We start from the raw sequence: 288,358 nt of genomic DNA on the forward strand, positions 1-288,358 counted from the left end.
TCCACAAAGAATTGATGTAACTCTGATTCTAGTAAAATAATAAAACAAAATTTAAGTAGAAATTATCTTCAAACGTTACAGAATAATGAATATTGCCTAGGAGGCAATAAACAGCAGCTGAGGAATAAAAAGAAAAATAATTCGGACAAACCTGATTTCCTTTCTTGAGAAAAATAACTAAATTAGTGGGTAAGGGAAAGCAAGGTGTGTAATAAATTTAGACCTTTGACATACATTGTCTCCATAAATCTTTCATAAAAAATTAATTCAAATTGGCTTTGAAGTGAGCACCCTCAACTGAATTGAAAACTGCCTGATGGACCATAAACAACAGAGATAATAATAGCATTGATGTATCCAGCGGTGGGAAGGAAGAAACAAGTACCATACTAAGACCAGTGATAGATCTGGGTTCACAAAGCTTTTATATTAATGATCTAGACGGAAGAAAGAAAAATGATGCAATCATTAATTTAACAAATGTCACTAAGTTGAAAAGCGTGGTCCACACCTTTGGAAGCGTTATAATAGAAGCTTGTGGTAGAGGATAGAAGCACAGGGGGATGTCCAAGTCAGAATTGACTTTGCACCAAATCCACGGCCCTTTCTCCATCCATACACCAGTTAGTTCAGTCAAATCACACTATGGTGACCACTTTGTAACTGGCTAGAGGCAAATTCATTCATCCAAGACCGCAGAAAGAGAGCAAGTGCTCCCCAAGCAGGGCGTAGGGATATTCAGGAGAGGGGAGAGCAGTGGAGGAGATGGGCTCTGACGGTGGGAACACAAAAGGTCCAGTACCTATCGCTCTTACTCCCAGGACCCTCCAACGTGGCCCCAGCAGTGAAAGATGCTCTAAAATCTGCCAGCACCTGAGAGCAAATACAAACCCATAATGATAATTCAAGGTGATGGAACTAGTTTAGATGAAACAGTCAAAGAAGCATAATAAAGTGCTAACATTCAATTCACATAACGTTTTAGTGATTACAAAATGCTTCCACAAGGTCTCCTTGGACTAACACCCAGGGGTGGTCAGGAAAGGAAGATGAATGGATCCATTTTCCTCTGGAAGCTAAGTAGGATCAAGGAAATTGCCAAAAATTACATAGTTACTCTGCCCGGGACCTGCTATTTCTACTACACCTACTCATGTCTTTTAAAGTCATCACAGACAAGTGCAATCAGGTTTGGACATGTGTAAAAATCATAATTCAAAAACTTCTTTTTATTTTTATTTATTTATTTATTTATGGCCATGCCACGTGGCTTGCAGGATCTTAGTTCCCCGACCAGGGATTGAAAAACTTCTTTTTAAAAGAAAAGCAGGGCTTCCCTGGTGGCGCAGTGGTTGAGAGTCTGCCTGCCGATGCAGGGGACGCGGGTTCGTGCCCCAGTCCGGGAGGATCCCACATGCCGCGAAGCGGCTGGGCCCGTGAGCCGTGGCCGCTGAGCCTGCGTGTCCGGAGCCTGTGCTCCGCAACGGGAGAGGCCGCAGCAGTGAGAGGCCCGCGTACCGCAAAAAAAAAAAAAAAAAAGAAAAAAGAAAAGAAAAGAAAAGCAGACTTCATCTTCATGAGACAAGCACTTTCCACATACACCAAACACCCTAACTGCATCCTTTGTCCTCTATTCTGCATACCTACTTTTCCTCAGCCTTCCTTCTTTCTATCCTTCCTTCCTTTTTCTTCCTTTCTGTCCCCATGACCCTTGTTCTCAAAAACAATGGGAATATGGGAGGTAACTCAAGGGAGTAAGGATATTTAAGTATGTACACGTATCACAAAACAACCTTCCTAGGAAAACCTCAACTTCTTATCTGGGAAGGCAATGGCAGATTTTTTTTTTTCATAAGTACCTAAGGCCTAGGAGACTCTTAAGTCACTTTGAGGATTACCTTTCATCTCTCTCTGCCACACGGTAACATCATCCATTCTCCACACAGGCGTTTCAGGACAACAGACAGATAGATATCCTGGTTTGCCTGCCAATGTCACTGTAAGCAAACGATGGCCCCCTTCAGGTAGTCTCAGTGAAACATTTCATCAGAGGAATGTTATTTTTATGTTGAGGCACTCTTATGATGCCTTGCCGCTATTGATTTCCTTTTTTAACATTTGCTTACCACTGTGAAAATACAGCACAAATGTGTGTGTATGTATTTCCAAGTGGACAACTCAAAACAGTACAGTTTTAATCCAAATACATTAATAGGAAAACCAAGTCAAATGTTTCTTAAACATAAGTTAAAATGATTATGTGCAGCAATACTGCATTGCTAGAATAGATCAAATGACCTCATCGAAGATGTTTGAGAAGGTGTCAAACTTATCCATGTTAAGTTTAAAAATTTCAACTGTGAAAAGCTCTCTAGCTAACCATCTGTTTATCTAGTTCCTCCTATATATAATCAAATTTCTTTCAAACAGGAAGGCTTACATTGACAGAGTAAATGAGTCCAAATATTTGGCTTCACTTTAATTAATCAAATAAAATTAATCTTTCAACTGAAGTGAAGTTTACATTTGTCTGTTTGATCTACAATATTTTTGAAGGATATTCATAATATTTTGTACACTACAAAAGGCATATCTACTTTTATTTGTATTTCAAGCAGCTGGCCTGGGCATATCATCATAGATGAGAAATGTTCTTAATTGGGGTATCATCTCTATACTGGATTTCAATCTTACAAAAGGGAGCAAAGCTTGCAAAAATACTCATACTTTAGAAATATTTTAATTCACGAAAGTGTTAGGTATCCATGGTTCTATTACGTGCATTAAATTTTTGGAAAAAGATTTAGCTTCAGATGAAATTTCAGGCTCAGAAAGCCTAAATTAGACATTCTGAAAGATTGTGAGATGATAAGACTGTTAAAGTGAAGGGCTATTGAGAAAAATGAGGCAGATTCTTTACTAATGTTGAATAGCAAAATTCAATGAGGAACTAGGAGGAAAATTTATGTCTCAACACACCATCAGTTCACAGTAATCTCCTTTCTATCATATATGGTAAGCATAAGCATCGTCCACAAAAAGTAAACCAAGAGAACTGCTTTTACTGAATAAACACATACTTGAACGAGAAATGTCTTGGTGATTAAAGTATCCGAACAGTAATTCAGCAATTGCTTTTCACTAGTCAATTAATGCCTGAGAGCACTGAGTTATTTATAAAGTTACAGTATTTTTTTGTGTAAAATAACTAGTTCAGATCCTGATTTAGAAATTAATCTGAGACTTAATTTCTTCCATCAAATTATGTATTTATGATAAGTTAAAGAATCATATTTTATCACAAGTCCCTAGAATAATAACTATATCCCAATCTATAAAAACAATGTGTGTGTAAATGTAACACACAAACTTCTATTCACAAATAATTAGCTTCCAGGATTGTGTCTAGCAACCTTTAATGATCATAAACTTCCAGCTCATCTTTTGTCATCGCAATCACTTTATCACTAAAATAATTTTTGAGGCGTAAAATAAAGTGTGTCTCCCATATTTGAATATTTCATATTCAGCATTTAAGTATGCTGTTGTCATCCACCGCTACATTCTCCTCATTGCCAGGAGATGGCGCTATGGGTTTTAAATCTCAGAGCTAAAATCCCAAAGCAGAACTGAGCCCTTTTTAGTTTTTTCTTCCTTAATTCGTGGACAGCAGACAAGCCCTAAACGTGTTCACTTTTTTATCCCAACAATTTTTCTTTCTCCAAAAAAAAAAAAAATCGAATGTTTTTCAAGATTCGATAAAGATAAGCTTCGAAAGGAGAAACACGTGTAACACAAGTATTATCAGTCCCTAGGGAGTGTCACTGAACGCAGGAGTACGTCCAGGTACGAAGGAGGGAGTGAATTCTTCAGAAACTCTTTTCACAAGTTTTCCTCTATCCGTGCATACTACCCGATCGCTGGGGTCCCAGCAGTGATAGACGGGCGCCAAAGTCTTCTCTCGCTATACCGTGCCCCTCCCCTTAAAAGTGGCGGCAATGGGAAGATCCCTCGGGAGCCAGGTGAGCCCTTCGCTGCGAGCCCGGGCACCCGCCTGCGCGCCCGCGTGGGGCGCGCCGTCTCGCCGAAAAAGCTGCTTGTCTGGGGGCTGAGCGGTTCCCTTCAACGTTTGTTCAAACTTCAAACAACTTGCCGCCAAACAGTCTTGAGGATCAACCTCTTTCCTTTAAAATACACAAAGGGAAAATCTTCCCGAAATAACTTTATATCAACAGGTTCCTGCTTTTCCAAGGTCGAAGTACTTGGAATTGCCAAGAACTTCAGATCAATCGTAAGGCTGGGGCCCTTGGCGCACTGCCAGTGATGGTCCAGCTCCCAGGGCCCCGGCACCCTCGCTGCCCTCCTCCTCATTAGGCCCGCCAATCCCCAACACACACGTGGACCCATAGCATCTCTCTGCAGTGAGCTTTGAGGGACCTAGCCAAGAGGGTAAGAAAATATTGATGACTAAACGAGGCCGAAAGCCTTGACTTCACCTTAATGGGGTTGAAGCTCTCCGCCACCAAGTAGATCCTGCGTTCCCAAACCCGGCGGGGGCGCAGGATGATGAACCTCAGCTGTGCGGGCTTCAAGCTGACCCAAGAGCCACCAGTCGGCGTGGGGCGGGCGAAGGGCGGGGGGTAGGCAAATGCAACTTCAAGGTCAACGTGCCTCTGACTGGGGCTGGAGAGCGGCCAAGGGTGCACGGGCTTTGAGCACTGGGGGCGCGCCCTGCTTGCGCGCGCTGGACGCGGCGGAGGAGGGCTCGGAGCCAGTACTCCTCCGCGGTTTTGCGACAGAAAGTCCCTCTGGGTCGCCGCAGTCCCTGCCTGACGCGACCTCCCAGGCTGGACTCCGCCGCCTCAGGGTCTGCGCAGCCCCCAGAGGGTTTCCGTCACTCTCAGGGAATGTGCTTTTCCTGAGCAGCTCCCAAGCGAAAGTTCATGTCATTTTTACCAAACTTTGCTTTTTACTTTTTAGAATGTTCTCAGATAGATAAATTGAAATGCAGACACACAAGGAAAATTCTCCCTTTCAGAAAACACAGATACTCAAATCCCAGTCTTTTGGGGTTCTCCTAACTTTTAAATCTAGATAAGTAATAAGCTGTTTATCAGGGCTATAAAAATAACAGAGAGGAACTCCTGGCTTTGCTCTTTAATGACGAATTAGATCGTGTTCCGTTCTGATTTTACGTGGGTTCCTACTTCAAATTTCAAGCAAATATTAAGGAAGACGATCACTAAGAAATGTAAGTGACCTAAAAAATTAGTTTGGTCTAAAACTCAATAGCTCTGTAATTTCAATGCGGTGCGCCTTGCTGAGTATTTAAGAGTCCTTTCAAAGCCGTAGGTGTGTTCCTTCCTGCTGTAACAAAACTGTATTCATCTTTGCACAACATGCGCTGGCGTCTGTAAATTTGGTACTCAACACTCGGCCAAGAATGCTCCCTATCCTGATATGTGTCTACCAACCAGCCTCAATGCGCCAACCAGCCCAGTACCAAGAGCGCCCTGCTGGGTGTCCCTCGATGGCGCCCACCCCACCGTCTGGACCACGGAGTGGCCTGAGCTGCCCCACCATGACTGGGCAGAGGAAACAGTCCCCTGCGTTTCCTGTCCCCCAATCGCTTCGGTAACTCACCCTGACCTTCTCTGAAACTGCACAGACTCAGGGGATTTCGCTTCCAATGTTTCATTTCCAGGGGTCATCTGTGGGTCAGAAGTTTTGGCCGCGGGCTAATTTCCCACCCTTTCTTCCCAGGCAACCAGAAATTTTTTATTTTGGCTTTTCCTCTGCTCTCCTTACAACTTGCTAGTTATAGCAGGAACCCAGGCCCTTTCCCCTCTTCTTGGCAGAGCAAAGTTCAAGCGCAGAGCTTTCTGGAGCTCTTACGGCCAGAGGGTGCTAAGTGAGCAGGTGACGTTAGCCCTTCACTGGCCCGAAACCAGGCGGCGGGATCACCCAAGTGAGGAGAAAGAGCCTAGGCCGTGACTTAGGGCTGGCGACGATTAAACCAGGTAACGAGACACCGGGCAGATGTGTTTTCATTGCCCTGTGAGATAAATGCAGCCTTAAGTGCCTGACAACTTCCCAGAAGCAATCAGCAAAAGTTTACGAGTGCATAAACCTCAAAGACCATTCCCCGAAGGTTGTTATAAGGCCCACATTTAAAGCTCCTATAAATTCTTCGGCACTTTCCAAAATCTAAGTTTCCAGGGACTATTAAGCAGTCACCTCCTCCGAGGAGACCAGGGGGATTTTCTTGAACTGCCAAGGAAAGAGGTTTGGGGCTCCTACTGAGTGAAATAAAGCTGCGCAAAAGTTTGTTCCGGAAGTTTCGATTGCGGAAGCGGGGAGCGGGGGAAGAGGAAGGAGGGCGTGGAAGTGGGGTCCGGGAAGGGCCAGGAGGTGCTCTTCGGGGCTGAGTTATCTGACAGCGGCGCAGGACCGGAGTCTGTCGGGGGTCGCGGATCTAGCGGCATCTTGGCCGCTTTCGGCGGTGGCCCCAGCTTGGCCAGTCCTGTCCCGCAGGGCATAGCCCCATGTGGCGCTCGTAGCTAAACCCTATAGCTCCCACCCGGCCCGGACATGGTAGCTCCTTCACCCTTCTAGTGCCCACTGAGTGGCCGGCAGGAATACAGGCGTCCTGCGGAAAGTGCCAGCGCTCTAGAAAGGGGAGCCGGAGGGAGAATCGAGTCAGACACTGGAAACGTGTCTCCACTCCGCCCAGAGGCACGACGGTGCCAGCCTCGGTCCTCCCCTAAGTGGCCAGAGTTCTTTGGTCAGTTAGTATCAGGCACACACGACTCACCTGTGTTTATAGAGAACCTTTGTTTATGAGCCCGGTGACAACAAAGCTGCTAATTGAAAAACAGTAACAGGAGCGTGTCGTTAGCTTCCTAAAGCTGGAGGTTAATAGCTGCGCGCGCCGGGGGACGGAGGCGGGAGGGAAGCGGTGAGCGAAGGGCCGCCCCGCACGTCTACGTGCTTTGGGGTCCCCAGGCGAGACACGTGGGCCGGCTCGAGCCTTCCAGAGCCGCCGGCCCGGGTCCCAGGCTGGAAAACGTCCCGCAGCTCGCCTGCTCTTTCTCAATCTTTGGGATCCAGTCAATCCCAAGGCACGAAGGTAGCTGATGACTGCGTAGCATTTCTGTCCCGGTGAGACTGAATCTCAGGCAATTATTTTGAAAAGATACCGCTGGGCCCGTTTTCCTCAGGTGAAAATGCAGACGTTTCTATGCCGTCCTCACCCCTCCTTTATGAAATAAGGCGCCCAACTGTTCTGATATTACCATTCAAAAACAGGTTCTGTGGCGAACCTCATTTGTGAATCTATTACAGAGATTAATAGATTATTTCTCCTTTTTCAACTAATTCTCAGTGGGGAAATTTAACCATATGGTAAGGAGAGAATTAGAATTTCATCACATTAGAGCAAAATGTAATGAAAAGAGTCCAACACCTGGGGCCAACTCTGAAAGCCACAATTAAAAGGTTTTTAATGAAACCAGAGAAACCAAAAATTTCATAAGCTTCAGTAATTCTGCCACATAAGAGAGATTTACTGGAGGGTGTTGGGAAATATTGTTTTTACTTATGTCATAAGGATGAAAACCAGCCGCTAAATACCATGTGCTCCCAGATACGGGACACAGGAGCTGGAAGACCGCGTGTACCACTTCCCATCCGAAGAGGAGCACTTGTTTTCACACTTCGCCTTCCTCTCCCTCTAAGAACCGAGGCAGACCCAGATGTCCCTGAATGGCTTCCTAGCTATGGCGGCTACGTTTCTGGGTAAATAAATGTGCACAAATGTCCTCCTTGGTGTGTGAGACGATCTGACTACCGGTGAAGTTGACTCTTCCGAAACAGCTGGATTTTCATCTTGAGGAAAGTTTGAGCAATCAGTTTCTTCCTGTTTAGGAAATCCTGTGCTTCATTAATCACCATCACTGTAGCCGTTCTTTGGAGACGGCTGCAAAAGCACCCCCCTCCCTTTAAAAAAATCTAATGGGCTGCATACGCAACTCGATCTTCATTTTCTTTCTCTCCTCCTCCACCCCTCCTCTCCCCTCTCCCCCAGCACCGCCTCAGTCCGGGTAGGAAATGGGCAGGGAGTGGGTGAGCGGGGGCGGAATAAGGCAGTGTGTTCGGGGGGGGGGGGCGGGGGGGGCGATCGCTTTGCTGTCTTACTAAGAATCTTGGGTGAATTTGGGGCAAGCCAGCGGAGACACCACTTCCCCCCGAAAATCCCATCTCCACATCCAGACCAGAGTCATCCTAGGAACAGGGGTGGAGTATCAGCCTCCCCCGGAAAGGGTCATGTAGCACAGGATGAGACAGTAGTGGCGAGGGAAGGGCAGTGGGGAGGGGGGTGCAGTGGGGGGAGGCGTCTGCTTTCCACGGGACTCCCAGGCTTCGCCGCCGATCTACAATTTGCTGAAGGAGCAAAGAACATCCTCGGCTCTAAGTAGGGCTTTTAGTGTGCTCATTGATGAGTGAAAGTCGCCACACATGTCAAGCTAAAGGCAGTTGTTGGGTTACTAACAGGACCCAGCGCCTTGCAAACATATGCGCTAAGCTGTGTATACAGATGGCAGGCAGAATAATGGAGCAGGCGCCTTTTATAAAGCTCTAGCTGCTGCCTGTCTTCAGACCTGGGAAATGAAACTATTCAGACTCGCGGCCAGATAGCGCCTGCGATTGTTTGTTACCGTTTTAATCCTATTAATTAAAACGTTAACCTGATTGGGTAGAAAGCTCTGTCCCAACAGGCGACTCTTCTTCATAATAACCTACTCAGAGATAATGATGTAAAAGACTCCCCCGTCTGTGGCGGCGGCTGGTTGATGGGTCCGGAAATCTCTTGAAGGTGAATCCAAGCAAGATAAACGGTGCGGAGAGAAGGCGCGGGGCTGGGCTCAGAGCGGCGGCGGCGGCGGCGGCGGCTCCACTCCCTCCGCGCCCACCCTCCCACCATGCGGGGCCGCGGCCCATGGTGAGCCCCAGCAGGCAGCACCATCGGCTGGAGACGAAGAAGAAGAAGAAGAGGAGGCGGCGAGCGCGGGGGAAGGCGAAAAAGAAAAAGAAGGGGAGAGGGCTGCCAGCAGCACCGGGACCGACGCGCGCACCAGCCCCAGAGCCCGGCTCGGGCGCGGCTGCGGCGCCGCCCGACTCCCGAGCCCAGGCGGCGGCGGCCGGCGCTGGACCATGGAGCGCGGGCTGCACCTCGGCGCGGCCGCCGCGGGCGAAGACGACCTCTTCCTGCACAAGAGCCTGAGCGCCTCCGCCGCCAAGCGCTTGGAGGCGGCTTTCCGCTCCCCGCCCCCGAGCATGGACCTGTCCCTGGCGCCGCCGCCTCGGGAGCGCCCGGCGTCCTCCTCCTCGTCGCCTCTGGGCTGCTTCGAGCCGGCTGACCCCGAAGGGGCAGGGCTGCTGTTGCCGCCGCCCGGGGGAGGCGGCGGCGGCGGCGGCGGCGGCGGCGGGGTGGGCGTCCCCGGGCTGCTCGTGGGCACCGCCGGCGTTGGGGGCGAACCTAGCCTGAGCAGCCTGCCGGCTGGGGCCGCTCTGTGCCTCAAATACGGCGAGAGCGCCAGCCGGGGCTCGGTGGCCGAGAGCAGCGGCGGCGAGCAGAGCCCCGACGACGACAGCGACGGCCGCTGCGAGCTGGTTCTGCGGGCCGGCGGCGCCGACCCGCGGGCCTCCCCGGGCGCGGGAGGCGGCGGCGTCAAGGCGGCCGAAGGCTGCTCCAACGCCCACCTCCACGGCGGCGCCAGCGCCCCCCCGGGGGGCCCGGCCGGCAGCGGCGGCGGGGGCAGCAGCGGCGGGGGCAGTGGCGGCGGCGGCGGCGGCAGCGGCGGCGGCAGCAGCAGCAAGAAATCCAAAGAGCAAAAGGCGCTGCGGCTCAACATCAACGCCCGGGAGCGCCGGCGGATGCACGACCTGAACGACGCGCTGGACGAGCTGCGCGCGGTGATCCCCTACGCGCACAGCCCCTCGGTGCGGAAGCTCTCCAAGATCGCTACGCTGCTGCTCGCCAAGAACTATATCCTCATGCAGGCGCAGGCCCTGGAGGAGATGCGGCGCCTCGTCGCCTACCTCAACCAGGGCCAGGCCATCTCGGCCGCCTCCCTGCCCAGCTCCGCGGCGGCGGCGGCGGCGGCCGCTGCCCTGCACCCGGCGCTCGGCGCCTACGAGCAGGCTGCCGGCTACCCGTTCAGCGCCGGGCTGCCCCCGGCCGCCACCTGCCCGGAGAAGTGCGCCCTGTTCAATAGCGTCTCCTCCAGCCTCTGCAAACAGTGCACGGAGAAGCCTTAAACACCCCCCACCCCCCGAAAAACATAAGACCGACCCCAAAGCTAGAGGACAGTGAAAAGCTGCTCCCCACCCCCCTTTATTTGGTCCTCTCGTAGTCGTGAAACATTTGCAGAGAAAACAAAAGCAGAGGCGAGAACTGCGGAGAGCTATCAGAGACAAACGGGACTTCTGGCCTCGACATCCCCAGAATCTCGGTCTTCGGGGTGGGGAGGGAGGGAGGAGGGAGGTGGAGTTGGGATAGAGTATGGATGTCTTTTTTTCTCGGAAAAGTGGCAACTTTGGTGGCAGCCTAGACCGCGAGGAAGCAGAGTTTTCCTTTAAGGGTAAAAAATAAGTTGAGAAGTAGGTGTTATTAAGCGTGGAGAGTATTACGTGGCAAAATAGTAATCCTACTAATAATTGTGAATTTGGCCAGTGCTGAGGGGGAGAGGAGTCGTCCGGGGTTGGGTGGCTTGTGGCACGGAATATTCATTCAGACAAATCAGAAAGGGCACTTGAAAATAAATTTTGATTCTGAGCCAGGAGAAAAACTTGAAATGTAGATTTATTTAAATGAAGAAAAGAAAAACAAAAAACAAAAACAGGAAGAGACACGTTGCTATGAAAGACTTGTATTTTTTATTGTCTCTGAACTTTAATCCTGTGAAAATGCTCAAAAGTTTTGGCAAGAGTGATATTAAAAAAAAAACTGACTGTGGCTGACAGAATTGCATTTAAAAATATTTATGTGCACCTTGTTACTTTCCACTCTGCAATGATGTATTAACGATTCATGGTATTTATTTGTTATTCTTCAATGACCCTTCCACATCAACAGTATTTATCCTGTGTTAAGGTCATGGGGTCTTATGTGCAGATTTTTTTTTAATGCCTCTAAAATTCTGTTTTATAGATTAACTTATATTGTGTGCCAAGTGTTTAAAAGGGTTTATTTGCCAACAAGTATGAAGAGACATACTGATGTATCTGAGCTGCTTAGGTTTATCAAAGGTCACCTGGATATCTTCAGCTGCATCATCCCTGTATTTAAATTGAGCTTTAATAAATTGCTTCAGTCCAAAAATTACAGGAAAGGTGTATTCTTAATTGATGAATGAATTGATCTCTTTTTTTGAAAGGGGACTCCTTTGCATTCTAAAAAGGAAAGACATCACAGCAATAGATCCTATAAGTAAGAACATGCTAAGCAAATATTTTTCCAGGCTGTGCTGTGCATTTTTAAAAGGTCTAATTTAATTGCTTTTAATATATGTATACATATATAAGTTATTTTAACTGTGGAGAATTATTTAAGTTGAAAGACTGGTTTGATTTGCCTATGGTGTGAAATCCTTTGTTATTTTTCTAAAAAAATTTTTAAAAGAAATAAAATAAAACTAAGGAAGAGCAAGAAGCTATTTACCCAAAGCGAGCTTTCAGTTTTAGTTTGCATGGCTGTTTGCCTGCCTTTCTATCCTACGAAAATCAAGAAAACCTTTTTTAAAAATGGAGTCCTGCTATTTTCCACTCCTTGCAGATAATACTAATTCAGTTTGTCAGGTTGGATGATGAGTGGGGAGCTATGATGGATCTATTGGCGGGTTTTGGATGTGTAAAGAATGATATATATATTAAATAGGTCAATCAGACTATGACAGCTATGTACAACCATTTGTATGTGTATCTATGTCAGAGAGAATCTTTATTAAAATATTTTGATCAAACATTTCATTATGCTGTGCTTTGTGGAGGGAGCAATCACCTCCCTTCTGTGTTACTCTTTGCTTGAAAGGTAACAAAAAAGAAAGGAGTTTCAGAGAAGGTGGAACTAAAGTTTTGTCAGGGATACACAATTAGGAGCAGCCCTAGTTCACTTGTTTTCTTGTTAAAGGACGATGGCTGGGCCTGGTCATTGGAGGATTGATAAATGGGGTCAGTGGTGAGACCCAGAGGAGGTCCAGAGCTCCTGTTTGCTGGCATGAACTTTGAAGGCCCTGCCCTCCCTGGAATTCTTCTCCCACTCTGTATGGCATTGTTAACTACCATGCCAGGGCCCATCAGAGAGGGTAAAGTTTCTTAAAGAGTTTTTATCAAAATTTCCATCTCCAACTTCCTAAAAGCCAAGGAAAAGCAATGGATTTGGATTCTCTGAGGAAGGATTGTATTGTGGCTTCTTCCCCCTGCTTTTTTTTTTGTGACAGAAGAATCAACCAGGTTGAATTATATGCGTAAACAATGCCCATAGAGATTTTTTTAATGTTCTAGTGTTGCTTGTTAATGAGATTTGTAAGGGAGTATGTGTGGATTGGGTTGGGCGTTGATTCTATTAAAGAATGTCTGTATAGGCTTGTATTTGGACTTTAATAATGCCCTCAAATTTAGAAGGTTTGATTTTTATTGTGGTGGAGGTTAAAGAGACAGTGATGGTGAAGTTATAGTGTTTCCTCTGTAGGCCGTTTGCTAAATGCGTTTTGGTCTGTGTAGCCTCAGCCCATAATGATATCCCTAAATGCCATCAAACTTAGTGGGGGGTGAGGGAGGGTATTTTCTGCTCCACTTGCCATCAAAAAAGATTAATCAGAACCTGTAACTTTTCAGAAAATGTAACAGCAAAGGGCCTTGAAGCTGAAGCCCTCCCAGTCTGGGAGTGGGAGTAGAGGGAGGGAAGAGACCGGGGCAGCCCCCAGGCAGGAGGAGACCCGTCTCTCAGCATTTACCAGACAAAGCCTGGGTGCGTCTAATTATGATTATTAAAACAATTTCCATGACGATGTCTAATATTATGTTAATTTGAAAACAACTGTGTATGAAAACTGTCTACTATAATACCTAAATTCATTTAATGAAACACATCGTTAAGGCAATTAAACCTCCTGGATGTGATTAAGAAACATAATTATGACACTGTTCTGCGCCATAATTGGGTGCCTTTAATCAAGGGGTAAAGTGATCAGCAACACAGCCATTAGTTTGTATTGTTCTGGCCCTGCTGTCCATCATTCTGATTAGGAATTAACCACAGCCGCCATCAGTCGAATTGTTTTTTTTTCTTTTTGCATGTTAACATTGTAGGGGACACGTTCGCTGCAAGATTCAACTGCTTAATATTTCTCATTATTAAGAAGGCTTCCTTGATGTATTCCCTCTGTAACCTCTGTGCTGTTCAACTAGTATTAGAAATAGTACAAATAACAAATCTTGAACTTCAGGAGAAAAAGGAAAGCTCACCCTCCTTTCACCCTTTAATAACTCAGTCTCCAGCCCTTAGTCCTGAAGGAGACTGGAAATGATTGGGGGTCGGGGAAAGGAGAGGATGTTGAGAATAAGTCGGAATGTCAGACAAATATGTACAATTGTGCAAAGTAGCAGGGTTAATAATATTTATTTTCATTTTGCTAATTTCAGACAAATTAATTCTCTTTCCAAATCCAGGAGCTGACCAGCGTTGGGTTCTAGGAATAAATGTGGGACATCTAAAAGGGGCAGGGGAGGACTTTTCGGTGATTTACTTAGGTGGCTTTCCCTGCGCTAACCCCAATGTTTCCAAAGTTTCATTAGCAGCAGCTTTTAGGGAAGGAAACCAATGATTGAAGAGAAAATTCTTCCCACACCCGGCAAAACCCCCGGCCGCTTTCCGGGGCCCCTGGACTCCTGGATTTCAGCCCAGTATGGAAAGTTGGTCCACACACTTGTGGGCCCCAGTATGTCCTTCCAGTGTGCACCATCTACTTCGGGACTAGGTGACTGAATACCAGGGAATCAGTGTGGTCTTGCTGAAGTGCCCTTGGGCCAAAACAGAAATCCTGGACCCTAAAACTGCGGCGTCTGCCAGAGAACCTCGGTCAGCCCCAGAGCCTTCGTCCACCGCGCTTTGGGGCGTTTCTCCCGGGAGCAGGGGACGATCCCCGCTGCTCAGGTTTCTTAGGAAACTGATACTGGGCAGAGGAGGCCGAGCGAGGAGCCAGAGTCCCACCTGGGCTTTTATTCCACCGGTTTCCTTCTCTAACTTCTGTCTAATTTCAATTTCCTTCTCTAATTTCGAATTCCCATTTAGGTCTCATCTCCAGCTTGACATGGGGTACCTACAGGAGTGAAGCGCGTTGAGGCTTTTCGTGGACTCCTACAGGACCAGCAAATGATCACCTTCGAAGAGCTCACTAGTTACCCCTCCTCCCTCCCCGTGGTGCCTGTGTGTGTGTGTGTGTGTGTGTGTGTGTGTGCGTGAGCGCGCGCGCCCGCGCGCGCGTGTGCGTGAGCGCGCGCTCAGCAATGCGCTCTCCACTCTCAGTAGCTGGGCATCCCCTCCAAGACCCTGTGTTGAGCTTAAATTCCGCTCCCTCCTATGGCACCCGGCACCCATCCTTCCTGCCAACAGCTCTCTAGGGAGGGCCAAGGCTCCACAGGGTTCCCGTCTCCGCGCTCACGGCCCGGATGCCGAAACCCAACCTTTCTACGCGCCCGGGACCCTGAGATTGCTCCAGCATGAGTGGCATTGACTTTTCCAATGTAATGACTTATGAAAGATATAATCATGTGTTAAATTGAATCCTCCGTTTAACTGTTAATGGTGTGCTCTGGGCACATTTACGTATTAGATGCTATGGTAACTAATTACCACTAGGAAAAAGGATAACACACTTCCCAGACTTTGAAAAATAATGATGAGAGTTCACTTCCCGGCTCGCAGCACACAGTGGCGGCTCTGCCGGGCGGAGCGGCAGAGCGGAGACCCGAACGTGTGCCGGTGGAAGGAGGGAGGTGATGAATCCTGGTCGGGAGAGGCTCCTTGGTAAAAGCTTTCATGAAAATGCGATTCAATGGGGAAGTGAGGGATGGGGAGGGCCCACTATACGGTGCTGCCTCTAAACAGAATTAAATTGCAAAACAAACGTCAGAAAGAGAAGTATTCTTTTAATTAAAATGCAGGTCAGGCTGAATTAATCACGTGCCAAGCAACTTTACATGAATTAACATTTTTTGTTGTGTGGGCAAAATACATGAGCCCATCTCCTTCAGGGTCTGCGTTGGCGCTTATAACTTGGATGCCCCTGGATCCGCCAAGCCAATGAGCTGCGGGTTGATTTAAAGCTGGCCTTTTACATCAGACATTGGGCACAGTCGAAGGAAACGGGAGGGAAAACCAGGAGACAGCAACTTAAGGGTAAAAACAATTCTCAGGGTAAGAGTCTTTTCCTCTCCCCGCCGGATCTCTCTGGCTCTTCGAATCGGTTGATGAGTGTTTACAAGAACCAGGGTTCTGTAGACTGTGCAAAATAGCCAGGTGTCTGTTTCGCCCCAGGGCCAGGGCCAGTGTTTGTGCTGGGACCCGGGAGGGCAGGAGGAAGGAGGGGGCGGCTTTTCCCACAGGCCAGCCTGCCAGCCCAGGGTTGCAGGCAGAACGACGTCCACAACACGAGTGCCCACCGCGCTACTTTGCTCAGGCTGCGCCCCGGGAGGGACTCGGGATCCGCAGCCGCAGAGCACCCCTTCTCCTGGTCCTTCCCCTGCACTGACGTCCTGGGCCCCTTCTGCGGGGCGCAAGGCCCTTCAACCTCTAAGTGCCTAGGGACAGAACGCGAACTTCGGGGGCTCTGCCTCAAACTGTCTTTCGAGGGGAGGCACTAGGATGGGGTTGTCCCCTGACCCCCGTGGCCTGGAGAGTTCACCCGCAGATGACAGGCTTGTAAGAAGCACCCCGCAGCCGAGCCAATCCCGGGAATTCTGTGAAGGCGTCCCAATTTTAAGCCCCAAAGAGCTCATCGCTTCCTAGCAAGGCAAAGAAAGTGTGCTCGCTTTCCTTGAGGCTCGATTTTGGTTAAAGTCTATCACTTTTCCTAAATGACTCGTCTTAACATAATCCAGGAGACTTGTGGACTATTGCAGAACTATCAGGTCCCCCTGAGTGCGTGTGCATGTGCCTGTGGGAATTTTCTTTCTTTCCTCTCCCTTGTGTTCCCGAATTCCGACGATACAGAAATACAGATTAGAGAGCTCTGGAAGAGAAATTACTGGGCTGGGAAGGTTAGACTGCAAAGGGAAAGAGGGTTTTGCGGTTACCAGCCCTCCAGCCCCCAATATATCATGGACAAGCCTATCTTAGAAGTCACCAGGATGCTCAAGATGGGGAGTTGGCTTTTATTAGGCACAAGGTGATGTCGTTTTCCTTCCCAGCTTGGGAAAGAGTTAATTCTTTCCCAAAGACGATAGTTGCCCTTGTCTTCTCAACCTGATTCAGAGATGCAATAAAATATGAAGCAAATTTATGATCTGTTTCAAGCACTTTATTGCTGTATTTTTAAATTCATATATGCACATATAAGAACTATGATCTGTGAATAATTTGAAATGTGATACTAGAATGATACATTTTAGATAAAACATAACCATATCTTTATCTAATTGTCTCAGATTAAAAGAAAAAAGAAAAATAGATTTCTAATGTGGCCCAAACTGAAAAACTAATGACAACCATAAACTGCTAACTAACCATAAATTAACATCTTCATCAAATGCTAAAATGGTATCAGTGGTTATATAAAGCAATTATTATTTCTAAGTTTTAGAATAAAGTTCAGGGATATTTAAAGGACCCATTATTTACCAATGCTTCCCAATCTTAAAGATTTCATATTTTATTAGGAGGATGGTTGCCACTCAAATCTTCTATGTTAATAAGGATGTTTAGAGATGAGAATTTAGTTTTAAACATAAAAATGCTTCATGGCCTAACCTCATTTTATGCATTTACTCTGCTCTGGTAATTACTGAAGAACTTGGTGTAAGGATTTGTGTCAAATATCCTTATCTCCTCTCTGAAAATGGAAGACAAATAATTTCTCATTATGTGAGAGGGTCAGATTATGTACCCAACCGGTTAAAACACTAAATCATGCACTGTCTGTTGAAGCAAGTGCAGCTACATTTGCCATGCACAGTCTCTTTCTGCAGAGCTGTGGTCAAAATTCAGATGCTAAGCTGAGCCTGTCCCCTCCATCTGAGACTTCCATGAAAAAAAAAAACAGCAAAAGATTTTCTTAACCAGGCCTCCACAGAAACATGAAAAGCCATGAAAGGAAAGGAAATCTATCTATTAAATCTATGAATGTATCAGGGCGCAGGGGCAGGGAATAACTTACTTTAATTTTCTTTTACAGAAGCATCAGGCATATATATCTTTAAAGTGTAGATCTCTCAGAAGAGTGTAATTAAGTAAAATATGGAATTATTCAACAAAGTAAGCTCTTTTTAAAACTTAGAAAATTGTGTTTTTATGAAAACAAAATACTGGTTTGGACTATGGAGGATCTGGGTGGAACACACGCAAATTATCTCTGCCACTCAGGTGTTACTTCCTGTGTGTTGCCCTATTGGGTAGTTATTGTGGATAAACATCTCCAAAGGTCAAGGATTAACTAAGATCTGCAACTGGCTAAGTCCTATGATCACTGTTTAGTTTAACTTTTGACAAGCATTGTTTAGTCTGAGGACTTTCTTCTTTAAAAATGAATACTATTTTTATAGCTTTTCTTGTAAGTCTAAAATTAGTTTAAAATAAAGTTAAAAAAATACTGAACTTTAAAACATGGAGAAAGTACTACTTCCTGTATGCTTCTAGATTAAAAAAATTCAAAAGTGATTTCAAATACTTTAAAAACTATTCCATTTAAAGTATAAAACAAAGGCATTTATAAAATTTTAAATATACTGGCCAGTTCTTAGAAGTTATAGAATGAAAGTACACTTCATTTAAACAGTAATTTGAACATGAAAGACAAAATCACTTACTTAAAAATGTGGGTTGTCAGGTAATAATGACATATATGTTAACTTTAACGGTTAGTTCTTAGAAATAAAAGTTACATGAAATAAATGTTCTCTTGCAAACAAATAAGAATCTCCAGCTAATATGTGCTTTATAAGTGTTTTAATTTGACTCAACGATAAACCATTAGGTATTACTACATTTACCTGTTACTTCTATTGCCCTAGTTTCTCCTATAAGCACAAAACTTGTAAGTTGTAAGGGAAGTGAAATACCTCATGAGTCTATTTCTAAATTTACTTTCTAGGTAGTCTGGAGTATATCATGTCTCTCCTTATAAAAATGAATACATTTAGGAATTAAGAACATAAACTATACCTCAAAAAATTAACAAAAACTGTACCAAACACACTTAAAATTACCAGCATAGCCACTATCTTTTTTTCTATTCAGCTATATCCTCAATAGAAAATGCACATTATTACTCACATGACCATGGATAATGCCAGACAGTTCTGCAAAATTATTGTTTACTCAGTGTTTTTTAGAGTAAAATTGAATGCAAAGATAATTATTTCATAGATTGTCCATTTAATGACATAATTTACACTAAGTGTTCAGCAATACTGAACTGCCTAGTTCAAATGAACAGGAACACTTTGAGTCTAGCGCGATCTTTAAAACATTAATGGAGTGTTTCTTAGAAAAGCTAAGTGTCCCAGTAAAATGCTGTATGTACAGTTACTGAAGAAGCCACACTTCACCAACAGCATGTTCTGTGTTATGTTTTATTTACAGCTTGCATTTCAGCTCTATGAATACACAGAATAGTGTCCAAATATTACTCAGCCTCATTCATTATCTGTGGTAAAGTGATCTGCAGAAGACGAAGACCACATCTCTCTTATGTGGAAAGAAATGGAATCTCTCTCCCATTCTTGTTGTTCTTATACATCTCTCCACAGAATAATAGCTATTATTAAGAACTGCAGCCTAGCAAGGTCAGCCTGGTTAAAATAAGCTTGTTTCAAAACTTATTAGTCACTGATATTACTTGGATCTGTTTTTATTTCCCACATAAATAACTAAGTGAAAATACATTGAAACATATTCTGAATATAACAATTAATGTACTTTTATCGAAAGTATGAGAAAATAAAAATATATGTATATGTATGTGTCGGGGGGAGATGGGGATTTGGGGATCTTCAGACAGCAAAATTATTTCCCAAATAATTTACTATTTGTAATCAAATCTTCTGTCACCCAACATGCTCCTAGTAGGGAAATAAGGGGACACAGTCATTCACCTGTGCTTTAAAAGTTAATTTATTGGCTTGTTGTAAACTTAAAAAACAGCATTAATTGAGTTACAAAGCACTTGCATTTCTTACCTAAGGACTTTTCAAGATAATTTGCTTCCTCATAAATCCACCTATATACCATTTTAAAATCAAAAGAGTATTAAACAAACATTCAGGACAATTATTTTTTTAATATACAGCACTCCTCTGCTTAAAAAATATTTTAAAATGTAAGTATTGCCAAATTACCTCCTTTAAAAAATTGTTCAGGAGAGATTTTCACGAATTAAATTTATCTTACTCAAGACATTATAAACAAAGTAAACATTTAAGCAAAAAAGTTCCATCGTCAATGATCACTGATTTAGATTAACAATCTGAAGTAGACTAAGTAATAATTGCTTTAGAGAAACATTAGAGAGCTTTATGTGATCATCCACTGTAATTTAAAATAATGCTACAGGGAACTTAATCTTGGCTTGCTAACTTTTTCCTAATTGAGTATGTGAATATGAATACCTAATAATGCAGTTCAAGTACATAATGGTTTGCAATATTGGCAAATTTAATAGATTAAAGCAGTGTACATTCTCAGGCCTATAATTCTTGTTTTATAATTATTGACATTGTTTTATACGAAGATCAAAGTCTAGATAGTTTTTGTGCTTTGATCTTTGAAATTGTTTTTAAGATTCTGCGGTTAAATTTGAAGAAGTAGCTTACAGGAAATGCTACCCAAATTATTTTTCATGAGAAAATAAACAGAATCATGCAAATTTTGAGTACAGAAGCTCCTCTGCCTCACACTTGTGACCCAAAAGTTAATGAGAAAATGGAGAAAATGTAATGAAGTACGCCACGAAAGCCAAACAAGGCAGATAAAAGTCCCCGAATAGGTTGCTTATCAGCATTCCTTACTCAGTGATAAATAGCTTTTCCCTGAATATCTTCAGAGCATTTAGTGTTTGCTAACTGAATGCTTCATTACTGTTGGTCATTGATATAAAATAATATTTTTAGTTATTCATTTTCTTTCATTTGAAATTTAGAAGAGGCTTAAAAATGAAAAGATGAGTTTTTACTATATGTAAAATACAGCTTTTAAACAAGTCTGAAGCCTCAATGATTGTATTTGGTTTTCATGATTTTTAACATATAATCACAATACTTGATGTATATGTTTTATTGTATGTAATTAGGCTCACAGTAATTTCTCATTAGAGAACACTAATTTGGAATGAGTGATGGAAGTTTCGTTAGAACTGGTGATGAATCAGAATTTTAAAATAGTTTTAAGGAGATGATTTATTACAACTACATTTATAATAAATTAGTTGGGTATGTATTGTGTTCTCTAATAAATTATGTGTTCTTGAAGAAGGGTAATCCAGTGCATAGCATCACATCTTGGATAGAGGAAATGCTCAATAAGTGTTTGACTGAATAAATGAATAATGAATTAACTAATGACAAAAAATGGTTCCCTTTAACAAATACAAAAGAACAGTTTTTAAAAGGCACAACATTGTCAAAGTATCTCTTTTACACTTTAAGTTTGTATATTGCATTACACTTTTCAAAGTCAGTTTGCACATCTTACTGTGTTCAATCCTCACGATGAACCCTGGTGTCAAAAGGCCTTAATATTTTTATTTTGCAAATATGGAAACTGAAGCACTGAGAGGCAAAGTGACTTGTTGATGAAAACAAACCAGTTATGTCATAGCTAGAATCCATGTCTTTTAACTTATTTCTCCACGACATTTATTCTATTTATAAACAATCTTTAATTACCAGATTTAAGCCTGTCACAAGACTCTCTTGTTTTGGTTTTGCCACCCATTGCTTTTATGTAATATTTTACATAATACTTCTACTCTAAATTCCTTTCGCTATAAATTAAGCAGAAATTAGAATGGAATACTTTTCTGTGCTCTCTCTGCTGTAGCAGCACAAAAGTGTACTACTAAGATGAATTTAAGAATCTGGAAGCTTCCACTTCAGGTAACATGGTGGAATACATGTCCTAGTACAAAACGAATGGGCTATACTTTGTGGCAGGCAGAAGATAAAGCTTGGGGCCCAAGCGGGGCGTGTGTGTGTGTGTGTGTGTGTGTGTGTGTGCGTGCGCGCGTGTAATCCAAGACCTGTACACAAAGCCAAGAATTTGCAGAGACAGCACCCTCAGTAAGTGACTTAGAAAGAAACCTTGCTCCACAGAGAAGGACTGTGGGTGTACTTGCCTGTCTCAGCCTTGACTTTGGGTAAAGGGGAAAAAACCCCCAGAAAGTCTCTCCTGTCTATTCCTACTCATAGGGTTGCAGTCTGGCTGATTTAGGGCTAGAACCCACACTATCTATGTTGTTCCCAATCCCCTTTCAAAATACTCAAGTTGAAAATGTAAAGTGATCTGAAGTTGATAGTAACACCAGCAGTCAGACAAAAGCAAACGCAAATTCTCTCTGGAGGTGTGAACTTTAAACTCAGGTCTTAAAAAAATGTCCAGAGATAAAATTCCAAGGAACATGGGCCCAGTAAACAAGCCATCCTGAGGCAGAGTTAAAAGAAAAGCAAACTACAGAATCAGACCCACAGAACACTGATGATGTGGAAATACCAGGTACAGGATGGAACACAAGTCTACAAGTCTGGAACATCTCAGAGAATGAAGGCTGACACGGCCTGTGTGTGTGTGGGCACGCGTGTGTGTATGTGCGTGCGTGCATGTGGGCGTGCGCACGCGTCAGTGCGTGCGTGCATGTGCGTGCGTGCATGTGGGCGTGCGCACGCGTCCATGTGCGCGCACGTAGGTGCGCGCGCGTGTGTCTGCACGTGCGTGTGCACGCATCTGCGCACACGTGTGTGCGAGCGCGCGTGTGTATGTGCGCGTGTGGTGAGGCTGCTGATGACAGGGTTTGCAGCTCAGGGTGGAGGGTGGAGCACACAGTAGTGGGAGGACGTGTAGGTTCTCCTTTGGCCTCTCCCCCCAAATTAACTGTCCCACCAACACAGTTTCCAACACTGGGTAAATAGAGCATTAAAACATGGTGGGTGCACATTATGGGTTACTATACAGCAGTTAGAAGCAACAGATTAAATCTACATAAAGTAATATGGATATATCTTTAAAAATATAGAGTGTAGTTAAACATTAAGAAGAATAATGATTTATAGAATATACATTTATGAAAATTAAACACATATGCACCCAAGATAATAACATATGTTTTATAAAAACACATACAAATAAAAAGATACACACCAAACACAGACTATTTGCCTCTGATGGGGAGGGGTATAATGGTGGCCATTAGCGATAAAATAGAACGAGTAAATAAAGCCAGAGGGCCTTGTTTGGGCCAATTATAATTGTGTACCATGAGCTAAGGGGCATAAGGCATGTGATCACTCAGTCCTATGAACCTGAGGTTAAAATAAAAAGAAGGAAGAAACAAACTCGATGGACGGGTTAAAGAGTAGAATAAACTGGCAGAGAAATCTGAAGATCAAAAGAAATTACCGAGAATGTAAATTAGAGGGGGAAAATACGAGGCAAAAAGGTCAAACATGGAGTACAGAGAGAGATACAGGAGCCTGAGGGAGGAAATATTCAAAGAGATAATGACTGTGAACATTCTACACTTCATGAAAGACACCATGACATGCAAGCATGATAAACAGAAACTAAGAACATCAAAGACAAGGAGAGCACGTTAAAGCTGTCCGAGAGGCAGACTACCTACTGAATAATTAAACCGAATAAAGGCTAACCTTTTCAGAACATGAGATATCCTCAAAGCCCTGTGAGGAAATCACTGTCAATCTAGACTTGTGCATCTAGCGAAATCACCTTTCAGGAATGGGGGCAAAAAGGAAAACATCTTCAATCTGTCAAAAACAAAGTTTAGACTGGTAGACCTTCACTAAGGTGCACTTAAGAGTATGGACTTCAGGAAGGAGAAAATAAATGCTAGAAAAACTATTTAGTTACTAAGTATGGTTAAGTATTTTATACTGTTATTTTTAAAATCAATTTCCTTTTCAAAAACAATAGCACATTTCCGAAATATCAGAAGTTCCAAAGAATGCAGCATGAATTAACTGGGTTTAATGACCTGCTTTGCCTGTTTATATATGGCATCAGCAGTTAGGTAGGATGCCAGACAATCACTTGGCAATCTGATACTAGCAATCTTTGAATCCTCCACACTATGCTGCATTGTGGCACATGGAATTATACTGTATTACATAATGTTGTAATTCAAATAAACTCCAAGTCCAAGAGGTGAGGCGTCAAGAACAAATACTGCTATCTAGTTTCTCAGTTGGTGTAAATGGAAGCATTTAGGAAAGTTAATTCCAACACTGGCATAACCCTTATAGTTTACACTGGAGTCAAATGCTACAATCAGTCCTGTACTGAGCTCAATATTTACTCCTACAATAAACCTAATACTAATGTCTAGGGCGATTGCTGAATATATAATAGGTTTTTGTGTGTTCTTACACTGATAAATCTTATCAGTGTCTCACTTGAACATGAGTGGCCTTATATAACCAGAAATTTTGTTCTATTGAGCCACAGTATACAAAGTAATAAAGAACATTTACGGATGATAAAATATTGAAGTGAAGTTGAAGCATTTAATCTACTGCAAAACTCATTTAATGCAAACGTACCCTGGCAATATAGATATTATTGATATTATACTTGAAGGGAACATTTTCATCCAGTGTATCTCATGGAAATTTAATTTCCTTCTTCTCTGAGAACTTGGAATTTGTTAGACTGTGTCCATTTCCAGCACAAATTTCCATTAGTACATAAAGTGTATTCTTACGTATTAGAGAAGAATTCGGGACTTTAGAAAAATCCCACAGTGTCAAGTCTATTGCTGTGACGGCACATTTACTATGACATTGCAAATCACAATACGTATGAAGAAACTTAAAAAAAGCTACTTTAAGTTAATCATTATGTTGATTTTGATGTCAATTTCATGCCACCATGCTGTTTCTTTCTTTCTTTCTTTTTTTTGATGGGTTTTGTGAGGAAGTACAGACTGGACTTAGATCAAACAGAAATTGGCACTTTTAAAACAAACAAAGCAATTACATTTGAAGAAATTAAAAACAAATAGATGAGCTAAGGACATTTAGGTTAGCTTTGATAGATTTCCTTTCTTTCCTTTTAGCTTCTTTAAGATTTTACTTTGTACCTAAATAAAACATCAGAGTCTGGATACTGTATACCAAACAAAAAGCGGTTGTAGTTTAGTTCTAAGGGCTTATCATCAATTATTTCTGAATCAAAATAAGTTAAAAATACAACCAACAATTGCTTTATCTCAACTATTGCCAAAAATCGGCCTGGACATTTGCTGACTCCAAATCCAAATGGCATGTGGTAATACTTCAACTTTTTCCCTCTTTTAAAAAAGGCGGTTTTCTTCTTACCACTTTCTGTAAAACGATCAAATCTAAACTCCTGTAAAGAAGAAAACAGAGTGTTAAAATAAAAAATTTCCATGAAATAGTTTGAGTTCAGGTTCACACAGTTGCCCGCTCTCCCTGCCCATCTTTTTTTTTTTTTTTTTTTTTTTTGCGTTACGCGGGCCTCTCACTGTTGTGGCCTCTCCCGTTGCAGAGCGCAGGCTCCGGACGCGCAGGCTCAGCGGCCATGGCTCACGGGCCCAGCCGCTCCGCGGCATGTGGGATCTTCCCGGACCAGGGCACGAACCCGTGTTCCCTGCATCGGCAGGTGGACCCTCAACCACTGCGCCACCAGGGAAGCCCCTCCCTGCCCTCTTAAAAGGCTTCTTTTAACCCAGAAAATACCAGGAAGTAAAACTTAACTAAGTGCAAATCACGTATGAACTTTCAAAAAACCCCAGTGTTATTAGAAAATTACTTCTCCCATATCAAACAAATTCAAACTTTTCTATATGACTTTTCTTCACATTTCTCTCCTACACTGAGTTTCCTAAGTATAGAGGCAGTATTTCTGTTTTTGTTCTCTAAGGTGGGTCTCCACATACGGGCACTTGAAATACCAATGCTGGGTAGAGGGAAGGGCTCCTGCAGAGCTACCATGGTTAGCGGACAGTGAATCCTACTGGCCCCAGAGGCTGCCTACCTAAGGATCCCTCGTGTGCCCTTCTCTATCCCTTCCCATCAGCTACTGAGGGATGAGAAGGATGAGTTTAGGATTTAGTGTTGGGATGAAATAGATATTAAATAATAAGATTCACATTAGGCACTAGAGAAGAACTAAGCCACAAAATCGGTCTGGCTTGTGTTTTGACGTTGTATCGACTTTCTCCTATGACAGCTCTATTTAGAATGAGTGTTCTTTGGGTTAACTCTCTTGGCTTCTGAGTTGTTTTCACAAGTAAGTTATAGTACTTGTTCCAGAAAATTACGGGACTGGTTTATGGAGGGTGTTGGGTCCTCCATCTTAATTTACTCTCGTGTGAGTCTCTGAGAGGACACTGAAGGACCTTATTTTAGCCCATGGTGAATTAAACCATCGATTACATTAACGCACATGGCGCGCATGACAATGACCAAGTCTTTCCCGTACGCGGTGCTCATTAGCATTAGACCTGCTCAGCTCACAGCTTTGCTATGAACTATGAAGCCAAAGGCAAAGAAGCAGGTCAGACTGAAAGCATTTAGGTTATAGCGAAAACCCTACAGTTCACGTATAAATCCTGAATCCGTCACAGATGATCTGATTTTCTCACTCAATGTCAGTATTCATGTCAGCAAAATCATTTCCTTTAAAAGTATTGGTTTTATCCCCAATTACCTAGGATACTGATGTTGATAAATATTCAAGCTTAGAGAACACATTTTGTGTGGTTTCTATTCCACCCCCTAAACTTGCAAGTTGATGAAATCATAATGGCAAAATTAATCTGCATCAGAGTGCAAGTATATTTTCCCACAGATAGTTCTGGGATGTATCTGGATAGGATCTAACCAGTGCTAACCTAAAAGTATCTGTCCATCCTTGTAGTACGGATAAGGACATTCTCTGTGGACATCCACTTTGTTACTGGAGATAGGATGGCTATACGGTACTCTCTCCCAGTAAATCTTTTTCCATTACTGGGGCCCAAGCCTGCTTGCCTGGGTTCAGTACAGGTGCTTCCTCCTTCTTACTGACCAATCTGAGGAGACCAGCGCTCTTCCCAAGAGCTCGTTCCCTAGGCCAAACCAGTTGATGTCAATTTTGCCACAAAATGGTTTTCTATTCTGAAAAGCTCTCCCTGTGGTCAGTCCTATGGTTTAAGCCAGAACATGCAAAAGGAAAACTTAGCTTGGGTTATGACTTCGTAGTGTGCTGATATCATAAATAAACCAGAGACTGGCATGGCTTTTCTATATTTCTTTGTGTACATGAATATGCAGCTGAGAAGTCACAGTGACCAACAAAGAATGCCGAAGTGCTCTCCCAGCCCTGCCATGTTCAGTTAGCATACGTTCAATACCCCCAAACATCTAGTCAACCAGTAATGTCACTCCTCTAGTTTTCCATCACCTTCCATTCGATTTCCTCACAATAAATATCATAGAAATTCCTATTTAGTTGTTTATATTATGAAACAAGAAGGGAAAAGGCCAACTTCTTTTGCTCTGTGGCTACCATTAAGCTCAAAGGGCATATGGGCATAAATAGCTTTTTGAGTCAAAATTTCTTCTCAGTTTGTTTTCCGTTGCCAGGACATGGAGAACCCAAGCAGGAGCCAATTTTAGGATGGGCTTGTGGCAGCTGCTAAGAATATAGTCTGGTTTTAGAAAAAAAGAAGGGGTGTAATAGTCCCACCCCAGAAATTCTGGGGTCACAGTGACATAGAACAAAAAGTTAGAAAGCTCAAGATGCTTTGATCTTTGATCTGGAACAACTTGAATACAGGATTTGTCATGTTGCAGTGACCATAACAGCTGGGTGCTTCATGATTAAAAAGGGTCAATTAAATGCAATATTATTCAATGGAGAAGAACAGAGAAATCATAAGAGAAAAGCATGAGACACTGAAATTCCCCATCACTCCTCTACTGACTGTTGTGGTTGTTCCTCAACATCTTTCTTCTGCATGAGATCTCTCGAGGCACCAATTGTGGTAATCACATTGCTCTGGCCTCTCACTGATTTAGGAGAGGGTGTATGAACCCGTCTCTCGGTGCTACAGGGGAGGAGTGTATGGGGCCATCTGGGAGAAGTTCTCTTCTTGTGAAGAAAGAAAAACACGACAACATGGTCCATCACTCTTCCTCCTCTAGACCTGGTTATATGTGAATATGATGCCTGCAAGGCTGCAGCTATGCTGTCACCAGGCTGAAGCTAGCCCTCAGGAGATGGCAAGGCAAGAAATCCCAGGAGATGGGAGGTGTCACACTGTCTTATTTATCTCCATATTTTCGAAGCCCCACCAGAGTGCTATGCACAGTGAGGTTCCATAGATGTCTGTTGAATTAGTGAATAAATACATGACAGTAAAGTATATTTTAAAAGCAATCTTCAAACTTTTGAAGAAAACAGAGATATTGAATGAATAAATAAAGATGGAGAGAATGAAGAGTAGATGAATATTCAAATAGAAAATGTTTACAAATGGAAAATGGTATAATATTTAGTACTAGAAATAAAGATTGGGTAGACGATACAATTTCCTGGATAGAGAAGAATTTTGGGTATGAGTGACTGAGGAACACTGCATACCACCCTAATCTGTGTCCTCCAAATTTTGTTTAGTTCGGTTCAACAGCTTCTTTTTAGCACTTCCTGTATGTGCAGCATTGAAGTTTGGTTGCTCAGTGGTTGATCAGTTTATGTTTGTATCCTTGAAATGTCCTAAATGGCACAATCTCTATTCCAGTTTGAGAGACAGACAAAAAATTATTGAGAGTATTTCCACATTTGTCATGACTAGTATATTCTAATAATAGTGGAAATAATCAAAAGAATGTTGATACAACAATTTTTATAGTGATTTAGAATTTTTTCAAGGGCTTTCAAATTTATCACTTTATAATCCTTACACCTCCGAGAAGTAGGTTGGGCAGACTTGCATGAGGTGAAATAAGGCTTTTCGTCTTCAGAGCCTTGGCGGGGGGGTTGGGGGTACGTCAGAGGCTTTGTAATTACTTTGTTGTTTCCCTGTGTCCTTACTTTAGGAGGCTATATGGTTAAGGTAATGCGTTACCATCTTAAATGTTGGCTGTTTCTTCCCTATGGCCCAGCCCTTTATACCTCAGCACCTCCATAGAAAAACCAACCAATAGATCTGGTCTTCTCCATAGCTCTATTTTTGGATGCTGCATTTTGGCAGAAAAGTAATCATCACCATTTACTGATCACTTGAGAGCCAGTGGCTAGAATTCTGGCTGACAACTGACAAATTTGAAGAAGCCTTCATAAAATTTTTAAAAAGTATCCATTCCTAGTTAATTAAGAGATCATCTAGATTTTCTTGGGTAGCATTTAGACCGATAAAGAAAGAAAAGAGAATTGGGAACAGGTGGTTCCTTTTGCTCTCTCTCATTGTTTTAATTTCACGTGCCAATTTTCTTTTCCACATCAGCACGTGGCACCCGACTGGCTAACATTACAATAAGCTAAGGAACCCATATTCAGGAAAAGAATACTTCTTAACACAGTTTACGTGTTGCTAGCTTACAGGCCCAATTAGGTTCCCAAACATTTTTTGTTTAGCCTACATTGCGTTTTAAACTTAATTTCTCCAAACGTTTAAAAATTCTAAGCTTCACCCAGGAATCTGAAGTTTAAAAAAAATAATAAAAATGACTTGGTCGCATCAGGTCTACATGCTTGTTAAGGACTGAGGGTTGGTTCCAAAGTAGCCACATGGTCTCCCTTAGATGCCTCCTGGGCTGTCCTTTCACCAGAGTTCTCACCACTCCTGATAGTATTGCTATATTTACACACAAGCCACCTCATCTACTGGATCTAATTAGGCCCCGTACACATCTGAATGTGCGATATCTGTAGTGATTTAACGTTTCAACTTAAGTATATTTTCACTTTCAGAACATTCATCCATCTCAGCACCTCCTATTTATTTCCTTCTATGGGTCTCCTGCATGCCAGGCACTGAGAATTCAGAGAAGGTAAGGACAAGGTCTCTCCCCTCCTGGAACTTACAGTATATGGACACACAGGCAAACAAGTAATTGCAAAATACCGTGGGGTGTGTGCCCCAAAACAAAGGTACACCCAGGCCACAGAGTGAGCAGTGGCAGATTCTCTGAGGAATGAGGTGGGAATCAGGGACAAAGAAGAAGTGATTAAGGGGGATTACTGTGGAGTCACCTGGAGTCTCTCGGTGGACAAGAGAGGCATTCAACAATAGAGAGATGGGTGAAGGAAGATATAACCTGTTTCTACAATGAAATATTCTAGGGTCTCTTGGGCTTGAACATCCTGAAACCATGCCTCATTGGGTTGGGGGGAACCAATGTTCCACGAAGGCACCTCAGGTTCCATGTCCTCTGAGAATAACTATACTTATATCTGGAGTTGGTCTTCCTCATGATTTTAGCCTAAGAGCTATTGGCTACTTTCTATATCTAAGGGCTGGTCTTCTCATTCAAGATCTGTAGGGTACAAAAGTCAGGCAGTGAGGAGTATGAACTTCGGATGAGCTCCTGGGATAGTGCTGTCCGTGACAAAGGCCAAGGATGGAATTTTCCAGAACTTTCTTCTCTTTTCTTACTGTTAGTGCATGATTGTTTTGGGATGGGCATCTGTTACACGAGCATCTATACCATCTACTTATTGCCATCCTAAGTGATTAAGAACAAAAGGAATCAATCCATAAGCCTGAGAGTGGTAAGTGCTCAGTAAATGTTTATAGAATGAATGATTACATAAAGGCCTTGCCAAATCATATAAAATTGGTTCTGAACTATACCATTTTTTCTCTGTGCCGGTAACTATCAGCATTCCGCAACTAATTTCAAGGGAACAATACCATAGCAAAAATTAGCTAGTTGATTTGAACACTAGTCAGGCATAGTTGGCTAATGTTAAGTCTAGTAAATAATAGAGAATGCTCTTCAACTCAAGCTAGAGCTGCCCTAATGATGCTAAGTCAGAGTTCCCAATACTGCAATTTTGTTCTTCCCACAGATTTACTATGAGGCAAACCCGTCCGACTACTCTTTATGATGTAAAGTTTGGGCATTGATATTTAGCATGCCACAGGAAAAGTATAAATCGACACACTTTCAAATGTTTAGCTTCGATATTTAAATTCCTAGAAGTCCAACTCACGGTCTTTTCCATCATGGCGGCAGGGTTGGGGATAGAGAACAGGAGGATCCCTAAGACCTTAACAACGGTGGTGTTTGGTAAACATTTATTATTTTTTGATAACTTTAATGTTGATTTTACTATTGTGACATGAATAATAAACTTGATGACTAGCAGGATACTCAGATAATAAAAATACTAAGCAGAAATTAAAAATTGTAGATAGAAATGAAACTTTTTAAATTTTAAAATATTTTTCAAATATTAGCTATTTACTTGCTTTACTTATTGACCACCTAGTTCCGTAGGGAATTTCTTTTTTTTTTTGATATTTACAAACGTGGAGATGAAGCCTGTTGTCTGCAAAAATGTTCATTCACTCACCAATACCCTACTTCTTATCTGCTATCATTATTCACATAACGCCTCTTCTGAAATACACAGAAACCATATGTACATTCTCCCCTCACTTAAACAATTTTGCCTTTGCTGATGAAATAAATGCTAATTATCTCATTGTGTTTGAAGTTTGTCCTTTTCTTATTAATTTCCAAAATTCAACAAGATTTTAATCCAGCCTGGCTGAAAAACATCTTAGAAACGGGTTTAAAAGTGGTTCAGCTCTAAACTGCTCAAAAAGAGCACAGAAGTTTCCCTTTGAAACATGGCATTTTATACACAAAAACCACTGCAGCAACAACGTGACTTCCTGAGAAGCACAGGCAGAAGATGACTCTGCTCAATTTGCATGCAGGTGGTGAACCTCTGAAGTGGTATTAAGGGATGAGCCAAGGTGGATTAATTTCTAGTCTTTGATATTCATTAACTCCAGCTTCAGAAAAAAATACAAGGAGATGACACAATTACCCTCAGAGCTTTACCTGTGAGCAGCAGCTTCACAATCTCAAGTTCATAATGCCATCCTAATTGATCAAGAAGGGGCACATACCTTTAGTAAGAGGTGAAAAAGTAGATGAGCTTAACTCTGGCAAGGACGGTATCTGACTCTGGGACAGTCAACCCCACTCTGGAAACACTTAGCAGAAGAGTCATTATTTATTCTCTAAGCCACCTGTCAATAGCTAGCCCTCCATGGGTTTTAATAATTCTCTGCCAAGCAAAACTTAATTTAGGCCTCAAGTGAATAGTGTCCATCAAGGTATCAACGTTCCTTTCAGTTGAGGGAACTGGAGTTTAGTCTCATCGCTGTATTTCTCTTTATAGATCGTGAAACCTTTGAAAGAGAGATCCTTAAGGAAACCTTTCAGTAAATAGGAAAATGTTCTCATTGGAAGGAAAAACAGGAGTCATTAAGCTCTCTCAAATTCTTTCTGGAACAAGATGGTAAGAGAAAGAGCGATCACGAGGGAGAGGAATGTGCGTGCAGTATCTAAGAGGGAGCAATACCGGCGTGATGTTTATTTACCTCTGGAGCTTCAAAGATTTCAGGGTCATAATGTAAGACGGGAGGAAAGATGCCTACAAAGTCTCCCTTTCGCAGACAGCAGTCCTGGCTCTCTAAGTGTAGTGTCAAGTCCTCTTGAACGACGCGAAAGATGCCAGAAAAGGAGCATAGTCGCAAGACCTCAAGAATGGTGCTTTCTGAAAGAAACAAGCAAGCAACATTTTATTAAAATGTGACTGCTCCTGAAAAGTGCTCTCAATTTGCCATTAAAGCGCATAAACAATAGCTGTGATTGACAGGGAAATCCTTTCCCAATCAGATCCATTGAGCACCAGGAAGGAGCCAATGGGGGCTCTGAATGGGAGTGAGGAGGGGAGGGATGAGACAGCTGTGGCCCAGCCCCCAAAGCGCGGGGCATTTCACAGGCAGGAGACAACAGCGCTGTACTGGGGCAGAAAGTCATTAATCAGGAACTTCGTAGGCAAGAATGATCTGCAAGAGAGGAAGTCTGTGTTGGGGCATACGCACTGGAAATTAAAACCGTATCCCAGTTAAAGTACACCACTGGTGGGTTATTTCACCAACCTTCGGAACAGTGATGCCTTCAAAGCCAGGCTTAGGCATTTACTAACCACTTAGGCAGTTAATAGTAAAGTAACTGTAGTAGTGCTTTCTGAGATAGCTTAACACTTAATTTCTTTTATGCTGGTTGTAAATAAAATGTGAGTCAGCATTTGCTGGAAAAATTTCAAAGGGAAAATACTTTAATAGGAATCCGAAGAAAACCATATTTCCCCCAGCATCCAGGGAAAATAACAGCCACCATCATAACCTGGAAGATTCCAGAAGCTGAACGTCCTTGCTTTCCCAGTGGCCTTCACCTTTTGCTCCTAGCACGACAGATTTTATGGCTAATTTCCGGCAATTTATCCTGGCAGTTTGAGGAGGAATTCCTTTGGGAATAATATGCATAATTTGCATAAATCATTCTGATAGCATGCATATCAGCATGCAGCTCCTGTCTAGGTCTGCATCTTTGCCTTCATAATCAAAACTGACTATGTTTTCACCAGCGTGAATGGGTCTTAGAAGAAAAAGCTTGATTCTCTCTAATCAGCAATGCGAAAAAAGAGCTCCAAATTGAGCGTTCTTTCCCCCTTCACATGGTAACAAATGGTTGTATTTATGGCTTGCAATTTAGAATCTCTCTCTCTCTCTCTCTCTCTCTCACACACACACACACACACACACACACAGAGGCCAGTTTCTTAGTGTTCAGCAAAGGTCTGAAATGTAGAATAACCAATTATTAGATTATAGAGGCGGGCAGGTCAGTGAGGGCTTGCGTCAGGCAAAAAATAAAAATAAATGCTATTTCCCCCAAATTGAAATCTATGCACAGCTTGCATAGGGCTATCAAGTAGCTTTGGGGACCTTCTCCCAGGAGGTTTCTCCCTAAGCATTCATTTGTCTAAAGAAATGAGGCTGCGGTCAGCTCTGTGTGGCCAGTGTGGTGATTCGATATGACGTACAGTGAGGCTGTGCATATTCTTCTGGACTGCCTTCGTTATTATAATCAGGAAGAGTCAAATCGGTTTGTTGGTGACAGGGCCAGAAAAGAACTTTGGTTTTGGAACATGGACTCCACTGCAGATAGCCACAAGGCACCTGACACGACGGATTTCAGCTGGCAGGACACAAGCGACCAACATTTCTATGGTGAAAAGCAAGGGTCAGCTTCCCGTGTACTGCTGCTGGCTCATGTTGAATCAACAGCAGCATAACATCATTTTAGCTTGTGGTGTGAAATGGTAGCTGACATATGCAGCAGTGCTGTGCACCCACCAGGTCCAGGAGTGGTGTGGGAAGAAGAAATACAAAAGCAAAATAATTGTGGGGTGGCCACTGTGACAGGGCAGGCATCCGAATAACACGGTCACATCCCATTGGCTGACGTGCTCGCGGGAAGTGTGGCAGCTTGCGCCCACTGCGGTATCACAAATGACAATTGGGCAAGCGTATCTTATGCAGAAGTTAATCACAATAATGGAGCACAAAGTGTGGCTTAGCGGTCAGGTCATAAATGACAAATCTGTTTTACCTTCCAGGACCGGTTATGTGCGCGAGACGAGGTTGGCTCTGGATCGCAGCGATCATGTTGAGAATCATCGGAGGACAAAAGGAATGAGTGGCATTATTATCCACAAAGGAGAGGGGAGCTTCCGTGGCTCTGCGTTACAACGTACAGACACAAAAGCCACAGCCTTGCCGCCAGCTCCAGGAAGAATGCAGGCAGGGCTATATATACGTTGAGAAGAATGACAACTGCACAATAAAAAAAAAATTGCAGCCTCTACTTGTAGTTGTCATAGTTGAGCAGACACCAGCCAGTGCCACTGACAGACCAGCTGGGCCCTGGGAGGCCTTCCATGCTGCACAGTAAATTACCCTGCATGGCGGAGCAACATCTGTTTCTGTGCTAGTGCCGAACAAACAAGGCAATTGAAAACATACCAAGGGATAACCAAGCAACAGATGAACATGACCCGCATTTTTTCCCCCCTTCTCACACTCGAGGTGCTAAACTTCATTGTGCAAGCACTCCACGGAAGAGAGGCCAGGTTGGTTTGATAAGGTGTTGTCAGAGAGATTTTACATATTTCCAAAATGGAAAGAAAAACCTGATAGTATTGTTATTCTTAGAATCTTCTTTCCCCCTTCTATCTTCATTTCTTTTATACCAAAGCTAGCACTCAGTTCTCAATTCGCTCTAGAATTAAAAAAAAAAAAAAAAAAAACTTTCCATACACTTATAAATATTCAGTCTTTAAACCTAATTTGCTATACTTAGTTCACATGCCTTCAAGCATTTGTCTTCCAATTTCCACTGAATAAATGCGTACTAATGAGAACTAGAGCAAGCTGCTGAGGCAAAGCTGGGTGACTTGGGTCTGGCCTGCCACCAGCTTGTGATAGGCGGGCAAATTGAGTTAAAATGAAAAGTCTTGTCAGCTGAAATTCAACATGGTAGCCAAACAGCAAGCTGTCAATCATTCCAGCCAAAACAAGGGACTGCAGGTAATAAAAGGTCATTGTGATCATTAGTGCACTTGGCTTTCATATGCAAGTTAATTTTAATTAAACATGATCTCTATCTGTAAATGTTTTATAAAACTTGTGCATAATGGGTTGTTAATTTATACTTACATTTAGCAGGTAATAGGACCCTCTACTTACTAAACGCATTGTAGAAAAATGGCTATCAAGAATGCAAATATTTGGGGGGTAATTTACACCAGGCACTGCAAGGTGCCAACAATTGCAATTGTGATTAAGATAAGGCTGCCTGTGTTTTATTAAGAAGTGAACTTTACTGACTAGTATCACCAGGGAACTGGATTACAGAATTCCCACAGTGAACTTACAATTCAAAGCCTGCCCTGTCTTCTTCACTTGGCCAGGGAGATTTCTCTTTGCAGGATATAAAAATATTCTGATTAAGTATCCCTTCTAAGCAAAAAGCTGGGGAGTATGTTGAGCTAAGATGCTTTATAATGTGACGGGGAAGGAATATGGCAAAGGAGAGGAAATGCTGGTAGAAAAAGGAATATATACACTCTCTCTTCTGCCCTCATAGCTCAATGCTGGCTGTACTAATTGACAGATGATTCTCATTTGCAGATTTAAAGAGCTGAAGCCATTCATGACAATCAATAATGCATGTTACAACGCAACCACAAATAAGCACATCCAAATTTCTGCCTCACACTTAGGCCATGTCTGGATATGTGGAATGAATGTACTGTGACATGGCCAGACTGTTAATTTGGGTCATCTTAATGATTGGTGCAGACTGTCACACCATCTGATTAGCCATGGTGATCAGTGGATAGCGGCAGTGGCTGCAGTGAAATGAGCAGCCAGACCCTGCTGCAGTCGACTGGGGCTGAACACGCCGATGGTCTGAAAAAGGCAGGCGGACAGGAAAGGGAAAGGGGGCTCTGGAGGCAGTGTGCGCTAGAAGGGTGAGGGTGAGGAAACAGAGTGAGCCTCCAGATGTGTAGGCGAGTTTTTACAAAACCACTTTCGAGACAGGTGAGAAGGTAAATAAGGCACTGTGGTCATCAGACAATTTGAAGCCAAATAATTACTCTTTGGCTCAACAACTGTGTATTTTAAGTAAAGTTAAAAGCAAATCTGAATTGGTACGAATGCCTTTCACTCTGCGCTGCAGGCACGGCTTTTGGTTTACTGCTAAAATACACAAACGTAAATTCAACATTCACAGAGTCAATAAATGCACTATTAAGGAATTTCTCTGCTCAGGGCACTGGGCCACTGCTGTTGGTGGAAAAAGAGAACAGAGAATATGGATGTGGCCTTCACACACACTACAATCTAGGTGTTAAGTCGGAAGGTACATATATACAGGAATGCTCTCCAGGATCCTAGTGAAGATACTGTTCAATTTTTGATTGGATAACTCCAATGATGGCATTCAGAAAGTCCATTTTAGTAGCAAGTTATTTTTCGTACTGAGCTGAATTTTCCTCCCTTAAATTTCCACCCTTTAGAAGACACAAAGGCAAAAAAATTGAATCTCTCTTCCACATAACAGCCCTTTAAAAATATTTAAAGACAACTATCATGTCATTTTTTAATTGTCCATCAGAGATGATATGGCCTTTAGTCTTCAATTCAATTAGTCAATATGCCTCTTAAAATGTGGCAGAGCTGGGTGTGCTATTTCAGTTGGAAAAGTAGAGAGGAACTACTTTCTCTGCCCTAGATACCACACTTCTATTAATATTTTGTTGGAAGCAGATGAGCAACAGATTTTTGAAGTAATAGCTCTCCATGGACTTGTGTTAAGCTTTCTGATATCCTATAGGTGATCAGCTCTGACTGCTCATTGCAATCACCGAGGTGGTTTTAAAAAAATAAATGTTCCATAACCGGCCAATAGCATCAGAACCACTGCATTAACTAAAACCTTTAAATTAGTGGTTTTGAACCTTGGTTACACATTAGAGTCGCTTTGGAAGCTTGTAACGCCATCAGCCTGCACCCCAGACCAATGAAATCAGAACCTCTGGGGGTGGTTTGAGTACTTTTTAAAGCTCCTGAGATGATTCCAATGAGCAACGGAGGTTGAGAACCACCCTATTCTGCTGCATTTCCTCATTCTATTCTTACGCAGTTGATTTTTAGACCTAAGTACAATAATTTGAATTCTTATTAAATTTCCCTGTCAATCCTTTCAACTCCTGTTGCTGCCATTCATTATATTATCTAGCCCTCTTTGTTTTGTGCTGAGCTGAAAATTTGACAAACATCCAAATTAGTATTTTTCACTTTTTAACCAATGTCTCCTTATGTTACATATAAAAATCTCATTACCTGATTTCTGGTATACGCTTTGTGGGAGATACCTCTCTCTCCTCCCCCAGTTAGAAATTTCTAACATGAAGTAGAATTTTTACCTCCTGTATATCCCCACTGGAAGAGAGGATTTTGTTAAACTTTACTACTGCTGTCTAAATTATAGACACTTTTAATTTTTCAAATACACAATTATTTTATAATATTGAATGAGCTTTTTCAAAATAACACCCACAGTTATGACAAATACATCACACTAAGACGTTAATAGTAAGGCAAACTGTGTGTGTGTGTGTGTGTGTGTGAGGGGGGATATACTGGAACTCTCTTTGTAACTTTTCTGTAAAACTATTCTAAATAAAAAGTTTATTTAAAAAAACCCTCAAAATTCTGATGTGAACCTCTAGCCCCAACCTCACCCTCAAACCCAACTGCATTTGAGAATTCGTGATATGTATCCTTGTAAAATATAATGGGCAAGGTCTCTGGTACATTTCTAGGGCATTTTCCCCCGAGTTGACAACATTTATACGTTAGCGCTGAAGTTAGGTAGAGCCAGCATCAATTTCTGGCTCTGCCACTATCTAGTTGTATGATTTGGGTTGGTTAACTAATCTTTCTGCACCTTGTTACGTAACAATTAAATGAAGATAATAATACTTGAGGATTAGATAAGCTATACTTGTACTTACATATATATATATATATATAAGCTAGTACTTGATCATTAAATAAGCTAATAAAAGCCTGATACATAGTAAAATAATAATTATGAATATTATCATAATGTCTCATCCTGAAATTAAGAATACAGTTAACACTGTACCATCTAGCCCACATTTTCTGATCTAATCATGTGCATATCACAGCTGGCGCTGATGAATCAAGATACAAAGAACTCTCCCCTCTCTGTTTGGACAATGAAAAAAGACTCAAAAAATTCTGCTATCAGATAGGTTTGAGGGGAAAAGCGTGAGTGTGGCCAGAAAACCCAAGTTAAAATCCTGCTTCTCTCCTTTACCTCCATGACCTTATTAGCCAAGTTATTTAGCATCCTGAGAATTTTCTCATCTGTAAAAATGACAAAATAATAGCTCCCCCAGTCCCCCAGTATCTTAAAGAAGATCATATGAAACAATAAAAGTCCATAAAATTGCTTTGAAATATTGAAGTCATGAATATATTTAACATGAACTATGTCTAATGATAATACCAGCTTGGTTCGTAAATCATTGAAAATAAAGAAAACAACATAAACGTCATAGGGATGCCACTGAGGTTAAACATCATCTTGGTGATAACGATAGACAACATTTACTGAACCCATACTTTTTAAGTTATTTAAATACATTTTTCAGGTAAATCTTGAAGTAAGAAGTAGTACTCAATGAGATTATTTGTTATCCATTTATCAAAACTTCAATTTTGAGAACTTTCTCTTCTCACATTATCTTTTTCTCTTATATTCTCTCTGAATCAACTTTTCTACTTTTCTTTTTCCTGTATTGGAAACCTGTAGTTCTAAGTCCTACCTCTACCCCAGGTTCTTCTTTCCGGGAAAACAAAGACATTCTTACTTTTCTTTTAGAGTTTCTCAAACTTTCATTCTATCAGCAACTTCTCCTATGGAAATTTAGGTCCCAAGTAACAATTATCTGAACCCCACTGTATATACTATCTTATTCTAAATTTATACGTAATTGTAGAGACCTTTACTAAACACTGATATTCAATTTTAGTGAGGACCTGGTACGCAGAATCTTTATAACAAGTTCCATATCTAAAACAATATAGTTGTGTTTTTCTTTATCTAAAAGAAACGGGTAGGATGGTTGTAAAGAAAGATGCTCAGGAGCACTGGAAAAAAGCATAAGTCCGTCACAGCCTCTTGCAACGGATGACTGCGTTGAATTGCGTTAACAGGCTTGATATTTAAAAGCTCACTTGATGCTGCACATTTTAAGTTTTGCTGATGTTGTGTGTATACTGATGTCAGAGTAAATCGGACACACGCGAGGCCTATAGGATTGGGCCACGAGTGTCAATAACATGTGCACGATGATCACATCACGATAAGCCTATGCCCTCTCGGGCTCTGTCTTCAAGGATCACTCTAAACAAGAGAAATCATTTTTGTTTAGGAATAACATACTGGTTTCTACAGCATTCTAACTTTCCTTTCCAACTTCGCTTTATTATCGATGCGCGATGACATGCAAAATCTCTGTAAGAAAAACTCCTTTCCCTTTGTTTGCTCTACCAATATCAAAATTCTCCTTCCTGGTTTTAAAAAAAAATGCAGCATTCCTTTCATCCTTGTGAACTTTTTTCTTATAATAATAAAAATTCAAGATATCTTTCTTTAAAGAAATTGTACTTAGAATACATAGAACTCTTTCTTTAAGGAGATGAGATGCACATACACTCATCCCATGCAGTGCACTGTACACATTTAATTCTGTAAATCTTGCCTTTCCTCATATAGTTCATACCCTTTTGATAGAGAGAAATACGATAGAGCTATGACTAGATGCAGAGGTTATCTGTTGTGAGTCTGATTTGTATAAAAATTTGCTTCAATCTGCATTGAAGATGCAATCTGATAGACATTGCTTCAAACTGTCTATCTGGAGAAAGAAAAAAAGTGGACCCTATTATCTAGAAGATTCAGTTCTCGTAATGAATAACACTGGCCTCTGCTGTTACCCGAGGTTGTGATGAACGGGGTCTACCTTCTAGATTGCTGAAGGTGCTTCCTGTACTCAGGTGGATCTCCAGGCACTTGGGATTGGTGATGGTCATTTGTTGATGATAAGTGAGCTGTAAATGTCTGAGGGCTCCTGGATGAAAATCTCTACTCTAGTGATGGACTTAAATGGACCCGGATTACGGCTCTGGAACCTGCCATTTCTTCAGCTTGAATAAATTTAAACGTGTCTGCTTTAATACCACAATTTTAAAATGGTCTTTTCTTTCAATAGTGAGAAGTTAAGAGTAAAAAGTAAGTTGATGAATTTCAACTAAATTTTAAGAGTTTATAACTGTGTTCTGAATACAAACACATATTCCTTAAAGTTTATTTGCTTTACGTCCCTGTATACATTATCTGACTCATAAAATGCAATTGAAATTACTTGAATAAATGGGAGATGAAACCTTGATATTCATAGGAACCATAAATCTTCTACCCAGAAAATACTGTGTGTCTGCGTGAAAGCAACTACCCAGAACTTTACGCAAAGTTTGTGCATTTGGTCCCCAGTCATTCTGAAAAGCAAAATAAAATAATATTTGTATTTTAATAATGCTGGGATTATTTTCCTTCTCCAAGCAAATATAAAATTACTTTGATAATGCACTTTGTTCTACAGCGGAAACTAACACAACACTGTAAAGCAATTATACTCCAATAAAAAAAATAAATAAAATTACTTTGATAACGTATGCTAAAAACGGCATGACTGAACAAGCTAGCCAACTGTCACTACAAGGCAAGCTTCCTGCTACTGTCTTTGATGGGTCTTATCCTAACCAGTGGGAACAACCTCCGGAACACTTGGGGCCATTCTTCTTCATGTCAGCTGGTGGTCAACACTGATCAAGACCTGTAGAGCCTTTGCTCCCAGAAGTTCCCATCAAAGAACCTGGAACATATTTAAAAGGGAGAAAATTGAGGCCAACATGGGCTAAAATACTTGCCTACATTGTCAAACGAGGGGAGCAACAGAGATATATAAAGACTTGCTCCTGCATTTGTCCAAAGGGCCCTGGAATAGCGTATAGTAAAAGAAACCACAGGATGAAACGTCAACACAGACAAAGCAGAGAATAACTCGTTGGACTGGAATTTAACTTTGGGAATTAAAATTCATTCACATAATGAGAGTCGTCTTATCAAAACCGGAAAAGGCGAATCCACTGTTATCAAAAGCTCACTGTTACAGGCACACAGGCCTACATTGAAAAAGAAAAGTAACTTAGTCACTTCTGACCTCAAACGTATTTGAAATAGTGACCATGCATATCTCATGAACCAGTGACTATTTTATAAAATATTGACATTTCACATGAAGTAATTTGTAGCTGTGGCTTTTTCTTTTCCCTCCCTCACTCCCTCCCTTTCTTCCCTCCTTTTTTTTTTTCTTCCCCAAGTGTGTTTAAATCATGAACTTCCAGTGGAAATCACTCTTACTACATTTTTGCGAATCATACGCTGCAAACTGTATAATACATCTTAATCTCTGCCTGAAAATATAGACACCATTTGAGGGAAGAATAAGTGTGTTTTGCACACAAGTTGTCTGTCTGAAATACTTTCTTTTTTAATCCCGAATACCTTTCTTGTTAAGATAGCCCAGCATCGTTTGGAAAGCATTAACACACTAACAGATGCTCAGAGTCTAGTGACTTAATAGGCATAAACCTTTTTTTTTTCAAATAATTGCAAAGCTTTGGTTTAGCCTTTTGCATACCTTACATAGTTAATTACCTAGGCCTTAATGTTTACATGCAATGAGAGTATCTACAGCTATAAACTACATAATTTATAATTGATGTAAATGGGTGTTATTATGTCAATTAGGCAGCTGTGTCCTCCACCTCTTGGTAAACAGCTTTGAGTGATAAACTGACTTTGCAGAGAGGTACCTTCTTTTCTTCATAACAGATAAAAATAAATTACCAAGGTAGACCAGGCTGTCCAATTGTTCTCTGGTGAGGTGGATGGAAAATCCAGGCCCTTTCTTTTGACCTGTTGACTGCAGCAAATGGTCAATTTCGTCACGCAGCACTGCCATAGCTTCTGGGTGCCGTAGAAGGTAATACATCGTCCAGAACATAGTTGGAACAGTGTTTGACACAGAGGCCCAGAGCAAGCCTAAATGATGTGCTGGGAGAAAATAAGTGAAAAGGAAGATTAATAGCGTTTATTACACTGATTAGATTTGCAGTGTGCTAATTAAAAGATGTTAGGACACAGACCCAGCCAAGGATCAGTGCATGCTAATGAGGACCAATAGGCTTCTGAAGTCTAATTTTCTGCTTAATGAGAATAGTTTAAAGTGTAATGTGTGTGTGGTGGGGGAGGGGAGGGGGGATGAGATAAGAGGAGTAAATGCAGCTTAGTTATACTCTTTCTCATTATCCCTGTTAAGTATCTTGCATTACCATCTCAGCAAAAAAAAAAAAAAAAAAAAAATCAATTATCACAAAGGGTTGTTTCAGAGTAAAACATTTTATCATTAGCCAATTAGAAAGAGCATAAAAATTCTCAAGGTCACCATTTTGTCTTTTTATTTCAAAGGTCTACTGTAAATTATTTTATTTTAGACAAGGCATCATTCAGAAGTTTCTTACCTCCTATTTCAGTGTCCTTGGGCGTATAGTATTTCTCCAGGATATCTTGCCTCACTTGAACAACTTCTGACCATCCTTGTAACTTGGCTAAGTTTTCTGTTGTCAATTGTTTTATAAGTTTCGTTCGAATAGACTTGATGTTTCCTAGAAGCTCAATGGGTATGCCTGATGCTAAATGTGTGAATTTGCCATCAAATTTAAAAAAATCATCTCTTAACTCAGTCATGAATGTTTTCCTATCGCCAGCGAGAACATTTCCATGTATGGCTGTAAATGTCACCTCAAATATCACTGAGCTGCAGAATGTCAACAAATATTCCGTGTCCCAACTTGTGGTTTTTAAGAGCTGTGGTTCAAAAACTTGTTTTAGAGTCTGCATTGTGTTTTCCATCAGTGTGTCCAAATGCTTCCCTCGTAAAAGTTGATAGCTAGTATGAATCTTGTCGTTCAGGTCATGATATGTCATCATCTTTTTGACAGAAAATACTCTCATTAAGAATTTACTAGTAAACATTTGAAAGCTTAATTTTTGATTTTTTACCACTGACTGGTACTGGAAAGGGTCCAGGATAAACGTTATGTAATTTCCTAAAAGAAATAAATGAGAATATGAATTCATGTGGTAGTAAAACAAAACAAGATATCTGAAATTTGAGAATATCTTAATCAAAATTAGAAAGACCTTAATAACTCACATCTCAAAAGATGTAAAGTACAATAAAAATCTATTTGATTCAAAATTCCACTACATGTTTCCTTTTAAAATGGAAGATAGTGGGAAAACGCTAGAAGCTTGAAGTTAAATGTTCTGAAATTCTTAAAGACTTTCAAAAAGATAGTTTATTCTTCAAATTTTTATTTTAACAAACTACCAAGATATTTAAATTATCTTTTAAATAGTCTCAAAATTCATTACTTAAACACTTCTTATATTTTTCCCCAATAATACAATCAGAAAACAAACAAGCAACTCAAATTGGTAAGATGCTACTCCTTTACTGATCACTTACACTGCATAAAGAGCTTTTTCATACTTGGCGTTATCTTAGCTTTGATTGGATACAATAATTTTAACTCAAATAAATGAAGATGTGGTACGAAGCAGGTACTCACAAATGAACATCTAATTCAACACTAACAACAAATCACAAATACCAAGGTTTTCGTTTTATCGATGAGAAAATAGTAGCTCAGGGAGATTTAGTAACACGTCCAAACTCTCATATTGATTTGTGACCGAAAGAGGATTTCAGAACTAGAACCCATCCAATCACGCTTTCATCCATTCATTCATGCATGCATTCAACATTCATTGACATCCAGATACTTGGTTGGATCTCTTTCCTTTTGAGATAAAGATGTAAATGAACCATTGTATTGTTATGGACAGTAATAGAGCAGAGGTGGGAACACAATGTAAGGGCAACAGGAAGTGAAATATGCTTCAGTCTGCCTGGAGTTATCAACAAGGGTTCTTTGAGGAGGTGACATTTGGCATTTTCATACATCAGTCCAGACTTGGGGTACTGGTTAAAAATACAGATTCCTTCTTGATTCTGATTCAGAAGGATTGAAGGTGGGACCTACAAGTCCCTCAAGTGATTTTGTAAGAAGGCACATTGAGGAACAGAGTCATACTGTGGTCTATCTCTCCAAACTGGCACGGATCTTGGAGATTCCTAGTTGCAGCCTCTCCAGCATTTATCAGCTAAAGAAAGTCAGGAGAAGTTAAGAGCCAAGATCATGCCACCATTTTTAGTGGCAGAGCCTAGACAAGAAGACAGTCCCCACGCACTGTTCTTTTCCTTAGCCGGTGCTGATTCCTTCTCACTGGAGGGCTGCTTTAAGACCCCTGCTAATTAGAGGTAATATGTAGGCAGTATTCAATGCTAGCATTAATAAGTCTTCCCTTTCCAAGAACACACATGAAATTTCGACGATCCTACAACTTTAACACTTATTTGTCTTCTAGAAAACAGTAAATAATTAGACATGAGAGTTTGTCGAATCATCTATACTTAGCTCTTCACCTCATCATTCCTGTGTGTGTGTGTGTGTGTGCGTGAAGCTTTCTTAGATGAACAACTTCTTGCTTGTTATTTACAGTAACTCAAACAGCATCACAGAAATTAAATTCAATTTGGTACCAGATTTAGGATAAAGTTTTGAATAATTTTCAACCTAATCCTAGAAACAGGATACATGTTTTTTTGTTTTACAATTGTAAAACAGAGTTTAAGTTTTTAGTGTACATGAATAGATGTGCTATAATTCTTTTTCTAAAAATAAATCGTATGACTTGAATTGTATCCACTCTCTTTCCCCTTTTATTTAATAAGGTGGGCCAATCTAGGAGAGAGCGTAAAGCTAGAAGAGACTACTCATTCTGGTCAGACCCTAGAGCTGTATCTACAAAGTAAACTGGATTTTCTTTTCCCCCCCGGAGAAGAAAGAAAAAGGAATCAATTGGATTTGGGCATATTTTATGACACCTGCTTTACCATGGCAGCTTAATTAAATAAAACTGCCAGCATCTGCCTGACAAATAATTGAAAAAAGAGCGAATTCTCTTACTTTGCAAAAGATATAATTTTAGGCAAGGCTGTGCATTTTCACAGGTGGTGATTCATACTTTTCTCCTTTCACTAAACAAAAGGATTTTGCTTATAAATGTCTTTACAGAGTTATTTTAAATTAGTCAGTAAAATTCAGAGAATATATAAAAGGCTCAATCTGTAAAACATAATTTCTAGAGAATATTTTGAATTTTTTTCTGACCCATTTTCTATATTCATCAAAATCTAAGTGGAAAGGCAAAACTATCCAGCCATGGCAACAGAAGCCACTGGCTATTGGCCTACTGAAGTAGAGGCTTCATGGACTTTACAGTTTTTATCTAGAATTCATCCAAACTACACATATATTCCCTCTCTCTCTCTTTCTCTATCTCACCTTGGGGGTAAGGATATGGGAAGAAACTATGAGGTTAATTTCAAATAAAAACAGTAAAAGCTAAATGTAGAAAACTGTGTCTGGTTAGCAACCAATTTTAATATTTTTTTAATAAACAGTTTGTTGCACACAGGTTCTTTTAAAAAATCATTACTGATGAGTTTAAAGCAATTTGTAGATGAAATTCTCACTCTTTTCAAGACTCTTTACACTCCGGGATCTGTATTTTCTTTCTCTCATTCTTATTTTGATTTTCTTCAACATCAAGGCATTACGCTTTACTGACTCTCTCATCTGAATAAGATGTGGATTGCTGAGTAAGACCTTTTGATTTTCTGGATTTTACTTTTTGAGTGGGTTTGGAAGTACTAATAACACTGGAGATGCTAGCTGGCTTTCCAACTTTTAATCTTCAGTATAAACAATTTAAGCTAAGTTTTCCAAAATTAATATTAATTTAAACCATCTGTCCACCATCTGCTAACGTGAGATGCAAAACCAGAGTTTCTTTGTAATCTTTAATAAGACAGTTAGGAAAACACATATACATTCATAAAATGAATTTAAATTTCTTAACAAAGGAAATTTGAAAAGTTATTCTAAAGGCCATGGATTCTTGAGCAAAAATAACTTTTGTTCCAGTGTGGTTTTATGTAAATGAATGCCACGTGTCAACAGGCAAGTTGCCTAGTTCACAAAGATCACAAGATAGAAACAATATCCTTTGCTGTGTTTTCAGAAGGGAGAAGAAAGCTATCAGCAGCTGATGTGATACATTGATTTAAAGAATTTCAGAGTTTGCATTCGTCTAAAATATAAATGTGAAAACGAGGCTCACTTCTGCAAAAAAGTATACGTATATATAAAACCATCCTTTTGAGCAGTAAATTTGAAATGGGGTCAAAATTTTTAATGTATTCTTTACCAATAATTTCATTGTCTTCCTTTTTTAGGAGCTGGCTGGGCCTTAAGATATTAACCCCAGCATTCCTGAATAACCTGCATACGATGGTTTACTAACTCAACAGCCTTTTCACTTCCTTCAAAATTACTTCTTTTAGGAAGGTGAAGCTACGTGATGCCAAGTATGTCACTAAATGTTAAAAAAAAAAAACACATCATTCACTTTGATGTCTTATACACAAGAAGTTTGACATCTGGGTCATTATAACCTGAATTTTGATGCTTTCATTTCAGATATTTGGTGCAGAAACACATCCAAGAGAATTCAGAACAACTATTTGACTATTTGAAATAGAAATGCCCAGTCAAGAAATATGAGATAAATTGGAATTTTAAAGAAATTTTCCATAACTATAACCTTTTGATCTCCATGTTTAGCTGGCTCTTCAATAGACGTTTTTTCAATGTCAAGCTGAAAATATTCATTGGAAGAGTGGACTGTGAACCAACTTTTTATTTTATGAGGATGACCACGTTATCCTCCCCCTCTTATCAGCGAGATTTCGCTAGCTGTTGACAGTGATGTACAGTGGTGCTTCGCTGGGGTGACATCTAGGGAAAACGATTCCGCTGCACCACCACACAAAACCAATTAGAGAACTATTTTCTGCGACAGGTCACGAATTTATGTGGTTTCTCATGAAAAGATGTACCTTTTAATTTCTTTATTAAGATGACATCCACGTCCCTTGAGACTTTTGGGGATGACAATCATTTGCTCATCACGCAAGAAACATACACGCACTGAACTCACATCATGGGACAACGGTGGGAGACGCTGTTCCTCATTCACATTTTCCAAATGAGCTATTTTGCAAACTGATCATTAGAACCACATACATAATAAGGATTTTTGACAGGAATTTATTCAAACTCTAGGAAGAAGCTAAAGGGAAGTAGCAGTTCGTATTCAACTATGGCTGTCTACTGTTGAGTTTAAAAAGATAGCCATGGCCAAATTATTTAGACATGAGAAATTCAGCAAGCTTCTCAGTATCTAAGATGAAGATAACAAGTGAAACTGGTTTTCTGTTTGTTTTCTTTTTTCTTCTTTAACATCTTTATTGGAGTATAATTGCTTTACAATGGTGTGTTAGTTTCTGCTTTATAACAAAGTGAATCAGCTATACATATACATATATCCCCATATCTCCTCCCTCTTGCGTCTCCCTCCCACCCCCCCCCATCCCACCCCTCTAGGTGGTCACAAAGCACCGAGCTGATCTCCCTGTGCTATGCAGCTGCTTCCCACTAGCTATCTATTTTACGTTTGGTAGTATCTATAAGTCCAGGCCACTCTCTCACTTCGTCCCAGCTTACACTTCCCCCTCCCCGTGTCCCCAAGTCCATTCTCTACGTCTGTGTCTTTACTCTTGTCCTGCCCCTAGGTTTTTCAGAACCTTTTTTTTTTTTAGATTCCATACATATGTGTTAGCATACGGTATTTGTTTTTCTCTTTCTGACCTACTTCACTTTGTATGACAGACTCTAGATCCATCCACCTTACTACAAATAACTCAATTTCGCTTCTTTTTATGGCTGAGTAATATTCCATTGTATATATGTGCCACATCTTCTTTATCCATTCATCTGTCGATGGACACTTAGCTTGCTTCCATGTCCTGGCTATTGTAAATAGAGCTGCAATGAACATTGTGGTACATGTCTCTTTTTGAATTATGGTTTTCTCAGGGTATATGCCCAGTAGTGGGATTGCTGGGTCATCCCATTCTTCTTTAGATTCTTTTCCCACATAGGTTATTACAGAATAATTAGTAGAGTTCCCTGTACTATACAGTAGGTCCTTGTTGATTATCTATTTTATATATAGTAGTGTATATATATTAATCCCAAACTCCTAATTTATTTCCCCCCAAGAGTGACTTTTTTAAGTGAAGAATACAGTTTTGTATTATGAAGCCAAAAGCTCACTTAGAATAGAAGCCCCAGCTATGGCCTTGATTTGTATTATAGTAAGTATTTCATCAGCTCTAAGGTACTGGGAATTTCCTTATCAAATATTTATTGTGAATCAATCAGTGCTGAGCTCTGAACTAAATGTTGGCAGTGAAGAAGTTAGAAAATAATGAAGGGAAATAGACAAGTGAATTAGCAATACACTCACAATTTATTAAATGCCATGACAGAAGTTATACTAGGAGTAATTGGAGCCTGGAGAAGAGGCATCAAACATACCATGGGGACGGAAATGGTCAGTGAAGGATTTGGGGAGGAAGTGATACGTGACGATGGCCTCAAAAGATGTATCCACATCAGTCATCTTTCAAGGATGACTGAGAAACAGAAGAACAGCATTCTGGCAGAAAGAACCACAACAGAAAAAAGCAGCACAAAAGGACATGGTATATGAGGAGGAAATTCCAACAATTTGCTGTGTTAATGGTGCATTATAGTAGCAAGAGACGGGGCTGGAGAGGTAGGAGGAGCCTTGACCCTGAAGAGCCTCATGAGGATCACCACATACACTACAATGTCTCTGTTTCTAAGACACGTGATTTTTTTTCCATTTCATTCTTCTGAAATCAGAGTGCACATAATTACTGTTGGAAGAGACTTGCCAGTTGCCAGCCAAGGGAGTAAGATGCAATGAAACAAATACTACCTATTCCTGTGAGAAACTGACCATGCTGACCATTTCATCCAGTTGGATCATTTTTTTCCTCCCAATGACATGGAAATAGTAGCACAAAAGTGAAGTTGCTCTACGTACAAAAGGTTGCTTCAGATACTTGGCAACATAATTACAGTACGAAGAAATTATCTAAATTCTTTAGGAATAGAACATAAAATTCCAAGGACTGTTAGAGAAAGATAAAGGGGGTTGAGCAGAGAAAGAGGCACGTGTAAATATGACCCAGATAAGGAATGCTCAGTATCGGTGGAAGACCCAGGAGGTACAGTGTCAAGACAGTGAAGGAACAGAGTGTTTTGAGAAGGAATGAGGGATCAGCTTTGTCCACCAGATAGAGAGGTCCAGGCAGGTGATGGCCCATTAATGACCTCAGCAAGGCAGAAAGTTGGTTACAGCTAGGAGGTCTCTGGGAGCTAAACAACCGGGGGCAGCAAAGGTAGGTAACTCTCTTTAAAAATCTAGATGCAAAAGAGAAAAAACAGAAGTGAAAAGTTAACTAGAAGGAAAATACAGGAAAGATTAAGCATGGTTAGAAGCTTAGGGTAAGGACCCAAGAGAGAAAATAATGAAGATACATATATGGGAGGAAGAAATAATGTAATGCCAACCCAGAGGAGACAGTAAGGGTCACGGGGACAGGTAAAGGGATTGTCTTGAACATTCTCTGAAACTGGAGCAGAGGTGGTAAGGATAACTGTGAAACATTTGATAGATACGTGGGGATCTGAGTGAGAGCATACCTGATGTCTTCAATTTTCTTGGGAAGGAAAGTGAACTGTGTTACAGAGACCAGTAAGAGGTGGAGAGCTAGAACACAGCTTTCCTGCCCTCCACCTGCACACCCAACCAGAAGTCAGAGGGCAAAGGCGTGGAGATGATCTACTGTGTAGAGATTAGCCTTCCGGGACAGGGCAGACACAAGTGAAGAAAAGGAATGCCTAGCCCAGGTGATAAGCTGACGTGGAAGACTGTATGCAAACATGGCCACGATAAACTTCTTCTCTCTTTCTACATGGGCTCCTTTGCAATGTGACTCTGCCACTCTGCCCAGGAAGAAGTGGAAATCTCTTTTCCTAGCCTTGAACCTGGGTTGGCCCGTGACTTGCTTGTACTAAGTCTGGAAGTGAGGTTCTGTAACATATGAGCCAAGGCCTCAGGAGGCCTTACAGATTTTCCTCTCACCCTCTTGAAATACTAGCTGCCACATAAGGACATCTTCTTGTGGACAAAACATCATGTGGAGAAGGAGGCCCAGCCAGGCATGTGATGAGGCCACCTTGGGCCATTTAAGCCCCAGTCAATCAGCCAGATGACTCAAGCCACACAGGTGACCCGGGCCAGACCAGCTGTTGTTTTGAGACATGACATTTGGGAGAGGTTTGTTAGGTGGCCAGAGATATAGCTGCTACAGCTGGAGACCATGGGCCTTCAAGGAGGATGAGCTGAGCACATTCCCGCTTCTCAGCGCCCGGTGATGTTGGGTTACGTAGTGATGCTGCTGTGTGCTTTTTCCTTGTTTTGTAAACATTTTATTGAAGTTAGAACCATAACAGATATATTTGTTTTCACCAGCAGGATTATTACTTTATTTACATCTGTGCTAATGAAAGCTGTGGAACATTCCTAGACCCACACTGCTCTCTGTGCACTGAACCATAACAAATACTTTTAAATTAAAAATATATTCTAGATCCATGGCTGTTAGGGGCTCAGGGGGAGGGGAAGAGGAATGAATATGTGGAACACAGGGGATTTTTTTAGACCAGTGAAACTATTCTGTGTGATACTGTAATGGAAGATACCTGACATGTTGCATTGGTTAAAACCCAAGGAACTGGACAACGCAAAGAGTGGGCTCTAGTGTAAACCAGACTTTTTTTAAAAAATAAATTTATTTATTTTATTTATTTATTTTTGGCTGCGTTGGGTCTTTGTTACTGTGAGCGGGATTTCTCTAGTTGCGGCGAGCGGGGGCTGCTCTGTTGCGGTGCACGGGCTTCTCACTGCAGTGGCTTCTCTTGTTGCAGAGCATGGGCTCTAGGCACGCGGGCTTCAGTAGTTGTGGCATGTGGGCTCAGTAGTTGTGTCTCTCGGGCTCTAGAGCGCAGGCTCAGTAGTTGTGGTGCACGGGCTTAGTTGCTCTGTGGCATGTGGGATCTTCCTGGACCAGGGCTCGAACCCGTGTCCCCTGCATTGGCAGGAGGATTCTTAACCACTGCCCCACCAGGGAAGCCCTTAAACCACAGATTTTTTTTTTTTTTTTTTTTGCGGTACGTAGGCCTCTCACTGTTGTGGCCTCTCCCATTGTGGAGCACAGGCTCCGGACGCGCAGGCTTAGCGGCCATGGCTCACGGGCCCAGCTGCTCCGCGGCATGTGGGATCTTCCCGGACCGGGGCATGAACCCGTGTCCCCTGCATCGGCAGGCGGACTCTCAACCACTGCGCCACCAGGGAAGCCCAAACCACAGACTTTTAATGTTGTATCCATACTGGCTCATCAGTTGCAACAAATGTGCCACACTAATATAAGATGTTCATAACAGGGGGAATTATGATCAGGGGAAAGAGGAGATATATGGGAACTGTCTGTACTGTCTGATCACTTTTCTGTACACCTAAAACTGCTCTACAAAATCAAGTCCGTTAACGTATTCTAGCTTTTCAAGAAACAATTCTTAAAGGTAAGCTACACCAAACCAAACGACAGGTGATACCAGGAGAGCGGGGTTCCCTAGGGACCCTCAAGAGAATTCTATAATTTGTTTTTTAATGTGAGGATTACTGTACTCAAAAACATAGTTTTCTTTTGTAGTAGCCTACAAATAAAACAATAATGTACAAATATTCCATATTTTGCCTGGAGAAAAATATAACAACATTAAAGAACAAGTGAGAAATTATGATACAAGTAAGGAACTTATTGTGCCACTTACCCCCAACTTAAGTGCCACTTACCCCCAAGGAAAAGAGTGAAAACGTCACCATACTGCTTTTGAAGAGTAGTCATGAAACCTAGGGGATCTTTTTGTAATTTCAGGGCTTCTCCAAAGTAAGGAAGCCAGCCTTTTATCAATGGAGGTTCACCAGGTCTCCTATAGAAAAAAAAAAAAAAAGGAGAGAAATGAAATCATTCTTATTGTATTAATACCTGTGGGTCATTAATCCAGTCTAGAAGTAGACTGGATGAATTGTACAGTTTTTTTTCAGTTCTTTTATTCAATGATTCATATATAATCATCAACATGTATTTATTGAGCCCCTCCAGTGTGTGTGGCTCTGAGGCAGACAGTTCAATTTACAATTTTTGGCGAGCAACTTTTGTGAGAAATTGTGTCTTGTGAGGCCCAAATGGTTGGCTGAAATGACAGACACATTCAGTAAACATTTTGTGTTTGAGCACTCTTGCTGTGCTCTGGGGGTTAGATGTCAGGTAGTTTAGTTGCCAAAGTAAAGCTCTTTGCTGTCAGATTTCAACTAGACTGAAATTACATAATTAGAAAAGGGGAGATTATTAATCTTGAAAAATCTTTTATGCTGTTGAGAACAAGAACTTCAACATTATTTCCATGAAGGGTGTTTTGTTATATTCTTTTATGAAGATTTTTATTCAAACTACAAATAAATAGGAATATTTGTTAAATTTTACAAGATAGCTCTTTTTAACATATGAAGTGTGTTCAGTGAAACACTGAAATACTGTGAATTAAAAACCAAGTTTCTTCTTTTTTGACCTATAATCCTAGCAAAACTGGACTTCAAAATTTCTTCCTTGGGACTTCCCCGGTGGCGCAGTGGTTAAGAATCCGCCTTCCAATGTAGGGGACATGGGTTCGAGCCCCGGTCCGGGAAGATCCCACATGCCGCAGAGCAGCTAAGCCTGTGCACCACAACTACTGAGCCTGTGCTCTAGAGCCCGTGCTCCGCAGCAAGAGACGCCACCGCAATGAGAAGCCCGTGCACCGCAACCAAGAGTAGCCCCCGCTCGCCACAGCTAGAAAAAGCCTGAGTGCAGCAACGAAGACCCAACGCAGCCAAAAAATAAAATAAAATATTTCTTCCTAGTCATTTATTTGGTGAACTCAATCTGATTTAAAGTTTAAAAAAAGATCCAAAGCCATTTTATCCTAGAAGGGATTAAAACAAATATTCAAGAGAACTCTGATGATACTCTATCCCATCTGTGAAGATGACTTATACTACACACAGTACAACCCATTTTGATTAATCACAAGATATTACAAGCTCAGATCTAATCAAAGATCAAGATTATGTTCATACTCAGCATGGAATTCTATGTAGCTAGATTAACCCTATCAGAAGCTTCTATTTTCCCACAACCCAACATGGTAGAATTAAAGTTAAAAGAAAAAAAAAAAAAGAAATATCAGACTTTTCAGGGGAAAAATAAACTGAAACAAAATAAATCCAAGGTGTGCTAGAAAAAAAGGAAATCAGTATCAAAACTTTGCTTTCTGTTTTTAGAGGACAGTTTATCTTTATACTAATTTACAAAATATATGCTGTTGTTTAAATACATATACTTAGAATAGGAAGACAGGAAACATTGCATAGAAATGTGCATCTTATTCTTCACCCCACTCCCCATGATTTTCTTGAATGTAACTTGAGCAATGAAGACTTGCTTTTTTGAGAAATATACAAGGGTACCAAGAAAACACTGCAACAGTTAATTTTAGGTCCAAAGATTGATAAACGAGAAAAGACTGCACATGCGACTGGAGAGTAGATCCCCAGCCATAGCATGAAGGCTCTTCACCAATGACTCTTCCAAAATCTGCAAGCGATCTAGTTCACAAAATTTCCTTTCAAGATATGAACTCTCTTCCGTGGCCTACTTATACTGTTTTGTTTAATGTTACTTGAATGTTGCATTGTGACAAAGATTTTGAAAGGCTTTTTGTCATATCATTATTTAATGCAACTCATTTCATCCTCTGTGCTCTGTCATGCAGTCCAAAGTTGTATTCTTCACGGGGTTTCCGAGGGGGTAAAAGATGGAGCTCAGAAATCCAGGGGAATATGAACTTAACATTCAAAGTGAGGGAAACACATTAGGAAACCATTTTATTGTTACAAAGATGAAAGGGTCATCATTCCTTTCAGCTGTGCTCATTCTGGCAGAAATAAGCCTCAAACTATTAAACACCATGTCACAGCTGTGCATATTTTCAGGAAAAAATATAGTACTAGTTCAACTTACGACCCATCGAAGACAAATAACAGAAATCTGTCTTCATCAGTGTATTTGTAAAAATTATTTAGGGAGGAAAGACATCACCATAATGAACCAGAAAGGCCTGCTGACACCTGGCACAGCACAAATACTGCTATTTGTCTCTCTCATGCTCTGTGACTTTGAAAATGAAATACTGACTGCTCACTGCTGAGTGAAGGGATAGGATGCTTAACACTTATTGGTGGTGCTCCAGTTCCAAAGCTTAAGAGGAGCAGGTCATGAAACAATGGAGGGTAACTAAAAAACTCCCCCCAAATCAATGGTCCACATCCCTCTTTTTCCTACTCAAACAATATACACTTCCTCAAATATCCTCTTCACTATTTAACAGACCACAAGGACATATCCTGTAAATTATACAAATTAAAGCTTACAAAGGTTCTCAATGATTAAACCCATGTTCTATGCATAGACCACTGCATCACTGCTCGCAAGGTCTTCCTTACAAGTTGTAGGACACATCTTAAACTTTATGCAACGTGTCAAGTACGGTCCAAACTTGTCTGGAAGCAAAAAGTGGAGAAGAATCTAAATACATAAGATAGCTATAAAATATAAAAGACATTTTAGACATTTTCCTTTGGTGAAAAAGAAGCACATAAAATTTAAGAGTGGACCAACACAGAATACTTGGTTTCCAATGACATATGAAGTTTGTCTTTCTGCTACACCTTGAGTTTAATAAACAGGTAGAAGATCTGACCTGTCACACATTGTTCCCCTAGACATTTAAAGGCCAACACTTTCCAAAGCAATCTATACTTGTCAAAGTAATTTCTTTTCCATTTTTCCCATGATCATTCTAGGCTAGGAATCCCAGTTATTGAAATAACCTCCTAAGCAAGTAGGGAGCAACCTTAATACATGCACAGCAATCCAGGAAAAATAAAATTACGTGTTGATTAAAAATTGATAAAGACTTAATATATTCGTATCAGGTCACCTAATATCTGCAATGTTACCTTAATAATTTTTTAATTTTTCCTAATTAATAAAGATTTTCTTTGTGTGGGTGGTTAAAATTTCAGAAACTACACAACTGAAGGGCGTTGCAGTAACCGAAGATAACACTGACCTTTGGAACAAACTTTGCTGTTGAGCGAGGCACATTTTTTTTTTTTTTTTTTGGTACACGGGCCTCTCACTGTTGTGGCCTCTCCCGTTGCAGAGCACAGGCTCCGGACGCGCAGGATCAGCGGCCGTGGCTCACGGACGCGGCATGTGGGATCTTCCTGGACTGGGGCACGAACCCGTGTCCCCTGCATCAGCAGGCGGACTCTCAACCAATGCGCCACCAGGGAAGCCCCAGCAAGGCACTTTTGAAGCTGCTCTGTTTTATGCTTCCTTGACTTACTCTGGAAGCTACTTGACTGGAAATGTCATTCGCCTTATAGTGTCTCTTAGAACTGTATTCTAGAAACATCCTCTATTCCTCCACTATGTTTTGGCTCCAGTGGGGGCACCGGGATGCCTAGAAATGTTCCCACAACTCTGGAGAGTTAAGGATCCACATGCTCTTCAGGATACTGGTGAGAGGGAGCCTCACCGCAGGGCTGTGGATGGAAGGTCCCTGAGGAGGAGTGTATGGAGGAGTGTCTGAGCCTTGGCGTCCTAGCAGCCTCAGCAAGTGCCCAGGTGCAGCAATAGACACCCATGCTTTGCTCTCTCTGGAAACCAGGTGAGGGACAGCCAACTGGAGCACTTCAGTAAGGGGTACAAAGGGGGAGGACCACTCCCCAAACCCTAGCCAGGAGGCACCCCCAGGAAGCAAAGACGAACAGCATGAACATCTGCACAACAGGACTCACCAGATCAACAGAAAGGAAGGGGAAAAGAGAATCCCAAATCTCATTTAATCTTTGTATAAAAGAGACCCAGTTTTAAACAAGAAGTGACTGAGCAACTTCTCAGTGCAAATATTCAGTGTTTTCTGCCATCAGCAGAAATAGGGGCTTGGAAATTTGAGTTCAGTTATAAAGAATTAAAGTTACATTTCTGCACATCTGACTTGTCCTGGGAAATTTTAAATCCCAATGCTAGCTATGTGTAGATAGATGCTCAGTTTCTTCCCCTGAATGAGAATAATAATATTCAATTTAGAGATTTACCAATCAGGCTGAGATAGAGTATTTGAAAGTAGCTGGTACACAGAGCCGGGTTAGTTTTCTTGTTATGTGTATATTGCAAGCAGTGCCTGGAAGTGGTTTTGCTCAGCCTGGACTCTTTGGTTTGTCAACCCTCCCTGCTTATCTATACCTTTCATGGAGCTGCTCAGGGTTGAAGCATGGACTTCCCTATCCTTCCAATCACTGGCTAAATGAAGTTGTTAAATGCCCAGATATACAAAGACTCAATAACTTCAGGTGAACAGGCCCGAAGTCTCTGCAAAGAGCTGACTTTCTCAAGGAAAGAATGATCATTATTCAGAACAGCTTCACCAGGTGTGTGTCTGTTTATGATGAGGTTCTCTGGACGTGACCTGGTCCAAGAGTTAATGAAATGTCTCTGCATAAGATGCAAACAGGAATTTGGGGGGTGGGCATTAAGGAGAAAGAGAAAGAAAGGAAGTGGAAGGACAGGGAAAAACTAGTCAGGCCACATCATGCTAAGCTGGGACTCTGGGAAGGACCATGGCAGGATGCACGGCATGGCAGGGTAGGCTGCTTCCAGGAACAGGTGTGACCAATCTTCAACTCTAGGAAGTTGTTTGCTGGCCTGGGAGCCACATGGCCTTTTTCATCTGCAAACATTCATTATGAGTCTGTTGGACACACCACATAAACTTGTGTCAATGGCAGGTGAAAAAGTTGAGGAGTTAGGGCAGCGTCGGGCTGAGGGACTCTACTGGGTGGGGGGAAAGGGTCAAGTGCATGTGCAGGAGGCAAACACAGTGGGAAGGTTGTGAGCCAGAGAGCACCAGCTCCTCCTCCTGCTTTGCAAAGAACCCTTTGGGTATTAAAAGGAGAATGAAAACCCAAGCTGCAGGCTGGAAGAACAATCTTTGCAAAACACACTTCTAATAAAGGACCAGTATCCCACATGTACAAAGAACCCTGAAAACTCAACAATAAGAAAAAAAATTTTAAATGGGCAAAAGGTTTGAACAGACATCATATCAAGGAAGATATGCAGATGGAAACTAAGCATATGAAATGCTCCACGTTGTATGATATCAGGGAACTGCAAATTGAAACAACAATGAGATGGCTAAACTCAAAACATGGACAGCCCCAAATCCAGACATGGATGTGGAGCCACAGGAACTCTCCTTGTTGGTGGGAATGTAAAATGGTACAGCCACTTGGGAAGACGGTTGACTGTTTCTTGTAAAACTAAACATAATACCATACAACCCGGCAATTATGATACTTGGTATTTACCCAAGTGAGTTGAAATTTTGTGTCTACACAAAAAACCTGCACGCAAATGTTTTCAGCAGATTTTTCATAACTACCAAAACTTGAGAGCAATAAAGATGTCCTTTTTTTTTAATAATCCAATTTTAAAAACTTTATTTATTTATTTATTTATGGCTGTGCTGGGTCTTCGTTGCTGCACACGGGCTTTCTCTAGTTCTGGCGAGCGGGGGCTACTCTTCGCCGTGGTGCATGGGCTTCTCATTGCAGTGGCTTCTCTTGCTGCGGAGCATGGGCTCTAGGTGCCTTGCTTCAGTAGTTGCGGCACGCGGGCTCAGTAGTTGCGGTGCGTGGGCTCAGTAGTTGCAGCATGTGGGCTCGGTAGTTGTGGTGTACGGGCTTAGTTGCTCCTTGGCATGTGGAATCTTCCCGGACCAGGGATCGACCTGGAGTCCCCTGCAGTGGCAGGTGGATTCTTAACCACTGTGCCACCAGGGAAGTCCCAAGATGTCTTTAAACTGGTGAATGAATAAGCAAACTTCTATATAAGTCCACGTAGTGGAATATTATTTAGCTATAAAATGAAATAGCTATCATGTCCTAACAAGACTTGGAGGAATCGTAACTACATATTGCTAAGTGAAAGGAGCCAATCTGAAAAGGCTACATACATTATGATTACAATCATATGAACTGGAAACAGTAAAACTATGGGGATTGTTAAAAGATCAGTAACTGCAAGTTGTTAGGGGAGAAGGAAAGCAGAATGAACAGGTTGAACACAGGATCTTTAGGGCAGTAAAACTATTCTATATGTCACTGTAATGGTGGATACATGTCATTATACATTTGTCAAAACCCACATAATGTACAACACAAAAAGTGAACCCCAATGTAAACTTTACGACTCTAGTGAATAGTAACGAATTAATGTTGAGTCAATTGTAACAAATGTACACACTGAGGCAAGATGTTAAGAAGATGGAAAACTATGTTGTTGGGAGGGTCAGGAAGAGGTGTGGGGAACTCTGCAATTTCCTCTCATTTTTTTGTAAACCTTAAACTGCTGTAAAAAAGAAAGCATATATATAATGAATTTTAAGCAGGAAACATAGATCAGTTTCCATTTTTTTAAAAAAGTTAAAGAGATTTTTTCAAAAGACAGGCAATTCTAGATTTTAGGATTGGTCAGTATGTAAACTGGTACAATCTGCAACTTTTTCTTTTTTTTTTTTAAGAGTGAAGAGTTCTAGACACCAAAAAGTGAGAACATCTACTGGGGATGGTCCTCAACCATGTTAGGTCCATTTCTCGCTATGACCTCACAAGGAGCCATTGTAATGGAATTCCAAGCACCTATTTAAGACCCTGCCTGGACTAAGTTTTTTTGTATCTTTTAGCTCAGGAAGCTGTTTTTCAGTGACCTGAGGGACTTTGACCAAAGTTAGTTTCTTCCTTGGCATTGCAGGGTTTCTGACTATTTTGTTTGCTATTATTTTTTTTCACTTTTCCTTTACTCTTTTTGATTTTTCTCATTTTTTTAAAATTTCTTTTTCTCATTTGTCTTTTTTCTCTATACTGTTTTTCCCATTTTTTTCTTTATTCATTTTTCTCACTTCAGAAAGTCTGTTTGTTAATATCTGTTGTTTGTTTATCTTCATTTTTGTCTGGCCCTGTGCTTTGGTTCTATTATAAAGATCAGTTTTTCAGGTGGGCTTTGGAGGTGATTTTCTTTTGAGGTGATTTGGATCAAGTTTTTCACCAGCTTTTCTCAATTTTAAGCTGACCTTGGGGCACTTTGTCTATGCAGTAAAAGGCAACCTGCTGCAAGGCCTCTTGCCTGCCAAGGAGAAGGATGAGACCCACGTGGGCAATGACCACCGACAAGTATACCTTCACCAAGGTGAGGTGGCCCCGGCACATCCTGACTGGGAAAGAGGTGGCCGTGAAGGTCATTAACAAGAGCCAGCAGAACTCCTCGGGGCTCCAGAGACGATCCCACAAAGTCAAGATAATGAAGGCCTTGGGTCACCCCAACACGACGAAATTATATGAAGTGACGGAGACGGAGGAAACACTCTATCTTGTCGTGGAGTATGCTGGCGAAGGTGAGATGTTCCGTTACCTGGTGGATCATGGCAGCATGAAAGAGAAAGAGGCTCCAGGCAAATTCTGGCAAGGAATGTCCACGGTACAGTATTGCAGCCAGAAAATCCACCCTGGGTGCTGACCTGAACGTCAAGGTTGCAGACCTTGGCTTCAGCCACGAATTCACCTTTGGCAGTAAGTGGGATACCCTGTGTGCCAGCCCCCCACCCCCTTGTGCCGTCAAGGCCAGAAGTAAGATGGCCTCACAGTGGATGTGGGGAGCCTGAGTCATCCTATAAATACACTGGCCACTGATCCCTGCCTTTTGATGGACAGAGCTTAAAGGAACAGGAGGAACAGGTACTGAGTGGAATCCACCATATTTCCTTCTACTTGTCCACTGAATGTGAGAATCTGCTCAACAATTTTCTCACCCTCAATTCCAGCAAGGGAGGCACTTTTTAGAGCAAATCACGGAAGTTCCCTGGATGCCTGCAGCTCAAGAAGGGGAAGAGCTAAATTGTATGGAGCGACTCCCTGACTACAAAGTCCCTGGTGGGCTGAGCTGGTGGCGTCCACGACTCCACCTTGTGAAGAAGGGTGAGCGGCAATGACACGATGTGAAGGTCTCCGCCCTGAGCCCTTATCCACAGACAGAGACACTCACCTCAGAGTCCACCAATACTTATTTGTCAGAGAAATTTGTTCACAGGACACCCTTAAGTGAATAAAGCAGTTAAGTAACCACAGGCACAACAGAATAATATTATTTTCCTTAAAGAAAATATGGGAATAGAAATGCAAAGACTCTAGTATGCTTTAAGATGTTAATGGTCATTACTTTGGGGTGGTGAAATTATAGGGGTTTGGCCCTCTGGTCATCTGACCTGCATGACAAAAACATACTGATTTTGAAGATTATTTGTCATTGATTTTGTAGGATGTCTCTCAACCTGGGTTGTCTGATGTTTTCGCATGATCAGACTGAGGTTGTTAACATTTTTGGAAAGAATCTCACCGAAGTGTGCCCTTCTCAGTGTATTGTGTGGAAATTTAAAGAAGATGCTATTTTAGTGTGAACACGAAAGGCAGGTACAGAGAGCACTGTGTTCTAAAAAGCAGTCGATGGCAAAAGCTCTACAAATCAATCAAACGCTGATTCTAAAACTGAGCGCACCGTTTCCGAGGTTGGGGAGTGGGGCAGCAGCCTGAGGTCCACCCTGAGGATGCGCACACCCCATGCCACAAACGACCACACCCCATAAAGGAAGAGCAGACCCTGGGGGTCAGACTCTGTAACTGTACAAAGCATGGACACACTGTGCCACCCGGATCCCCCATTACTTTTTCCAGGGTCCAGGCAACCTGCCAATGGGGCAGGCACCGTTGGTTTCCGTGACAGCCGCGGGAGGGCGGGGTGCTCGTCACAACTGGGGTTGCAGCTGCTGGGCTGTGACAACCTGATAGACCCTTCAAGGCTTTGAAGGAAGAAGCTTTGCGGCACAGAGGACACTGTCTCTACCCCCCTCACAAGACTCCAGTGCATCTCACGTGCACAGTTAGGGAACAGGTTGTTTCCCCTTGTAAATGATGAATCATATATGCTTTAGGACTCCTGTTTCACATGCCGTACATGTATGATCTGCTTACTATTTGTTTACTGCAAGAATCAGACTTCCTGTAATCTCTTTTCAGGATGAGCATTAATCCAACTCTGTCTAGAGAAATTATACAATTCATTACCATGAATAATCTCCACTGTACCCTGTGCTTAATCTTCATCTTTTCCCCAGTCCTATAATCTTGCAAATCCACCGGTGCTGTGTGATTGGCACCTGGTGCCTCACAGAAAAATACACGAAAAATTCCTGGATAAAAATGCCACTTTTCAGTCTATCAATGATTCTATTCTCTGCTCGTTGGTAACCTCTGTACCACTCTACGAAGATCTGTTAACTTTGGCAGAAACAAGACCTTTACTCTTGAAATGTTTTGGCTCTATCAGGATGGCAACTGACTTAAAACTTGACTTAATTTCCCAGTAGCAAAGATATTCACCATTCAAGCACTTTTGATCAAAGCATTAAATGTAATGGCAATGTAAAAGCAAGCAATGCTTAATGGTTACAAATGTCTCCATTACTGGCATGGAATCAGAGCAAAACTAATACAAACGTAACTAAAGGTATCTTTACACCGTAGAGCATAACTCTTCAAGCCATATTCCAGTTGAATCTTTAACTGTCAGTTCATCTATGCAATTGTGGGATCTGAACAAAGCTTTGTCTGTACGATGTGCCTTCTAAACTCGATTCCATTAGCAGATTTATACTAATGCCTTGATCAAGTGAGTGATTTGTAGATGCTTCTCTGGCTAAGAAGCCAAACCACATCCGTGTAGGATTTTACTCTGAGAGGTCTATGATTGAGGGTTTTTTTGTTTGTTTGCTGTGAGGAATGCCCAGGTTGGTACCATGGAATAATAATGTCAAGGCATATTTTATAAAACTATGATTTAAAATTTAATTGAGTCTCAAGCAGGCTTCATAATGACCACAATACTGGAATATCATTTCTTTATAAACTTGACCTTGGGCTAAGTAGGGCATAGGTCCAGCCCTCATCTGTTCTTTTTTTTTTTTTTTTTTTTTTTGCGGTACGCGGGCCTTTCAGTGTTGTGGCCTCTCCCATTGCGGAGCACAGGCTCCGGATGCGCAGGTTCAGCGGCCATGGCTCATGGGCCCAGCCGCTCCGCGGCATGTGGGATCTTCCCGGACTGGGGCACGAACCCGCGTCCCCTGCATCGGCAGGCGGACTCTCAACCACTGCGCCACCAGGGAAGCCCCCTCATCTGTTCTTGTGTTCGCTGCTACACAATAACTCCTGATTAATCTCGCTACACTGTGTGGCTCAGATCTGGGTCTCTGCAAACTACCACCAATTTGGTGACTTTAGCCAATTTGCTTAACTTATCTGTGCCTCAGGTTCCTCATCTGTAGAATGGACATTCTACCACTGTACTTTCCTCATATGAGAATTAAGTAAGTTAGTGCATGTAAAGAACTGAAGACAATGCCTTCACATAGTAAACACTAAGTGTTAGCTGCTATCACCATCTTCACATTACTACTGGGGATTATCTAAAATATAAATATAATCACGGGTCTCTCCTTATTTCTCTTTCCTAAAAGTTTTCAATAGAGTACCAGTTTTTAAGAGATTTTTTCATTTGCTAGCATACTTCCTTTATTTGCCTGATTTGGATTTTAGTTTAGGGCTGCCATATATGATTTGGTGGTAAGGAAATGGGGCGCCAGAATCACCTTCCTACATTTTTCCGGGCTTTATGTTCTCTGAATGAACACACTCAGAAGAACAAAAGTGGCTCAGAAGAGCCCTGAATCTTAGGAGGAAGCTGGTCAAGAATGTTTAAATGGCCTAGACAATTCTAAAAGAGGGAAATCGATTCATAATGGAGAGTTATTTCAAGTCCTTAATTAAAATAGAAAACCATACAACCGAATTTGTAATTTCTGAGATGATCAGTTGCTAATTTATTTTACAGACAGGATTTGATTGGACTCCATGGAGGAGATATCAATTCCATTAACTCATCATTTCTTACATTTGATTAAATCATTTGATTTTGAAACATTTAATAAAAAATCAGAACCCACAGTTTTGTGGAAACTAAATTATAACAGAGGACTAGCCCAGAGAGCCTTGGGAATGACAATATAGAGATCAATGCCAACAATATAGAAATGCATAGTCAAGTTATCAAATGAAATTTCATCAGTACAAGCCTATGAAGAAACCAAGTTCCAAATTCTGAAGGCCAACACTAAAATAATCAAGCCCGGCATGTCAGAACCATAGGAAGGGTAATTCAAGGGGATTCTGGTTTGCTGAGGTGGGAAGCTAATGAAAAGCCTGAGGACCATATGCTACATAATGCAATAATTCAGAACCATATACGAATATTGGGTAAAACATTAACATAGCAAAAACGAATAGTATCTCTACATTTGTAATACAGCACACAGCACTGAGAAAGGCAACATTTTGCTCTTGTCATGAATTAGAGGGCTTTTAGAAAGGGAAAATACCATTCTTTTCCAAATACTGGTTCCTGACTTTGGCTGGTGATTTTAAGTCACTGCAGAAAAGGAATGTATGACTATTCCAGGAACTCCATCATCACTAATGTTAGAACATGGGACACAGAAGGCATATACAGATCATTTAAATACAGACAATTCTAAAGTTGTCTTGAAAAGTCTAAATTTCTATTAAAGATAACCTTCTATATATATATATATATATATATATATATATATATATATTTTTTTTTTTTTTTTTTTGGTACGCGGGCCTCTCACTGTTGTGGCCTCTCCCGTTGCGGAGCACAGGCTCCGGACGCGCAGGCTCAGCGGCCATGGCTCACGGGCCCAGCCGCTCTGCGACATGTGGGATCCTCCCGGACCGGGGCACGAACCCGTGTCCCCTGCATCGGCAGGCGGACTCTCAACCACTGCGCCACCAGGGAAGCCCTCTTCCACATATTTTAAACATAATTATTGCAGTGTCCTTTGCTCACTTTTCTCCCTCTTATGTGCACCCTTCCACTTGTTTTCTGAAATCAATTTTCAGTGTTTTTACCATGATCATTACTTAGGTAGTGTTCAATTGCTTTGTTTCTGTGTTTGCCTTGTTTTCTGTGTACCCATCACTAATTCTTATCAATCTCTTTCAGTCCTCTCTAAAATCACTCACAATATGGTTAGACATATGGTCCTGTAATTTTCATATAGCTCCTCTCTTATTTTCCATCAATTTTTATTTTGCTCTACTCAACAAGAGCCTTTCTTGACTTTTTCCCTTCCAGAGATTATTTTATTTCTACTTTAGATTTCTAATTTCCAAGAGGCCTTTTGTGCTCTCTGCTTCTACCTTATACAAATTACATTCCATTCTTGTTTTATAAATGCAATTTCTTCTGTTTCTAAGATTAAACATAGTTTTTTGAGGATTTTTTTCTGTCCTCGAATTGTCTGTTTCCTTTCTTTTCTTTCTGTTTCTTTGTCATAGTTTCTCTCTTTCATGATAGAAGCTTTCTTCAATGTCTCATGATCTTAGCTTTCTCTCACATTTGAACACAAGGCTGTGTGCGTGTTGGTGAGGCTGGTGGACGTCACCATATCATGATTGGAAAGGGGCCTCATCATTTTAATGAGCTACCTCTCTCTACCAGTTCCATGGATGAGGCTGTATCTTTTAAGAATTCTAATTTTGCTTTAGGGACTTCGGAAATAGGACATAGTGTACAAATATATGCAAATACATTTCCTATAAATAGTTAACATTAACCAATTTTGAATTTGTCTTAATTCTAATTTTTTTGGAGATTATTGCCAAAGTCATTTGGAGTAATGTTTGCAGATAAAAAATCTTAGAGTTCATTTCTATTTATGGAGGTGAGAATAAATAGACAATATTATCAAAAAGTTAGAAAAGAGGAAAAGATGATGAGGTGTAGAGTTATGCAAGTTTTCAGTTGAAATTTCAGGGTGAAATAAGCGATTTTATTAGTTCACTGTATTGCTCCCAAAATTACTCTAACACTCCCGTAAGTTGGTTATATTATCTTGTTTCCGGGGCTGCGAGGATTAGGGAGAATTGGCAAGGAGAACTGAGGTACAGATAGACTCTTCTTTTTCATTTGAGGAAGCGCGTGTGTGTGTGCGTGTGTGTATGTAGGTGTGCACGCACACATGTAACTGTATTTTGAACTAGGACCTGACCAAAGTGATGCCAATGTCAGTAATACATTAATCCTTTCCACAGACCACCCATCAGAAGGCAAATGTGTTAACTCTCAGTAGAGTAAAAAGCATTAAAAAAAAGCAAAGACTCCAATCTCTCTAGTTCCTCAGATACTTCCTTATCCCTCTTCAGAAAGAACTGGATTTTGGATTTTGACAGAACGCTCATGCATCTATAGAAGATGTTTTTTTTTCTCCTCTATAAACAGGGAACAAACTGAAAAGAACAGAAGCCACTATTAGATTTGTAAAGACCACTCTACTGCTTTAAGAGCTTACAGGTAACTCCTCAAAACACTAATTTAATGATTGTTAATGACCATTTAAAATTCATTCTGCTTTTTTCCAAGAATTAAAAATTCTACCCCATTATTTTCAAAGGATTTTATTTCAAAGTATGAATATGAAAGAAACAAGCAGTTTATGTGTGTGTGTGTGTGTGTGTGTGTGTGTGTGTGTGTATACATACATATGTACATGCTTGTGGCATGGAAAGTCCCTTGAAGATTTGGAACAAATATATTAAGAAATCTTATAACTCTGTAGTAAGAAGACAATCCAATAAAAAATGGGCAAAAGATGTGAATAGACATTTCACCAAAAAAATATACAAATGTTCCATAAACACATGAAAAAATGCTCAACATCACTAATCTTTAGGGAAATGCAAATTAAAAACTAAAATGAGATACTACTACTCACTCACTAGAATGGCTAAAATCAAGAAGAATGACGGTAGCAAGCATTGGCAAGAATGAGGAAGAACTGGAATGCTCATACACTGCTGGTGGGAATATAAAATACTATAATCACTTTGGAAAAGCGCTGAGCAGTTTCTTATAATGTTAAATACACACTAACAATACGATTCGGCAATTCTACTCCTAGGTATCTCTCTCTACCTAAGAGAAATGAAAATATGTGTCCACACAAAGACTTGTATGTGAATGTCCGTAGGCACATTCATCATAATTGCCCCAAATTAAGAACAATTCAAATGTCAGTCAACTAGTGAGTGGATAAGCAAAAGGTAGTATACCTATATAATGGAATATTATTCAGCAATGAAAAAGAAACAAATTACTGATGTATGCAACAACATTGATAAACCTCAAAAGCATTATGCTAGGAGAAAGAAGCCAGACACATGATTCTATTTATAGGAAATTTCTAGAAAAGATAAAAATAGAGGCACAAGGCAGATCACTTCTCCCTTGTGGTTGACGGTAGGAGCAGGGATTAAATGCAAACAGACATAAGGAAACTTTCCAGATGATGAAAATGTTCTAAACTGGATTGTGGTGATGGTTGCACAACAGTATCAATTTACTAAAGCCTATCAAATTGTACACTTAAAATGGACGAATCTCATGATATGTAAAGCATATCTCAATGAACCTGCTAAAAAAAAGGAGGCATCTTATATGATGAATTTCGTATTTCCATTGTCAGAAAAGTCTTTAAATGAAATATATCACACCAAAAATTATATTGATATTTAAATTTCTGTTATTAGGTAAAGAAAAAGCAAGGATCACTTAACAGAGCTTAAGCATTCCATTTAAACTTAGATGTTGTGGGCAATTTTTGTACCACTTCTAAATATGAAGAAATATATTTTTATTTTCATGTTTTCTAAACAAAAAATCTCTTCTGTAATGATTTTGCTGAACACTCTCTATGACTTCTGCAAAATTCCATAAGTAAAACAGAGTCCTGAAATTGGAAGAGTTTTGGGAGGCTCATCACGTTTTACAAATAAAGAAACAGAATCAGAGAAGTAAAATAATTTGCCCCAAATCACATAGTAACAAAAAAGACCAGGGACTAGGTCTCCTGACTCCCAATCCAATAACTTGTTTTTTTTCTGACTACACTATCCAAGGAAAGACAGGCACATGTCAGGGTTAAGGGAGTACTGACTTTCTGAAATCAGATTTTTCTCTTTTCTGATATGTTTTTCACTTGCAATGAGCCCAGGGCTGATAATGCTACAAAGTAAATAAACATAAGATGTTATCTCCCATAGGGCAACTTCTGTTTGTGGCCAAATGAGCCAAGATGAAGAAACACTTCAAATAAAAGACTCAGCGGGAGTAGCAGAGCAAAGGGCCTGCTCAGCTTCAAAGGAAGTCTGACATATAGCCACTGTGCTTCATAAACTAGAATGTAATAAACTTGCGTGAACAAAAATCTCACTTCCATATTCAACACAGGTTACATGAATGAGCCGTATGAGAGCTAGTTTTTGGAAACAACATTAATTCTCTGGAAACAAAATGACTCACTTGATATCAGCCACAGTGTGGTAGTCCAAGGGTTTCAAATCCTCCATCCCATCCATACCTTTCCTCCAGATTCGAAGAGCTATCTCTAGAAACTTCTCAAATTAAATCTTAGTTTAGTTTAATGTCTGGGTTTTAAAAAACTCACCTCTGGTTGGTGGAAGTACAATAGGCATCTGAAGCAAAAGAAAAGATGAAGATATCTGTGTCTCAGAAAGTTTTAGCCTTTACTATCACCAACTCAGAGCTGCACTATTTGTACTAAAGTGATGGAGACTAAAGGATTTGTGGCACCTAAGTTGTCAGAGACCATATACAGCAGTATTGATCCAAAAAGCCTCAGGAAAACTCATTCTTAACAAAATCTCAGTAAAGCCCTGGACAAAGAGAATATGAGAACTTGATATTCCTTAAACATACATTTTTAAGGAAAGAGCTTAAGAGCTGTGATAAACTGCAGTAGTGTTCAAACTACCCACTGCTCCTTCCTGTAGGAGCATTATTCACTGATGCCCCGCGGATGCCTGGCTTAACCATGTGACTCTCATTGGCCAACGATCTGTGAGCAGTGACACATGCCACTTCCCGCAGAAGCTTTATTCATGGCTCACTATGTTCTCTTCCCATTGACACAAGTCAAAAAATGTCCCCTAGTGAACACTCTCCTTAAATCTGGAAACTCGAATGAAGGCAATGACTTATGGTGAGCATATAGGGTGAAAAAGAAATAAATCTTTCAGTTGTAAGCCACTGAGTTATCTGATACTGTAGTGTAACTGAGCCAAAGATGACTGAAGCAAGAGTTAAACAGAAGAGATTTGTTTTGATTAATGAACTACACAGTACTTTGGAGACCTCAGGCTGATTGCAAAATAAGAGTGCTGCCCACTATATATAAAATAGATAACTAATAAGAACCTGCTGTATAGCACAGGGAACGCTACTCAATACTCTGTAATGGCCTATATGGGAAAAGAATATTAAAAAAAAAAGAGTGTGTATATATATATGTATATGTATAACTGATTCACTTTGCTGTACACCTGAAACTAACACAACATTGTAAATCAACTATACTCCAATAAAATTTTTTTGAAAAAGTGTTGCTATATATTCCCATCACCCTAGACCAATATTTTGCAAACATTTTTGATCCAATGTATATATATTGTGATAGACTATACATATACATTATAGATATATGAATATGTAGATGTAACTAAAAGTCATGAAACAATACTATGTGTGATGTACTCTGATATTTTCTCTTCTATTTTTTTTTTGTGGTACGCAGGCCTCTCACTGTTGTGGCCTCTCCCGTTGTGGAGCACAGGCTCCGGACGCGCAGGCTCAGTGGCCATGGCTCACGGGCCCAGCTGCTCTGCGGCATGTGGGATCTTCCCGGACCGGGGCATGAACCTGTGTCCCCTGCATCGGCAGGCGGACCCTCAACCACTGTGCCACCAGGGAAGCCCCTATTTTATTTTTTTAATGTTTTTGGAAACCACTAAGTCCATTTCAAGTCCTGTTAATGGGTCACAACCCATTATCCTAATTTCTACCCAGTGTTTACCTTGTTGGATTATCCCAAAAAGTATATTCATATTATTTTTTTTTCTCCCAAATTTTAATCCAATAGTACTTGACTCTGGATTCACCACAGAATCACCAGGAATATTTTTTTTCATATACTGCTCCTGACCCTCAGAGATGGTGATTTATTTGGTATGGACTGGAAATTATTATTTTAACATTTGAGAATTCCTTGGTTCCTTTCTCAGAAGAAGGCAAGAAGAAGAGCCACTGTTGCCAAGCGTGTCTAAGGCCTGGTGATGATGCATCTGAAGGAGCCTGTCCCTGGGAGAATCAGCAAGATTTTAACCTTTTGTTTTATATCCAAATTATAGCTAGCTATAGAACAACTTTAAAATGAATTGTTGTAACATACATTTAATTATCAACTTCCATATAAATCACTGGGACATATATCTGTTTTATGCGAATACACTTGCTTTCATTCCTGAAAACCTGTCACCTTCATTTGGCCTTTGAGCCACAGAAGACCCTAAAATTCCTCTTATCTGGTCATATAGCTCCTTTTAGATGCCAATGATTTCAAATGAATTTTGGCTCTGTGTAGCCATCTCAATTAACCTGGGTGACCCATTCATCAACGGATCAATCAATTCATTAATTCAAACAATTACTGGGTACTCAATTTGTGTCAGATGCTGTTCTAGGTGACAAGGACACGAGGAAGAATAAGAGACACAGGATCTTCCCTAGGAGAACTCAGTGTTGTTGGAGGTGGGTGTTAGGTACAAACACAAAGATAACTGAGATACTTCGTCATGACAATAATGAGAGGGCTGACAACGGATTATGTGCTCTACCGTGTAACTCACTTCTTAGTTTGATTTACTTTTTCTGTACTTCATTTTTCCTGTCACCACTCTGTTGAATTTAAAACCCTAGACCATATGCATCTGCTCCTCTTCCCTGTGTGTCTGGTCTCCATACACTCTCGCCAGAGGAATATGGTTACTCAACAGAAAGACGGTGGTATTTAAGGATTGTATCCATCTTGGCCACGTAAAATTATGCTCAAATCCCCGCATGGGCGTGCAACTCCCAGAGTAGTTTACTCACAATCCTGCAGGATGTGTTCACATCCTTTCTCAACACATATCATTAACGTATTATTTAACTTCAGTGCTTGTTAAGTGGTGTTTTTGTTTGTTTGTTTTTGCGGTACGCGGGCCTCTCACTGCTGTGGCCTCTCCCGCTGCGGAGCACAGGCTCCGGACGCACAGGCTCAGTGGCCATGGCTCACGGGCGCAGCCGCTCCGCGGCATGTGGGATCTTCCCGGACCGGGGCACGAACCCGTGTCCCCTGCATCGGCAGGTGGACTCTCAACCACTGCGCCACCAGGGAAGCCCTTAAGTGGTGTTTTGATGGCTACTTGTCACACCATCCTGTGGGTATAGTATTAGGCTAACCAGACAGACTAAGGAACGAAGGAGTGGGTACTAACACTTTCCTGAGCGATACCAAAATCGAGGCCATCATTCTGGTTCTTTGTGCTGCTATGAGGAGACAGTTTAACCTGGAAAATGTAGTAATAAAACTCACAAAGCTAATAATTGAGAGGTTGGAAAAACATGAAATTTTCAGAAAATGGAGGGGAAACTTAATAGGGGCCTGCAGCTGTGAAAGAGGATGTATGATGACTTGAAGCTCTTAACTTATTAAATGAGAGTGAAACACGGTGGCTTTAAACTGGAAAACTCTAAACTAGCTTTAAATTTCATATAAGCATAAAGGATAAAGCCTTAATGGGAATTGCTACTAAGGATAAGAATAGGAGATTTGGAAACTCGCACACATTCTCACAGGTCTTAGGGGTGTGAGGGTGGTCCTTCCTGAACATGAGGGGTTAGATCAAATGTTGTTAAGTTTCTTCCAGATTAAAGTTCTGACAAGAATTAAACTGGGCTCTGCAAAGGTTTGGAAGAAGACGGCCAAACCTTCCACGTGAGGCCACTTTAGTGTTCTTAAAAGTTAGTTCCTAGCAGTTCAACAGCTCTGACTGATTGCCATTTGTCTGTAATGAAGCCACTTTTTATTTTGAACCCCTTTCTTTCTGAGAACCAGAGATGATTTAAACTATTTTTCTCTTATAGTGGAGCCATAGCAGTTGATTCTAGCTATATCCAGATGGTTTGCATTGCTTAGGCTGATTTCTGTGAAACTGTTGAATGTTGTTAATAATCCTTTTAATACATTTAGATTTGTGTGCAGGGTAAAGGCGGGGGGGCAGATCTGGTACAGACTGGAAGTCACAGCTCCTGCTGGACTTCTGTTTATTTGTTAAATCCAACTGTGGTCTCTCGTACTAGTTCCAATTTTGTTGAACTCTAAGTAACCCCTTCCTTTAAGCTGTGACACTCAAAAGCAGTGGTTCATTAATAGGGACATTCAGGGAATGTGAACCTGATTGGGAAATGCATACCTTAGAAAAATAAATTTTTTAACTATAGTTTTTATTCTGTAGAGGAAAAATCATGTTGTGAAGCAAGATTATCTTCCACATTCAGTGAATCCCAGGCCTGTTGATTTTAATTTTTAAATATCCAACTTCCGGCTCTTCAGCCCACCTCACAGGATGTTGGCCCTACCTCGCTTCCCAGCTGGACCCTAACGAAGGCCTCCTGGCTGACTGGTCTCTTTCCTCTCAGCCTCATCCCTACAGAGAGGATAAAAATAATAACTAACACGTATTGGTAGATTACTGTTGGGTTAGGCACAGTGCTCAATGCTGTTCATGATCTCCTTTAATCTTCATAATAAGGTGAGAAGGTAAGTTCTACTACTGTCTCCATTTTCTAGACGAACAAAGACTTAGAGGTCAAGCAACTTGCCCAAATCATGTCAATTCTGTTCTTCCCAGTAAACCAGAATGTGAACGCGCACCAGGCCGCTTTGCTGATTAAAATCCTTATTGGCTCCTTGGAACAAGCAAAATGAAGCACAAGTTCCTTAGCATGGTGTTTAAATCGTAACGATCACAGTCAAGTTTGGAGTGCTTTCTGTGTATCCAGAATTTCACTCCGGTGGCTACGAATTCTCACCACAACCCCACAAGAGAGTGTGTGCTCTCCATTGTGGCAGATGAAGACATGAAATCTTGGGGGCAATTTCCAAGGTCACAAAGCTGTTATTCATTGGCAGAGATGGAATTCCAACCCAGCCCGTTAGACCCCAATCCTGTATTCTCCCCTCTGCCACTTCGCCTTTTTCCTCCAACCTTATATGACTTCACCTGCCCCTCTACCTTTTCCTGCCTTTCACTCCACTCCTGTACTCAAGTAATTCAGGAACACAGGCAATTATGAAACATGCTCTTCCCTGTATGAAGAATGTATTTACTTCTCTTGTTCACTTGGTAAGCATCTAGATATCACTTAAGACTCAGCTTAAACAAACCACTTCTTATGAATGATTTGTTTCGATCTTCCTCCCTCTACCCATCCTGGAAGATGATAACTATTTTATTTTCAATGGTGCTTTGTAAATAGCTGTGAAGAGGCTGCTACCTTATTTTATTGTAAATATTTATTTATAATAGACAGCAACGGGGAATCATATACTGATTCATTTTACACCACTAATTATTCTCGAATGCCTACTGACGTGCCTTATATTTATCTCTGTTTTCCCAGCTCTTAGCACAGTGCCTGACACTTAAATAGTCCAAAACAATGACAGTACGAATGAATGACTAAGTAGATGGGGACTCCACTCAGGAGTGTGCAAGAGCGGAAGCAACAGCAGTCACTTCTGAATCAGACTGTAAAGCTCCTGAAATACAGTTTGCCATGATTCACTTGGCTTCTCCTTTTGTGGACATAGCCTTTTTGATCTAAACACCATGTTTTAAAAGATGCCTTTAAATAGCCAAGGAACCCTTCTAACTCCTGAAAGTTGCAAATACATAGGAATCGTTTGCTAGGTAATTCCAACAGGGCGACCCTTCACATCCTGGGTTCTTTAGCTCTGTCACCTCAACCAGCATCCCAACTCCAAACTACTCATATGTTGATGACTGCCCTCGTCATCCTTTCTCGGCTAAGTTCCAAGTGCTTTCTTTTCGGCCACTGTTTCACCACAAAGAGACCAGGTTGCACTCAGCTTCATCCTAGATCCTGAGGACCAAGAATTTCATTTCTTTCCACTAAAGCTGGCAGCGCCATGCTCCGCTCCTGTCCGCCCCCTGGACGGCCAATCTTTCCCCTGAAGTAGCCCAATTCTCCCTGGCTCTCAGCAGCTCCATCCCTGCCACTGTTCTCCTTGGTCAGACCCACTCAGGCCCCTCTAGAAGGGCTGGAAATACAGACTGCAACTGCGCAGTTTCAGGTTCCGCCCAGGCCAGGGAAGGGAAAAGGTTGCTTGTACTGTTTCTCTTTGCTGTGTCTCAGATCACACACTGTCCATGGCCAAGGTCAGCTGTGGGGTGTGAGTGTCTGTTGCGGGGGGTAGTATTGGAGATCTGACCTATTTGAAATTTCAATAATCTAGCTAACAGGAGTTCACTATTTTTCAGGCCACACAATAGAAATTTACCTACACACACACACACACACACACACACACACACACACTGCTACTGGTTCCAGCTCAATGTTAATAATAATAGAACCCTTTTATGTCAGACACTGTGCGAAAAACTTTGAATAGATTACCTCATTTAATCTTTACAATCACCCTCTGAAGCAGATTTTTTCTTTACTCTTTTTTTCCAGAGAGAGAAACCAAGACTTGGGGAGGTAAGAAACTTGTCCCACACTATAGCAGGGAAGCTGGGATTTGAGTGGGGCTATGCCTCCTCTCCCCTGAGTCAGAAGGTGCGTTTTGGCTCTCACCCCGCCCTCCCGCCTGAACGCTACAGGAACGCCATGCCCCAGAATTGGATCAAGCCGCTGCTCTTTCACCCAATTTCACTGACTTTGCTGATGACGGCAGACTTAAAGGGCCGGAGTGCAAAGGGTGAGAGACCCTGGCATGAAGACAAGGCTGTGAGCGGAGCCTTCACCTAGGTGGGGAGTTACCTTGGTTGCACCTGTCCTTTATCTATCAATTCTTGTCTGTCCTAAAGGCACTGAAGCATGAGAAACACTGAGACAGAATATAGAGTTGAAACGCCAACAGAACAATGGCATAATTCGTTTGTCCAAAGGAACCCAAGCCAACTGCAATCTGGCTAGATTATGCATGGAATTAAAATTTGTCTCGGCCAATCACACTGGCATAATCATAAAAAAGAAACCCAGACCATGGCTGGCCATGAACTGGACTCTAGCAACTCATACAATTATTTTCTAGGTGTCGTATATGAAAATGATACTAGCCACTACTGCCAGACTGCCAGTGGGACATACGTTAATGCTCATTAAATCAGCAGACAGTGCCTACTGTGTTAGAGGCCTTGCGTCCAGGCTCTAGATGACGGAAGTTATGAGGGTCAGAAAGGTCAGCATCATCATTCTTTAGGTTCCAGCTGATCTGGTGGTTGAGGGGTTCAGGGGGGTTAAATTCCGCAGACAGCTCAAGAACATGCTTCAGGCTGAGCTTTGCCTTTGAAAGGGAACTGGGAGTCTTTACAACTGATACATTGTCTCCTGATACTCTGATATGGGTTATCTCCCTGGCCTGGTAATAGCTGTTTATTTTTACCTTCTTCTGTTCTCTTAAAATCATTGATTTCTGAGAACTATTCTTCTGCAAGGGCCAAGCTTAGATCACAAAATAGCTCAGGCCTAAATGGCTTCTCTTATTTTAAGAAAGTTTAGGTCTGGTTCCCTTCCTCTGGGAACCTCCTACCCCATCGGCTTACAAGATGATGAAGGTGGGGAGATTAAGGCTATATGGAGTATCAAGGATCCTTGACTTTTGGAGATCGAGGTCATGTTCTTATGAGGTGATCTGCAGAGGCTTCAAGGAGGAGGTGGCATTTTACATCAAAGGCAGAAATGCTGAAGGAAGGAATTCTAAGAAAAAGGAATGCTGATATTTAACAAGCTATGTAAACCAGACTAGGCAAACTGCATTCAGGCAAATTGTTTTAACTCAGACAAACTGCTTCACCTCTAGAGCAACTTAAAAAAATTTGCTCAACATCACTAATCATTAGAGAAATGCACATCAAAACTACAATGAGGTATCACCTCACACCAGTCAGAATGGCCATCATCAAAAAATCTATAAACAATAAATGCTGGAGAGGGTGTGGAGAAAAGGGAACCCTCTTGCACTGTTGGTGGGAATGTAAATTGATACAGCCACTATGGAGAACAGTATGAAGGTTCCTTAAAAAACTAAAAATAGAGCTACCATACGACCCAGCAATCCCACTCCTGGGCATATACCCTGAGAAAACCATAATTCAGAAGGAGTCATGTACCAAAATGTTCATTGCAGCTCTATTTACAATAGCCAGGACATGGAAGCAACCTAAGTGTCTGTTGACAGATGAATGGATAAAGATGTACTGCATATATACAATGGAACATTACTCAGCCATAAAAAGAAACAAAATTGGGGCTTTACACCATTGTAAAGCAATTATATTCCAATAAAGATGTTAAAAAAGAATAAAAAGTTAAAAAAACTTTAAAATATTAATACTATTTCTTTAATTATTTTTAATGACTGCCCGGTCCTAAAATATTAGCTCTCACTAACACGCAGAAGTTACACTTTAAGCATTTGAAAGTTAATGTATTCTTTCTGCAAATAAATGTTAATGCTCTTTTTAATATGATTTACTTAATAAAATATATGCACTGACAAAGAAAAGACCTGAGGGCTATACACACACCACAATGTTAAATTAACTGTGATTTTTTTCTGGGTATTGGGACTATGGTTAATTTTCATTTTCTTGTTTGTACTTTTCAGAGTTTTTCAAATTTCCAGTAATAAAGATGTATTTCTTGGGTAAACAGTTAAAAGCACCAAAGTTACTTTAAGTGGACCTTTAAATGTGTTATTTTGGAAAAAGTGTCAGAGCTAATAACTCAGTAACTCACATTTAATAGCAAAAAAAATAGTACATTTAACAAATAAAAACCCACTCACATGCCCGGCACTGTCCTTGTCATTAAGGGTACTGAGGTGAATCAGAGTTCCCTCAGAGTCCGCAGTCTACTGAGGGAAGTAAATCAAATGACTTAGATAAATTAAAAATATATCATTTTGATTTGAAAGAAAGGATCAGGGTCCTGTGAAAGAGGATCATGGGAACAAACACTATTAAACTGGTGGCAAGGAGGGGTTAGGGAGACAGGCTCGGAGCAAGTGACATGGGCGGCCCAGATCTGAAAGGTGAGTAGGGACGGGCAGAGGAGGAATGTCCAGGTGAGGGAAGCAAGTTGCCTGAAGCCTGCAGGGGAAGACAGCTGGCCACACGGGCTGGACTAATGATGCTGTGTCTGGAGCACCCGAGGCGGAGGATGCCCTGGATGGGAGGAACCTGGAGAGACAGAGAGGGTCCAGATCTCGCGAGAACTTGTAGGCGCTCTTCCGCCACCAACTATAATCTGTCCTCCAGAATAAGTAGTGTAGCAGGTAAGACTGAAGGAACTCAGGCAATGAGAGACAGGCAAACAGCTCAGACACTTGGCATAAATCCCGGCGTCACCTTGGGGAAGTTCCTACCCAGCCTACCTCTACCCAACCTTAGTCATCTGTAAAACAGAACTCACCCTCATGAGGGTGAGGTGGTGGTTAGATTAAGTGAGATTATGTGTTTGAAGATCACTGCCTAGAATATTATAATCAATTTAAAAACTAACTATGATGACTTCCAAGCAACATCTTGGGTATCAAAAATCCTTTCCATCACTTCTTTTTAGAGGTGAAACCAGAAGTAACATGTGTTAGTTTGAAAAAAAACCTATTCATTACATAACTAAGAGATGTATATAATTAAAGAGCCTGTTTTTAGGGTATCAGTTTTTGATGAAAAAGAACAAGCTTGTCTAAATGTAATTCTACATACACTCAAATACACATGCACATACATACCATTTTTCTCTTTCAAAACGTTGTTTTAGATTTGCATCATTCGATTTAACTGGGGCTCAGAATAAACAAATATATTTTACACTGCCTGGACAGCCTACATTTTCATGTTATCACAAATGCATTTTAGAAAGGATATCACCCAAAAGGCTTATCTTCCAGGAAATGCAAACAGAAGGAGAAAAATGTGAAATGGCCACCTAGGAGAGTGTGTTTGCGTTCTGCAGAATGGTTAGTTTTGATGACTAACTGATTTAGTGAATGAGAATGAGTAGAACTCACCAGAATTCTGAATTGAAGAGAGAAATAGTCTACTATCCAATTATTTGTTTGGATTTTTCCCCTTCAACCCTATTGGTTATCCCTGTTATTTAATATAATGATGAGTTGCTTTGCTATAGCCATTATCTGCCTTAAAAATATTACACATACCACCAAATAACAAACGCTGTTGGCTATTAGAAAAAAGTTGTGCTACAGTATTATTATTATTATTATTTTTTTGCGGTACGTGGGCCTCTCACTGTTGTGGCCTCTCCCGTTGCGGAGCACAGGCTCCGGACGCGCAGGCTCAGCGGCCATGGCTCACAGGCCTAGCCGCTCCGCGGCACGTGGGATCTTCCCGGACAGGGGCACGAACCTGTGTCCCCTGCATCGGCAGGCGGACTCTCAACCACTGTGCCACCAGGGAAGCCCTACAGTAGTATTTTTATGTAACCTGGGAAATTCAGGTGAAAACATATGGACCCTAGAATGTTCATCTGTTCTATTTCTGAAGTCTTTACAACCCTACAGGATAGGGCTTCCACTCTAATTCCCTTACTGCCATCCAGCTTCTCACCCAAACAACCTCAAAGTTACTGGATATAATAGAAAAAAGCCAGGGTTCTCATGGGTTCAGGGGCTATCCACCAAAGGTAAAGTTTCTGCTTGATTTAGATATTTTCCTTAATTAAATATAGCCATTCATTCTCAAAGGCGGAGGGGTACTTTGAATGACTGGGGGAAATAGAAGGGAAAAAACCAAAACCTACTACTATGTGCTAAGTTGTGCTAATTAGGTCAATATGTTTCTTATTCATATTTGCAAAATATCTGTGATGGGAGAAATAACTGTGTTTTGGTGCCTTGGAACAGGATGAGGAAAAATGATTATCTAGTCCTTTTTTTTTTTTTTTTTTTACAACCTAAAGAAATGTTTTATTTGGATCTCCATCAGCAGTTATAAATATTAGATACAGGATAACATATAGTAGGTGTTTTTGATTGTTTTTGTAAACCCACTTAACTTTGCCAAATAGAAAAAAATATGATGACATCATCCTCTGTTCAATCATATCAAATCCTCTGTACAACTCAACTCAAATGCTACAGACAACTGTTCAATCTTTCAAAGGATTCTTCTAGTATAGGAATAGTTTCAGAGGGTAACTACTTTTTTTCCCAAGTAAGATCAGCCTTCCTGTCGCCAGCAGTATTTGAGATGTTTGGGGTTTTACCTTTTTTAAAAAAAATTTATCTATCTATCTATTTATTTATTTATTTACGGCTGCATTGGGTCTTCGTTGCTGCGCATGGGCTTTCTCTAGCTGTGGTGAGCAGGGGCTACTCTTCATTGCAGTGCGTGGGCTTCTCATTGGGGTGGCTTCTCTTGTTGCAGAGCATGGGCTCTAGGCTCGCGGGCTTCAGTAGTTGTGGTACACGGGCTCAGCAGTTGTGGCTCGCGGGCTCTAGAGAGCGGGCTCAGTAATTGTGGTGCACGGGCTTAGTTGCTCCGCGGCACGTGGGATCTTCCTGGACCAGGGCTCGAACCCGTGTCCCCTCCATTGGCAGGTGTATTCTTAACCACTGTGCCACCAGGGAAGCCCTAGGGCTTTACCTTTTGATGAATACATGACATGCCAAGTTCTATGGGTCTACAGATTCATCACTCTCCAAATTTATAGGGATGTATGCAGTGTGATTTGATAAATTGTTTTGTTTTGCCTTTCATCACTCATACGATATTGAAAGGACGCTCCCTGCATATCTTAGGCATCATCTATCAAAAATAAGGCTTTGGGGAGAACAAAAAAAATGCGGTAAAAACTTGTTGAACTGATAGCTATATAGTATGAATGTGTCATCTCTGAATATGAAGGACCACTCTGTGAGGTTCGTATTTTATATTTTTAGCAAGTTTACATATCCGGTTCCCAGTGGTTTAAACTGCACTTTGGTTCAAACGTTTGCAAAGCTTCCCAAGTGTCTTTGGGAGAGAGAGTGCTATAAATTAAAATGATTATTAATCTTACTAAATCTATTCCTTTTTACTGGCATTTACTTAGGAGATCTGGGCCTTCTTATGATGGATTGGTTTGGCAACCTACTTGACATGCTGGTTGGTATATGAAATAAGAAGCTGGATCCTGATACTCAGTCTTGCTTTGTCTTGTTTTTAAAGGAAAAAAATCTCTTTTAAACTGACAAGTACGTATATTGACCAAAGAATGGTTTAAAAAGAGATTACTAGGACTTCATAATTGCTAGACCTGCCAATTTAAATCAAGGTGGGAATGATAATTCTATTTACATTTTATGACGAGAACAAGTTTCCCCTAATTAATAAAATGTTCTTTACCCGAGGCCACTAATGACTATGAGTCCATAAAAATATGTTTGAATCCCAGAAGAAAATTGCTTTACAGGTTACAAAGCCTAAATTTCTCTTCTTTTTTTTTGGCCATGCCTCGCGGCACGCGGGATCTTACTTCCCTGACCAGGGATCGAACCCCTGCCCCCTGCAGTGGAAGCGCAGAGTCCAAACCACTGGACCATCAGGGAATTCCCAAGTCCTCAATTTCTTATCAGAGACATAAACCGTAACAGTCAAGAGCTCTGTTAAACAGATTCCATGGTTAAAACGTTCACCTCTTTTTAGACCTTAGGCAATCTTCAATGTAACAGGTAATGGAAAAGCTACTTTGCCAATATAGAGAGCTCAAATGAATGAAAAATCAGAGACAATAAATTAAAACAACAGGAACACTTCAAATTTGCCATTCTGATAGGAAACGTTTCATACACTGAAAATTTCCAGGGCTGTTGATAGCATGGGGCAAATGGGAATTTTCATACCCTCTTAGCCCTTTGAGTTCAGTATATCTTACTGATACAGAAAGATTTCTAAGGCATGCCATTGAATGAAAGTGGTAAGTTATACAATAGTGACACACTACTATGGTTCAATTTATATAAATGAGCCCTTCCCTCGTGCATCAATAAAATATATGCAAAAATATAGATTTGGGAAGCTTGAAACCAAACTCCCAACAGAGCTTGGGGTAGGAATGGGGGGAGTGGAAGGAGGGTGCAAGATGAAGGGGCTTTTCCAGACACTCCTGTACCAGTTCAACTATTTATAGGAAGTTCTGCCCTCATATTTCTTATGTAATTATTATTTTAAAGAAAACATGTCTTTATAAAAACCTGTGGATGAATTACCTCGTTCACAATTTGTCACAGAATTTCAAAGCAGGCAACGGCATCATTCCATTTCTTTGAATTTGATTTGCACACTGTACTCTGAAGCTTCAGGGATTTTCTAGAGTCCCATGGCGGGAGGGGACAAAGGCTGCAACTAGTGGGTTTCTCACACACACAAACACACACACACACACACACAAACACACACACACACGCCACTCCCTACCAACTCTGGCTTCCAGCTTTGCCTTTCTGTGTTTCACAGATGAGAATTAAATGTAAGGTTTTGTGTGAGCAGTGTTTCAGGACTTAACAACGTTTAAGGGCTATTCCAGCTCCATCTTGAATTTGTTCCCACAAGGACTACAACCCGACTTGCCCAAAGCCACATGCCAGTGCAGACCCCAGAGGACATTAGGGGTCTCACCTTCCCTGGTGTCACATAGCCAAGGCCTCTCCGTAACGCCAGGGAGCCCCCACCTCATACATACATCACACAGCCGCACACTGGGAATCAAAAGCAGGCAGCAGCCGGGGCAAAGTGATGAACAGACCTCAACTACACCAGCTTTCCTAGGCACTTCCCCTTAAATGTTTACATTTACCCTTTAATACCTTAGGTAGGTATAATCACTTCATGTCTTCTAACTTCCTTAGGAGAGAGAACTTTTGTAGGACATGATCTGAATAAGTACACAAAGTAAGAAAAAGGTCGGTTTCCACTATTCTCCTCAAGATAAAAGGATTGACAAACGAATTCATAAAATGACATTTATCACCGTCGGTAAAATATAACACTAAACACACTAAGTACTAAACAGGTTAAATCGGTCACCTCCCCCACCCGGTTAAGAGCTGACCCACAAGGTCCAAACAGACAACAGCTCAGAGGAGGCACAGGGGCCACTCATTCTGCAGGAACCAAACCTCAGCAGCGCAACCTTCCAAGCAAACAGTTCACTGCCAACCTCATCTGCAGAGATGAAGAGAGCCAGCTCTAGACCCAGAGAGGGCAGAGGGAAACCCACCCCACTGGGGTGTCAGTTACAGTCACACAGTGGAAAATGGCAATGAAAAAACAGCCTGACATAGACAACCAGACCCCCAAATAGATCTTTTCTCATTCTTCTCGCTAACAAGGATCTCCCCTTCTCTGAATGCCTAGTCTTTTCTTTAAAATTGGTTTTAGTATCACTCATTTTAGCTCTGAATCATACACTGCCCATTGCTGTGGCTTAATTGCTTCCTTGTGTGGAAAGTGTCTTCCCATCCAGATCATAAGCATTGGAGGGCAGGGCTGTATCTTATAGGGCCTCTTGTAAGGCCCATGCAATGAATTAATTACTAGGTGGCCAAAGTATTACTGACTACCCACAATGTGCCAGGCACTGCTCTAAATACTAGAGACACAGAAGTGTGATGGTTAGTTTTATGTGTCAACTTGGCTAAGTATCAAATTACTACAGTCAGTTGACTCTAAGTCAAGGAGATGACCATTAATAAGGGGGGTGGGCCTTGTCCAATCAGCTCCAAGGCCTTAAAAGCAAAACTGAGTTTTCCCTGAGAAAGTAGGAATTTCTGTCTCAAGATAGTATCATCTTAGCCCCTGTCTTAAAATATTCAGGCTGCCATCCTACACTATGGATTTTAGACTTGATGGCTCCTAAAATCATATGAGCTAATTTCTTTTTTTTTTTTTTTTTTTTTTTTTTTGCGGTACGTGGGCCTCTCACTGCTGTGGCCTCTCCCGTTGCGGAGCACAGGCTCCGGACGCACAGGCTCAGCGGCCATGGCTCATGGGCCCAGCTGCTCCGCGGCATGTGGGATCTTCCCAGACCGGGACACGAACGCATGTCCCCTGCATCGGCAGGCGGACTCTCAACCACTGCGCCACCAGGGAAGCCCCATATGAGCTAATTTCTTAAAATAAATATCATATATACACATTATATACATACATGTATTATATATATCACATATACACGTTATATATCATATACATTTTATATATATATATATATCTCCTATTGGTTCTGTTTCTCTGGAAAGCGGACTATTATAAGAGTTGAACGAGATTTAAGGTTTTGTTATGGAACGTACATTCTTCTAGGGGGCAAACTAATAATCACTTAAACACATCACTACTCAAAAGAAATATAGTGAGTGACAAGGTTGTGTAGAAAATAAAGCAAGACAAATATTTTTGCAAGTGGCTGGAGAGCTACACTCAGACTGAGTGAACTAGGAAGGCTTCTCTGAAGCGGTGACATTTAAGCTGAAACTGGAGTTGATACTCTCCTGACTTTTTTTGTTCCTTCCACAGAGCTTGTATAAAGTGATTTACATAGTATGCACTCAATATATTATTTTGAATAAATAATGAGCAGATTAATAATATGGTCTTAGAGAAGATTGGCTATTCTAATTTTAGGTAACTAAAAACAAGCCGAGTTTAGGACCTTAATGAGAAGACAGTCTTTCCTCCACGATGAAATTACATCAACTTGGAGCTAGAGGCTATTGTTTCTGGCTTGATTAATGAATGGAGGTGACTGATTAAGTCGTTCTGGGTATGCAATTCCTTTTACCTGCACTGATTTGAAAACAATACAGATATAACACAGTTGGCAGACAAAGTACAAAGCAGAACAACCGGGCTTCCCTGGTAGTGCAGTGGTTGAGAGTCTGCCTGCCGATGCAGGGGACACGGGTTCGTGCCCCGGTCCGGGAGGATCCCACATGCCACTGAGCGGCTGGGCCCGTGAGCCATGGCCGCTGAGCCTGCGCGTCTGGAGCCTGTGCTCCGCAACGGGAGAGGCCACAACAGTGAGAGGCCTGTGTACAGAAAAAAAGAAAAACAAAAACAAAGCAGAACAACCATCCCTTTCTGACTCTCTTCTGCCTCTTCTTACCTCCTTCTTCTCTTCCTTTTCTTCAAAGCACATAAACTCTCACCCACTCTGAACGCACAAGACTTGATGCGTTATTTATCATGGAGAAAAGATCCTGTATTTCATCTTTCTTGTCCACGATTCTTACTATCTAGCCAATCACATTTACTATCGTTATTACTGAATGGTGTGTGTGTGTGTGTGTGTGTGTGTGTGTGTGTGTGTGTGAGGGGAGAGGGCAGATGATGGGGAGAAAGTTTACTCCTCCAAATCTTAGCCCAAGAGATGTCCTTATCATCCCAGAGCTGTAACTCATATCAATTAGGGGAGATCTGGGCTTGACAACCATTTCAGGTAAGGCAGCAAGACCCAGGGGTGCCTCTCAAGGAACGCAGACTTGAAGTTTCTGTTTCTTAGCTCATACAAACTGACTTCTGAGTGTGAGCATATGAGGCGTGGGTTCTGGCTAAAGACCAGGTGTAGGCAAAGCGAGGGCCACCATCAGCTAGTGCGCCCCCTTTTGTCTGTCCTTCACGGATTGCAGGTTTTCAGATGATATGTGAGAAGTGATGTCAACCATGCTTAAAAATATACTCATTCTGTTCAGCTGGGTCTTATGGGGGTCAAATGTGAAGACAGTAGCCATGTTCAGGGCTAAGGGAGAGAGTGAAAAAGCAAATGAGTTACAGTGGCAAAATTACAGCATCCATTTCAGAAGTTAGACATAAGAAAGTCAGATTCAGAGTCTCTTTAGTTCCATCTCAAGAGGCATTGTACCTGTCGTGCACCAGCTCAAGACCTGGGGGTCTAGACAAAATAAAGCCAAGTGAAGCCATTACAGAAAAGGATACTTGGAATGATGGAGAATGGGGTCAGGTAAGTTGCTGGTTTCTTTAAAGGTTCAAAAAGTTTCAGGTAGAGAAATCATGTCTTAAAACAATGATTCCACCTATTGGGAGGGATTAACTAAGCCAGTTAGGACTGTGCTGAGACCTCTTTCCTTCCTGTCTGGAGCTGTGATGCAGAAAGTGTGAGGAGAGGTTGATGCTCTGAATATAGAAGGTACTTTGGAGCATTTTCAAGCAGACTCTCATAGGCAGTAGAGGTTGACCGGAACAGGTAGTGTGTGAAGAGATAAGAGGCAGTGCTGAAGACTTAATTAACATCTATGCTCTGAGATCAGACAGGATACTTTGCCCACCCAGCTTGAACAGGATTTCCATGGTAGCAGGGCCATGTTTTGGGGTGAGGTCATAGGATATGCATTTGAAGAGGTTTCTTCAGCAAAGAAGAGGGGAAAGGGAAAGGTCATGATAAGCTACACAAAGAAAATAACACTCATTTAGAGTCAAGAATCATAGATTTTTTAGAATTAAAATGGACCACAAAAATAACTCAGTTTCTCGCCGTCCTTATTTCAGTGGTGAACTTGAAGCCCAAAGAGAAACACCTTTCATTTGAAGAAATCCCTTTCTTCTGCCATGAGTAGGTACTTCTATTCTGTAGGTAGAGACTACCCAAGCCTACCAACAGGTTCTTGACAGCAAACCATCTCTACAGCACTTGCCCTAGGCCCTAGTTCTCAATGATATTATAGCAAGAGAACATTTATAAATAAAATCTGGCGTTTTTTTGTGTGTTTTGGGGGTTTCTTTTGCATTTCATTTGTCAGCCTGCTGTGGTCCCACCTATTCACACTGATTCAAGCTATTACATAATAATAATAACCTTTTTTTTTTTTTTTGGGTTAGGACAGGAATAAAGACGCAGACATAGAGAATGGACTTGAGGACACTGGGGGGGGAAGGGTAAGCTGGGACGAAGTGAGAGAGTGGCATGGACATATATACACTACCAAATGTAAAATAGCTAGCTAGTGGGAAGCAGCCGCATAGCCCAGGGAGATCAGATCGGTGCTTTGTGACCACCTAGAGGGGTGGGATAGGGAGGGTGGGAGGGAGATGCAAGAGGGAGGAGATATGGGGATATATGTATAGCTGATTCACTGTGTTATAAAGCAGAAACTAACACACCATTGTAAAGCAATTATACTCCAATAAAGATGTTAAAAATAATAATAATAATAATGCCAAGGGTAGGGATTTATAGGCAGTAGCTCAAGGAAAGGTATTAGACTTTCTCCTGTGAGCCCAACACTTCTGATGATTCACTATATGCAGAACATTCTATGCACCACTATGCAACCCCTCTCTCCCCCTGCCCTCCTCCCACACCTTAAAGGTTCAAGTTACCTATCTAGACACCCATTTGCTCTGGTCTCTTGGAGTTTCTCCATCTTTTGTGGACCCTGGTGACCCGGACATTTTTATGGGGCTGCACTCTGTTCTGATTTTCCCTCATCTTATGTTTAAATGAATCTGCTTGGAAAATACTGTTCTGTATAATGTTTACTCTGTTTTATAATCCTAACTCTTGATTAAATTCCCCCTGGTCTTCACGTCTGTCCAGGAAGTGAAATGCCTTTGCCTTATCCCTGTTTGAACTTGATTTCGGATGGCTTCCCGTCCCCTCCACATTCTTGGGTTCCTTCCTATTACTGACTTTCCATCATGAACAAGATAATAGGTTTAGGCTTGCGGCTGGCGCTCCCTTGCTCTGGTCTTGTCCCCCCTGCTGTCCCCGTGGCTGCCACATTAGCACTGTAGCCACTTCCTGGGAGCCAGCGTTAACAGTACGCGCTTGAGTTTCTGCAATACTTGCCACTGTAAGTCGGGTGTGAGGGCCAAAGCAGAAAGCATAACTCAAACAAACCAGTGTTTTGAACAGAATTATGACTGCGGGTAATTCATGAGTCTATTAATTGTTTGTTCTTTCCTACTCTGGGTGACATATTAGCCACCATTGAGTCTTTAACCATAATAAACGGGCAGACAAGGTGACAGTGGAAACAGGTCCTTGATTAAAAATCCATGCCCTGCAAACCTGCAAATTAGATCATCAGAGTAGATGGGATAGAGTTTCTCAGCAAAAAATGCACCATTGCCACAGACCTCTCAGAAAATTAATAGCCACGGGTCTAAAGGATTTGAGATAACTCGATGTTTGGAAAAGTACAAAAATATGCTTTAAAATGATATCCATCTAAAGCCTTAAAAATGGTGTAAAATATCTGGTTCCTAAAAATGCCAAACAGCTAGCCTGAGTGCTCTGTCTGCCCCTTCCCTCCTTCTGCCCCTCCGGAACCGAGCAAGGTTTTAGCACCTTGTTGACAGAGCCACGAAGTGAATGATCGACACTAATGGGATTTTTAATCTTCAACCTAATTAACTTTGTTAAAATTAAGCCTTACTAGGAAGAATCGGCACAAAGAAATTAATGGAAGCAAAGGAATTTTTGCTGGATTTCACAGCTGAGTACTGACTCTAGCTATAATGCACTCAGAGACAGATATTTTAAATGCAGTTCCACTTTTCTCTTGTGTGCTTTGGAGTTTCCATTTTCAAAAGCGCCTACGTTCCCAGAGCTGAGCGTGTCCACCTTTGCCACTGGCGTGGACCAAGCTGTACCAGAGAGGAGATCTCCTCGTCTGTCCACGCCGTGTACCCTCCACCTTGTTGGACCTGGTTTGCCTAGAGCCTGGCAAGGGTCTGGCATGTGGCAAGTGTTTGATACATGTTTGTTGAAAGAATGAATGTGTGAATGAGTAAGTAATTATAACTTGAAAAAATGGACAGCACTGAAGGTCCAGCTTACTTTCCTCACCATGTGGTTATTATGTGAAAAGAAGCAAAGATATAGTGAATTGGCTATGTTCTTCCTTGTAGAAACTGAGCAAGCTGATGTTTACAACATGACCTAATATGGAGAAGAACTTTTTAAATTTTTCTTTTATTCATTTATTTTTATTTTTTAAATTTTTTATTGAAGTATAGTTGATTTACAATGTGTTAATTTCAGGTGTACAGCAAAGTGATTCAGTTTTATATGTATGTGTGTATGTGTGTGAGTGTATATATATATACATATATATATATATTCTTTTTCAGATTCTTTTCCCTTTTAGATTATTACAAAATATTGAGTATAGTTCCTGCTGCTATACAGTAGGTCCTTGTTGGTTATCTACTTTTTTTTTTTTTTTGCGGTATGCGGGCCTCTCACTGTTGTGGCCTCTCCCGTTGCGGAGCACAGGTTCCGGACGCGCAGGCTCAGCGGCCATGGCTCACGGGCCCAGCCACTCTGCGGCATGTGGGATCTTCCCGGACTGGGGCACGAACCCGTGTCCCCTGCATCGGCAGGTGGACTCTCAACCATTGCGCTACCAGGGAAGCCCTCTGTTTTGTATATAAGTTCATTTGTATAATTTTTTTTAGATTCCACATATAAGCAATATCATATGATATTTGTCTTTCTCTGTCTGACTTACTTCACTTAGTATGATGATCTCTTAGAAGACAAGAATCTTTCATAGTAACCTAGCTCTAAGCAGAGCCACTACCAATTAAAATTCATGTACACCTGAAGTCCAGTTAATGAAAAATACAGCAATACCTTTGTTTTGGATCATAGAGAAATGGAATATTTTTGATGCGCCAGCTTTGTATAGCTGTAGCTATTACAAAATATTCAGGATAGCAATATTTGAAAATTTTATCACAAATTTCCCTGACTCAATATCATCATGCATAATCATAACTTAAAAAAAATTTATGACTGGAGGTCTTAATCATGAATAGCAACTACGAGATGATGCTCTGCACAACAGGGGTAGTTTCAATCCACTGAGTTTCCTGGGGCTGCTTGTCTGTATTCTTTTTGATTCCTTTAAACTTGGCTGTTTGGGCCACTTTACTTCTATGTGCACTCCAAACTCTGGGACAATTCATATCTCTAGGTAAGTAAATAAGAGCAATAATTCACAAAGTCACCCTAGTGTTGTTTTTGTCACTAACTTTCTTTCTTTGACCTTTTTTTTTTTGCGGTACGCGGGCCTCTCACTGTTGCGGCGTCTCCCGTTGCGGAGCACAGGCTCCGGACGCGCAGGCTCAGCGGCCATGGCTCACGGGCCCAGCCGCTCCGCGGCATGTGGGATCTTCCCGGACCGGGGCACGAACCCGTGTCCCCTGCATCGGCAGGCGACTCCCAACCACTGCGCCACCAGGGAAGCCCCAGCCTACCCTTTCTTATCACCACACACCAGCGATTCTAAACAATGTTCCTGATTATATACTCCTCACCCTGAAAACCTTCTGTTGATCTAAATTCTAAGCAATTGTTGGGCTTAATCAGAATAGCACATTTTTCTTACATTTCCCTTCATAAACATGGTATCCCGCCTGAAAGTTAAGTCAGGAGAACTACCAATCATACAAGTTTCCCTCCTATCACACCCAGACTCAGTGCCATGCTTTTATTTCCAGAGTAAGTTCTTAACTGTTCAAAAGGATGTAAACTCATTTTGAATAATTCATGTCTCCCAATCCGGGGGTTCTACATAGTTCTGTGTTTAAACAGTAGATTCTAAATAAATATGATAGCACAGTGGTTATAATGGTGAAGAAACAGAACCAGTGTTACAATTCTGTCATTTTACGTAATCCCTTGGAATTTTTATTTAGCTCAAAATTTTAAAAGACAAAATAGTACAAACCGCAAAGTGTTATATTTTTGTTTGGTAAATGCAAATTTTAGTTCATACATGAAGTATTTTACTGATTTTGAATAATATCTATTAAATCAAATTTACTTCTTTAGTAATTTTAAAGACTTTAAAAATATTAAGAAAATACTTATGACTGATTATTACATAATTCATCAACCAATGATTGTGTCATATAGAAGAAGGAATAGTAAAAATCCCTTCTGAGTGGTAAATACACTAGCTCCAACACTGGGACAAAGGCGCTTGACATGGGGAGTATGGGAGCAGAGCCTGAGAGGGTGCCCCTGAGATATGCAGGCATAATCCCAGGGTCACCCACAGTATTATGTATCCAGGTCCTGCTTAAGGGCGGACACATTTTTCCTGCAGAGATTTACCAAAAAAACTGACTTTTGTACACAGCTCCAAGGCCAACCCTCAGAGGTCTGGGACATCTTGTACTCTTCTACATCATGGGGGGATACAGGTAGATCTCTAGTTACCAAATCACTCAGCGTATAAAGGCTAAACGGGAGGCTTCTTAGACAGAGACTGACGAATCCCGTATGATATCGCTTATACGTGGAATCTTAAAAAAATGATACAAATGAACTTATATACAAAACAGAAATAAACCCACAGGCATAGAAAACAAACGTATGGTTATCAAAGGGGAAAAGGATAAATTAGGAGTTTGGGATTAACAGATACACATTACTATATATAAAACAGATAACCAGCAAGGACCTACTGTATAGCACAGGGAACTCTACTCAATATTTTATAATAACCTATAAGGGAAAGGAATCTGAAAAAAATAGATACATATGTCTGTACAACTGAATCACTTTGCTGTACACCTGAAACTAACACAACATTGTAAATCAACTCTACTCCAATAAAAAAAAGAAACGCATTGAAAAAAAACACTGGGGGCTCCTTGAGGTCAGGGACTCTGTTTCATTTCTTAACTCTCAGTCCTAGCACAGTGCATGGAACAGCTCTGATGTTCTGTGTGTCCACAGAACGAATAAGCAAACGAATAGATTTCAAATAAAATGAAGGTCTTCTACCACAATAATTCATGTATCTCTTAAAATGTATCCAATTAGTCTATGGTTTGTCTTCAGTTTTATATGTATTCTTTGCTCAACCATTCATTAGTAATAATTCATATATCTCTTAAAATGTATCCGATTAGTCTATGGTTTGCCTTCAGTTTCATATGTATTCTTTGCTCAACCATTCATTAGTAAATATTTATTGGTGCCTACTTTTTGGTGGCACTATTTTAAGCCCTGGGAATATAATAATTGACAAGTACAGTGTTTAGTCTCGTGAGTTAAGTGCTTCCTGATCACAGAATAACATGACATAGTATCTTGTGCGTGACACACCCACATGCACCTGCCAACCATCCAGGAAATACAGACTACATGGCATTCTCCCTTGAATCTCACGGAGTGACCTGGATTTTACACAGTTTGAGACCATCCAACGCAAGAGGTTTCAAAGCATCTCTTCAGAGATTTATGGTTGGATTGCAATTTTGTCCTCCTAATTACAAGGGGCAGTCACATTGGCTTTGCACTTTAAACTCTCATTAAATTTACCACCTGGCATGTAGTAGACCCTCAATAAGTATTTATTAAATGAATTAATCATACAATATCCACAACGGCTCATTTGTGATCTATTAATAGTATATAAATTTCTCAGGAATACAGTCTCTATTGCAACTTGATTTCTCTTGCACTTTTAATTCAGTCTTAAATGGTCGTTCACTCCCGTTTTTTTTACTAGTTCACCGCATTAAAACACTGCCTTCTCCCCCCTCAAGCTTGTGATTTAAATATGCTCGCAGAAATTCCTATTAATTCCATTCCAAGTATTTGCACAGAACTGATCCACCATCACCGTCTGCTAATGATGCATCTGTCATTTTATTGACACCCCTAAACAGCTTTATTCTCTTTTCTAATTAAGAGACAAAACTGGTATTGTCAGCTGATGAGCCGACATTTGGGGGCTTTTGTTCTAATGTAAAAGGCAGCACACACTATGCTGTGAAAACAAAAACTCAGAAATGTTAACAGAAAAGCCCACTAGACAAAATATATTTACGTGTACAATTTGAATTAAGATGGTTAGAAGCCTAATACTCATACAATATTTTGAGTTCCAGGGGAAAAAAATACACACTCATGGCAAAAGAGATTCCAAACAAAAAGTGGTGCTTCCTGCCCTAACTGGTCATTAATATTCGGAACAAAGCAGTCTCGTGCTCACTGGGCAATCAAAAACCCTAAGAAAGAAAGGAAACCCTTTAGAACTGTTCAAAATAATATGCTGACTTGTCATAGAGATAACAGTAACATTTAAATAACAGCTAAATAAGAACTAAAAGTTTCTTACCAAAAACCCATAGAAAGGAGGTAAACAGCACATTTTTAAGGGCTAAAGAAAGCAATGATTTCCTGATGATGATATTAGCCAATTGCCAGAGAAATGATAATTACAGAGAAGTACCAAACTAACTGCTCACCAGAACGTTCTCAAGCAACTGAGGAGGACAAGCCATAAAAGCTCTATCACCATCACATTAAAAATCTAATCTAAAATCATTGCATGTCAGAAAATTAAGGATTCATCAAAATATTCCCAAAGGTTACAGGCTGAAAGGAATGCGTAAGAAGGAGCCACAGTCCTGGATTTCTTCACGTAGAAATGGATCATAGGGTCTCCATTTTAAAATAAACTCAACATAAAAACCTGGTCTTGCCAAATGAGATCATTGTTATAAAGCAGTCAGCACGCATGCCGGCACACAGAAAGCATCTGATAATATTAGCTGCTCTTATTATTGTTACTATTATTGTGGTGTCAGAATCAGCTCCTTTAGTGCCTTTCATGGTTCCCTCCCAAGGTTTAAAGGAATCCCAGAAGGACTGCTTGTGGCTAAGGCATAATTCTAGCTAATTCTGTTTCTACCCTCCTGTCTAGATATTTTTGCTCTTCTTTGGCACATTAATTCCAAGCTCTTGTCTCCTACCTAAATTCCCCCTCTGCCTAAATGCTTAGGACAGAGGCTCTGATTTGCATGTCCTGCCTTTATGGCTCATTCCACCCTGACTTTGCCTTTGTATCACTCCATGTCTGAGACTATGAACAAAACCTCCCGCACATGTAGCCCAGGGTTAGGCTCCAATGCCTGTCTGTTGAGAGGCAGAGTGCGGGTATGTTATGAGTGAATAAGAACTGCTGTCCACCTGCACCAAGGCTGCCCTGCCCTAAGCCCTTAAAAGAATCAGACCTTACAGGGTACTTGGGGTCACTAATCCAGCAGAATTGATTTAGCATCAATCCTTTATCCCTAAAAAAGTCATTAGAACAAAAGAAGGTACCTATCGTGTTCCCAAAAGCTCCTTTTTGTGACAACGAAGCCAATTTATTAGTTACAAATTAAATGCTGGCTCATCCACGATGACTCAGTGGACACCCATGTCATCCAGGAACTGCTGCTCCCACCATCCACACAGGAGCTGCCATGTGCTAATATGTGCTAATATGACCCAGTCTTGGTTTCAGTAGATTGGCCCAGGGTGGGCATTTCACCTACAATGAGCCAAGATGAGCTTTCCTCTGGAATACTCTGGACAAGCCAAGAGGTGGGAGTACATGCAGTGATACGCAGAGCAAAACAATGTCTACCATCAGTGTGTGGTAACATGACTGCTGCTAGTGATGATTATACCATCTACAGAGAAATAAAGAGGAAAATACAGCTTTGAGGTAGAGAATATACACTGACAGCCATGTCTGTGTGCAAAGACTGCAATGTTTCAGAAGGGATCCTATCCATATGTGATGAGGTCTGCAGAGACTTTTCATATTCCAAGAAATCAGAAATCAGGACTCTTATAGAACTTAAGGAAACTGCTTTTGTTAAACAGCAATGCCATATATGCAAGGCCATTGTGTGCGTGTGTATCTGTCTATCTGACTATCTATCTATCTATCTATCTATCATCTATCTATCGAGGAGTCAGAGAGAGAGATGCAAGGAGATCGTGGTGCCAATTTCTGAAAAGCAAGACAGCTAATGGCAACTGGGCAAGAGACACTTAAGAATGTATTTGTTGCACATCTGTGACCGTCTTGGGTGTTTTGAGTTTCAAGGGGGCAGGAAAGGTAGAATTGATGATTCATAGACCTGTAAAACTTTCATAACCTTCCTGTTTAAATTCAACTTCATTAAGATAGTCCAACTAGAATGCCCATTTTCCCCACATTCATTCATTCATCCAAAAGTCAGCTTGAAGGAGGAAGGGCTGATCAAGAAGTCTCTTCTGCAATAGACCTTACTGACTTCTTGTGGAAGTAGACAGGGATTTCTACCATCATGGCTTCACTGGCCAGTGACTAGGGCTGACGGTCAGGAAACAATGAGCAAGCCCTTTGTTAAAGGAAGACGTCTGCCTTCACGCTTACCCTTGAGCAAACACCTATTAGCCTTGACCTCTGCAGGTGGCAGCTCCCTGAGACCCACAGAATAAGCAAGAGTCCTTTCCTATGATCTGTGCTATGTCGATAGATGGAAACAACCTTTAAACACGTTCTCTTGCTTTTGAAAATATTTTTACATTTCAAAATCAAATCAGTTGCTATCAGGTAAATACAATTCTTTAAAAAAAAAACACATTTGGGGCAAAAGGCTCAATTCAGTGAATTCTAGCAGAGATGGCTCATTCTTTTTTATAGAAATTGTCACGTGTTTTTCAACTTTTTTCTTGCTTTCTAATTTCCCTTTCTGTTAAAGGGAATGGAAAACCTTTTCCCCTTACTTTTTTTTTTCAAGTATAGAGGGTTTTATTTTTATGCTTAGTGGAGCATTAAGAAAACCAACTCTTCTTTTCCCAGCCATTCTGTGGGAAACTACACTTTTTCTTTCATCACACCTTCATTTTTCTCTCCAATGTTGTACATGCTTATTTTAGTTTGTCTAACCAGTTAAGCATTCCTTTTAAATACACTCTTTCTTTCCTGATATGTTCCTTTCAGCTGTTCCCAGTGAGAAGCTAGACTAGTCCCTCAACTTCTCATCAGAGGGAAACATGACAATTCCTGCCACACTCAGGTCTGTGAGGAGGGAAGTCCCCATATTTCTACTTTATTTAAATTAAACATATGAAATCAAAACTTATGTATCCTGTAGCAATGGGGTACTGTTTCATTTAGAAAATAAAAGTTTCTCCGATTTGTAAGAATTCCCAATAAACCAATGCACGGGCCCCTCGAAAATTAAAAACAGAAAATAAAGAAAGGTGGCAACACTGTCGCCAGTAACACAAATTTCTGATATTTCAGCCAGAAATATGGTTTCAATGAAGCACATTATATGGCAGTAAAAAGACCCAGATGATACTGACCATTACATGCTTTCACTTTTCTCTAGCATTTAAAATTGAAATGAACAGTTGAAGCAACATTTAACAATTCTGTGTTATATTTGTGAGAAAGTAAGGTTTTCTTAATCATCCCCCCATCTTATTAAGAAAAATAAGATTCTTATTTTCCATAAGAATCTCAGTGCCCAGTGTGCTTGAGCCATTTAAACTCGGCATGGTTGTAACCAGTACCACCCAGGTGCACTCTACCTGGTTCCATTTCAAAACTACCTTCCCTGTTGACCCAGAGGTCACCCAACATCCACCCCACCAAAAAGAGAAAAAAAAAAATCCCAACTTTTTTTTCAGTGGAAACTAATTGTTTGGAGAAAAGCAAAGTGATTCGGTCAGTCTTTCCCTTAAATATGATTTTTAAAATATTTGTGGACCCAAATGATTAGAGGGTAAAATAGCAACGAAAACACCTCCAATAATCTAGGAGAAGAAACTCTTACTCTTCTTTTTTGCACATTATTTTCCAGTGCGAAATGCAATCATAATTTCAGCACGACTTCATATTCTCTGGGCCTGATTCCTCATTCGGTCAGTTATTCACTCCACAAACGTCCACTGATTGCAAGTCTTGTATGTACCATACACCATACCTCGTGGTAGGGGAAAGAAGCTGACGTGACAAGGTTCTCCTTCTGAGGTAGCCGAAGGAAGGCTGTTCACAGCCTCCTGTAGTCCTCTCCACACACCCCCAGGCTAGGATGGGTTCGTGTGACAAATACACGGGAGAAGTGAAGGTATTTGACGTTCCAGAATAGGTCATAAGAGGCTGGTTGCTGTTTTGGGTTCTCTCTCTTCCCCTCTCTCTTCAGACCACTTGTTCTGGGAAGCCAGCCGCCATGTTGCACAGGCCTGCAGGCTGAGCAGCTTGGTCTCTGGCCAACACCCAGCGAGGGATTAAGGTCTGCTAACAGTCATGTGAGCAGATTTTTCAGCCCCAGTCAAATCTCGAGATGGCTGCAGCTCCAGTCAATATTGTGACTGCCACCTCGCTAGAGCCCCTGAGCGAGAACCAGCTGGCTAAGCCACTCCCAGATCCCAAACCTCAAAACTGAGAGAATGAATGGGGCGGGGGGGAGGGAACTTATTATACAACAATGAATAACTAATACACGTTTGGAATAGAAGGTCCGATGTATAAGTATAGCACTGAGTTGTGGCCAAAGGAGAAGCCTAGCATGAGCAAGTAATGAATTTATTCTAATGGATAATTTGGCTGGGCTATGTGGTGTCCAGTTGCTTGGCCAAACACTAGTTCAGATGTTGATGTAAAGGTACTGATGGATGTGATTAGCATTTACAGTAAGCTGATTTGAAGTAAAGCAGATTACCTGCCATAATGTGGGTGGGCCTCATCCAATCAGTGGAAGGCTTTAACATCAGAACTGATTTCCTGAGGAAGAAGCAATGCTGCCTCAAGACTGCAACACAGAAACTCTGCCTGGGTTTCCTGCCTACTCGCCTGCTGTATGGATTTTGGACTTAAGGCTGTGACATCGACTCTTACAGCCCTGCAAATTTCAGACTTGCCAGCTCCATGATTGCATGAGTCTTAAATTCCTTAAAAGTTCTTTCTCTCAGATACGTGTGTATACACACACACACACACACACACACACACACACACACCCCTGTATATAAAATATATATATTCTGTATATATATATATAGAATATTATATATATTATCTATATAGCAATTACATGTTATAATATTATATTCTATATTCTCTATATATATTCTCTATAAATATATATATATATATGTATATATTCTATTGGTCTATTGGTTCTGTTTCTCTGGAGGACCCTGAATAATACAAATACTAAGAGAAAAGCCCAGTAGAGTCCTTACTGGAGTAGCAGAGGAAAGCTTTTTACAGAACATAACGTCTGAGCTGTGCATTTGAGGATGGGTAAGCTTCCGTTAGGGAGTGAAAGGGAAGAGATGAGAGGCCAGGCAGAGGGGATGGCAGACGTCGCTCACCAGTGCCAGATTGACAGAGCCCAGTCCGTCTGGGATTGTGGGTGTGGATGGTGGAAGACAAAGCTGGAGAAGAAGTGGGATAAGCCAGGTTGTGAAGCGTCTGGAAAGCGAGGCTAAGCAGCAACAGTCATCCTATAGGCCAAAGTGAGCAAGTGGACGCTTTTAAAGTAGGGGCACTAACCAAAAGGCACCCACCTGCACATAAAACCCCAAATTCATTTTGGGTAGAAGAGTTGAGTGCACTTGGATAGGTTAAGTTTAAGATGCTATTAGACCTCTGACTGGAGATGTTAAATGGGCAGTAGAGGGCTTCCCTGGTGGCGCAGTGGTTGAGAGTCCGCCTGCCGATGCAGGGGACGTGGTTCGTGCCCCGGTCCGGGAGGATCCCACATGCCGCGGAGCGGCTGGGCCCGTGAGCCATGGCCGCTGAGCCTGCGCGTCCGGAGCCTGTGCTCCGCAATGGAAGAGGCCACAGCAGTGAGAGGCCCGCGTACCGCAAAAAAAAAAAAAAAAAAAAAAAAAAAAATGGGCAGTAGGATTACGAGCCTGGCGTTCAGGGGGAGAGAGGTCCAGTCTGGAGATTCAAGCTTAGGGGTTTTCAGGGTGTAGGTGGTAGTGAACCCCTGTGGTTCACTTCATTCCCGTTGCTGTTTAAATATCACCTACTGAGAAAAGCTGCCCCTGACTCCTACTTAAACACTCCTTCCACCACCATCAGCCTCTCTCCCCTGGTTACAGGATATGGTCTGTTTGGTCCACTAAAAGGGAAATCCCAAGAGGACGGGGGGGGGGTCTATTCAATGTCCTCAATGGTGCTTCCTCAGAGTCTAGAGCAGTGACTGGCACAGGGTAGCATTCAACAAACCTTTGTCAAATAAATGCACGATTGAACTTATACATTCCTCATTCCAAATACTGGGTATTCAAGAGACAACACAGCATAAGAGAGACAGAAGAACACGGTGGTGTAAAACAGGTGGCCCAGAAAAAAAAGAGAAGCAATCAGATATGTGAATCTAAACGCTGACTCACCATGAATGGGACAACTACAAACACTGATGTGGGTGTGTTATATTAGTGACTCAAATATAATGAATGAAATTGCAAACAAAACAAAGGTCAAATTTCCCTTGGTTTATACCTTTGCTATATTTCTGGAAAATTCTTAAAACTAGACAAAGATCACTTCGTGTCTGAGGTAGTTGCTCTCTGGAGATGGTCCTCAGTGTTGTTCTCCTCCCTGTATGGGAGAGCTGCTTCTCACAAAAGGCGGAGTTTCTTTGTCCTCACCTTAAGTCTGGACGGGCCTTTACCAGTAGAAAGCAGCCCAAGTGCTGTTCTGAGACATCTAAGCCCAAGCCTGAAGAGTACTGGCAGCTTCCACTTGCAACCTTTTGGAAGCCGCTATGTTATGAGAGCCCAAGCCATGTGAAGATGCCACGTGAAGGAGGTCTGAGGTGCTCACACTGACAGCTCCAGATCAACTCCCACCCAAGTTTCAGCAGCGTGAGTGCGCCATCTTGGATGTTCAAGCCCAGGTGAGCCCAGCAACAGTCCATGTCACCTGGGACAGAACTGCCCAGTTGAGCCAGTCATCTCATAGGATCTTAGGAAATAATAAACTTCTATGGTTTTAAGCCGCTAAAAAACAAACGAACGAAACAGGTGGTCCAGAACCATACGGCCTCACTTGCTGTGTGAGGCTGAGCAAGTTACTTGCGATCTCCTTTTGCTTCAGCTTCCTCATCTGTAAAATGGGGATGATGTGAATATCTACTATTGATTGTAATGAGAATTAAATGAATTCACATTTATAAAGGGCTTACCAAAATGCCTGGTACATAATAAACATGTTGTAAGGCCTTAAATAAATAATTTAATAGAGTCTCGAAGCAGTAGAAATAATGCTAAGATGTAATTTATTGCAGAATTCAGACAAGATAAAGAGATTTATTTTTTAAAATACGTAAGGTCATAATCAGCATTCAAAAACTTCTTTCAAGTTCAGAGACGATCTCACCCCCAAAGTATCTATGAATGCCATCTTCCCAAGCAGTGACCAGCAGGCACATAGAAAGTGCTTAATAAACATCTGGTGATGGTTTGAATTAAAGTCTGCCTTAATTTTTGTCTCCTGAATAATTCAGAAATGCATAAAAATACCAAACAACTCTACTTCCCAGACATTTCTCTAAAAAAGATATTCACACAGGAAAATAAGCACATGGAAAGATGCTCAACATCACTGGTCATTAGAGAAATGCAAATCGAAACCACAATGAGATGCCACCTCACACTTAACTAAAATGGCTGTAAAATGTACAACCACTGTGGGAAATAGCCTGGCAGGTCCTCAAAAAGTTAAACACAGAGTTATCATATGACCCAGCAGTTCCACTCCTAGGTACCACCACGGGAAACAAAAACATAGATCCACACAAAAACCTGCACGCAAATGGTCATATCAGCATTATTCATAATCGCCAGAAAGTGGAATCCAAATGTCTATCAACTGATGAATGGATAAACAGATATGGTATATCCACACAATGGAATATTATTCCATTGTTCATATTATTATTCCATTGTTCACAATATTATTCCGCCATAAAAAAGGAATGAAGTACAGTTATACGCCAAGATACGGATGGACCTTGAAAACATTATGCTAAGCGAAAGAAGCCAGACACAAAAGGCCATGTACTGTACGAGGCAAAGTTTCCAGAACAGGCAAATCCGTAGAGACAGAAAATAGATTAGTGATTACGTAGGGATGAGGGGAGAGAAGAATGGGGAGTAGCTAACAAGCTCTTTTTTGGAGGTAATGAAAATGTTCCAGAATCAGGCAGTGGTGATGGTGGCACAGCCTTGTGAATATACTGAAAACTGTACACTTTTAAAACGTGAATGCTACAGTGTGTAAATTATATCTCAATTTAAAAAAAAATAAACGCACCCCCCCCCAAAAATTCGATAGCATCTAAAGGTATGTGGCACATAACAGATGCTCAACAAATGTGAATTTTTCTTAAAAAAAATTAGTCCTTGGATAATTCAAAGTTTCTTCAAGTATTTTTCTTGTGTCCATTTTCACTCTGTATAGCTGGGAAAACAGCTCCACCTGCTTTCAACACTGTGGAAAGGAGTAATAAATAATAAAAGCCACACTCGTTCATTGCAGGTCTTTTCCCTAGATAAAAATCTCTCTCTTGCATCCCAGTGGATTTACCCTAGGTTGCCTGTAAGATTCTCTTCAGTATGAGCTCACTAAAGCTGCTAGCACAGGGGACGGAGACAGGGCACCCTGCAGGTCACGCTGCCCTTCCCAGCCATCTCCTGGGTTTGCAGAGTTCCCTCATCCTATATCACAACACAGACAAGTGCATTCAGTACCAAATAATTATACTCAGCTGTTGTTCCTATGCTCTCAGCTCCTATCATCAGCATAAAACTCATTTCCCGACTCAGTGACAGCCATGGTGATAACATAGATGCCTGCACATAAAACCCCAGATTCAAGCTGGATCACGGTACCTGTGACAGTGTCATGGCAGCTCCTGCAGGAGCACTCCCTGCCCCTCCTCTGGCACCTCCCCAAGCAAAGCTTTAGAGATAGGGGCTATCACGTCTACAATTAATATAGAAAAAGCACTGAAAACTAGCTTTTTGTGAAGCTTTTCCATTTTCTAGGACCTTTCTTTCCTTCCTCCCGTCCTTTTTTTTAAAAAAATTCACCCATTTATTTAGCGATAAATATTGATTACATATAGATTACATGTCAGACGTAACGCTGGATGCTGAGGATACACGGAATGAAAAAGACACACCTATGACCTATGACGAGTTTACACTTCATTTTACGATACAATGCACAGCTCCCAGGAAGCTCTCAGGAGTCCAACTTTTGCTGAAGTGCAAGTTTCTGGGGTTCTGGTTTTCTAGGCACTGGGTGCTAAAAAGCTGTTAACTTAAAAATAGATTTTGAGACGTCTGTCATTAAGTTGAAACAGCCTTTCATTGCTTTCCTAGTATCAACTAGGTTTTATAAAATAGCTGTGCAAATGCTTTTACCTTTAAAAGTATTCTTATTTGTCTCCAAATATATTACATACTTTTTTGAGATAAATGCTTTATAATATGTATGAACATCAAACTTTAAAATATAAGATATTTATAACATCTTCCTGGTACTCGTTATTTAAAGAAATAATGAAGTAAACACTTATATAAATTCAGAATACTCATAAGTGAATGGTAAATTCAATTTTATTTCTAGGCTTTTCTTAGACATATTAGTCACTGAATTCCTTCACGACACATCCACACACATTGCCCCTACTTTCTTGACAGGAACCACAAGGACTTGGCTTCTATACTGACACTTGCGGACATATATCCAGAGACATTAGTATCCCCCAAATCATAAAAAGCGTAATAGTGTACTTTCCCCTTTCTGCACTATTATTTATTAATTAAATCAGTCCGTGTTGAACTATCCATTGTCTGTATTGATTACACACAACTCCAAATTGGCTAATAGTCCAGCAAAAAAGTTATCTTATTCTGGGTTTCAAGTGGTATCTCCACTCTGGAAAATGCCTCAAATACATTTTAGCTGTGTACTTATGACATTAAATATATCTTCTCTTCATAAATAAGAAGAAATACATTGTGATGTAATACCCTTTTTTTCTAACTCTAAAAGAATGGCCCAACTCTACATATTCTGGAAAATAAAACCACCTATTTGACGCTATCAAGATTCCCATCTTTATGATAAAATGCTCTATTTAAAAAGTAATGGACTGACACTGATGAAAGAAATTAAAGATGATACAAACAGATGGAGAGATATACCATGTTCTTGGATTGGAAGAATCAACATTGTGAAAATGACTCTACTACCCAAAGCAATCTACAGATTCAATGCAATCTCTATCAAACTACCAATGGCATTTTTCACAGAACTAGAACAAAAAATTTCACAACTTGTATGGAAACACAAAAGACCCCGAATAGCCAAAGCAATCTTGAGAAAGAAAAATGAGCTCCCTGACTTCAGACTATACTACAAAGCTACAGTAATCAAGAGAGTATGATACTGGCCCCAAAACAGAAATATAGATCAGTGGAACAGGACAGAAAGCCCAGAGATAAACCCACGCACATACGGTCACCTTATTTTTGATAAAGGAGGCAAGAATATACAATGGAGAAAAGACAGCCTCTTCAATAAGTGGTGCTGGGAAAACTGAACAGCTATACGTAAAAGAATGAAATTAGAACACTCCCTAACACCAAACACAAAAACAAACTCCAAATGGATTAAAGACCTAAATGTAAGGCTAGACACTATAAAACTCTTAGAGGAAAACATAGGCAGAACACTCTATGACATAAATCACAGCAAGATCCTTTTTGACTCACCTTCTAGAGAAATGGAAATAAAAACAAAAATAAACAAATGTGACCTAATGAAACTTAAAAGCTTTTGCACAGTAAAGGAAGCCATAAACAAGAGAAAAAGACAACCCTCAGAATGGGAGAAAATATTTGCAAATGAAGCAACTGACAAAGGATTAATCTCCAAAATTTACAAACAGTTCATGCAGCTCAATATCAAAAAAACAAACAACCCAATCCAAAAATGGGCAGAAGACCTAAATAGACATTTCTCCAAAGAAGATATACAGGTGGCCAACAAACACATGAAAGGATGCTCAACATCATTAATCATTAGAGAAACGCAAATCAAAACTACAATGAGGTATCACCTCACACTGGTCAGAATGGCCATCATGTAAAAATTTACAAACAATAAATGCTGGAGAGGGTGTGGAGAAAAGGGAACCCTCTTACACTGTTGGTGGGAAGGTAAATTGATACAGCCACTATGGAGAACAGTATGGAGGTTCCTTAAGAAATCAAAAATAGAATTACCATACGACCCAGCAATCCCACTACTGGGCATATACCCTGAGAAAACCATGATTTAAAGTCATGTACCACCATGTTCATTGCAGCTCTATTTACAATAGCCAGGACATGGAAGCAACCTAAGTGTCCATGGACAGATGAATGGATAAAGAAGGTGTGGCACATATATACTATGGAATATTACTCAGCCATAAAAAGAAACGAAATTGAGTTATTTGTAGTGAGGTGGATGGATCTAGAGTCTGCCATACAGAGTGAAGTAAGTCAGAAAAAGAAAAACAAATACCGTATGCTAACACATATATATGGAATTTAAGAACAAAAAAATGTCATGAAGAACCTAGGGGTAAGACAGGAATAAAGACACAGACCTACTAGAGAATGGACTTGAGGACACGGAGAAGGGGAAGGGTAAGCTGTGACAAAGCGAGAGAGTGGCATGGACATATATACACTACCAAACGTAAAATAGATAGCTAGTGGGAAGCAGCCACATAGCACAGGGAGATCAGCTCGGTGCTTTGTGACCACCTAGAGGGGTGGGATAGGGAGGGTGGGAGGGAGACACAAGAGGGAGGGGATATGGGGATATATGTGTATGTATAGCTGATTCACTTTGTTATACAGCAGAAACTAACACACCATTGTAAAGCAATTATACTCCAATAAAGATGTTAAAAAAAAAAGTAATGAATTAACCCAGATGCTGTATATTTGGTGGGGGGGGGTGGTGGTGGACAGACAGCCACTCTTATTCACAGCCTACTTTGAACTCAAGAAATTCTAAGGTCCTTGTAATCTGTAATCCCGTTTTCTGCTTCGAAAATACTGGTTAAAGACACACACACACCCCCAAAAGAATTTTTCTTTCCCAGATGTGAAGGAGTAACACACATTTTCAATAACATATATATGTTGAGCTGTGGTTGGAGAAATATTTGAGACTTTTTGTATTCAAAAAAGAATGTGGAAAATACATTTTGGAAATTGAAGAGATTGTCCACGGCAGGCTTATGCTTCTCCTTTAGCTGGAACTACTTTTCCTGTTCATTCCACTGTGGGTTGTGGAAAGAAATATCCCCACGCATTCTCTTTCTGCCAGGACATTTTTGTGGTTTAAACATGCACATAAGCAATTCGTTTTATGCCTTCCAGTAAGAAATGGAACTGAATACTCACAGTATGAAGGGACTGCACATGTGCCACTTTGCACGGAACCCACCACGCCATCCTCCCTCCTGGTTTTATGAACAGTTCAGTGCTGCGGGATGGAGCCACTCCTGGGATACATGCTGTTCAGGGGTGGAGGCAGAGGCAGCTTAACCACAATAGTGAGAAGAGTCATGTAAGCAGCTTAGGTATTATTTAAATATTCTACAGAAACATCCATAGCTTCATCGAAAGCCTAAATTGACGTAAACATTTCTGAAAGTTGTATTCTTTACCCAAAAGTATACATTTCCTCATTTATCCACACAAATGCAACCATTAGCTAGGTAATAGAGTTTAGAGAAGTTAAGTTGACTTGGGGACCACAGCAGAAAATGAGATATCAGCTCTCCCTAAAGCTCTGAAATAAAGGACAGGAGAAGAGAAGCCAAATGAATAGTCACTCCTCCTATTTTCCTCCTGTCCACTGTCAAAGGTTCCAGACTACCAGGAAAGCAGGAAACCCACTGGCACATGCATCCAACATAGGTAAAAACGGGCACCAGTACAAGCATATCGTTGTGATGGCAGCTGGGGTGGGGGGATGCTGGTGGTCCGAGGTGGGATGGGGATGACCTCCAAAGCCCTTTCCAAGTCTACATGCAATAGGCTACTTTCTGCTCACCTCTGTCTCCCAAGTGCCTGAGACAACCTGGGTGTATAAAGGAACACATTCAGGGAAAGGGGAATGGCACAGAAAGTACCTCCCACATCAACCTTGTTAGCCTGAGGAACTAACAAGTGTGTGTCCAGCACAGCAGCCTTGGGCTCATCAGAGCATCAAGGATGAACAGGTGCTGATTTCTCCCTCAGCCCAGCCTCTCCCACCTGCAGAGGAGTTAAGTCATGGTTTCAGGCCTCCTGCTTCATAACTGTTAGATCAGGGGGCCCACACCACTCACAACTCCTCAATACCGACCGTGCTTATCACAGAGTTTCTGGGAATACCCGCAGGGCTGTACTTTCTAACAAAGGTGTTTATACTGGAAGGTGCAGAGTGCTGATATCTAGATTCTATCTCAAAGTGCTGAAACCAATCAGCATTAACCATGTGTCCTCTGTGGGCAAAACATTATTAGAAAAGAAATTCACAGATGCACTAAGGAGACAGACTCATGGAAATGAATATCCAGTACACTGACAATTGGTGCCTGCCCAAAACAGCCCCAGCTATCCACCTTCCATTGCTCCTGATTCCATTCTCATGAAGCAGCCTTTGCAAGACCAACATGACATGCTAGTATTTGTGTCCCTGAAAGGGTCCAGCTCCAGCGAGAACGAGGCCCTGGAGCAGAGGATGGAGCCAGGTCCTCGCTCTGGCCTGCCAGCTGCTTCCCTCAATCCTGCTAGCTCAGTCGTCTGTAACAGCAACAGAAACCGGCCAGAGACATTTCAAAGAACATCTCAGAGGAGCGCAGAGAGAGCAGAAGCTGCATCACAGCGGACTGAGTGGATCACAGCTATAGCCGTGGAAAGGTAAAAATAAACTCAAGCTGCTTTTCTACAACTTTCTCTGACTACCACACTGCGTACGCCTTCAAAGAGAGCAGAAGAGGGGAGGAAGTCTGCTGAAGCCATTCTGTGCGTTGTAATTATCTGTAATTTTCACGAGCAGGGACCCAGACTATTTTTTCACTGCCTCTCTGCGCAGCACAAAGCACTGGGGCTGGTTCATGACAGGTGCTCAATAAATATGTGAATGGATGGATCGATGAGAAATGAATGAGGGTCCCTAATTCTCCTAACCTGTCCTCGAGCCACAAATGACTCCTCCAGGGGCTAATGCAGACCCTTCCAGTCTACTAGGGTGAAAAGCGCTTTTCCATTTCCAGCACTTCATATTTATTTATTTATTTAATTTTTTTTCTTTTTGCGGTATACGGGCCTCTCACTGTTGTGGCCTCTCCCATTGCGGAGCACAGGCTCCGGACGCGCAGGCTCAGCGGCCATGGCTCACGGGCCCAGCCGCTCCGCGGCATGTGGGATCTTCCCAGACCAGGGCACGAACCCGTGTCTCCTGCATCGGCAGGTGGACCCCCAACCACTGCGCCACCAGGGAAGCCCCAGCACTTCATATTTAGATTCAAATTGTCCAGACCCATCTAGGTTCTGCCAAGTGTCACAGTCTTGAGACCACCTGCTTCTTTGCTCTCAGGGCAATGACCTCTTCTCATTTGCAATCACTGTTCTCCAAAGGAAGCCCCATTACGACCATTTGTGGAGCATAACCATGACAATGAAGTGCTGTCATGCAGAAATCTGAGGGTGTGGCTAGCGGGAGTGTCAAGGCCCCCCCCCCCCAGCATGGGTGTACCTGCATGCATGTGTGTGTGTGGGTATATGTGTGTGGGGGCATGCGTGTGTGTGTGTGTGTGTGTGTGTGTGTGTGTGTGTGTGTGTGCTGGCCCAGAGCCTTCAGAGGCAGGGGTTCCTTTTATCCAGCCCTTCAAGCTTAGGGCCACAGCAATGCTTACGTAGCACCACTGGACAAGGAGGTTAATTCTCAGAGATGGCATTTAAATAATACTTTCACCTACTATTGAAAACAAGAATTGTACACCTGTAACATATAATGTTGTACAGAAACTATACTTCAATTAAAAATAACCCCAAAACAGAAAAAACAAAAAACCCAAACAAGAATAAAAATCATTATACACTTAAAGTTATGGGTGAACTGGGAGCGGGGTGAGAAAGGACCATAATATATACATGGAATGGGTTAACAATGAGCTTAGAATGCATATTTCAAGACAGTTCAAGAAAATAAATGTTTAAGAAAAATGAAGACTAATGCCACACACACCTACATATATATATACATATATACACACATATATATACACACACACACAGTTGTGTGTGCATACATGCCTGATGGCCTCCTAAGCCCACTAGCTAATTAACCTGGTCCTCCCAGGAATCCTGTGAGGAAGACAGATAGTAACAGTCTTCCCATCTTAAGAAGAGAAAACTGAGGTCTAAAATGACCTGCTTAAGGCCAGATGGCTAGTAAATAGTGACAAGATGATAACTGGGTCTTTTGCTCCCCAGTCCAGCGTGTTTATTTAGTTAATCTCTCCTCAATATGCATTGAGGCTTGGGAGACAAAATTACCATCAGCCCTCTTTCAAAAGGGCAACTAAAAAGAAAGGGAGAATAAGGCAATGGGTTCAAGTCTACTATTTTACTAAGCTCTCCAGGTTCTATACCTATTGAATATTTCATGAACATGAAGACGTCCTGTAATTGCTTCATTCCTGCCCCAAATTCAAAGACAAAAATAATTTAATTTTGAACTTTTTGTAGTATGAGCTGATTAGAAAATATCATCTGCAACAAACTTTTAATTATATGCTTAGGGTCAAACATTTGAAACCTTATTTTCATTAAACTGGTACTGCCATCAACTCTGCTTTTTAATTTTGAATACAGCTCCTTTTCTATTTATCAGCTCAGAAGCAAAATCTTCCAACTCCTCCCTTACTCTGGATAAGGGTGAATAAGTGAGTTCTGTTAAGTTGCTGTTGTACGTTAGTTTGAAAGGCAATGCCGCCTGTTCTCTGATTGGGTTGTCAGGAAGGTATGGAGATGCAGTGAAAAATACGAGGATGCTACTAGGCCTAGGTACAGACTGTTGTCCGTGCTGGTCCACGATGAGACACAGAACATGAGGGGAAGCGTTTAGAAACTCTCACAGCAATTTCACAGAGTAGTTTTATGTCTGATGACTATAATAATAAAAAATTAGGTAGTATTTCAAATGCTTTTTATTTCACTTTTCTGGTCATTTATTTTTATTGTATTTTACAGAAGTACTGATCCACGACCAACTGGAAAAGGAATAAAAGAATGTGTCCACCGCCACAGAGAGTTTGAGAAGCACTGTGCTGGGCAAGTCCGCCAGCCCTTCTGAGTCAGGTTTTAGTTGAGAGGAATCTAATGATTTCCTACAATATCAAAGATACCTATCAAACTCTTAGAGGAAAACATAGGCAGAACACTCTATGACATAAATCATAGCAAGATCCATTTTGACCCACCTCCTAGAGAAACGGAAATAAAAATAAACAAATGGGACCTAATGAAAGTTCAAAGCTTTTGCACAGCAAAGGAAACCATAAACAAGACCAAAAGACAACCCTCAGAATGGGAGAAAATATTTGCAAATGAAGCAACTGACAAAGGATTAATCTCCAAAATTTATAAGCAGCTCATGCAGCTCAATAACAAAAAAACAAACAACTCAATCCAAAAATGGGCAGAAGACCTAAATAGACATTTCTCCAAAGAAGATATACAGATGGCCAACAAACACATGAAAGAACGCTCAACATCACTAATCATTAGAGAAATGCAAATCAAAACTACAATGAGATATCATCTCACACCAGTCAGAATGGCCATCATCAAAAAATCTAGAAACAATAAATGCTGGAGAGGGTGTGGAGAAAAGGGAACACTCTTGCACTGCTGGTGGGAATGTAAATTGATAAAGCCACTATGGAGAACAGTATGGAGGTTCCTTAAAAAACTACAAATAGAACTACCATATGACCCAGCAATCCCACTACTAGGCATATAGCCTGAGAAAACCATAATTCAAAAAGAGTCATGTTCCAAAATGTTCACTGCAGCTCTATTTACAATAGCCAGGACATGGAAGCAACCTAAGTGTCCATCATCGGATGAATGGATAAAGAAGATGTGGCACATATATACAATGGAATATTACTCAACCATAAAAAGAAATGAAACTGAGTTATTTGTAGTGAGGTGGATGGACCTAGAGTCTGTCATACAGAGTGAAGTAGGTCAGAAAGAGAAAGACAAATACCATATGCTAACACATATATATGGAATTTAAGAAAAAAAAATGTCATGAAGAACCTAGGGGTAAGACAGGAATAAAGACACAGACCTACTACAGAATGGACTTGAGGACACAGGGAGGGGGAAGGGTAAGCTGGGACAAAGTGAGAGAGTGGCATGGACATATATACACTACCAAACGTAAAATAGATAGCTAGTGGGAAGCAGCCGCATAGCACAGGGAGATCACCTAGGTGCTTTGTGACCACCTAGAGGGGTGGGATAGGGAGGGTGGGAGGGAGGGAGACGCAAGAGGGAAGAGATATGGGAACATATGTATATGTATAGCCGATTCCCTTCGTTATAAAGCAGAAACTAACACACCACTGTAAAGCAATTATACTCCAATAAATATATAATAAAAAAATGATACCTATATCTCAATATGAGAACGTAAGTTAAATGTAACTCACATTACATATATATACGTGTGATAACCACCTGCATTGTCAATTACCCCTGGTGTTGTGGGTCCTCTGCCTTCTGCATACACGGATAGTGAGAAGCAAAATAACCCTGCAATAAATCAAATCAAAGGTCACTAAGGTGTAAGGTGGGATATTTAAGCAAAAGCCAAAGGGCCCTGCTGGAAGCCTGAAATTGTAAAAATCTGAACTCTGCTGACTAAAACCAGCCGCGCTGAGAAGGGAACACTGCCCCTGCCCTCCCTCTGCTCTCTGGAGCCGAGGTGAAGTAAGCAGGTGGTTTCAGCTCAGTTCCTCATTTATAAACCGGCTCAGCGAAAATACACACACAGAGCCACGTGTTTGGTGGTCTCAGAAGAGGGGCTGAGGACTGACCGGACATGAGACACAATTACCCTCTCACCCTCCAAGGAAGTCCCCGCAGGTTAGGGGTGATGGATATCAGTAGGTCAGCATGAAAAATGCCAGCACAGCTGCTGCTCTGTGGGGAGGGCCTGAGGGGGGAAGAGAAGGTTCTCACTTCCATATGACTTCTCTCACCCGCACTAGAATGGACTTAAGAAAACAAGTGATCACGTTATCCCTAATATATGTTCTTGAATCCCTCATGGTCCTTCAGATTCTAAATCTCTGTTATCTGGAGGAAGCATTTTAAGTTATCACCTTTGAAAGTTGTACTTTCTTTTAAAGAGCAAAATAAAATAGGAAAACTTCCGTTGCGGGGGGGGCTGTAAAATAAGGGACCTGATGACACTGAGTTCGATTATTTTGTATTTTTATTATTTTGTATGACATTTTGCATGCATAAGATTTCTGGGTAGACAATGGATGTATTACCAACCCTCTAATAAAGCCTGTGTTTCCTGTTCTCATGGGTTTCTTGGGCATTCGTGACAATGCGGACTCCCCCTAGTGGCCAAAGTAATATACGTAAATGCACAGGTTTGCTGACAAAAAAGGTTTATCTTTTGTAAACCTGTATGTTTTCAGAAGAAAATAATCTTTTGTACAATTTCTTTTGGAAGTAGTTCAAATGAAGTAGTTATATATAAATCTAAGAAAATGTAAAATGTAGATTTTATTCTTAAATTATTAAGTGTATATGGTAAATGCTATATTTAGCTTATCATTCTTATAATTGATTAGACATGAATTCATCCTTCTGAATTTATAATGTTAAATGTTCAGCATAAAGAAGACTCATTACGAAATTTATTAATAAAGCCATGATTATTCTTTACCAATACCAGCGCTTAGTATTTAGGTGATTGAATTTCCACAGACAGATTATTTCCAAAGCAGATATCAGGTCATTCAGCAGAATCATGATAATCTGATGTCTTCAATGAAGGCTTTATTTTACGTAACAAACATGTACCCTTTAAGGTGAAATTACAGATTCCTAAAATACTAGAATTGAAAGTTCTGATTAAAGGAGATAATATGTTTGGAAATGCTATAAACTGCAAAGTAAGAACTTGGATATAAATGATTATTTTTGCCATCTAATCCTAAGACTTTGTTTTATGGGTGAACTACAGAAACCTGGGAACCAGAGAGCTCAAATGACTTGCTCTTGGGTCACTGAACTAGTGAAGCAGAAGAGGGAGCTGGAATCCGGGTACCACGACTCTATCTTTTCAGACCACATATGACTGAGGAGAAATAATCCTAGTTTTACCAGCATCCTTCCTTTAAGTTTGCATCTTTGCACAGACTTGTGACTATAATGTATGCAGACAGATTCCCACATGACAGAGTCTCTTTCCTTTGGACATATCACTTACAGTTTTTTACATTTTATCGACTATTTAAGCATTTTTAAAAGCATTTGCTAACTGACAGAACAAACTCCTAGGGAATTTCTTTGATGGAATGAAAATGAAAAATAAGTAATTAATAATAACAGTAAAATATATGCAGATTCCTGGTCTAAATGATCTCTTCATTACTATGGACTTAAGAGTTAAACTCTGAGTTTCCTATAAATTTCTGGGATTTTGGGAAGAAGAAATGATGCCAAATTAGTAAAAGTACTTTGAAAATTTTGGTAAATGCTATAAAAACAAGTTCTTGTTTTAGTTAGCCAAAGTTAAATCACACAGAAAAAAAAATGATTTTATCTATGGCTATAGTTTCCTGGAAGATGAAGAAAAACAGGAGGAAATCAACAATCCTTTTAGGAAATAAATAAAAATAGAAGAAATTCACAAATTCTCTCCACAAACATGTACGGAGCAGCTGTGCTAGGTGCTGGAGACTGCATTATAACTTCCTCCTGAGAGTTTTGGCATTTGATTTGGACTAGAATTAAAATCTTATTATAATCATAGCTGTGAACTATCACAATTATATTCACATACAAAAAGAGTAATGAGTTGCCAATTCTTGGGGAAGGCCAAACACAGTTTGAATCCTTGAGTTTTTTCTTGACATGAACATTTCTAAGCGCCCTTATCAATCCAGGTTGTAAGCTCTGAGAGACCAGGGGAGTGTGTCTGTCTAATCCACTTCTGTACGTCCAGCTCATAGGATGGAATCGGGCACAGGGTAGGCATCCTTACGTGTTTGCTGAATTTGAACTCCAGACTGGAGATCACCAGAGTCCCCCTGGAGGGTGAAGGTTGAAAGGCTGAAAGAGGAGGATGCAGAGGTTTCACTGCCTTTGTAAACAGCATGCATGCGATCGAACCACCAGCAGCCGTGGGAGGACATTCAGTTTGGGGCTTCACTCTTCAGATGGGTGAACGTGGACCACAATGAGCAGTACTTATCCAACGATTATGCAGCATCCCCCAACTGTCCCCTACATCCCAAGCTGGTGGATGAAAAATGCATGAGCTCTTAACCATGGGTAGAAATGTCAGAAGAGCAGACAACAGATATCAACACTGATTCTTCAGAGTTAATATGAAACAAACACACACAAAAACAAAAACAGTTTGCACGATTCACTTTTCATTCTTTAAAGGCTGACCGAGAGGGACAAGACGGTGCCGGCTTAGACTAGATGTCTTCACATATTACACTTATCGATGGTGACAATATTTTGGAAATCAAGAGTAGAATCACCTTGCTCCATGTCTCTGTGTCAAACAGAATGCCCAGCTCAAAAAATAAAAAGAGCTGAAGACACACAAAATCCCACCAGTTTTCCAACGTTCCATGCTTTGGATTTTTTTTTTTTTAATTCTAACGCATTATGGGTGATAGAAGCTTCTTTTTACTGTCAGAGAGATCAAAGAGAGGTTGAGACAGACTCCATAAACAGATGCTGCCCAGTGACAAACCTGAAAGAAGCAGACAGTGAGGCCAGATGTTGGGGTGAACTTCGGTCTGCAGAGCACATGGGCATGGTGTTGATTTAGATGGTTGTTGGCAGAAGCTTTAGCTCCAGCAGCAGGGGGAAAAAAAGTCAACTATGGAATCCTTCCCTACCCTTTCCCTTCACTGGAAAACCTGAAACCACTGGTCAGTAGCACTGATGGCTGTCAAAGAAGTTGAAGTCGCCACACCACCCTGCCAGTAGGTATCACATCAAAAAGGAGATGGATGCGTGAACAAGACCATCTTCAGGCTGTGCCATTTTGCACCGCACTCAGCTTTCAACAGCTGTTTCTTGAGTGAGTACAGACGCAAAATAATTATATGAAAAGAACAGCGTATTCAATCGGCGGGCCAATGTTTACATTTATCCCTTAGTCATTAACGGGAGATCGAACTAAGACAGACACTGACATCTGAAGAGTTAGTGGCCTGGCCCACAGGTCTAATTAGTGCCCAGTGGATGTTCTCTTATATCAAGCCATTAACTCTCAAGAAAGAGGAGAAAGTATTTTTTAATCAAGCAGAATTTCTCAAGTCAGTACTGCGAGGAATATCTAATGGCATGTTACAGTTTTAAAGACTCCAATCACATTATGTGTTAATGCCCATCAGTCACTCAGTCGGAATTGAAAGGATGTTTCTAGTGACCCCAATGTTCTCATTATTGTAAACACTCCTAAATAAAAAAAAGGATCTGACAGAATTTTAAATCTTAGCCACCATACAATCTAAAACACATAAAGTAAAGAGAGTCTTGCTTTATAATATCAGATAGGATTGAAGACCACACAGTTCTTCTGACGCTTTTAGACATTTTGTCACTTTACCTGGAGAAATATACACTGCTTATTCTGCACTGCCGCTGATGTCCAGCACTTGTCACAACCTCTATCTGTCAAGGCCTTCACAAAGAGTTGCAAAATGACAGATCAGGATGTCTGAGTTGATGGAGCCCCAGGAAAAATGGAACAGATAGAAAATTCATGACTCTAAACTACATCAAAGTGACTTCTGTCAACATCATGTCAAAAGAACTGTTCATTTTTAGAGTTTTTTTTTTAATTATATAAACACTTTTTTGAGCATGAGCTAAGTGTAATGAAAAAATTTTCCTGGTGTACAGTATGATCATCCAAATGTTCCAAAAATATACTTTAGATCATCCAGGAATATGGAAAATTCTAATAGTAGACACTGTCTGCCAGTTAAAACCAATGACATTCAAGAGAGATGTATGAAGATACTATCGGCTTAAAATAGGACAAACCATCTGGCCATAAAGGAACAAAAGTATATTTTTTGCATTTTTTTGGACCCATCAAATTTCTACAACTGGATTAAATTTTATTCTTCTACAATCAGTTCTGATCCATTTTTTGCTTAGTGTGACAATTTTAAAACACGAATTCAGTGTTACTTTCCTAAACAGGTTTCCTAAAATATCTGGCATGATATTAATTTTTTAAAAACCACTGCAAAACTCTCCTAATGCATAATTCCCTTAAATTATTGCTTTCAGAAGGAAGTAAAAAAAAATAAATAGCTTATAACATGCAGTACTGCATACGCAGAACCACTCCATAATCACATTCAAAGCGTCATTCACCGAATGAAATATGAGTTGCATAAATCTGGAAATGACCACTCTCTCGTTTTAACTCCCAACACCTTTCAGGAAGGATGGCTGGCACCTGGTGCTGGAACCCAGGCAACTTGATTCCCCCTGCTCATGTGTCACTGAAATAAACAGGAGAAGCGACCTTGTGAAGCAGGGCCATGGACTACGCAGTGTGTGCATATACAGAGCAGACAGGAGGGAAAGTACACCTGATCCACCACACAACACATGCACGCACACATGTGCAGGGACACAGATGTGCACACACACATGCACCTGAAAGAGGAATCAGATGTGCAACTTCCACAGTCACCATAACTGTCCACGATCCGGTCGATCACTTGTACTCTCCGTCCACCTTTCCCTTTAGCTAGGATTTAACAATTTCACACCAGTGCTTTCTCATAGTTCCTCTTACAGAGACCGATCTACAATCCTAACAGTAGTGGCTACCGATCTGGTACACTTGTCCAGTGGCAGAAAAAAAAAATCCATTATCTGTGACCAGAAAGGTTTGCTTACCTCCAGAATGACAAAAGAGCTCAAAAATAATGACCACCTCCAGTTTGGAGAGAAGACGCTCTCTTCAACATGGTCCCGTTGCATTCTGTCTAAATACATACGGGAAGTATCATCCATTAATATAGAAGTAGGACAAGATCCCCATTTCTTATTATAGGCAGAACTCAATATATCTTGGGTCCTACTTACGAAAAGATGTTTATTACCTGTAAGTGTACAGAGGTATGGGCTTCACAGCAGTCGTGATCGGTAATAAGCCTCTTTTTCTCATTTACATTGATAGCAAGCATTAGTGAAGATATATGCATTTCATTTCATGGTTCAGAAAGAACAAAGTATATGTATATGTGATAGCAGTGGGTGGTTAATGAAATAGTCTGACAAACATAAGCTAATACATAATCATACCAGAATGTGAACCGGAACACCTGTTCCTGCTTTTGCAGACTTGCAATTCTTAAGGAAAAGTTACCATACCCAAGGATGCAAGCCACTACTATTTAGACATCAATATGCTCTGAGGAAATTTTAGTCACTTTTTTGGTGGTTGCTGCAATCATGAAAAGGTGGCTATTTTAATGATATCAAATCTCTTTTGCTTGTGTCCTAAGAGTAATAAAAACTTCACACATGCGTGAAGCTCCAGTAATTATTTTAAACTGCCTTCTGTTGTCCCCCTGAGGAACACGGTGGTATTTGTTTGATGCAGTTTAATTAGTGTCAGGGTAATTAATGCTATGCTAGCTACATGAGATCAAAACCCTTTCTTTGTAACACTCTGGTAACTAAGAACTAAGAAAAGGAAGAGGTTTGAAAACTTAGAGGCATGGTGTTAACCTGGGCTCACAAGTGAACCGAACTGCTCTCCTCTCTCTCCTGGCCTCGCCCAAACGGCAGTATCAGTCCCTCCCAAGGACAAGATCGGCCCGAAATGTGCTGCAACTTCCCTGTCAGGCAAAAGACCCAGTGGCTGCTACGGAATTAAATTCTTTTTTTATGGGTATAATCAAATTAACTAAAACATTCACGGTCACCAGGCACCTTTTTACCATAGTTTAATCCTTTAATAATGAAATAGTAAACTTTTGCACTGCCAGAGAACTAAAGTCCCTGGTAAACAGGGTATGATCTTACCATGTGCTGAAATATTTTTTCAAATAAAAGCATCATTTGGTTTAATGAATGAATGTGATTCTGCTTAAATGCCAGAATAAAATTTGCATTTAATGGTAGGTATATGTATTCTCTCTATTTGACAATGACGTTAACAGAGGAAAAACAGTGATGGGCAAGGAGAGAAGTTAAATACACAAAAATTCCAGACACACATATAACGTGCACCCCCATAAATCCTTTTTAACTGTTTCTTTGGTAATAAGCAACGGCAGTATAAATCTCCCCACACACAAACTCAGGCTGATCACAGGCTTAAGGAGATAGCTCCAGTTATCTTGACTGGGTAAATTATTATATCCTAGAGGTTATTCCAGCTTCTAATAAGCACTGTGGCTAACAAACACAAAAATAAAAAGATCAACCGTTTTCTTTATTTTATAACAGATGAAATTACAGGCTGCACTGAATAGACACAATGGCACTGAATTTATTTTTACTCTCAAAAATGCACCGTGCGATGTTCATTTTGGAACAAGACCGGTACTTTAACACAGTGATGATAACCAGCATTGGACTGATAACATTTTTTTATGGGAAGGAGAGGCTTTAATGGCACATATCTAAAAAATAAACATTACTGGTTTAAAGTCAAACCAAATGGATTTAGCCCATTCTATAAGTATACTAAGCATGAAAATCACCTCTGCACCGCACAAGAAATGAACAAAGAAAAATTCTTCTAGAGGGTACAAATGTTAAGTCAATAGTAGTTATGAAATTGTGTCAGTATCCATCAGCGGCTGAAATTAAGGTTAACATTATAAAATGAAATTTCACCAGCTCAGGCTGGCTAAGAGAGTGTGTACTGAAGACATCTGTCTGAGATCGGTCATTCATTACTGAATACCTCGTGGGATCAGCTGACTAGCTAAATATGTTCTTTCCTATCTTCAGTTCTGCTTCCTGCAACTTAGTTGTTTATCAATTAAAGTGATAAATACAAGTGACTTTGGTAACCTGAGAAACGCATTATGTAGTAAAGCAACCTCCAGGAACCCTGCAGTAAGAACTGCGTGCAAAGTTCAACAACTGTGAAGGAACTATTAAAGAGGACACACAAACAAGTGACCTTGACTGACAAACGCACTTCATTTCAGCAATAAACAGCGGTGGTGCTGATAACTGTTCATTGGCGCAGAGAGTAATTACCTATCTGTCAGCGTTGCTGGTGTGTGCGAAATAGTATAAATGAAACATACATAATGTGCGGCAATAACATCGGGCATGCAGAACCTAACGTATTATCATCATTCTCAGGACCCGGTTTTATGTGGCTGCCACCACTGAGTAAATGCCTTCTAGCCACGATAATTGCATTCTAATCTCTGTTCCATATTATAATTTTCATAGCTAAAAGATACCGAGGACCAATACGTTTTAATCAAGGGCTAAATAGAACACAACCTGTAATTGGGTATTTTATACACCTATATATATTTTTTCTTTCAAAAAATTTAGTCAGTTTATGAAGAGGCTGGAATGAGCTGTAAATTTATGGGTGACAAACCTGTCAATGTCACCATGTTGGAAATGGGCTGAAGCGGGCTTATGAAAGGGTTGGGGGCTTTGTCTTCCATTTCTTTCAATACTTCTATCTTATTCAACACAATGCTATCTCATTCAATGTTTCTATTCTGTTCCAAAATACAAGGTTAAAATTTATTTTTGAGCAAAACCAAAGATACCCCTAACCAACAGGAGAAAAAGAATCATCTAGTTTTGAAGACAAATTATCTTGATTTAACAGAAGCGTGGAAAAATCTCCCCCACCATGACGCTCTACTATTCGTATAAAGCTGTCTGACTCTTGCATGCTTAGTTATTTTGTCCCTTTAATGCAAATGAAATTTGATGACACCTCTAAACCACGTTTAAGACCGTACAAAAGAACCCAGGAAAATCTTAAGTAACGGCTAGGCCATCAGGATAAACCCCTTGTCTCAAGGATGAAGCCTTAGAAACCCTCGCAATTCTCAAAGTGAAGAGAAAGCAGTGTAGCTCAAACTACATAACAGAAACAGCTGTTGGTCAACCAGCTCTGTCATTCAGAAAAGGAAGGAAATATATGAATATTGAGAAAATGCATTGGCACACTTGACTGTTTTAATTTAGTCCTCAGATCTTTACAGCAAGAGTGCATATTTTGGAAATTTTAGGGAGGGATTAAACTAATAATTAATGTAATAGTCTGCCTCTTTTTTTTTTTTTTTTTTTTTGTGGTACGCGGGCCTCTCACTGTTGTGGCCTCTCCCGTTGTGGAGCACAGGCTCCGGACGCGCAGGTTCAGCGGCCACGGCTCAAGGGCCCAGCCGCTCCGCGGCATGTGGGATCTTCCCGGACTGGGGCAGGAACCCGTGTCCCCTGCATCGGCAGGCGGACTCTCAACCACTGCGCCACCAGGGAAGCCCCAAGTCTGCCTTTTTAAAGAAGCATTTTAATTGATCGTCCAATGTCACATTTTAAATCACAAGCGTGATTTTAACTTTGGAAGGACCCCCATCTTCATTTGTTAACTTTTGGTTTGCTGGTTTTTCAAAGTGGTTTTCTAAAATTGATACTGTAGTTGATAAATGAAATCTTGATAGGAGATAAGGCAAAGCAGAGAGATAGCTCAAGTTTTTCTTCAGTGCGTCCTTCTGTTTTCTGCATTTTTCTTTCCAATTCCCAGACAGGAGAGAAAGCAAGCAGAAAAACTAACTGATACTTAGTTGTTAGGGACATGACAGATTAACTCTCAGGGAAGCACGTCTATTTGAAGAGGAGGCAAGGCTGAGATAGTCCTTACGGTGAAGAAATAAAAAGACATTAAGTAACTGCCCATTCTACTCATGCACCATCCCACTTGATTGTATGGCTAGCTCAAAACAGAAAAGATTCTACCCAATTTCAAGGCATTTAATCAAACTAGGTACTTCAGGATATCCTATCAAAAGGCATATCCAGTAGATGAATAATGCCTTTAAGTTCCACAGATAGATCTTAATCATTGCAGTGGGTTGCCCATTTAATTCATATGATACTCCTTACCTGAGTAACTTAAGTCTTTCTTGATGTGTAGCATTATATGTGCTTTCCAAGTAGGTTTAAGAATACGGTATTTATCAGAACACAGAGAAAATTTTCAAGAAAAGCTCGTATCCTATTTCATTGATTTTAAGAACAACAGCACATTTTTTTACACTTTAATGTCTTTGAAATAGCTCCTTATAGCCTCTGCCAGCCAGGTGGCAGCTGTTGACACCTCTGGTAAGATCAAGAGTCCTCCAGCATCAAAGCATCTTAGACTCGACTCTTGACTCCACATTCAGTTAAACAGAGTACTTCATGCTAATCTGGCTTTGAGGAACATCTGTTACACGTTTATCTTAAAATGGTCCTGCTTACAATCACATCTTAACAAAATGTCCAACCAAATAATGTATTTACTCTATGTTGTTATATAGGGTATGTCTGTGTGACACAAAAAACATCTAGTTAATTGACTGAATCAAATAACTAGTTGATTTAATGGGGGAAAAAATCAACTGAAGTTACGTAGTTCTACTGACTGTACTACGAGCATATGGACCTTTCACTGGATGTATTGAGGCATTTATCTCTGTGGCCTGCTCCATAATTAAGCAAGATCTCATTTACTGGTGATTCTCAGCCTAGGAACAGGGCAGAGAGCCAAGGGACTCACTCATCTCCATTTCCGGCAAAGGGACAAGTGACTTTCTCTCTCCAGCGGAGAAGCACTGCCCTAGGGGCCAAGTGTGTCTGGTGGGGTGTGTCATGTCACTCTGGTGTGTTAGGGTGGTAAAAAATATTGAGAACCAGTGGAGAGTATAATCTGTATAATTCAAAACAAGTTGGGGCGGAGGGAGACCACCGTTTCATAATTTTCTCAAATAGCCCCAAGGATATTTATCCACAAATATGATTAGAACTCAAGTTGTTTATTGCCTCCTTATACACCAGAAAATTGCTATTGCATTTCACAGTCGTTATTCTCAATGCCTGAAATCTAACTTTTTTCAATGAATACATGTGGAATAAATGAATGAATCAATGAGTGAATGAATGGTATTCTCGCAGGTTAGTTTTTCTTTTTTTTTTTTTTTTCAGTACGCGGGCCTCTCACTGTTGTGGCCTCTCCCGTTGCGGACACAGGCTCCGGACGCGCAGGCTCAGCGGCCATGGCTCACGGGCCCAGCCGTGATCTTCCCGGACCGGGGTACGAACCCATGTCCCCTGCATCGGCAGGAGGACTCTCAACCACTGCGCCACCAGGGAAGCCCACAGGTTAGTTATTTTATAAAAACATACATCCTAATGTCACGTTGCAAAGCTCACACCAAAAAACCCTTCAAAATGTTAAGCACAAAGTACTGTGTCACGTTCTTTGGTGTTATAAGGGTTTTTTTGGTAATGGAATTATTTAGGATTGATGGTTTTGCAGTTAAAGTACACTTTTAAATCAGAAATTAACTTTTAATATATGACTTGGTGATGATAATACTGAGGTATATAAAGTGTAGTTGCCTTCTTATAGGCAATATACTTGATTAATTTTGAACAATTTAACAGTGAAAGATTAATTAAGAATTTCATCCAGTACAGGCCATCTTTCTTTTCCAATTACATTCCTTTAGAGTCACTAAAACCGTTTTAATAATTGTACTGAAAATGCTAGAAAGTATCAAGATAATACAGTGACTCAGCGAGAGCAATAAAATTCAGGGATGTGGCACTTTGATACTTGGAGTATTTAACACTGTGGTATATACATAAGCCTTCTGAACTCCACTGGGTTATTATAACTGAGGAGGTCTAAAATCAGCCTTAATTTTTTTTAGTTATATAAGAACTACTTTTTATTAAATATCTACTTGAAAATACTTTGCTGGAAAACGAAAACAGTATTAAGAACTCCTCTAATCAGATGCTAGCAGGTTTCAAGCTTATGCTGACATTTTCTCAGAAGATATATTCAGTAGAATTGTCTTTGAAACAAAAGAATACCTTATACAGCTGTAAACTTGACCCTCAAGGAAATTTTACAGTGCAAAGGCAAAGCTGAAGTTAGAGTTCATGGTAAAATTGACTATGAGACTGAGTACCATGTGCTAATAATGAACATAAGGGAAAATTTTTAATTTCGGGGCTCTTTCATACTCTTAAGCTAGAAAGATAGTTATTCTAAAACACTCCTTCTTCTCATATATTAACTTCCCATATATTTCTCATAGACTAACATACTAAACTATTAGTCATTTAAGTATGTAACTTCTGATGTTTCTAACTTTGGTCATCAGGATCCTAATTTTAATGGAATAGAAATAGTTGTCAAAAGTTTAGCAATTATGAAAGCTTCCTTCCCTTATTTGGTTTCTGATAAACAAGTTGCAGTAAGAAATCCTGGTTGCTTCAGAGCAATGGAAGTGAGTTCTTGTCCTAAATAACTGCTCTAGTATTCTCATCAACTGGATTTAATCAGGTCCATTTCGTCCTGTATTAAAAATATTAAAATAACCCCAATAAAAAATGATGCTACTTGATAGACAGGCTTTCCAACACCACCACGAAGAACGGGCTTTCAAGGAACACCTGGATTGCACCTGTCTTAGCTATTCACATTGCATTTCTAAGGTAGTGCCGTAATAGTAATGCCTCACTGACACACAGGAAGTCCCCTAGAAACGAGAACAAAGACTATTATCAGAAAAGTGTCGTCTTAAAAGAAGGTACTTAGATCACCATCAAAGCAAAGTTGAGCAATTTCTTTAATGCCATCGAGTGGCTCACAGAACCACAGTTTGCATTAGAAACGCTGAATGATTCAGCTTTAAACAGAACGCATTAGTATGCGTTTAGAATCTACACCTGAATAACTCAAAATGCATATGCTACTCAACATATGTGTGTACCAAACAAGCCTTCAAGAGAGAAAATGAAAGCCTCAGAGTTCTACTAAGGTAATGCTTTCATCCTTAATGGAGTTCATTTTCATTTAGTTTTGAGGGTCCCTAGAGGCCAACAAAGTGAATATCCGAGCCAACATTATTTCCCAAATTCCAGAGTCTATTATCTGTTTCAACATATTTGTCTGATTCAAGTCCCCGTTCCCCTGATAACTGACTAGTCAATCAGCTTTCTGATGTCATCTCCAGGTGGAAGTTTTTTTCTAGGCAAAGGTATAAAGCAAGGGGGTATATTTGGGACTGAAGAGTAACCTCTTCCTCTCTTTTGAGTGAACAGAGACCTCACCAACCCAATCGGACTAGTAAAGCTGTTTAAAATCTTAATAGATTCTACTGCAGGCATGACTTGCAACCAAAAGCTCATCACTGGGAATGGAATTCATCTGTCATTGGAAACCAAAAGTCTCTCCCATCACTGATATGCAATGCTCTGCTGGAGAGTCAGTTATTCCCAAGTTATACTAGTAAACGATTTCACCAAAACATGAACATTTTATTAACTTAGTTTTTTTCCATTTTTCTTGGACTCTAACTTGTTTTTCTAAAGACTTAAAATCCAAAATCAATTGCAAAATTCTCTCTACTCTGACCCATGACAAACCCTGGACTTCTGAAGAAGTTTTCACTGGTAAATATATACAGGAAACTGGATGTGGCTATTTTTTTTATAATTCACTATCAAAGTATAGCTGGAAAGAGGGAGATATACTCTGAGTGTACGATGGTTAGGGAGGGGAGGAAGGAAGGTAGGGGGGGAGCTACCCTCAGAAGTGCTGATGACATAATTCTAATCCTGCCAGGTGTGCTGTCGTTTCTTTGGCAATACCCAAATACGCGTGGTTGAGTCAACAGATGTTGGACAGCAGAGTACAAATCTTATCTAAACTCAACCTTGAGTCTAAACTTTACATATTTTGCTTAGGATTACAAAAGATCTGAATGAAATCTTAGCTTAACTCTCTTAAAATTTACTGAGCCTGAAGGTTCTATGATATCATCTTCTGTTCTCTCATTTGCCCCCGTTGCTGACACCAGTTCACCCTACTTGTGGACAAGTCACCCTTACCCCATTCTCACGATGAGCTGATATGCCACTAACTTTCCTTTGGCACTTTGGAAAACTTATTTGTCACTATTCTGTTGTACATGAAATTTTTTTTTAACATCTTTATTGGAGATAATTGCTTTACATTGTTGTGTTAGTTGCTGCTGTATAACAAAGTGAATCAGCTATACATATATCCCCATATCCCCTCCCTCTTGTGTCTCCCTCCCACCCTCCCTATCCTACCCCTCTAGGTGGTCACAAAGCACGAGCTGATCTCCCTGTGCTATGCACATGAAATCTTTAAGGAAGGAAGTCTCCCATAAAAAACCAGAAAGGTATGAATAAAGTATTTTTAAAAGGTATAATGTCAATATCAGGATTACAAGGCAGCCTGGACCTTTCAGCTTGTTGCTTAACGTTCTGTGTGATACCCTCCCATTTAACCATTTGATGCCCAATACTGAAGAGTTTCTAGCAGGTGACTGGAGAGATGCCAAATAATAAAATTAAAAGACACATGAAAAGCTCCCAGAATAGATAATGAAAGCAGAATTAAGAGTGAAATGTGTAAACAAAGTTTAGAAGAGCTAAAGTATTTTGTGGTTATTGAAATACGATACCTCCACCACATTGATCATCATGGGCTCAACTATGGTTTCCGAAACAATACCATACTTTTTATATTCAATACTTGGATGACTTTTAAAGTTTAACTTACAGTTACTCTTCTGAATTAATGTTTAATTCAAAACTCATGGGACTTCCCTGGTGGTCCAGTGGGTAAGACTCTGCGCTCCCAACACAGGGGGGCCCTGGTTCGATCCCTGGTTGGGAACTAGATCCAGCATGCATGCCGCAACTAAAGATCCCATGTGTGGCAACTAAGACCCAGTGTAGCCAAAATAAATAAATAAATATTTTTAAAAACAAAAGTTCATTATTTTAAAAATACAGCTTAAATGTATTCCATATTCTTGAAAGTATATGTGCCTGTAATATATGCATTCTGATCTAGTAAGTATTCAACACTACAGGTATTAGTCATTTAAATCACAGCACACGTAAGCATAGTCAAAATATTTACATAAGTTTTCCCTTCAAATAAAGCCTGAAGATATTTGTGAATGTGTGTGTGTGTGTGTGTGTGTGTGTGTGTGTGTGTGTTACGGGAAAGTCCCTTCCATTGATTTTGCACTGCTTTTGTGTAGCTAGGTGGAGGGATTGCCCCTAGATAACACAATCGCTCTGCTTTGTACGCCCATCCTCCTTTGCCTCCCCCTCCCTCCCCAGAAGGAATGCTAACGTGTCTAACTGTGGGTGACAATGATCTGACCTGCACTGGTCTGTGTTACTTGAGTAGGTGGAGCTCATCTTGAAAAAGCACAAGCAGTGGGAGATTCTCTTCTTCTTCCCTATCAGCTCCAGACCAGTGGAGACAGCAATCCTCCTGGCAAGGTATGTGTGCTCTGCGGACATCATGATTTCCTTAGGTGGCCCATCACTCCCACATGCTGGAAGAGCCAGAAGTAGACTGTTATGCAAACCCTTTTACCTGCAAATGTCAAGCCACATTTTCCAACCAGCTTGATCAACAATAACTTTGATATTTTGATTTCCATCTGTCTATCTCATGTCTTGTTTATTAGCTGTTTCTGAAGATAAGTGGGTGCAGGGAGAAGAAAGGGGTACTATACACGGACTTCTCTCTCCTCCCCACCAAAACTCTAAAGCTATGGTGTGAGGTGTGTGTGTGTGTGTGTGTGTGTGCGTGACTGCAGAATTGAATATACATATACATTCAAGTAATGCCTTCATTACTACCCAGAATGTATGTAAATGATTAGTGGACCAGTGAAAATTATTAAGAAACTAGAGTTCTGGAACTTATAAGGCTGTTCATGAACACCTGGACTGTTTTCTGTGTTCCTTATTTTCACTGTGTCTTTTACAAAGAATGAAGCAATTTTCAAGGGTATTAAAAGTGAGATACCTTAGGGTTAATCTGGATGAAACCATAATTTGTGTCACCAGCACAAGAAAAAGGACAAATGGTCTAAACGTGTGGCTTTCTCAAACAAGAAAAAAGAAAACATCAACTTAGAAAGTACTCTCCCCAAAGCACTTGAGTGTCTAAAATTAGGCACGATAGATAGCAAAGGAGTCAATTCTGAGTTAGTTTCACTATGTTTGTTGATTTTTATTTCCCATGAGCTATTCTGCCTCACATTTCACCATTGGGGACTAATTTGTTTGAGTCTGATTTCATGACTGATCATGTCAGGTCGCAGTACTTGGATGACATTTTTCTGTAGGCTGGATCAAACCCTGTGCTATCAGATAACAACAATGGGGCTCAGATCATTTTTCTGAGGGTGTTTGCTGTTCAAGCAGTAGACAGTCACAGCAGATTCAATCTCACCGCTTGCATTAGGCTCAGAACCAGCCCCTGTGACTCTGGGATCTCTTCATCCCTCCTCATCTACCAGTGTCTCCAGCTAAGTCTTTCTGAAGCACAGATCTGCAGGTCACGCTCCCCTCTGAAACTTTCAATGGCTCCCCTAGTACAGACAAAATCGAGATTCTTTTAAGTGGAGTCTGAGGTCCCACTACCTTGCTCGAACCTACTTTGAAAACGTAATCACTCATCCCCCAAGTCCAGTCAGACAGAACCGCTCACCATTCCCTCATCTTGCCTTGAGTTTTCTTCTCTCTTTCTTTGCTCACATGGTTGCCTTTGCACTGGCATTGTTTCAAGTCCAACCTACCCACTTTTCAAGGACAAAGGCCACTTCTCTTTCAGTCGTTCGTTCGTTCTTCATTCATGGCGTGAATTCTGTTTAAGCAGTTCCTATATGCCAGGCACTGTGTTTGGCACTTTCTCTCTTAAACTGTTCTTACGTTCCCAATTCCTCTAAGCTTAGCTGGAAACAATCTTGCTCCTCCCTGAATTCTGCTTGCACTCTGCCCTCAGTTAGGACCCTGACATATTCAGACTCAAGAGACTCGCTTCATATATCACTGTAGGCCCACAGTACCTGACACATAGTAGGAACTCAATAAATTTCATGAATGGATCAGTCATTGGTTTAGTTACAGATGACTATATAAATACAAAGTAGCTTGCAAAATATAGATACTATATGTAATATATATTTTTATATATTTATTTGTAAGATATTTATATAATTATATATAATATGTACATATGCAGGCATAAAGCACCTTATAAAAACAGGTAAAATACCTTACCTTCAAATTAAGCTTAATATTTAAAAATTATATAAAATATTCAAGGAACCTAATTTTAAAAGGAAATACCTACTTTGTAGCAGTTTAAAATAGGAAAGCTGCAAGAGCTTAAAGAATGAAACTACACACATCTTTTCCAACTTAAAAATACCTTCTCTACCAGCGTAACAAACAGCACATCTAGAAATAAGTACATTGCAGATTGCTCATTCCCCTTTTCATATTTTAGAAGGGGGAGGGGAGAGATGGGGCTGGAGGAAGCGGTGGAGCAAAAGTTTCATTTTTCAAATCTTTGAAAGTTTAATCCACCTGAAAACAAAGCTAGAGGTGCTAGGAAACTTTAGCTCCAGTAACACTGGTAATATTTTCTGTCCTCTCAGCACAGAGGCATAGATCTGCTACAACTTCAACAGCAGAATCACTGGAACCCACACATCACAGCTGAGTGGAAATGATTTCGCAGCTGCACCGTAAGCCTACTGGCGTCTCTCTGGATCTGCAGCCCCAGCACCCTGGGAGCAGTCACTGCAGGTCAGTGCATCCCCTCTGCTCTCTGGGAAGGGGCACATCGTGGCACCACGAAGAGGTGAGGCATCAGGGAAGGCTGTCCGCCCAGCGTGGATCTTGTCATCTGTCACTCTCTGAAAGGAGCCCCTGCCTTAGAGAAGGAAGCCAAGGTCTGCGAAAAGGACTCTCCACTGACCATCCTACCCTTGTCTCCCACTCAAGTTTTAGTCAGTTCTTGCGAAAGCTAGCTAAGTGGGGCATATGCTGTTCAGTACGGCAGAGAGACTAGAAGGTGCTCTCGTGAGGGTTATTTTAAATTCCCAATATTCCTATACTATGCCTTCCTCCTAGACAATAACGTAGAATTTGATTCGAATCTTCCAGATATGCCTTGCTCAGAAAGCCGCCTACCAACAGTCATCAAACCAACAATGCTAACTGCGATTTACAATACGCATCAAACCAACAATGCTAACTGCGATTTACAATACGCATCAAACCAACAATGCTAACTGCAATTTACAATACGCATCAAACCAACAATGCTAACTGCGATTTACAATACGCATGTGCTAACAGTCTTATTGCTGCACTTTCAATAATGCAGATTGAAAATTATTCCTGTCTTGGTGACTATGTCTCATTTTCATAAATACTTAAAAAACATGATTTTACGGCCACCCTCACTTTATTATTCCATACATCCTAGGATTAGGAAAAGACAGAAAGTAAAGAACTTCACAGAACACCTAACAGAGCCCCAGCAGATGTTGATATTTCAGGAAATCACAGCAGCACCAGCAGCGATAGTAACGTTTGTAGGAGTAGCTCCTAGCCAGGCTGTTCTTTTGCAATCAAGAATCTTCTTGAAATTCATACCCTGGAACTCTAAAAAAAGGAATCCAATTTGTATCTACAATAATAGCATTCTCACAGACAAAAATATAGATATATCAGCAATCCTTTTTAAAAACACTTCTCTGGAACTAGCCATTTTCAGTAGCACTTATAATCTGGAGCTCAGAACAGGGAACAAGCTGGCCTGTCCAAGGGCAATTGTCTACCATTAACTCAATGCTAGAATCATCATGTCACTTTAAAAGCAGGATGATAAAGACAGAGTCATAATTTTATAATATGGTATATATTATCACCACTTGATTGTGCATTTTGAATTTGCATTTTGAAAGGACTTGGTTTTGTTCATGATTGTAGCTCCAGCTTTGGACTGGCACATTATAGCCAATCAAGATAAATTTGTTGAATAAATGCTTGAATTGTTATAAAAGTAGATAAATTTTTTCCTCCTAATGATACATACATATGTATATATATTTATACACACATATAAATATATATTTTTATAACACTGAAATTTTCTTAAACATCGTGAGGCCAAGAGAGAATAATCACAGAGAAAAAGAAAGTTCAGTACAAGAGTAGACTGGCTGAACATGCATGTACACACATGGGAAAAGTAAGACACCAGCAGATGCTATAGCATTTTGCATATATCACTGCCTGATAACATTTTTTTTTTTTTTTGCGTATATCACTGCCTGATAACATTTTTTTTTTTTTTTTTTTTTTGCAGTACGTGGGCCTCTCACTGTTGTGGCCTCTCCCGTTGCGGAGCACAGGCTCTGGACGCACAGGCTTAGCGGCCATGGCTCACGGGCCCGGCCACTCCGCAGCATGTGGGATCCTCCCAGACTGGGGCACGAATCCGTGTCCCCTGCATCGGCAGGTGGACTCTCAACCACTGCGCCACCAGGAAAGCCCTGCCTGATAACATTTTATGTCTACGTTGATCTTCTCTCCTGAACGATAAGCTCCTTGAGGATTCTTATTCATCTTAACCATAACAGAGAAATTCCATAAAATATTAGCTGGATGAATGGATGAAATAGAGGACTGATTAATAAATTAATGAATAAGTAGCACCATCAAACAAAAGTTGTCAGTGTGTTGTATGAGACTTGTCAAATGATCTTTTTAGGACCCAAACTTACAAAGTGTAAAAGCAAGTTTCAAATTAATCACACTGCTACCAAGAAGCTTAACTGCATGCCAGAACAAAGACCAACACTATTAAAATAACGAAAACACCCTAAAATAAAATCGTCAATGTCCAGCACACAAAAGAGCCATTAGGCATACAAAGAAGTAGGAAAATACAGAAAAAAGTCAATCAATAAAAGCTGCCACAAAGACATGAGAGAGAGAATAAAATTAGCAGACAAGGATGTTAAACATGCTCTATTTGTTTAAGAACGTCAAATAAAACATGAACTTAAAAAGAAATGGGAGATTTAAAAAATGGAAATTTTAGAGATGAAAAACAAACTGAAATGAAACTACAGTGGATGAGATCAACAGTAGATTACATTAGATACTATAGAAGAAAAGATCAGTCAACTTGAAGAAATAGCAACAGAAACTATCCAAAAGGAAGATAAAAAAGATATTTAAAACTTAAAAGAAATAAAAGAGTTGTATTGACCTGTAGGACAGTATAAAGCACTCTAAGCAATGCAACTAATTGGAATTCCAAAAGGAGAGGAGAGAGAGAAGCTGACAAAAGCATTTTCAAGGAATAATGGCTCGATTTTTTCCAAATTTGATCAAAATGATAAACTCACGGACCCTCTCTTTTTACATTATGCCATCTCACAGAAACTGCATGTTGGATACCTAAAAATTCAGCAACGTAATTTTAAACCAATTGAACTCACATGGCGTCTATCTCACACCAGACCCTGTTCTAACAGCTTCACAGGTAGTAAGCCACATAATCCTCACAGCCTGAGCAGGGAGGAGCTCTAGTTACCCCCGTTTTACAGGTAAGGACATTGACCCCCAGAAATATTCGTTAATGTGCTAGACCACGCCCAACTCTTAAGTGGATCCACGACTCAAACCCTTGAGGTCTGGCTTCAGTGTCTAAGCTCTTAACCACTACACCATGTGGCCTCTGTTCCATCTGTGCAAGGGACAGACATTAACATTTTAAGCCTCAAGCCTGAGCCAGAACTGCCCATTTTTATGCTAAACATGGTTTTAAAACACTTCAGTTCAGTTGTGGTTTTTATAAATAATACCAAATTACCCCTTATCACTCAAGATCCAGAATTATGTCAATAGATGTGTGCAAATTCATACGCAAACTGGCAAAAAGACCATGAACATGTTAGCATTTAAATCAGTGTGACCCGCCATTTAGCCATTGACTCAAATCAGCAGAAAAACCGTGTGTGTCCGGAAGAGTGAACACCTGTGATTTTCTGAAGTCACATTTAAAAAGAAAACCAATGGCCTTCAAATACCAGAGTTGTCAGCAGCTTGACTCCTAGTCGGAATCAGAGGGTTCTTGCTGACACATGTAGCCTCTGCTTGTCCTTTGTCACATATGCGCTTCCCCTGCAAACTGTCAGTGACTTGTCAGAATTGATCAGGAAGTCTAAGGTCATTCCTCCATGACGGACAGATCTGGACATGACATCATCCCATTTCTGGTTCTGTGTCACATACCGTATGAAAACTGATGTCCCCATCACCCTACTTTCAGGATGAATAGCTGCATACAGGGATGACGAAATTTTTAAAGGTTAAAAAAAAAACAGGATAATTTCAACATTTAAGCATGTTTTAAACAAATATTTAATCTAATGATGCCGAGAGAAGGGTTGCCTTGTAAAAAGATGTAGAATCCTTTTTCCCTAGGTACCAATAAAGCTGTCATACTCCTTGTTTAGGAATGCAAACCATTAAACAACCAAATGTAGAAATAAGGAAGGAGGGGATTTGGGTATAAGACCTGAGACCCTGATGGCTCTCAAGGCCCCCAACTCATGAATCACAGGCTAGAATTCTGGAAGCATCTTTGTACCTTTCCAACATATCTACCTTGAAATTTGGTAGAAATTAGGATATGTGTTCCTTTTCAAAGACCATTATGTAAAACACAGTGGGCATCTAAACACTTAGACTGTCCTGTCTGGAAGAGAAAAATGCTGGAAATTTTTTATGACATTTGTAATAAGTCTGACACCATGGAAATATATTGAGACAACAATAACTGTAATCTTATTGAGGAAGAGATAGGAAATCACTAACTGTGAACATGGTTATAAACTATACACTTTATTATTGAAAGGAAAAAAAGGGACAAAAAATGACACCCTGTGGACAATTGACATAAATCAGGCAACAACACCCACGCTACCCTCTCCTTAGGCTTCCTAACCCTCTTTCTTTCATTTCCTCACTGCCCCTGACTTCTCACATTGTCATCCTTGCTGGTCATTTCATTCACTCTTACAGATTTCACCACAAAATGCAGAGGAGAGAAGAGAATATTCCATTCTGCCTCAGCCCAGGACCCTGCCTCCATTCTCCCAGAATGTAGCCGTCATGTTCCATCTAGGTTTGCAGTTAGTCAGTGGTTATTTGGGGTGGGGGGAATTCCATGGGGCTTCCTGTGAGCAGCGTGGTCCATTCTAGGCACGCAAGATCCCTTGTAGGATGGCAGATGCAGGGTGTGGGCTAAGGGCCACTTGTATCTCTGCCTCAAAAGTATCACAGGTAGATTTTCCTTGGGTAACTGTAAAGGTAAATATGAGATATATTCCCTGAAGCGCCTACCTAAACTTCCAGTGGTGAGGCAGTGAGGGCAGGATTACTCCTTCAAGGTCATTACAGTTCCATCTGTTGTGCTACTATAATCATACCCTGAATAGTCACAGGATGCAGTGGCTTCTAAATTGCTAAATTAGTGTTGTATAATTTTGAAGCCACTGGGGCAGATTTTCAAGGAACTGCAACTCAGGACAAATGGTTTTGGTAGATTGTAGGACAATTATGGGTACACAACTGATCATATCCATCACTCAAAAATTAGATGTGGGCTTCCCTGGTGGCGCAGTGGTTGAGAGTCTGCCTGCCGATGCAGGGGACATGGGTTCGTGCCCCAGTTCGGGAAGATCCCACATGCCACGGAGCGGCTGGGCCCGTGAGCCATGGCCGCTGAGCCTGTGCGTCCAGAGCCTGTGCTCCACAACGGGAGAGGCCACAACAGTGAGAGGCCCACATACCGCAAAAAAAAAAAAAAAAATTAGATGAAATGAGATTTAGAAGAATAAAAATTTGGAGAGAGCATACAAATGTCATATGGGTGAGCTATGAACATTTATGATACTTGAGATGGTCCCGTGACTCACATTGTCTGTAAAATATCCTCCTCCGTCCCCACACTCAAATACCAACCACTTAAAACATAATAAATTGTTCACTGTAAAATTTTCATTATTAAGACCCCATAAAGCAAAACACAAAGTACCTCCTCCTTAAACCATGTACGTGATAAATCAACTGCGCAGCAGATTCACATATTGTTCATTGTCTGTCAAGATATTAACAGTGTTGATTTCTAAAAAGAAGTCCGGAATTTTAAAAGCCAAACTGAGTTGATCAGCTAGGACAGATTGCTGCTTGTCTAAGTGACTTAGTTTGTGTGACAGAGCTACAAGCTGCCTTTGGGTTCACAAGTCCTTCAAAACCAAAGATCCATGTTAATGGAAACCTTTTCAGCATAAAGCACCCAACAATCAGAGTTAAAGTTTTATTTATTGGCTTTGACCATCTACTTCTGTTATCAACCATAAGGGCCCATACACTTCATCAACCCCTAACAATAGCCGCAAGCTTGGACAATCTGTCTTGCATCTTCATTGGGTAAGACTTCAATGGAACTGCCTGGATTAAAGAGCAGCCCACGCATAAAATGGAAACTCATTAAAATAAACTTTCTCAAAGGGGGAAACTTCGCTTCCAATTGAACTCAACTGTTTTTATTTCAAAGATGAAAGGCCCATTACCCAGTCATACATTCATGTGCTCTTGGCCTAAGTGCTTTCTATTGGACGACTTTAACTTTGGGTCCCTTCCCATGTCTTTTTGGAGGCTTTAGAAACATAATAGGGATTCAGCCCTTACTGAGCCTGATTGGAACACAGTATCTGTGAACCTCTTAATAATACTTCAGACCTTTACGGTTTAATTTGCAATGGTGTCCCTTTTGTCTGCCTTACTGGCCTTTAATCTTAAGTGCAATACACCCACGTTACATTTATGTGCAGAAAAGCACTGAATACCTAAGGATTTTTTAATGTGCCCATTAGAAATAGTGATTTTTAAAAACACACAGGTATGGTTATTCACATAACAGAATGCAAAGCTGAATGAATAGAAGGACGATGTCAAAGACGGTTGTTTACATGAAAACTGACTAATAGCTCTGAGCCTGAAAACTTCACCTTGAACTTATTATGAGCCTATTTTCAGTGAAAGAAACAACACAATAAAATGAAAAAGTCAAGAGAGTGGGAAAACCTCTGTTATGTGAAAATATCAGCCGTCCTATAAAGGAGTAATATAACCGGTATTAGCTGAAGCAAATTATAATATTCTCAAAGCTTTAATTTTATATGAATGACCATTAAATGAAGTGAACCACAATCATGGTTACTTAGATGCGCAGAATATTCAGAGAATGTTAATGCTCAAAGCAATGCAAAAGCATCCACACAATGGTTGTACACACATGCCATCAAAAGGAAATTAAGCTCTTTAAGATCGGTTGTATGTCATTACACAATTTTCACTCATACATCTCTGAGACCAAAATGTATGTCATGGGCATATTTTAAAAGATATATTAGTTAAATAAATATAAATCTCTTGTGATAAAAATATTCCTTTACATTATGTAATTATAAAACTATATGTGGATGAATTTCAAATTTTATCATAATTAATAACTACTATAATGGTCTCTGTGTAATGCAAGTGTTATATATATTTTTTTAACAAAATTTTTCAGCAGAGTTTGCTAAAAGGCTCTCAATTATATTTTGAATTTAATCTACTTGTAAATTACTTCCAAATAGGTCTTTTCCTTTATGCAAAAATGTATTGAAAATGAAATGTATAAATACATTTTTTTCTTTAAACAAAAATTATTAAAAACAAAACAGAAAATTAAAATCTAAAATAGTACAAAGTCACACACACACATAATCACAAATGACAAACTACAGAAAAACACTTGATTCTTACTGAGTTCTCAACCTGTAATGTCAATCTCAAACTTTTTTATATATTTGTTTTGTGGTTGTGTTTACTTTTAATAGACAATGCATTAAAACTTCAACATTACTTTTAACTAACAACAATGAAACAAAACCTACCTTCACTGAAATTACAAACAACTCTGTCATTCACCCAGTTACACAACAGGCTCAAGTACAAGATAAAACATCTGCTCTGGCTGTTAAAAAAGCTCTATGTGAATTCTGTGGCTTTGCTCAGCCAGGACCACATAGAAATAATGTTTCTCCACTCCTTTTAAAAAATACCTTAGTTTCTATATTTTATTTTATATGGTTTTGGTCTTACCAGATCTATCCTATCATCAATATGAAAGAAACATATTAAAATAAGCAACAAGCTCTCAGGGAAAAATAGGTCTGTCTCTCTTTAAGCAAAACCAGCATGTAAATGGAGGTGAAGGATGATGAAGAGATTCACATTTGTAACGCACAGCACTAGCAATAGGAATTTTTCAGCAGTGAACTCACTTGTTGAAATTTGCAGTTTTAAAAATATATGTTACTTACAACGTCCTTGAGTGTATCTAATATACAAAGTAACACTTCACATTTATATTGTATTATTTCCTGTAAATGCTTCCATTTATCTTGTTGTTCAAATAAGTCCACAGAATCTGGATTGCTCCACTAAGAATGTTAATTCATAAAGATATGATTATTGTTAATTAGAAGCTGTTCTTACCTAAAAAGTTAACTTATGAAACTTGCATTCAATACAAACCATTTACAATTTAAAAAAATAACAAAATGGGGGTATACAATGCTTTCTTGTTATCAGAAGGTTGAGTCATGAAAGTTCAGAAACTATGATTAATTTCTTGTTGAATGAGCTTGGTCAAAGCTGCCACATAGCTTCCCACAGCTTTAAGAAGGCCACTCTGTAAGTTCTGTTTTCTGGATGTGAAGTTCTTTTGTCATCTCAAGCAGCATAGCTAGTGTATAAATACAATGGAAAACTGCATGCTAGAAGCTACAGCCTCTCTAGACCATCGTTGCAAACAGAAAACAAGAACAGCCAAAACTGGTCCAGTATGTGCCAGACTTCACATGGCCCCGGAGAAGCTCCCCCAAACTTACCAGTGTTGAAAATCTTAACCACAAAAAATCACTGCTAACTCAAAGGAATTTTATTTTCATTTAAATAAAGTATATAAATGACGAACAATATTTAACAAGTTATTAGATGATAAATAGCTTTAAAATTTTGGACATAAGAACATTATCTACTAAGGAAGATCTAATGTCATTTAAATGCTCTTACTTTTGCACTGAAATTGTTGTGTGTCAAAAATGAGATGAGACAGCACCTTTCCCCTTACACATGCTAATATTTGTCTGGGATGTTCTCAGTTTCCCTTTTTATGATGTCATCTTCTGATGCTCTCCTAGGAAAACAGGGATACCACAGTAGCAAATTTAAGAACAGCAAACAGATGATTTAAAGAATGTATAGACTGTTTGGGGCAGGGGGGAGGGTAACTTAAAAAAATTTTTTTTTGCCTTCTTTTTCTTTTTGCCTTAATCCTCTCATTTGGTTTAGAAACATAAGGCCCTGTTCACTTCATTTAAGCCCCACAATGACTGGAAGCCTGATCAATCTGTCTTGTGTCATCTTAGGGTGAAACTGCAATTGAGCGGAAGCAACAGATGAACAAAGGCCACATTCAAATCTGCAGCTCATTAAAATAACGTTAAAATAGAGTAAAACCCCAATTGTAAGTGAACTGTAGCTGGGTTTTTTCCCTGCTAAATACATTTGATTAATAAACTATACAATCATTAGCCCTGAATCAGTGGTCTTTAAAGTAACTTTAAATAAATGTCTTGATCTTTTTAAAAATTTGAACATTTTGAAAAACATATTAGAAATAAGCTTTCAGCAAAGCACTAAATGAGATAACATCTTAGCATGTTCCAAAGGCACATCCCATCAAGACATCGTTCTTGAAGATTCTATACAGTATGTGAAGGAATCATTCATTTAACGGTTCCAGCTCTCAATTCCTATGATCCTATAATGATACATCATAGGGGGTGTTTCTATAAACAAATGCCCAAATTGATCTTCTACGCAACAATTTGCTATCCAAATGCCCAATAAGTAAGCTTTGTAGAACTTTTGTGAGTTTTAAGTAACCCAGAAATTCAGTAGAGGTATACATAAGTGAACATACTATCTCTGGAGATTTGTTTTCAATTTGATCCTGTGGATTCTGGCCTGTACCGAATCCAGGGCTGAGATGTTTATAACACATTTGAAAAGGGATAGTCAGGGTTTGAGATAGTCAAATTATAGTTGGGAATACATGTGTCTATTCTTATGTACGTCTGATGGGTTTTTGATAAAAGGCATATTCACATGTCCTAGAAACTGCTTAGGCAATCTGGAGATATCGATTAAAATTTAAAGAGGCATAAACTCTTCAACCTAAAAAGCCTCACCTCTAGGAAAATCTATTCCAGAGAAATAAAAGCATCAATATGAAATCATATGTAATCAAAGATATTTAGTGCAGAATTGTTTCTTCGGGGAAAAAAAGAAAAAAAAGACTGAAAAAAAATCTAGAAACAATAAATGCTGGAGAGGGTGTGGAGAAAAGGGAACACTCTGGCACTGCTGGTGGGAATGTGAATTGGTACAGCCACTATGGAGAACAGTATGGAGGTTCCTTAAAAAACTAAAAATAGAACTACCATATGACCCAGCAATCCCACTCCTGGGCATATACCCTGAGAAAACCATAATTCAGAAAGAGTCATGTACCAAAATGTTCATTGCAGCTCTATTTACAATAGCCAGGACATGGAAGCAACCTAAGTGTCCATCATCCGATGAATGGATAAAGAAGATGCGGCACATATATACAATGGAATATTACTCAGCCATAAAAAGAAACAAAATTGAGTTATTTGTAGTGAGGTGGATGGACCTAGAGTATGTCATACAGAGTGAAGTAAGTCAGAAAGAGAAAAACAAATACTGTATGCTACACGTATATATGGAATCTAAGGGGGAAAAAAAGGTCATGAAGAACCTAGGGGTAAGACGGGAATAAAGACACAGACCTACTAGAGAATGGACTTGAGGATATGGGGAGGGGGAAGGTAAGCTGTGACAGAGTGAGAGAGTGGCATGGACATATATACACTACCAAACATAAAATAGATAGCTAGTGGGAAGCAGCCGCATAGCACAGGGAGATCAGCTCAGTGCTTTGTGACCACCTAGAGGGGTGGGATAGGGAGGGTGAGAGGCAGTGAGACGCAAGAGGGAAGAGATATGGGAACATATGTATATGTATAACAGATTCACTTTGTTATAAACCAGAAACTAACACACCATTGTAAAGCAATTATACTCCAATAAATATGTTAAAAAAAAAAAGAGTTCGGTACGCTAGGTTAAATGTAAACAACTTATTAAAAAAAAAAGACTGAAAAAAGGAGGAAAACTATAGATCATCCATCCTATGGAATAGTACACACCTTTAAAAGAACGTGTTAGAGTCATATCAGCGGGCCAGGAAAATTTTCCATGATGTACTCTTGAATGAAAAGATGCAGAGAACACACTTAAAAAATAACTAACACTAGCAAACTCCCTATTCATGCTTCTGTGCACACCCGCAGGTTTCCTCTGATTATATGCTCTTGGAGCAAGGTTCGAAAGCCTGCATCACCAGTTGTTATATAGAGTATGCAAGGGTGCTGGAGGAGGGGGGGCACAAGTAGGAGATGGGGGTGGAGAGTTGGCTGATAACAAGAATTATTTTTTAAAAGGTCCTCAATGAAAACAGCATATTACTCCAATATATCGGATTTTAAAAATAAGCATGTAATATGTATATAATCAGATTAAAGCCACTTTCATGAAAAAAGAAGAGATGGCTGAGAAACAAATGTAGCTGGAAGCTTTTCAGGTCATGTATAGCTTTGCTGGTCAATTCGTAGCTTCTCCTTATGCTTGCTCTATAATTTGGGAAAAATTACTGAATTACTCTAAGCCTCCATTTTCCACTTCTATGCAAAGTGAGGTAATGATCAAGTGGGCATTAAATGAAATCATGTATTTAAAACACTTAGAGGAGAGAATGACCTCAGGAGACCCTCAACACCTTGTGATTCTGAAACCCCTCACCACACTCTGGCCCTGGGGTTTAGGGAGGTGGCCTCCTTGCTCACAGGGCTGTCTGGGTTCAGGCTGAAGCAGTTACTAAGTGGCTGTCAGACATGTATACACAAAACTGAAGGCTCAGGGCCCACAGATCAGAGAAAGGAAAGCAGGGAGCGAGCAGGAAAGGTAGGGAAGTGGGGCAGGGATGGAAGAGTGACTAACTTCTTAGGTATCTTCTTGGTGATGAGAATAGAAAACCATGAATCCCTTAGTTCAGTACAGCGACAGACTGGAAAGCCTCTCAGTGTTCAACCCTGGGTCCTGAGGTCTACCGGCGTCTCTCCTTCGCTCACTGGCCCACCAAGGGCCCCCTCTGCCTACAGCAACAGGAACCCACAAGCTCTGCTCACCACCACTGCATGCTGTCCTGGGGGGTGCCGGGTCAAAGCGATCCGAGCAATCACGAAGGAAACAGACGGAATGTTTCATGGATATCTGGTCCCCTTGTGACGATCTGACTGACATTTTTTAATTAAACTGGCCCACCGGAGTTTAATTAAGGTGCTGTCTTCTTGAGATGAAACTAAAGAAAAAACAGATCCCTTTTACGGAACAAACATGTAGGATAAGAAACCTTCCTTCAGTCCTCTGATCTTCAGAAGAAAAGGAAAAACCAAAAACCTCCATGGTTTCTCTTATTCCTTAACTTTTTCACTTGTCAATTAGCAAAGTTGTTTCAGAAGTGATTTAAAATGAACCAAAGATCAACCCCATAACATTCCATGTATCTTAGAAACTATGGAGACTGAATATGTATTTGGGGGGATCAGAAGGTCCTGCATTTGAATGCAATTTCATAGAAACCAGCTTAGAAAATATGTATTCACGGACCCTATAATGACACAAGCTCCGTAAAACGCTTTGAATACCACGAGGAAGCTCACAGTCTAAAAAAATGTACATAAATCAACTTCTGATTTTGGAAAGAGCACTGGCCTTGGAGTCAGGAGAGCTGACTTTGGCTCGAGCCTTACTGTTTCCTGGCTCTGTGACCTTGAGTAAGTTACCTAACTTCTCTGAACACCAGCTGCCTGGTTTGTAAGGAGGGTGGTGGTGAAGATAAAACGGGCTGAGGAAGTGGAAGGCTGTGTAAACTTTGCGGTGCTGTACGAATGCAGGGAGTTATCATTATTGTTTGGGAAATAGAGATTAAGGGTATTTAAAAACAATTTTCTTTGGGAAAGGCAGATCTTTCTTACAGAACTTCCTTGATTTACGATGGGATTATGTTCTGATAAACCCATCATCAACTGAAAATATCATAAGTCAAGAATGCATTTTTTACATCTAACCCACCAGTCATCACAGCTTAGCTGAGCCCACCTTAAACGTGCTCAGAACACTTACATTAGCCTACAGTTGGGCAAAATCCTCTAACATAAAGCCAATTTTATAATAAAATGTTGAATATCTCATGTAATTCACTGAATACTGTACTGAAAGTGAAAAACAGAATGGTGGTCCGGGTACAGAATGGCTATAAGTGTATCTGTTGTTTACCCCCGTGATTGTGGCGCTGGCTGGAGCCTGCAGCTCGCTACTGCTGTCCAGCATCAGGAGGGAGGATCCTATCACATATCGCTAGCCCAGGAAAACGTCAAAATTCAAAATTCAAGTAGAGTTTCTACGGAATGTGTTATCACTTTCGCACCATTGTCAAGTCAAAAAATCATAGGTTGAACCATCGTAAAACACAGACTGTCTGTACATAGGAACAGATGAAAACACCTACGGCTTTAGAGTCAGACAGACGTACGCTTGTGTCTTGAGTGAGCCACTCACTTACTAGCTGTATTTTAATGAGATAAATGGAATGAAGGTATACGGCCAGCCTGTGTTTGATTCAATGCGGTGTATCCATGCATCTGCTCATTCAAACATCATTTTTGGCACACCACTGCATCTGGAGAGTTTCTGCTCTCTTTGAAATGGGGGAAATAATACCCATATTCACTGCCCTGAGGATCAAAGACTTAAATGAACTTACAGTGGCAGGTACAGTTCCTGATTTACAGTAGGAGCTCAAAAAATGGCAGGTTTCATTTGATTATTACATGATTAAGAGCAAAGAAACAAAGATTCCTAGTACAGCCAATTTGATTTTTTCCTCAATCTGATAAATTATCCAGATTTGAAATAACGTCCTTGAATTTTTACACTTTTGTAACTTAGGATCATCTAAGTGTTGACACTGTTGAACCCCTTCTTATTCCTTTTTACTATTTCTGCATGGACCCCACCTTCTGAATTTTAATCTGGTGTTTCCGATGGCCAGGCCTGCAGCTCTTCAGAGGACAACTCTGAGGCTACCGGGAACACTTTACTGCAGGTGTGAAAAGTGGGAAGGGGCTTTTCCCTGGTGGCGCAGTGGTTGGGAGTCCGCCTGCCGATGCAGGGGATGTGGTTCGTGCCCCGGTCCGGGAGGATCCCACATGCTGCGGAGCGGCTGGGCCCGTGAGCCATGGCCGCTGAGCCTGCGCGTCCGGAGCCTGTGCTCCGCAACAGGAGAGGCCACGGCAGTGAGAGGGCCGCGTACCGCAAAAAAAAAAAAAAAAAAAAAAAAGTGGGAAGGACCTGTGGGTCTGTGACCTTCTTACGCACCCTGTGACTGTCAACCAGTGATGAGGGGGTGATGGATTATGAACCTTCAACACATATAATTCATATCCCAGAGATCTTCTGTAGGACTAGGCTGAAGCCCACCCTCTGGGAGATTCTGTCTGAGATCAGCCTCTTTCCTCGGTTTCCTCCCCTCCCTGTCTGGTTTTCCCTTTCCCTTAAGGTTTCCCCTGGGAGTTCCTGCACAGGAGTTCTGCTTCTAAGGACACTGATCTAAGAAAATATGCTGTTACAAAGTCTCTTGTAATTTATTTTACTCAATTTTGGAGCCTAAATTCTCATACCTCTTATTTCTTTTAAATAATGTATGTAATAGTTCACCATTTCTTTTGGCTGACTAGGTTTCTTAATGACATAACTCTGAGCCTTCACTGCTTTCCTTAAATTATTTGTTCTTCACAAATTATTTTCTGTTCACTTGAGCTCTTTTAATGTATATATAACCAATGAACCAATTTTCATGATAATTCCCATGAATCAGGTCTTCACACAATACATACATTGATCATAAGAGTAAATGACACAAAGGACCTGAATTCATGAAAAGAATAATTATGAAGATTCCAACATCAAAGTGACTGCTTCTGTCCCATTCGTTCATTCTTCTACACTGAAAAGGACCACAGGAAACAGTTGACCAAGTAGAAATCTTTAGGCAAAGATTATGCTAATATACTTGCCAACAGAGTCAGGGAAAGTCAGTCTAGAAAGACCAATGAAGCCAAGTCTTTTTGCACTAAAAGATGTAAAACTAATAATCAAGGTTCATGGCCAGGGCAAAGTGATTTGCCAATGCTAAGACAGAATTCCAAAGGTATCTTCCATTTCAAAACACAGAAAATTAAGCAAGAATGTACTGCTTTAATCACACTTGGATTCTAACTTTTGAAGAAGCATGGCTAATTTGAAATGTATCTGAATATTTAACCAAAGTATGGAGCGAGAACATTTAAATGATCCTCTTTCATTATCATCATTATCTCTTCATCCTCTCATTCACCACCACAACGCAGAAGTTATGCTTGCCACTCATGCAGACAAGAGGGTCATAAGTCTTGGGTTGAGCATGCAGTACCTGCTGTGGTACATATTCTTCTGCTAATGAGCATGCATAACTCTTCATCCTCAAGGAACTGTCTCTGCACATAAAAGGATACATAATTTTTATAATGCTGAAAAGAAGTAAATACAGCTCCTTGAGTTTTCTATGGAAGGATTTGGAGAGTATAATTATCATTCATTGCCAGTATCTCCAGGCAGTAGGTTGGTTCCTTTCTAAACTAGGGCCATGCTTAAGTTTTTCTATCATACAAGCAAGTTACCAAGCATGTTGTTCCTAAGTAGAATGTGAAAACAAATTTTAGATCCTCTTGCTGCTTTTGGTGGCCAGCACGTGAAGCTCTTTTCTGGAGGGCAAGTCGTAGGCTATTGGAGCCACTAGGTCCCATGCAGTGAGCGGAAAGTGCCTAGATCTTAAAAAGATCCTTCCCCACACTCTGTTAGCCCCTTGCCTCTGTTGAGAAAAAGTCTAAGATATAATTCACATCAACAATCTAGATGTGTAAAAGACATTTTTCTTCCGGCTGTATTCAAATTTTAAGTTATTTGTTGAGTAGGAGAAAAGCATTATATTCTCTCATAATATATACGAAGTGCTCTGCAAAGAAACTGACACATACCAGATGTTCAGTACATGTTAGGTGCTATTATTGCAATTATTACTATCATTAAGAAAAAGTCCAGAAAATTACAACACACTCTAGAAAAATCGGGAAAACAAGTGAAATTCAATTTCAAAATGTTTAGGGAATTTCTGCTATTTCCCAAGTTCTTCAAAATACAATAGTAGCAAAGGTCTGTTAAGAGAGAAAATTTCACAATAGGAATTCTAGCTCAACAGCAATCAGACTGAGGAAAGAAACCCACACAACTTAGTCAAAGGGAAGCTGAAAGATAACAACTAATTTAAAGATATATGCTCAGATGGCTTTATGTTACTTGGTACATCAAAGCAAAGGGAAAACTTCCTGTGCTAAGTACTTCATTACTTGACCAGAACACACGCGCGTGCACACACACACACACACACACACACACACACACACACACAGAGGCAGTCCTCACTTTGCACTGTAGTTCAGAACTGTAAAGATAACTATATAACCAAAACTGTACAAAACAGTCTTAATAATCAATGGGAAAAACATTCTGAACAGACAAAGCAAGCCTCAGAAGCAGACTCCAATATTACACTGATTGTGGAATTAATTATAAGACAGGGAATTAAAAATTACTGTGCTGAATATATTAACGACTCTAATAGAAAAATATACAGCACTTAAGAAGAGATGCATAATGTAGACAGAGAGATGAAAACTTTAAGGAAGAATCAAAAGGAAGTACTAGAAATAAAAAAATAGTGTAACAAAAACAAAGAATGCTTTTGATGGGCTCATCTATAGCCTGGATGCAGCCAAGGGAAGAATCAGTGAGCTTAAAGATAGTTCAGTGGAACTCACGAGACTGAGATGCAAACGAAAAGAACGAAAAAAACCAAACAAACAGAATAAAGCATCCAAGATCTGTGGGACAATATCAAAATATGTAACAAATGCATAATTGGAATAACAGAGGAAAAGAGAGAACAAAACAGAAAAAATATTTGATGTAATAGTGACTAAGAATTTTCTAAATTAATGACAGACACCAAGCCACATATGCAGGAAGCTCAAAAAGCATCAAGCAGTGATCAAAATTCCATACCTAGGCATATCATATACAAACTGCAGAAAACCGAAGTCTTGAAAGAAATCAGAGGAGAAAAAACTCTTACCTAAAGGTGAACAAGGATAAGAATTGCAGCAGAATTCTCTTCATGCAAGCAGGAAAAGAGTGGATTGAAATATTTAGTGTTGAAGAAAAACCTTCATGCACCAAATGTGGTGAATTCTACATGCACCAAAATTATCCCTCAAAAGTAAAGGAGATAAAATGATTTTCTCAGACAAACAAAAACTGAGGGAATTCATCACCAGCCAACCTGCCCTGCAAGAAATGTTAAAAGAATTTCTCCAGGGAATAGAGACACAGACGTAGAGAATGGACGTGGGGACACAGCGGGGGAAGGGGAGGGTGGGATGGCTTGGGAGATTAGGATTGGCATATATACACTACCATGTGTAAGGCAGATAGCTAGTGGGAAGCTGTTGTATAGCACGGGGAGCTCAGCGTGGCGCTCTGTGATGACCTAGATGGGAGGGATGAGGGTGGTGGTGGGAGGGAGGTCTAAGAGGGAGGAGATATAGGGGATACATAGAGCTGATTCACTTAGGTGTACAGCAGGAACTAACACAACATTGTAAAGCAATTATACTCCAGTTAAAAAAAAAAAGAATTTCTTCAGGGAAAAGGAAAAAGTTATAGGTCAACAACGTGGTCCTACATAAAGAAAGGAGGAGAGCTTAATGGTGAAGGACTGGCATGTTCTCCATAGGACAGAGAAGAAGGCAAGGATATCCCCCTCACCACTTCCATGTAATATCATGGTGGAAACCCTGGCCTGTGTGATAAGACCATGGAAGAAAATAACAGGTATGCAGACTGGGACAGTCAGAGAGGAAGGAAGAAATAAAACTCTTTGTAGATGACATGATTTTTTATGCACAAATCCCACAGAATCAAACAAAAAAATCCTGAACAAATAATCACTCATAGCAAGGTTACATATTATAAGATTAATATGCAAAGGGCAAATGCTTTCCAATATACCAGCAATGAAAACTGGAGATTGAAACAAAAACACAATACAATTTACAATAGCACCAAAAATGAAATATTTAGGTATAAATCTAACAAAATATGTACAGGATCTACATGCAGAAAACTACAAAACTCTGATAAAAGAAATTAAAGATTTAAATAAATGGAGATATAGTCTATGATAGTAGATTAGAAGACTCAATACTGTTATAAGACATCAATTCTTTTTCAACTCATCTATATATTCAACACAATCCCAATTAAAATTCCAGCAATCTATTTTGTATTGATAGATATCAACTAAGAGATGAATTAATATAAACTTTCTAACCTTCTAAAACTGATTTACTGATCAGATATTACCATTATTCCCATAGAAGATCTATGATGATGAAAACTACAAAACTATGTGTTTGGCTAAATTGAATTGTAATTCTAAAAAATACCTTATGACGAGAAATTACGTTTTGTACTACTTCAATTTATTTATTTTTTTAAACGTCTTTTTCAGAGTATAATTGCTTTTAATTGGTGTGTTAGTTTCTGCTTTATAACAAAGCAAATCAGCTATATGAATCTATATATCCCCCTATCTTCTCCCTCTTGTGTCTCCCTCCCACCCTCCCAATTTCACCCCCCTAGGTGGAAACAAAGCACAGAGCTGATTGCCCTGTTCTATGCGGCTGCTTCCCACTAGCTATCTATTTTACATTTGGTGGTGTATATATGTCCATGCCACTCACTCACTTCATTCCAGCTTACCCTTCCCCCTCCCTGTATCCTCAAGTCCATTCTCTACGTCTGGGTCTTTATTCCTGTCCTGCCCCTAGGTTCTTCAGAACCATTTTTTTTTTTTTTTAGATACCATATATATGTGTTAGCATACGGCATTTGTTTTTCCCTTTCTGATTTACTTCACTCTGTACGACAGACTCTAGGTCCATCCACATTACAAATAACTCAATTTCGTTTCTTTTTATAGCTGAGTAATATTCCATTGTATACATGTGCCACAACTTCGCTATCCATTCATCTGTCGATGGACACCCGAGTTACTTCCATGTCCTGGCTATTGTAAACAGAGCTGCAATGAACACTGTGGTATATGACTCTTTTTGAATTATGGTTTTCTCAGGGTATATGCCCAATAGTGGGATGGCTGGGTCATATGGCAGTTCCATTTTTAACTTTTTAATGAAACTCCATAGTGGCTGTATCAATTTACCTTCCCACCAACAGTGCAAGAGGGTTCCCTTTTCTCCACACCCTCTCCAGCATTTAGTGTTTGTAGATTTTTGGATGACAGCCATTCTGACCAGTTTGAGGTGATACCTCATTGTAGTTTTGACTTGCATTTCTCTAATGATTAGTGATGTTGAGCATCCTTTCATGTGTTTGTTGGCAACCTGTATATCTTCTTTGGAGAAATGTCTATTTAGGTCTTCTGCCCATTTTTGGATTGGGTTGTTTGTTCTTTTGATATTGAGCTGCATGAACTGTTTGTAAATTTTGGAGATTAATCCTTTGTCAGTTGCTTCATTTGCAAATATTTTCTCCCATTCTGAGGGTTGTCATTTCATCTTGTTTATGGCTTCCTTTGCTGTGCAAAAGCTTTTAAGTTTCATTAGGTCCCATTTGTTTATTTTTGTTTTTATTTCCATTTCTCCAGGAGGTGGGTCAAAAAGGATCTTGCTGTGATTTATGTCATAGAGTGTTCTGCCTATGTTTCCTCTAAGAGTTTGATAGTGTCTGGCCTTACATTTAGGTCTTTAATCCATTTTGAGTTTATTTTTGTGTGTGGTGTTAGGGAGTGTTCTAATTTCATACTTTTACATGCAGCTGTCCAGTTTTCCCAGCACCACTTATTGAAGAGGCTGTCTTTTCTCCATTGTATATTCTTGCCTCCTTTATCAAAAATAAGGTGACCATATGTGCGTGGGTTTATCTCTGGGCTTTCAATCCTGTTCCATTGATCTCTATTTCTGCTTTTGTGCCAGTATCATACTGTCTTGATTACTGTAGCTTTGCAGTATAATCTGAAGTCCAGGAGCCTGATTCCTCCAGCTCTGTTTTTCTTTCTCAAGATTGCACTGGCTATTCAGGATCTTTTGCGTTTCCATACAAATTGTGAATTTTTTTGTTCTAGTTCTGTGAAAAATGCCACTGGTAGTTTGATAGGGATTGCACTGAATCTGTAGATTGCTTTGGGTAATGGAGTCATTTCCATAATTTTGATGCTTCCAATCCAAGAACATGGTACATCTCTCCATCTGCTTCTACCGTCTTTAATATCTTTCATCAGTGTCTTATAGTTTTCTGCATACAGGTCTTTTGTCTCCTTAGGTAGGTTTATTCCTAGGTATTTTATTCTTTTTGTTGCAATGGTAAATGGGAGTGTTTCCTTAATTTCGCTTTCACATTTTTCATCGTGAGTGTATAGGAATGCAAGAGATTTCTGTGAATTAATTTTATATCCTGCTACTTTACCAAATTCATTGATTACCTCTAGTAGTTTTCTGCTAGCATCTTTAGGATTCCCTATGTATAGTATTATGTCATCTACAAACAGTAACAGCTTCACTTCTTTTCCTTTTGGATTCCTTTATTTCTTTTTCCTCTCTGACTGCTGTGGCTAAAACTTCCAAAACTATGTTGAATAACTGTGGTGAGAGTGGACAACCTTGTCTTGTTCCTGATCTTAGTGGAAATGCTTTCAGTTTTTCACCATTGAGAATGATGTTGGCTATGGGTTTGTCATAAATGGCATTTATTATATTGAGGTAAGTTCCCTCTATGCCTACTTTCTCGAGGGTTTTTTATCATAAATGGGTGTTGAGTTTTATCAAAAGCTTTTTCTGCATCTATTGAGATGATCATACAGTTTTTCTCCTTCAGTTTGTTAATATGGTTTATGACATTGATTTATTTGCATATATTGAAGAATCCTTGCATTCCTGGGAAAAATCTCACTTGATCATGGTGTATGATCCTTTTAATGAGCTGTTGGATTCTGCTTGTTGGTATTTCGTTGAGGATTTCTGCAACTATGTTCATCAGAGGTAGTGGCCTGTAGTTTTCTTTTTTTGTGACATCTGTGTCTGGTTTTGGTAACAAGGTGATGGTGGCCTCATAGAATGAGTTTGGGAGTGTTCTTCCCTCTGCTCTATTTTGGAAGAGTTTGAGGATAGGTGTTAGCTCTTCTCTAAATGTTTGACAGAACTCGCCTGTGAAGTCATCTGGTGCTGGGCTTTTGCTTGGTGCTAGATTTTTAATCACAGTTTCAATTTCAGTGCTTGTGACTGGTCTGTTTATATTTTCTATTTCTTCCTGGTTCAGTCTCAGAAGGTTGTGCATTTCTAAGAATTTGTCCATTTCTTCCATGTTGTCCATTTTATTGGCATATAGTTGCTTGCAGTAATCTCTCATGTTCCTTGTATTTCTGCAGTGTCAGTTGTTACTTCTCCTTTTTCATTTCTAATTCTGTTGATTTGAGTCTTCTCCCTTCTTTTCTTGATGAGTCTGGCTAATGGTTTATCAATTTTGTTTATCTTCTAAAAGAACCAGCTTTTAGTTTTACTGATCTTTGGTATTGTTTCCTTCATTTCTTTTTCATTTATTTCTTATCTGACCTTTATGATTTCTTTCCTTCTGCTAACTTTGGAGGCCTTTTGTTCATCTTTCTCTAACTGTTTTAAGTGTAAGGTTAGGTTGTTTATTAGAGATGATTCTTGTTTCTTGAGGTAGGATTGTATTGCTATAAACTTCCCTCTTAGAACTTCTTTGGCTGCACCCATAGGTTTTGGGTTGTCGTGTTTTCATTGTCATTTGTTTCTAGGTATTTTTTGATTTCTTCTTTGATTTCTTCAGTGATCTCTTGGTTATTTACAAGTGCATTGTTTAGCCTCCATGTGTTTGTATTTTTTACAGGATTTTTCCTGTAATTGATATCTAATCTCATAGCATTGTGGTCGGAAAAGATACTTGATATGATTTCAATTTTCTTGAATTTAACAAGGCTTTATTTGTGACCCAGGATATGATCTCTCCTGGAGAATATTCCATGAGCACTTGAGAAGACAAAGTATTCTGTTGTTTTTGGATGGAATGTCCTATAAATATCGATTAAGTCCATCTTGCTTAATGTATCATTTAAAGGTTGTGTTTCCGTATTTAGTTTCATTTTGGATGACCCGTCCATTGGTGAAAGTGGTGTGTTAAAGTCCCTCACTATGATTGTGTTACTGTCGATTTCCTCTTTTATGGCTATTAGCATTTGCCTTATATATTGAGGTGCTCCTATATTATTTATTGGGTGCATAAATATTTACAATTTACAATTGTTATATCTTCTTGGATTAATCCTTTGATCATTATGTAGTGTCCTTCTTTGTCTCTTTATTTTAAAGGCTATGTTGTCTGATATGAGAATTGCTACTCCAGCTTTCTTTTGATTTCCATTTGCATGGAATATATTTTTCCATCCCCTCACTTTCACTCTGTAGGTGTCCCTGGGTCTGAAGTGGGTGTCTTGTAGACAGCATATATATGGGTCTTGTTTGTGGACCCATACAGCCAGTCTATGTCTTTTGGTTGGAGCATTTAATCCGTTTACATTTAAGGTAGTTATTGATATGTGTTCCTATTACCATTTTCTTAATTGTTTTGGGTTTGTTATTGTAACAAACAAACCTTCTCTTGTGTTTCCTGCCTAGAGAAGTTCCTTTAGCATTTGTTGTAAAGCTCGTTTGGTGGTGCTGAATTCTCTTAGCTTTTGCTTTTCTGTAAAGGTTTTAATTTCTCTGTTGAATCTGAATGAGATCCTTGCCGGGTAGAGTAATCTTGGTTATAGGTTTTTCCCTTTCATCACTTTAAGTATGTCCTGCCACTCCCTTCTGGCTTGCAGAGTTTCTGCTGAAAGATCAGCTGTTAATCTTATGGGGATTCCCTTGTATGTTATTTGTTGTTTTTCCCTTGCTGCTTTTAATATTTTTTCTTTGTATTTAATTTTTGATAGTTTGATTAACATGTGTCTTGGCGTGTTTCTCCTTGGATTTATCCTATATGGGACTCTGTGCACTTGCTGGACTTGATTGACTCTTTCCTTTCGCATATTAGGGAATTTTTCAACTATAATCTCTTCAAATATTTTCTCAGCCTGTTTCTTTTTCTCTTCTTCTTCTGGGACCTCTATAATTCGAATGTTGGTGCATTTAATGTTGTCCCAGAGGTCTCTGAGAGTGTCCTCAATTCTTTTCATTCTTTTTTCTTTATTCTGCTCTGCGGTAGTTATTTCCACTATTTTATCTTCCAGGTCACTTATCCATTCCTCTGCCTCAGTTATTCTGCTATTGATTCCTTCTAGAGAATTTTAAATTTCATTTATTGTGTTGTTCATCATTGTTTGTTTGCTCTTTAGTTCTTCTAGGTCCTTTTTAAACGATTCTTGTATTTTCTCCATTCTATTTCCAAGTTTTTGGATCACCTTTGCTATCAGTACTCTGAATTCTTTTTCAGATAGACTGCCTATTTCCTCCTCATTTGTTTGGTCTGGTGGGTTTTTGCCTTGCACCTTAATCTGCTGTGTGTTTCTTTGCCTTCTCATTTTGCTTAACTTACTGTATTTGGGGTCTCCTTTTCACAGGTTGCAGGTTTGTAGTTCCCATCGTTTTTGGTGTCTTCCCCCAGTGGCTAAGCTTGATTGAGTGGGTTGTGTAGGCTTCCTGGTGGAGGGGACTGGTGCCTGTGCTCTGGTGGTTGAGGATGAATCTTGTCTTTCTGGTGGGCAGGACCGCATCCGGTGGTGTGTTTAGGGGTGTCTGTGACCTTATTATGATTTTGGGCAGCCTCTCTGCTAATGGGTGGGGTTGTGTTCCTGTCTTGCTAGTTGTTTGGCATAGGGTTTCCAGCAGTGTAGCTTTCTGGTCATTGAGTGGGGCTGGGTCTTGGCATTGAGATGGAGATCTCTGGGAGACGTTTCACCATATGTTATTACGTGGAGCTGGGAGGTCTCTGATGGACCACTGTCCTGAACTTGGCTCTCCCACATCAGATGCACAGGCCTGACACCTGGCTGGAGCACCAAGACCCTGTCAGCCACACGGCTAAATCTCCCAAGTCCATCCAATTCATTCCTGTTTCATGCTGAGCATGCAGCATGACTCCTGTAATGGACTTTTCAGCCCACTGATTGTATCCAGCAAGTGTTTGACAGTTGATCTGTGTACACCAAAATGTTGACAGTGGTTATACGAAAATTCTGGAGTGAGGAGAATCTTCTCAGTCTAAAATTATAATGGTAAACCCACCAAATAAGAAAATGAATGGATTCGACCTCAAGTAGCTGTAATATTTCTCTTAGCTCCCTTTGTGCTGAGGATGCATTGGCAGAGGCGCAAGGGAACCTTCTGAGGTGATGGTCCTTTTCCGTATGTTGGTAGGGTTTTAAGATCTGTCCATTTCACAATAAGTAAATTATATTTCAATTTCAAAAAACTCAGCCATGAAACTTTCTGATCCTTTTCGGTCTCTTTCTCAATCCAGTCTTAAGAAAGCACATAAAATAATACTTAAAAATTCCCTCTGAGAGTGTGGACAGGTTTCCCCTGCTCACTTGGACCTCCAGGAACCTGATGAGCTTCCAGGCCTGATCCTCTGCCCACTGAGGCCCCCTCCAGCCACGCGGGTCCTCCAAACTCTGGAACTCCACACTCCAGAGGCCCTCCTTTCCACATGCTGCCTCTCCCCTTCTGCCGTACTACGTCAATTTAAATCTAATTTGCAAAAGCTTAGTTCACATTAAGACCCTGGATAAACATTACACTGAGTTAATTAACAGGTAATCACTGAATAATTGGGTATTTCTTTTTTATTTTTAAACAAAGACAATTTTTTAAAAGTCTTTATTGAATGGCATCTGTTTTATGATTTGGTTTTTGGCCACAAGACATGTGGGATCTTAGCTCCCCGATCAGGGATGGAATCACACCCCTGCATTGGAAGGTGAAGTCTTATCCACTGGACTGCCAGAGAAGTCCCGAATACTTGGATATTTCTAAGTACAATAGAACACTGAGCCATTGGTCTCAAGCATGATGTTAAACCACGTATTTTTATTTTTGCTTCCTATTCTTATATTTGTGGAGTGCTTTAACCTCTGGGTTATATTAATGAATGTGTTCACAGTTGCCACTTTAAGAAGGTGTAAAATAGATATTTCTGGCTGCAGGGGGTCATACCATGTGTCCTCGTGAACTTTGCTAGTCTGCTAAAATGCTAGCATGTGACTGATATTTCTTTATTACTTACCTCTCAGTTCTTTCTGAGAAACAGAAGTTACTTTACTTAAAAGTCATAATTAATATAGGTGATTAACACTATATTAGAAGTAGTAGTAAAGAAACAGGTTGTCTATGCAACATAATGAGATATGTTTTGCTTATAAAGGAAAAAGAGTGGTTTTGCTCTCAAGTAAAGTATCCAGCTTTCCTAGAATGTAAAAGATTATGAAGATTATGTAAAAAATTATGAAGAAATAATTTGAAGGCATAAAGAAAACTGTAGAAATTTTGTAAAATTCATTTGCCTTGGTTTATAACTACTGCAAATAATAAGACTGAAGGAAGCACTGAAATATGTTAAAATTTTGGCAAAACCTCAATTTTGATGGGTTTATTCATAAAGAAAGAACTCATGAATACTGGAAAATATTATATTAGAATTTTTTTGTTAAAATGCCAAGATGGTCTTAGAGAATTCAGTCTACTCTTTATCAAAGGTAGCAAAGGGTTATTTTCCTTTCTGACCTTCTATATACCATCAGAATAACTTTCTATGCTTTTTGCTTACTTTATCATATCCTTGACTATTAAAAAAAAAGTTTCTCTTCTTTAAAAATGCTAGGGTTCATTATAATCTTCTTCCCTTCTCATATGTTCCCTTAAAAATATTGTATTGCCGGGCTTCCCTGGTGGCGCAGTGGTTGAGAGTCCGCCTGCCGATGCAGGGGACACAGGTTCGTGCCCCGGTCCGGGAAGATCCCACATGCGCAGAGCGGCTGGGCCCGTGAGCCATGGCCGCTGAGCCTGCGCGTCCGGAGCCTGTGCTCCGCAATGGGAGAGGCCACGGCAGTGAGAGGCCCGTGTACCGCAAAAAAAAAAAAAAAAAAAAAATATTGTATTGCCACCTTGATGAATAAGCAGCCAAGCTAACACCATTCTTTGTTCCCAGGCACCTTTCAATCAAGTGACCAAATTCCCACTAACAACGCTGGATTCTGCTTTTCCAATATTAGACCCTAGATTAACCCCAAAAGAACTTTTTTCAAGTTATTTTTTTACATCTGAACTATCTCTGAGGCTTCTCAGATGGCTCTTGGGCAATCACAAAGATTTGTTCTTTCACCTTATAAAAAGAAGGATGCTAGAAATAATTAGGCTTGCTTAGTAGGTTCTATATCTATTATTTGGTTCAAAAACAATTGGTTGAACACACAAGGGAATCCCCATAAGGTTAACAGCTGATCTTTCAGCAGAAACTCTGCAAGCCAGAAGGGAGTGGCAGGACATATTTAAAGTGATGAAGGAGAAAAACCTACAACCAAGATTACTCTACCCAGCAAGGATCTCATTCAGATTCGATGGAGAAATTAAAACCTTTACAGACAAGCAAAAGCTGAGAGAGTTCAGCACCACCAAACCAGCTTTACAACAAATGCTAAAGGAACTTCTCTAGGCAGGAAACACAAGACAAGGAAAAGACCTACAATAACAAACCCAAAGCAATTAAGAAAATGGGAATAGGAACATACATACGATAATTACCTTAAATGTAAATGGATTAAATGCCCCCACCAAAAGACAAGGATTGGCTGAATGGATACAAAAACAAAACCCGTATTCATGCTGTCTACAAGAGACCCACTTCAGACCTAGGGACACATACAGACTGAAAGTGAGGGGATGGAAAAATATATTCCATGCAAATGGAAATCAAAAGAAAGCTGGAGTAGCAATTCTGATATCAGACAAAATAGACTTTAAAATAATGACTATTACAAGAGATAAAGAAGGACACTGCATAATGATCAAGGGATCGATCCAATAAGAAGATATAACAATTGTAAATATTTATGCACCCAACATAGGAGTACCTCAATACGTAAGGCAAATACTAACATCCATAAAAGGGGAAATTGACAGTAACACAATCATAGTAGGGGACTTTAACACCCCACTTTCACCAATGGACAGATCATCCAAAATGAAAATAAATAAGGAAACACACGCTTTAAATGATACATTAAACAAGATGGACTTAATTGATATTTATAGGACATTCCACCCAAAAACAACAGAATACACATTTTTCTCAAGTGCTCATGGAACATTCTTCAGGATAGGTCATATCTTGGGTCACAAATCAAGCTTTGTTAAATTTAAGAAAATTGAAATCGTATCAAGTATCTTTTCTGAACACAACACTATGAGACTAGATATCAATTACAGGGAAAGATCTGTAAAAAATACAAACACATGAAGGCTAAACAATACACTACTTAATAACCAAGAGATCACTGAAGAAATCAAAGAGGAAATCAAAAAATACCTAGAAACAAATGACAATGAAAACACAATGACCCAAAACCTATGGGATGCAGCAAAAGCAGTTCTAAGAGGGAAGGTTATAGCAATACAATCCTACCTTTAGAAACAGGAAACATCTCAAATAAACAACCTAACCTTGCACCTAAAGCAATTAGAGAAAGAAAAACAAAAAAAACCCAAAGTTAGAAGAAGGAAAGAAATCACAAAGATCAGATCAGAAATAAATGAAAAAGAAATGAAGGTAACGACAGCAAAGACCAATAAATCTAAAAGCTGGTTCTTTGAGAAGATAAACGAAATTGATAAACCATTAGCCAGACTCATTAAGAAAAAAAGGGAGAAGACTCAAATCAATAGAATCAGAAATGAAAAAGGAGAAATAACAACTGACACTGCAGAAATACAAAGGATCATGAGAGATTACTACAAGCAACTCTATGCCAATAAAATGGACAACCTGGAAGAATTGGACAAATTCTTAGAAATGCACAACCTGCCGAGACTGAACCAGGAAGAAGTAGAAAATATGAACAGACCAATCACAAGCACTGAAGTTGAAAGTGTGATTAAAAATCTTCCAACAAACAAAAGCCCAGGACCAGATGGCTTCACAGGCGAATTCTATCAAACATTTAGAGAAGAGCTAACACCTATCCTTCTCAAACTCTTCCAAAATATAGCAGGCGGAGGAACACTCCCAAACTCATTCTAGGAGGCCACCATCACCCTGATACCAAAACCAGACGAAGATGTCACAAAGAAAGAAAACTACAGGCCAATATCACTGATGAACATAGATACAAAAATCCTCAACAAAATACTAGCAAACAGAATCCAACAGCACATTAAAAGGATCATACACCATGATCAAGTGGGGATTATTCCAGGAATGCAAGGTTTCTTCAATATATGCAAATCAATCAAAGTAATACACCATATTAACAAACTGAGGGGGAGAAACCATATGATCATCTCAATAGATGCAGAGAAAGCTTTCGACAAAATCAACACCCATTTATGGTAAAAACCCTGCAGAAAATAGTCATAGAGGGAACTTTCCTCAACGTAATAAAGGCCACATATGACAAACCCACAGCCAACATCATCCTCAATGGTGAAAAACTGAAACCATTTCCACTAAGATCAGGAACAAGACAAGGTTGCCCACTCTCACCTCTATTATTCAACATAGTTTTGGAAGTTCTAGCCACAGGAATCAGAGAAGAAAAAGAAATAAAAGGAATCCAAATTGGAAAAGAAGTAAAGCTGTCACTGTTTGCAGATGACATGATACTATACATAGAGAATCCTAAAGATGCTACCAGAAAACTACCAGAGCTAATCAATGAATTTGGTAAAGTAGCAGGATACAAAATTACTGCACAGAAATCTCTTGCATTCCTATACACTAATGATGAAAAATCTGAAACTGAAATTAAGCAAACACTACCACTTACCATTGCAACAAAAAAAATAAAAATCTAGGAATAAACCTACCTAAGGAGACAAAAGACCTGTATACAGAATATTATAAGACACTGATGAAAGAAATTAAAAATGATACCAATAGATGGAGAGATATACCATGTTCTTGGATTGGAAGAATCAACATTGTGAAAATGACTCTACTACCCAAAGCAATCTACAGATTCAATGCAATCCCTATCAAACTACCAGTGGCATTTTTCACAGAACTAGAACAAAAAATTTCACAATTTGTATGGAAACACAAAAGACCCCAAGTAGCCAAAGCAATCTTGAGATTAAAAAATGGAGCTGGAGGAATCTGGCTCCCTGACTTCATATTATACTACAAAGCTACAGTAATCAAGACAATATGGTACTGGCACAAAAACAGAAATATAGATCAGTGGAACAGGATAGAAAGCCTAGAGATAAACCCACGCACATATGGTCACCTTACCTTTGATAAAGGAGGCAAGAATACACAGTGTAGAAAAGACAGCCTCTTCAATAATTGGTGCTGGGAAAACTGGACAGCTACATGTAAAAGTATGAAATTAGAACACTCCCTAACACCATACATAAAAATAAACTCAAAATGGATTAAAGACCTAAATGTAAGGCCAGACACTATCAAACTCTTAGAGGAAAACATAGGCAGAACACTCTATGACATAAATCACAGCAAGATCCTTTTTGACCCACCTCCTGGAGAAATGGAAATAAAAACAAAAATAAACAAATGGGACCTAATGAAACTTCAAAGCTTTTGCACAGCAAAGGAAACCATAAACAAGACAAAAGACAACCCTCAGAATGGGAGGAAATATTTGCAAATGAAGCAACTGACAAAGGATTAATCTCCAAAATTTACAAGCAGCTCATGCAGCTCAATAACAAAAAAATAAACAACCCAATCCAAAAATGGGCAGAAGACCTAAATAGACATTTCTCCAAAGAAGATATACAGGTTGCCAACAAACACATGAAAGGATGCTCAACATCATTAATCATTAGAGAAATGCAAGTCAAAACTACAATGAGATATTATCTCACACCAGTCAGAATGGCCATCATCAAAAAATCTAGAAACAATAAATGCTGGAGAGGGTGTGGAGAAAAGGGAACCCTCTTGCACTGTTGGTGGGAAGGTAAATTGATACAGCCACTATGGAGAACAGTATGGAGGTTCCCTAAAAAACTAAAAATAGAATTACCATACAACCCCACAATCCCACTACTGGGCATATACCCTGAGACAACCATAATTCAAAAAGAATCATGTACCAAAATGTTCATTGCAGCTCTATTTACAATAGCCAGGACACAGAAGCAACCTAAGTGTCCATCATTGGATAAATGAATAAAGAAGATGTGGCACATATATACAATGGAATATTACTCAGCCATAAAAAGAAACGAAATTGAGTTATTTGTAGTGAGGTGGATGGACCTAGAGTCTGTCATACAGAGTGAAGTAAGTCACAAAGAGAAAGACAAATACCATATGCTAACACATATATATGGAATCTAAGGGGAAAAAAAAGGTTATGAAGAACGTAGGGGTAAGACTGAATAACGACAGAGACCTACTAGAGAATGGACTTGAGGACATGGGGAGGGGGAAGGGTAAGCTGTGACAAAGTGAGAGAGTGACATGGACATATATACAGTACCAAACGTAAAATTGATAGCTAGTGGGAAGCAGCTGCATAGCACAGGGAGATCAGCTTGGTGTTTTCTGACCACCTAGAGGGGTGGGATAGAGAGGGTGGGAGGGAGGGAGATGCAAGAGGGAAGAGATATGGGAACATATGTATAACTGATACACTTTGTTATAAAGCAGAAACTAACACACCATTGTAAAGCAATTATACTCCAATAAAGATGTTAAAAAAATGAAAAACAAAAAATAATTCGTTGTAAGAGCTGCACGGGAAGAGTAGTCATATCAAAAGAGAAAAACAGCTTGCTATACGTTAATTTTATATAATAAAATATTGTTAACATAGATATATCTCAGGGATAGTATTTGTCAATATCATTACTGTTGTTCTTCCTTTCAGGAGGAACACAATCAAATCCTTATGAGACTGTTATGTTTTCTACTCTAACAGAAGAATTTACTCTCCTGCCTTCTATATTATATCAGTTACTGTGATCATTAACCACAGCCATTCAAATCTGTCCACTGCAGCAGGTAGTTTCTGCTTTTTGCTCATGTGTGCCTGAAGGTTCTGCTATAAACCAAAGGCTTGAAATTTGTCTTTAACAAGGAACAGACTCAGAACGGTGATGTAAAGTACCAGATACTCTTAACTACTGACATTTCAATTATCAGAATATGGGTTCAAGCTTCCAAGTTGACATCACCTGGACAACTGGTGTAACACAGGGTTGGACTTCTGTAACTCTTTTTAACCCAGAAGCTGATCATTTAGGAAAAGCCAATCACTGAACCCATAATCAAGGAGCTAAGAATTCCATAGGAACGGATGAGGGGAACCCAACTTTGGCTACTTGTTCTGGAATTTTGTTGGTATTATTCTTAATGCTCTATGTGCTCACGAGTGTGGGAAGCATCCTTTCTCATTTCCATGATCTATTCTCAAACCTTTAATTTAATAGACCACTTTTGCACAACTTACAATAAGCACTCTTTATATGTTTCAAAAATAAAAAGCAGGTCTATAGGTTTACTGGATGTTTTTCTTTACGACAAGTATTAAGATACCAGCTTATGACAGGATGGAAAAGGACAAAAAGAAAATGTACCATTATGTCCACAGTTTTTAAAAATAAATTACTGCCCCCCTGCAAGAATTTATGAGCAAATATCAAGTAGATCATTCTATTGTTTTCTCAGCTTCAACTTCTATCTAATCCCTGAATCATACGGTTCAGCCCAATAAAAAAGAAAAACAAGAGTAAATAGCATGGTTTCAGATAAAAATATATTTTTCATTTTATTAGCTTGGAGCAGTAAACTGTTTCTTTTCACTAGAAAGAAGTTGAACTTCCCTATGAACACACTGAGTGCATTAAAATCATGTTATTAATTTCTAAATTATTTATTTTGTGATATTCTATCTCTAACACATATTTCTTATAAACTTAAACTCTTCCTGTTAGCATCTCCTGGAGAAATTTTATTTATCTTGTTAAGATCTAGAGAATCAATACACGTGGAGTTTTTTCCAGTAAATTCACCAATGGAAATAAAATTACCAAAGATGAGTTATTTAATATGTACTATTAACTTCTATTAGTGAAATTCTTGGCTAATAGACCATTTTTGTTAACTAACTTTTTTATTTATGAGGGTTAAAAATTTAGAGAGCATACTTCTACATTTATTGCTGAAATTCTTTCTAAATGATATTGGTACACTTCTTTACTTGCTTGAGAGAGGAAGCTGCATGATGGTTAAGAGAAAGGCTTTGAAGACATATAAACATGGGTTCAAAACCAAGTTTTATTCTCTGACATAAATCATAGCAATGTTTTCTTAGGTCATTCTCCCAAGGTAATAGAAATAAAAGTGAAAATAAACAAATAGAACCAAATTAAACTTATAAACTTTTGCACAGCGAGGGAAACCATAAACAAAACAGAAAGACAACCTACAGACTGGGAGAAAATATTTGCAAACGATGTGACCAACAAGGGCTTAATTTCCAAAATATACAAATAGCTCATACAACTCAATTAACAAAAGAAACATCCAATCAAAAAATGGGCAGAAGACCAAATAGATACTTCTCCAAAGAAGACATACAGATGGCCATGAAAAGATGCTCAACATCACTAACTATTAGAGAAATGCAAATCAAAACTACAACAAGGTATCACCTCACTCTGGTCAGAATGGTCATCATTAAAAAGTCTACAAATAATAAATGCTGGACAGATGTAGAGAAAAGGGACCCCTCCTACACTGTTGGTAGGAATATAAATTGGTGTAGCCACTATGGGAAACAGTATGGAGGTTCCTTAAAAAACTGAAAATAGAGTTACCATATGATCCAGCAATCCCACTCCTGGGCATATATCCAGAGAAGACTCATACAAAAAGATACATGCACCCCAATGTTCATAGCAGCACTATTCACAATAGCCAAGACACGAAAGCAACCTGAATGTCCACTGACAGATGAATGGATAAACAAGAAATGTCCATATATACAATGGAATACTACTCAGCCATAAAAAAGAATGAAATAATGCCATTTGCAGCAACATGGATGGACCTAGAGACTATCAACCTAAATGAAGTAAATCAGACAGAGAAAAACAAGTATCATATGATATCACTTATATGTGGACTCTAAAATATGATACAAATGAAATTACTTACAAAACAGAAACAGAGTCACAGACATAGAAAACAAACTTATGGTTACCAAAGGCAAAAGGAGGTAGGAGAAGGATAAATTAGGAGTTTGGGATTAGCAGATACAAACTACTATACATAAGATAGATAAACAACAAGGTCCTACTGTATAGCATAGGGAATTATATTCAATATCTTGTAATAAATTATAATGGAAAAGAATATGAAAAAGAATGTATATACATATATATGTATAACTGAATCACTTTGTTGTACACCAGAAATAACACAACATTGTAAGTCAACTGTACTTCAATAAAAAATCAAATAAAGTAGAGAAAAATCTCCCCAAGTTTCCCAGTTATTAGTTGTGGGACCCTTGGAAAATCTGAACCTCTTTAAGCCTCTGCTTCCTTTCTGTACTAAAATACAAAAACCTACCTCAAAGGTGTTGGCAGGTTTGCTTTCATCTGTGGCCTCTCTCCTTGGTTTACAGATGGCCGCCTTCTGGCTGTGTCCTCACATGGTCTTTGCTCTGTGCATACCCATCCTGGAGTCTCTTTGTGTGTCCAAATTCCTTTTCTTATGAGAATACCACTCAGATTGGATTAGGGCCCACCTATATGACCCCATCTAACTTGACCTCTTTAAAGGCTCTATCTCCAAATATAATCACATTCCAAGGTACTGGGTGTCAGGGCTTCAATACATGAATTTGTGGGGGCAACACAATTCAGCCCACAGCACATTCTAAAATCCTTTTCATTTTATTAGTTTTGAGCAGTAAGTTGTTTCTTTCCATATAAAGAAACTGAACTTCCCCATGGTAAAATCCAATAATAATTAGCTATTAAGTACAGTATCATGAATATTATGTAATTATTTTTTGGTAGCTGACATGTCATTATGGTACTTCAGGTCATCATTTAGAGTATCACCTACCACAGTTATAGTTATTTCTACAGATATGCATGGGAAAAATAGTCAAATGTTTATTCATGCTAGGAATATAAGTTGGAAATTGCTTTTTGGAATAAACCCATTTTATTGGCTTAAAAAATTATAATTGGTCTCATTCTCCTAAAAGTAGATGGGAAATATAATCAGCTGAGTGTTAGAATAATGAAATAGTGTCTGGGTCTATTAATTGTACATATAAAACATTTAAGAAGTTTGAACCAATGAAGTTTATTTTACAGATATTTCATAGCCATTCCACCCACACATATAGGTCAATTCAAATGAAAATCAGAGATTTAGTTGAAAAATAGCTTTTAGTATTTTTCTTTCACATACACAGGCCTACCAACCTAGTGGTGGACTGAATTTGCCATGATGGAACGTTCTGTAGGCTCCACCCCATATCATACTCACAGTGACGCCAAGACAACCAAATAGATTCAAGAGAAGCAGGGTAGGCTGCCAATTAAAGTGTTTTAATTAAAATTATGTTTTTCTCTTTCTGACTTACTTCACTCTGTATGACAGACTCTAGGTCCATCCACCTCACTACAAATAACTCAATTTCGTTCTTTTTATGGCTGAGTAATATTCCATTGTGTATATGTGCCACATCTTCTTTATCTATTCATCTGTCGATGGATACTTAGATTGCTTCCATGTCCTGGCTATTGTAAATAGAGCTGCAATGAACATTGTGGTACATGACTCTTTTTGAATTATGGCTTTCTTAGGTATGTGCCCAGTAGTGGTATTACTGGGTCATATGGTGGTTCTATTTTTAGTTTTTTAAAGAACCTCCATACTGTTCTCCATAGTGGGTGCATCCATTTACATTCCCACCAACAGTGCAAGAGGGTTCCCTTTTCTCCACACCCTCTCCAGTATTTAGTGTTTGTAGATTTTTGGATGATGGCCATTCTGACCAGTGTGAGGTGATACCTCATTGTAGTTTGGATTTGCATTTCTCTAATGATTAGTGATGTTGAGCATCCTTTCATGTGTTTGTTGGCAACCTGTATATCTTCTTTGGAGAAATGTCTATTTAGGTCTTCTGCCCATTTTTGGATTGGGGTTGTTTGTTTTTTTGATGTTGAACTGCATGAGCTGCTTGTAAATTTTGGAGATTAATCCTTTGTCAGTTGCTTCGTTTGTAAATATTTTCTCCCATTCTGAGGGTTGTCATTTCGTCTTGTTTATGGCTTCCTTTGTTGTGCAAAAGCTTTTAAGTTTCATTAGGTCCCATTTGTTTATTTTTGCTTTTATTTCCATTTCTCCAGGAGGTGGGTCAAAAAGGATCTTGCTGTGATTTATGTCATAGAGTGTTCTGCCTATGTTTTCCTCTAAGAGTTTTATAGTCTCTGGCGTTAAATTTAGGTTTTTAATCCATTTTGAGTTTATTTTTGTGGATGGTGTTAGAAAGTGTTCTAATTTCATTCTTTTACATGTAGCTGTCCAGTTTTCCCAGCACCACTTATTGAAGAGGCTGTATTTTCTCCATTGTATATTCTTGTCTCCTTTGTCAAAGATAAGGTGACCATATGTGCATGGGTTTATCCCTGGGTTTTCTATCCTGTTCCATTGATCTATATTTCTGTTTTTGTACCAGTACCATACTGTCTTGATTACTGTAGCTTTGTAGTATAGTCCGAAGTCACAGAGCCTGATTCCTCCAGCTCCGTTTTTCTTCCTCAAGATTGCTTTGGCTATTTGGGGTCTTTTGTGTTTCCATACAAATTGTGAAATTTTTTGTTCTAGCTTTGTGAAAAATGCCATTGGTAATTTGATAGGGATTGCATTTAATCTGTAGATTGCTTTGGGTAGTATAGTCATTTTCACAATGTTGATTCTTCCAATCTAAAAAAAAAATGGTTCTGAAGAACCTAGGGGCAGGACAGGAATAAAGACGCCAACGTAGAGAATGGACTTGAGGACATGGGGAAGGGTAAGGGTAAGCTGGGATGAAGTGAGAGAGCGGCATTGACATACATACACTACCAAATGTAAAACAGCTAGCTAGTGGGAAGCAACTGCATAGCACAGGGAGATCACATCAGTGCTTTGTGACAACCTAGAGGGCTGCGATAGGGAGGGTGGGAGGGAGTCGCAAGAGGGAGGGGATATGGTGATATATGTATACGTATAGCTGATTCACTTTGTTATGCAGCAGAAACTAACAAAACGTTGTAAAGCAATTAAACTCCAATAAAGATATTTAAAAAAAATAAAAATAATTTATAAAAAGAAAAAAAATTAAATTAAAAATATGGATAATCAGATATTTTCTTTTATCGTCTTAAGAAAGACTCAAATTAAAGTCTTATAACAGCCCCTATATTTGACAATAGAAGTTGTTTGGTACATATGGTGTTGAGCCGTTTTTCAAACATATCCTACAAACCTATGAATTGTCTTAAATTTACCCTGCTATTTCTGGTTTTAGCTGCAACAGAAAGCAAAATTTCATCCACAATCAAATAGCTCTGCTTGAGGGAATTGTCACTGCTCTATAATGAACCCCAGAGGAATTTTAAAAGTCAATAAACTACAGGTATATATATATATATATATATATATATATATATATATATATGTTGTTGTTTTTTTTAAGCAAATAACCAACTCTAGCCACATTTTTATTAGGACTCTACAGTACTATGACAATAAGCTTAGGTGTAGTAATATCACGACTAAGACAAAACATATGCATGTCTTATAACTGGCTGATCATACAAATAACTATTAAATATAAACACATATGCTTTTGTAGATTTGTTGGAGAGATTCGTTAATTGCTTAATGAAAGATGTCTTTCAGATACTAATTCCTTCATTTAGTTCAACAGATTAAATTTTATATGAGAAGATATTAGCATGCATGCAATGAACTGACAAGGGCAATCAAAAAGCTTAAATGTTAATGGATAAAACATAGCATTCAGGTTATTTTTAAAAACTAGCCAGTATAATTTTCCTTTTGTGTGCTTCCATTTGCTCTCTGCATTGATCAAAATGTCCTTTTTAATACTGATGCAAATACTGCAATATCAAGATTGTTTCTACATTTTTCTGAGTTGTAAGTCAATTATTAAATTTGAAGCAGTGTTCTAATTTGCAAAACTAAAGGACTTGACACTTGCAACGAAAGCAAATCACTTTTTGTGCTACAGTTTTAAGTCCTTACCTAATTTTATGGAGATTTTAGATTTCTAGTGTGCAGCAAGCTTTAATACACAAGTAGCTTTACCACCATAGAGTTAATGTCAACCATGTTTTTGTGAGAGAAAATTGCCACTAATACCAACAGACCTGTGTCTTCATTCCCCCCAGTCCCCTTAAACTGCAGTTCAATCTGGTATAATCTTTTTTCTTCCCCAGTAGGGTGCAGGGAGCCCTCTAGCCTCCAAGCCTGTTTCCTGCTGAGGTACATATTGGCCAGCATACAGCTGTTCAGAACAACTATTTGCATCGACAATGGGGTCATCCCACCACGTTCCTTTCAGATCAATATGATTGGTAGAAACAATAGTTTGATTCTGATTGCTCTACAGTATGCTTGGGTAGAGCCTCTGAATGCAAGTGAATTGCTTAGAAACAATGGGCTGGTTCATCATCCAAAGCGGAGCTTTTCAAACAGCTGCCTGTACCACACTCAGCCTGACAACGTCCAGAAAAACAGATGGTTTCAGCATTCATGGCCAGTTTAGTGAAAGCCCCTGCGTGTTTTTTAATCTATTTGATATGAAGGAGTGTTTCTCTCCACTAAAATTTTCAAATATGTTTAAATTCTCTTGCTGAACCTCAGTTGAATTAAAAAGAAAGAAGTAGGTATTTACAAGGTGAAAATGAAATCCCTTTCTTAAGGCAGTATAGCCAAGGTCTTTTGTTAAAATTGCAGTGTAGACCTTCATGTCTGTTATATGTAGTAATTTTGCAACACAAAAAGGTAGATTAATAATGTAGCTTAGATCCCCCAGCATTGATCTCCCTAGCTTCTGATGACTATTTAAAACAGGCCTTTAAGGTTACTTTAAAACGATGCATTTTGTCCCTGGTTTTGTTTTACCACAAGAAAAATCCATTCTGAGAACTGCATAGGGAAAAACACAAGAGACGCTGTCATTCTTGTGTGTTATCATCACTCATTTATAGAATATATTAAAATATATTTTGTAGTCACTTAGTTGCAATGGCTGTGAAGACTCAAGTATTGATTCTAAATGCATTTGGATTCTGGTACTTTGAAAGAAACAATAACTATATTTTATATGTGAGCTCTCATCCCAATACTATTTTCCTTCTGTATTTTTATAGTAAGGATTAAGAGCAAGAAAATTTTTACCCAATAGCCAGGAGAAATACTTTCATTTCAAAGTTCAGAGGCTGGATTCAAGTAAAATCTATTCCTGTGGGAAATAGTTAAGATGACCTAGTTTCTAGTAAATTACTACAAACAGGATAGTAAATAATTTAAAATTAATTTTTTTCATTACTTAAGAAGATATACCCAATGCTATTTATTTTTTCTAAATGTCATTTGTTTATATGATAACTCTCTAAGGACACAAAAGGGATTAAAAGGACCTTCTGACATACTCGTTATCAACTGCCTTCTGTGGAATGTATTTAATCCCAATCTGCATCTAGAAATCTACAACATTACAGCATATCTTCACTTTATGAAAGATTTTGTTCTTCAAATTTGAGTACAGAACAAGTTTACAAAAAGAATTGTTTTGTCATTGACCTGACTGGAAGTTCATAGAAAATATTCTTTTATTCAACTAAGTTTACTAATCCTCAAAATGAGGAGAATAATTTTATCTATATCATTGAGCTATTAGCTGGATTAAATTAGAGAGTACTCATAGAAGCACTTCACACGGTTCCTGGCTTATCATTATTGTTATTATCACGACCATCATCATTATCATGACTAGAGAAATATAAAGAAAACGTACAGCAGAAGAAAGCCTGCTGCTATTAAGTCACCCAACAGCAAAGCTGATAAGTTGAAAGAGGAAATATTTAGGCCTGGCCCGTGACCCTCTGTGCTTTGCTGTGGAAGCAGCACCTCCGTAACCTCAGGATCTGTGCTTGCCCCCCTCTCACCAACTACTCTTCTGGGGTCTACGCGATGTTTCTCGAGCCTCCGAAGTGCAGCCAGAGTTGAGGCGGCTACTGCCCATATGTCTCCTTCCCTTTCCTTCTAAGAGTGGTCTCTCCCTGCCATCTCTCCCTCCTCAGCTCCACTGCCACCCCGGGATTCTGCACCAAACACTCCACTGAAACTGTAATTATCCCACCGATGACCAAAGATCCCCTAACTGCCGGATCCAGTGAGCACTTCTCAGCCCCTGTGGTTTTCAGCTTTGCTGCAGAATCTGAATCTGTTGATCATCATTCATCTAACCGGTTCCTTCACCTGCCCCTGTGCCGGGCCCTAGAAATACAACGAAGCGTTTATTGAGACTCTCGCTTCTCGGCACTCCCCCCTGCCCCCCACAACGTTCTCTCCTAGGTTTCCTCCCGTCTTTTCAATCACTCTCACAGTTGACCCTTCTCTGCCTTGCAGTGAAATGTTAGTGTTCTTCCGGTTCTACTGTCTACGTTTGATCTTAGTCTACGAACCTTCATTATCTATCTATTCATTCAACAAAACCCTTACCGAGCAGCTCCTAATCCAGATGTTATCTACGCCAATGATTTCAATGACATCCTCCATTCACCTAACAGATACTGTCCAGCACTTACTCTGTGCCAGGCACAGTTCTTGGCGCATGCATTAACTGATGAATAAACTAGTCTCCACCTTCAGAGAGTTTTCTGTGTGGTCAAGGATAACTACATACACAATTACAGCACTGAATGACGTACAGAGATGAACGCACAGAGGAGGTTCACCCAACTTGCACTGAGGGTTTAGACTTTACATGTATAAAAGCAGGAGAGAGACGTCATCAGATTTGTGTTTTATGAAGATCACTCTGGCTATAATGTGAAAAATGGGTTCAAAGCGGGCAAGGACCTGAGGTAGGAGGTGCTATAGTAATCCAGGTAAACGATGATAGAAAACAGGATTAAGGTAGAGGCAGTAGGGAACTGAAAGAATGGATTTTAGAGCAATTTATTAAATAGATTTGTATTACTTGTTAATTGAGCCCTGAAGCAGGTTACGTAAGAAACTCCTGGAAATAGGATTGGAGACAGGAGGTCAGTATGTTCATACGGCTGTGTTTCTACGGCCCAAACAATATCACCCTGTCAGAGATCGTATGACGGCAATTTGTAATTGCCTGTATATGGGATTATCTCCTGCATCGGGCCACTGGTTTTCCACATTTCTCTACCTCCATACTATCCGTAAATGCAATCAACTTCCATCATAATACGTCTTAAGAAAAGCAGTGTGGGTGGAAGGGGGAGGAGAAGAGGGAGGAAATTCAAAATATCTAGGGGAATATACAGCAGGAAAATTTGAAAATCCTCCACAATACAGAAAGTTCCTTGACAGCAGGAGGGGTATCTTTTTAATTTTTGTTTACCTAAGACCCAGCACACCATGTGAGACAAAACCAGGTGTTCAGCATCTCTTGAATGAATAGATGAATAACAATGCTAAGATGCTCCTGGGTTTTTTAGCTAAGGATACTCCCGAAAAAGAGAAAAGAGCCAGCTTTCCCCTCAGTCTGACCTTCTGTGATAGACGTTTCTCTTTTATGGCTCTTTTATTTAGGGGCTGGGGTGGGTAGATATGAGAGAAGATATGGGTATGGAAAGAAGAGCAAAGTTTCAAGTCAAAGAGTCCTGGGGTTTCGGGGTTGCCAGGATCCTCCACCTTTATCTCCCCTTGCAGGACTGAGATCTAAGAGGTTGACGTGACGTTCCCAGTCAGGCATGGTCACACAACAGGATCGAGATCCACTGACCCAAATCCAATGGTCTTTTTCTTTCCCAAACTTCACAAACAAAACCTTTTGCAAGGTTTGAAACACCGAGATGTTGCAAATGATCCCAATTTAAGGGCATGTTTGAAGTCAAAGGAATGAATTTAATCACCTTTGCTTCCTAGGGAAAAATTAAGTGGGGAAAAAAAAGATATTGGTTCCATCTGTTGGCTTAGTTTTATTTGTATGTTTTCCAACTCCTTCCAAGTACATTAATAGCCTTAAGCAACCTTTAGTACACTAGATATGATGCTTCTTCCATCTGCAGACAAATGATTCTCTAAGTCTTTAGCGTGGGCGGGGGGGGGGGGGGCGGCGCGAAGAGGGAACAAAGCTTGCCCGGAGCATGATCAAGGGGAAGTGTACAGTCCTGGGACAGTTGTTCAATAATTTAATACTGAGTTGGACCTGCCTCTCCCTCTGCCCTGGCTTTACCTCCTCTTCCCAGAGCCAACCCTAATTCTTGTCTTTTGCTCTCTTGCTGGTTCCCCAACTTCTCTAGGACAAAAGTGATTTCTATCTCGGGGCTACTCTCCAGCCACCATGCTGCCATTTAAACGTCACCAATGCTACCTGTGCACCTGTACATGCACCTCTTGCCCCTCCCTTTACAACAGCCAGGAAACCATCCCCCTATCGATGCCGGATATCTTTGCTGCTAACCTCACTTCCCATTAACTTCCTGCTGCAGGCACGAGTCCCTCTCCAGTTTAATCCCAGTTGGGTCTCTCTGTATTCTCAGTCCCCTTGTTGCTTCCTGTTACCGCATTCTTAATTCTCTTAAAATATTAACTGTTCTGAATTTTTAAAATGATGTGTTTTCATTGAAGAAAATTTATGAAAGAGAGATGAGGAAAAGAAGAAAATAAATGTGATCTGTCATCTTATCAGAGATAACCACCGTCGGTATTTTGCTAAATCTTCCTTAGAAGCCTGCACAACTCACATGTACATATATAGAGTTTTATTTGGAAAATGGCATCGTACAGCCTCATAAACCAGCTTTTTTACTTAATAATACGACATAAACACTTTTTCATGTCAATAATATTCCTATACAACACACTTTTAATGGATGAATATAATTCTTTTATAGGGATATACTATAATTTATGTTAATAACCCTTTGTTACTGGTTGTTATTTAGATCATTTCTTTTTCATGATTATAGTAAATGCTATAATATGTAGTATATATATTTATATATAGAGAGAGATGTAGATGCAATAACCATGTATATTAATAAATGTTTAAGCACCTCTGTGATTATTTTCTTAGGATAAATGACGAGAATTGGAATTGCTTAGTCAAACGGAATGGACATTCTTTAGGCTTTCAACACATACAGGAAAACTGTCCTTCCAAAAGAGATGGAAGCCATATACACTACAACTGGCAGTATATGAGACTGTTCATCGCTGTCCAAATCCTTCTTGTCTCAATAGCCTTTTCTTTTTTGCCTCAAAAACTAGGTCATCTTAACTATTTCCCACAGGAATAGATTTTACTAGAATCCAGCCTATGAACTTGGGCATGCTCCTCAACCTTTCTGATCTCTTAACCTCTCTGACAGCACGGGGAAGAACACACCACCACATGGGCACCGTAAATTCACAACAAAAGTTCATTTTCTTCCTTCCATATGCCACATACCAGCCCATATGTAAATGATCATCGCCACTCTGTTTTGTTACTTATCCTTTCATGTATATGTTTGTTCTAAAAAAAACAACACCACGATCTGCTTTCCAGGGATGTACTGTTATGAAAAGCCAGGCCGCCTATAGAATTAGAAAGCAATATCACTCATTGCCAGCAGATGCCACTACCTGATCCATGATGTATACCAGAAAAAAAAAAAAAAAATCATTAAGTTCTAGGTCCCTTAAGCAAATCAGTGCTCTAGCTAGATCACGCATGGTACACAGCTGAGATTATGTAAAAACTATGTAAAGGAAGTTTACTTCCAAGCAAGGCTACATACTTCTGAATCGATTTTCATAGTTAAATGTCATGTCCAACTTTCTGTTAAAACAAATTGTGTGTGTAAGTATACGTATATGTATATATCAGGATAAACTCTAAAGTTCCCTCAAGAGGTTTATATTAATTATGAGCTGTTCTCCAATGTATCTCTGCCACCCACAGAGTTCTAATGACTTTAAAATATGCTGGTAATGAGGAAAGACATATGGGATATTATGTAGAGCTGAGGTAGGTGGTAAGAGATACAGAATGGGACTCAAGGAGAGAATGTTTTTTCTAATGTTCTCTGTGTGAAATTATACAGTACAGTGTTTGAAGGGAAACTGCAAAACCTTATGTCTTTTTCTATATATGTAAGTCTATATATATAAGTCTATATATATGTAAGAAACTTTGACCCTATATGTAAATATGTGTGTGTGTGTGTGTGTGTGTAATTTTTGTTATAGTTCCTCTTGCAATGTAGGAAGAAAGTAAAATCTGAGAAAGTTCTATATTTTAAATGTACCCCTCAATGTCTTCTTACCAAAAACCTTGATTTAGGTTTTCTAGCCAAGGATTATGAAAGCTCTGGAAAATTCACTATGCATATGCTACTTCTGTTACATGTTAAACAGATGAGCAGAAATCTGAGAGAACCTACAGACAGCACATGCACAATTAATAATCTGGAAAAGTTAACAGAGTGAACAAAAAGTAAAGGTCAAATACAAATTACTAAGGTCTTCCAGTGTTTGAAATGTTATTTTCCATTGAAGATTTAAAGAGAAGACTTTTGTTCAGAAGGTACCAGAATTCAAGGGTTCTCTTTAAATAGTTAATACTCTTAAAAATGAAGATGATGGACTCAGATTTGGAAAGACTGACAGGAATTTCTCATAAAAACATTGCAGCGATTTTTCAAAACAACAAAAAAATCAATGCCAAATACCCACTATTTAGAGCTGTTCTTGATTTTAGTCTATTGATGGCCTACAAAATATTTATTTTGCTTTGTTGAAGTCTGAAGCACTACGCCAATAGTTATTTAGCATCCTCGCATCAGCTCCCACAGCTCTGCAAACAAACCTGGCTTCCTCTCGATCCTAAGCCAATATATACAGAATTTCTCTGAAACCCAAACATGTAACCCTGTCGCACCAAAGCTTAACATTTGCTTTGAGGGAAAGCAACCCATTCCCTGTGAATGAGACCTTTTGCACTGACTGTTGCACGTTCATTCTAAAGGAATAAATGTCAACTGAGGGGGGGCTTCGTAATGGCAAAATCGATACGATTCCTGCTCTCACGAAGCTCAGATTCTAGTCACTATAAAGAGACAGGAGTAAGAATCCACGAACCAGAAGGTTTCAGACTGTGATAAGTCCATAAAGGAAACCCAATGGATTCATTCAACAGGGGGAGAGGACAGCTTTAGATGGGGTGACAAGGAAAGGCCTTGCTGAGGAGATGACATTTGAGCTGCACGTTGGAGGACAAGCCTGAACTCGTCATGAGAAAGCGGGGGCCGAGCTCTAGTCAAAAGAGCAAGGGTGGGGCTTCCCTGGTGGCGCAGTGGTTGGGAGTTCGCCTGCCAATGCAGGGTACACGGGTTCGTGCCCCGGTCCGGGAAGATCCCGCATGCCGCAGAGCGGCTGGGCCCGTGAGCCATGGCCGCTGAGCCTGCGCGTCCGGAGCCTGTGCTCCGCAACGGGAGAGGCCACAGCAGTGAGAGGCCCGCGTACCGCAAACAAAAAAAAAAGAGCAAGGGTGCAAGGGGCAAATGCTTGGGACAGCCAAGGGACCAGTGTGGCTGGTGCCCCGTGCACGACCTGGGGCTTTGTGGAGGAGGGGGATGCCAAGGATGGGAAGAGGCTTCTGTGAGGGCCCTGCCACCCCAGCTAGGACGTGCACTCTCTTCGGAGAAAACCAGGAAGCCAGGAACAGTGAAGCAGGGGCCTGACACGCATGGCCTGATTAAGTTATAAAAAGCCTGTGCGAAAAGCGCAGGAGCCCTTTTGTAGTACTGGAATATTTTTAGGATTGGGATACTTGAGCAGACTTGAGGTACTGATCCTTTTAATGTTTACGATCCGCGAGAGGTCTCAGCGTCTGTCTTAGCACCAGAGTCTGACTGCCCTGACGGTCACCTGAAGTGCTTGAAAAGATGGTCTGATACATTAACTTTAAAACAATGCTTTAAATGCTTAACAGAATCGATTGAACAGGCAGAGGGTCAAGGCAGACGGGGCCCCGAAGGACTAGAAGTTAGCGCAGCAAAGGTGAGAGGAGAGAGCTGTGGATTTGGGCAGACGAAGCTGCAAGCAGACTGGGGCCTGGACCGGGAGGCATGTAGTTTGGGAGGCTGGTGCATGGCAGGCAGGCAGCACGCATCTGTCAGGGCTGCAGGGCTGGACGTGCAGATGTAACGCCCTGTGTGCCACGGACCGTCGCTGGGGTGAGGAAAGGAGTGATATGATCAGATTCGAGAAGGAACTAGAGCTTTGAGGGAAAGTGTAATGAAGGGAGGGCAGACAGCTGAGCGCTGAATCTTGTGCAAGGCCCGTTTTTATGCAGAGGATTTCAGAACAGAAGAGGACTTAGGAAAGGATCATGAGAGCAGCATCCTGGAAACCAGAGATGAGGCTTTCAGGGGACTGAGAAGTAGGAGGAGCCGCTGCTTCAATGATTGCAAGTTCCACTGGCAACTTTAGGGAACAGTGATGAGGCGAGAGGGATAAATAGCTCACCAGATCACAGGGTGACTTCAGTGGCAGAGCTGGGATCCAGGCTCACGGTCACATCTCCTTCACAGCAGGCCCACTGCAATAGTGTCCGTGTGTGTGTGTATGTGTGTGTAAGTGCACACATGCATGCCGTGTTTGTGTTTTAAGATACACACAGAGAAGATAATTTTTTGCTGGGGTAGGGGAAGCTGGCCACTCCTTAAGATCCCATGTAAGTGCTTCACATGATTAGAGAAGGAACATTCTACTTGTTCCATTTTATTTGTAACATTGTTTCACTTTGCTCCGTTTCCCTTTTATCCTCTCCCATATCTATTAATCTCCCTATTGTCTGGTTTCTTTTCTTGTTAAAGAGGGGCTGGAAAACATTTTCTGTAAAGAGCCAGAGAGTAAATATTTTAAGCTTCATGGGTCAAGAGACACAATCAATTATCTTACGCAGGTATTTATATGCTGAGAGTGGGACAGAATTTCCACGTATTTCTCATTGATGAAGTTTAAAATATGATAATAATAATTTAGTACACTTTTTGTTGCTTTGTTGTCATAATACAAGCCAACTAAAGAAAGGAATGGAATTCTTTTGGGGGGGAGTCACATTTCACTTAATTGATTTTCAAAGTTAGCCTTCTTCATCCTCAGATCAGCTGCACATGTTCATCTGTAAACACCATTCCGAGGTCGTAAACGGTACAACAAAGAGGCAGAGGTTGGGCTGGACCGGGCTTGCAGGGCACCTCCTGCTCTGACCAGTCGCCTCACCGCCTGCCCAACGAGTCCTCAACCTGGTGCGTTTCCAGCTGCAGCCACAGCAAGGAGTGTCTGGCTTCCCAGTGGTACCTGTGGTGGCTTCATGTCCAACTCTTCTCTCCTCTTCCTCATTTTTCCCCTCTTGCCCTTAATGGAAAGCACTCTTTCCTGGTCCATGATATGTACCAATGGGGCGATTTGGATTTTATGTCCAATGGGGCGATTCTAGGGCCTCAGAAGAGCCCTGTCCCTCAACAATGAAACTGGCTGAAGGATGAAATTTCTTTAATTTCAAAATTAAGTATGACTCTCGATAGGCAAAGGCACCTGGGGAGGAGAATACACTGACTGGAGATCCTGCACACGAAGGCACAGTTAAACGTCCAACCATTTTTTCAGCACGAGGTTTGTTTTGGAAGCAGAATTGATAGATGCTGGGATAGCATGAAGACCTATCCAGGAGTAGAGGAAAGAAACACAGAGGCAAGGTGGCCTGTCCATTTTTCATTTCACTGTCATCTGGCAAGCGCAGGTTCAGGATTTACTCTGCACCACATACCGAGGAAACAGTTTCCTGGTGCAGCCACACCCCTGCTTCCAGCTCCTCGTAATGTGCTTCAGGGGAGCTGCAGTCCATAAAATCTATCTTGGAAGCCACCATAGAGAACATGAAATGCACATCCTTCTTTCATAAATGAGAAAACTGAGATGCGGAGAGGTTGATGCTAATTTTCTTGGTAAGTGTTGACATGCTATTTAAAGTTATGGTTTTGAGTACTAGAGAAAATGTGGCCTTATAGCACTTCTGGGGAAAAAAGGTACAGCTTCTAGGAACTTTCAACTTCAGTTTGGGCTCACCCAGGCGGTTTAAAGAGTCACGGGCGCAGAAAGGCATCTCTGAGTCAGAGACGCAGTGGGCATTTCCAGCACTTAGCGTGGAGACCGGGCAGGTCCCCAGTTGACTCACCTGGAGGATGCTGAGAGGCCCAAGTCCCAGAAGTCAGTTCATTTTGTAGAGTCCCATGATGAGAGCCCAAGAACTGGTCAAATGAGAGCCAAGACCTTCCTGCTTTTGCCCATCAGACAACCCACAGAGTGAAATGAGTATGGGATTAGGAATCAGCTGGAGGTGGGTCTGAATTTCAGCTCTGTAGAAGTGGCCTTAGGCAATTCAGCTCAGCTCTTAGGCTCAGTTTCCTCCTGTGCAAGGCAGGGGATTAATATCTACTCCACAATATGGTGGGTAAGATTGAGTAGGCTTGGACTCTGGGAGGGCTCACGCCAAGGCATACTTCCCAGAACTTTTGCTGCCAGTGTCCTTGTCCCCGCACTGAGCCACAGCCACCCCCCGCCTCTGCAGGAGACCCTCCAACGCTAGCAGGTCTCAGTGAAGGAGTTTGGGTATTTCTCACAAAGTGCCATTGCTGCCTATGAAAAACAGGTTTGTAGTGCTCCACGGCTGCATGGAGAGTCCAAGAACTGCTAAAAACTGATGCCCCGTGGCTAACAGCGCCTTGGTGCTCCGGCCGGGGGTCAGGCCTGAGCCTCTGAGGTAGGAGAGCCGAATTCAGGACGTTGGTCCACCAGAGACATCCTGGCTCCATATAATATCAAACGGCAAAAGCTCTCCCAGAGATCTCCATCGCAATGCCAACACCCAGCTCCACTCAACAACCAGCAAGCTGCAGGGCTGGACACCCCATGCCAAACAACTAGCAAGACAGGAATGTAACCCCACCCATTAGCAGAGAGGCTGCCCTAAATCAGAATAAGGTCACAGACACCCCAAAACACACCACCCAACGTGGTCCTGCCCACCACAAAGACGAGATCCAGCCTCATCCACCAGAACACAGACACCAGTCCCCTCCACCAGGAAGCCTACACAACCCACTGAACCAACAGTAGCCACTGGGGGCAGACACCAAAATCAACGGGAACTACGAACCTGCAGCCTGCGAAAAGGAGACCCCAAACATAGTTAGTTAAGCAAAATGAGAAGACAGAGAAATACACAGCAGATGAAGGAGCAAGGTAAAAACCCACCAGACCAAACAAACGAAGAGGAAATAGGCAGTCTACCTGAAAAAGAATTCAGAGTAACGATAGTTAAGATTATCCAAAATCTTGGAAATAGTATGGAGACAATATAAGAAATGTTTAACAAGCACCTAGAAGAACTAAAGAGCAAACAAACAATGATGAACAACACAATAAATGAAATTAAAAATTCCGTAGAAGGAATCCACAGCAGAATAACTGAGGCAGAAGAACACATAAGTCACCTGGAAGATAAAACACTAGAAATAACTACCACAGAGCAGAATAAAGAAAAAAGAATGAAAAGAAGTGAGGACAGTCTCAGAGACTTCTGGGATAACATTAAACGTGCCAACATTAGAATTATAGGGGTCCCAGAAGAAAAAGAGAAAAAGAAACAGACTGAGAAAATATTTGAAGAGATTATAGTTGAAAACTTCCCTAATATGGGAAAGGAAATAGTCAATCAAGTCCAGGAAGTGCAGAGAGTCCCATACAGTATAAATCCAAGGAGAAACACGCCAAGACACATGTTAATCAAACTATCAAAAATTAAATACAAAGAAAAAATATTAAAAGCAGCAAGGAAAAAGCAACAAATAATACACAAGGGAATCCCCATAAGGTTAACAGCTGATCTTTCAGCAGAAACTCTGCAAGCCAGAGGTGAGTTGCAGGACACATTTAAAGTGATGAAAGGGAAAACGTACAACCAAGATTACTCTACCCAGCAAAAATCTCTTTCAGATTCAATGGAGAAATTAAAACCTTTACAGACAAACAAAAGCTAAGAGAATTCAGCACCACCAAACCAGCCTTACAACAAATGCTAAAGGAACTTCTCTAGGCAGGAAACACAAGAGAAGGAAAAGACTTACAATAACAAACCCAAAACAACTAAGAAAATGGTAATAGGAACATACATATCGATAACTACCTTAAATGTGAATGGATTAAATGTTCCAACCAAAAGACATAGATTGGCTGTATGGGTACAAAAACAAGACCCGTATATATGCTGTCTACAAGACACCCACTTCAGACCCAGGGACACCTACAGACTGAAAGTGAGGGGATGGAAAAATATATTCCATGCAAATGGAAATCAAAAGAAAGCTGGAGTAGCAATTCTCCTATCAGACAAAATGGACTTTAACATAAAGACTATTACAAGAGACAAAGAAGGACACTACATAATGATCAAGGGATCAATCCAAGAAGAAGATATAACAATTGAAAAATTTAGGCACCCAACACAGAAGCACCTCAATACATAAGGCAGATGCTAACAGCCATAAAAGAGGAAATCGACAGTAACACATTCATAGTAGGGGACTTTAACACCCCACTTTCACCAATGGACAGATCATCCAAACTGAAAATCAATAAGGAAACACAAGCTTTAAATGACACATTAAACAAGATGGATGTAATTGATATTTATAGTACATTCCATCCAAAAACAACAGAATACACTTTCTTCTCAGGGGCTCATGGAACATTCTCCAGGATAGACCGTATCTTGGGTCAAAAATCAAGCCCTGGTAAATTTAAGAAAATTGAAATCATATCAAGTATCTTTTCTGACCACAATGCTATGAGACTAGATATCGATTACAGGGAAAAAACTGTAATAACTACAAACACATGGAGGCTAAACAATACACTAATAAATAACCAAGAGATCACTGAAGAAATCAAAGAGGAAATCAAAAGACACCTAGAAACAAATGACAATGACCCAAAACCTATGGGATGCAGCAAAAGCACTTCTAAGAGGGAAGTTTACAGCAATACAATCCTATCTCAATAAACAACCTAACCTTACACCTAAAGCAGTTAGAGAAAGAAGAACAAAAAAACCTCAACGTTAGCAGAAGGAAAGAAATCATAAAGATCAGTTCAGAAATAAATGAAAAAGAAATGAAAGAAACAATACCAAAGATCAGTAAAACTAAAAGCTGGTTCTTTGAGAAGATAAACAAAATTGATAAACCATTAGCCAGACTCATCAAGAAAAAAAGGGAGAAGACACAAACCAACAGAATTAGAAGTGAAAAAGGAGAAGTAACAACTGACCCTGCAGAAATAAAAAGGATCATGAGAGATTACTACAAGCAACTATATGCCAATAAAATGGACAACCTGGAAGAAATGGACAAATTCTTCGAAGAGCACAACCTTCCGAGACTGAACCAGGAAGAAATAGAAAATATAAACAGACCAATCACAAGCACTGAAATTGAAACTGTGATTAAAAATCTAGCACCAAGCAAAAGCCCAGCACCAGATGACTTCACAGGCGAGTTCTGTCAAACATTTAGAGAAGAGCTAACACCTATCCTCAAACTCTTCCAAAATAGAGCAGAGGGAAGAACACTCCCAAACTCATTCTATGAGGCCACCATCACCTTGTTACCAAAACCAGACACAGATGTCACAAAAAAAGAAAACTACAGGCCACTACCTCTGATGAACATAGTTGCAGAAATCCTCAACGAAATACCAACAAGCAGAATCCAACAGCTCATTAAAAGGATCATACACCATGATCAAGTGAGATTTTTCCCAGGAATGCAAGGATTCTTCAATATATGCAAATAAATCAATGTCATAAACCATATTAACAAACTGAAGGAGAAAAACTGTATGATCATCTCAATAGATGCAGAAAAAGCTTTTGATAAAACTCAACACCCATTTATGATAAAAAACCCTCGAGAAAGTAGGCATAGAGGGAACTTACCTCAATATAATAAATGCCATTTATGACAAACCCATAGCCAACATCATTCTCAATGGTGAAAAACTGAAACCATTTCCACTAAGATCAGCAACAAAACAACGTTGTCCGCTCTCACCACTATTACCCAACGTAGTTTTGGAAGTTTTAGTCACAGCAATCAGAGCAGAAAAAAAATCAAAGGAATCCAAATCAGAAAAGAAGAAGTAAAACTGTCACTGTTTGCAGATGACATGATACTATACATAGAGAATCCTAAAGATGCTACCAGAAAACTACCAGAGCTAATCAATAGATTTGGTAAAGTAGCAGGATACAAAATTAATGCACAGAAATCTCTTGCATTCCTATACACTAATGATGAAAAATCTGAGAGTGAAATTAAGGAAACACTCCCATTTACCACTGCAACAAAAAGAATAAAATATCTAGGAATAAACCTACCTAAGGAGACAAAAGACCTATATACAGAAAACTATAAGACACTGATGAAAGAAATTAAAGATGATACCAACAGATGGAGAGATATACCATGTTCTTGGAAAGGAAGAATCAACATTGTGAAAATGACTATACTACCCAAAGCAATCTACAGATTCAATGCAATCCCTATCGAACTACCAGTGGCATTTTTCACAGAACTAGAACAAAAAATTTCACAATCTGTATGGAAACACAAAAGATCCCGAACAGCCAAAGCAATCTTGAGAAAGAAAAACGGAGCTGGAGGAAATCAGGCTCCCTGACTTCAGAGTATACTACAAAGCTACAGTAATCAAGACAGTATGCTACTGGCACAAAAACAGAAATATAGATCAATGGAACAGGATAGAAAGCCATGAGATAAACCCATACACATATGGTCACCTTATCTTTGATAAAGGAGGCAAGAATATACAATGGAGAAAAGACAGCCTCTTCAATAAGTGGTGCTGGGAAAACTGGACAGTTGCATGTAAAAGTATGAAATTAGAACACTACCTAACACCATACACAAAAATAAACTCAAAATGGATTAAAGACCTAAATGTAAAGCCAGACACTATAAAACTCTTAGAAGAAAACTTAGGCAGAACAGTCTATGACATAAAGCACAGCAAGATCCTTTTTGACCCACCTCCTGGAGAAATGGAAATAAACACAAAAATAAACATGTGTGATCTAATGAAACTTAAAAGCTTTTGCTCAGCAAAGGAGAATATAAACAAGACGAAAAGACAACCCTCAGAATGGGAGGGTTGCAAACGAAGCAACTGACAAAGGATTAATCTCCAAAATTTACAAGCAGCTCACGCAGCTCAATAACAAAATAACAAAAAACCCAATCCAAAAATGGGCAGAAGACCTAAATAGACATTTCTCTAAGGAAGATATACAGGTTGCCAACAAACACATGAAAGGATGCTCAACATCACTAATCAAGAGAAATGCAAATCAAAGTTACAATGAGGTATCACCTCACACTGGTCAGAATGGCCATCATCCAAAAAATCTACAAACTCTAAATGCTGGAGAGGGTGTAGAGAAAAGGGAACCCTCTTGCACTGTTGGTGGGAATGTAAATTGATACGGCCACTATGGAGAACAGTATGGAGGTTCCTTAGAAAACTAAAAAGAGAACTACCATATGACCCAGCAATACCACTACTGGGCATAAACCCTGAGAAAACCATAATTCAAAAAGAGTCATGTACCACCATGTTCATTGCAGCTCTATTTACAATAGCCAGGACATGGAAGCAACCTGGGTGTCCATCGACAGATGAATGGATAAAGAAGATGTGGCACATATATACAATGGAACATTAGCCATAGAAAGAAACAAATATGAGTTATTTGTAGTGAGGTGGATGAACCTAGAGTCTCTCATACAGAGTGACGTAAGTCAAGAGAAAAACAAATACCATATGCTAACACATATATATGGAATCTAAAAAAAAAAAAAAAAAGGTTCTGAAGAACCTAGGGGCAGGACAGGAATAAAGCCGCAGATGTAGAGAATGGACTTGACGACACGGAGAGTGGGCAGGGTAAGCTGGGACGAAGTGAGAGAGTGGCATGGACATGTATACACTACCAAATGTAAAACAGACAGCTTGTGGGAAGCAGCCGCATAGCACAGGGAGATTAGCTCGGTGCTTTGTGTCCACCTAGAGGGGTGGGATGGGGAGGGTGGGAGGGAGACGCAAGAGGGAGGAGATATGGGGATATATGTATATGTATAGCTGATTCACCTTGTTATAAAGCAGAAACTAACACATCATTGTAAAGCAGTTATACTCCACTAAGATGTTAAAAAAAAAAAAAAGGATGAGTGGGCTTATGGAGTCTAGTACAGAGGCTGACACATAATAGATAGGTCCACAAAACAGAATTACTAATGCTCAACATACTTGCTCTCTTATAAACAGACTGATATTTATAAGCCCAACTTCCTATCAGTCAGGAAAAGGATAGAGAGAGTGAAAATTCAGGAAGTACTTAAGACAACAGGGTATTAGTACTTTCCTAGCATAATTATAGCCTTTATAAAGGTCCTGGAGTCTCCCCAGGCCCGAGGGAGTTACAGACATCAACCATGGTCAGTGTTCACCTCGGCACCACTTCAACATCCTCTCAGTCCTCTGCTCACAACAGCCACGACTGAGCTGACCAAGTTCAGTGCAGGCTTTCCCCGCCTCACTGGGTGTGCATCTCAACAGTATTTCACCGAGCTGCACTGCCCGTTCTTGCTTTCTACCCCTGACCTTACATGACTAGAGCAGAGGACATCCTAGAAGCCCCCTGAACACCCACACATGTGCCACCTGGCAGTACGGAGGAGCTAACACTCCCAGAACTGCCCCGGTCCAGTAAAGCGTGGGAGACTATGCTGAATGCTTCTTGCCCCTATGATCCTCCCATGGGGAGAGTCCTCATGATGCTTCTGAGGAGGTCACACCAAGTTCGGTACAAATGGTGGCAGCTGCAAATCACACCCTTGTCCTGGCTTTCCCTCCTTCCCCGCCCTTTGCAACTGCCCCCTGGGTCACACTCTTAAATTAACTACCTGCACACAAGCCTCTGTCTCAGGTTCTGCTTTCAGGGGAATGCAAGCTGACATTACCTATTTCCATGGTTATCCAGAACAATAGGTTCGTGAAGTTGAAAGGGACATGAAGCAGAGTTTACTTCAAGGATGAGCAATAAATGGCTGGGCGCTGCTCTCTCGCCACACTCCTGTGACAAAGATCACTAACTCAAGGTGCTGCTCTTTCCCAAGGAGCCCAGACTCAGCTTCAAAACCCTTCTCCACACCGCTTCAGGTAGCCTCCATCAATTAATTGGAACTGATGCTCGAGAGAAGATTCATTTGCTACCTCGGTCCTGCAGACTCAGCCAGGGCAGATCTCAGTTCTGCCACGTATTAGTTATGTAGCCTTGAAATAACTTTCCTAACTTTTGTGGATTTCATTTTTCTCCTCTATAAAATGGGCATAATAATTTCTTTTCACAGTGTTATAAAGAATTTTTACTTCTTTAATATTTAGTAACATAATATACGGAGGCACCTAAGAATACATTTGACACATATTCGATACTCAATAAATGTAATTCTGTTCTTCCTTGCTTTTATCTTAAAATACAATGAGCAGAGAAGTACAGACACAGTGACTCGCTGTGTAGACTTGGCAAGTAAACCCCATCTCCATATTTTACAGCTGTAAAAAGTATATAATAATCTATACATCATTCCTCATTGTAGCGAGAATACAATGAAATAATGAATAGACCACAGTACAGCTTCCAGTAATAATATTAGTATTATTACAAACATTACATTAGTAATGATATAATTACTTATATTGGTGTTTATTTCAAATGAAGAATTCTAAGGTTAGTGAGTGTATAAAGCATGTCTTTTTACTCTGTATTTTTGATGCTTTGACTTCTAGGGACTTGCTGACACTGAAGGGACTGCCTCTCTCTGGGGTAGCCAATTCCTAGAGATAATAGACAGCTCACCTGCAAGCATAACTCTCATGTGCAAACCAATTACTCGAGCCCACAGCTCTAACCACCTCTTTTATCTTGGATTTTCACAATCTGGGTGACTATCCCCCTGCCCTAATCACTCCAGGGCCGGGCACCAGACAACTAGCAACAGCCCCTATGCCCCGGAGCCTGCTGAAATCATTCTAAACTAGCCAATCCTAAGCCTGCTTGCCCTGCCTTGCTGTTGTTTCCTCTGAAACCACAATAAACTCTCTTCCTCATGCTTTTCCCTTGCTCTCTCTACCTCTGACCAATGCTGGTTGCTTCCCTGTGTGCCCACCCCCACCCCGGTGTGGTATTATTCACCACACCTGAATAATACTAAAACAAACCCACATTTTAAAACAATGAGGCTAAGAGATCAATGTCACCTACCAGATTAAAGGCAGAACCCTCAGTCCCTGCTCTGTCACACTATGTTGCCTCCCATCTGGGACATCAGGCAATCCTGACCATCTCTAGGAAGACAAGCCCCAGTGCTGACCAAGGAATTCACCAAAGCACCTTGGTGGGAAGGTGGAGGAAGTTCAGTAAGTCTTAGGGTGACCTCCCAGCCTGGTCAGACCCAGTGATGGAGGGAGGGACTGGAGCCCTGACTACAGAAATCTGGAATTGCTGTAGCTCAGCAGAATCAAAGATTTATTCTCTCTTTTTATTTTTGGCTGTGTTGGGTCTTCGTTGCTGTGCACGGGCTTTTCTCTAGTTGCGGTGAGCGGGGGTGTGCTGGCTTCTCATCGTGGTGGCTTCTCTTGTTGCGGAGCACGGGCTCTAGGCCTGTGGGCTTCAGTAGTTGTGGCTCGTGGGCTTTAGAGCGCAGGCTCAGTAGTTGTGGTGCACGGGCTTAGTTGCTCCGCGGCATGTGGGATCTTCCCGGACCGGGGCTCGACCCCGTGTCCCCTGCACTGGCAGGCGGATTCTTAACCACTGTGCCACCAGGGAAGTCCCCCCAAAATTATTCTTAAATGTCACAACGAGTGATTAATCAGAATACAAACATTACTGCTGATGTCACAGCTAAAAGGGGGTCTACGTGATAAAATGTGAGAAGTCATCAACCTGCTCATTTCTGAATTCATAGATCCTGCTTCTAAACCAAAATCAAGATCCGGAACAATTCTGCTGTAGCCTTGAAATAACTTTCCTAACTTTTGTGGATTTCATTTTTCTCCTCTATAAAATGGGCATAATAATTTCTTTTCACAGTGTTATAAAGAATTTTTACTTCTTTAATATTTAATAACATAATATATGGAAGCACCTAAGAATACATTTGACACATATTTGATACTCAATAAATGTAATTCTGTTCTTCCTTGCTTTTATCTTAAAATACAATGAGCAGGGAAGTACAGACACAGTGACTCGCTATGTAGACTTGGCAAGTAAACCCCATCTCCATATTTTACAGCTGTAAAAAGTATATTTTATTCCTTTTCTTCTTTCTGATGGATGGGCTTCATGCTGTTTACAATCATTTACATCTCCAAATATCTATACTTTTTACATTATTTTACAAAAATAAATCCCAGTGGGTTCCCTTTTTATCCATCAACTGCACAAGAAATGTACTAGAAAAAAAAAAAAAGTCAGCAACAAAGAACAACCATATGCCAAATTATAAGAACTAGCAAACAGAGGCTGACAGGTCAATGAATTGTAAGAAAAAATATGGAAAATGATCAAACTATAATATGAGTAAAGAATATCAGACTTCTATGAAAATGGAAATTCAGACCCGAAATAGGTCTGAGAGATCATGAAATACAAAAATCTTTATTTTATGAACATGGACACAATTTCAGAGTGGTTCAATCATTTGCTTTAAGAGGAAGCAGCTAATAAATGAGAAAGATACTAATGACTGAAAGTCTAGAGATCTGAACCCACCTTATCATAGCTACATATCATAGGTAACATGGATTATTTGGGGAAAAAATATAAAAATCCCAATAGTTTACAACTTTATTTTCAGCTGTGTAAGCCCAAGAGAGGATCAATACTTCACAGAATATTTGGTATGATGATTTAAAAAATTAAAATGTAGAAACGAGATTTCTGAAGTCAAAATTCATGATCAAAATTGTCTTAAAATGAACACTCACTTCCTCAAAGGGATTGACAATATTTAAAAATATGTATATATAAGTACAGATTTGTCACTAGGTTAGAAAAGACTTGAAATGATCAAATTAGAAAAGAGTAGAATCAGTTCCTGGACTGGTGGACACATTTTTTCAGGTAAAAAAATATGCCTGCCCTCTGTTGACCACCTAGAACCCTACTTAGTGACATGTGGTTTCTACCCGAATGCACATAACCCAGAATATATTTAGAGATTGGTCTATTTCTAGTCACACAAGTTTTGTTTCCTAAATAAGACTTCAGATTACCATTTTGGGCTGTTCCCAAAAATTCCAGCACTCCATATGGTTGAAGATGTGGTCCCATCTTCTTCACAAGACCTCGTGTGAACTGTGTACAGTACTGTCTTCAACCCTTTCGTTCCTATGCATTTTCCACGGTGAGAAGAAATGCAGGGCTTATGAGGAAGGCGGGAAATGAGAAAGACAGGCATGTTCCAAAGTTGAGATTCTGAACTGCTTTCCAAATTTTTCAAATGTGAAAATTTCTTTAGTTTGCACAAACTGTTATAAATGATAGCACAGAACATATACATTCAGCTTATGGAGAGTCACACAGTATGGTAGTTATCCTAATTACAGCTCAAAAACCTACCACAGTAGATTTTTTAGCGCATCAAGAAGAATATTATAGTTGCAATTTTATCTATTTAAAGAATGATTTGTAAAGCTACAGAAGTCTGGAAAGGGTCACTCGGGATGTATTACAATTATTTTCGATACGATATGAGAATAAACTTACCTGTTCATGAGTGATCGTATTGATTTTCTTTTCAGACACCTCTTCAGCTACATGTTTAATTGTCAATTTTACTTATAGTAACCAAATCATTAGCCTCCCCCCAAATTTCTAGAATTTCTGTAACACTGATAATAACTTACACGCCAGGAAGTTAAGACAATGAATTACTAATACTTGGGTGGAATTAGCTCGAGAAGATAACACAAATAGGTTAAAAAGTACATTACTTCACTTATTTTCATACTGCATTTGAAACCTTGGTTAAATGACGCAGTGATCAGGTCTACCAACTGTTTACTATAGCACAAGTTTGCACAGTATTAAAGGCATCTATTTTAATAGTTCATATCCTTTTTGAGAGGAAACTAGTTTTGGTGGCCGTCATTCATGTAAAAGTGCAAATCCTTCCAATCATCTTTCAGAGAACTGTTGTATGCATTAATCTTATGAGCCTAAATTAACCAAAAGACTCCACAGTATTCTTCCCTCCAAAAACTTCCCTCCCCACTTTACTATTCACTGTTATAATTACTAGTGAATAATAAATGTTTTTCGGGTATTTCTTACATTAAGAAACTGGTAGGTAGATAGGCAAGTAGATAGATAGACAGATATTAACAATGTACAAAAATCTAAAATAGCAGAGGAGAAGTAGAGGTATTATTTATATTTCCAGGAGCAATTATTTTGTAATTTGCTCTTCTGATGCGTTTCCAATCTTTAGTTTATTTTTTTAAAAAACTAATGGATTCACCTTTTTTTCTGTGATAATTTTCCAAGTGAGGTTACTTTTTAAAGCCATATTTAAATTAATGATTGATCTGCAATCAGCTTGAGTTTCCTACATATAATGAGAGAGCGAAAGCGAATCCACTGACTGAGACTCTTCCATGTACCTGAAACTGTACTAAGCATTTAACACCATATCTCATTTACTCCCCAAGTCAAAACTGTGATATGTCTTATTATCCCCAATTTATGTAGGAGAAAACTGAGGCCCAGAGAAGTTAGGTAATTTATCTAAGATTATATAATTGGCTATGCTTGAATTCAAAGATTTGTTTGACTTTAGATATAACCAAATGCCTGACTTGACCATGTGAAAAATCAAACCAAATCAAAACAAATTCCTCAATAAAAGAATCACCTGCCTCTGACTGGTTCTAATGCCTGGTGGATTTTCCAAAACAGACTACAGACTATATGAGGTTAGTTGCACGGAAGTATTAGCTACACACCAGTTTTTTTCATGTCACCCCATTATACATTTCTGCAAAAAGTATTATGTATATTAAAATTTTAAATATTGTTTTTAATGATCATGACCATCATACTCTGTTAAACATGTTCTTCTGGGTTAAACTATCATTAAATTATAAAATCTTTAGCAGCACTCAATTGAACAAAACAAATTAAATGCCTTGCACATTTTAATACATTATTAAATTTAAAAAGTCAAATTGGAATCGAATCCCGTAAGAAATGCATGGGAGGGGGTGGTACGGCGCCTTGATTAAAGCAGTCCTGACAAATACAAACACTTTGAATCTTCACTTTCTTCGCTCCACCAAAGAGGTGTTTTTTTGTTTTTTTTTTTTTTTGCGGTACGCGGGCCTCTCACCGTTGTGGCCTCTCCCGCCGCGGAGCACAGGCTCCGGACGCGCAGGCTCAGCGGCCATGGCTCACGGGCCCAGCCGCTCCGCGGCATGTGGGATCTTCCCGGACCAGGGCACGAACCCGAGTCCCCTGCATCGGCAGGTGGACTCTCAACCACTGCGCCACCAGGGAAGCCCCAAAGAGGTTTTTATACCTTGAGACAATGGTACGATTCAGTAAGGGTTGGAAGATTGTAAAAGAGAAGTGAGGATAGACTTCTCGGCACCCAAGCACTTCTCAGGCATATCACTGTTAGATTAAAAGTTTATGACGTACATACAAAAGTAGAGAGCCCAGAAGCAGACTACCTTCACATCATCCTCTGCCTGTCCTCCGAGGGACGTACAAACGCCATTCCCTTTCTCTAAAGACTATTTTAACCCCTGCTAAGTCTCCATTTCCCATTACATTTTAATTGTTCAACCTTTCATAAAAAGATTTAAATATTAATACCTGAATGTGAAAAAGAATATATACATGTATATGTATAACTGAACCACTTTGCTGTACACATGAAACTAACACAACATTGTTAATCAACTATACTCCGATGTAAAATAAAAAGTTAAAAAAAGATTTAAATGTTAATACTCGAATGTGTTCCATCCATTGCATTTCACCATAGTGTCAACTGCTGGCATGCAGTTTGCACTTTCTGTATTTCCAGTCTTTCCTTCTGTTCCTCCAAGGCAAATTGATCTGTTCTCTCCATCCCTCAAATATCATCCATCCTGGCTGGCCCATGCCTCCACTGTCATCCCACCACCCCAGCCTAGCACACAAGGGAAAGTCTTGTTCTCCCTGAAGACTGAGATCCAGCTCATCCTGTAACACTGGGCCAATCACCACCTCCTCCCTGAAGTCTTCCCAGAACAACACGGAAACAGTGCTCTCTCCTTCCTTTCAGAAGTCCAGCAAGAACCAGTGTTCCTCCCATTCTTCTTCACCCCATCTTTATTGTTTAGTATGGTCAATGACTGTTCTGTGAACAGACGCCCTCCCTTTTCACCACAATGCATCCCTAAAAACCACATTGGAAAGTTGGAAAGCAGACTGTCGTGAAGACCATTCACGTTTTCCACTGGCCACCGTGCGATACTCCAATCACAAGGAGTGAAAATAAGCCACAGGTGAGGCCAACAGTGTCATAAAACCAAAAAAAATATAACACTTCTGTATCGCAACGTATAAATTGGGGAAAAAAACTATGGCTTAGGTCATAGAGTTTTAGGGTTGAAGTGGATCTTAGAGCCCCTCAGTTCACAGATGGGGACCCTCAGGCACAAAAAGGGTGAGAAACTTGCCCTGAATTTCAGAGCTGAGACAGGATGGGAAGAGAACTCGAGCACAGCTCTGCTGACACACAGACCAAAGCTCTTTCTAGTATATTCTACTGCCCTGTTGTAAATGCCTATTAAAAGCGCATACTTTACACAGCAATTATTTAAGGAGCCTTAATTTGCAATAAAGTGTTCAACTACCATAAAGAATAAAACTACTGAACCATAAATCTAAAACCAATATACTCCTCACAATAAACATGAAACAATAACACAAATAAAAACCCCAGGGTGAGCTCCTGGAGAGGGGCGGCCACACCTTTGTCCACACGGTGCCCGGCCCCCTGGGGTCACTCCTATGCTGTGCAGGACCCCACAGGCCAGCACCGGTCTCCTCGGGCTCCACACGTGGCTGGGCCCTAGAGCTATAAAATGTATCCAGGGGAAATCTGAACACCTCTTCTTTCCCCCATAAATCTCCCAGTGGCAGGTAGACGTAATCCAAAAATTAATTGATCATTTAATTCAAAGATTAATTTGCAGCATCTAAATAATTTGAAGCTGTCACTAAAGACCTTAGTTGAGAGGATTTAGAACTATCGTTCTCTACCCAGCTTGAAGATTGGATTTTATGGGCACTTTTGAAAACCAAATGAATCAGAATCTCAGGGATGGGATCTGAGTATCATTTTTTTAAAAAACTGATACACTTTAATTCTGATAATTCTGATACACTGGGAATTAAGAACCATTTGTTTGGAGAGTAGAATTTTTGTCAGTTGGGTCCTTCCCCTTTTTCCTTTATGTTTCCTGCTCAACTGGCAGGACTTTTTCAACTTCAAGTGACAGAAACCCAACCTGCTTTGGCTAAAGGGGAATGTGCTCACATAACTAAAGTCAGGAGTGAAACTGGCCCCGGGAGTGATAGGAAGCAGGGGCGTGATGCCCTCAGAGCATTCCCCTTTGACCCCTCTGCATATATATAATATATATATATAGTATATATTCTATATATTACATAGAAAATATATATTATACACCACACACATACACACACACACACACACACTCATCTTACTGGTTGTGCTTCTCTCTAGAACCCTGACTAATACACTATCCCTCTCATTAACACAAGGAATTCTCTCTGGGAATTCTCACCTTTCTGGTCTATATCATCATTTTCTCTTTCTATAGGATCATTCCCATTTGTATTCAAACATGTTGTCATTTCTCTTATATAAATCTAAAACAATAACCCCAAACAACTTGCCCTTAATTGAATGTGCCCCACCAGCTACCGTCCCATTTGATTCCTTCCCCAAAAAAACTTTTTGAAGATTATCTGCAGTCACTGCCTTCAATTTCACTCCTTCCATTTTCCACTAAGCCTCCTCCAAACAAGTTCTCAGCTCTACCACCCCAAAGAAACTTCTCCCGCTGAGATCAGCACCAATTTCAGTATCAATAAATTCAAGTCACCTCTTGGTCCTCATCTTACTCGTCAGCAGCATCCGACAGAGTTCGCCAGGCTGTCTTCCCGTCACTTGTGCGTTCTTCACTTGGATGCCACACTCAAGGTCTTCCTCTACCTCACTCATTGTCCCTTCTCAGTCCTCTTTTGCCTAAATTCTGAATGCGGGAGTGCCCAAGCTCAGTCCTTGGTCCTCTGCTCTTTCATTTCTACACTCCCCCTTTAATCTCATCTACTCACATTGCCTTCATTCTCTTATCTATATGCCAGTGACCTGCACATTTATCTCTACAATCAGACGTCTCTCCTGAACTTAAGACTCAGCTATGTGACTGCCCGCAGATAACATTTATATGTCACATGAGATGCTGGTGAAGATGTGACAGCTGGGAGAATTGTCCTGACCTGACAGCTATTTCTACTAACCTACCGGTCATTCTGTCCCTTCTACCAATAAAAATCATGAAGGTAGAACTGAAGAAAAAAATCATGTCCATGGATACAACTGCCAAAGATAATACTACCACACGGTATCCCAGATACTGCACATCCACAATGTCCAATACAGTGGACTCCTCCCCTTAGCCCCAAACCCTGTCCTCCTCAACAGTCTCTATCCTGTCAAGTGACCCAGTTACAGTCACTCAGACCAGCACCCTAAGGGTCATCCTTCCACCCTCCCCTTCTCCTTCCTTCTAGCCACGTGCAATCCAATACCAAGTCCAGTAGTTTTTACTCTAAGAATTTCTCTAACCTAGCCCCATCATCAACGCTTGCTTTTCTGTGGCTTAGTTCTATCCTGATTACCTATCACACGGTGTAATGGAACTGCTGGATTATTTGTATATTTCTATAGATTTCTGGGTTCCTTGAGGACAGAAACTTTCATCTCTGTACGTAGCCAATACATCTTTGTTGAGTTGAACTGAAAAGAACACATGAAAGGGAAGACTCCTGAGTTAAGAACAGGGATTTGGGTGGAAAATCCATTTCTTTGCCCTGGTGATTGTTGAGAAATTCATATCAGTAGTCACAGTTGACCCTAGCAGCGTCAACTTTTCCTCCCAGTGCAAATCACAGCCGTAAGGTCATGTGGAAGAAACAAGAGTGTACACAATGACAAATATAGGTGTTAAGTAATATGGAATTAATAGAGTAGGAAAGTGTGAAATTTAAAGACTGGGACCTATTTGGACATGTCTTCCTAACTCAACTATAAACTCCTTGGAGACAAAATGGTATCTTATTCTGCTTTCTACTCAGGGTTTTCCATACTGTAGGAGGTCAACAACTATTGGCTGAATAGTGAACACCTGCTTTCCTTCAAGTGTCTGAGCAATGAAACCTTTCCAAACTCATCTGCCTGCCTCCAAAACTACTCCTATCTCCAGAGGTAAAATAACTTGTGAAAAGTCTTACCTCAAATAAGTAGCAGAGCTAGTATTTAAACTCCTTATCTCTCTGGTTCTAGAGCCCTAGTCATTCTGCCATATTGCCAATCTGAAGTATTCTGAACAAAAATAAATGGTCAAGTACCTCACTCTCTTCTGTTTCATTTTTGTGCCAAGAGTTTCAGCTGACTTTTCTTGAGATGGCCTTCTTGTCTCTGCTCTGGGTTATGGGGACATGCTTCAATTTCCAAATGTCCTTATTCAATCCCATTCAAACAACTCTCTTGCTCTAATTTTCAGACACAGTGTTTCTTTGAGTCTTCAGGAATGATATGGTTTTCATGGCCCTGAACTTACTCTGGGATTCAGAGTCTTGTGATGCTTCTATGTTGAGCCCTGAAACTATTCTTATACTTTATAAATGTCAAAGGGGAATTCCCAGTAACTGGCTTAGCTCTGACTCAGGTGAAATCATGGGTCATGCCCTTCATAGTCAACACTGTATGTCAGGTTTCTCAGCATTTTGTGAACCAGTCATGACTACAAAGAAAATCGTCCACAGCCTTTTAATTCCATATTATGATGAGCAATGATCCTCTAAGTCCTATTTTTAAATTATTAATGTATTACTTATTGGCTGCCTACAATGCACCAGACACTTTTTTTTCTAGGTTCTAAGGACACAGAGATGAATGAAAAGCAGACTGATTCTCATACTAGTTGCTGACACACTGACTGAGGAGCGATGCATATTCACAGATAATTATGATACATTGTGAGGTGAATTCTGAGGTGCTGGGAGAGGCTAAGGAGGAGACAGTGAACTCTGCGTGGGAAAGATCTGGAAAATCTCCAGAGAGAGGGAGGTGTTACACTGGGGCTAAAAGAGCAGAAAGAAGGGTATGGTCATGGAGTCAGAAAGAGACTCGCTGTGTTTGAGAAGCGGTACCTTCTGTAGAGCTGAAATATATGTAGTTTGGGGGCTTAATTTGAGAATGTCAGTGTCCTGGTAGAATCACATCATTTCCTTAGGGATTATCTAGTCTGATTTCCTTATTTATAGATGAGAATACTGAGGCTCAGAGACAGTGAGGAATGTTATCATGCCATTTCTTCTTCTGGGTGAGTTTCATTTTTATTGCTGATTTCATAAATATCATGGTCCTTGTTCTCTTTGAATAGGGATACATATTGTAAGTACGTACATACTACATACTTCGTATACTTAGTACATGTTCTAACTGTACCATCCTAATGAAAGTTTGGAAATAGCAGCTGAAAATGGAAAGCACGCGCTGCTGTGGATTCTTCTCCACTTGATCCCACCAGGGCTTCAGAGACCCTGCGAAAAGCATGCTTTGGACGTAGCCAAAATTCTAGTCATTTTCTAAAGTCATCTTGTTACAGGGAGATCAGCTGGGTGCTTTGTGACCCCCTAGAGAGGCGGGATAGGGAGGGTGGGAGGGAGACGCAAGAGAGAGGGGATATGGGATATAGGTATACGTATAGCTGATTCACTTTGTTATAGAGCAGAAACTAACACACCATTGTAAACCAATTATACTCCAATAAAGTTGTTACAAATAAATAAATAAATAAAGTCATCCTGTGACAGACGGAAACAACACCCCTGCATGTTTCTTCCTTGGTTTTTCCTTTATTGATAATAATCAGTTCTAAGGAAGGGGGTGTATTTGAAAATAAATCTATGTATATCTCAAATACAGTTAGAAAACTGTCATTGTTCAACGTTGTTGACAAAGAATGATCGATTTTAACTGATTAAGTAACCTAGCATTATTCTGAATTTATTACACAGGTCATGAGATGTCCTACAAACCTGAGTCACCCTAAAATACTTAAAGGCCCTCTTACCCTATCATAGAAACACACTGCTTGAGACTCCAGTTATGTGTTCTTTTTTATAAGACAGTAACAATTTTTAAAGTCCAAAAACAGACATTATTTAAGCTTTTGGTTCTATTTGGCCAGAATTTCTTCTCAAATATGACTGTCTTAAAAGAGTACAAATATAGAGTTTCAAAGAGGGATTGAGTTATCTTAGTCCCACTAAAGCAGATTGAGAAAACTGACGTGAATCGGTCACTTTGGCTTCTAGAAGAGCAAAGACTAGCCCTTTAAAAATATTATAGTTGCCGGGGCTTCCCTGGTGGCGCAGTGGTTGAGAGTCCACCTGCCGATGAGGGGGACATGGGTTCGTGCCCCGGTCCGGGATGATCCCACATGCCGCGGAGCGGCTGGGCCCGTGAGCCATGGCCACTGAGCCTGCGCGTCTGCAGCCTGTGCTCCGTAACGTGAGAGGCCACAACAGTGAGAGGCCCGCGTACCGCAAAAAAAAAAAAAAATTATAGTTGCCTATAAAGTGGAAGGCAATTTTCATATATCTTCCAAAGCAATGTAATTAAGAACATCTGTACCTATCTACTCAACTTTATTAACTTATATTTGGGACTAAAGAAACTGCTCTATAGTAGATCTCTAGTGAACACAGGGAAAAGCACAAGAACAAATAAAATATGTAGATGTTTCAGCAATAAGACTTTTGCTTGAACATTTTCGAGATCTATGTTTGTCTCAAGGTAAGGCAACCACTGTCCAAGAAGTTAACTACGATACTGCAGAATGCAAACATAAATCATAAAATGAAGAATGGCATTGCTAAGATGCAGTCTAGCAAGACTATTCTATTATAGATCCCCCTGTAAAAATCAAGCCCAGGTAGGGCCATTTTGTAAAAAAAAGACAACTAGAAGAGCTGATTAAATACAAAAGAATAAGTATCATAATCAGTGAAGAGATGAGAAATTAAGATTGGATCTTCATCAAATAACATGAGAACTATTTACAGAACTGCTACCCAGAAATTTCATGGCAATGGCGCCTCCTCTATTTTATGTGATAGTTTATCTCTCTAGTAAAAAATATATTCAATCCTTGGCTAGGAAATTAACTGCTGAAGTTTTTCCCCTATTTTTGTTTAATTAAGTAGTTGAATACAATATTCAATATGGCACAAAGGAACCTGAATCTACTTGAGATGTAAAATGAGTAAAGTCTGAGTAGCACAATAAGGCATTATCGTAGACCATCTGCAGAGCCTTTATTGCTTACTGCTGGGGCTTAAACAGCCTTGAGTCACATTGTTATTATGACTTTATTCCATGGTCCCTAGGAATACTGTAGGATTTGATCTTCTGTACCTTTCTTTTTTGGTTGAAACATCCCACCCAAAAAAAACTGTGTAGTGGTTGTGTTATTTACAACCAAAGGACTCCATCCACCAATGGAGTGGGTTCCATCTCCAATGTCTCCCTGTACGGTAAATCTAGAGATTAAAATAAGAGGGGAAAGTTCTGTAAATACATATGGAGAATTTCAACATAGAAAGAAAACACTTATTTGAATCAATGCCTTTAGAAAAATAAAAATTTTAAAGACTTTACTTTTGGATTCCTTCCCTTAAAAAGTAAGAGCCACTTTAACTTCAAAATACGTCCTGTTTTTAGAATTGGGGTATTAAGCCATTATGCTGTGGCCCACAAATGCATCAGAGTCACAAATGCTGTGGTCAAACGTCTTCACCCTTCTTCAGTTGACTGGTGATTTCATATGTTCTAGGAATATTTTTATCTTTTGGCGTGATGCTCTATACCATATGGTATAACACACTGACAAGCAAAAAGGGTAGAACTAGTTTGAAATATATACACATATATACACACATATATTTATACATTTATATATTCACACACACATACACTGCATGCATAGTGAAAGAAGTTGCATGTATGCCTACAAAGAAATAAGGGCAAAGTTACACATCCTGCACACAGGACTGAGATTCTTTGTCCGTGTGGAAAACATCACTAAAATCCAAAGCAAGATTGAAAGTTCACTATAGACCTGAAAGCATTCAAGAGATATATCAGAAACACCTACATTTTGCTACATCAAGTAATATTTGAACTGTCTGTAACACTTTTTCACACAATATTTAATGCTGCTTCTCTAAGTGCAATAATAACTGCAGCAGTGACACACAAGTTGCAGAATCCATTTAGGAAAAATTGTTAAAATGGGAAACACACTCAATTATCTTTAATTGATTCCCAGAGGGTGAAAGTATCCCTTCCCTTTGATTCCAGGTTCCCTCAACATGATTTTCCTTTGGAAAACAGTGATCTTGAATCAATTTTTACAAGTTTTCTAGAAGATTAAGGTGTGACACTCAACCTGCTCATTAGTCTTTGTGTCAAGAGGTAGTCTTCCCTAGAAGAAAACACAGAGGAAAAGCTTCTTGACAATGATTTCTTGGATAGGACACCAAAAGCACAGGCAACAAAAGCAGAAATAAACAAGTGGGATTATGCCAAACTAAAAAGCTTCTGCACAGCAAAGGAAACAACTGATAAAATGAAGACGCAACCTACAGAATGGGAGAAAACATCTGCAAACCATACATCTGATAAAGAATTAATATTCAAAATCTATAAAGAACTCTGACAACTCAATAGCAAAACACCAAATAACTTGATTTAAAAATGGGCAAAGGAACTGAATAGACATTCTACTAAAGAAGACATACAAATGTCCAACAGGTATATGAAAAGGTGCTCAACATCACTAATCATCAGAGCAATGCAAATCAAAACCAGAATGAGATATAACCTCACACCTCTATTACATATATATTAAAAAAAAAAAAAAGCCAAGTGTTGGCAAGGATGTGGAGAAAAGAGAAAAGGGAACTCTTGTACTCTGCTGGTGGGGATGTAAACTGGTGCAGCCATGATAAAAAACAGTATGGAAGTTCCTCAAAGACTACAAATAGAGCTACCATATGATCCCACAATTCCACTTCTGGGTATATATCCCCAAAAATTGAAATAAGGGTCCCAAAGAGATCTGCACTCCCATGCTCATTAAAGCATTATTCATAATAGCCCAAGACACAGAAGCCACCTAAATGTCCATCGATGGGCAAATGGATAAAGAAAATGTGGTTTATGCTTATAATGGAATAGTATTCAGCCTCAAGAAGGAAATCCTGCCCTTGTGACAACATGAATGAACCTAGAAGAAATCATGCTAAGTCAGATAAGCCAGACACGGGAGGACAAATACTATGTCATATCACTCATATGAAGAATCTCAAACAGTCACAGAAGAGAGTAGAACAGTGGTTAACAGGGGGTGGGGAGAGGAAAACAGAGAGGCATTAGTCAAAAGATAACAAAATTTCAGTAATACCATATGAATAAGTCCTACTGATCTATTGTACACCATAGTGCCTCTAGTTTATACTGTATTACACACTTACAGATTTGCTAAGAGGGTAGATATGAAGTGTCCTTAATAACAATAATAAAGAGGGTGGGAAAACTTTTGCGGGCGATGGATATGTTTACGGCACAGGTGGTGGTGATGGTTTCATTCATGTATACTTATCTCCAAATTCATCAAATCGTATACATTAACATATACAGCTTTGTGTATGTTAAAAGAGGAAGAGAGAGAGAAACAGACAGGGTCCGGCATGATCCGTCCTGTTCTCTACTGTATCTGAACAAAGGACAGTGTGGACACGTGGTGAACCTCAAATCCTCTGCTAAGCCATTAAAGTGAGTGGGTGCAAGCGCCAGTAAATGGAATGAGGAAAAACAGGTGTTTTCTCACACTGCCCAACAAATCACTTTCGTACCATCTAGTGTCAGAAGGAGACGACAGCAGGCTAGTACTGCCTGCTTTTTTCGGTCTTAACATATCCTTCTTTTAAAAGCCCAAATGTATGTATTCATAGCTTAGTTAAATTTCTACTAGAAATGCTTTAAAGTCATATTAGATTTCAATACTTTCGTTTTCAGACAAGGGTAAGGGCATATGCCAGAACATTATTGCAAGAAAACTTAAAAAGTAAAACAACAAACACAAATGTTAAATGGCCGGACTTGAAGTCAAGCACTGTGGATCTGAACCATAACTGCACAGTATTCCAGTTGTATGACTTTGGGAATATTATTTAAACAAGACTTACTTTTTTACCTCTGTAAAATGAGGAAAGTTATTTTGAGGGAGGATTCAATCAATTAAATCTAATAATGGCTATAAAGTACTTGCCTCAGTGTCTTGCGGGCACATAGGAAGCGCTCAAAAGTATTGGCCGCCATTATTACAAGTCAAAAACAATTCTGTAGGACTTCATACTCAACACACAAAAATAGACTGAAAAGTCAACAATATCGTAGTAGCTAATCCAGGTAACTATCCATCATCCAAAAATGTTAATCCCTTCACATCCTGCCCCCAAAGTACAGCACTGCCAAAACACAGTGTCACCACTAGACATGACCAAACAACAAGCCACCTGTCTTCTAGGATAAAGGGGCTGGGGGACCACAGTCCTAAGGGACAGCTAATACAAAGCAATGCTTTCACCAGAGCAATGCTGGTCTCTAATATTTATCAGTAATCATCCCACCATTATTAGTGTTCAGGGTACCAAAGACGAATGTGTGTGAATCTATGTGATTAACCAATACCAGGCTCAGCCCTTTCACAAAGGAGCTCTGATCTGTTCAACAAAGCACACTGTCCACCCACACCAGGGAGCAGAAACGTAAGCCCAGTTATACAAATCCAGAACCTAAAGCTGAAAGTTAACAATACGTATTTTTAAACTCTGAATTTTCAGAAGCAGGAATTTTAGGAACTGACTGCACTCCAGTTGCTATGTTTTCAGTCAGGTTTATACTAAAGAATAATCATTGAACCAATATATGCTCTCCACTTGTAAATATTCATGATAGGTAAGCATTTGCTTATGAAATCTTCACTTTCTAATCAAAGTGGCAGAAAACTGATATGTATGACATTTTTGTATACAGTTTGTATATTTTGATATCAATATCTACAATTCTAAAATATTCATATTGGAAATAGATAACAATTACCGCACCAAACCCATTCATTCATCCTTCATTCTTATAACAAGTATTCACTGAGGACCTACTCAGGGCCAGGTATTGTGCTAGTGCTAAAACTGAAGTCAAGCTTTTATAGTCTCTTCTTCATTATTATCAACTATTTAGGATAAAGTTATGAGGAGAAATGACAATGGATTTAAATCCTGTTATGATTGTACTTTTATTAAAATTTCTATTAATTTTTGTATTAAGCAATTACAGACTTAATTAATCTTTCCACTTTCCTATAGACAAAAAAATGATCCCATCCCAAATCCTTCTATGTTGAAAAAAAATGCCAAAGCCATAAAATGAGCGCTTCAGCTATAAAAATGCACGATATAATAGATGTCACCTTCTCTTATTCAGCAAAGGGGCATTCTATAACTTTGTCCTTTGTCTTTCACAGAACAGTAACCTGAAGTCGTTTCAGTGGGGTTTTACTTTGGATAAAGTACAAAAATATTCTTCTCTAAGAAGCCGTTAATCTTTCCTCTGCAGCTGATGATTCTCTCTGCTCACCTGATTTTGGGGAAATCAGTGAAGTACAGCGTCCTGTTACCGCGGACCCCTTGCACTCCTCAGAGCCACCCTGGGCTTTCTCCTCCAGGCTGTGGGTAGCAGTAAGCAGGGATGCACCTCAATGCCTGCAGCCCACATCACATTTTCCAAAAGATTTTAAAGATGCACAGAGTTACATGGATACATAACAAACATTCAAACCTTACTTGTGAATTGATGGCTAAGGAAGAGAGACATCAATGAATAGCTCGTGGTACTCTGCGCACCTTGGGACCCAAAATTCTCCAATTATTATGTATTAGCATAGACACTGAGTATGTACAAATGTTTGCCTTCTATCCTGCTCCTCGTGGGCCACCAGCAAAGTGATTCCAGTCCCAGTCTTTTCTGCTCTCTGAAACTTCTTGCAAGAGGCTGTATAGTTTAATGCAAAGAGTACGGGGGATCCGGCTGTTGTGTTAGCTTTCTGTGGCCACTGTAACGAATTACCACAAATCTGTGGTTTAGACAATACTAGTTTACTATCGGGTGGTTCTGTCGGCCAGTAGTCCAAAATGGCTCTCCCTAGGCTAAGATCAAGGTGTAAGCAGGGCGAGATTTCTTTCTGGAGGCTCTAGAGGGGAATCTGTTTCCTTGTTTACCCAGCTTCGAGAGCCTGCCTGCATTCTTTGGCCTTGGCACTCCTTAATCCATCTCCAGAGCCAGCAACAGTCAACTGACCTCCTCTCCTGCCTCCCTCTTCCAGGTTTAGTGTGTGATTACATTGGGTCCACCCCATAGTTTGGTATCACCCCCCATTTTAAGGTTAGCTGATGAGCAACCTTCATTCCACTTTGCAGAGTGACTTATTCACAGGTTCTGGAGATTAAGTGTGAAAAACTTAATCTCCAGGATCGTCACTTTGAATGACACACAACTAAACAGCAACGTATGTGTTTTTCAAAACTTACCTGTTCCACTAATTACATAGTGGGAATACTCTCTATCTTCAGGAACTTTTTTTTTTAAGTTACAAAATAAAATAGTGATGCAGCCTGAAATGTCTCAAATGGTAACAAGACCAATCCAAACTCCGCAGCTTAGTAAAGGTAAGTGTAGCACCCTGCAGGAATTGATCAGTCATTTAATCAAGAGTCACAAATGTGCCTGGAGATGTCCCTATCACCTCCTATGTAAAAACATAAAAATCCACCTGTTAAATCAGCATTCTTCTGAATAGATAATGACTTTGCTTTCAGCTGCCCACATCCTTATCCTACATTTTCTTATAAGAAAAAGGGAAGAAAGAAGAAAAACATCCACTAGTGATGACAACCTAGTTCCTCTCGCTTTCTAGGCAATGGTAACAATGTGAGGGACCTGGGGCACCAGGGGCCGCCTTGGGGAGTAATTAAGTGATTAGAAAGAAGAAAATTGACTTGTGTGATACCGTTATGTCAACAAACCAACATTTCAAAACAACGTGTTACCTACATAACCCTGACAATTCATAACTCAAAAAAAATCACTGATTGAATTTTTACATTGACTAAAATTCATCTTAAAAACATGTAAATCTTATTTCTTACCAATTACAGCATGTTGGAGGTGTGGGGATTTGTGTGTTGGGGGAGAAGGATGAAAGAGGGAAGGAAACTCATCCCACTTTTTTTCCCCCTAAACAGCAACTAAGAGAAAAGGATCTTTGGGAAGAACCAAGGAAGCCTAATTGTGCAAGCCAACTGTCTTTCAAGTGACTTCACACTTTACAAAACGTGTTCACGTTTCTCATGCACTTTGCTTCTCGTATCTACCTTGTATGGTCGCTGTTAATTCCATTTTCTATTAAGGAAGATGACGGAGAGATTATTCAGAGGTCACAGAATGTGGACCCTCTGAATCTCCGAAGGAGGGGGACTCTCTTTGATGTCATCCAGAAGATGTCATTTGTGAGGTGTCCTCTCCTGGGTTCAAATCATTTATTTATTTATTTAACAACTTTATTGGAGTATAATTTCTTTACAGTGTTGTGTTACTTTCTGCTGTATAACAAAGTGAATCAGCTATATGCATACGTATATTCCCATATGCCCTACCTCTTGCGTCTCCCTCCCACCCGCCTTATCCCACCCCTCTAGGTGGTCACAAAGCATGGAGCTGATCTCCCTGTGCTATGCAGCTGCTTCCCACTAGCTATCTATTTTACATTAGATAGTGTATATATGTCAATACCACTCTCTTACTTCATCCCAGCTTACCCTTCCCCCTCCCTGTGTCCTCAAGTCCATTCTCTACGACTGTGATAGTGAGAGGCCCGCGCACCGCAATGAAGAGTGGCTCCCGCTTGCCACAACTAGAGAAAGCCCTTGCACAGAAACAAAGACCCAACACAGCAAAAATAAATTAATAAATTAATAAACTCCTACCCCCAACATCTTCTTTAAAAAAAAAGAAAGAGGAGTGTCACAGTCTGAAACAGAGATTGGAGTTCTGGTGACCTCAAGAAGCTGGAAGAGGCAAGGAAATGGATTCGCTCCTGGACCCACCGAAAGGAATGCAACCCTACCAACACCTTAACTGAAGCCAGTAAGGCCCATTTCAGACTTCTCATATCCCGAGCTGTAAGCTTAAAAACTGTGTGCTATTGTCCTTTCCCCATGATACTTTCTGTAAACACTTTCCCCTATTCATTATAAACTTTTAATTCTGTTTTAAGTGTGCTCTTCAGGAAGTATAATATTTAGTGCCAATTTTTATTTCATTTATTTAAAATAATTTAACTATTTTATATTTATTTTCTATTGTTTTGGTAGGGCTGATTTTTGTCCTTTTTACAGGGGATGGGGAGGTAGGGAAAGAATAGTAGAGATGTGTTTGTTTTCAACTCTGCCTTGCTACAGACTCTGCTTTTATATGATGTTGTCTTCTAAAATAAATTGGAAAGTATGTATCTGTATTTAAGTCTATTATTAGTAAACAGCGATTTTTTAAAAACATGTATCTAATTATTGGACAAAAACATATTTCATATTTTATATATATATCCACATATATATATATCATATATATATCATGACTTTCTGGAAATGAACTGGGTTTCCTAGCACCACCCAAATCTTATCTTCTAAGTTAGAATCCTATTACTACACTGACCCCGAATGCTGGTTCTTCTAAAAAGAAAAAAATGATTAAAAACATTTTAAAAGAATTTATCAAAGTTTTATTTTAAATGTATCATTCTTTTTGTCTTATGAAAGAAATACGTATGTATTATGACAATTTAAAAATATAAGCATGAAAAAGGAAATAATAATCATTTCACAAAAAAGATACCACCTAGATATAATCACTGTTAGAAGTCTGGGTTTGGGTTCCAGTAATGGTGAGGTAGCTTGAAATAACCTAACGTTTTCACAGATAGCAAAAGACAAAACAAACAAACAAAAAATGATTTAAATGCACTAGAGAACAAGCAAAAGAAGGCAGATACTGAAGGGGAGTCAACCCTTAAAGAACAGACCCATAATGAATTAAGTCCAGGGTAGACAGTATTTCCTCTGACCCGTCTGCAAGGGGGAGAGACAGCTGGAACTCAAGCAAAAAGCTACAATATTACTGACTGAGGTGTCAGAGTTTGAGATACTGAAGTGGCTGGAAGTCAAGAAGAAAAACCTAGAAAAACATGCATATAGACACCCTTCAAATTGTTGGCCAAACCTGGAAGTGTGCATCTGTGGAGGAGACTTCAAAGAGCCCTGTGGAAAGCATCAGCTGCAATATTCAAAGAACTGAGCAGAGATTTCTGCTGCTGCCCACTGCTGGGGAGACAGGAGTTTAGGGTTTGAATCCCATCAAAGAAAAGAAGCTTGGTAAATATCTTGAGCTTTCCATAGACTCATCTTTATAAAGGATAAAACTAAGCTTCCCCCAAGTTCAAGAGAATCGGCCAGAAATACATCTGCACACTAAAACAAAATGCAACACTCTTCAGGGGAAGACAATAAAATTCAGAATCTAGAAAGATAGGGTTTATAAACTAACAGACTGGCCACATCAGACATAGGTGAAAATAGCGAGCAACTGGAACTCTCATATAGTATGTACTGGTGGAAGTGTTACAAAAGTACAATTACATTGGAAACATGGCATTTTCCAAAATGGGTGTGAGTGTAAGTCTTTACCCTATGATCCATCAACCTTCTCATAGGTTTCAGGATTTTAACCCAAGAAGGAACTAAATATATGTCCACAAAGAGTCTTGTAAAAGAATGTCTACATATGCTTTATTTGTAATGGTCCCGGACTGGAAATAACTAAAAGTCCATTAAAAGGACTTTTAAGATGACCAACTTGTAGTGAACACATACACACACACATACATAATAAATGTAGTATATATATATATATATAGTAGATATATACATGTATATACCACAGTTTATATAGAGAGAGAACATAAACTACTCTGCAATGAAACAGAATGAATGAATTACTGATATATGCAACAACATGGGTGAATCTCAAAATCATTTTGTTGACAGAAGAAAGCCATACACAAAAGAAGATACTGCATAATCCCATTTATAAGAAGTTCAAGAACAGGCAAAACTAAATCAGAGCTCAGGGGTGGGGACTAACTAGAAAGAGGTGTGAGAAAATATTCTATTTCTTGACTGGGGTGACGGTTACACGGGTGTCTACATGTATGAAAACTAATCGAATGGTACATTTAAAATCTACACAGTTCACTGTATGTAAATTTGCCCCCCCCTCAAATGTCTGTGGTATATCCTTGCAGCCTTTTATATTTTTAAGAAAGATAAACACAACCCCTGACATCGAGATGCCTGCTTGGCACTCCTAATGCGGACAAAAAGTGTTGCCTGCCATTCTAGTAAACAAAATGCTGTCTAGCCACCCGCCACTGTAGCCACCCCTGACCGTGTGGGGCACTCTGGGGGGAATTCAGGATGGAGAAAAACAGGATGCTGGCCCCAGGTAGTGAAGATACATATATAAGAAATCATTTCAATGAGCCTGGACTCTTGCACCTTCCCATAGGTAGAAAAGCACTAAAATCGTTAACTTGAAATGTCTGTTTTTTTGTGATCAGCAGTAATCTTTTGATGTTCAACTGTATGATGTTTTTTTTTTCAGCAAAAACTCCTATATATCCTGGCGCCTCCCTTGCCTCTTCGGAACAGTTCCTCAGAGCTACCTGAGAGGCTGTCTTCCGGGCTATATAGTCTTCAGTAAGGTTCCGGGATACAACATAACTCACAACTTTTAGGTTCTGTATTTCTCTTCAGTTGACAGTAGCTACCACACTTCGCTCTTCTGATGAACAGAAACAATTGCACAAACATTAAGCCATTCTTAATAACAAACATTTAAGTGATCAAAGAAAGCCACTCTGTGACTATTATAAAGTCAAAAACGAGATCAATCCATAATCATGTCTAAATACTGACAAAAATCATGAATACTAAGTCAATAAAATGACCAAATATCCCCCAAACCTTACTAATTCTAGAGTCTGTTGCTTACTTACTAATTGCTGATTCAGCCTCAAAGCATTCCTCTTGCCTCATAGAGGAGATTAACGTTTCCAGTCATAGACCAGCCCCAGCTTTCTGAGAGTTTCTTACCAACAGAGCAAAAGCTTGCTTCTTGGAACCTTCCCCCAAATCACATAACACAAACCCAAATGCCATAAATAGGTCCTTTCTACACTCTTTTACCCAGAATGAATGGCGTGTGTTCCTTCTAGTTGCCATAAACAATAACTCAACTTGTTCCACTACAGGTGTGTTCCTAGCAGTCTTTGGCTGGAGGTCATGGACACTATGCATACGAACGGTGTTTTTAAATTTTTTTCACTTAATGTATCTTGAATATGGCTTTCTATATCTTCATATAGTCTACATTATAGTTTTTTATGGCTACATAACTTTCTACTACTCGGATATGCTAGAATTTCTTTAACTAAACCAATATTTTTCAGAAATCTAGGTTTTTTTTCTAATGTTTCACTATTATAAGCAGCCCCGATGAGCACTGAGCTGGTGAAATCTTTAAGGACCTTCACAATTATTTCACCAGGAGCAATTTCTTTAAATAAAATTACTGGAATTACTGGCTCAAGAGATATGAAACAATACTACATTGCACTCTTGTCTGAATATAAAATCTTAGCTACTGTAGGACAGACAGCACTTCAATCCACTTCAAACAGGCTACCATGCCCATTAACTCTCAGCTTCACTCTTACCAATTCGCCATCTTGTCAACTCTGATGGTCCTTTGTCCTCAACACACTAGACTTCTCAGCAGCATCTGACACAGGTAACTCCCCCTACTTGTTTAAAAATGTCCTTACCTAGCTTCTGGGACACCACATTCACTTGGTTTTCTTCCCATGCCACTGGCCCCTCCTTCTCAGTCTCCTTTGGTGGTCCTTCTTCTTCTGCCAGACTCTTCAACAAGGAGAGTGGCCCGGGCCCCCTACTTTTCCATCAAACTTTTTCACAAGGTGACCAATCTATACTCATGATTTTATGTTCCATTTTCATATTTGTGACTTTCATAATTAAATATCCTCCCCGGACCTCGCCACTGAGCACCAGAAACACAGACTTCACTATTTACCTAACACGTCCCTCCAAACCTGCCCTACCTCAGGGAATGACACCACACACTCCACCCAGATGATCAGACAAAAACAAAAAACAAGGGAGGAAAAAAGAAAAAAAAGCTATGAAGAAGAACCTGATAGTATGAAAAGTGACCCGGTTAGAAAAGACAAATGAGTGATTTCAAAGTGAGTGCTTTTATGTTGAACTTCTCTTGTTTCTCCTTCCACATTTCAAATCAGATAATGAAGTGACACACTTCTGGGTTTTGGTGTTAATATGTTGTTTATTCTGTTCTAATGAAAATAACGGAGTAAATGTATAAAATACACATTATAAGTTTATTAAGTCCTCACAAAAATCCCATGAGGTGCATTTTTCCAGATGCGGACCAGTGGTAAACTGAGGCACTGACAGGCACCCAGGGGTACTGCTCATACCTTACACTGGCATTTTCCTAAAACATTTCACTTTTAGTGGAATGAAAAGAAAGAAAATTCCGCTCCTGAAATACTCTATGAATGCTAGGCCACAAAGCATCAACTCACGGTAACAAGGCACCAAAGCGTGTCTGGAAGCCATGCGTGATGCATAACGTATAATGCAAACCTAGGGCAGACTACAACCGAGCCCGAGCAGCAAATCGAATTGGTCCCCACGCTTGCATACGTGTGCGTGTGCCTGGGAAAGAGGCAGACGGAGCCTTTGTCTTTACACACGACCCCCAGAGACGCCGGCGCCCGCAATCATGGAAGGGGCTCCCTGGACCATCTGGGTCGCGCGCGGTCGCGGGGCCCACGACGCATGCGTGACCCAGGCGCGAGGCTGCTCGGCCGGGCGGCTGGGCGCTTACCTGGTGCGCCGGGCGTGCAGATACAGTACCAGCAGCAGCAGGGCCGCAGCGAGGACCAGGCCCGGGGGGCTGAGAGGCCGCGGCAGCCACGGCTCCAGCGAGAAGCTGCCCATGCCCGCGGCCACGTCTTCCACCGTCCGGATCGCGCGCGGCCGCGGGGGGCGGCCCGGGGTGTCTCTCCGAGCTGCGCGGCCGGCGAGTCTGCAGCCGGCAGAGGGTCCCGGGAGGCTGGCCTGGCGAGGCGCCGCCTGAAATGTCACCGAGGGCCCCCGGGGCCAAGTCTCAAAGTTCCCGGACTCCCCTCCCCCGGCCCACCCCTCCCCCCCCCCCCATGCGCACCGCCCCGCTCGGCCACCGCCTCCCGCCCGGCCGCCTCTGGAAAACTGCGCGCCGCCCACCCCCGCCCCCCCGCCCCCGGGGCAGGAAGAAGGGCTAGAGAAGAGGGGGAAAGGGGCTAGGATTTCCCGAGCTCGAGCCGCTGAAGGCCTGAGGGAAGGGGATTTCAGTTCGGAGTTGGAAATGAGTCGTTCGGGTCCGTCTTCCCCTCGCCCGCGCCCCGCGACCGCGCTGGCCCTCGAAGAGGGTTGGGACTGTGCCCGCTGCGCCCTGGCCCCGGCGACCTCTTCGGCAGCCCCTTCCTCCCCGCCCCCAGCCGGCGGGCTGCCCGCGCGCCCGCGCTGCCCTTCGCGCGCCCGCGCCCCCCCTTCCACGCCGCGCTTCCTTGCTCGCCCCCGCGCCTGCTGGTCGCCGAGGCCAGTCCCAGAGGCCGGCAAGACAGGGCCCAGAGCTGGGCCGGGACCCTCCGGGAGTCCCCATGGGACACACCATCCAGGAAGAGAGAAGACAGAGGAAACGAGCTATTGCAAAACGACGCTAAGGTACTACGACATAAGTGGTACACGCCCCGCAGGTTGTCCTTAGAAAGGATGAGGGAGAAACTTTGAAAATGTCTTTTCCTGAGTAATGACCATTCACATTACTTCGCACGTGTGTATTTACTCTCCACACCAAACTTGGAACGTAAGTTTTAGCAATGTATTAGAGAACATATAATGAGGCTCAGGTTAAGGTAACTTACCCTGGTTCTTCGGTTGATAAGTAATTAAAAAACATTCTAGGGCTTCCCTGGTGGCGCAGTGGTTGGGAGTCTGCCTGCCGATGCAAGGGACACGGGTTCGTGCCCCGGTCTGGGAGGACCCCACATGCCGCGGAGCGGCTGGGCCCGTGAGCCATGGCCGCTGAGCCTGCGCGTCCGGGAGCCTGTGCTCCGCAACCTGAGAGGCCCACGTACGGCAAAAAGAAACAAAAAAAAAAAACCCAAAACCATTCTAACCAAGGGTATTCCAGTGCCACTGTGTTCTTTCCTTTATGCAAGATTTTATTTGCGCAGTTCTCAAGACTATTACAGCAGCTTCACAACTGGTCTCCGTACCTCCGACCTTTGAGTTTTCCAGCCCATCCTCTCCATTGCCACGTCCCTAAAGCACAGACCTATCCAGCTCTGACCCTGTTCGAAACTCTTACTGGTTGCCTTTGTGATAAAGATAAATCTTCATCCTGCAATGAGAAGTCTCCACAATTTGTCTCCATCCCATGGCTAGGACAGTTCCATATACAAGAAAGCTTGAGCCACAGTGTCCCTCACAATCAGCCCTTTCACACCTTGGCTTATGACATTCTCTCTGCCTGAAAAAGTTTCCTCTCTCCCCTAAATACTAAAATGCTACCTACCTGTCAATGCCCAGTTCAAATACCACTTCCTTCTAGAAATTATTCCTTACTCTTGTAATTAATCTCTCCCTCCTCTGTACTTTTAACACTGTCTCTGCTTTTGACTCCATCACATTTTCCCTCTCTATCTGAGTTATTTCTGTCTATGTCTGTCTGGCCTGCTATAGAAGGTGAGAATCATCTCTTAGACAACTTTGTCTGCAACTACTCTCCACCTCCTGTCACCCTGGCCCCCGACGCTGGAGTTGAGGTACTGTAGTTGGAAGTACTTTGCATGTGCCTGGCCCTTGGTCCATGCTCCAGAACTGAATTACTGCTGTGTTGCTGTCCTTGGCCTTAAAGCTGTGAATGGCTGGGCAAGCATGAGAATTCTAATGTTTATGAGTTTCTTCATCTGACTTTTATTCCAGGGTTTTCTACTGCCTTTCTTTTCTCCTGTCATAGATTCAGTTTTCCAGGAAATCAGGGTACAGTGAGCCAACAGCTATTCTGTCTCCTCCAAGAAAAAGCAAATTGGTTTCCATCACTACCTGGCCAGCAGAGCCAGCATGCAGGATGGTATCCATGCCGTGCCTTTCTGTACCCACTGCAAAAAGTGCCTCTCACTAATTTTCACGAGAATCCTCAACTTTTATACTTTAGTTTTCCATTTGATCTCCTGGATGACTCTCCTCTTTGAAAACAGAGGTTAAAATGTTCAGCGTTAATCAATTTGTTGAACATTTACCATGTGCCAAGCACCATGCTAAACATTTTATTTTATAACAATAATAACAGAAAACACCTGCAGTTAATCACAGTGTCTTATGTAGGTGGAAGGAAGAATACTACACTGTCACCTACTAGATTTGGTTAGCGACTGTGTCATCTCCCTATGGTATCTTACCTAGAATGCTTTATGGTATTCACTTAATAAATTTTGAATATATGTTTCCTTTGTGTTTTCCACTTCTGCTAAAAGGGGGCTCCATGCTGTAAACAGACCTGGTTGAAATAAAATCTAAAGACCTCTTTTATTCCTCTTTTGCTTTTGTAGCCCAATATCAGCATCATGATATTCAATCCAGTTCAATTTATTTTACCTCCAAAACATGCCTTTATTCCCATCACTTCTCTGACAGAGATGACTAGTTGACCCTCCATGTCTGCTTCCCCCTCCTTCTCAGTAACAGGCCTCGATTTTTAACTGAGCCCATGGCTGTCCATTATAAAGACTGCTTTCCCAGCCTTCCTTGTAGTTAGAAGTGACCATGCAACTGAATTCTCACCAGTAGGCTAAGTTTCAGGTGTTACTTCAGGGAAGTGGCCTTAACAGGAATGGTCGGGCCCTTTGCTTCCTTCCTCTTTTCTGCTGTTTAGAATATAGACACTATGCCTGGAACTCAAGCAACCATCGGAGCACGTATAAGTATGTCCCAAATATTGCATTCAGTATTATTTGCTGTTAATATGAAATTCAAATTTATCTTGGGATTCTATATTTTTTTTGGTTAAATCTGGTAACTCTAGTTTAATTTCAACACAGGGGTTCATAAGGCATACAGGTAAGGCAACTAAATTCTAGCTGACCAATGGTCCCCTCCAGAAATCAGCCACAAATATTTCTTTCAACACTGGCTACCAATGTTAGTATCTTATGTACCTTGGCTACACGAATTAGACCAGGGTTAACAGTCAGATCTAAAAGAATCATGGGGTGGCCTTTATACTTTGAGGTATCCAGATGTGGAAATGTGTTCAGTACAGATAGCAACTAGCCTAATCATCTTTCTTCAGAAAATATTGATTGTGAGACACACGGAGAGAGAAAAATACAGAAGTAGGACCAGAGGGAGTAAAGGGAGAGCGTGATATATTGGAGTCTCTAAAGGAAGAGTTATGAAACTCTAGGTGACAGGTCATACTCCAAAGCCTTCCCCTTCAGCCCAGTTGACCCTCATCTACCAGGTGGTCTAAGCTGTCAGCCTCTTTCTCTGTTCTCGTTCTAGTCTATGATTAGGGCTTGAATTCTGTCCCTGTTTCCCTTGAGGCCTTCTCTTTTGAATCTAAAGAGCATGTTTGGAAGTCACCAAAACTTGAAAAATGACTATTTCCCTGCATTTCAACATCTATGTCCTAATTCTCCTGCTCTGACTTTGTCGTTTTTTTCTTTTTTTTTTTTTTTGACCGCTTGGCTGTGGGATCTTAGTTCCCCAGCCAGGGATTAAACCCAGGCCCTAACACAGTGAAAGCATGGAGTCCTAACCCCTGGACCGCCAGGGGATTTCCGGTCGTGCTCTGACTTTGAAAATATGAATACACTGGATTGAGACCTCCAAGTCCACCTATTTTGTCAGTAACTTCTTTTAAGTGCAAATTGTGTCCATGGCACTATGTCTGGACTGCTGGAGCTATAAAAGTGAATGAGATGGCTCTTCCTTCAAAGAGATGGACCTAAAAGGACTAAAAGCGTTGACATTGGAAAGGAGAAAGAAAAGAGGCTAGTCCACATGAGATTGTGGGGTGAAAATGAAGGGATTTAAGAACAGGCACCAATATGGCCGCAATCTTGTGAGCTCCTGGGAAGCAAAAAATGTGCCGGGGAAAGGGCATCTTGTAGGCTTTAGTTATTGGGAAACATTTGAAAGTCCCACTGTGGAAATTGTCAAAGGAATTTTACACATTTTTTTTCTAATATTGGGAATTTCCTAAAAGCAGGTTTGAGTATTCAGGCCTGAAATGTCCCATAACCTTTTGACATAAAATGTAGATTGGGTTTGAATCAGAACTTTAACTGAAAAGAATGACTGCTGTTATTCTCCCCTTGCTCGTGAGCTCTGTCTTAACTAACTTTGACTTCCTATCCCCTTCTGTTAGAATTAAGACCACTTCTGGACAAAATTGTGAAGCAGAGGAAGGGAAGAAAACTGAAAAGGATGGAGAGGACCTGCCATGGGCCAGGTACTGCTTCATGTGTTACACACGCATTTTATTTAATCTTCAGAACCTACCTCTGATGTAGGCATTACTAGTCCTTTAGACATAAAGAAAACCAAGACCCAAAGAATTTCAGGGCGCCCGTGATTATTCAGCTAGTACATTCCACTGTGCATTCATCCCTCCTTCCACAGTACCATCTTGCCTTCCTCAGAGCTTTCTTTCGCTAACCCCTCACCACATCTGTTCAATCATTCTGGCCTCCATTTTTAGGGATCCTCTCTTTACCTTGAGCTGCCCATAACCGAGGCACCCCATGGAGACAGTTGGGCCTCTGCTTTATACCCTGGCCTACCTCAGAGCTACCTCACTAGCTCGGAGGCTAGTCTTGGCTTTCCCATCTGAAAAATGTTATAAGACTACTTTCCGTGTAGGTTTATGAGGATGAATTTGTGAACAGTAAATATATGAAAGTCAGAATGCCTGGGGCTTCTCCCTTTCTTTGCATTTGAGCACCTTCTGCTCCTTTGGCAGAGGGTATAAATAGAAATGAGTTTATCAGACAAGCTCGGCCCAACTAAGGTGTTAGCCTGTTGATGTATTACTTCTACCCAATTAAAATGTAAAATGTGCCATTTCTTGCTTGATTAAGGTAGCTATTCTGGTTGTAGCTAAGATAGCAGTGATGGTAAATATATATATATATCCTGAAACCTGAGTCTGCCGTCAGTATTGTTTAATCGGCACAGAGTGAATAGTGAGGCACCTTAGATGCTGGCCCTGAACCTGACCAAAAATATCTTAAATCACAAATTCTTCCTCTTATTCTGTCTTTCTTTAACATGTAAACAATGCACTTCTTTTCCCTTTAGTTTCCCTTTCTCCTAAAAAGCCAATTTATAGTGTTGACCTAGCACTCAGCTTACACATACAGACATGGCAGGCAGGAATGCTTATTCGATAAAATGCTGTTGAATGAACAGAGTGACCCAACAATAGAGAGTGTTGTTACATTTAACTCTTTTTTTTTAATAAAGTACAATTTTAGGTAAGGTCTGAATATAATTATTTTGAAGCAGCTTTAAAAATGGTGGAACAGATGGCTCTGATTATCTCCAAGAGGAAGGAAAAGATTCAAGAGTTTTGTCATTTCTTGTTTAATAGTCTTGGCATTACTTATACATACTTGAGTTTTGAATACACTGGCTTATCATTCACAATCCCACGCTAACCCTTAGTTCATACTCATGATCTGACCCTACTTCCCATGCCAAGATTTGAGACTCTCCATCTCTGTTTCTGATTCACTGGCTTTTCCAACATTTCATTTCCTGATTAGCCACTGAACCCAGATTTCTGAGGACAGAAAGCACAAGGATCCCCACAAACTTATCCCCCAGCTATCTCTGTTCACTAAGGGAGAATTTTAGACTCAAAAACTTCTTTTGGGGGTGGGGGTGGACGGTTTGGGCCAGGCTGGTTCCTGGAGAAGCAACAAAAGCCCTGGTCTGGAATAAAATCTACCCACCAGGTTCTGCTGTTTCTGCCTGTTACAGAAGAGGTTTTGGAAAACAGACTCAGAGAGAGACAGACCAGCACAGGACTATATTAGGACAGAGTCTCAGGATCAACACCAGGGGTTGAAACTGACAGACAGAGGGCAGTATTGGGTTGGGGTGCAGTCTCATCCAAAGACTCGGCCCGTGAGGATACTGAGAACCCAGGCGGCCCTTTAGAATTACCCCAAGATGGGGTGAAGGTCCAGGCCTTCAGATCTCAATATCAACATGCCTTTGGTTGTGGACTGCCCTCAGGATAATGGAAAGCTGAGGGTGACCTTGGAGAGGAACTCTTCTTTAGCTGAAGGCAATTCCTGAAGCAGCTGGTGACACTCCCAGAAGCGGAGCGCATAGGTTCTCCCATCCTGACAGAATCTGAGCGACACAACACAGTGACCACTAAATACACAGTGTCCACTACATACACAGTGTCCACCACATACACAGTGTCCACCACATACGCAGTGACCACTACGTACACAGCGGCCACTATGTACGCAGTGACAACTACATATGCATAGTGTCCACTATGTACACAGTGACCACTACATAGTGTCGCTATGGTGCCACAGAAATGTATCAGGGCAGGTAGCGCATAGATGGTGATGAGTCTTGCATTCATTCATTTTGTAGTTGTTCTCTTTCTCACTAGCAGAACCATAGTAACACTAGCCTCTCAGCTTCTGAGATACAGCAGTCATGTTTATTAAATGATTCTAATGTTAAAGAAAAAATCTTTAGACTACAGTACACCACCCTTATCTGCAGGGGATACCTTCCATGACCCCCAGTGGATGCTAAAAATGACAGATAGTACCAAACCCTATATTTGTTTTTTCCTGTACAGACATACCTATGATAAAGTTTAATTTATAAAGTAGGCACCAGGAGAGATTAATAACAAAAACAAATAACAAAACAGAACAATGATAATAATATACTGTAATAAAAGTTATGTGAAAGTGATCTCTCTCTCTCTCTCAAAAAAAAATCTTATTGTGCAAATTTAATGCCTTTTCCATCTTAACTAAGCACTTATCCTGCACCTTGGCCATAGCTTTTCAGACGGAGGTGCGACAGCAAACCTCGCACCAATTTATTTTTCATTCTGCACAATTTCACAGACAGAAGATTTGTTCTTACCACAGATCTTAGCAACCTCAGCATACGATTTTTTTTCTTTCTTTATTAAGTGAAGAACTTTCACCTTTTCACCCTTAAGACTTCTCTTTGGCATCTTGCCAGGATCACTACTCTTGCACTTTGGGGTCATCATGAAGTAACATAAGAGTTACTTGAACACAAGCACTGTGATACAGCACCAGTCCATCTGATAACCGAGAGGGCTACTAAGTGACTAACAGGCAGGTTACGCTGAACAAAGGGGTGGTTCACGTCCCAGGTGGGATGGAGCGGATGGCGTTAGATTTCATCACGCTACTCAGAATAATAGGAACTTTAAAACGTATACATTGTTCATTTCTGGAATTTTCCATTTAACATTTTCAGACCGCAGTGGACTGAGGGTAACTGAAACTTCGTAAAGTGAAACCATGGGTAAGGGGGGGACTGGTGTGTTTATGAGTCAAAGATTTATTACAATATTGCAACAGGAAAGCCTCTAGGAGGTCAGTTCAAACATTTACTCTGATTAGAAACACTATGGAAAGAGAACGTCAGCTAACCACTGTTCAGCTCCTGGCTGATAGGGGACAGTCGATGAGGGTGTTGACTCAAGCAAGTCCAAACCCATGAAATTTTATCAGAAAACCACTTAAGCATGTTTCAGGAATGCTAAGCTCTTTCCTTTCACTCGGCAAAATTTCTGCTGCAGACGAGGTTGGGGACAATTTTTCTTTTACATTAACTAGCTACATTTTGTGTATTCAGTCTGTCACAGTGACCCTTCCTTCACAGAGCCCCACCCCTCTTATCTGGCTGGTTGCAACCTGGATTCATGGGAAGTCCTTCGATACCCACACCTTTCTTTACAGACTAGAGAAGACGCCATTCGCTCTTTATCCCCCATTCCTATCTGACTCCTCAGTGTGTGAACTCTGTTCTCAGATTTCTCCCCACCTTCCACTTTCTTGTCCAAGGCTCAACTGGAAAATGACCAAATTCATTCCCTCAAGGTTTTCTGAAGCTTTTTTCTCGTTTCCTCCTCCAGTTTTCTGATCACTAACATTCCCACGGTTGATCCATTCCTTTCCCCTTTCCTCTCTGAAGTCTGGCATTTTCTTCCACCAACAAAGAGTGCTACATTTTGACATTATGAAAGCAATAAATACTAGCAATTATACGTTTGCTGGAAGTTTTGAATATTCTTATTTATGAGCAAACATTGCACTAACGCAAGAAGAAATTAATTGATTTGTAATGATTCTGAAAAAAAGTCTGATTTTCTGCTTGCTGGGGTTCAGCTATCACTCAGATGGGTATATAAGACAACATCAGCCAGCGACTTCCTAAAATCACATGTGCAGGATCTGTTTTGATCCTAGAACAACTGATAACCAGAGGCAACTCTGTACTTTCACTTGTTTCTGCAAGAAACCCAAACACAGCAGGCACTGAAGCCTGTGCTACAAATTTGTAAGAGGCCACATTGTACAGAACATAAGGTTCCACACAAAATATCCTCAACGTTTTATGTTCCCCTAGTCCTCTTGGACTGCATTGCAGTTGGAAATTTCTTTCTCTTCCCCCTGACAGAGTCCAGCCTCTCCAGTTCTACTTTCCCTCCAGAATTTTCCTCTTCAAATATCAAATATCTCCTGATTTTGTAAAGCAAAGCAATTCAACTCACACCTTTTTTTTTTTGTGGTACGCGGGCCTCTCACTGTTGTGGTGTCTCCCGTTGCGGAGCACAGGCTCCAGACGCGCAGGCCCAGCGTCCATGGCTCACGGGCCCAGCCGCTCCGCGGCATGTGAGATCTTCCCGGACCGGGGCACGAACCCGTGTCCCCTGCATCGGCAGGCGGACTCTCAACCACTGCGCCACCAGGGAAGCCCCAACTCACACCTTTTATTTGAGCAAACCACTCTCATGTCAAGAAGCTATATAAAAATTTCTTCTGAACAATGAGCATAAATATTTTCAAAATATAATTATCATCATCAACAATATCAATTCAAAAAATTTAAAAAGCAAAATTAACTATTCTCTCTTTCAAGAATGTAAATAAATGTTAGGGAAATTAGAGAAGAATGTTGTCCCCTCCCTCCCATTCTTAAAGGTGCTCTAATGACAGTGATTGGTCACTTAGAATGTCTGTGGATGGACACATATTAACATGAGCCCCTTCTGAATTTATAGGTGTCTCAGAGAGTCCCATTTAGAGACAGATGTCTTTTCTCTACCTATTACTCCCCCCCATTATAATGATTCTTGATCTAGAAAGGTGCAAAGGCTAATTCAGCTTTTCAGAGGTTCCTCCTCCTGCTTTTGTGCTCCAGAACCCCAAAATCCCTTTCTCTTTTGCCATGTCTCCTTGTTTTTGCTTCTTCTGTATCAGTTCTGCACAACCTGAAAATCTATTCCTTAGCTAGGTTCTTACTGCCATTTCTCAGCAAAACACTTAGTCCTCTAGCATTTATACAACCCGCATGCTAAGAAAAACATAATGTGATGCTTTAAGGAACTTTCTATGCTCACACAGAAATTAAGGCATAGATTAGAATTCTGCCTGCCTACTTTTCTCTGCATGTCTGCATCAAGAATCAGAACATAATTATTTTGTACTTGGAAATCTGAAAATGAACCAGCATAGTTCTTTCGAGTCAATAAAGGCATTTTCAAACATTATCTCATGTGACCACTTGACAGTCTAGCCAGATGAATGCTATCTTCACTTTACACACATACCTGGTAACTTCCCTGACATCAAGCACCTTGTCTGTGTGTCTGTTTCACCAGTGTACACACAGTGCTTGGGAGAGTGTGTGGCACTTAGTAGATCCTCAGTAAATATTTGTCAAATGAATGAAAATTAGAAAACTAATGTTCAGAAATGAAACGAAATGAATATTTATTGAGTACCCACAATGTGCTGATCACCCAGCTACATATTTTCATCTACACAATATTCCCATGAGCTTGACCAAGTTTAGGAGCTAGATAGTGCAAGCAGCTGGATTCTCATTTATTAATCTGAATACTTGCGGTATTTTTTCTACTGTATGGGGTTGCCTCACTATATTTAATGCATTTCTAGATTATTTCTAGATAATGTATTATAAATATGTACTATGTATAATGCATATCAGCCTATCTTGTAATTTAGCTCTTTTCTAAAAGATATTTTTAGATCTTGGGTCAATATTTACATAACATTGAAGCTCTAATTTGAGGAAAGCATCCTGAATACAGAACTAACTTAGAGGGAGCAAAGGGTAGGCTTAGTTGCTTGTTTCTGAGAAATATAAAGAACAAACAGTAGGGGCCCTTAGCAATAGATGCTGGGACTAATCTTACCAATTTTGTTTTATTTTTCTTAAGAAGTAATCTAGAGTAGAAGGTTTGCAGACAGGGCAAGAGTCACATGCCAAAATAACAAGAATGAATGACAACAGACTCTCTTAAGGCTTAGTTAACTGTTATCTGTTTAGTTATCTGTTATCTGTTATCTTAGTTATCTGTTATCATAGTTATCTGTTATCTTAGTTAACTTAGTATCTGTTTTTGGAAAGAAAACATCTCAATTGTATCTGTCAGGGACCTCATCTTGACAGCTTTTTTGTGTTTACTGTAAGGATTTATCAATCGTGAGGGAGGGAAAAAGGAATGGTCCTTCCACCATTGCACTTGGATAAGAGATATAAAGTCAAGTGAAATCCACAAGCTTGTTCAGAGGATAGAGTTTACAGGAGAGATAAGGGATACTTTTTGAATTAATAGCCATTCCTTTTTCCTATGTCTATACCTCTCTCTCCTTTTTCACTTCCTTTAGAACTTGAAACAGAGCCTTAGAAAATGAAGGCTGTTTAAGAAAACAAAAGAACAATTTTGCTAAAATTTCTGTAAAATACCGATAGCACAAAGGTCATTTTGTGCACAAAGGTCATTTTGTGACCCATGCATCATATGTAACATAAAATGTTTTTTTCCTATTTCAAGAAGCAGCAGCTTCAGAGCCCTAGACCCAGGTGACCAAAATATGATGGAGGAGATAGAATCCTACAATGTAACTAGTGATCTCCAATAACCCAACTCCATGGTTCTGGATTCACCATCTGTTTTTCAGTCCACAACTTATCTGCTCTCTCAGTAACTCTCACACTCTCATGAAATACTTTCTTCTCTGCATTTTTATAAGTGTATACTTCCGAGTGTCCTCTTACCTCTCTGGTTGCTTCTTATTCTCCTTGGCAAGTACTTTCTCTACTTGATCACTAAACATCAAAGGGCTTGAACCTAGGTGCTCATCTCTTCTTGCTACAAACTCTAAACCAGTGAACTTTTAAAAACTAATCAGGAAGAAAGGAATCTAAGCATACCACTAAGAAATTCATCAATTCTCAAAGGAAGAATTCAAGAGAAAGGAGAAACTGAAAAACAGCTAGAAAACAAAGAACAAAAAAATGGCAATAAGTATATACCTATCAGTAATTACTTTAAATGAAAATAAAATAAATTCTCCAATCAAAAGTCATAGAGTAGCTGAATAGATTAAAAAAACAAGACACATCTAGATGCTGCCTACAAGAGATTAACTTCAGCTGTAAGGACACTCGCAGACTGAAAGTGAAGTGATGGAGAAAATATTCCATGCAAATGGAAACCATAGGAGTTTTTCATACTCTACTGGGGTAGCTATACTTATATCAGGCAAAATAAACCTAAAAACAAAGGATATAATAAGAGACGAAGAAGGGCATTATGTAATGGTAAAGAGGTCAGTCTAACAAGAAATAAAATTTGTAAATATTTATGCACTGGACAAAAGGAATATATAAAGCAAATATTAATAGACCTAAAGGGAGGAATAGACAGCAATATAATAATAGTAGGGAACTTTAATACCCCACTTACATTGATGGATAGATCATCCAGACAGAAAATCAATAATGATGTAAGTCTTGAATGACACATTAGATCAGATATATACAGAACATTCCATCTAAAAGCAGCAACGTACACATTCTTCTCAAGTATGCATTCTTCAGGCTGTATCACATGTTAAGCCACAAAGCAAGTCTCAGTGAATTCAAGAAGATTGAGATCATATCAACCATCTGTTCTGAGCACAATGTTATGAAACTAGAAATCAATTACAAGAAGAAAACTGAAAAAAACCCCATAAAAAGGTAGAGAGTAAACAACAAGCTACTGAACAAACAAATGGATCATCAAAGAAATCAAAGGAGAAATTTTAAAAATAGCTAGAGACAAATTAAAACAGAAATACAACATACCAAAATCTATGGAATGTAGCAAAAGTGGTTCTAAAGGAAAGTTCATAGCAATGCATTCTACCTCAAGGAACAAGAAAAATCTCAAATAAACAACCTAACTTTACACCTTAAAGAACTAGAAAAAAAAAAAAAGAACAAACACAGCCCAAAGTTAGTAGAAGAAAGGAAGTAACAAAGACCAGAACAGAAATACATGAAATAGAGACAAAAAGACAAAATAAAAGGTCAACAAAACTAAGAGCTGGTTAAACAAAATTCACAACTCTTTAGCGAGAGTCATCAAGAAACAAAGTGAGAGGACTCAAAATTAGATACGAAAGGAGACATTACAAACGCTACCATACAAATACAAGAATTATAAGAGATTACTATGAACAGTTACATGCCAACAAATTCGATAATCTAGAGAAAATAGATAAATTCTTAGAAACATACAACCGACCCAGACTGAATCACGAAGAAATAGAAAATCTGAACGGATGGACTACAAGTAAGGAGATTGAATCAGTTATCAAAAACCTCCCAACCAATAAAAGTCCAGGACCAGACAGCTTCACTGATGAATTCTACCAAAAGTTAAAGAAGAATTAATACCAATCCTTTTCAAACTTTTCCAAAAAATGTAATGGAGGGAAAATTTCCAAACGTATTTTATGAGACCAGCATTACCCTGATACCAAAACCAGTCAAGGATGCCACAAGGAAACAAAATTACAGACCAGTATCCCTGAGAACACAGATGCAAAAATCAACAAAATATCAGCAACCTGAATTCAACAATACATTAAAAGGATCTTACAGCAGGATCAAGTGGGATATATCAATATTTCAGAGATTCAAGAATGGTTCAATATCTGCAAATCAATCAATATGATACATGAAGAAAAAAATCATAGTCATCTTAATAGGTGCAAAAAGAGCATTTTTCCTGGAAGAAAGCGTAAGTGGTAAGCTCCTTGACATCAGTCTTCGTGATGATTTTTTGGATCTGAAATCAAAAGCAAGGACACCAAAAGCAAAAATAAATAAGTGGGACCTCATCAAACCAAAAAGCTTCTGCAGTGCAAAGGAACACATCAACAAAATGAAAAGGCAAACTACTAACTGAATGGAAAAAAAGTTGCAAATCATATTACCGATAAGGGGTTAATATCCAAAATATACAAAGAACTCATACAATTCAGTAGACAAAAAACATTCAATTTGGTTAAAAGTGGGCAAAGGATTCAAATAGAGTTTTTTCCAAAGAAGACACACAGGTACACGAAAAGATGTTCGGTATCACTAATCATCAGAGAAATATAAATCAAAACCACAATGAGATATCATCTCATAGCTGCTAGAATGGCAATTATCAGAAAGACGAGATATAACAAGTGGTGGACAGGGCGTGGAGATAAAAGAACCCTTGTGCACTGTTGGTGAGAATGTAAACTGATGTGGCCACTATGGAAAACAATATGGAGCTTCCTCAAAAAATTAAAAATTGAATTACCATATAATCCAACAATTCCATTTCTGGGTAGTTATTTGAAGAAAATGAAAACACTAACTTGAAAAGCTATATGAACCTTCATGTTCATTGCAGCCTTCTTTACAATAGCCTTCTTTACAATAGCCAAGCTAAGTGTCCATTGATGGATGAATGTATAAAGAAAATATATATATTTTTAAGAACTTAAAAACCTATATATTTTTAAGATTACACATATCATATATATATGATCTTAAAAGTTCTCATCATGAGAAAAAATATTTTTTGTAACTACATATCATGATGAATGTTAACTAGACTGACTTTGGTGATCATTTTGCAGTGTATACAAATATTGAGTCATTATGTTGTACACCTGAAACCAATGGAATGTTATGCCAATTATACGTCGATTAAAAAAAAACAAACTCTTAACAGGAAAAATTTAAAAATCATGTCTATATAATAGCTCCTGAATGTGTATCTCCAGATTTCTCTAAGAGATAACCCCATACCACACTGTCTATAAAACAGCCCATATGGTTGTTTCATAAGCACCTTGAACTTAGCATGTCTAAACAACCCTTAATCATACCCACCACATCCACGCCTTTTCCTAAGTCACTACCATCCATCCAGTTGCTCATGACCAAAACTGGGCAGTCAACCCTGCTTCTAAGTCATGTAAAGTCTACCTTAAAACACATCTTAAATTTGTCTCCTTCTTTTCCCCCTCTATAGCCATCACCCTAGTCCAAGATGGCATCATCCACCTCTCTTCTGGACTCCTGCAGTAGCCTCCAAATTGATGGCCTCAGATTTACTATTGCCCTATTCATCCATCTATTCTCTACACCATAAAAACAGTGATAAGTTTTAAAAATACACATCTAATCATGTCACTATAATATTTTAAATCCCTACGGTGACATCACATTGTTTTCTGAGTAACATTCAACTCCTTCACTTCACGATCCTGAACGGCTAGACCCTAGGCTCATCTCTCTCCATCAACCCCTGCAGCACTCTGATACTGACTGCCATTCGGTTCTGTCAATGACCCTGGTTCTCTTTGAGCCTTTTCCACGTAATCTGTCTTCTGTCTGCTGCAATCCAACATCCACTCTACTCGGAGTAGCTAAATTCTAAATCTCCTGAACTGAAATTAGGCATTATTTACTTAGGAAACCTGTTCCTAATTCCCTAGGCTAGGTCAGTCCAATCTGTTCTTTGCCGCCTTAGGGTATTGGACTTCATTTTGCTAGCACTTATGATATTGTCATTAAATAATAGTTCTTTGTAACGAACTGTTGATTGACTTCTCCACCAGAATGTCAGCTTATGAAAGCAGGGACTCTGCCTGTTTAGTTTATGACTGTATTCTTACACGGGGTCTTCAGTATAGTTGGTGCTTAACACATATTTGGTAGATAGATAGATAATCACTCAATATCTATTAATCACTTGTGTGCTGCTTACTGTTCTAAGTTCTTTTATGTGTATTTTCATTTGGCCTCACAATAACCCTGTTGGGTGGGTACTTTTATAATCTTTATTTTAACTATGAAAAAAACAGGTACAGAAAGATTAATAACTTACAGATGTATAATCTCCATCCCTGCTACCATGGCCATTTTTTTTTGGCCATGCCACGTGGCTTGCAGGATCCTATTTCCCCGACCAGGGATAGAATCTGGGCGGCTCAGCAGTGAAAGCACAAAGTCCTAACAACTGGACCGCCAGGGAATTCCCCCATGGCCATTTTGTTCATGAACTCATTGGTTAAGAGTAGGAATAGCTGAGGAAAGAAGCTATTTATTAAGATCTTCTGCTGAGGTTGCTCTTTAGGAAGCATTCATATGGAACAGAACTTTTTTTACAGTTAATAATTATATGGAGAGGTTTATCTACATACCTCTTCCTGAGACCTCCTTGTCAAAATCTTCCAATCATTTTTCACCTAAATACCTGATCATACAAAGTAAGATCAGGTACTCTGCCTGTACCTGATCATACCTTGTAGTAGTACCTGTAGTACTACTACAGGTACTACTCATCTACTACCCATGATTAAATGTAGATCTGTGTTTCTGGTCATCTGTCTTTCCAGGCAGAAGAAAAAACACCAGGTACATTGACTGAAGTTCTGCCCACTTGGAGGATTTGCTTTCGCAACTATTTTTCAGGACTGTCTCTGAAGTGGGCTGTGGAGTTGCAACTATTTACTTTTGGGTGGTACCACCATATCATGCAGCACTCTTTGTACAGAAGACTGAAAGTTTTTTCTTTTTAGGTAATCAGATCACAGAAAAGAGTAGTGGGTTGAAAAACGAGGTTATGTAACAGCAATATAATTGGCTGTAGAAATTGCTTGTGCTTTTAAGATTTTCTTGAGCTTGACATATGATAGTTCCACTTGGTGATGGAGTGCTGCTGTCTACAACCAATTTTATGGCTTGGTGAGTCAGACCCGAGTCACAATGGGCAGCTGAGGTTGCATGGTAACTTGGTGGCCACAGTCAAGCGTTCTGTTTCCAGGAGGCCCAGAGGCAAGGCAGAAGTTGTTTTTTCAAAAGGAGAATAGTTACATTCAAAGAATTGTGGCCTTGCTCTGAAACCTTAAAGGTTTGCTCTGTGATTCACCTTCAGAGACCTGCCAGTGGCTCCATACGACATCTCTATCTTCCACTAAACATTGCTTTTACTGCATCTCAAAATTTTGATAGTTGTATTTTCATCTTCATTTACTTCAAAATATTTTAAAATTTTTCCTGAGATTTTTTTTCCTTTTACACATATATTATTTAGAAGTGTGTTGTTTAATCTCCATGTATTTGGGGATTTTCCACTGTCTCCCTGCTATTGATTTCTAGTTTAATTCCATCCTGATCTGAGAGCTGACATTGTCAGACTTCTGTTTTTAAAATGTGTTAAGGTATATTTTATGGTCCAGAATGTGGTCTATCTTGGCAAATGTTTCATGTGAGCTTGGGAAGAATGTATATTCTGCTGTTGTTGGATGAAGTAGTCTATGGCTGTCCGTGGTATCCAGTCGATTAACAGTGTTTTTGAGTTCAACTATGTTCTTTCTGTCTGCTATATCTGTCTATTTCGGAGAGAGGGGTTTTGAAGTCTCCAACTATAATAGTGGATTCATCTATTTCTGCTTGCAGTTCCATCAGATTTTGCCTTATGTGTTTTGTTGCTCTGTTGCTAGGTGCATACATTTTAAGGATTGTTATGCCTTCGTGGAGAATTGGCCCCTTAATCATTATGTAATGTCCCTTCTTATCCCTGATAACTTTCCTTGTTCGGAAGTCCACTCTCAGAAATTATTATAGCTACTCCCACTTTCTTTTGATTAGTATTAGCATGGTTACTGTTTTCTCTTTGTTGCCCTTGTTCATTGTTACTATTTTGTTCTCTACTCTTCTTGTGCCTTTTGAGGTTTTCATTGAGTATTTTATATGATTTTCCATTTTCTCTCCTCTCTTAGCATATCAATTATACTTCTTTCTTTTACTTTGTTTAGTGGTTTCCCTAGAACTTGTAATACATTTACAACTAATTCAAGTCCACTTTCAAATGACACTGTACTGCTTCACAAGTAGTGCGAGTACCTTGTAATAAGAAAATAATCTTAATTCTCCCTCCCTCCTATGCCTTGGGAAGACATCCTCATGGGTCATACTCTGTAGCTGAACCTCTGGAGCCATCTGGGATTTGAATCTATTTATAGAGTTAGAAGCAATGAGAGGTGATCGTAGTAGGCCTTAAGGAGGATCAGCGGTGCCCTGAAAACAAGAGATCTTTTACAATTACTTTAGACAAAAGGTGACTAATCTCAGAAAACGGTAGAAATCTTGCTGTGAGTGTCAAAAGAAAACTGCAGGAATTTGGGTCTTCAGAATCCTCAGCTGCATTGGAATTTGTGTATATGCCCTCCTCCCAGATTCCAGAATCTCACTCTTTTCTAATTAATTCTCTAAAATACCCTGAGAAGTTAGAATTAAATTTTCATTGCAAATTAGCCATCCACAGGATTAAATTCTGGATTTGGTTTTTAGAAATTTCAATTCTTTGACTACAGAAGATAAAAGTCACCTTAAGGGCCATTATAGAAGCTTTTTGCTTCCTTACCAAGACCTTGAGTCACGAATTTAAAACCCTAACCCCATTTTCCCCCTCCACGTCATCCAGCATATTTAGAAACAACCAAATCAATCCATCATAGTTTTACTTTTATTTCCACTAAATTGTTCAATGGCAGCAACACGCAAAGTGTCTCCAGGTGGCTAGAGGTGACACTTTAAGTAGTGTTTTTCCATGGCATGCCATGGGCTACCATTGCCCCATTTGCCACTGGCAACAGGATCATAATTATCTTTAACTCTAGCCAGATCAGAGAACCCATTCCAGATTCCTAATACTAATACTAACTAATTCCTACTACTAACTACTATTCCTAATACTAACTATTGTTTGGGTAACAATAATTGTGTTCGTCAAGAAGCAGAGCCATCATGCATATTGTGAGAATAAGAAATTCATTACACGAATTAAGCTTCACACAATTATGCGAGGAGCTGGGGAAGTGAAGGCACAGAAGGGAAATGTGGAGGACCAGAGAGCGAAGCACTAAACCAGGCTTCCTGAAGCACTGTGGCAAGTGGACATGGTAGAGCTTGCAGAGAAATCATGAAGCCAACACACATCTGCCCAAATGGACGAAGGGGGAGCTAATGGGGAGGTAAATGGGAAGCAGGGGCCTCTGTGCAGCTCTTGCCTTTACAAGTCTGCACCCAAGCAGCTGGAGTGATCTTGGGCCCCTGTGAGTCAGCCGGTTCAACAGCTGGAAAGACGAACTGGACAAGAAGTGAAGTGAAGTGAGGAAAATCTGGGAAAGTGAAGGTGCAGTGGGAAATTTAGAAGATCAGAGGCAAACAGACTCTCCTGGTTTCATCATTTTCTATTGTGAACCTAAGAACCTTAATTAATTTTTGTGAAAATTTCTATTTTTCTAGTTGTAAAACATAGATGAAATATTTACACTTAGGGATTGCTTGCCTACCCCTAATATTTTTTTGAAAACTATTTTACCTTTTTGCCAAATTTTAAATTAACAGTGAAATGTTTTCATCATAAGGTAAAAGAGTTTCAAAAGATGTGACTTTTGGCGTATTTTAATTATTGACGTTTGATATAAAAATCATATTACCATTCTTTTCAGCGTATCTGTTCAATATAATCTAAATGCTGTATTGACTTTATGCCCAGCACCATCAATTTTAAAACTCCATGAATAAGCTCTTCTTTAACAACCAGAAATTTTACATTGTCCCATTTTCTCCTTGAACTCATATTTCCATTCCATTTCTCCTACAGAATTTTATCCTAACATATTTTTATGCTTGAAGGTCTTTTACTGATCACACTTTATAGCTTTCTGCTATAAAATTATGTACATAAATTGAAATTATTTTTTTTAATATTCTCTGTGACCAGAGGAACTAAGTGTTATTTTTCCTTCATCTGGATTAAGTTATCATTCCAATAATTATTGGCTTATTATTGATCAAAGAAAGTTAGTATATTACAGAAACGGATAGGTAAACCTTGAAAGTAAAGTTGAATTAGAAATGCACATTTTAATATGTATAATACATATAAATGTATATGCATATATAACTCTCTCCTCTGACGGTGAGAAACTTGGATCCCATCATCCTTAAAACATTTACTTATCTGATCAATCCCACCTATAGGTAAACAATCTCCCATCACCACTGCCCCATCTCCACAACCTCTTCACACCTCTCAGCTCCGACACCCCACACGTGGCCACTGTGCAGATAGAAACCTTCTTCACTGTGCTCAGACAGACCTGCAGTGCTAGGCTTGCACTCCTATTTCCTCCCTTTGGGTTATTTTGCTCTGCCCTAACTACTGGTGTTTGGACTAAATTATTCTGAAAGGAAACCAGATAGGGAGGGGAGAGAGACCATGCATGTTTACAAATCTTAACTCTTTAATTCTGAAATAGACATTGGACGTAATTGGACACAGCCTTTCTATGAGTTTCTATGAGAAATAACCTACAATACCCTTCACTATTTACTGCTGACATACTTTCGTTGCTTTCTTCTCAGGATTCTCCTCAGCATCCACAATTTCGCTGGGAAGAATTAGGGAGTTAGAAGAAGATAGGTCTTGAAAGACGACTGTCACTTCTTTAATCCAACTCTACGAATATATCTGATTTCAGAGTATTCCAACACAGGCAAAATACCCTATTTCTAATGCCCCAGGTTGTCTAGAATAGCAAAATGTCTTAGAAAAGACAAAAGCCTTACCAAGAGTTTATGTTGATGTGGTTGAGCAAGGTTTTACATACTTTTCTCTAAGCGTTGGGATGGGTGAAACACAACCCTCTCTTTTGTAATAAGAGGGAAGTTTGATTGTGAGAAGGGGAGATGGAAGAAATAAACCAAATGATGCCTTGACCACAGGCCTATTCTCAGGCAGCTCAATTTTGCAAAAACTAGAAATTGAGAATATGAAAATGGATTTTCTTAAATTGTCCACTGCCTACAAAGTTCTTGGAAAGCCTTCACGGACACTCAGAGGCATATATACCTAATTTGGCAATTATTGGCCTGTGTGTTTGTCTTAGTCAATTTGGGTTGCTACAACGAAGTACCATAGGCTGGATGGGTTATAAACAACAGAAATTCATTTCTCATAGTTCTTGAGGCTGAGAATCTGAGATCAGGGTTTCTGGTGAGAGCCCTCTTCTGAATTGTAGATGGCCAAATTCTTGTTGTATCCTCATATGGTAGAAAAAGCTTCTCTGGCCTCTTTTTATAAGGGCACTGGTCCCTTTCATGAGGGTTTTACCCTCATGACCTAATTACCTCCCAAAGGCCTTACCTCCAAATACCGTCATATTGGGTATTAATATTATTAATATGTGTTCCCCACCAGCTAATATCAGCAGTAGCTGGTGGGGGATTAAATTTTAACATATGAATTTTGTGAGGGGAACACAGACATTCAGTCCATAACAGTACTCTAAAATATCAGAAGTAGCAATAAATTTTAGTGAAACGATGGCTGTGAAAAAAACAAAGTAATTCGTGCAGATAATCAACAACATGCACAGATGAGAATGAAAAGAAGTATGTTAAAATGTTAGTCATCAATGAGAATTAAGTAGGAATTACATTCTACTTCTATTAGATAGGACATAAAATGGACAATACAAAAATCATTTAAAAAATTTTTATCAAAACTTTTTGACTTTTTAAATCCAGTTTTCATATTAATACTCATCTCTGTCACATTATTTTAGATGTTTAATGAAAATTACCTCAACTATTTAGATTTAAGATGTTAAATCTTAAAGGCAGGAAATATTTTTAGGAGTTGGGGTGAACTTATTCACCCTTGTTGTTTCATTATTCAGCAAATAGTTGAATGCCTACCAAGAGCTCAGTGCAGAGCCAAACACAGGGGATATAACAGTGAGTGAAATTCAGTATGGTCCCTGCATCCATGGAGATGCAGTCTAGAACCCTTTGATGAAAGCAAAAGGAGCCATAACTTAGGCAAGAAAATGAGACCCACACGCAGAGCATCGATTAGCCAGAATGAAAGACAGGCTTTAGAATGTCTCTGTGGCTTTCAGCTTCAGGAACCTGAGAACCCTCTTTTTGAGATGGTTCCATTGGATCATCCAGTCATGGACACCTCCTGCACCTATGGATCTTTGCTCTTATTTAAATCCCTCAGGGGGTGAATGTGGCTGATGTAGCTTGGGTTGTGTTTCTACCTCTGGGAATAGTTGGGTGACTGTAATAGGCAGTTTCACCATGATCACAAAGAAGGAAGTTCCTTAAAGGTTAAAAAATTAAAAAATAGTAGGGAGGGCAGGGTTTCTACTGAAAGAAAAAGAGAAAGTATATTGGGGGAAGGATGTCCACTCCAGTTTTCAACCATGAACCAAAATCTGTATCTGGTTCATCTTCTTATATAAAAGTCAGCTCATTAGCTTCTAATAGTTTACATTTTAAAACTCTGAATCAGCACCTACAATGCTGTTCCTCTCCTCTGCTCCTCTCCCTTCTCATCCCTTTTCTTTCCGTCTCCTGTTCTCTCCTGTCTCTCTCTCTAAATATCTAGACAATATTGCCCTGCTTTCCTTGAGAGGATCCCTAACCATCTTTATATAAAATTTATTTAAAAGTCAATGCTGTAATAATTTTCTGTAAGTATATTAAAATAGAGCTATAATGTAGAGCTTTATGAAGAATCTTTTTCATACACACATACATTTGCCATATGAGTCACCCATGAATGCTATTCTCATTGTGCAACACATTACATAGAGAAGCAGTTCAGTCACCAACCAGTGCCTGCAATTTGTATCATCTGCACTTGTGACCTGTTCATGTCTAGGGTGAAAGAAGTGCTCCATGGGAACTGTTGAGGTTTACAAAGCAAAGGGCCGTCCAAGGGAAGCAGTGAGATCCAGCTCATAAAACACTGGTTTTCTTTTACTGCACCCTATGTTCATACAATGTTTTGATCTTAAAGTCATTCTAAAAATTTTGTTGTGTTTTTTTTTTCCCTATTAATAATCATTTCGGTAGTTCTGGAGGCTAATTAGTTGACCTAAATGTGGAACCTTTGCACTGGTCTTTTATTTTCAATATTTACCAAGAATGACAAATTTCAGCCATTGCACGGATATTACATTCCTTGGTTTGAGGCTCATATTTAGAACCAGTGTTTGTTTTCTCTGTCCATGGACTCTTAATATGCATGGCATGTCTCTCCTGAGTGGCCGCCAAATTTCCCTCAGGCTGGACTTTTTTTTTTTTTTTTAAGATGCTTATTGGAGTATAATTGCTTTACAATGGTGTGTTAGTTTCTGGTTTATAACAAAGTGAATCAGTTATTCATATACATATGTTCCCATATCTCCTCCCTCTTGCGTCTCCCTCCCTCCCACCCTCCCTATCCCACCCCTCTAGGTGGTCACAAAGCACCGAGCTGATCTCCCTGTGCTATGCGGCTGCTTCCCACTAGTTATCTACCTTATATTTGGTAGTGTATATAAGTCCATGCCGCTCTCTCACTTCGTCCCAGTTTACCCTTCCCCCTCCCCATATCCTCAAGTCCATTCTCTAGTAGGTCTGTGTCTTTATTCCCGTCCTACCCCTAGGTTCTTCATGACTTTTTTTTTTTCTTAGATTCCATATATATGTGTTAGCATATGGTATTTGTTTTTATCTTTCCCTCAGGCTGGACTTTTAACTACCCGTGGCAGGCCTGTCTGGATTGGCAGTCACGTGGGCATCTGGTCATGCCTGGGTTTCAGCTGCTCTGGAAGATGCCTGTCCCTGGGTGGTCAGCCATTCCTCACACCACACTTCAGTCTCAGGTGTCCTTGACAGAACACACCTCTCCCAGGTGTCCTCAAGAGGTTATCCTTTCCAGACAACCTTTGGACTTACTTAGAATTCTCATTTTCTTTTCAGGCTTTTGATGATGTGAATCTAAGGTCTGCTAATTTTTGAGCTTGCCTTTTGTCTGGTATAACTTCTCATGACTATAGCCAAAAGAACATTGAAATTAATCATATTAGAAAATGAATGAACATTTGGAGACCTCTTCATTTAAAACATAAAGTGTTCTTTTCAAAATATGAACAATGTAAATAATTGAAACCTTTAAAATTATGCTCCCTCAACCCCCGTATGTAATTTGCGTGATCATCCATACTGTATCGTTTATATTTTAAATCAGACCATTCCAAACATACTCTCAAAATTTGGTGAAAAATCTATTTGTTTTCATAGCATATGGTTTAAAAGAGTTAAACACACAGCCCCTTTATTTATAGAAATCAGCATCTCACTGATGACACGTTCCACGTTCTTGCTGAATGCCATGTGCTCTGTACACGGAACTGATAGTGTATTGCTGAATATTTCTTGGTAAAGCCCACCTCTCTCCCCAGCTCTCTATTACCCAACATTCCTAGAGCAGCCCGGGGTAGCTACAAGATTAGAGCATAGTTATTGTAATGGTTATAGGGACAACGGAGTACTTGGGAATTATTCTGCTTTCAGCGTAGAACACACCTGAGGGAATGCTTGATTACTATGGGAAGGGAGTGCGAAAAATGCAATGTGCCAAGGAAATTGCGTGGGTTTTCTAGATTTTCTTGAACGTTTTTGTTAAGACTTTGTAAAAACAATCATTCTTAAAGAATGTTTGGTTTTTCCTCCTCATTCTTGTGAAAATCTTCACTTCTGTCAATTAAAAAAAAAAAGGTGAACATGACGTGGAACGGTTATCTCCAGATCACTGGTTCTCAGAGTGCCATATTCATATACTTTAATTGACCTGAGTTGTTATTTTAAGGAATTAATGATAGGATGTCAATGACTATCCTTCAGCTTTAAAGATGAATTAACAAATTAAGTCGTATTCAATGTGACTTCCGCTTTCTGGTTGTCAGGAAGGTCTTTTTCATTTGCCCTCTGTATGCCTTAATCTTGTCCCTTTCATCTTTTGTTTGAGGCTTTGAGAAAATTTACCTAAATTCTGTTGCGAGAAAAATAATTGGCAGGAGCTTATCAATGCCTTGTGTGAGTGGAGTGGCCCCTGTTACCTGTGATCTGGGCGAGGCCACCAAGGGGGCCTGGCCAGAACACTAGCTTTTAGTAACTTGCACTGTTTTAGGCAATAGAGTGGGGACTTTCCTTGCTGTAAGTAAGAATTATGTAAATTATGAGAGCCAGTGGTTAGCACTTGATACTAGAACTACAAGTGACTGTTATTCTCTTCTTTATAAATTCTTGCTTTTGGGGGGGATGCTAAATTTTTATTCAACATACTTAGTTTGCACTGGAAACTTTGCACTTGAAAAAGTGGATTCACATACCCAAGATGTTCCAAGCATACTTAAAATTTTTCCAGTAGCTGAATCGAGCATTTATTTTTATATAAATTTAAATTAATTATATACATTCTTGCATTTTGCTTGAATTTCTTTTAAACATCTAAAAAAGTAATTTAAAAATTAAGATAACTAGTTCTAAGGTTAGTGGTCTGTACTTATATCCAGGGTTAATAATTTAATTTAGCTCATATGAGTTAAACAAGAGAAAATGTTTTAGGGATTGGCATCTCCAGAGTAAGAAAGATTAGAGGGAAACATACCAAAATATTAACAGTAGCTGGTGGGGGTTAAAGTGATTAAAATATTTTTACACTTGTTTGTATTCTCCAAAAGTTCTCTTGTTAGGCATGTATAACCTTTTATAATTAGAGAAAGAGGTCCTTAAAAGCATTGCTAAGGGCTGTCTGTATGCCTAGGTCTCCAATCCTGCTTTTATCAACTTTCTAGTTCCTTTTCTTTGCACTACAGAAGCAAATAAAAATACAGAAAAAATTTTTAGCTTTACAGATGTGTCTGGAAAGATCTTGCCAACCTGCCTATTCATGCCTACTTCACTGGAAATAAAATTTTGCCCCAAAGCCTAAAATTTCACAACAATTAGAACTCCTATTTACAAAATGCAACTAGCTGTGATTTCTTTATTTCAGTCTGGTTAATGATTGTTGCTTTCCTCCTAAAATATTATTTCAGTCCTCAGAAACCTTAGTGACATGGGCATGGTGTGGGAACTGTGTCATCATTTTGGAGCATGGAATGTTCCAGGGGAGGAGGACAAATCTGAATGGAGCCCTACATGGAGGACTCTGGGCAGTGAGAGTCAGGGAATGTGCTCTAGCAACTTAGATGTGAAAGGAAGGGCCTGGAAAATCTAGGAGATTTATAGAATTAAGAAGGCACATATCAGAATCAGACCTCACTGATTCAGAGTTAATCTGCCAGGTGATTCAGCCTTGGGAGCAGAAGGGATAGATGAATTGTATGAGTCTACAGGGTCTTATTGCAGAAATACCAAGAAGGTTCAGATAATCACCTCCCCACCAAAGTCTGTTAGAGCCTGTTGGCTGATACTTGAATTATATGACTTTGGTATGTACCAAAGTATAATACCTTCAGCTGGAGTAACGCTTTTAGAGATAAAAACAGGGGATGGGGAGTGACTGCTGGTGGGTGTGAGGTTTCTTTCTGGGGTGATACAAATATTCTAAAATTAGATAAGGGTGATCTTTGCACAACTCTGTGATGATACTAAAAACCATTGAATTGTACAATTTAAAAGGGTGGATTTTTTTGATGTATGAATTATACCTCAGTGAAACTATGATTAAAAAATGCCCTTCCCTTCTCCTCCCAAAATGATACAAGCTGTCATTTAAGTTTTAGGAAGAATACATAAATTAATAGCAGAGTTCAGGAAAGAAAGCAGTTTGAACATTTGATTGGAGGACAGATGAAAGGAGAATCCTCAAACGGGCAGAGTTGAAATAACTAGAAAGTAGTGATGACTGACACTTTAGTCTAGACCTGCATAGAAAACCCCAGTGTCCAGAGGGCCCCGGCTGGTAAGGGGGTGTGCTCCCTCTAAACGGGGGCAAATCATTATCACCATGTGAGACTCTAGGCTCACTTTTGTTGCAGATTTTTTTTTAATGGCCATCTAGAGTTTTATGGCATATCTTATTTTTGAATGCTGGCAATCAATTAAGAAATGAAACAAATTTAAAAATCACGTCAGGACTTCTCTGGTGGTGCAGTGGTTAAGAATCTGCCTGCCAATGTAGGGGACACAGGTTCAATCCCTGGTCTGGGAAGATCCCCCATGCCACGGAGCAACTAAGCCCGTGCGCCACAACTACTGAGCCTGCGCTCTAGAGCCCGCAAGCCACAATTACTGAGGCCCACGCGCCTAGAGCCCGAGCTCCGCAACAATAGAAGCCAAGACAATGAGAAGCCTGCGCACCACAATGAAGAGTAGCCCCCGCGCACCGCAGCTAGAGAAAGCCAGCACGCAGCAGCGAAGACCCAACGCAGTCAAAAATTAATTAATTAATTTTAAATAAATAAAATTAAAATAAAAATCAGAAGTCAAAAAACACTTGTTTGGGGATTCTGGAATGGTCACATGGGTGTTTCCTACCCCAAGGCTAAGCCCTGGACTCGTTGAGGAGTTGACAGGATGATTTGAAGGGCAGAGGAGCATTTCCAGAATTCCCATCTTAACATCCAATTGTCCCAGCACCTTTTATTGAATAAACCTTCCTTTCTCCCTGATCTGCTAGGCAACGCTGCTGCTATCAAATTTCTGTATATGCAAGGGCCCTTATCTGGGCATTCATTTCTATTTCACTGTTGATTTGTCTATCCATGAGCTGTTATCAAGTGTACTAAATCCTATAGCTGTGTAATACATCCTGTTGTATACATATGTGTGCACACATGTATGTACACACATATATATACACACACAGTCATACATATACACACACTCATATATATAGTATTTTTAAAACAATCTCAAATTTATAAAAAATTGCAAGTGCAATACACATAAAACATGTTTTGTTCCTGAGTAATTTTAGCTAAACTTACAACTTTATGCCACATCACACCCAAACACTTGAGTGTTTATTTCCTACAAACAATGACAGTCTCCTATGCAACCTCAATACAGCCATCCAAATCAGGAAATTCACATTGATACGCTATTGACATGTAATCCACATAGCTTTTAAAGTCTGCCAGTCATCCTAGTAATGTCCTGGATAGTGAGAGGATTCACTTCAGAATCATGTTGCATTTTGTTGTCATGTCTTTCTGGATTTCTTCAGCCTGCAATAGTTCCTCAATGCTTCCTTAAATTTTATGACTTTGACACTTGGAAAGATATATTTTAGAATATCCCTCAATTGGCTCTGTCTCATTGTTAGGTTCAGTTTGTTCTTTGGCAAGAATATAGAAGAAATGATGCTGCACTATCCTCCTTGCATCCTATCAGGTAATGCATGATTTTGATTATTTTTCGGGTCATGTTTTACAGATGCTGTTCACTTTGATTAGTTGATTAATATGGTGCATGCTGGTTTCTCCCTGTAAAAAGTAAGCTTTCTTCTTTTGTAATTAAGAAGTTTTATTGTTGGGAAAAACTTGGAAACTGTAAATATTGCGTTCCTCGAGAAAGTTTTATTCATTCATTTGTTCATTTATTTAGATTAGTGTAGCTGCATGATTTCTAATTTATTAAAAAGGGTATACTCCATTCCTGTCATTCTTTGTTTTAATACTCAAATTATCTAATATTTGGCCAGTTGAAACTACTTCAAGATGGAGTCTGTGTTCAGTGTGTGTGTGTGTGTGTGTGTGTGTGCGCGCGCTTAACAATTATTTTTATTGGAGTATAATTGCTTTACAATGTTGTGATAGTTTCTGCTGTACAACGAAGTGAATTAGCTATATGTATACATATATCCCCTCCCTCTTGAACCTCCCTCCCGCCCTGCCCAAACCCACCCATCTAGGTCACCACACAGCACCTAGCTGAGCTCCCTGCACTACACAGCAGGTTCCCACTAACTATCTGTTTTACACATGGTGGTGTATTTATGTCAATCCCAATCTCCCAATTCATCCCACCTTCCCCTGCCCCCCCAAAAGTTGTGCTACTACACCTTAATATTGCAGTAATTTACTAAAACTTTCATATTTTAAAAGAAGGACATAACCTCAAATAGCTTTATTTTTTAATAAATTTATTTATTTATTTATTTTTGGCTGCATTGGGTCTTCGGTGCTGCACGCGGGCTTTCTCTAGTTGCAGCAAGCGGGGCCTGCTCTTCATTGTGGTGCGTGGGCTTCTTATTGCGGTGGCTTCTCTTGTTGCAGAGCACAGGCTCTAGGCACGCGGACTTCAGTAGCTGTGACACGCAAGCTCAGTAGCTGTGGTGCACGTGCTTAGTCTCTCCATAGCACGTGAGATCTTCCTGGACTAGGGCACGAACCCACGTCCCCTGCACTGACAGGCGGATTCTTAACCACTGCGCCACCAGGGAAGCCCGCAAATAGCTTTATGAATAAAGGATCTTTTATGATTGGGTACCATATGTCAAGGGAAACCCCCACCTCTCACCAGCCTGATATCAGAGCATCTTGACCAGGGGAAATTCTAAGAGCTTCCAAATATCAAACACATCTGTTTCTCAGATCACATCCAAACACAAGGAGATCAAGGCTTATAAGAGCACTGATATCATTAATTCCAATAACTTTTATATTTTTACTACTAATAAATAACTAGTTTAATCAAATGTTTTGCTAAATTAAACTGCTTTGAAACATCTGCTTTTCCTCCCCAAATTAGCAGAGTATAAATAAAAGAGATTAAGCAGACTAATCTTCCAAAGACCATAAATTACCTCTGATGAAGAAATAACAGAATGTCTTTCTTTCAATATTTTTTTGTAAACAACATTAACAAATAAAGCTGAATTTCTAAAAAGCTAACTTTAATTTGGGGTTTTTATAGACTATTTTTAAGATTTTTAAATATGATTATAGATATTTTATAAATAACTATATATTATTTATATATACATATATATTTATATTACATAAAATAAAAAACATACTAAACGCTGACAATGGAAATAGTTTTATAGTCAATTATTATTTTCTTAAGCATTGCATAGTGGGTTTGCAAACAAGAAGAAATACAAAGTGAGGTAGTCTGTGGAGAAATGATTAAATAAATAAGGCCATTTAGCATCTACCACTAGCCAAGTGGCTTTCAGAAAGTTCTTTAACTTTTCTGTATCTTTGGGTTTTTATCTGTAAGAGACTGAGAATAGCAGAACCCATGCCCTTATGAGATACTGCATACGAAGCCTTTAATTTAATGCCTAACGCATAGTAAGAGCTCAATAAATGTAAAATTTCAATGAATCAAATCCTACTACGAGATGTGTAGACTGTGACTACACTCGATACTGAATAGAGTTTTCTGTAGTCTAAATGAACACTTTTCCAAAGGATTGTCTTCTACTTTATAAGAAAAATGATACATGCTGAAACTCCTAGAACCTTAGGTTGAAGTAAGATAAATATGACATCAAAGATCAGTTGACTGTTGATACAGCACCTCACAAGGTGGTAGTTTGTTAGTGGGGTCATTGGATTCTGGTTTTGTAAATGGAGAAATATTATTTTGTGTAGATCAGAGTAGATCAGGTTGTCTAGAATAGATTCACACTGAATAAAGTGACAAAAGATGGATACGTGAATCCAAATACCAGTGCGTTAATTTCTTCTGTCAAGCAAGAAGTACTTTAACTCTCTGTAGAGGGTATCAGTAGTGAATCAAATGTGTGGTTTGGTGAAGGGGGAAGAGAAAGCATCGGGGAGTGGATGGTTTTGAGGAGCAATATCCTTTACACCAGGTAAAAGCAAAACTCATGAACTTCCCTTGTAACAAAGCAAAGTCCAACTTTCTAATTAATGGAACATTCTTTTCTGCTAAAATCAGGGTCTTTTGTCTTTACTCAGGCTGTGTGAAGATGGTTCAATGTGGGCTCCTCGATTTCATAGTTCAGTCTTCTTTGGTTTTTCTTTTTCCTTAAGATTTTTGATGTGGACCATTTTTAAAGTCTTTATTGAATTTGTTACAATATTGCTTCTGGTTTTTGTTTTGGTTTTTTGGCTGTGACGCATGTGGGATCTTAGCTCCCTGATCGAACCCACACCGCCTGCATTGGCAGGCAAAGTCTTAACCACTGGACTGCCAGGGAAGTCCCCACTCTTCTTTGAAAATCATTGTGGCAGGCTACATTTTTCAAAGATAGCTGCGACAATCTCTGTATCTTACATGTTGCTCTTTCCAGTCCCCAGTAGGAGGTAGAGACAGTATCTCAGTTTCCTTTAGTCTGGGTGAGCCCTGTGACTGCTCCAGTCAACAGAGTATAGCAGAGGGTATGCTGAATGCCTCCAGAGGTAGCTTCATGGGCCTGGCAGCTTCTTCCTGATCTTGGAACACTGCCTTTAGGATGCTCCTCAGGGACCCCGTGGGTACCATGGTTAGACACTCTAGCTGCAGTCTCAGCTGAGCTCCCAGCCTATAGCCAGCATCAACCACCAGTCCCATGTGTAAGCCGTCTTGAATGTCCAGCCCATGTTAGCTAACCATAGCCCCATGTTCCATCTGACCACAAGGGCACGAGAGACCAATCAAGAGCTGTCCCGATGAGAACAGTCAAACCACAGAACTGTGAGAAACAATACGTTGTTTTCCTAAGCCACTAAGTTTTGGTATAGATTCTAGAAACAATTATCTACCATCCCACAGTCCATCTTTTGCTTCAGCTAGGTTGGGATATTGAATAAGCTTTTTAATCTTTTGTATTCAGTTATTCAGTAGTGACTTTCTCAAGCCTTCTTCATTCTTTTTTTTTTAAATGTTTTTATTTTTGGCTGCGTTGGATCTTCGTTGCGGTGCGCGGGCTTCTCATTGTGGTGGCTTCTCTTGTTGAGGAGCACAGGCTCTAGGCGTGTGGGCTTCAGTAGTTGTAGCATGCGGGCTCAGTAGTTGTGGCTTGCGGGCTCTAGAGCGCAGGCTCAGTAGTTGTGGTGCACGGGCTTAGTTGATCCGCGGCATGTGGGATCTTCCCGGACCAGGGCTTGAATCTGTGTCCCCTGCATTGGCAGGCGGATTCTTAACCACTGCACCACCAGGGAAGCCCCCATTCTTTCATACAACATATATGCATTGCTATGATATATCAGGTGCTGTTCTAGATGCTGGGGATACAGAAGTAAAAAATCCCTTTCCTTCACAGATATTATTTCTTATCTTAGGGAGACAAACAATAAACAAAATAAGTTATAAGGGCTAAGAAGTAAAAACTACAAAACAAGGAAGAACATGAAATGTTGAAGGAAGAATTGAGTTGTGGAAGTTTTACATAGGATGAGCAGGGAAGGCTTTCCTGAGAAAGTGAGTAAGTACCTGCAGGAAGTGAGTAGATACCTGCAGACCTAGTGAACGATGAGGGGCAGAGGAGTGTGCCTGGTGGAAAAGAGGACAGGTCAGATAGAACTGGGTGAAAGGAATCAGAGACACAGGCAAGAGGGATGATGTTGGGCCTTTTGGCTCATAGTAAAGACTTTGACTTTCATTCTGAATAGGATAAGAATCCAGAGAGAGGAGAGACATAATCAGACTCGTGTTTAACAGAATCATCTGAGTATTGTGTTGAGAACAGACAGCAAAGGGGCACAGGCAGGGAGACCAACGAGGAAACTATTGCAGTCCTCCAGATAAGAGATGATGGTGTCTTGGATTAGGGTGATGTCTGATGAGGGTCCGGGGTCTGAGATTTGATTTTACCCTACTTAGAAGGTCATATATTAAACGGTAACCGTTTCATAGATTCTGGCAGAAGACATGAGACTCTTGTGTCAGAGACAAAGGACTTTATTACTCATGGCATAACAAGCGGCATGAGCGTTGTGCTTCTGTTGGTTCCCCTTGTCTTGCCAAGTCCCTTGGAGGCAATATGGGTGGACCCAGATGAATGCTGCATAATTGGTGGGCATGTGTTGCAGCTGAGGAACACTGAGCTTGGGAAATCCATCTCATTTACAGCGGTAAGCAGTAAGCCAGCTTGCTCTTCATCCTGGAGGGTAACGTTGCCCATTCCTTCAGGTGGCTCACTGCAAACATAACCCTAAGAAGTGTCCTAAGTGAGGAGTGGTTGGGACCTGGCATTCTCGGGATACTTCGGAAGAATGTACAGGGATTCTCAGGTGGGTTGCCTGGCGGGTTGGAGAGAAAAGTAGTCAGATCCTTGACGTATTTTTAAAATAAAGTTAATAAGATTCTTCTGGGGGCTTTGTTCTTAAGATATTTTTCTAAATGATCAACGTTTTATCGGTTTATCTTGTTTGAGAACAATTTTATCTGCAGAGCTCTGGGAGTACCTTATATTCACTTCCAGTACGCTGAATACACCTCACCCTACCCAACTCTAAATTTCAGAATAGTGCACCCAGGTCACAACATGCTTGAAGATCCTCAGATGAAAGAATAGATTAACATCTGAATATTTTACTTTGTCACAAAGTTGTCAACTAGTAAGATAATGCACTAGATAATGTAGTTTATAAAAAGTGGAGAAATTATAATTTAATTTTTTTCTAACTAAAGAAAACATTTTCTTGTCACAAATTCTACTACTTGTATCATCAGGTTCTAGAAGATAACCGCTTTTTTTTTTTTTTTTTTTTTTTTTTTTTGCGGTACGCGGGCCTCTCACTGTTGTGGCCTCTCCCATTGTGGAGCACAGGCTCCGGACGTGCAGGCTCAGCAGCCATGGCTCACGGGCCCAGCCGCTCCGCGGCATGTGGGATCCTCCCGGACCGGGGCACGAACCCGTGTCCCCTGCATCGGCAGGTGGACTCTCAACCACTGCGCCACCAGGGAAGCCCGATAACTGCTTTTTAACAGTGTTTTGCATTTGTGCAAATTTCCAATTATAATCAACTTCCCAGGGAATATTCAGATAACCCAGGACAGTACTTTTGCTTTAAACAAAATTTATTTTTCTTTTAAAATGCAAATCAAAAGGTGGACGTAGGAAGTAAACACTGAAACCTTCCTACCGTCCTGAACTGGGGGTTGGGGGTGACGGGTGCACCTCTATGAGGTGCTTAGGTACAGAGGGGAGGGCCGGCTTCTCCCCACTGGCTGTGAGTGTTAGGTGTCGCCTGTCAGTGATTTGGCTGCAAGACACTTGCTGTTGCAGCCAACCTCATGTTAGATTTCACAGGCAGAACCATATGGTTTCAAAGATCTAGGCAATTGGGAACCAACATATGGTTTCAAAGATCTAGGCAATTGGGAACCAACATTCTCTTTGATCCTGCCTAACTTAAAGGCTACAATATGGTGTTTGGAAGTTCCCTCACGTCTATCGGTCTGGCGTCTTCGTTCTCACTTACTGAATTCAGGTCACTGAATTTCTTGCCTGGTTTAGGCCTGGGGCTCCACACTGGCCTCCCTCTCCCAAGTGGTCTGCGAATTCCCCAGCCACACTAAACTACCTCCCTTTCCCTCCATCTCTCTGTCCTCAGGGCCTGCGTGTGTTGCTGTTCTCTCTGCCTGAAAACCTCGTCATCCCCCCATACTTCCTTCTCCATCTTACAGCCCATCCCTGGAGACCTCCCTTCATTGAATATGAACTCATCATTAAGTTCTCGCTTCTCCCATGTCTAGGCTTGGTGCCCCCCTAGGGATGGCCATGGCACCATGAACCTGACTACGATCCTAAACCAGGGGCTGGGGGTGATGGGAGGCCCACTGTCAGGTGCTCAGGTGTGGAGGGCGAGAACTGGCTTCTCCCTGCTGGAGGTGCCAGGTATCGTCCGCCATTATATTTTCTAGTTGTCTGCTCACCAGCTGGCAGACCCACAAGGCAGTGAGTGTGTTGGCCTTGCTAATCAATACATCCCAAGTCCAGAAAGATCTCAATAATTACCCCATGAACAAATAAGTGGATGGAGGAACAGGTGAGCATGTCAAGGTTCAAGAAGGTGTTTGTTGTAATTATCTTTAGCAACCTTTGTGTTCATGGATTGAAACTCACATGGCTCCTAAAGACATGTTCTTTATATATAATTTTCAAATGGGGGCCGAGGAGAAACACCTTTAATTCAATCAAAATGCTGTCAAAGGAGTTTATAAACCATTTTCTATAGTTAGGAGAGAGGTGGGCTCAAAGTGCTCTGTAAATAGGGTAATACTATACACCAGTTGTCCTAGAAAATTACTTAATAACAACTCTTTTGCTTTCAAATCTTTCCTGATTTTTACAATAAATTATATGGTCATTCTAACTCTAAATACTTCGGAGATAAAGGGGAAAGGAAGAAGACTTACACCCACACACACAAAGAACATTTGGAGTTTTTTCTGTATTTCTGAAAGTCGAAAATGCAAAGAAAGCCAGTGATACACCCCAACTCTAGTTTGTCAACGATAAAATTTTAATTTACTCAGAGCTATGCATAATCATGATTGATCATAAAAGGAAAGGAAGTGATTTTGTAAGAGCTTCTTATGAAGTTACTCCCAGTCTTTATCAGTTACTCAAAGATAAACATTTATGAATTTTTTTTATTTGGGGAAGTAAGATTATTTCCAATTAAGAGCTGAAGATTAATGCTTCCCAGAGTTCTTTTCAAAAGTCTAGAAAATGAGTCGTTATTTTGGGTTGCCTTTTGTTCCTCATCCTTTCTTTTGACCTCAGCTGATTGTTAATTTAAAAAATAAATTGATACAAAACAATGAATGTATAGTAACTATGTAGTTTCTTTGAGAGCCTCCTCACTGGTTCACATATTAAAACACAATTCTGCGAACATCACATTCCCTCCCCAAAACTGGTTGAATTTATTAAACGGAAATGCAGGAGGATTAGTTTAAGTCAAGAAGTTTCATTTCTATAAGATCGCTTAAGCCTTTGCAATGAGATCATTTCTAGTAGTTTAAATTGAGATTTATTCCATTTGAAGAGCTCATCTGTCTCTATAACGTGGCTAAAATGTACTATGAATTGGAGGCTTTTTTCATAGAGGAAGTTGATTATTCAGTGGATACCTCAAGTTGAGTAAGATTACCCCAAGAGGAATTAAAGACTGTGTTTTATCTTGCTTGAGCTATACCCTAGTCATGAAGTTGCCATCCAGATCTTGACATAGGAGGCCAAGAATGCCAGGTGATCACCTCCTTCCAGGACTAACAGCGGGGCCTTCCCATTTCTTTCTTTATCTCTCACTGTCCCATCTTAACCAGTCATTGAGTCACAGTATAAACACTCTTGTCCTCAAGCTGCTGGCTGCTCTGCTAGCTTGGCCTATGTTCTCCTACTGTCTCTCCATAGTGCCATGCATTTGACGAGGAATAAATGTCCCCTCTGATGTTATGCATTAACTTCTGTGAGACCAAATCTGTGCTTCACTCTGTGATCTCCATAGTGTTAGCTGTGGCCTTTCTGAGCTCTTTTCATTGTTCTGTAGGTAGAACCTGATTCACCTAACTCTTGAGCAGGTCAGAATCAGGGTCCACAGTATATTAGCAGAATATTGTACTGCTGTAAGGCTGGTATCTGTCAAGCCAGGGTGAACCCCGGTCACCTGTGAATTCACCAGCTTTAATCATCCTCAAATCTTATGGAATTTGTCCAGACTGGAAGTCTTCCTATGTTTTCTGGTTAGGATTCTATTACCTTGACTGGGATTTGAACATGAAGAGTTGTTTGCTGGGCTGAGGCTCTGATACTCTGCCACTTTCTCCCCAGGGGCTCTTAAAATCCTGACCCCTGGTTGGCATCCTGGCCCACGACGGGCATCAGTCACCATTATGCAATGTTGAGCAGTGCCACTGCTTTGAAACTCTATTCCTGTTCCCCTCTCATGACTGGCAATCTTTTGCATAATGTGTTTGGTTGATCTCAATCAAACTTGGTTTTGTCATGCTTATGAGACCCCTTCTTGAAGGGCACCTCTACACCCAGCTTGGTTTTATTAAGATAGACCCCACTCCTTCCTCATCCCCTGTGGCTCACTGTTGATGTTCCAGGGTGTCCTTCTTCCACGGCCTCTTAGGTTAGGACCCCTGTAAAGCTGTACATCATGTTCAGTTCAATACACATTCATTCATTTCTTCCCATGTTCAAGTATATTGGGAAGGGGGGGTGAGGATGGTGAAATGGCACAGTCGCAGCCTTGCAAGAACTTGTGGCATGTGTGCAAGACAGACATCTTAAGAGGTAATTTTAATGTGCTGCAAATAAAGAAGAGATTTACCTATCAGCTTGCCAACTGCAGTATAAGGACTTGAGTAATGCTTATTAAATTGCATCTCTGACATGGACGGGCTTTGTTCCCTCTCTAAGCACCACTCCCAACCCCCTCTCCACATCATATCCTTCACCTAATTAATATCCCCCATGTACTTCTTTAGTCAGGAGAAAACCACATCCCTGATTTCTGCACCTTTGCCATATTCATATCTGGGTAACACAAGAATCTTTATGAGAGGGACAATTTCCTCTTTATTCCATAAAATCTTGCAGTGTTTAATTAGCGGAAAATAAACAAATTGGTGTTTAGTGAGTACTGTTCTGTTAGATGACATAAGACTTCTGTATTTTTTTGATCCACAAGGAAAATTTAACTTAGGTGACAGTTACTATTATTAGCATTTATCAAGTGCCCACAGAATACTAAGAATGCCTCAGAAGAAATACAAAGGCAGCGTTCCATCCTGTTGTATTTACAATGAGATAAGAAGTATGTGTAATGATTCTCAAATTTTAGATCTTAAGCCCTTTCCTCGCCCCATTATGATTATATTTTGTAGCCTGGTTTTCTTTATACCCTCCAGCCTCTCATGACATCAGTCTCTTAACATGATAGCTTTCTCAAGGAAGGGTGTATACTTAGTGCTGAATATGATCAAGAAATAGTTTTATTTCTATGTTACCCAGAAAGTAGTATTTTCCTATATTTCCACAGTGCTTTTATTATCTTTTCTAGCCACAGTTATACATACTTAGGTAGCTCTTCCTGTGTGCCAGGCACTATTCTAAGAGCTTTACAACTTGTTTAATGCTCACAGCAAGTGCATGAGGGATGCAGTCCCCAGTTGATAAGCCAGGAGAGTGAGGCACTGAGATTAGGTCAGATGGAGATGGCTGGAGCTAGGGTCCATTGCTGTGGAGTCTACATTCCTCAACCACACCACCGAGCTGCCTCTCCAAAGTGGCTTTAGTGCTTATTAGCACCTCCAGGAAAGGGTGGTATACGAGACACTTATTGCAATGCATTCTTGGTCCACAGCCTTCTTTCTGAGAGCAGTTTACTCCTCATAACTCCTAATGAAGGAACAGGCTTCTCTCGATGTTATTTCTACAAGGTCACTTGTCTCTGAATAGACCAGTCTTGAACACAGGACTCCACCTGGGCCAATAAGGTCCTCTCTCCTGGGAATTTGGAATCAGAGCCCCATCAGACTGGAGACTGAAGCTGTGTAGAGTCAAGGCTTACACAGCCATTTCCTGCAGTGCTTGCTCGTGTGTTTTGGGCGTATCTCGTGCACTGCTGCAGAGAAAAGCAAAGACTGCATGGCCTCAGAGAGATGGAAAGAATGACTTTGATTACTGTTTTCCAGTTTCCACCTTGAGTTCACCTGCTCTTCCTGCCTCGGCTTCGTTGGATATGACTGTGTCAGAATTTCTATTCGTTATAGTCAAAGTTGTCAAGTTGTGGGCAGCTAACAGTCACACTGGTCATCTAGGTACTTGTTGGTGAACAAGGTTATTCGTCATTTATTACCATTCTCACTCTCATTCTCACCATTGCTCCTTCCCAAGTTTACCTATAAAAATAAAACTATTTCTGGAAAAAGGAGGGGACTTGAATTTTATTAGCAAATATTTCAGAAAAGTTTTGTTGATGTTAAATAGTTGGAAGTGAAGTTCATTGGGTATAAGTCAAAAGATGGACAACTTCAGGAGATTTCAAGAAAAGGAGAGAGGGGCTTAGCTACAGAGGGGACCAAAATGAACTTGAAAAAAATTCACATTTCTACCCAGGACTGGCCTTAACTTAGCTTTTGAAACAGCCAATTCTTTAAAGTAGAAGGCAACCAAAGTTAAAGGCTGGAATAACCTGCACGTGCTAATAACCCATCTTATTTCTCCTTTTTAGTCGTGTGATTATTCCAGAGATGGATTTTTTTTTTTTTTTTTTTTTTTGCGGTACGCGGGCCTCTCACTGTTGTGGCCTCTCCCGTTGCGGAGCACAGGCTCCGGACGCGCAGGCTCGGAGGCCATGGCTCACGGGTCCAGCCGCTCCGCGGCATGTGGGATCCTCCTGGACCGGGGCACGAACCCGTGTCCCCTGCATCGGCAGGCGGACTCTCAACCACTGCGCCACCAGGGAAGCCCTGGATTTATTATCTTATATGCAAGTTCACAAAGGGAAAATCCAAATAACCCAATAATTAGTTGTGGTCATTACTGAATAGTTTCTGACTTGGTTGTTCTGGAGTCTCTATGGAGAATCAGCCCCCAGATGGACATATTTCTTACTTTCTTTGAAAATGAAATCAGGAAATTTAAGATGTTCTCCAGTTGAGGTTCAGATAAGGCCCTCTCTATTTTTTTTTTCTTCCTTTATTGGTAAAAAGAAGAGTGATTCTAGGAAGCAATCTCAAGGGCCATCGAAGTGTTAAAGCCATCAGGTGTGTCAGGCAACAGGCAGCTCCCTCCTCCTTCAGGGCAGGGCCGGTGGTTCCCATGCAGATAAGGCCCTCTTGATGCTGTGGACTCATAATGGAGTTTTGACTCAAGAAAATTGCTTCTCTTAGCATTTATTATAGCATCAAAGGAACCTTCTGCCCATGGGGGAAAACAGATTTTTCTGAGTAATAATTATATACTGCTGTTGAATCACAGCCCTTGGAAAGGGCCTTAGAAACCAACAGGGCTAAATATCAGCTTAAAACCTAAATTTGTAGAGATTTAAGGACCGTGCTAACATGGATATAAACTTGAAAACCAATATGCATTTGAATATATGTTTTTTTAAAGTTTAAGTTTTGCATAAACTGAAAACACAAGTTTTATTTTCTATTTTTTTTAAAAAAGTATAATAGGCTAAGATAAGGGAACCAAGACAAAAGTCAAGCAATGAAGACTATTCTGTAACATAAAAAAATGTTTGGTATTCTGTAATTTTCCATAATGTCACACGTTACTTAGGGGCTCTAAGCCTGATCTGCTTTGTCCATAGCTAATATTAATCGATGTTTTAACAGAATGCTTTCTTTGCGAAATCACCTTATGGCACTCCTTTCAACAGCAGCGTCTATCACAAAATACATTTCAACTGTTTTGCAAACAAACTTTCTTCCAGTTAATAATTAAACAGAGGAACAGCTTGTGGTATATGCTTGGAACTAACTTTACTATATATAGTTGGAAATGACAGGCACACATGAAGATGTGACTGAAGCCGGGTAACATTTAAATATTCAGTTTTTCCTCTGTTACCTTGACTCAAGTTAGTTCCCAGGGTAAAAACTGAGTGGTCTGCCGGCATATGGTATAACCTCCATCTGAGTGCTAAAAGCTGGATGCTGTTTTCGCGAAACAGATGTTGTAGAGTGCAGCAATGCACAACTGACTCTAGCTAAGAGCTGGGAATCCTTCGTGACCCATATAGCGAGAAATAAACATAGTCCTTTGCTTGGCAAAAGTGTAAGAAGGCAAATTTCCATTTGTTAAGAGCTTATCAACATGAAGAATAAATGTTTTTAGCCACAAATCTTTCCAGCAGCTTATGTGATGGCCGCGTAATATTACAGGCACCCTTTGCCAGATGAAGGCTGCAGTTGCACTGACATAGAGTACAGATGGAAAATAAACATCTGCCTCCATCAGGAGAGAAGACCAAGGACGAGGCTGACAAATATTATCTGGCATGCCTATCTTTGCGGGGAAGCATACAAATGCTCCAGGACCAAAACCACTGGCACTGTCTGGTGTCATCCTTATGTGGTTACTGACCATGAAGAGAGATGATTAGTATGCACTCTCCAAGGAGGCTGCTGCAGATGCTCGGGATGCTGTGATTCCAGCTCTCCAGGATCTGCCTTGCTGTAGCCGCACCATTCACGTCGCAGAGCGATTCCATTTTATTTTATTTTTCATGGTTCGGCCGCATTTATCGTCTGCAAAGTTTCCCTTCTTGTCGTTGAATGCCACAGACAAGGGGAGGAGGGAGAAAGAAGAGCTAATCTAGAAAAGATAGAAACTTCTTTTTTTTTTTTTCAGTCGTAGGAAAGTGTCACCAAAGCTGCCTAATCCAAGTTCAAATCAAATGCTGTTCTTCAGATGAGGACTAAACCCCAACATTTTGATTGTGTATCACTATATTTTGTTACATGATCCAACTTCACCTTTGGCAAAATCCGAGTGGGATAACATATGTTCTGTGGGAAAGGCACATGCGCGTGCGCGCACACACACACACACACAGATACACATACATCCTGTAGTCCTAGCACTGAGTTCCTTTTGTCTTCATTGCAACCAAATGATTCATGTGGCACAAATAATTTGACAGATGTAGCTTTAAAAATTCAGTTTTACTGCGAGTGTCTTTTTGACTGAACCTTCTTTCATTTTCTGGTATCTCTTGTGACCATATGGAGTTTAGATGGCCGTGAATTCCCTTCTACTAACTCAAATCCTTTTCTGCATCTGGGCACAATTTTGGATAAGGCGGTGAAGAAAAGGGAAGGTGTCAGGCTTAACATACAGGATTATATCACGAGTAAAGAGTACTTTCCCTTTTTGTGAAAAGACAATTTCAGTACTATGGTTTTGGATATATGGATTTTTAATTGTTTCTTTCACTTGACTAATTAAGAAAAAGAGACTTGCTTAAATTCTGATAATCTAGTTGAAGCAATCATGATCTTAACTCTTTACTTGAAATTGTAGAATGACTTGAAATCTCAGACTTACTACTAATAACAGCAAACATTTATTGAGTGTTGCTGTACTTAGCTCTTTATATGTACTAACATACATGTAACATTTAGTCTTCACAAAAATCCTGTGAGTTAAGTACTGTTATTATTAGTCCCTTTTATAGAGCAGGAAGTTGTCACAGAGAGGTTAAGTAATATGTCTAAAGTAACACAGCTCATAGTAGTAGAACCAGCTTTTGAACTGAAAGGTCTGGCTCAAGGGTCCATGTTCTTGACCATGATGCTACCAGTTGTCTAAAAAGTTAAAGCTCACTGTACCAAATATCGTGGCATGTTGATTTCATTAATATCAACTCTATTTGGTACGGTATTCAAAAAGATGTTTCATTTAATTATTTTTACTATGTTAGATCTAGTCACACACCAAAGCAATTTATGATATTATAAAGTCAAATAATACACAGACTTATATAAAATTAATAATCCTTTCATCTTCTTTCAAATCAACCTCCTGAAGTGACAAATGTTATCAGTTATGTACAATATTTTATACCTTTTTTCTAGGCTAACAGTTTATCTCTTTTTTTGTTCTTTTCTGTTCTTTCTTTTTTAACCTCCAGAGGGGGTCATACTTGTACACATTTTTCTGCAATGGAAAAGCACAATATTCCACAGTGTGTATATATAGTATATAGTGTATGTAATATATTTACTATACATGTATATATCTGTTCGTGTGTGTATACACACACGATAATTTACTTAACCATTCCCGTAATGATTGTCATTTCGTCCTTTATATTTGAATATATTAATTTGTTTTTTCCCTAATCCACAATGACATAATAGACAGGCTTATACTTATGTCTCCATATGTTTTTTGTTAATATCTGTATCAAACAGTCCAAGAAGTAGGAGTAATCATCAGGGGACGTATGTGTGTTTTTATTAGGTGAATCAAAAATATTTTTAAGTACAAAAAATTTTGGTCATGAAGAACCTAGGGGTAAGACAGGAATAAAGACACAGACCTACTGGAGAACGGACTTGAGGATATGGGGAGGGGGAAGGGTGAGCTGTGACAAAGCGAGAGAGAGGCATGGATATATATACACTAACAAACGTAAGGTAGATAGCTAGTGGGAGGCAGCCACATAGCACAGGGATATCCGCTCGGTGCTTTGTGACCACCTGGAGGGGTGGGATAGGGAGGGAGGGTGGGAGGGAGACGCAAGAGGGAAGAGATATGGGAACATATGTATATGTATAACTGATTCACTTTGTTGTAAAGCAGAAACTAACACACCATTGTAAAGCAATTATACCCCAATAAAGATGTTAAAAAAAAAATTTTGGCCTATAGGTATACGCTTATTTATAATTATCTCCACAGTTATTCCCTTTTCAGTCAGCTGTATTGAAATATAATTTACATACAGTAAAATTCACCTGTTAAAGTATACACTTCTGTGAGCTCTGATGCATACATGTGGTTGTGCTATCACCACCACAGTCAAGATATAGAACTGTTCACCAATCCCAAAACTTCCCAAAACGGCGGTTGTACCACCATTTATCTGTTTGCCAGCCAAAGGATATTTGGATTGTACTCAGATTTGGTGTTTGTGAATAAAGCTGTAATATTTGCCTAAAGGTTTTTGCATAAGCGTTAAGTGAAGTGTTAAGCGTTAAATGAAGAAAGCGTTCATTTCTCTTGGGAAAATACCCCCAAAAAATAATAATAAGGAATTTCCTATCATATGATAAGTACATGTTTAACTTTATGAGAAAATGTCAAACTGTGTTCCAAAGTGTCTCTACCATTTTGCTTTCCCACTAGCAATAAGTGAGGGTTCTAGCTGGCATATATTCTCATCGGTATTTGGTATTGGCACTTTTTGTTGTTATTGTTGGTTTTTTGAGTTTTAATCATTCTCATAGATGTACAGTGGTATCTCATTGTGATTTTAATGTGCATTTCCTAATGACTAATGACATTAAACATCTTTTTGTGTGTATCTCTCCTTTGGTAATGTATCTGTTCAAATATTTTGTTATTTTTATTAAATTTTTCATTTCTTGTTTTTGGTGTTTGAGCATTTTTATATATTCTGAACATCAGCCCTTAATCAGATAATGTGACTTGTAAATATATTCTTCTCATCTGTGACTTATTTTTTCACTCTTTCAAAGAATTGACATTGTTAATTTTAATAAAATCAAATTTATCAATTTTTCCCTTTTGGATTGTGATTTTAGTGATTTATCTAAGAAATATTTGCCTAACAAAGATTTTCTTCTAGTTCTTTCTAAAATGTTTATAATTTTAGATTTCGTTTAGCTGGGTTTAGATATAGTTTTATCTTGGCTGGTTTGGCTATGTTTATCAATTTTGTTAATCTTTTCAAAGAACCAGTTTTTTGTTACATTAATATTTTTCCTATTTATCTGCTAGTAATTTTAAACTTAGATCTATGACCCACTTTGAATTAATTTTCGTTTATGGTGCAAGGTAAGCTTTTTCCGTATCTATTGAAGTAAAAGGGTTGTGACATGGTGAATTATATTAACTGATTTTTGAATGGAGAGCCAACCTGCCTTCCTGAGATAAAGTCCACTTGATTACGATGTATTATCCTTTTTATATAGATTCGATTTAACAATATTGTGTTGAGAATTTTTGCATCAATATTCACAAGGGATATTGGTCTACAGTTTTGTTATTGTTGTTGTTCTCATAAGATCTTTATCTGGGTTTAGTATCAGGGTAATGCTGGGTTCATACAGTGAGCTGGGAAGTGTTCCTACCTCTTCTACTGCTTGGAAACGTTTGTAGGATATTGACACTATTCTTCCTTGAATGTTTCACATAATTTACAAATGAAGTTATCTGGGTCTGAAGTTTTCTTTATTGGACGATATAGGAATATTTAGGTTATCTACTGTTTCTTGAATGAGCTTTGGCAATTATGTCTTTTAAGAAATTCATGCATTTTATCTATCTTGTTAAACTGACAAGCATAAAGTTTTTTGTAATATTATCTTACTGTCCTTATAATGTCCATAAAGTCTTAGGGATATCTCTACTTTCATTGCCCAAACTGGTAATTTGTGTGTTCTCTTTTTATCTTGGCTAGTTTGGCTATATGTTTGTCAATTTTGTTGATCTTTTCAAAGAACCAGTTTTTGGTCACATTCTTTTTTTTCCCTCCAGTACCAGTTTTATTTATTTCTACTTTTACCTTTATTTTTCCTTTATTCTGATTGTTTTGAGTTAATTTGCTCTTTTCCTGGTTTCTCAAGGTGGAAACTCAGATATTGATTTGAAACCTTCTTGTCAGTCCTCACTCAGCATTTCCATGTAGATGGCAGAGTATTTGGCAGAAAAAATGAAAGGATATGGCTGAAAGACATCAACAATTATAGATTTTATAGTAAACAAACATATTCAAATTCCAAAGCTTAAATTAAATCACCAAATGGTAATTTCTTAATTTTTAAAGAGTTGGTATGTGTTATTGAGCATGAAATGTGACTAAAGTAGGTGGTATTCATAGAAGATAGCGATTAGTGTATATAATTAGGTGAGGGAATAGGGCAGAACAAATTCACCACCTTATCATTACATAATGAGTTTGACTAGATTTAACTCAGTTAATACTCATTTATACTGAGTACTTCCATTTTCCACAAAATATTTCAGAAGGGGCTTAAAGCACTAAACTAGTGAAACCAGAGGTATGGGGATAAAATAGAACAAAACAGTGCTAGTATGTTAGAGCTGTGAGGGGCAGTAAAATTACCTAGTTCAATTCTTCTGTTCTACTTATGGGAAAATTGAGGTCCAGAGAGGGTAACTAACTTGGCCATCATAACCTAGATAACAAGGACACAGAGTTCAGCCCCATGAAAACCTATGTTATTACCAAATTCAGAGCCCTCTGAAGGCAAGGACCACATCTCTGTTTCTTCAGATCCCCATAGTGAAGAACATGTTTTGTATTATGTTGCAAATAATGAGAAATGTCTAAAGTATAAAAACAGAAAGCATGAGAGAGAGAGAGAGCAAGAGAGGCAAGAAGAGAGAGACAATTTATTTTGTTTCTTGAAAAAAATGGTTTTCCTGGTTATATTTCTTGTGAATGAACCAGTAAAACAGAGCATCTGAAAAAAAATTCAGATGTCTCAGCATTCTTCCTTAGAGGAAGGGGGACCCTTCCTTTGTTCTCTATTTTTTTCCTGTTAGGCTTAGACAGGTTTTCTTCAGTCTGGAGTGGTCTTTCCTGGATAGGACCGAGTGATGCCAAGACCTCTCATGTTCCAATTAAATAGTGAAGAAAAGAATCCTTCTTAAATGTGCAGTGCAAACTATGGGTGTAAACAGAATGGAGTGATTAGTTTTGAAAATTAGCAGACTCATCATCGATGCCTCTTAGGCATCTCTTAGAATTCCAGAAGTGTTAAATATTCATGATTAGTATGTTCCCTAACTTTGAACCGAAAGGAGAATGTTTTCCAGCTTGTGCTCATCATGGTAATATGTCAGATGAGAATTATGTATGTTGTTGTTTAGGGAGAAAACAATCATGAAGCTATAAAAACCAAACAAACTCCTCATAGTTTTCTTAGGATATCTGTGGAACAACCTACTTAATAAAAAAACAAAACACCAAGTACACACACACACACCGAATCAACGTTCATTGCTGTAGATCAAAGGTCTAGCTGTGCTCAGAGACTCAGATCTACTAAGCTGTCCTATCTTTTGTCTTCCTTACCCAAGAATTTTACTTAATTGAGATACTCTCATAATCCCCAAATCCGTGAAAATCATAAAAGCCTTAGATGCTTAAAAATCTTAACTTAAATCCTTACAACTAATTGTCATTTTTCTAACTCTTTACATTGCTCGTTTAAATCTCCATTGAGATATAACATCTTGCCAATAAAAGATAATGCCATTCATCTAAGAGAATAACCTCTAATAAATTGTATGTGCTTTGGGGTTAGGCAAAACCTTCCACTTGATTGGTCATTAACATGTTTATATGAATAGATTTAATCAGTTTTCCTTCCTGTGTTATTAATATATTTTGAGAGTAAGCCTCTTCAGGACCAAGAAGCCACTGAAGTTTCCTTGACAGGAGGGACTATGGAAAGATAGGACCATGATTTAGAGTTATACTTAGGAGGACCAGGCCTATGCAGAGCTACAGAAAGGGAGCCTGAGTAGCCATGGGCCCTGTGATGGCTCTGGGCATCTGGGTGGGTGAGAAAGGAGAGGTAAGTGAGGATCGTGAAGAAGGAGGGCAATGGTAACAAATTCTGCTTTTGTCCTGGCTTTTCATAAAACTGACACTGAAGATGAACATTTGAATTGATGCTTTCTTGTAATAAGATGGAGCTGTGTTACGCCAAATATTTAGAAATAGTACTTTCTTTGAGATTATTTTTAGGGATAAAGTTTGCATCTTTTAAAATCACACTACATCACTTAAGTGCATGACAATTAATTTAGAGGCTTCAATCCCACTGGGGAATGGGGAATGTTACTGACACCTTTGCAAACAAGAAAATGGCACTGTAATTTTTCAAGGGCAGAACAAGAATATTAAAAAAAAGTAATGACTTCCTGTTGAACTGACATACTGCACTGAGCCTGTAAACCATTATCCCTGATACATTAGTCTCTCTAGCCCCGTCTAGCTTCCTTCTTTCACTCTAGGCCTCCTCAAGGAGCAGTCTGGACTCGTTCTTTTACTTCCCACTTTCAGCTGACTTCTATCATTCATTGGAATATGTTGGGGGTTTTGCTTGTGTGTTTCTAATTTTTATTTCATCTTTTATTGAATTTTTAGAAATTGAAGTATAGTTGATTTGCAGTATAATATTAGTTTCAGGTGTACAACATAGTGATGCAATATTTTTATAGATTATACTACTCTTAAGGTTATTATAAAATAGTGGCTATATATCCCTGTGTTGTACAGTACTGTATATCCTTGTTGCTTATTTATTTTATATAGTAGTTTGCGTCTCTTAATCCCATACCCCATCTTGTACTCTCTGTTATCGCTTATATGTGGAATCAAAAAATAAAACAAAAGAATGTATATAACAAAACAGAAACAGACCTACACATATAGAGAACAAACAAATGTTTGTATTTGCTTTTGCCTTTATTTTTGTACTGAAACCGCCCCAGCCAAGGAAAGACCTTCAAACTAGTAAATCTGATGAACACAAGGACCCCCTCACTAGACCTTTCTAGCACATTGACCTTGTTGGCTGGACAGGGACCATTCTCTACGTCCTGGTTGAGCCTGCATCCTGGGTAGATATGTACCTTGGGCAGGTGTACCTGGGTCTCAGGGTGGGGGGTCTTCTCAGGATCCTGCTCCTCTACCAGCGAGGGTTCACTAATGATTTGGGCCCAGGATATTTTCCTGCTTTTCTCCCATAAGGAGAAGGGCTTTATTTTCTGTTCCCTTTTCTAGATTTCATGTGTGGTCTTCCCATGTGTCCTTATGTGTCCTGACATGTGGTCTCCTCTCAGCGGCCTAAGGCTTTTTTTTTTTTTTCTTTCCTGTAGGGGAGAAAGGATAGAAGAATCAAGGCAGCTTTGAGCCTTTTCTATAGCACCTTCTGTTCCCCTCCTCTAGAGCCCCACATGAGAGGCTTTCTCTGGTTTCTTGCCTTGTTCCCAGTGTTTCAGGTACCTGGTAAGGTCCATGGGGAAGAGCTTGCCAGTGAGTTTGTTTTTTCTCTTTGTCTGTAGCTCTCGTGTGTTCCATACTTCCACGGTAGCCTACACTCAGCACTTAGCAATTTGTCAAAATTGAGCCTAAATTCTTCTTTCCAGCTTATATGGTCCCCATTGTTTGCTCTAGGAGAGCAGGTCTTTCATCCAATCTTTTTTTTTTTTTGGAGGCACTTTTTTCCTTAGACTTCAGGCTACTTCACTGTCCTGTGACCTCAGCTTTCTAATATGTTCAAAGACAAAATTATGGTTTTAGGTTATTGGCCTTTTTCTTGTTGTAAATATTGGAATGAATTCTTTTTCAGAATTCTACATCCAAAGTGGAGGCCAGAAGTCTTGCCTTCATTTTTGAAAGACATTTTTGATGGGCATAGAGTTCTATGTTGACAGATTTTTGGTTCTTCATACTTTAAAGTTGTTGATTTATATATAGTCTTCAGGCCTGCATAGTTTCCAATGTAAATTCTGCTCTCATTCTTTTGTCCCTTTGTAAATAATAAGTCTTTTTTCCTCTGGGTGCTTTTAGTATTTTCTCTTTATCACTGATTCTCTGTAATTGATTATGATATATTTTTGTGTAGTTTTCTTCATCTTTATTTTTCTTAGTCTTTGTTGAGTTTCTTGGATTCTGAGTATAATTTTCATCAAATTTTGAAAATTACCTACCATTATTTCTTTGCATTTTATTTCCTTTTGTGATTCTAACTACCTGTATATTAATCATTTGGCATTTTGACTTTTTTCAGTCATATCTTTCTGTCTCATTTTGTATAGTTTCTATCGCTGTGTTCTAATTCACTAATCATTTCTTGTGCAGTGTCTAATCTGCATTTAATCTCAGTTGGTGAGTTTTTAATTTCACATTATCTTATTTTTCACTCTAGAAGTCTCTTCTATTTATTCTGTTACTCTTCTTATCATGCTCATCATTTCCTTTTTTTAATATACGGCGTATACCTGAGATAGTGGGTTTAACACGGAGAGTGTTAAATAGTCTGATAATTTTCTCAACCTGCTATTTCTGTTTATATTGATTGATTTATCTCCTGGTTTTTGAATTCTATTTTTCTGCTTCATTGTATGAATAGGGTTTCTTTTATTAGATACTAGGTATTATAAATTTTATAATTTATATTTCTTTAAATATTGTTAGACTTTGCTCTGGGACACAGTTACTTGGATTCAGTTTGTTTCTTTCAAGGCTTGTTTCTAAGCTTTTGTGGGGCGTATTCAGAGTCCACTTCTGAGGCAATATCCTAGATACTACTTGATTCTTCTTGTATTTGGAAATCTTTCTACTCTGGAAGAACACAGATTCTTCCCAACCCCATGTTAACTCCAGATATTGTCACACTGGTTTTCTTTCTTCTTCATACTTCTTGCCTCAGCCTCTGGTACATCCCTCCCATGTATGTGGTGCAGATCAATACTTAGTCACACACTCCAGAGAAACCCTCTGCTGATCTCTGGAGCTATCTTGATGTAATTCCTTTCTCTGAGTTCCTCGCCTCCCAACAAACTTTAGCCATCTCGGCCTTCCTGAACTTCCAGCTCTGTCTCCTCTACTCAGCCAGACCCCTGGGCTTTAATTGGGTTTCCCTTTGCTCTGAAGGTTTGAAAGTTTCTGTGTGAAATTAGCTTGGACAACTATAGGTCTCACCTCATTTGTTTCCTTTTCTCAGGGATCACTGCTTTTTAGGCTTCTGTCAATTGTCTGAAAATTGCTGTTGCATGTATTTTGTCTAACTGTATAGTTTTTAAGGTGTGCGGGCAAATCCAGTCCCTGTTAGCACATCATGGCCAGAAGTTAAAGTCTCCCAGAGGCTGTTCCTTGTTCTGCGGCACTTCTGAAACTCGGTTTAATCCAAACATCTGCCTTCTCTACTTCTATTTCTGAGATGCTTGGGGGCTGCTGGGAAAAACTCACATAAATCTGAGCGATGGCGACATTGTATTCTTATGGTTCTCAATTTCAGCTGCCTTCTCAGCACCATTTCCCATTACAGCTAACTCAAATGCTTGCCAACCTCTTCAAGTCCCCAATTCAAACATCTAGAATCTTTCTCAAAGCAAATTAACCTCTTTTATATGTTACAGAGGAGATTAAGAGTTTCTTAATGGAAACTCCTCAAATCTCCCATCAACATGCCTAAAAACACATCTATTTCCTACTTCTATTTTTCTTCCCATCTTTTAGAAAGATGTGTCCTTTGCCTGTTCAAACCAAGTCCTTCCTCTGTACTCATTACATATTTCCTTTACTCTTTTCTGGGATTTTGATCCTAGATTCCTTCTTTTCTTTGTTACATTGTTCTTTGTCTATATTTTGCTTGTTATTGTAACTTTATTATTTGTCTGATAACATGATTATGGCAAAAGATTAAAAGTCAGTGGGAGAGTGAAAGCCATTCTCCACACATATCAAAAATTAATAATTGATTTTAAAAGTCAATTATTGCTATTGTTTTTGCTTTTGTGTCATGCTGTCTTGAAGGACATCCTCCATAACCTTGTGAATGTGGCTGAGCAAGGCCATTATGCAGACCACTGTGGTCCTTTCAATAACACTTTCATTTCCTCAGTGCTGACTTCAGCCAAGGGTTGCCTTTACTCAGAATCCTCCACTGACTTCCTCTCTTTTGCAGAGTAAAAGTCAAAATTCTAAAAATGGCCTAGGAAACCCTATAAGGACTGGCCCTTCCTATTTCTCATCTCCAGTTATCTCCACACCCCCTTCATTTCATCCTATCCTCACTGGCCTCCTAAGTACCTTGTATAAGAAACACATTCTGGGTGTGTGGCTCTGCTGTTCTCTCAGTCTGGAATCCTCTTTCCCAGATATCCATATGGTTTGTTTCCTCACTTGTTCCAGATGCCTCATCAAAATTCATCTTCCCAGGCCTTCAGAGACTACTTTGCACAAAATAGCCATCCTCCTGGCAGTATTTCACTTTGTAGACCTTAATATCACCAATATAATATGTTTGTTGATTGATTGTTTCTCCCCACTAGACTGTAAGCTCCAGGAAGACAAGGATGTTTGTATTTTGCATTCACTGTCGTATTAAAGGCACCTTGAACAATAACTGCCATGGAGGAAACACTCAAATATTTGTTGAATAAATGCTTTGTATTCCTCCTCTGTCTACATTCCGTGGTTTCCTGGAGCACAAACGCCTGTGCGATGAGGTCTCCAGTTGTTTCCGTGAGGTTCTGCTGGAACAATCCTCCTCCATAAATCCTGGGATCCTTGTGCTCAGCCCTGCTCATGAGCCTATTTTCACTCTTTCTTTGAGGTAATTTTATTTCAGGAGTTTTCCCTGACATAGACCTTGGTGAGGCAATTCTGATGCATTTCATCTGGTGTCAGTACCGTCAGATCTCAGGGAGCAAATCTGAATCTTGTGCAGTTGATGACCTAAGACACAACCATCTTGGTCTACCAGGAAATGATAACCTTAAGTGAATCACACAAAGCTCCGTATTTGCCTAAGAGACACTTACACAATCCCCCCAATAAAAGTAGATTCCTTCGATTTAAAAAATTTTAAAAAACCTATTATCTGCTACACATATGTAAATTTTAAATTTACATATGTGCGATTATATGTGCGATTATATATGCGATAAGTGCGATTATAATTTATTTACTGTTATTTACTGTTCTTCACTTAACCTGCTTTCCTCTATTATTATCATTATCATATTCTCATGTCATGGTTGAGAGTAGTTGATTTAATCTCTAATATTTGCAAAACTTTCTCATTGATTTAAATTTAACATCACTTAAGGAAAGTGATTTAACATCACTTAAGGAAACATCCTTGTACATACACCTTTAAACTGTTCTTTCCTGAAGAAATTATTAGAAGTGGAATCACTTGACCAAAATGTGTGAAGGTTTAAAATTTAGTTTTATTGCCAAATTATCTCTAGAAAACTGTGCCAATTTATACTCACACCAATAACGCACATTACGGCATAGATTCCCATATTCTCATCATCACTGGACATTATTGTTTTTCGATCTGTTTAGATCTATAAGGAGGTAAGGTTTCAAACTGTTTTTATTTTGCACATCTTCGATTCATAGTAAGGTTGAGCATGTTTCTTATTTATATTATCCACTTATGCTTCTTTTTCTATGAATTACCTTTTCATGATTCTCATTTTTCTGGTAAGACAATTCACTTTTTTAGTACATTATTAAATTGTATAATATTTCATGTATATAGAATCAAGCCTGTTATTCAAATTATCTGTATGTTTATCTATTTGTTGATTTTTTGACCTACCAAATTCTACAAGAGTTTTAAAAAGTGTTCCACTACCACCATGCTTTTGTTTAATTCTCCTTACATTTTTAACACCTTCTTCTTTATGTATTAAAATGCAGTGTTGTTGGATGTACAAAGGTTAATGACCTTTGTGTGCTTTTGATGGATTTTAACTCCTTGGCTTAGTAGTTTCTACTTAGTTGTTAAAACTTTTGTTCCAAAATGAGATATATTTTGCACTTTGTCTTCAGAAGTTAGAGCTTTCCTAAAGCTCTATCTTATATAAAATCCTTTTCTTTATTTTTGCTTCTTTTCTTTAACTTCCTTTGCTATCATAAAGGGAAGTTCTGTAAAATGTGTTTTCTTTCCTGGATTTCTCAGTTTTTGGTTTTCAACATCCCATTTTTAACAAGTTCTCTCTAATGATCTTACTCAAGTTAATTTTAGTTAAATAACAATAGCAAACAAAGTCAAGCAAACCAACAAATAACTCCTCTCCCCGATTCCTTGTTTAAACTGGAATACTCTTCTAGTCCTCACTTTATATATTTTTTTGTCTCTTCATAGTTAAGTTACACAAAAGATAGTCTTCATTTTTTTAAATTAATTAATTAATTTTTGGCTGTGTTGGGCCTTTGTTGCTGCACACAGGTTTTCTCTAGTTGCGGCAAGCGGGGGCTACTCTTCATTGCAGTGTGTGGGCTTCTTATCACGGTAGCTTCTCTTATTGCAGAGCACGGGCTTTAGGCATGAGGGCTTCAGTAGTTGTGGCATGCAGGCTCAGTAGTTGTACCTCATGGACTCTAGAGCATAGGCTCAATAGTTGTGGCACACGAGCTTAGTTGCTCCGCGGCATGTGGGATCTTCCCAGACCAGGGCTCGAACCCATGTCCCCTGCATTGGCAGGCAGATTCTTAACCACTGTGCCACCAGGGAAGTCCCTAGGTAGTCTTTAAATCTATCTGTTCCACGCTCATTTTTTTTCTGTACTTCTCTGTAAAATCTAGGCTCCTTCCTCACTTCACTATAAAATTTGCTTAGACAAAAGTCAACAGTTGTATCTAAACTGCCACAGTCAATCCATTCTTATCAGGTCTCATATTTGAACTCTTCTGAATTTGAAGCCACGTAAATCTCTTGTGGAAATACTTTACCTTTGATTTTTTGTTTACAACATATTAACTTCTTGGACTCCTTTACCATGTTTGCTTCCTCTGTATGTTCTTAACGCACACAAGTTATCTGCATTCAGAGCTTCAATATCTACCCATATGTGGACCATCCTGCTGTCTGTATCTATATGTAAATTTATCTCCTAAACTCAGATACATGGAATGCTGGGTAGTCTCTGTGGATATCCCAAGAGAATCCAAGAGTTCACGTGCAAAACTGAACTCATGGTCTTCCCTCAACTCGATTTGATTCAGGTTTCTAAATAGCATTTGAAAGCCTTTGTTATAAGTATTGGATTCTAAATTGGTTTCCTTCTACTAGATCAACAATATTCAAATAAGAGGCTGGAGGATATGAAAGTCCATAGTCAGTCAGACTCAAGAAGATCATAGCTCCAGGTTAGAACTCACTTCTGGAATGTCTTGCCCAGGTGATGAATGTGGAAACAGGAAAAATGCGGGGCATTTATTCTTAAATGGTGAATCCTTGAAGGAAGGGACTGAGTGTTATTCACCTTTTGAAACTAGCGTACTACCTGGAGCATATTTAGTAGCCGATATGTGACTATTAAATTAACTTGAACTCATTCTTGGTTGAGCCTTACTTATAGTTTGAGACTAAGCTGAATGGTAGAAGGAAAAGGCTGACATTATCATGGATAATCCTAACTCTTAGCTATAGAAAAGTAGATGTTTTCTATAAAATTGAAATTTGTATGCTAAATTGAATGACTATAGGACAAAAATGTTGAAATCTAAAAAAAGTCAAAATTTCCATTACTTTATATAATCGTACTTTGTCAAAGAATCAAATTTTGCGGCACATTTATGTTAACTTTATTATTTGTCATGAGAAAATATGTCATGTTTTTGACCCCAGTGTTTCTGCTTCCTCTTTAAACACTGTTGATTCTTTTACTGAATGCCCTAAAAGGTTCTGCCAGTTTTAAACCCAGGAGGCTGGTACCCCATCTGTTTAACTGGAAACCATCTAATCCAAACAGACACTTCTCTTCTTAGGAGGTATTTCCAATGCTTTGTGCAACCAAAAGTTTCCATTCTGTGATGCATATATACCTCTCGATCTGACAACGTGTTGAACACGTTGAGGTAAATGCCCAGATGTCCTGGCCACCATGGAGTTTGGCTAAATTCTGGACTAGCCCTAACAATAGAATTCTAGAGAAGAGCAATTTGCCCACAAAGAAAGAGGCTATCTGGGAATCTAATTTGATCGAAAGCCACAACCTCATTCACATCTTGCTGTGAAGCTAAAGGGAATCTTATGGGTTTAGATCAGATATAACCCAGCCTATAAGAATAACCAAGACTTGTCCCAGAGCCCTAGGCTCTTAAATCTAGTCTTCATATTCAAGAATGAATCTGCAGAATGCTGTAGAATTAGATTGAGTTTTTTTCCAGAATTGCAGTTACATTGGATATTCTTTTTGTCATGTAAAACTTGCCATGGAACTTTTACTTTAAGATTAAAGGTACTTAGTTATCTGCTAATATTTACACAGACTGCCGAACATTATCTGCTTTTGTAGAGGTTATGATGATTGCATTTAATACCTCTATTTTTTTCTTCTTTTAGTAGATTACCTCTGGAGTCTGGCCTGGCTTCATAATTTTTAGATGGACTATTACGTGCCAAGATATGTGATGGTTGAATGCTACTTATTTGTTTCCTTTGAAAGTCTGGAAACAATTACTACTTAATTCAGTTAATTCAGTTCCTTGATTTGTGATTCGTTACTGGAGAAGAGGACAGTGTGTAGTCATTACTAGTTTCACAAAAAATGTGACTTTTTTGTTGTTTTTGAAGCATAGTTATTTCCTGTCCATTTTTATTGCTTCCTGGCATTACATTAATCTTCCCCTTTGCCAGAGACTCATCATGTGTTTATGTAAATGGAAAGAGTTCAAAAATAATTTCCTAATGCTTTCCTCCCTTGCTTTTCTTAATACATTTTATATTCTTCCTATTCTCCTACGGTCTTCATTTTATGCAGTTCTACCATCCTTGGTCTCTTAACGCTTGTTTCAGCAAATACTTCATTTAGTGCTTTTCTTAAATATTGTCACCTTAAAATTATTTTTCAAATGCCTTGATTTTCACTTTTCTTCTCCAGGTCCCCTTTTCTGTGACACATATATTATTTCTCTATGGTCTTCAGTGTTTTGATCATTGACTGGTACACATTAGATTCTTTGGAGATGAAGGAAGTAAGTTTTTATTTCTAAAAAAACTTATTTTAATAAGCGAGATCTTTAACTTTCCAGCTTTTACTGACCTTTTCTTCCTTGGATTCAAGTCTGATCTGAATGTCATAGCAGTTTAGGTAACATGCCTTACCATCTGGAATTCCCAAACTTGTGGAAGAGATCAGGAGGGTGTGTGACTACCAAGGTGAAGAGAAGTGCTACATTCACCGAGACATAAGCACTTGACTATTTCTGAATGGAAGTGGAGTAAAACAGAGCAATTTATGTAAACTCTCACCCGCCCGCACCACCACTGTACTCCTCGAAGTCTGCTATCCTATTCAGTATCAGGAAGGCTCTCTAACATTTGCCTGTGTGCACCATGGATTATGCCTAAAACTCCAAGCTGCTCTTTTGTCTTTTTGTTTTGTCCAGTTCTCATGACACCATCACTTTTTAAGCTACAGTTCCTAACTAACTCTGGTAACTTCTATCATTGACAAAATTCAACTTTATTAGGTAGTACATAGCCTACAAAATAAAGGAATTGGGAAGAATGAAGCATGAGCAGTAGGATACTAACAGCTTGTCTCCCTCCCCCACCTCCACCTCTCCCAGGCACACATAGACACACACAGCCAAAAAATTCAGGGGGTCTCCAGATATCTCACTTATTCATTCAACAACAGAGCATCTTTATTTGCCCAACGCTGTTTATGCACTGGACACACATTAATAAATATAACTGACTGTTACTGTCTGTCTGTGTCCATTTTTTTTTTTAATTTTTAAAAACGTTCACCAGCATGATTTGAACTATTTCACCTTATCCATTCTTACATTAAATAAATAAACAGATAGATTTAAAAAAGAGTATAAAAATAGGAATCTTTTCTAGAAAGCAAACTGAACTATAATTGAATATTTAAAAATGAGTAAGAGAATCCAGCATTGTTCTTGGTGCACAAAAAGCAGTCAACAAATATCTTTTTTTTCCTATTACTGTGCTTAATATGAAACTTAAATTTTTTTTAAAGTCAAAAAGTTTAGAAACCATATTTTGTTATTCATTAATTAAAGAATTAATCTTCTCTTTTTTGCTAAGATATTTAAAAATCCTAATTATAGGAAAAGGAATTAAGACTTACTGAATTTAATGCCTACTTATTCTACTAAAATAGTCCTTGTGGGCGTGTACAAGTTTTGAAAGTTTTGGAACTGCACAACATAATTTGAATAACCGTATTTCAGAGGCTTGGATGAGGTTGGAATTCACAAGAAAAGATGGGAGATGACTAGTCTAGCTTTGTGAACCCTTAAGCCCCATATCTTCCTTAAATTATCTATTCTGCATTTAAAATATTTTTATCATATAAGAAAATGGACTTATATAACCACTCCAATTTTCTGAACGCTTTCATATGCTTTCGTAGACCCCTGTATTGTTTTTAAGGCACTGATCACGTTTTCTTAATTATATATTGGTATAATTATTAGACTGATATCTGCTTTCCCCATCAGACTACAAACTCAGGGCAGGAACCAAATTGTCTTTTAATCACTGTTGATCTCCAAGTCTAACACAATACATGATATCTACTAGGTTTTATATGAATACTTAAGGAGTGACTGAATTTTATAGGTCTGTTTTTTTGTAGCATGCATTAGACATTGATGACAAATGGCTAATTCTAAAAACTAAGGATTTCTTTAGGTGCCCCTCAGTTGCTGGGGGAATCACTGGCAGAGCTGAGATTTTCTGTTACCAAATTCCACTCACTTTAGTCATTGATCATCTAATCATTCATTCAGCAACTATTTTTTGAGTGCTTATCATGTGCCAGGCACTGTTTTTGAAGCTGGGGGTTATCAGTGAACAAAAGACAGCTGCCTGCCTTTGAGACACATTCTGTGGGCAGTAAGATTTTGTGGATCAGTGCCACTAAACCACAAGATGTAGCATGACTTTATTATAAGGTATCTTTCAGTTGCCTTAGTTTTAAGAAGGCTTGTTGCCCGAGATGAGTATTTACGTCTTCCCAACTCTTCACACCCAGCACCACCACCTGCCTCTGACGCTCCCCCCAGCTTCGCTCTTCCCTCTTCATCCCCCCAGTTAGACCAAACCAGAGAAAGGAGCCCCTGCCACTTTTCATGCCACCTCAGGATTTGTGGTTTGGAAAACAACCCTACAGTATAGGGATTTTTCTGCAGACTGTTCAGTGCTGTTTCCGACTTGGTTTCTGTGTTTCTTCACTCTGTGGTACCTTCGTTGCACCTCAGGCTACTGGCAGGAATAAGCATCACTTAAAAAGTAATTTAGGAAATAACTGTACTTCCCCTGGGGTGCAAATAAAAGGAAAAGTTGTGGTAAATAGCTAATGTAAGCACAAGGTGCCTTGGGGAACCCCTAAGAGTCACTTTTTTCAAACCAGCAATAACTTCTGGTGCTACTGGTCCTGAGGCAGCAGCCGTCAACATTGTTTAAAAAAGCTCCCTTATGGTGTTCTCATTAATTAACTGCACTGTTTGTTGATTCTAGATTGATTCAATTTGTTCTCTGGAGGGTGTTTTTTGGAAACTCAGTTATGCCTTGATGCGGAATTTCATCTTCAGGCCCTAAATTCCCAGGATGGTGGTTTACTGGGACATATAGAAGATGAAGTGAAAAAGAGAATTTGCTAGATAAAAATGATAATCAAAAGATTTTAAATTCAGATGTAATTTTTGAAGATTTTCCCCACAGAGCAAAAAAATTACCTGAAGCAAAGTTTGACTGACAGGCGGGTTTAACAAACACAAGACAAATGGCATGCAAAACAGATAGGGAAGTATTTGTTGCTAATTACTTGAGAAAGCATTTTAATTAAGTTGTTTGCCAATTAATGCCTCATTTTTAACATTCCATAAATATTTAAACATGTTTCATAAACTTTCCTTCTTATGGAAACATTTGCAAGTGTTATTATGAAGTTTCTTTGGGAATCCCATAAGAAAAAAAAAACTGTAAAGTTTAGACGATTCTAATTGCCATTTCATAAGTAAATAAATAAATTGTCTTTTTTACCTTGGTAGCTTTTATACTTTAATATCCTCTATCTGCATAAACTTTTCTTCCATGTTCTACCATGGAGAGTATATAAATGCAAGTTGCACATTTTTTTGATCTTCCATAAAAATTGAAAATAATATGGGACATAGAGGATAGTATGTTTAATTTCAGTCTTTTAGTCAAATGCAAGAAAATGAGTTGGAATGATATAAAGAAATTCAACAAATAGCAATTGTTATGTTTCAATCATCTTTAACCTAAAACCTCCCAAAATACTACCTACCCAATTAAAATAAAACAAAAGACAATATACGCAAGCAAAACAGAAAGGTTTCTCTGTTACCAAGTTGGGGCTTAATTTGTAATATAAGCTATCATGAACCTAACCAAAACTATCTCAAGCATTTAGCTTCTTTCTTTTCCTGTTTACTTCTGCATTGGAACAAGTACGCTTATTATGTTTGTTGCCGCCTTTAAGTGGTTTTCATGAAATTAAGGGATGAGCATAGATTATGTTTAAAATTTAGCCAGAAGATTAAGGACACTCACACCTTCAGTCAGCACATGGCACTTTCTGAATGTTCGTAACCGAAACGCGAGTCATGTAGTCGTAAATCACCGAAAGGGATGGTGTGGTCCAGCTGGCGTGCTGGCCGACGTGTTTGCTGACGGGCCTGCTGTGTAAGCAGGCCGGGTTAGGCAGAAGCAAGGGAAGGATCCTGCTACACCAGTGCCTTTCATTCCGTGGCAATCAGAGGTGAGGGGAAGGCGCTTCAAGGGGGTTTCCTAATCATGAAGTGTGTGCCCCTTCAGGGCTGTGGGAGTAAGTAGGGCTGATCAGGGAGGCAGGTCGGGTGAGTTAGGGAGCACCTCCGGGGAAATATGCATTTGTGTGAGCACTCGGGGACAGGAAGGCAGCCCTGAGAGGCCCATGACAAGGACGTGCAGCCCACCTGTCCACCTGCACTGTGGACAGCCTGAGGAAAGCCACACGGTGCCCGTCTCAAAGGGGAGAGTGGAACCACAGTGACAGACGATGGTACTGCAGGAGCGCACTCTGCAAATTACAGTCACCTTAGTTCAGGCAGTTCTGGGACCGTGTATGTCTTTTGCTGCCATCCAGATGAAAACTAAAAGATGATTCTGAGCACAATCTCGTGGAGAAGATTATCGCTTACAAGCGAAGGTTATCATTTGTACTTCTTGTGACTTGGGAAGGAATCCCACAACAGGAGCCAGTAAAGGAGTTATGAGACCACTTTCCTACAGCCACAGTCCTCCCGGAATCTGCTCTCTTGGTGGGGATGGAAGTAGGTCTTTGGGGGTGATGTGGATGTTAACACCCTGCACTCACATTAAATGAGTTAAATAGCATTATCTCCTTCTACTTTTACTTTGTTTAGTGTCCAGATTTTAAATGTCTCTGTCATTCTGGACTTATGCTTTGACTAGAGCTTAATTAGAAGTCAAATTTCATCCAGAGGCAGAATCACGATGGCGGAGCAGAAGGGTGCTCAGCTCACCTCCCCTCGTGAACATATGAAAACTACAACTACATATAGAACAGTTATCACTGAACTTGACCTGAAGACTGGCAGGAGGGCTCTTCTACAGCCAGGGCTGTAAAGAACGATCCACACAAGGTCTTGAAGGAAGGGAGGAGAAGCAATCTAGTTGAGACCTGCATCCCTAGCAAGGGATCCAGAAGAGGAAGGGGATAGCATAGTCTCCGGGATCCTCCCTGGGGAGAGAGGGGCTCGAGCCACGTATTAGCACTGCAGCCCTGGGGTCTGACAATGGGAAGATACACCCCTTTAGCTGGTTTGAAAACCAGTGGGGCTTACCGGAAGGCTCCAAGAAACCAAGACTCCACTCTTGAAGAGGGTGTGCTCACAGACTTGCTTACTCCCAATCACAGCACTGAGGCAGCAGATTAAAAACTGCCTGGTGCTCTGGCTGGCTTGCCAGGACCTCCCCAGTGCACCTCCCAGCACACAGTACGCTCTTGCTGTAAGCCCTCTTGCTCCTACGCTGCTTCCCACTAAGGCAGAGGCTGCCATTGCCGATGAGAGTATGCACCCTTAGAGGGAACAGGGCTGGGTTGGATCCCAGTCTTGCCTCTGACCAGGGCAGAGGCAGCCTTTGCCAGTGCACACATCCCTGCACATGCTGGAGAGACAGCAAACCCAGCTCAGTAGTGCGGCTCCAACCCCTCTAGCCCTGACCCAGCCTCTAAACAAGGCATGCAGTTTTTACAGGGAAAAAGTGAAATCAGCACAGAAGTGCAGTTCTAAGCCCTCAGGCCCTTTCCCCATCCCCAATAGGGCAGTGAATGCCATTGAGCATAGGAGAAGCCCCAGCTCGCACCTGGCTCTGGCTCTAACCCCTCTCCATCTCCAGCCCTGCCTCTCACCAAGGCAGTAGCTGCCAGTGCACCCCAGCGGAAGATGTGGCCCATGTTCACTTCAGATCCAGCTCTCCCACCAAAGCTACTAGGCACACGCAGACTGCATAAGGATGTTCCCACACAATGACCCTCCTTCAAGTGCACATGGAACGTTCTCCAGGAGAGATCACATGTAGGCCACAAAATAAGTCTCAACAAATTTAAGAGGAAATTATATCAAGCATATTTTCCACTACAGTGGTATGAAACTAGAAATCAATTACATGGGGCTTCCCTGGTGCAGTCGTTAAGAATCCACCTGCCAATGCAGGGACACAGGTTCAAGCCCTGGTCTGGGAAGATCCCACATGTTGCAGAGCAGTTAAGCCCGCGAGCCACAACTGCTGAGCGCACGCACCGCAACTACTGAAGCCTGCGTGCCTAGAGCCAGTGCTGCACAAGAGAAGCCACCACAATAAGAAGTCTGCGCAGCACAATGAAGAGTAGCATAGCCCCCGCTCGCTGCAACTAGAGAAAGCCCACGTGCAGCAACGAAGACCCAATGCAGCCAAAAATAAATAAATTTAAATTTTTAAAAAAGAAAAAAATCAATTATAGGAAGAAAAATGGAAAAAACACAAACATATAGAGAAAAAATAATAAAATGTCACTAAAAAAATCAATGGGTCAACAAAGAAATCAAAGAGGGAATCAGAAAATACCTTGAAATAAATGAAGATTAAAAAACACAACTTTCCAAAATCTATGAGATGCAGCAAAAGCAGTCCTAAGAGAGTTTATAGCAATACAGGCTTACCTCAGTAAACTAGAAACATCTCAAACAACCTAACATACCATGTAAAGAAATCAGAAAAAGAACAATGCCCAAAGTCAGCAGAAAGAAGGAAATAATAAAGATCAGAATGGAAATAAAATAGAAACCAAAAAAAAAAAAAACAATAGAAAAGATCAATGAAACCAAGAGCTAGTTTTTTGAAAAGACAGACAAAATTGATAAGCCTTTAGGCAGGATCATTCAAAAGAGAGAAAGTACCCAAATAAACAAAATAAGAAATGAAAGAGGAAAATTAAAACTGATATCACAGAAATACAAACAATCATAAGAGAATACTATGAACAGTTACATACCAACAAATTGGACAACCTAGAAGAAATGGATAAATTCCTAGAAACATAATTTTCCAAGACTGAATCAGGAAGAAATAGATAATCTGAATTTATGATTACTAGTATTGAAATTGAGTTAGTAATCATAAAACTCCCAAAAAAACAGATGTCTAGGACCAAACACTTCACAGGTAAATTCTACCAAACACATAAGGGCACACCCTGAAACTCATTCCATGTATCAGGTCACCATTACCTGATACAAAAACCAGACAAAGACACTACAAAAAAAGAATATTACAGGCCAATATCTCTGATGAATATAGATGCAAAAATTCTCAACAAAATGTCAGCAAACCTAATTTAGCAATATATAAAAAGGATTATAAACTATGATCAAGTGGGATTTATTCCAGGGAAGCATGAATGGTTCAGTATCTGCAAATCAATTAATGTGATACAGCATATTAACAAAATGAAGGATAAAAATCACATGATCATCTCAATAGATGCAGAAAAAGCATTTGACAAATTCAACACCCATTCATGATAAATACCCTCATCAAAGTTGGTTGTAGGATCAGGCCCCACAAGATGGCTGCTCTCTTGCTCTCTGTACATCCCCTGCCCAACCCAGTCCTGCCTCACCCTTACCTTATGCACATGATTGCCTCCCCTTCCTAAGCTGAAAGTTTAATCAGTAACCACTTGCATGATTGACCCGACCCCCAGCTAACAATTGTTCTAGCCCTTGGAACAGAATGACTCCGGTATGTTCCATCATCAACAGGAAATGCTGGCCCTCGCCCCAGTCCCCCTGGCAACCAAGGATCCCTTCTGACATCATACCCCCATAACTGATAGCCTCCTACTCTCCTGTGGAGCAAAGATTGCTGCTACGTCCTACCTGCCATTGACCATAAACATTGTTCCAGGACCTTTGACTCTGACTTGTAAGATTCCCTGTCCAATAAATCACAGAAGTCTCTGTCACTGATGCTGGGTTCTTTCTTTGGTCTAGCAGCTTGGCAGTTACAAGGATTGTAAGACTCCAGGGCACAGTGCAACATGGGTATTAGAGGGAACATAGCTCAACAAAAATAAATGACATTTATGACAAACCCACAACCAACATAATACTCAATGATGAAAAGCAGAAAGCTTTTCCTCTAAAATCAGGAAGAAGACAAGGATGCCCACTCTTGCTGCTCCTATTTAACATAGTTTTGAAAGTCCTAGCCACAGCAATCAGATAAGAAAAAGAAATAAAAGGCATCCAAATTGGAAGGGAAGTAAAACTGTCACCATTTGCAAACAACATGATACTTTATGTAGAAAATCCTGAAGTCTCCACCAAAACACAATTAGGACTAAAAAATAAATTTAATAAAGTTGCAGGATACAAGATTATTATGCAGAATCTCTTATTTTTCTACATACTATCAGAAAGAGAAAGCAAGAAAACAATCCCATTTATAATTGCATCAAAAAGAATAAAATGCCTAGGAATAAACTTGAACAAGGAGGTAAAAATCCATACTCTGAAACCTATAAGACATTGATGAAGGAAACTGAAGATGATACAAAGAAATAGAAAGATATCTGTATTCATGAACTGGAAGAATTAATATTAAAATGTCCATAGTACCCAAGGCAATTTACAGATTTAATACAATCCCTATCAAAATACTCACGACATTTTTCACAGAACTGGAACAAATAATTTTAAAATTCATATGAGACCACAAAAGACCTGAACAGCCAAAGCAGTCTTAAGTAAAAAGAACAAAGGTGGAGGTATCACACTCTTTGACTTTTCAGACTATACTACAAAGCTACAGTAATCAAACCAGTATGGTACTGGCACAGAAACAGACACATAGATCAGTGGAACAGAACAGAGAGCCCAGAAATAAGTCCATGTACAAATGGTCAGTTAATCTATGACAAAGGAGGCAAAAATATACAATGGAGAAAAGACAGTCTCTTCAATAAGTGCTATTGGGAAAATTGGACAGCTACATGTAGAAGAATGAAATTATAACGTTTTCTCACACCATATAAAAAAATAAACTCGAAATGGATTAAAGACTTAAATGTAAAAATGGAAACCATAAAACTTCTAGAAGAAAACATAGTCAGTACATTCTTTGACATAAGTCTTAGCAATACTTTTTTGGATCTGTCTCCTCAGGCAAGGAAAACAAAAGCAAAAATAAACAAATGGGACCTAATCAAACTTAAAAGCTTTTGCACAGTGCAGGAAACCACCAACAAAACAAAAATATCACCTACTGAAATGTCTGATAAGGGGTTAATATACAAAATATATAAAGAGCTCATATAATCAATATTTAAAAAAAAACCCTGAACAATCCAATTAAAAAATGAGCAGAAGACCTGAATAAAAATTTTTCCAAAGAAGACATACAGATGGCCAACAGGCACATGAAAAGACACTCAACATCACTAATCATCTGGTAAATGTAAATCGAAACCACAGTGAGATATCACCTCACACCTGTCAGAATGGCTACTGTCAAAAAGATAACAAATAAATGTGGGTGAGGATGTGGAGAAAAGGGAACCCTAGTATATTGTTGGTGGGAATGTAAGGGCGTTAAGAGGTACAAACTACTAGGTATAAAATAAGTAAGATACAGGATGAATGTACATTTATGAATGTACAGCACAGAGAATATAGTTAATATTTTATCATAACTTTAAATGGAGTACAATCTGTAAAAATATCAAATTCCTGTTGTATACCTGAAACAAATATTGTATTGTAAATCAACTATACTTAAAAAAAAAATCAAATTTCTAATTATCTTGAAACTATGGTGGAAAAAAACGAGAAAGAAAAAGAAAAGTCTCACATAGTGAATGGGGAAAAATGCTAAAATTAATACGGATTGCACTGCTGTTTCCAGCTAGAAGAGTGTAACTGGGACTGGACTTGCCTTCCTGATATAAATAACTAAAAACTGGACAAAAATATACGGGACTGCTTTTAGACATTGAGCCCTGCAGGACTGTGATCCCAGAGAATGTCTGCCCTGGCTTTCTGTCTGGAGGCATTTTCCTGACTGGTGTGCAGGGCAGGGATCCAACAGACGGCTGGATGAGTCAGAGCCACAGAGTTTGGAGTCAGGGGAGACTCAGGAGCTGGAATCTGTGGAGCAGAGAACCAGAGGGGGCGGGGAGCAGGCCACAGAGAAAGAGCTCCAAAAATGCATAGGGTCTGGACTTGGTCTTTGCACGCTAATCTGGGCACACACAGGGTAAACCTCTGCTGGGTAGGGCAAAAGGTGTCAGGAGCTGTAAAGGGAACAGTCTTCAGAGCTCCCACGGGGCTCTGAGAAGCTGGAGGACCAGACAGCCTGGATAGAGCCGAGGCCTCCCAAAGAGGCACTGAGATGCAGAACAAACAAAAACTCAGGAAAACAGGGGGCTCTTAAAATTCTGATGAACAGTGAAATAGTTTCATCTTCTTTTGTGACCAGTTAATGAAATCTGAATATTTTGAAATTTCCATTGTGATTTTTTTTTCTCCTTACCTCTGAATTAGACTCATTTTAGTTTCCAGATATATGAGTTTGGGAGAATATATCTTCATTACCAATTTCCAGCTTTTTTAGAACTTTGTGACATAGTTGTAGGGCCTCATATATGGTCAATTTTTGTGATTATTTCAACTCTCCTTGGAAAAAAGCATGATTTTTCTTTGCTTCCTTTTTTCCTGTTTTTTATTAGATTTAATGGAATTTTCCATATTCTATTTATTTTCTTCTGCTAGAAAGCTTCCTTCTCTTTGGGAGTTGTGCATTATTCTTTCATTCTCTCAGTGGTTGCTTTTAAATTTTAATATGCATACCAAGGATAGCCTGAAGTTAATTAACATTTTTATTCTCCTTTTAAAAAATTATCCCACGTTCATCTTCTGATAATTTCAGAGTATTTTTGATCCACTGTATTTTGAACATATCCCCATCCTACCCCCCAAATTAACCAGCTCCCTTACCATTTCCCAAGTCTCTAGAGGCGTTTCCTGTCCTTAATTCACAGACCAGCAGGTCTTCTGTGGCTCCCAACTCTGCAGGAAGCCCAGTTGCAACTCCCTGGTTCACAGAGCTTATGACTCACCTCTTCTTTTGTGGGCATTAAAACCGCAGCTCCCAACCCTGAGGCCATGATCCATTTTACTGAACAATTTATTTATTAAGTAAAATGAGGATCCAAAAAGAACATAGATTGTAATTGTTTGATATTATTAAGTATCTTTTAATTTTTACTGTTGTTCAGCCCTGCCTCTCCCCCATCTTTTTTGAAATTTATCAAAGAATCCAGGTAGTTTTCCTGTAGTTTCTCACAGTCAGGAGTTTCCTAATGACATCCCTGTCGTGTTTATCATGTTTCCAGGTTCCCTATTCCTCCTGTAAACTGGTAGTTAGGTCTAGGGCTTCATCATATTCCTGAGGACCTGATAAGAGTCATTCAATATGAATTCCTGTCGCTTTGGCTTTGAAATTCTCATGCATTCCTGCCACTGGGGCATGTCCTTTCTTTCTTCCTCTTTTCTTAAAATTATAATTTCATTTTGTAATAGAGTCAGAAGAAGTTGCACCAACAGTACAGAGTTTCCATGTACCCTTCCTTCTAGCTTCCTTCAAATGATAATACTGTATGTTACAAAGCCATAGTACTTTGGCAAACCCAGGAAATTGACATTGTCATGATACTATTTACTCAGGTACAGACATTTTTCAGATTTTGCCAGTATGTTTTTTTTTTTAATTGTAGTAAGAACACTTAACAGGAGATCTATCCTCTTAACAGATTTTTAAGTGTACAACACAATATTGTTATCCTTAGGCATAATGCTGTACTGCAGATTCCTAGAACTTATTCACCTTGCATGACTGAAATTGTATACCATTAATTAGCACCTTCCACTTTCTCCTTCTCCCAGCCCCTGGCAACCACCATTATATCCTTTGCTACTATGAGTTTGACAATTTTAGATACCTCATGTAAGTGAAATCATGCAGTATTTGTCCTTTTGCGACGGGCTTATTTCACTTAACATAATATCCTTTGGTTCATCCATGTTGTCACATATTGCAGGATAAACTTCTTTTCTGAAGCTAAATAATATTTCATTGTATGTATACCACGCTTTTTAAAATTCATTCATCCCTTGATGGATGTTTCAATTGTCTCCATGTGTTGGCTATTGTGAATAGTGCTTTAATGAATGTGGGAATATTATTATCTCATAGGAAGCCAATATCTCTTCAAGATCCTTATTTCAGTTCTTTTGGATAAATACCCAGAAGTGGGGTTGCTGAATCATATGGTAGATCTATTTTTAATTTTTTGAGGAACTTCCATACTGTTTTCTATCGTGGCTGCACCATTTGGCATTCCCATCAACAGTGTACAAGGGTTCCAATTTCTTGATATCCTCACCAATACTTACTGTCTTTTGTCTTTTTGGTAATAGCCATCCTAACAAGTGTGAGGTAATATGTCATTATTGTTTTGATTTGCATTTTCCTGATAATTAGTGACTTTGAGCACCTTTTCATACACGGGTTGGCCATTTGGTTGTCTTCTTTGGAGAAATGTCTTTTCAAGTCCTTTGCCCATTTTTTAACCAGGCTATTAGGTTTTGGGTTTTTTGTTTGTTTTTGCTATTGATTTGTGGCAGTTCCTTATATATTTTGGAAATTTACCACTTAAAAGATATATGGTTTGTGAATATTTTATCCCATTCCATAAATTCCCTGTTTACTCTGTTGATGGTTTTCTTTGCTGTGCAGAGGCTCTTTAGTTTGATGTAGTCCCACTTGTCTATTTTTCCTTTGTTGTCTGTGCTTTTGGTGTCATAGTCATGAAATCATCACCAAATCTAATGTCATGAAATGTTTCCCCTGTTTTCTCCTAGGACTTTTAAAATTTCAAATCATAGATTTAAATTTTTAGTCCGTTTCGAATTGACTTTTGTGTGTGCTATAAGATAAAGGTCTAATTTCATTTTTTTGCATGTGGATATCCAGTTTTCCAGCATCACTTGTTGACTAGATTATCCTTCCCCCATTGTTTATGTTTGGCAATCTTGTTGAAGATCAGTTGACCTTATACTGATGGATTTATTTTTAGGCTATCTATTCTCTTCCATTAGTCTATATGTCTATCTTTATACAAGTACCACACTGTTTCAATTATTATACATTGTAGTAAGCTTTGAAATCAGGAAGTGTGAGTCCTCCAGTGTTGTTCTTTCTCAAGGCTGATTTGACTATTCAGGGTCTTTTGTGGTTCCATATGAATTTTAGATTTTTTAAAATTTCTATAAAAAATGTCATTAATATTCTGTTAGGGATTTCATTGAATCTGTAGATCATTTTGGGTAGTATGTACATTTTAACATTAAATACTCCAATCTATGGACATAGATGTCTTCCCATTTTTTTTGTCTTTAATTACTTTTAGCAATGTTTTGAAGTTTTCACTGTAAAAGTCTTTCATCTCTTCTTCAAGTTTATTCCTAAGCATTTTAATCTTTTTGATGCTATTACAAATGGGATTATTTTCCTAATTTTCTTTTCAGATAGTCTGTTAGTGTAGAGACATACAACTGATTTTTGTATGTTAATTTTATATCCTGTAACTTTACTGAATTATTTTATTAGTTCTAACAGTTTTTTTGTGTGTGGCATCTTTAGGGTCTTCCATATATAAGATTATGTCATCCACAGACAGGGGAAATTTTATTTCTCCCTTTCCAATTTGGATGCCCTCTGTTTCTTTTTCTTGCCTAATTTATCTGGTAAGGACTCCATTGCTATGTTAAATACAAGTGATACGTGAGAATCCTCGCCTTGCTCCTAATCTTAGTGAGAAAGATTTTAGTCATTCATAGTTGGGTATAATATTATAGTTGGGTATAAAGACTGTGGTCTTTATTATGTTGAGGTAATTTCTCTCTATTCCTAGTCTGTTGAGAGTTTTTATCATAAAAGGATGTTGAATTTTGTCAAATGATTTTTTCCACATCTATTGAGATGATCGTGTGATTTTTATCCTTCATTCTGTTAATGTGGTATATACCATTAATTGATTTGCATATGTTAAACCATTTTTGCATACTATGTACAAAATAAATTTCACTTGGTCATGGTGTATGATCCTTTTAATGTACTATTGAATTCGGTTTGCTAGTATTTTGTTGAGGATTTTTGTACCTATGTTCATCAGGGGTATTGGCCTGTAGTAATTTTTTTATTTGCCTTCATTTGGGTTTTGTATCAGGGTAATGATTTGGAAGAGTTTTCTCCTCTATAAAATTTGGAAAAGTTTGAGAAGTATGGGCATTAATTTTTCTTTAAATATTTGGTAGAATTCACTGTCAAAGCTACCTGGTTCTGGGGTTTTCTTTGTTGGGAGGGTTTTAATTACTGTTTCAATATGCTTACTAGTTAAAGGTGTATTCTGACTTTCTATTTCTCATAGTTTAGTCTGGGCAGGTTGAATATTTCTAGGAATTTATCTATTTCTTCCAGGTAATCCAGTTTGTTGGTGTGTAATTATTCATAGCAGTCCCTTATGATCCTTTATACTTCTGTGACATCTGTTGTAATGTCTTCTCTCCTATTTTTTATTTCATTTATTTGAATCTTCTTCTTTTTTATTAATCTAGCTAAGGGTTTGTCAATTTTAGTTTTTTCAAAGAACCAACTCAGTTTTATTGATTTTTTTCCTATTGTTTCCCTATTTTCTCTTTCATGTATTTCTTCGCTAAACTTTTTTATTTCTTTCTCCTAATTTTAGATTTCATTTGTTCTTCTTTTTCTGGTTCCTTGAGTTGTCAAGTTAGTTCATTTCAGTTCTTTTTTTTTTTTTTATGTAGATGTTTATCACCATAAACTTCTCTCTTAGAACTGTGTTTACTGCATCCCATAAATTATGGTGTATTGTGTATTTGTTTGGAGATATTTTCTAATTTCCCTTTGAATTTCTTTTTTGACCCACTGGTTATTCAAACATGTACTATTTACTTTCCACATATTTGTAAATTTTCCAGCTTTCTTTCTGCTGTTGATTTCTACTTTCATTCCATTGTGGTTGGAAAAGGTACTTCATATTATTTCAGCCTTTTAAAATTTGTTAAGCATTGTTTTGTAACTTAATATGTTTCTATCCTAGAGAATGTGTGCACTTGAGAGAAATACAGATTCTGCTGTTATTGGGTTGATGTTCTGTATATGTCTGTTAGGTTCATTTGGTCTATAGTGTAGTTCAGTTTAGCTGTTTCTTTTTAGATTTTTGTCTAGTTGTTCTATCCATTACTGAACATTTTCCCAACTCTTTCCCTTCCCAAGGAGAAGTTGAAATCTGGATTTTTCACTTGTTTTCTCTGCACTAAGCCAGTGGAAGAGGCTGTGGCGACTAGTTAAATGTTAAATCAAACAACCATCTTTGTTCTCACTAGCTCTAAGACAGTTAGAGTATGCCAGATCTGGTTAGTGCACCAAGACCAACAAGACAGAAGATAGTCCTTTGTGCATCCCCTGGAAAAGTTGGGATATTGGAGCTATGGTCACACTCTTTCCTTCCCCAGGGAGAGCTGGGGTTTATTGCTCACTGGCTCTGCACTGAGCCAGGGGAGGAGCTGTGGTAAGTGCCTCCATGCCAGTTCAAACCAACACTTTGTTCTCAGTAGCCCTCAGGGGACTGTTGTATGCTAGGCCTCCTCAGCAACTTGAGACAAGAAAGAGAGAAGCCAGGGCCCAGGGTAGTGTCAATGTGGCTGGACTTGCACTCACCCAAGGTGCAAGAGTCTTTTAAGTTTCTAGATTTCTCACAAAGCAAATTGATTCATGTGTTGCTGTTGAATTAGTGCACTGGAGGAGGGGGGAGTCAAGGGCTTCCTATTCTACTATTCTACCATCTTACAAATGTCACTCAGGGTATTTCCTTTTCTGTTTCTATAACCATCTAGATATTTTCTAAATTGCAAACTTAATATGGATTTTCATTCGTTTAAAGATGGACAGTTTTGTCTCTGAGTTAGTCAAGTCTGGATTTCTTCTTTATGCTTATAATTTTAAAAATTGCTAGTATATACCATGAGTTGATGTCTTCTCATTGATTTTTGCTAAGAGCCTGGTATGCACTTTAAAATCTGAATCCTTAGGTCTTCTGTGCACTCACCAAAATTTTCTGAAATTTTGTCTTTGAATTTTGTTTTTGTTACTGCTGTTCTGGTTTATTAGTTAAGCACTAGTATAACTTTGAAGCTACGTTTCTATTTCTGGTCCACTGTCAGATTATCTCTAATTTGTCTTAGTCCTTTGTTATTTTATCCTTCTTTCCTTCTATCCAAACTTAAGTTTGTCCTGCTGATTGCTGATTTGATTTTATGTAGTGTCTACTATACTTTTCATTGTAATTTTATGTGATTTGATTTAGTTCCATTTTTCCTTAATATGTTTTTATAATTTTCATTTCATTCTGTTTCCTTTCCTCTTTCTTCTCTATGTGGGTTCCCATTTCCTAAAGGCTATATCTTCTCATAAATTACTTAGTTTTCAAACTGTTGAGATTTTTTTTCCTAGTAGCTACAGTAAATCTCTTTTGGAGTTCTCTTCTTCTGAGCTTTCCATTCCCCTTATTCTATAGAGTTATTTTCAACCCCTTGCCTTTGGTTTATTTTATTACATGTATGTTTGTGTTTATTTTTTTTTCTTTTCACTCATACTGGAGACAGCTATAGAGATCTGTTCATTACCAATAAGGAAATAATTGCTAGGTTTCCAATGGTTTTGCTCCCTATCCATTTGGGGGTTTATTAAATCCAATTTTTAGATGTATTATTGGAAATCAGATTCACCTCTAGATCACCTAACTCCTAGAGTTCATAACACTCTCATCTAATATGGCTCTGCTGCATTGAAATGGGACCTTGTATTCTACTCTGTTGGTTCTCATACTCTCAACAGATGGATGATATGAATGGACAGATCTTAAAGTAAGCAGAAAGCACTCCAACTCTTCCTGCTTTTGGTCTCCCAGCACATAAAAGTCTCAAACTCCACTATGTACCATTACTGGGGTCTTCTTTTCCTATTTCATCTGTTTCTGTGGAGTAAATTTCCTTGGGTTAAAAATAGATCACCTATAAAGCCTAATTTCTGCTTCTCGTCTGCTTGTTTTATAGAAGTTGGCAATCTACTTGTGTAATAGAAAAAGAAGTTTGATAGTGACAGGGGAAAGGAGGTAGTTTTCAGGTGGACTCCCTAAGTGACACCTTCTCAGTAGGTATACAGCCACTCACTCTCCTGACTGGATCACACTTTGCATTTTCAAGTTTGGGGGACAGAAACAGAAAAAGTTGGAGCACTTTCTGCTTAATTTCAGGTAGCCATGAGGTGGACTGCCCATTGCATTTTTTCTCAATCCATATTTTCTAGCCTTACAGAATAAGGTTGGAGTCATTCTAGTAGGGTCTGAAGCATGAGGCTGTTTCCCCCAAAATATGGGTGCAGAGGTGTGGAAAAGTGGTCAGTGCTTCTGAGGGAAACATTTTAGATTCGAAAACATTTGTGGAAATCTTCTCCAACAGAAAAACAGTTACATTTTGGGGAGCTGTACCTTCTCTGGGAGAGTGTGAAGCTCTTGGCAGAAGGTTCCACATTTGCTATTCAAGAGAGCTGTTGAGGTTGGGGAGGCAGAGAGTGTTAGTACATTTCCACAAGTTTTAACATTTTACAGAATTCTCTAGCCAAACAAACATCTTGCATTCACCTACACATGGCATGTGCTCTCTTCTTCACATCTTTGCATAGGCTCTGCTTTTGCCTAGAATATCACTCTTCTTTCTCTTTGCCTGGGTAATTCCTACTTATTATTCGGTTCTCATATTAGATATTCTCTTTCTAGGAAGACATCCCCGACTCCTTTACCTTAATAGCTAAAATGGATGCCCTTCCACTTTGCACCTAAAGCACCTTGACATACTTTGTCATAGTACTTATTTTCCTCAATTGTTACTGCTTGTCTATGCCATTTTGGCAGACATCCTAGTTTTATTCATCATAGTATTCCTAGGTTCATGAAAGTGGCACACAGTACATATTCAAGAAATATCAAATGAATTAATGCATAAGCAAAAAATGAATGAGTGAGTTTTGGGTGGAATGAAGGAAATAGGACAAGGACTTTTATACTGTTTTTCACTTCTCTGTGATCCTCCTGTATTAAGGGAAGAAATTTGTATTACCCAGTCATTTTTTATCATATATCTGAAGCAATCTCCCATGTAATTTATTAGAATGACTGTAATTCCCTGCAATCTGGGATCTACACCTATGTGATGAGATTTGACAAATATCTGGAAGTTGCTCACTTAGGAACACCTCTGCACCTGCCATTCTATTTGAGATTCCAAATTTTTAGAGTTATTCCCAATGTTAAATATTGCCAAATAAAATTTCTCCTCTTGTTTCTTTTTAATGTGCAAATATCCCTAATTTGGTTCCACGATTCAGCTCTCCTGTTTCTCTTGGGCAATAAGAGAGGAAAAGAAGGAACAAACATGTTCATCATTCTACACCTGGTACTATCATATGTCATCCTTTTTAATCATTAATAATGGTGCCAGGTTACACCTTTTTGAAAATAAAGTCATTAAAGTTTAGAGAAGCGCAAAGTAATCAGGCCAAGGTCACCTGGATAGAAAAGAATGTATTGAGATTTGAATCCTGGTCTCAGTACTGTACTCTTGGAATGTATTGAAATTCAAATCCAGGTCTTAGTACTGTACTATTATACTAGTGATGTTGTGACTCTTATCTCCAGTCTACCAGAAAGCTCAACCTAATGCAGTGCCCCATAAATAATATTTATTTTAAAGATATTTATTATCTGAATGGAAATGAAGGATTAAGGTACGTGGGCACTTCACAGGCCAAGAGCACATAGAAGGCTTAAGAAGGGAAGTGAAAGATTTTGAGGACACAGGGAGGGGGAAGGGTAAGCTGGGACAAAGTGAGAGAGCGGTATGGACATATATATATTACCAAATGTAAAATAGATAGCTAGTGGGAAGCAGCCGCATAGCACAGGAAGATCAGCTCGGTGCTTTGTGTCCACCTAGAAGGGGGTATAGGGAGGGTGGGAGGGAGGCTCAAGAGGGAGGGGATATGGGGATATATGTATACGTATAACTGATTCAATTTGTTATACAGCAGCAACGAACACAACAATGTAAAACAATTATACTCCAATAAAGATGTTAAATAAATAAATAAATAATTAATTAAAAGATTTGGTCTCTGTTAAATCCAGCTTCAGATTCCAAAGAAAGGAAAGATTCAAGCTGGGAGAGGCTGGCATGGGAAAAAACTAGGACTAAAATGCAGTGTCATCAAAGGGGACCAGGTCCTCTCTGCATGCCTTTGTGATAGCCCAGTTCTCCTTATATGGGTGCAAAAATGAGAGTTTTTAAAAAGCGATGAGTTTTGCATTCCTAAGCAAGTGTGGGGTTGGGCAAGTTGGGCAAGTCATGAAGTATTCTGAGCCTTGGTTTCCTTACTCACTCACTACGTGGGAGTGATAGTCTCCCCTGCCATGACCACCCCTGAAGGCTGGAACAAAGGCAGTGAACTCAGAGAACATTCCTATAAAGTTGATGTGGGAGGGATAAAAATGGCCCCTCAGAGATGTCCACCTCCTAATCCCCAGACTCTGTTACTTCACAATGGGCACTTTGTAGATGTGATTAAGTTAAGGGTTCTGGATGGGGAGATCACAGGAATACTTATAAGGGAAAGAGGGAAGCACAGGGGTCAGAGTGAGAGAGGAGTGTTGGATTGCTGGCTTTGACGATGGAGGAAGGGGCCACAAGCCAAAGTATGTATGTGGCCTCTAGAAACTGGAAAAGGCAAGGAACAGATTCAGCACTAGAGCCTCCAGAAGGAATACAATTCTGCCCACCGCTTGACTTTAGGCCAGTGAGGCCCATTGTACTCTGACCTACAGAACTGTGAATAATAAATTTGTATTGTTTTAAGCCACTCAATTTGTGGTAAATTGTTACAGAAACAGTAGGAACAGGAATTAGGAATAGGCCTGAGTGAACAGAAAGGCAAAAGTCGTTCAGTGGAAACTTTGGTGTTTGCAGCCTGTTTGTTTTTTGGGCGGAGCTCCAGGAACATGCTAATTTGCATAGCTGCCTCAAAGCCTGTGTCTGCCAGTAGCTAGACAGCTGCCGGTGATTTCCTTCAGCTGTTTATTGGCTGGAAGCTACCAAAAGACTCAGTTAAGGCAGTTTCTCTGAAAGTGAAAGTCACCCACAGTATCGCCTCTGATCTGTTACATGCAGGCCTGCTAGAACTCACCTCACATAAATTTTCTGTGCTGAGCCAGCTTTAGCCGCCAAACACGCAGGAACCAATCACAACAAATGATGCCGTGAATTTATGGTCTCTGGAATACATGCCTGTATTTGTACTCCTGGAAAAATGTTTGGAATTGTGATTAACAGGAATATGCTTCTGAAGTAAGTTTAGTCAAACCTTTCAGCATACATCAGAGATCAGTGATAATATCCAACTCTTTTTTATGACAAAGTAGAATGTAAAAAAACCAAAAAAACCCAACCAAACAAACAAAAAAACCCAACTAGTTTTTGCTGATAGTTTTAGATTCCCAGAGCAGTTTGGTTAGCATGAGGAGGTTGAAAGCCTAGATTCCTGAGCTTACTAAGGGCTTTAGACCATTCTTTGATCTGAAGCAGAAGTAGAAATACTGGACACATGCAGTCTGTGATTCCAGGGGTAACGGGGGTGACAAATTGTGTTCCAGGATGGTTCAAGGATTGACGGCCAACTGTAGGGATCTTGGAGACACAGTCATAAGAGCAAAACGCATTGGATATTTGAGGCATCGTGGTACTAAATGCCTTCTTCCTACCTGAGTTGTGAAGGATTAAACGGCTGTGAATCATTTCTTTGTTAGCCACTACCCCGAGGAACACAAAGAATCCGATGTTAGCAAAAGAGAAGAGACACAGAGCAGCTAGCTTCTCAGCATTTAGCTAGGAAAACGAAACCCTGTGTCCTCTTTTCAAAAGCAATGTGTGATGACTCATACAGTCCATAATGACTCAAAGGTGCTCGATTCCTATAGAAATATCAGCTTTGCCAGGTGCCCACTGACCCTACACTGTTGAGCAGCTTATCAGATTGAAAATGATGAACTCCTTGGCCAAGGGAGGAAAAACTCCATCAGTTATTTATTTTAGATTTGAGTAAATATTGTTTCTGGAGTGGCAGATACCATGGTTCGGGACAACAGCTTTAGGGAAAGAACAGCTGAATATTTAATCTACTCTTATTCATCGTAAGTGCTACACTGCTTTCTGAAATTGCCAACCAAAACTTGGTACAGAATTTTGTATTGAAGAGACTGGAATTCTAGATATTGCTTAGACATAGCAACCAGTACTTTACTCATGGGGCATCATAATATATTTCATCTAGTAGACATTTTTAAAGGGAGGGAGAATTCAATGGACTGCATCAACTGTGAAGAATAAATACAGAAATTAACTCCTCGCACATCCTTTGTTCTGGGCCACTATACACTGTGTTACAATTGCCCCTATTGAATTACTTCTGAAAGAATTTCTTGCATAATGGCATTTTAGTCATAACTGCAATGTCAACAAACAAGGCAGATTAATGGTTCTAGTCCTAAGCTGTCTTGCTCTCTGCTTGTTAGAATTGTAGTCAGATCTTCGTTAGAATGAATGACATCTGATTCCATAAGGCAGTCACAACAGAGGCACCTTCTTGCTAGGGTGTCACCCTGCAGATGACAATGTAGGCCATTATGAATGACACTCCACAATTTTTTACTTCCTGCCTCAAATTGTAGTTAATCTTTCATCCGAACTGTACACATGTGCGGCTTTAAGTGGCCTATCACAGCGAGCACTCAGTAATGCTGCAAGCACATGGAGACTGACAGAAGGTAAATTGCTTATCGGGAGGTCTGTATTTCAATTCACAGCATATTCCAAACACGTCGAGGTGAAAGCACTCCACAACAGCTGCTTTCACTGCTAACTATTTTTGATGGAAATGTCAATAAAGCTCCAGGCCCTTTCATATTTTTGGCCAGGAATGTCCATCTTTTCCTATGCAGGCTGGCAGGTGGAGTTCCATTTATCTACTCTTAGGAACATGTCCTATAATAATGATGGCCTCTGGAGGCCGTTTAGAGTGATTGAGAGCAGTGATTGGGACAATAGGCTGCTGAATTTCATTGCTGGACTGGGTTGACAGGTGACTGCTTTTATACCCTCTCATCTGGTGAGGAAGGAAATAAAACACACTTCCATCCGGACCACAGGCAAATCACCTCCAGGTTGAAGACCTCCACCTATAGTTTATTCCATTCATCGAAAAAAATTTGAGAACTGTGGTTATAAAACAATCACAAATTCCCCAGCAGATCTAGAGTTTTTAAAGAGACAGCAACAGCATTCATCTTCTGTAGGATTACATATAGGAGAATTAAGCAAACAATTTTGAATGGGCTATGTATGCCTTTGAGGACCTTCCTCCTTTTCCTTGCAGATGTCCCTTTTGGGATGCCAGCTGTTCATGCTGTATAACAAACTCTCTTTTAACTAATGCTCTGAGGAAGATGACTGAAGCTTGACCTTTAGCAGCTGAAAGCTAGCAGATACATTAAAAATCAATTCAAAGACGCTGCTTTTGAGCACATTTGCATTCAAATATATCCGTATGTTACAGCTGTGAGTAAAACCTCATACTCTTTTATTCACCACACTTACTGAGCATCTGCTATAGGCAAGACATTCTATTTCACACTAGGGTTAGGGATACAAACTAGAATTAGACAAACACTCACCTAGAGGTAGTAAGAATAATAATCTGAAGTGAAAGTATGCTAAACTTGTATTTATTTTTTATAGCCTTCCTTTGATTTCTAATTTTGTGTGTTATTAGTAATGTATGTACTTTATTATTAGAGGATTGCAGATAACATTTATAAGAAATGTTTGGAGTACATGCTCTTTTTTTTTCTGTGATGTGAGTATGTAACTTAAAACTTTGGGTACAGTTGTTCTCAAGAAAAAAGCATAACTCCAAAGCAGAAGCTAGACTAATCTGTTTTCAATCCAATCTCCAGCACTTATTAGCCTACTAGTCTTGGGAGGCTTAAATAACCTTTACTTAATCTTTATGAGCCTTAGTTTCTTCATATGTTAACTAACAATAGCTAACATGCATGGAGCATTTACTATGAATCGGACACTTCGTTTGCATGATTAGATCCAATCCTTACAAAAGCCCTTGGAGTTGGGTGCTTTAATTATCCCATCTTACTAAGGGTAACATAACATGACTAGTAATGGAGCCGGGACTGCAATGTTTATAGAACCTCTGTTTTAAATTACTGCTCTAACTTATCTTCAGCCTGGTAAGAATAGTACCTTATAACATTATTGTATGCCTGAACTTTAGTAATGCTGGATAAAAATTTCTTCTCTTCTCCCTGGAATTGAATCAGCAACTTGAGAAGTATCCAAAAAGCTGTTGAAACTGAGAGAGGGTAGCAACTGATTCTCCCTTATGACATCTGGGTGCTTTTCATAGTTGAGCTTGAAAATGAATAAGGTTGGATATTGTAGGGAAACTGTAAGTCAAGAGTATGGGAAGAGGAAAAAGCCATGAATGGGCTGCTCAGCGTCTGGTGAGCCATCTCCTTTCACTGCAAAGGGAACATCTTGCCTGGTGGGACTTAGGATTGAAATTTGAAGATATATAACAGACCTAACAACTTACTAGCCATGTGATTTATTTGATGCCCACTTCTCTTGGGAAATAAAAATTATCTCACAGAGTGTGATGAGAATTAAGTGGAATAATATATGGGAAAACACTTAAGGAACTCAGTGCTATACAGGTGTGAATTTGTGCACCTTATCTCTCTGATCAGCTGTAAACTGAAGGTCACGATCAAGTCAGTCTTAAGTGTTACATCACCTTAGTGGCTAGTACAGCATCGTGCGTCCTGTAAATACTAAGTTAATATGTGCTGAGTGAATAAATGTTAGGTTAGATAATTCTATGTATCATTCTTTCCACATTATGGAAAACGATGTACAGTTGTATAAGGACATGATTTGATTTAATAGGCATCAAATCATATTATTATGATTAAATATGTAGTTGGGATTCCAACAGATTTCTCCTTATGCCATTATTTTTTTTCAAAGTGTGTCTTCCCCTAAGTATGTGGTGAGGATTTTGTGATTGCATCCCGCAACGATGTCCTAGGAATGGAAAACATCACGAGATGATGCCCTCCTAACCCCAGGGAGACAACTGTGTGAAATAATCCCAAAGACCCCCAGCTGGCTCCTGGCAGACTCCCCAGCAACTATCTGAGCAGCTGTGCAGTTGAGGTTACCCTGCAGCAGTCTGGGTGCCTGGGTGGTCTTTGGCTTTTTGTTTCATAGAAATCAACAGATTAATTTAAAATAACAACAACAAAACCTAGCTATATGCCACTTAGAAGAGAAATAAGTTTCAAAAATGACAAAGAATGTTTAAAAATTAATAGAGAAAGATTTATCAGATAATTACCAACCAAAGATAATATAATAACACTGATAAGAGTTAAGATGGTATTTAAGCAGTATGTTGCCTTACCTACCACTACCCCATGGTTGTGGTGTATCCTTCATGACCTTATTTTTATATTTTTACTACTTATGCAAATACATGTCCAAAAGTATATAGTTTTGTGTGTTTAAAATTTTGCATAAATGGTAATATACTGTATCATTCTGATTCTTGTTTTTTTGGTCTTCATATGCCATTGCTTTTTTAGATGTATCTATGTTAGTACAGTTAGCTCTGGTGTTTATATTTTAATTGCTATATAGTATTCTGTTATGTAAATACAATATTTAAAATTTTCCTATTCCCTTGCTAATGGGCATTTATATTGTTTCCATTTAAAATACTATCCATACTATTATTACTACTTATTACTATATCACTTTTTAAGACCTTGGTACAATAATTGTCCATGTATATGTCTCATTATTTCATTTATTTTGCTTGAAGAGGATCCTGGATGATAGTTATAAGCATCTTCAATTTTCGTAGATACGATAAGTTTGTTCTGCAAAGTGATTGTACAAGTTTACATCTGGTCAACAGGGCATGACAGTTCCCAGTTCTTCCCTTCTGCTATTTTTATTTTTTTATTTTTTATTTTTATTGAAATATAGTTGATTTACAATGTTGTGTTAGTTTCAGGTGTATAGCACAGATTCAGATATATATATGTATACTATATATATATATATTATATACATATATATATTTTTTCAGATTCTTTTCCCTTATAGGTCATTACAAAATATTGAGTATAGTTCCCTGTGCTGCACGGTAGGTCCTTGTTGCTTTTATCTTTTTATATATAGTAGTGTGTATGTGTTAATCCCAAATTCCTAATTTATTCCTCCCACACATACACGTTTCCCCTTTGGTAACCATAAGTTTGTTTTCTACGTCTGTGAGTCTATTTCTGTTTTGTAAATAAGTTCATTTGTATTTTTTTTTTAGATTCTACATATAAGTGATATCATATGATATTTGTCTTTCTCTGGCTGGCTTACTTCACTTAATATGATAATCTTTAGGTCCATCCATGTTGCTGCAAATGGCATTATTTCATTCTTTTTTATGGTTGAGTAATATTCCATTGTATACATATGCCACATCTTCTTTATCCATTCATCTGTCAATAGGTTGCTTCCATGTCTTGGCTATTGTAAATATGCTGCTATGAACATTGGGGTGCATGTATCTTTTCAAATTAAAGTTTTCTATAGATATTTCCCCAGGAGTGAGATCCCTGGATCAGATGGTAACTCTATTTTTAGTTTCTTATTTTCTCCATACCCTCTCCAACATTTATTATTTGTAAACATTTTATTGTTTTCAGGCTGTTTCATGCTTCCTATGTTCCTTCATCTTTTGCTGTCTTCTTTTGTGATTTGATGATTTTTTTGTAGTATAATTTGATTTCTTTCTATTTTTTTTGGTGTACCTACTGCAGGCTTTTTTTTTTGCTTTTCTTTTCTTTTTTTTTTGCGGTACGCGGGCCTCTCACTGTTGTGGCCTCTCCCGTTGCGGAGCACAGGCTCCGGACTCTGAGGCTCAGCGGCCATGGCTCACAGGCCCAGCCGCTCCGCTGCATGTGGGATCTTCCCAGACCGGGGCACAAACCCCTGTCCCCTGCATCGGCAGGTGGACTCTCAACCACTGCACCACCAGGGAAGCCCCCTACTGCAGGTTTTTTCTTTGTGTTTCTCATGAGGATTATGTAAGACATCTTGTAATTATAACAGTCTATTTTAAGCTGATATCAATTTAAGTTTGATTACAAACAAAGCTCTACCCTTTTTCTTCTTTCCTCCCTGCATTTTAGGTTGTTAGTGTCACAATTTCTATCTTTTTATATTGTGTATCCATTAACAAATTATTAGAGCTACAGTTATTTTTAATACTTCCGTCTTTGCACTTTTATACTAGAGTTAAAAGTGGTTTATTCACCACTCTTACAGTATTAAAATATTCTGTATCTGACTGTATACTTACCTTTACAAGTGAATTTTATTCTTTCATAAGTTTTATGTTGCTAATTAGTGTCCTTTTGTTTCAACTTGAAGAAATTTAGCATT

At 39.8% G+C, this 288,358-nt stretch overlaps 2 protein-coding genes across 3 annotated transcripts; one reads left to right on the plus strand and one right to left on the minus strand.

Annotated features, from left to right (window-relative positions):
- Window positions 1–8,400: 8,400 nt before the first annotated feature.
- Window positions 8,401–10,873, plus strand: BHLHE22 (basic helix-loop-helix family member e22). Its single transcript, XM_030859825.2, has one exon. It carries the CDS (start codon window positions 9,214–9,216, stop codon window positions 10,318–10,320), a length of 1,107 nt encoding a protein of 368 aa, XP_030715685.2. The 5' UTR covers window positions 8,401–9,213; the 3' UTR covers window positions 10,321–10,873.
- Window positions 10,874–18,024: 7,151 nt separating this feature from the next.
- CYP7B1 (cytochrome P450 family 7 subfamily B member 1) lies at window positions 18,025–206,258 on the minus strand. 2 transcript variants are annotated; one of them, XM_060287280.2, is made up of 7 exons: window positions 205,963–206,258; window positions 104,270–104,382; window positions 52,312–52,448; window positions 42,789–43,376; window positions 42,115–42,321; window positions 32,073–32,248; window positions 18,025–24,853 (listed from the first exon to the last, which is right to left on the minus strand). In XM_060287280.2, exons 2-7 carry the CDS (start codon window positions 104,287–104,289, stop codon window positions 24,566–24,568), a joined length of 1,416 nt encoding a protein of 471 aa, XP_060143263.1. In that variant the 5' UTR covers window positions 104,290–104,382; window positions 205,963–206,258; the 3' UTR covers window positions 18,025–24,565. The 2 variants fall into 2 exon arrangements, with proteins under 2 accessions (XP_060143263.1, XP_030715519.1); XM_030859659.3 differs by lacking the exon at window positions 104,270–104,382.
- Between the last annotated feature and the right edge of the window lie 82,100 nt (window positions 206,259–288,358).

Source organism: Globicephala melas, chromosome 17, assembly GCF_963455315.2.
Source record: "Globicephala melas chromosome 17, mGloMel1.2, whole genome shotgun sequence".
Taxonomy (NCBI): domain Eukaryota; kingdom Metazoa; phylum Chordata; class Mammalia; order Artiodactyla; family Delphinidae; genus Globicephala; species Globicephala melas.

What these genes read in the sequence shown, in the direction of transcription:
- BHLHE22 (XM_030859825.2), top strand. Translation starts at nt 9,214, where the DNA reads ATGGAGCGCGGGCTGCACCTCGGCGCGGCCGCCGCGGGCGAAGACGAC.
- CYP7B1 (XM_030859659.3), bottom strand. Translation starts at nt 206,075, where the DNA reads ATGGGCAGCTTCTCGCTGGAGCCGTGGCTGCCGCGGCCTCTCAGCCCC. An exon ending in TTTCACTCTTTTCCTTGGGG is followed by an intron (nt 43,377 to 52,311) that starts GTAAGTGGCACT and finishes TATTTCTTTTAG; the next exon opens with GAAATTACATAACGTTTATC. An exon ending in AAATCTTTGAAGCTCCAGAG is followed by an intron (nt 24,854 to 32,072) that starts GTAAATAAACAT and finishes TCTTCTTTACAG; the next exon opens with GAGTTTAGATTTGATCGTTT.